General features: G+C 37.3%; 7 protein-coding genes across 16 annotated transcripts; 4 read left to right on the top strand and 3 right to left on the bottom strand.

Annotated features, from left to right (window-relative positions):
- Positions 1-9,152: 9,152 nt before the first annotated feature.
- ly6d (lymphocyte antigen 6 family member D) lies at positions 9,153-16,815 on the top strand. 3 transcript variants are annotated; one of them, XM_049467363.1, is made up of 3 exons: positions 9,153-9,265; positions 16,376-16,471; positions 16,589-16,815. In XM_049467363.1, the coding sequence occupies exons 1-3, from the start codon at positions 9,214-9,216 to the stop codon at positions 16,669-16,671; spliced, it is 231 nt and encodes a 76-aa protein (XP_049323320.1). In that variant the 5' UTR covers positions 9,153-9,213; the 3' UTR covers positions 16,672-16,815. The 3 variants fall into 3 exon arrangements, with proteins under 3 accessions (XP_049323320.1, XP_007229301.1, XP_007229300.1); XM_007229239.4 differs by lacking the exons at positions 16,376-16,471; positions 16,589-16,815 and adding exons at positions 10,953-11,048; positions 11,163-11,390 and having other exon boundaries at positions 9,155-9,265; XM_007229238.3 differs by lacking the exon at positions 9,153-9,265 and adding an exon at positions 14,390-14,596.
- A 5,726-nt stretch (positions 16,816-22,541) lies between these two features.
- Positions 22,542-64,041, top strand: samsn1a (SAM domain, SH3 domain and nuclear localisation signals 1a). 2 transcript variants are annotated; one of them, XM_049467169.1, is made up of 16 exons: positions 22,542-22,560; positions 27,480-27,629; positions 29,331-29,377; positions 32,211-32,248; positions 35,115-35,201; positions 38,525-38,622; positions 41,018-41,080; positions 44,128-44,257; positions 46,025-46,401; positions 54,129-54,209; positions 54,404-54,532; positions 56,241-56,358; positions 57,336-57,487; positions 59,208-59,414; positions 59,527-59,677; positions 62,404-64,041. In XM_049467169.1, exons 2-16 carry the CDS (start codon positions 27,489-27,491, stop codon positions 62,541-62,543), a joined length of 1,959 nt encoding a protein of 652 aa, XP_049323126.1. In that variant the 5' UTR covers positions 22,542-22,560; positions 27,480-27,488; the 3' UTR covers positions 62,544-64,041. The 2 variants fall into 2 exon arrangements, with proteins under 2 accessions (XP_049323126.1, XP_049323125.1); XM_049467168.1 differs by lacking the exon at positions 22,542-22,560 and adding an exon at positions 25,892-26,342.
- Positions 64,042-73,497: 9,456 nt separating this feature from the next.
- LOC111192769 (cyclin-dependent kinase 5 activator 1) lies at positions 73,498-76,265 on the bottom strand. Its single transcript, XM_022671129.2, has 2 exons — positions 76,135-76,265; positions 73,498-75,453 (listed from the first exon to the last, which is right to left on the bottom strand). The coding sequence occupies exon 2, from the start codon at positions 75,260-75,262 to the stop codon at positions 74,597-74,599; it is 666 nt and encodes a 221-aa protein (XP_022526850.2). The 5' UTR covers positions 75,263-75,453; positions 76,135-76,265; the 3' UTR covers positions 73,498-74,596.
- Positions 76,266-77,334: 1,069 nt separating this feature from the next.
- Positions 77,335-90,548, top strand: hspa13 (heat shock protein 70 family, member 13). Its single transcript, XM_022681745.2, has 5 exons — positions 77,335-77,469; positions 83,900-84,240; positions 84,364-84,577; positions 87,300-87,467; positions 88,628-90,548. Exons 1-5 carry the CDS (start codon positions 77,445-77,447, stop codon positions 89,194-89,196), a joined length of 1,317 nt encoding a protein of 438 aa, XP_022537466.2. The 5' UTR covers positions 77,335-77,444; the 3' UTR covers positions 89,197-90,548.
- A 2,108-nt stretch (positions 90,549-92,656) lies between these two features.
- gdpd5b (glycerophosphodiester phosphodiesterase domain containing 5b) lies at positions 92,657-204,276 on the bottom strand. Of its 4 annotated transcripts, none has more exons than XM_015604160.3 (18): positions 203,714-204,276; positions 157,054-157,228; positions 135,990-136,093; positions 133,718-133,811; positions 131,554-131,613; positions 131,164-131,262; positions 130,755-130,848; positions 126,886-127,031; positions 119,938-120,020; positions 114,560-114,710; positions 113,148-113,369; positions 111,558-111,715; positions 109,245-109,392; positions 108,245-108,327; positions 106,249-106,263; positions 97,151-97,263; positions 96,116-96,166; positions 92,657-93,867 (listed from the first exon to the last, which is right to left on the bottom strand). In XM_015604160.3, the coding sequence occupies exons 2-17, from the start codon at positions 157,168-157,170 to the stop codon at positions 96,144-96,146; spliced, it is 1,710 nt and encodes a 569-aa protein (XP_015459646.1). In that variant the 5' UTR covers positions 157,171-157,228; positions 203,714-204,276; the 3' UTR covers positions 92,657-93,867; positions 96,116-96,143. The 4 variants fall into 4 exon arrangements, 3 of the variants coding, with proteins under 3 accessions (XP_015459646.1, XP_007229297.1, XP_007229298.1); XR_001518524.3 differs by having other exon boundaries at positions 93,820-93,867; positions 96,116-96,333; positions 203,714-204,274; XM_007229235.4 differs by lacking the exon at positions 96,116-96,166 and having other exon boundaries at positions 203,714-204,273.
- Positions 204,277-219,252: 14,976 nt separating this feature from the next.
- Positions 219,253-224,695, top strand: serpinh1b (serpin peptidase inhibitor, clade H (heat shock protein 47), member 1b). Of its 4 annotated transcripts, XM_015604146.3 has the most exons (6): positions 219,253-219,400; positions 220,967-221,010; positions 221,946-222,568; positions 223,446-223,544; positions 223,669-223,901; positions 223,996-224,695. In XM_015604146.3, exons 3-6 carry the CDS (start codon positions 221,977-221,979, stop codon positions 224,296-224,298), a joined length of 1,227 nt encoding a protein of 408 aa, XP_015459632.1. In that variant the 5' UTR covers positions 219,253-219,400; positions 220,967-221,010; positions 221,946-221,976; the 3' UTR covers positions 224,299-224,695. The 4 variants fall into 4 exon arrangements, with proteins under 4 accessions (XP_015459632.1, XP_015459635.1, XP_022536994.1 ...); XM_015604149.3 differs by lacking the exon at positions 220,967-221,010; XM_022681273.2 differs by having other exon boundaries at positions 220,967-222,568.
- Positions 224,696-232,784: 8,089 nt separating this feature from the next.
- gucy2f (guanylate cyclase 2F, retinal) lies at positions 232,785-262,516 on the bottom strand. The gene is made up of 19 exons (XM_007229233.4): positions 261,940-262,516; positions 259,234-260,049; positions 254,779-255,080; positions 250,781-251,135; positions 248,181-248,265; positions 247,989-248,085; positions 246,793-246,915; positions 245,462-245,542; positions 245,194-245,370; positions 244,307-244,463; positions 244,058-244,207; positions 241,651-241,799; positions 239,078-239,241; positions 238,258-238,450; positions 237,003-237,177; positions 236,546-236,644; positions 235,963-236,057; positions 234,624-234,709; positions 232,785-233,266 (listed from the first exon to the last, which is right to left on the bottom strand). The coding sequence occupies exons 2-19, from the start codon at positions 259,976-259,978 to the stop codon at positions 233,182-233,184; spliced, it is 3,318 nt and encodes a 1,105-aa protein (XP_007229295.3). The 5' UTR covers positions 259,979-260,049; positions 261,940-262,516; the 3' UTR covers positions 232,785-233,181.
- Positions 262,517-288,358: the final 25,842 nt, after the last annotated feature.

Raw genomic sequence — 288,358 nt, 5'->3', positions numbered from 1 at the left:
TTGCTAGCGACAGGGGAAGTTCATATGAATAGGGATTAGGCAATTGACCATCCAAAATTGGGGGAAAACAGGGTAAAATTAAACACAAAACAGACCACTGGTGGTTCAAATGACTGTCCTGTTTCCAACCAGTGTACATTCTCATGTGGGACTCATGTTTGAATGGGTTTATATATATAGTTATATAGTTCAGTTGGGCTTCTCATATAGACCCTATTTATAGCCTTATAGTCATTATAGACTACCTTAATCTCATATAGGTGGATTTGTTTGGGGTTTTTTTTGTTTGTGTTTTGTGCTATATTAGCAATATATTGGCTATTTTATGGCATCGACAATGTTCGTGACTTCAACGTCACAAACTCTAAAGGACTTCCAGTAAAACTAAGTATTTTAGCTGGTGGAATCTTTTCAAACAGTTAATTTATATTTGTAACGCTATAACAGTTATTTCTGATGGTTAAAAGTGCAAGGCAGTCTACTGAGATGTGTTTAATAGTTTGAGGAGTATCACAGAATTGGCAGGCTAGAACCTGTTCACCAACCAGGAGGTGGCGGTGGGTAATTGGTATGTCCAATTCGGCACCTAGTCATGATCTTTGTCTGATCTTGTCTATTAAGGAAGTCCATACTGCATTTAATATTAATGATGGGGGATATTTCATACAGTTTACTGTATTTTGTGGATAGCTAAACCATTCATCTTTCAATTTTCTTCTACAGTGAACTCTGATTAAATGGTAGATATCCATAATCTGAACATAGTTCTAAGTGAGTTCCTGGTTTCTTGCTTCCTTTGCTAAAATGTCTGCTTTCTCATTGCCCCCAATGCCATTATGTCCAGGTACCCAGCAATAGAGAATGTAGACTCCTCGGCTGTAGAGTCCTCTGTGTGCGGATAGGAGTTCAAAGATTTCAAAGCTTGGATGCAGGACTTAGAGTTCGTACCTCATATGGGTTCCATCTAGGCCCCATGTGCATCATACAACCCAAATAGGGCCCATGTTTAAAGGAGACCTCTGGTGTAAAATGGACTTTTGCTGTAGTAAAACAGGATAAAAAGTACTTACCTTTGGTAAATAGCACACCTCCGTTCTCCCACAGTGATCTGAGATGCAGAAATTTTAACAGTTTGTCCAAACACCCTTCAGACTGGGTGACACGGGGCATAAATTGCCCTGATAAATCATTTTTTTCCATCGTTATCCAGGCTTAAAGTAGCTCCACACCTCCTTTCTAGAATCCGGAGAGCCCTGACATTTAAAACGAGGCATTAATAACTTAAAAAGTGCAAAAGAAGCTTATTAAAAACACTGTTTACATTTCATAATGCTAGTTTCTGCTCCAAGTGCCACCATTACTCCTGGTGCCGGCTGCTACACTATGCAGCCTGAATAACGGTGAAAAAATCGATTTATCGGGGCAAATTATGCCCCGTGTCACCCAGTCTGAAGGGTGTTTGGACAAACTGTTAAAATTTCTCGATCTCAGAACAGAGGTGTTCTATTCATCAAAAGTTAAGTACTTTTTATCATGTTTTACTGCACCAAAAGTCCATTTTACACTGGAGTTCTCCTTTAACCTATCCTGCTCCCATCACTGACCTCTGATGGATCCTATCCGTGACATCCATATTCCTAGACATGGTGCTAATGTTCAGATTCATGCTGACAAGCTGTGTGAGTGTGTGTGTGTGTGTGTTTGTGTGTGTGCATTTGCACATCTGTGTCAGTAATGATTTCAACCCATTAATTGGAATAAGATTGAGGTGTACAGTACAGTGTACCGCTACGTTGTTTCTTAGCTGGTTTTGTCAGATGTATGACATGCCCTAGGTTGCTGTAGAATTAGCAGCAAGCGCTAAATTATTAACAACCCTGTTAACCAAGCACCTATTCTGCTAGCTGCTAGCTTTAGCATGAGCTATGTTGTTGTGTGATCCGCTAGCTGCAGGCATGCACACACACACACACACACGCACACACACACACACACAAGCACACACACACACACACACACACACACAGGGACATTAAAACTCTGCTTCATTACCCTCTGTCGCATCAGCTAAGATTTATTGGACCTAATGGAGGAGGTTCAGTTTTGGCAATTTACTGTAGGAGATGGGAAACGCTGGCTTTATTCACCCAGACCCGGCCAACACAGTGGGATTATACTGTAAGAAAAATGGACTTTCACCTGCTGTGGTGTCCACCCACTCTCCAGGGACTGGGGACCAATCTGCTGATGTCATGTTTGTGTAACTTGTTTAACTGTTTGTTTACCTGTGGCTATTCCGTGTTACTGATTTGGCTGCATGATTGAATTCTGCACAAATTCTGCAGAATTTAAAAATCATGTTTTTTGGGATAATATCAGTGCATGTTTTAGGTTTTCACGTTCAGTGCTGACTAGGAATGGGCTGAAAGTTTGAACAGAGACTTGAAGTACTGCTGCCCAGGTCATGTGTACTGCCTCGCAGGGCTTAGAGCAGCAAGAGCAAGAGCAGCATCTGCTGGCCATGTTGTTTGTAGCACTCCCTCAGTCTCTATATAGACTAGGGGCCAGAAGAATGTGTGTATATCTTGTGAACTTGTATCAAAATATAATATATTTTAGTTACAGATGAAAAAAAAATAGAAATTCCTTTTTATGGATGTATATCATCACTGTCCAATAAAAAACATGTATCTTTAATTTTTTTCTAACTTTCAATGTAAAAAAAGGTTATTATAGATAATTTAGGAGAATTTCTCTTGATTTATTAATCAAGAAATATGCAAATTTACATAAAATTAAAGTCTATACAGCTTATGAATGGAGCACAGCAAAACAATGTTTAAGATACTTAAGGTATTTTTCTCACTATAAGGCGCACCGTATTATAAGGCGCACTATCAATGAACGTCTGTTTTCTGGTCTGTTTTCATACACAAGGCGCACAGGATTCTAAGGCGCATTTTAAGAGACACTATAAAGAACTTCTAATTTAGCAGATCTCACCGCTGGGTGGTGGTGGTGGGGGGTAGCTAACTGAGTTAAGTAAAGCTAAGAGCTAAGTAAACAAAACTGTAAAAAAAAAAAAAAAGATTTTCTTTTAAAGCAAAATGAGCGCTGGATGTTAATCTACACAGATTTCTCTCCTGAAAACTGTTTATTTGGGTGATTAAAGCTCTTTTATTTAATTACAGTAAGCTTAGATTCTCAAATTTCTCCAGCACTAAGGCTGGAGCATTAGCATTAGCGGCTAACTGCTGTACATAAAGCGCACTGGATTAAAAGGCGCACTGGCAATTTATGGAAAAAAATAAAGGATTTTAAGTGTGCTTTATAGTACAAAATATACAGTAAAATCTTTCATAAATATAGTTAATATAGCGGTGGTTGATAGTGGTGGAAACCAGGAGACCCAAAATCTACATTCCAAAAGTCATGGGACATCAGTATGTAAACTGATCACAAAGAGTTGCTTAGGGAATGGAGGAACACTTTGGGAATGTTATCTTTTGTGGTTGAGTGAGGTTAAACACCAAAGTGGATTCCAGATGGATAGAACATTCAATTTCTGAAGTTATCTGAGCATTAATAATTCCTAGATCAACAGTGTCACCTGTGTAATGGGAATACATAAAAGACATTACCACCCCCAGTGAACAGCACAGTGTATGGTGATTGTTTCCAGTGGATTTTAAGTGATCAAGAACAACACAAAATAGCAGAAAATTCTTCGCATCTAGAGACTGAGATTTTTGCCCCATTCTTTTTTGCAAAATAGCTCAAGCTCAAGCTTCTGTGAACAGTAATTTCATGTCTTGCCACAGATGTTCAATGGAATTTAGATCAGAACTTTAACTGTGCCATTCTAACTCTGAATGTTTCTTGATCTGAACCATTCCACTGTAGCTCTGACTGTATGTTTAGGGTCATTGTCTTGATGGAAGGTCTCTTCCCAGTCTCTTTCTTTCAGGATTGTATTTATCCTGTATTTAGCTCCATCCATCTTCCTATCAACTCTGACCAGCTTTTCTGTTCCTGCTGAAAAAGAAACACCCCAACTGCACGATGCTGCCACCACCATGTTTCACAGTGGGAATGGTGTGTTCATTGTAATGAGCAGTGTTACTTTTCCGTAACACATAGAGATTTGTATTTAGAGCAGAAAGTTAAACTTTGGTCTCACATGACCCCAGCACCTTCTTTTACTTCTTCCACATGTGTTTGCTGTGTTCCCTACATGGCTTGTAGCAAACTCAAATGGCACAACAATGGTTTTCTTCCGGCCACTCTTCTATGAAGGCCAGATCTGTGGAGTGCACAACTTATAGTTGTTCTGTGAACAGATTCTCTCACCAGTGCTGTGTATTTATTTGCTTTATTACCTTGCGTGTTTCACAGCCTAATGCTGGGGGCCCATTTTTCGCTCCAGCCCACACCTGACATTGGGCATGGTACCAATTGTTCATGGTTCATTAACAGTATATCTATGTATGCTATAGAGCATCCAATTCTTTGGACAATACTTCTCTATAGAAACACACATTTGCACATCTGTCCCAGAAATGGGTGCATTTGAATGATTAGAAAATTTCAAGTTCATATTCATAAAGTTTTAAGAGTTTAGAAATCAATATTTGATGGAATAACCCTGTTTCTTATTAATAGTTGTCATGCATCTTGGCATGTTCTTCTCCACCAGTCTTACACACTGCTTTTGGACGACCTTATTCCACTCCTGGTGCAAAAATTGAAGCAGTTCAGCTTGGTTCGATGGCTTGTGGACATCCATCTTCCTCTTCATTATATTACAGAGGTTTTTATATTTGTAAAATTGAGGAAAAACATCATCATTAAGTGGTCTCTTATTTATTTTTCCAGAGCTGTAGTTCTGTGGTGTCTATGTAAACACATAGCAGTCAATAGTGTTGTAAAGCAAACAAGAGCCAATCTGAATGACACCATTGTGAAACCATCCCAAGGTTCAAAGGTTTAGAACCTGAGAACTTTTGATTTGCATGCAGAGGAGCTTGTCCAGTTATACATAACATGTGGTCTCTTTCATTAGGAACAATAAAACTTCCAACATATCAAAAAAAACAAAAAACAGATGAGATTCTGAACTTTTACTATTTAGAACTGCATTCATTCCTTTTCAGTAGTGAAACCGTATGCAGACTCCCCAGCAAAGTTTCAATGCCAGCAATGTGAAGAATATATGCAAATCTGACCATTTCTGAAATTAGGAATACAGCCGTGCCAAGCAAATGACACTCATGCCATTACTCACTGCGGGAACGTGGAGCTCCTCTAGTGCTTGGCACAAAAGGCATACTTTTTTAAGTGCATTTTGAGTTTAATGCTGAACTGAAAGGGGATGTTTAAGTGCTTGAGAGCATCTCGAGATGTGCCACTGTTCAGTCCTCCCACTGTGGAATGCTTGCTTTGCCAAAGTGATGCTTTTTACCCGCCTCTGACATTATATTACATTGTCTATTAGCAGAGTGAATTATGTGTTCTTTTATTTAAACTAAGCTAAAGAAAAAAAATACAGTGGCCTCAGATGGTCTTTTCTTCTTTTTTTGGTTCTTCCAGGTCAAGGTCACGGAGGGTCAGGAGCCTACTGAGAATTATTGGACACAAAAAGCAGGAATACCTCCAAGTATCAATTAAAATATGCCAAGAAAACATTCCCAACATCATTACACACCTGCCTTCACTGTTCCGGACTGTTCACACAAAGGTAGCTTGAGTCAAAAGGTTCATTCTATTGGCACAAAATTCTGACCTTACCATTCCTAAATTTGACTGTGTGAAATGGAAATACATTAAACCAGGCTATGCTTTTCCAATCTTCAGTTCTTCAGCTTTGGTGAACCTGTTCTCACTGCAGCCTCAGCATTTTGTTCTTGATGGACAGAATTGAAACTTGAAACTGACTTAGCTAATGCTAGCTAGCTATATTGTGTAAGTAACTATAGGTTTACATAGGATCTCCAGTGGATTTTCCAGTGGATTTTCCAGAGACTCTAGGGTGTACTCACACTAGGCAATTTGTACCATGCCAGGGCACGGTTACCTCCCAAATCACGGCTTGTTTGACTAGCGTGATCACTCCGGGCATGGTATGGTATGCTAAACCATGCTGAACCATGAACCATTCTGAACCATGAACCATTCAATTGGTTCATGCATTAATGTCAGTGATGCAACATTCCTGTAAACAAACATGGCAGCACCCCCGCCAGGAAATGTACCCAGTAGTGTGTGCTTTATCTCTATATATGTAACCGTGTGTGACTGAGATAACCATGACTTTAGACGAGAATTTCTTACTTTTACCAAGCGTTCCAGATAGAGGGTGCTTTTCATGTCAAAAGTGCTGAATTTGGCACAAAATTGGCAAGCCCACTGAGCATTCTGTCACGTCCTGGCCTTGTCTCATGTCTCTGTGTGTTTTCCCCACGTGACCTGTGCCGCTCTTTGTCTCCTGTCTCAGTAGTTTTCCACCACATGTCTCATTTGTAGCTCCGCCCCTTCCCCAGGTGTTTCCACTTCTAGTGTGTTTCATGTTAGTATAAATAGCCCTCCTCTGTCACTTGTCCTTCGTCGGTCTTTGCAACTCCTGTTGTTTTGTCTTTCTAGTGTTTCTCTCTTTCATAGCCTTAGTTTCTAGTTTGTTCTGTTTTTTTCGTTTTCTTAGTTATTTGGTTATCTTTTCTAGTTTCTTGTTTTATTTCATGTTCCCTAGCTCCTTGTATATATTCCCTGTTTGTTTATTATTATTATTATTATTATTATTATTATTATTATCTCTAGTTTGTTTATGTTCTCTAGTCTCCCTCGTTTATTTTGGTTCATTATTTTTTTTTACGTGTTTACTTGTTTCTTTGTTCATTTGTTATTTTATTTATTACATTTTTAGTTTTGCAGGGGGTGGTTGCAAATATGTGAGATTATACTGAAAAAAAAATACTTTTAACTATTTTTTTTCTAGATCTTCAAACTTTAAAACGGGTCAATTTAACTCATAACATAACAAGAGGGTTATTATTTTAGGTGTGCATTTCCCTTATTATATTAACAATAATGAGAAAATTAAGTAATAAAGTAACTTGAAAGTAATTTAGTTACTTTTAAAATCATGTAAACTAAGTTACTTTTTAAAGGAGTAGTCAGTAATTTTTTACTGATTACTTTTTCAAGGTAACTATGCCATAACTGGTATATGCTGTTCTATTTCACCAACAAGACATGCAGAACTACTGCTCACTGTATGTGTTTTCTTTATTCTTTATTACACTGTTCTAAAGAACTCTATAAATTGTTGTTCTAAGTAACCACTATGCATCAAGTGGTGTTGGAAATATTTTTTTTTTTTTTGGAAATATGTTTTTTTATTCAATAACAATAGCAGAAACTTTATTGACTTCCTCTTTAGACACAATTGCAAAGAATTAAAAACCACTCAGTTTTTTACAGTGACCACTGTGACTGTGAGATTTAATAAGCAAAGTGGAGTTATATTGCCTAATTCAGTGGATGCAGTTGATATGCAATCAGGTGATCTGCCTCCTGCCTCCCACTGGAGGGCTCTGGAGAGTTCCTTTCACTCCCCACCCCAGTCTCTAAGGCTTCAGGCTTCAGGCGGGTCTGGAGCTTCTGACCGTGGCTTGTATTTCATATTTTACAATCAGTAATTACAGTCTAAGGGCCCTATTTTAGCGATCTTTAGCGCACTGGTTGGATTTAGGGGCGTGTCCTGTGTCTTTGGTATTGTGAGGGCGAAAAAATAGTGTTGCCAACTCCTCAGTAAGGAAAGTAGCTATTGGCTGTCCTAAAAGTCGCTAAATGACATCATCGCCTAAGTTTTGGGCATAATGTGAAATAAACCAATCAGTGTGCCAGTTGTCATTCCCTTTAAGATGCAAGTGCACAAGACTTTGCGCATCGGTATCTTGAGATCACTGTGTGTTTTATGCTGTAAAGATCCACCAGCAGCTCATTAAAGGGAAGAGTAAAGTTATTTTATTCTTTATTCTGTTTATTGTTTATGTAAAAGCTGGGTTTGCAATGCTGAATATTAATCAATCAATTAACCTTTATTTTCACTCTGGAATACATTAAGGGTGACCCTCATCTACAATGCCAACAAGCATTTACTGTTTAAAAAGGGATTGAAATTATTTAATCAGAAATGAGAAATAATAAAAAACAAACAAAAATAAATAAATAAGTAAAAGAAATGCAATTTTTAAACCAACATTTAATATAAATAAATATAATACATAATAGGAAAAATAGGAAATTAAATTAAAAAAGACCATGAAAATGACACATAAAAGTAAAGAATTCATATCTTATGAAGAAGAAGAAAAAGATAATAATAGTAAAAGTAAAGTAAAATGCTAAGAATTATTGTAAATGATAAAATTAATAATAATAAAAACCTAAGAATATGGGAATCAAAATAAAAAAATAATATAAAAACAAATTGTAAAAACAATGGTAAATAAATTAATAAAAATAAATAAAGCAAATTAAAAAAAAAAAAAAGATAAAGTAATGAAACAAAAACGTATTTAAAACAATCACAGGCTTTCTGTGATTTCTGTGCACATTGATGCCATGTATTAAATATTTTATTCACTCCTAACTCAGTATTACTACTGCATTAAAACAAGACCAGGGTTGAGACAGATGGCTTTACACTGTATTAAAATGCCATGATGAATCAATATCGACAGATTAATAGTAATTACCTAAAATGGCTTAGAATATTTTCACTTATACAGAAATTTAAAACAGTTCTTCCTTCTTCTGTGAAGTTGTTATTTTTGGAGCTATCCTAACTACTGCTATAGACATTGTCACCAAGGAAGTGACAATAGAGTAACAAGCTTACTTTAATAATTCAACACATTTTATTACTGTAAATGCTGATGATCTCTTCTTTATATTACGATATAATATATATATATACATATATATATATACATATATATATATGTATATATATATATATGTATATATATATTATTATGTTCTTCTTTAAGTGATTAAATCTAATGCCAGTAAATCAGCTCAGACTTAAAAGCACATTTGTTATCTGAAACTTGCTGTGCGAGATTTTTGTTATGCTTTAGAGAAAACCGGTTGTGTGACTCCGGATAATAAAGGTAGCCAGCCTCATACAGACCGACCAGAACAGCTGCCAACATGAAGCTTCTGGTGTGTGCCCTCGTACTGGTGCTGGTGTGCAGTGAGACTGGTAAGATTTATTTTAATTTATTTCAGAATAGTACTGTATGTAAAAGACTGACAATGTACTTGATTATTATTTCACTACACAGGGCTGAGATGAGTGTACAATAATAACTATACTATATAAATAATTCAGTGAGCATTAAAATGTTCACAATTAATGGATTAACTCGAAAGAGAGAAAATGAAACTGTTGGTTTGGAGCTGGAAGGTGGAATCATGGAAAGTTACCATCTTGCACAATAACATTTTCACTGTGCAAGTTTTATTAGAATTGGTCGAGTCATTATTTTTATTAATTTATTTATAGGGCCCTATAATACACCCTGCACAAGATTAGACTGATGGGTGTGGTGGTCTGGAAGAGGTGTGTTCAGGTAAATTTCACAGGTGCGCCACTGACTGAAATTAACCTAGACAGCAATCAATCATCCATTCCCATAGGTGCACTCAGCACGGGTACGCCACCTCTTGTTAAACACATACACGGACAGGCTGCAGAGCACAATTTTGAATTTTACCTCAACAAAAAACAGAATAAAGAATAAAATAATATTGCTGTTCCCTTAAATGGGCAGCTAGGATATCTTCACAGCGTGAATGCGCAGGTTAAAATCCTCTGCTGAGACACACAAAGCACCACACTCTTAAGATACAAACGCAACAAAGTCAGAGCGCACCTGCTTCTTAACAGGAATGACACTGATTGGTTTATTTCACGTTACGGCCGAAACACACCCATGATTAATTAAGAGAATTAGTACATAACTTTTACACATTTCAAGCCACGTTGGTGTATTTATTTGCATCCTCACAATACCAAAAACACACTGACACATCCTAAATTGACCGGTGCGCTATAGATAAAATAGGGCCCATATTGTTATTTATAGTCATTATTAATTCATTTTAATTATAACTTGTTCATTTTTTGTTCCACCTTCTCATTCTCAATCAAGGAATCATGTAGAAAACTTGTAGTAAAAAATGTTAAACAAACCAAAATACTGTGAAGCATGAAGGAGGTTCTTATTTGGGGTCCTGTTAACTTGTGTTTTCTAAGGCTGGTAATTCTAGCCCTTACCAGAGAGAATTTGTTTTTTCAGGGGTTCCTGGGGTAATCTTCTGTTTTATGGGGGGTCCTCTGAGAAAATTACAGGCTGAATTACATTCTGTTTTTCGCTGAATTCCGTGGTCCTCCGGTAATTTTAGTCCCGTAAGAATGCACATCTATGAGTTTCATCACCTCGCTTTTAATAAAATAGCTATTTGTCCATTGCTACACACCATAATTACACTTTGGGCACATAAACACAACAGCGAATGGAAATGGAGGAGCTACTGAAAGCGATGTCACGTGACCGAGAAATCCAAAAAACTCACTGGTCCTCCTGTTTTTTCAATTGCATTCTGGATGCAAGAGTTTGTCAGAAAGAGTAGAAGCCCTATCCCGTTCGGATAGGGCTTTGATGAACTTACCCTGTGAAACAGAGGAAACTCTTGGTCTTTCTTTCCTGGAGGGATCCTGATCAGAGCCAGAATAATTTTAAAACACTGAATTTAAGGCATTTCCTTTGACTGGTATTGCATAGTAATATATAGATTATGAAGTTATAGTAGTTTGTTCTATAGTACTTAAATCTTAATGTGTGTATTTACATCCATTGATTCTTAAAATCATTAATTATCCTCAGTGCATTCCCTCAAGTGTTTCACTTGTGTGAACGGGAACTGTAAGACTGCTACAGAATGCCCAGAATCAAGCAACTTCTGCAAAACCGTGGTGGGATGTGAGTACTCTGCTGACTTTTATACTCTAAAAAATCAGGAAGAAAGATGTACAGACAGTGAAAGCTGTTCTGCACTCACTATATTCACTATATTATGTTTTTTTTCTCCTTTAGACGACTCCCTCAGTCGGACCTGTGAGGAGTTTTGTGTGCCTGGAGTTAATATCTACTGCTGCCAGGAGGATCTGTGTGGCTGAGACCCAGCTAACCTCTGCAATACTGCTGAATCATGAGCTTAATCAAAGAGTTATAATAATAATAACCATATAAAAATGACCATAATCCTCCTAATTAACTGTATCCAATGATTCTTAATTCTTAAATAAAAGCCTGCAGCATCTATTTTCTTCTTTTAGAGTCTATTGTCTAGCAAAGAGAAACTGAACAGTCTGTAATGTAGAAAAACAGGTTAAACAGGTGTTACATTTTAAGAACATACAGTGACAATCTCTGATTTGAATGTTAAATTTAAATTATGGTCGTGATTGCAATATGATATTAAATGAAAAACAATTGCTAGAGTTAAACCCTTTAGAAAAGACCAATAGATGCCCTCATTACAACATTACTGTGGCCAAAATCTGAACCCCATCTGTCATTTATTAGTGGCCCACATATTACTCAAAGTTGTGGCTGAGAAATAGGCTAAATTCAGTCGCTGAAAACACAAACAAACTACATTTACATTTACTACATTTAAAATTAATACTGAAGTCATCCAGACTATGAAGAAACACATGGAGAATCATGTAGTAACTTAAAAGCATTTGACATGACAGACACACAAGCATACGAAACACACAGTTTATTAACAAAGGTGTTATACTTACAGGAGTAGTAAGGGACAGGCAGGGTCAAAAATTTTATGGCAGCAAATATATTCAGCATACCTAAGCATAGTTGGGCAAACAGAGTCATATAAAGGAAATCCAGAAGATAAGGGGCAAGGCAGAAGAGTAGTCAGAAATACAAAAATAAGTCGGCAACGGAAACAAACATTAAAATTAGCAAGGCAAGAATCAGTGGTAGTAAACAAAAACAGGTCAGTAACAAAAGCAAAAACAAAGGAAACACATTGTAGAAAATCAAGCTAACTAGATTTAATACTCTGCGACAGATAGAAAAAGAGATGGGGTATTTATACAAAACAGACCAGTTGCAAACAATCAGTAACTGGGAGAGTGGGAACGTCATAGTGTCAAGTGATCAGCAGAGTCAGGGAAGTCAAGTGTGAGTGCATGCTGGGAATTAGAGTCTTTGTTGTGTAGTTCAGAGACCAGAGCAGGCAGACTGACAGTGTTAAACAAACCCAAATACTCAAACAGGAAGTCTGGGGTGCTGTTAACTTGCAGTATCTGAGACTGGTACCTCTGATTAACTTATCCTGTGTAACAGAGATGCAGTCCTGATGAGAGCCAGTTTCATCATAATGTTTTTATAGCCATATTAATGTTGATAATATGTTGATATCAAAGCATCCATTGGGCTCTTAGAAACACTAATACACACTCGATGCCTGGTTGTGTGAAGTGGTTCTCATATAGTGTAACTTAAAACAATGTCTTTTAAGGACAAAATTTCTAGGCTGTACATCTGGTTTGAATTATGAATTTAGGAATTAAGTGGGATCAGTTAATGGCAGTGTGTAATCTCAGCCTGAGCGTATGCGTGTGGCCATGTGTGTGTTTGGGTTACAGCAGTATTTTAGAGATGTAGGTCGTTAGACAGGCAGCGAGAAAAAGCCACATGCATAGAAAGTGAAAGCATTATGGATGTCTGTTTACAATTCAATGTGGATGTGCATGTACATGATATTATATTATAGCTCCAAAGTGCATACAAATTATATAGTGAAAAACAGTGATTTAAGCAACATTTTAATGTATCAACTTGTTTCATGCTCAGGCACGGATAGCACTCACACTGCATGTGTACCATGCCTGAGTCCAAGTGAATTGTGTACTGATTCTCCTCTTCACTTGGGCCAGGGCACGATTTAGTGTACTGCATTGTTCAGACCAATCACACTAGTCAAACAAGCCATGCTTTGAGAGGTAACCATGCCCGGGCATGGCACGGAGTGCCTAGTGTGAGTACACCCCAAAACAGGGGTTCTCAACCTTTTCTACCTTACGGCACACCTGTTTACAACTTGAAAGCATCGAGGCTCCCATAATAATAATAATGATGATAATAATAATAATAATAATAATAATAATAATAATAATAATAATAATAATAATAATAATAATAATAATAACATATTATCTAAAAAAACAGATGATTATTTATATTTATAATATTTATTTATAATCATTATTAATTCATTTTAATTATAATTTGTTCATTATTGATTATTTTCTGTTCCAGGATACATTTTTATAGCTGAAATCAATCAATATACAGTACCAGTCAAAAGTTTTGAAGCAACTTCTCATTCTCATTCAAGAAATCATGTAGAAAACTTGTAGTAAAAAATGTTAAACAAACCAAAATACTGTGAAGCATAAAGGAGGTTCTTATTTGGGGTCCTGTTAACTTGTGTTTTCTAAGGCTGGTAATTCTAGCCCTTACCAGAGAGAATTAGTTTCTCAGGGGTTCCTGGGGTAATTTTCTCTTTTTTGAGGGGTCCTCTGAGAAAATTACAGGCTGAATTACACACTGTTTGTCTGTATAATATACTCTTGCTACCATAACTTTACCATGAAATGGTGATGTAGGTTTTCCAAATATAGTACATGAACTTCTTACTGGAAACATGCTGTAAAATTGTGCTTCTTTTATATTTTTACCTTTAAATATACACAAGAGTAGCATGGTTTGACAGGGTAAAACAACTTGACAGAACACCTGATGGCTCGTCGGATATATATTTGAAGGTTAATCCAAAAGAGTGGTCAAACAGCCATGCCAAAAACACAAATAGCAAAAACATGCACATAGGGAACAGGCAAAGACAAGGTCAAAAATCAGGCAAAAAGTCAATAAACCAAATAAGCAAAATTCAGCAATCACAGGAAAGGGGCAAGTCCAAGGGGTAAATCCAAAAACCAGAAAAGGGTCAAAAATGCACAGAAACAAACACTCACTATGCCTAACAAAAGTTTCAGCAATACATTGCAAAGGGCAGGTAAAACAAACATGCCTTATATAAATTCACATACAATCAAGCACAGGTTAAAGGAATCACTAATCAGTCACAGCTGCAGGGGATTACAACGAGAGTGGGAGCTGTCCATGGTTGGTTAAAGAGTGTCATGTGACTGTGGTGTGAGAGGGAGTGGGATTCTTGGTAATGCAGTCCTTAATAGATGAAATAGGTCCAGGAAGTGTGTCACATTTCAATTGTCAGTAAATCAGCTCAGACTTAAAAGCACATTTGTTATCTGAAACTTGCTGTGCGAGATTTTTGTTATGCTTCAGAGAAAACCGGTTGTGTGACTCCGGATAATAAAGGTAGCCAGCCTCATACAGACCGACCAGAACAGCTGCCAACATGAAGCTTCTGGTGTGTGCCCTCGTACTGGTGCTGGTGTGCAGTGAGACTGGTAAGATTTATTTTAATTTATTTCAGAATAGTACTGTATGTAAAAGACTGACAATGTACTTGATTATTATTTCACTACACAGGGATGAGATGTGTACAGTACTGATGAACAATAAAAGGAAATAACTGCTTCATTATTTATTCATATCCTTTTAGTCCAGTAATAAAGTTATGGCCTATTTCAGTAGGCATTAAACTATTCAGTCCTCCAAAAAGAGTAAATGAAACTGTTGATTTGGAGCTGGAAAGTTACAATCTTAAAAAAAAATAAAATTTTCACTGTGTATGTTTTCTTAAATTTTTCTTAGAAAAAAATATTGACTCGTTTATATTGTTATTTATATTCATTAGTTATTTATTTTTATTATAAACAGTTTATTATTGATTATTTCCTGTTCCTGGAAACATTTTTCTAAATTAAATCAGTATACAGTACCAGTCAAAAGTATGGAAGCCCCTTCTCATTCAATGTTTCTCTTATTCAGTATTTTTCCTACTTTAAAAATTAATACTGAAGTCATGAATACTAATGACTATAAAATAAACACATTAGGAACACATGTCATAAATTAAAAGTGTTAAACAAACTACAATACTCAAATATGAAACATTTAGGTGCTCTCAAACAAATTCAGTCTGTTTTAATGTAAAATTGGATATTTCCAACTATTATAAATTAGTTGAATATTTGTGGGAACGTATACATTCAAACAGAGACCTTTGAGTTGAGTCAACTTATAATAACTAAGTTTAGTCTGCTGGGACAAACTATTTGCATTGTTGGTGTGTCCTCTAGTTTCTGACACTCACCATCAGATCATATATTAAGATTAACTGTGTGAATACAGTGTGAATATTTATAAAATAAATATTAAAATAAAATTGAGTTCAAATGAAAATAAGAAAAAATCAAGATATTTATTTATTTGGCAATGAATTTATTTTTGGGCAAATTTGGTATAACAAAAAAAAAGTTAACTTTTTTATTGCAACTTTTTAGTTGCAATAACTTGATGTTTTTGAAGTTGTGCTAACTCAAGTTCTCATTACCCATTACTTAACTTTTTTAAGGCAACTGGTTGCAATTTTTTTTTTTAATTTAAGTAAATTCAACTTTCTGGGCTTACAGTGAGGCTCTTATCTGGGGTGCTGTTAACATGTGGTTTCTGAGGCTGGTAGCTCTGATTAATTTATCCTGTGCAACAGAGGTAACTCTTGCTCTTCCTTTCCTGGGGTGGTCCTGATGAGAGCCAGTTTCATCATAACATTTTTGATGGTCTTTAAGACTGCATGTAACGATACTTTTAAAGTTCTAGAAATTGTTTTAAATGGACTGACTTTCATTTCTTAAAGTATTTTGTTCTTTAAATAGTTCTTTCCATAATATGGATTAGAACATTACTCAAATAGAGCTATTCACTGTACACCAACTCTACATTGTGAGTGGTTACCTCGTGAAGCTGACTGAGAAAATACCAAGATGTGCAATGCTGTCATCTAAGCAGTAGGTGCCTACTTTAAAGAATATAATATATAATATTATAATATATCTTTACTAAATAATTCCATATGTTTTTGTTCATAGTTTGGATAATTTTACTGTTAATCTACAATGAAGAATAATTTTAAATCACTGAATTTAGGAGTTTCCACACTTTTGACTGGTATTGCATAGTAATATAGAGAGGTTATATGAAGTTATAGTAGTTTGTTCTATAGTACTTTAATCTTTAATGTGTTTTTACGTCCAATAATTCTTAAAATCATTAATTATCCTCAGTGCATTCCCTCAAGTGTTTCACTTGTGTGAACGGGAACTGTAAGACTGCTACAGAATGCCCAGAATCAAGCAACTTCTGCAAAACCGTGGTGGGATGTGAGTACTCTGCTGACTTTTATACTCTAAAAAATCAGGAAGAAAGATGTACAGACAGTGAAAGCTGTTCTGCACTCACTATATTCACTATATTATGTTTTATTTTTTTTTCTTTAGACGACTCCCTCAGTCGGACCTGTGAGGAGTTCTGTGTGCCTGGAGTTAATATCTACTGCTGCCAGGAGGATCTGTGCGGCTGAGACCCAGCTAACCTCTGCAATACTGCTGAATCATGAGCTTAATCAAAGAGTTATAATAATAATAACCATATAAAATGACCATAATCCTCCTAATTAACTGTATCCAATGATTCCTAATGCTTAAATAAAAGCCTGCAGCATCTATTCTCTTCTTTTAGAGTCTATTGTCTAGCAAAGAGAAACTGAAAAGTCTGTAATGTAGAAAAACAGGTTGAACAGGTGTTAAATTTGAAGAACATACAGTGACTTGAATACTGGATTTAAATTAGGGTTGTGGTGCAATATGACACTAAATTGTGATACAATGTGAAGAAGAATTGCCAGATTTAAACCCTTCATCCCTCATTACAACATTAAAACATTAATGTGACCAAAATCTGAGCCCCATCTGGCATTTTTATTAGTGGCCCACATATTAATCAGAGTTATGGCCCAGAAATGGGCTTAATTTAGTCACTGGAAAAAAACAAAACAAAAATGTAGTTGTTAAACTAGTGGTTGAGTGGTGGGTTAGTTCAGACAATTGGTTTAAATGGGTCTTATATCTGAAACAGACAGACATAAGTTTGCACACGCATTCTCTTTTTATTAACTCTTTTTATTTGTATTTTTCCCTACATTGTAAATTAATACTGAAGTCACACAGACACACGAAGACACATAAGGAATCATGTAGTCACTTAAAAGTGTAAACAAAGCAAAATATTCAAATGTGAAGCATTTAGGAGGTTTTTATCTGGTGGGATTTTAACTTGTGGTTTTAGAGGCTGGAAACTGATGAATTTATCCTGTGCAACAAAGAAAACTCTTGCTCTTCCTTTACTTGTGCAGTCCTGATGAGAGCCAGTTTCATCCATAATATGTTGATATCAGAGCTTTCACTGGGCTCTTATAAACGGTTTAAATTTGTTATCTTACAACCACTGATGTCAGCAACATGTTACTCTAATCTTTTTTTTATTTTATTAATTTATTTCAAATTTTTCCCATTTTCTCCCAAATTTACACGGCCAATTACCCAACCCACTCATTAGGACTCCCCCTATCACTAGTGATGCCCCAACACACCAGATGGGTGAAGACTAACACATGCTTCCTCCCACACATGTGAAGTCAGCCACCACTTCTTTTCGAGCTGCTGCTGATGCAGCATTACCGAGCAGCCAGCGCGCTTGGAGGAAAGCACAGCAGCTCGGCTCTGATACATCAGCTCACAGGCGCCCTGTGCTGCAGACATCACCGTAGGAATGATGTGGGGAGAGAGCGCCATCTACCCACCCAGAGGGAGTAGGGCCAATTTTGTTCCCTCTAACGCCGGCAGCTTGATGGCAAAGCTGCATGAGCGGGGGTTCGAACCTGCGACCTCCCGCTCAACGTTACTCTGATCTTACCACTTTTTTCAGTAATGCGTAACTAATTTCAGTCCAGTAATGATATTAAAGTTACTTCTCCAAATCACTGTGCGTTACATTTTTGTAATTTTCCTTAGTAAAAAAAAGATATATATATTTTTTGCTTTCTTCTTGAGTCTCGGGGAGTGACGTCTGGCCTACACAACAATTAAGTTTCATTTTCAGCATGAGGACAACTCACTTATAATACCATGTAGTGCCAGACACTATTTTAGTTTGTATCAGCTAAAGATGACAATATCAAGGTTGGTTGTTCCCTCTGTGCTGCAACAAAGTGCTACCTAGCTTCAAAAACACAATGTCAAATTTGGGAAAATGCTTGAAGTCTTAGCGGTACAGTCAAACCTACAGAACATGTCCCACCAGGTGAAGCAAAGTAACAAATAAAGTAACTTGTCAACTATTTTTAAAAACAAGTAATTCATAAAGTAACTAAGTAACTTTTTTAAAGGAGTAATCAGTAATTGAATTACTTTTCAAATTAACTATGCCATCACTGATTACCACCTACATTAAAGTTAAATCAATTGCTTTAGGAATTGATTATAAATGTGATATAAACTAAGCACTAGTACACACTAAATGCCTAGACATGTGAAGTGGTTCTAATAGAGGGTAAATTAAAGCCATGTCTTTTACCCTCTATTAGAACCACTTCACATGTCTAGGCATTTTATTAAAGCCATGTCTTTCAAGGACACAATTTCTAGGCTGTACATCTGGTTTGAATTATGAATTTATGAATTAAGTGGGATCAGCTGATGGCAGTGTGTAATCTAAGCCTGAGCGTATGCGTGTGGCCATGTGTGTGTTTGGGTTAAAGCAGTATTTTAGAGATGTAGGGCAGAGAGAAAAGGCCACATGCATAGAAAGTGAAATAGATGTCTGTTTACAATTCACTGTGGAGTAACAATATTAAATAATAATAATAAAAATTATAAAATTTGCATTATATTATGTATTATATTTTAGCACTATATTTACAAAGTGCATACAAAAAAAACTAAATATAATGCTAAAAAAAGGGAATTATAATGTAGTAAAATACCAAACACATAGGATAGGTGTTAAACTGCTAAATGAGTTTGACGGTTTTGTCTACCAGCCTATCAAAGCTAATAAACCAGTATGACCAGTGCTAACAAGATTTTTAAAGCGGGTCAACCAGTATGACCAGCATAATCATATTGGAAGACCAGCATGAAATGCCAGTTTAGACCATCCCCAACCAGATACCAGCAAAAGCTGGCATTGAGCTGGATTTTTTAGCAGGGTAGTACCCAGGTTAAATAACCAGCTTACTGTATGCCACAATACCATGTGGTCTAACACTGATGCATCGCACGTAATGCATGTGAAGAAGAATCAAATTTTAGTTCTTTTTCTTCTTCTATTGTTTAACGAGTGATGATAGGCTGCCTTAGATTCCTTTAATTGGTTTAAATATCTGTTTCAAGTGTCTGCAGATGAACCGAAATGCTGTCTTTTGGTCCGAACCATCGTCCATGGCACCGTATACACTTGCTATGTTGGATAAGACCAAACTAAATAGGTCTGAAGGTCTAGGTAGGTGTGAAAGTAACCAAAAAGCAAACTACACTCACCACTGGTAGGGAGAGCACAGAAGAGCAAAAAAAAAAAAGCCCAGCTCCTGCATAATACAGCTGTAAGTTACATGTTAGCCTGATCCTCGGTTATGTAAACAAATAAATAAAGAAATCGATTCACCTGTGCAGCACACAATTTTATAAATGGCCCCTGCTCTCGCACGCAGATAAATCAGATGGCCACTCATAATCTTAATAATCAAACAGGGGAATGTGGGTCATAAAGAGATTGAGGGGAATAAAGAGATTGAGGATTTAAAAAATAGCCAGCAAGAACCTTGCAAAACACACACACACACACACACATACACACACTCTCTCTCTCTCTCTCTCTCTCTCTCTCTCTCTACATCTTTTATCTTGTCACATTCACTACTGGACAGGGGGAGATTAAGAGCCAAAAGCCTTGATCTGCTGGGCTGATGCAGCACTTCTGTCAATTTATAACTTCCAAGAAAAGAGCAGAAGTGAAAAGGCAGTTGGGAAGACCAGGGCTCTCTCACTGATTAAGAGTAAAATGTCAAAAACAGGTAGAAAAATTGAAAGAGAGGAAGAGTTTTCCTGACGAGGGCAAAGACGACACGGCAAAGGTGAAATGTGTAAGCTTCTATTAGCAACAGCGAGTTCCTAAATGAGACAATCAGCATTTTATCTTTTTTTATCTTTTATATACAGTAAGTACAGAATATTGAGTGTAGAATAAATGTATTAAATATATGAAGTATAAAGAAGTTTTGTTGAACAAATAAAAAAGCTAAAAGTTAAATGTATTAAACATTGTATGTTGGAACAAGTCAATTACGTAATGTTACAGTATAATAACATTATTAGTGACCTATAGGCGAGCTCTCAACCATGCACAGCACAGATTAATTAAGGATGTGTCAGTTTGTCTTTGCTATCGTAAAGGCGGGAAAAGTATGCCTTGCGCTGCTTGAAACATGCCACTTTAAGAGCCCTTTAAGAGCCAGATGTGCTCTGATTTTGGCAGATTGCTATTTTAATGGTGCAGAGCTTCTGTGTTCTCAGCATAGGAAGCTGACCTGTTCGTTCACGCTGTGAAGGTACACGAGTATAGCCAAGATAGCAATAGTAATAAAGCAGAAGTTTACATGAACACACCTCATTTCGAGACCACCATGCCCATCGGCAAAGATATATTCACAAGCTCCGTTACTATTTAAACAAAGTACACTTTTTTCAGTGAGAGCATGATAAATAGCAAAAAGAACATGTTTTTTCACTGTATATGTAGAGTTTATACACATTAAACCTAGATTTAAGGGACACTATAAGGCACACCAGATTATAAAGCGCACTATGCAAAACTAGTAAGGAACACTGGTGTCGCCATGTTTTTTTTCTTCTAATTCAGCAGGTCTCGCCACTGAGTGTAAACCTAAGTTAAGTTAAGTAAACAAAACTTTAATTCTTAAAAAGAAAAAACAAAACATGAGTGCTGAATGTTAATCTACATAGATTTTTCTCCCGAAAACAGTTTAATTGGGTGAGTAAAGCACATCCATTTATTTACAGTGAACAGATTAGATTTCTGCTAGCTATAGCCACCCGACAGCGCTACACTGAGGAACCCTGAGTGCTCCGGTAAGCCAGGGCGATATTACATTACATTACATTACATTACATTTGGCAGACGCTTTTGTCCAAAGCGACTTACAATAGTCAAGTACAATGTAAAATAAGTTTAAAGGAAAAACATCTTTGGATAGGGATAAAAGGAGGACAAAGGGGAATAATAGGATAGAGGAGTAGAGAAGAGGAAGAAGGAGATGAGGTTAGAAGTAGTTAGTGTGTTAGAGGTGTTAGGAGAGTAAGTGCTCTTTGAAGAGCTCTGTCTTCAGGAGTTTATTAAAGATAGCGAGAGATTCTCCTGATCTGGTAGTGGAAGGTAGTTTGTTCCACCATTGGGGAACTCTGTATGAGAACAGTCTGGATTGCTTTGTGTGAATGTTTGGCAAAGCGAGGCGACGTTCACTGGAGGAGCGCAGCGGCCCGGAGGTAGCGTAAGCCTTCAGGAGTGGGTGCAGGTAGGAAGGAGCCTGTACTGTCATCACCTTGTAGGCGATTGTAAGAGTTTTGAATTTGATGTGAGCATCAACTGGTAGCCAATGGAGCTCAATGAGCAGCGGGGTGACATGTGCCCGTTTTGGCTGGTTGAAGACCAGACGTGCTGCAGCGTTCTGGATCATCTGGAGTGGTTTTACTGCACAGGCCGGGAGGCCAGTTAGCAGGGCATTGCAGTAGTCGAGGCGTGAGATGACGACCGCTTGCACCAGGAGTTGGGTGGCCTGTTGCGTCAGGAACGGTCTAATTTTTCGGATGTTATAGAGCGCAAAGCGGCAGGACCGAGCAACTGAGGCCACATGGTGCGTGAAATATTAGCTAGTGGTTTGTCACACATAGCTTGTTTTAACATGGTAAATGTAGTAGGTTGAAAATACTATGAATAATTAAAAAGAAGAAATTAATTTTATAATTGTTTAAAACATTTAATCTGAAGAAGATTTGATTTCTTTTTAGAAGACTTTTATTGTGACAAGAGATTTTTGTTGTTGTTGTCACTGTTGGTGGCATTTACAAAAATATTAATTTTTTCAATTGTTCATGAAAATAATATTTTTTTCAGTAGTTAATAATGTCATTCATGGTTAGTTTTAGTTTTAAAGCTCTAAATCTTCAATTTGTAAAGATTAATCTGAATCAATTCTGGTTACTAAACTCATGCTGTAGATAATTGTCTGAACTGTGCAGTAGGGGGAGCACCTGCGCGGTTAGTCCTCATTCGGTTCAATACAAGAGTGAGGAAACCAGTTCTCTGTGTGGGCTGATCTTTCTCTCCCTCTTTTCAGGTATATAACTGTTGAAAACATTGTTTTTGTAACATAAATGTATAGTTAATTAGTTTCTTTGATTGCTGTGCTCTTTTAACATTATTCCTAATGGTTCGATAGTGTGTTTTTGATCAGTGGAGACTAGCTAGAAGCTAGCTAGCTAGATCACTAGCTGCCCTGCTTTAGCTCCCATGTGAAACGCAATGTGGTCAATGCAACAAGTGTTTAATTAATGGGGTGCGCATAAAATTATGTAATTCCTGCCAAAAATGGTTCTTTGTGAGGAAAACAATTGGTTAATTAATTAATTACTTGTAAATTTAGTATCTCATTCTGTTGAATACAAGAGTGAGGAAACTACTTCTCTGTGTGGGCTGATCTTTCTCTTCCTCTTCTTTAGGGGTTCTACATAAACATGCAGGCTTTAGGCCGATAACACTCAACCCTGAATGGCGAAGAGCTAGCACTTAGCACGGTTAGTGGGTAATGCTAATGCTGCTCCAGCAGTGCTAGCCAGGGTAAGCAGCAGGCTACAGGCTGATAATACTTACCTCTGAACGGCGAAAGAGCAAGCGCTTAGTGTGGTTAGTGGCTAATGCTAATGCTCGTGCTCCTTCAGCAGTGTTAGTCGGGGTTAGCAGCAGGCTACAGGCTGATAAAACTCAACCCTGAACGGCGAAAAGCTAGCACTTAGCACGGTTAGCGGGTAATGCTAATGCTGCTCCAGCAGGGCTTGCCAGGGTTAGCAGCAGGCTACAGGCTGATAATACTTACCTCTGAGCGGTGAAAGAGCTAGCGCTTAGTGTGGTTAGTGGCTAATGCTAATGCTCGTACTCCTTCAGCAGTGTTAGTCAGGGTTAGCAGCAGACTACAGGCCAATAATACTCACATCTGAATGGCAAAAGAGCTAGCGCTTAGCTTGGTTTGCCGCTAATGCTAATGCTGCTCTAGCAATGCTAGCCAGGGTTAGTAGCAGGCTACAGGCTGATAATACTCACCTCTGAATGGCTAATGCTAATACCGCTTGAGAACTAAACTGAAACTCCTGTATAATGCTGTACTTCAGCCTCAGAGTGGCTTTACTGCTCCATACAACCTGACTGGTAGAATGTATACATAAGGCGCCGTGGATTATAATGCGAACTGACAATTTTTGGGGAAATTAAAGGATTTTAAGTGTACTTTATGGTGCAAAAAATACAGGTAATGTTTATCTTTTTAGTAATTTTTTTTCAGTGTTAAAAGGTGTTGGGTGTGGACTTTTTAGACACACACACACAATATTGCAGTGCTATGTGCGTGTATATATAAAACAATTCATAATCCATTGGGATATACAGGGATCAAACTTGGAATGATCCTCTTCATATACGCTTAAAAAGGAATGTGTTATCAAAGCAATACACACAGAACTAAAGCAGGCAGTACTATGGAAATAAAGGCAAGAGATTATCAGTGTGGCAAAACACAGCAATGTGGTCTGATAACACTGACAATCTCCTTAGGATATATGAAGACAGAGTACACTAACAGATCAACAAGAGCCAGAACTCGCACTCAGGTCTATCTCCCACTGACCTACTTCTGCTACCAGGCCTAAAGACTCAATGCTCTTCAGATCCCCAGGGGAACGTAGCATGGACGGTGTTACACAGCAGTCGTCATCAGCTCTATTTCAGGACACTTTTACAAATAAAAGATGAAACGTCTGCTGAGAAAACATCACATGCACTTAAGACTCAGTAGCAGCAGCCTGGGAGGCCTGGAGAGTACAGTACTGCAGTATCACAGCGCTTATTCACACTAAACCTAGCATCAGTATGTCCATATTCTTTCTTAGGAATGACAGAGATCTGTAATATATATATATATATATATATATCATAAATCACAGGTGATTGGGATTCTTTTGAGAGAATCCCAATTCTGAATTTTAATGGGAAAGAAAATGAAACCTGAGCTTTCAGGCTTTCCTCAGAGGAAGACATGTGACATGACACTTTTTAAATAAAGCATTTCTCAATGCAGTATTTACGTAGCCTACTTTTTTTTATTTAGCTTCATTGAGATGAGTTTTATGTAGAATCTTATGCAGGCAAGAAAAGGAGATGCTCCATTATGGTCACTGTAAAAAGTAGTTTTTTAAATGTACAGTAATTTAACAGCAAAAGGTGGCCAATTAAAGATTGTGAAATTATAGTCCTTAATTGTAGAGAAAGATTAAATCTTATTGATGTATAATAAGAATAGCAATATAGTGTAAATAAATGTGCTAATCATCAGTCGTCTTATTGTTGGAGCATTGCTAGTGATAGAAATGCTCCAAGAGTGTTCATACCTCTTAAACTTTTTCACATTTGTTTTACACAGGTTTTCTACCAGGATTGCCCTGTATTTAGCTACATCCATCTTCCTATCAACTCTGACCAGCTTCCCTGTCTCTGCTTAAAGAAAGAATCTCTATAGCAGGATGCTGCCACCACCATGTTTCACAGTGAGGATGGTGTTTTTAGGGTGATGAGCAATGTTTTTTTTTTTTTTCTGTCACACATAGCACTTTGCATTTAGGACAAACTGTTCAACTGTGGTCTTAAAGTGACCACAGAACCTTCTTCCATGTGTTTGCTATGTTCCCTACATGACTTTTTAGGCTGCAAATCTAAAACGGCACTTCTTGCCATTCTTTCATAAATGCCAGATTTGTGGAGTGCACGACTTATAGTTGTGCTGTGGATTTCTGCAGCTCCTCCAGAGTGACCATGGGCCTCTTGGCTGCTTGGCTGACTGGTGCTCTTCTTGCTCAATCTGTGAGATGTAGAATATGTTTTCCATTTTTGGATGATGTATTGAACAATGTTTTTTTGGGATGATCAAAGCTTGGGCTGTGTTTTTTATAACTGAACCCTGCTTTAAACTTCTCCACAACTTTATCTCCTACCTGTCTGGTGAGTTCCTTGGTCTTTATAATGCTGTTTGTTCACTAGTGTTTGTTCACTAGTAACAAACCAGTGAGCTCTTCACAGAACAGCCCAACTCTGTTAAGCAATTAAGTAACTTCTGAAGGCAATTTATTGCACTGAATGTTATATTTAGAGGTTTCAGTGATGTAAGTTCAGTGTTAATACTCTTTTAACCATAGGACTTTTTTCTAGTTTTAAGATACTAGTAATAAAAGCTTTTTGTTTGTACGTCTCAGATATGTATATTTAGAGAGAGAGAGAATAAAAATACATTTTTCATCATGGCATACAGTTTTTTTTTCCTCTTCCATACAATTTTGAGCATCCCGAATGTGAGCTATGGTTTATTAAAGGTTGAACGTGTGACGTTGAGACAACGTTGCCATATCAATGATGATTCACTTGTCAAAATCGAGAACAAATCTAACATTGATTCAACCATAACATCAATGTTGCAATGCCAGCTGGGAAGGTATCTACATTCAGACTACAACACTTCATATTATACTTCATTATAACCCTTTATTCAATGCTTCAGGCACCTTTGAGATGATTACACAACTTCCCTGCATCTCGCCAGTAAAAACGCAGTGTAGATAGCCAGTGATTCATTATAAGATACAGGCAGTGCTTCAGTGAGTGTTGTGAGCTCTGTCTAGGGTAGTAATGGTCCTCCACATCTATTGGATTACGGGAGGGATTTCATTCAGTATTAATCTGAGGGACAGCCGGCAGCGGGAGCAGTAAAGTCCAGCTGCTCTGCGTCTGCTGCTACTGACTCCACATCCGTACTATTGTTCATCCCGGAGCTCCAGGATGAATCTCTTCTGCTTCTCTCTGGTAAGACTGATGCCTTTGTCTTTGCTTCTTCTTTCTAACCATCACAGAACAGGCTAGAGATTAAGGTGTGGTGTGGAAACATTCCTGCAAAGGCTGTGTTCGGAATGCGTTCGGAATGCTGGAGGGATGTACAAAGGAAATGTGAAAGCAGGAGGATTAGTGGCTGGGCTTTTGTTGTTTTCCTCTAATGATCTGGCTTTGTTTGCTGAGGCTTTCTCTTTGTTTTTCTTTTTCTTTTTTGGTGTTATTGGTGTCAGAATAAAAAAAAACTATTGTATAAAATTAGGTTTTGGGATGTTTGTGAAACTTAACTTTGTTAAACTAAAATACATCATAAAGTGCTTGAGATCACACTTGTTTAATGTCAGTGTTAATATGTATTATTAAATGGATGTTTTTTTAATAAATACAAAATGCAGAAATACGGTGAGGAGAGCAGTTACAAGTATTGGTTTCTGCCAGATGTTGGGATGTTAAATGTTGTGCACAATTCTGGACTAACAGCAGGAAAAAAAAAGGAATTAATCATTTAACTCACTCTGGACAATTCATGCAATTCACTGCCAATGAACGTCTGACCGTTGACTGTTGTCTAGATTGTATTCAGTCAGAGGTGCACCTGTGTTTTCCATTGCCAAGATACCAACAATATCCCAGTATACCAATATTCCTGAACACACCTTATTTCAAGACCTTCACACCAATCGATGTAGATATATTTACAAGCACTGTTGCTATTTAAACGATGCAGGCAGAAGGCATGAAAATGCACTGGATGGTGGGGAATTTTGGGTTTTAAATTATACAATTCTATAATGTGACTCAAATGAGTCTCTCAGGTCATGTCTTTAAGTGGTTTGAGCGATTGAGGGATTTGTTTTGATCTGTTTTAAAAGCTTATCGGTGTGTTTATACTTCTGATTTTGTGTAGCTTGGCCTGATCCAGAAATAATCCTAATACTCAAGATGCATGAAGTGACGAGGTTTAAAAAGGATTCAACATTCCTAAATGGTTCTTGGCTTGCATGTTCTACAAAAACATTTTATTCTTCAGCAAAAGCAGCACTAAATACTAAATAACTTTAAGTATAAGTATATTTCTGAGAAGGTCATTATGACTATGACCTTGTCTTGCAGGAGGGCTCCATGGACAGCCTGTACGAGGCCGTGCAGGAATCTGGTGAGACACAAGTCTACACCATCCCCAGTAGATCCAGCAGTCCAGCGGACCTCCTGGACCAGCGCAACACTCAGTGGAGGAGCGCAGATGGACGTTCCATATCCATGGTAAAGTGTTTCTCATTATACTGTTATACAACTGGTACACAGGCCAGTACAGATGAAAACGCCAATGATCAAATTCTGTTCAGCTTAACCCTTGTGTCAAATTCAATGTTTCTCAACGGTTTTGTGAATGAAAATATAATAGAACAGTTATCTTCTGCATCTCACTGGGTCTGACTGACGAGTTTCCTTCCTTTTTATCATGGTAACCATGGTACTGGGCTTGAGTTAATCAGTACTGTACTAATTAGTCTCACCTCACAAAGACTTGAGAATTGATTTGGACTCCTGATCAAAGACCAAAGAATAGATTTGGACTTGTGGCCTGAGACCTGAGACTTGACTTGGACTTGTGACCAAAGCCTTAAGACTTGATTTCTGGCCTGAGACTTGAGACTAGACTTGGACTCGTGACCTGCGACTTGACTCAGACTTGTGACTTGAGACTTGACTTGCATTCATGACCTGAGTTGGAATCGTGACCTGAGACTTGACCTGGACTCGTGACTTGAGACTTAACTTGGACTTGTGGCCTGAGACTTGAGACTTGACTTGGACTTGTGACCTGAGACTTGACTTGGACCTGGACCTGAGACTTGACTTGGAATCGTGACCTGAGGCCTAAAACTTGGACTCGTGACCTGAAACTTGACTTATGTGGACTTATGATCTGAGACTTAAGACGTTACACTGATTCGTGACCTGAGACTTGAGACTTGACTTGGACTCGCGATCAAAGACTTGAGACTTGACTTGGACTCATGATCAAAGACTTGAGACTTGACTTGGACTTGTGGCCAAAGGCTTAAAATTTGACATGGACTCATGACCTGAGACTCGACCCTTACTTGTGACTCAACATCTCTCGCTAATGCAAATGCAGCTTTCCAATTAAGTAAGTTCTTTTGTATTTCATGAGCGTTCATTGGCCAGTTTCAGTTCCCAAAAAAACATAGACAAACACACAAATCTACCAATTACAGATGAGCAACAGATGATAGGCACAATCATTTACCAGACACAGTGAGCTGCAGAAGATGATTTTTTTGAACTGCATAGTATTATCACAAATATATGACTAAAAACATTGAATTTGAATTGACTTTAAAGCTGTTCACTAAAATTCATCATACTGAAACTTCTGCTTTTGTGTGCATCACAAAAAATATATTAAGAGTATCTATTAAGAGCCTCAGAACTTAAAGGATCTGTTGCTAACATTAGTCTTGATGCCAGATACTACAGGACACCTTCAGAGGTCTTGAGAAGTCTATGCCTCACTACTGACAATAGGAGGACCAACATACTCAAAAGGAATCATGTTAATATTATGACTGAATGTCTATATAAATAATCTGGTACAGTATATTTTTAGTACACATCCGTATATTGAAACCACAGTGCTGTTTGAAGAGGCGACAGCAGGATGAAATGATCTTAGATAAAAGCAGCACGCCATAATGGAAACTGTGGTGCACCATTTAGTGTTATGTAACTGGATAGGGCATAGCTTATTATTTATTATGATTGTCAAGTTTCCATCCTTTACATATGGAGGCAGATTAATGTTTAGAACATAATGATAATAGTAACAAACATCTGGCAATGCTGATCATTTAAAAACATTTTATTATATACTGTATTGTATTGAACTGCATGTTCACTGACACTGACAGTTCTTCATTTCTGTACTTCTTTCATCAGGATATCTCAAAAATCAACTCCTCTACTTCCAAAAAGAAGAAACGAAGGTATGAAAATACGTCCCCTGCACATCTTTCTCATGAAGTTCAGACAGATCATGAATGTTTCAACAAAAGTGAGAGTGTCAACCAACCAGAGCTGTACAGAATGAAATGACTCACTGTCTTTAGGAATGAATGCAGAAAACAGCAGGTCGACCTTTTTTATACAATATACTGTAGCTTTACACATAAACACATTTAAAAGTCCTTTCTGCTGAATAACATTTATTAACATTTTACACTGTGCCCAACATTTTTTAGAATTGCGGTTGTAAAATTCTATTTAAGTAAAGTTTTGTGACTCACAGAGTATAGAGAGACACTTACGGTAAAACTAGTACAGGCTTTAATATGTATGGCTGAAACAAAAATAATGATCAAAGTATAAGCAAATGTCAAAACTAGAAACATCAGACCAAAGGCACAGTCAAAAATAAAGAAAAAAAAACAGTCAAAACACAGAGAAAATCACTCAAAAATAAAAGACACAAAAGGGTAAGCCAAAAATCAGAGTTGGTTAAATGGAAAACTAGAAAAATAGCATGCATTATGCTGCTGTAAAACAGGAGAACAAACAGGTATGTATACATGGTTAAACAGCTGAACTCAGTTAGAACTCAGGTGAAGCTGATCTACCAATCAACTGCTGAGTCACATGACTGAGTGGCATCATCAAGTATATACTGAGTACTGTTGAATAAACCAAATATACTGCTTATATGTTATTTCTGCCACTTTTTGTATAAAATGTAGGTCTGAGCTGTCCAGCTGAAAACTAAAATTAGAAATAAAAGTGATCTTATTTTTTTTTCTTTTGTAATGTAACTATTGTGTGTATCAGTAATTAAATAACTGATATTGGTTTAGATATAATGCAACTCTGGTAGATACTATATCAGGGACAGTAAGAGCAGTGTGAATTTTACTTTTGTATCAAACAGCAGAAATGAATTAGCTGCTTTACGAGATACTGCATGTCTGCATATTGTGATGGCAATGCAGAAACAATATTGTCCTGTTTATACATTTTTCTATACTTTTTAGTGTACTTTTCAGTATCTATATTTATGCTTTCTAATGTATAAAGAGAAAAGATATATACTTTAATTATTTCACATACTGTATAGTACATTATTGTCATACTAAAATATACAATTATTTTCACAAAAGCTCATTGCACCCTAAAACTGACAAATTAGTAAATGTAAATGCAAAGCAGTACAGTGGTGTAGAGAAGTTTATAAGGATGACAGATTTTTATTTTTGTACATATTAAGTTTCAAATGTTAAATCTGTAGGCATACAGTATGTGTGTATATGTATTTTGTACATGACTGTTCCTGTATTTTTTTATTGTTTATTTTGTTTTGTTGCACATTGCTGTTTTAATAGTGCACAATGCTGCTACCACAAAAAAGCAACAGGATGGCATTACATATATATCTTAATTACGTTATTTAAATTTGACCATTAGTGCCTAATGTGGTGTATTACAGATCACTTGTATCACTTTGCATCACTTATATCAAGCCCACCTTTTGAAAAAAGATATTGTAAATTATAATATATATATATATATATATATATATATATATATATATATATATATATATATATATATATATATATATATATATATAATTATTATTATTATATTTTATATATTTTAATGTTTTTTTTTCATGCCCCCTAAGGGAGAGCTGGTGTACATTACTGCAGCAGTGAGATCAGTGTGACATGCTGCTGAGAAACTTTAAGTGGATTTGAGTCATCCTCTTAAAGATCTCGCCTACTTCCACAGAGCTCTGCTACATGACTTGCTGTTCTGTGCCCTGATTCCCTCACTCCCCTTCAAAGCAACCACACATTCACACCTAACACACTTATAGAGTATACACGGTATTGAATTGGTCTGTAAGTAAGTGCACTGTTCTTTGTATCTCCAGAGAAAAAAACATTACCTTTTAATGGAAGTTGTAAAACGATTGATTGAACTATATTTGGAATACTGGTCCATTTTTAGACGCATGTTTAGCTACTGTAAATGTCTATTAGATTCAAGTAAACTCAAAATACTCTCAGGCAATAAACCACTTTCTTATTATTATCACATTGTCTTTTCCATTTTTTTTTATCATTATTTTTCATATTCGTGGTTATTTTGTTTTCATTTACTTACTAAAACAATGTTTTTTTTAATGTGCTGCCTCAGGGTGCTGGATGTTAATCTACACAGATTTCTCTCCTGAAAACTGTTTATTTGGGTAGTAAAGCACTTCCATTTATTTACAGTAAGCTTAGATTTCCAATATTTTGGCTAAAGGTGAGTTTTCAGTGAAATATTTGCAGCACTAAGGCTGGGTGCAGCAGCATTAGCATTAGCCACTAACCTCAGCACTAGCAGGTGTAAATGCTGCCTGAAAGCGCTAGACAGAGGACCCCTGAGTGTTCCGGGAACCAAGGGCGCTTATCAGCTAAAGGTTCATCCCACGTCACTTGTTTTAATACAGTAAACGTGCAGACTACTGTCTGATACATTCACCGCTGAGCGGTGAAAGAGCTAGTGCTGTGGTTAGCGACTAATGCTAATACTTTACTGCAAACTCACCCTTATAATGCTGTACTTCAATCGAGTGGCTTTTATTGCTCCTTAATATCTGATTGGTAAAATTTTATATAATACGCACTGGATTAAAAGATGCACTGATTATTTTTGGGAAAATTAAAAGATTTTAAGTGCGCCTTATAGTCCAAAAATACGTTGTATATACAATATTGCAGCAATGTATTTTTTTCCATTGTTTATACACAATCTGTTTGTTTTTGTTCCTCATTGCAGGCCACTCCCGAAATCTGTTTCTGTAAATGACGCTGTTGGTAAGTACAGCACCTGACACCGAAACATTACACACATATCACATCTGAGAATCTCAAACAGCATATCCAGCATACCAGCTTCTATTGTGACACTAGTGTTAATCAAACAAAACACACAGTGATTACGGGGAATGTCTGACCTCATAAAGACTCTAATGAGCTTCCTCTTTATTTCAATCTGATAATTTTTTCTGATTCTGTTTTTTAAATAGAGATTTTTTTTACAAAGCTGTAAAAAAAAAACACAAGTATAGAGTATAAAGCACATCAAGAAGAAAAAATAAATAAAAAAGGAGGAGGAGTGGGAAGGTGTTACTTCACAGCTTCCTTAGAAATCATATAAGAATATCAGTTTTCAGTTTTCTGTTTGTCAGAAATGATTTTTTATTTTGAACTAGTGCCATATCGTATCATGCGCAATAATATCACCAACATTTTTTAATATTGTGAACGATATTTTACCCTGAAATATCGTGTAATATCACCCACCCCTAATTATCTCATCAGGGTGCTACTTTTTTTGCTGTTTTTCTAAAAAAAAAAAAAAAAATCACACTGTTCTCATTTCCCATTATATATATTTACTATAGTCAGATTATGTCTGTCCAGTATCATTTATTTTACTTTAATCCTGTATATATGGAGATATATGATGTGCATTATTAGTATCATGACATTCTATATCATGACTTCTGTTACAAATCTGATATATATATATTTTTTAATATCTCAGTGAGGGGTGTGCCATATCAAATCGTATGCAATAATAATTTTTGTTTATTATTTTGTATTCTTGAATCTTTTTTAATTGAATATTTTGTAATATCACCAAGAGTATCATTATCATGAAAATAGCATGAAATATTGTGATGTGATATTATATATTATTTTTAGGGCCATATTACCCACCCCTAAACTCAGCTGTGTATTAGTTTATCTTTGCTAGTTCTGACCATGCCATCTGTAATTATAGTGATTTGGAGAGAACTATATGCCAAAAATGTTTCTTCTTTTAAAATTATGATAAAAATGAGCTTTAAATTGTAGCTTAATTATTTAATTGTAACATGCCATTTTACAGGGCAGAATACAAACATACATTTAATTCCAGTTTTAAAGTATTTAAACACTTTCAATTCATTTAAGTACATAAAGTAACAGTCAAGAGTTTGGACACAACTTTTTTTTCAATGTTTTACTTTTTTCCTACATTGTAAATAAATGAATACTGAAGTCCAGACTATAAAGGAACACATACGGAATCATGTAGTAACTTTAAAGTGATAAACAAACCAAGATACTCTGTGAAGAAGCATTTAGGTGCTCTTATCTGGGGTACTGTTAACTTGCAGTTTCTAAAGCTGGGAACTCTAATGAACTTATCCTGTGCAACAGAGGTAACCCTTGCTCTTCCTTTCCTGGAGTGGTCCTGATGAGAGCCAGTTTCATCAAAATGTTTTTGATGGGCAAAGTTCTTGAATTTGTTTGGATTGACTGATCTTTATTTCTTAAAGTATTTATTTTTATTTATTTTGTTGAGCAGTTATTGCCATAATATGGATTAGAACATTACTTAAATAAGACTGTTCACTGTATACCTGTAACTCTACCTCTTCACAACTTTACAACTAATGCTCTCAAACACATTAAGAGACAAGAAATTCAAGTAATTAACTCTTTACAAGTTATAAGATATTTCAGGTGACTCTACCTTATAAATCTGACTGAGAAAATCCAAAAAAAAAAAAAAAGCCAAGATGTGCAAAGCTGTCATCTAAGCAAGCGATGCTACTTTGAAGAATTTAAAATATAAAACAAATTCTGGTTTGTTTAACACTTTTTTGCTCTCTTAATATTTCCATATGTTTTTCTTTATAGTTTGGATGACTTAATATTAATCTACAATGCAAAACATTTAAAAATAATAATAAAAAAACACTGTATTTACGGCATGTCCATACATTTGATTAGACTAGTACAGCAAATGCATTATTCCTTCATACTAGTACCTTGTTTTAGTATGTTTTAAATACAAGTCCACTAAGCTGTAGATCACTATGTTTATGATTAAAAAATAAAAAAAAGGAATTACATCAACTTTATTTAAAATTAAATTTATTTAAAAACTAAAACAAAGATATATATCATCACTGGCATGTACAAACCTTTTTTAATTCTCAATAAAAGCATATGGATTTTTTTTATTTTATTTATCAGTCATTTTTAGAGTATTTGTATAAACGACCAAACAAATAAGATATAATAGAGTTTTTATAATATGTTCAACCCAAAACTAAACTAATAATAAACCTAATCTAAAATTAAATCAGGCACCAGGCAAGTTTACCAGAATGAGCGCTCAGCTTCCTTTTATTCAGTTATATTTCCTGTTATTGTGGTTAATCCTAGGCTGTAAAATTAAACTTTAATCTGGGTTAATGCTGCTACTGTACTGTTCTACTTTGTTTGTAAAGCACTTTGAGCAGTTCCCTGTATTAAAACATGTTCTTTAAATGAGGCTTTAATAAGCCATTATGAAATATTCTCTTTTATTTAATCTAATTCTATTTTTAGACTAACCCTGATTATCAAACTCAAACCCACCATGTGGGCAAAGCTAAATAATCTGCATATCATCAAGCGATGGTAATGGAAAGCACCACCCACTTATGGAAGAGAAGATATTTGCACAGAGCAAAGGGAAAAAGATGAAAGTCATTGTTGCTGAAAAGCAGCTCTTCACTCTGAGACACACTAACCTACTTGGCTGGCAGTGTAAAGCAGTGTAAAGTATCTGGCGTGTAGAATACACTGACCTCGGCCCAGAGAACAAATCTTTAATGGCTTCTGCTTTCCCTCCCTGCAGATAATACCCTCCACCCTAATGCCTCCTGGCCCGCCTCCAAAACCCAGGACCAGGATTCAGTTCACGTGAAGAACAATCAGAACCAAGGTAAACTTGCCTGGGGATTTGTGGGGTTAAGCCCCAACTTGATTTCATTTACCACACGCTTCCAGTCAAGCCTCCAGTATATACCCAGCACTGCGCCTGCGCCTGCTCTCCGGATCAGCAGGAAATGCGGGAAATGCAGTGTTGTGCAGACAGAGGCTTTCCTAAAGCCGGGCTCTCATTGGTTGGATTAATTAACTAACAGCAGGGCCATAATTGTGCTCAAGCCTCTGGCCAAATTTCAGCGGACCTTAGAAAACAACTTACAGCATAAAGCCTGTCAATTTCAGTCACATTAATCAGTTGTTCTTTACCTTGTGTCCAAATTTTTAATAATAAAAAAAAAGTTTTGTTTGAGACAACAAACTGTTATTTTTATAAGTTACTTAATTAATAAAAACCTTCTTAATATTGATATCAATTGAAGTTAAAAAATATATATTTGTTAATTTATTTACTATTTAAAGCCATTTTAAAGCATTTTAATTGGTCCATTTACTATTAAATTGTGAAACAATATATATATATATATATATATATATATATATATATATATATATATATATATATAAACTGCTGGATTGGTGCAAAACAATTGTGCCTTCTATTTGTATATATATATATAATCTGGAAGTTTATATATATATATATATATATATATATATATATATATATATATATATATATATATATATATAATATTCTTAACATGCAATGGAAGTGTCAAAATAATTTCATATTTTAGAAACATTTCTATTGGTCCATTCATTATGAAGCTGTGACACAATAAAAAAGAACAACTGCTAGATTGTTTCTTCATTTATGCAAATCTGGAAGATATTTTTTTATATTGTGTCAAATATTAATGGTGGATGTATCAATAGAAATACTTCATGGCTGTGAATCTGAAGTTAATTATTTTTACCACTGGAAGTTAAAAAGGCTTTTTTGTATACAGGGTTTTTGTATGAAAGAGATATAGTGTTGCCGCTCATGAAATAATAAAAAATCAAGAATAGTAGTTTTATTATGTGAACTTACGTAGAGCATACTGTTTAAAAATGAAAAAGGGTTCTTCTGGAAGGATACTGATCCGCTGTAGAACATTTCGTATGTGTGGTTCTTGGGCTATCCAAAAACTACATAAATTTTTTATGTGCATTTTTAAAAACTCTGTTTAACACAAAAAATATATAAAATCAAATCAGCCATAACATTAGCACCACTGCCAGGGGAAATGAAAACCTTGATGATATTCATCTACAGAAAATCTTAAAGAATAGGGATTTACATATTAGACAGTCAAAAGAAAAAAAGCTGTTTAAAACAATAAAAAAATATCAAACATAAGAATCTGAGTGACAAGAACCAAACTGTGATGTTCTACACAAAAAATCTGACAGTGTTAAATGAACTCTTTAAGAGTTGAATTTAACATTATCCTAGATAACATATGGTCCCATTCACTATAGTGTTAAAATAATTCTACCATTAGAAAAAAACATTTGGAGTTTATTCAGCACTGTATGGAGTCATATATTAACTTTAAGTACCTCTCATCAGTGTTAACACATTTTACCCGACAGGGTAAAACAACTCTCAAAATTGTCAATGCAATAATTTTTATTCTTTTTTTATTATCAATATTAGGAAGGTATTTTCTAAGGTTGCCATTTCTCAGGTTGCCATTTCTGTCCCCAGGAGATTCTATGTATAAATGTGCACACAAAATAACTTAAAAATTCATTTTATGATTAAGCATAGTGTCTTGTACATTGACCTTATTGCAAAAGTAATAAATTACATTAAAAACATCAACAAAAACTACTTAGAACACTGTAAAAATAGAATTTGTTACATGTCCCCACTCTCTAACTATAAACTTTACCATGAAATATATTTATTAAAATCCTTCAGAGATGTGATTTTTTTTGCATTTGTTGTGTGACTCCAATTCCCATCTATGTCTATATAATCCACAATATTTAAGTTAAAATACACATTTTAGTTCTGTCCCTGGGTTTCACTTATTCCTGTTACTGTAACACATTACCCCACCTGAAACATCTGGAACATTTTAAACGTCACATCTACAACAGGAAGTGGCATCAGCTGGTTCTTCTGAAGATCATGGGAAGACCAAAATTAAGTTCCCTCTTTTGTTTTTTTTTTCTGTAAATTTGATCTTATTGTAAATATGACTGAGGAGATCAATCCCAACACTCAGTCCTGTTACCTAAATTAATTCTTTGTTTTTATTTGTTTCTTTTTAAAATACTTATTTTGGGAAAATCGCTAGAATGTGCTCAGTGTCCTCATGCTATTAGCATAGCCGCCATTTAGCTATTTTTCATGTTTTTGTTAATTCTATGTGAAAAACTCATTCCTGTTACTTTTATTCCTGTTACTCAAAACGTAAAAAGTAACAAGAATAGACTGACAATAACAGGAGTGAGTTCCAGTATCAGGAATGAGTTCCAGTAACAGGAGTGAGTTCCAGTATCAGGAATGAGTTCCAGTAACAGGAGTGAGTTCCAGTAACAGGAATGAGTTCCAGTAACAGGAATGAGTTCCAGTAACAGGAGTGATTGTTTTTGTCATAAATATCAATTATTTGAAGATGCAGTCAACCATTTATTTAAAATAAAGATTTTCTTGAGATAAAATCAAAATAATTAATGGACTTGCTTTTAAATATGTTTTTTTAAATATAACATGTTTTTTTAACCATCTTCAGCTTAGAAACATTTTAAAATATTAAGTAAAGCTGCCTGAATTCGACCAGTACATGTTTTGAATAGTTAAATATGTGTTATTATATTCAGAGTTGAAAAAGGATAAAAAATAAGTTTAATTTGTGTATGTTACAACAAGCAAATGGCACCCATTCGGTTGAATGGTCCTCTAATGCTATGGCTGATCAGTGTATATTTTGTATTTGAGCTAAAAGTACATTTTGAAGGTTGCAACAGAAGCCGAATCTTTGCATGCATCACTAATCTGAGCTGAGTGATATAAATACAGTGGTATTTCCCCTTATTAATTTTTACATCAAAACAGGATGTCAGGTAAAAAAAATGAGCTCGTACCCACGCAGTGCTCACAGGCCTCTTTGGTTAAGTCTGGTTTCTGCTCACAGAAAACAAATGTACACTTCCAACATGCCGAGTATCAGATATGCAAATAGTACTTTCAGTATGTAGCTTAACCTTCAGTGTTCGAGTGTTAACCGAAGTGTGCATAATCTAAATAATGATTCACCTCAGTGAGTCAGATATGATGCTCTGATTACTCTCAGCATTGATACGAGTTCTTTTTAATCTCAGAGCAAATCAGGACTGTGAGGCAAGCTGAAATTCACACCAAGGACATCAGACACCAGCAGATCAACTCCACACATACAGAAAAAGAGCTTCCTGTGCAGGTCAGGTCTCATCCTGTACAGGTCTCATCCTGTACAACTTTAGAATCTATCAGTGACTTTTAAATGACTTTGGAATGTTATTATACTGCTCTGGAAAAAAATAAAAGACCGCATAAAAATGATGAGTTTCTTTGATTTTGCCAAATTGAAAACCTCTGAAATATAATCAAGAGGAAGATGGATGATCACAAGCCATCAAACCAAACTGAACTGCTTACATTTTTACACCAGGAGTAAAGGCATAAAGGTATCCAAAAGCAGTTTGTGAGACTGGTGGAGGAGAACATGCCAAGATGCCTGAAAACTGTGATTACAAATCAGGGTTATTCCACCAAATATTGATTTCTGAATTCATAAAACTTTATCAATATGAACTTGTTTTCTTTGAATTATTTGAGATCTGAAAGCTCAGCATCAGCTTTTTTGTTATTTCAATAATTCCTCATTTTTTGCAAATAAATGCTCTAAATGACCATTTTTTTTGGAATTTGGGAGAAATGTTGTCTGTAGTTTATAGAATAAAATGTTCATTTTACTCAAAAATGTACCTATAAATAGCAAAATCAGAGAAACTGGTTCAGAAACTGAAGTGGTCTCTTAATTTTTTTTCTAGAGCTATGTATTGATACACAGATACAACTTTTTCCTTCTTATGTCAGATTTTAGAGTATACTGTAACCAACTGCTGTACTTTTTTACAGTAAATTTACACAGTAAACAATTGTTTAATGATGTTCCATTGTACAACTAGAACGCAATGCATCTTGGGATGCCCTATAAAAAAACACAGCTGCCACATGTATATAGAACTATTATATTTAAAACTTTTTTTGTTGTAACACTTAACACCACAAAAAACAGCATCGTATATCTACCACAAAAGCTTCCTTAATTTTACCCAATTATAAACTGTAAAAAGTAACACAATTCGCTTTCACTTTGCTTGCGTAGCATTTACCTGAACAAATATCATTAGATTTGTGAAACCAATTGCCTTGAAAAAAATTGAGTATATAAATTATTTTTAAGTCATGTTTACTAAATGTCTACTATTTAAGTGTACATAAAACTGTTGTATTTACTAAATTTAATTATAAATAGCATAGAAATGTTCATTTGAAAAGTTAACATAACTTAGTTAGTAATTAGTTAACATTAATATATGGTAAGATATTATCAACCATTTTAGAAAGTTTTTGTAAAAGGCTTCTTCTTTTTTTTGTGAACAACTTTTTGTTTATTAAAAAGATGAGCAGTGGGACGGATCAGTAGATAAAGTGGATAATGTAAAACACAAATATAGTCAATATACACACTAAGATGTTGCACCAACATTTAATATAGGGAGGGAAACCAAAAAATAAAAAACAAATATATAATTGTAGTTTTACATTCTAAAATAGTCTTTCTAAAAAGATCTGACCATATATTAATGGTAGGCTTCTTCTCTTTAAACTACAATGATATATTTGTTTTGTGTTTTTCCCTCCCAATATTGAATCTTAGTCCAACATAATTATTATTATTTTTTTTTTTCAAATTTATCATTTCTAGTTATAATACTGTGTATCCTGATATATTTTTGTTTTACTTTATCCACTGTATCTACAGACCCGACCCACTGCTTATCTTTTCAATAAACTTGTATTTTGTTCACAAAAAATAAATAACTATTAGTTCCTGAAATTATTTATTTGTCCACACACCACTAATTCACCATCAGTGTGTAGTCTTGCCAATATGTGCTACCTATAGTTTTTAGCTAAATTTAGCTAAAACCCATAAAGAATAAAACGATTGCTGGTGTATTTTTTTTTTATTTGGAGTAGCATTAGCATTAGCTGCTAACTGCACTAAGTACAGTACTTTGCCGTTCAGAGGTGAATATTATTGGTCTGTAGCCTGCTGCTAAATCCAGCTAGCACTGCTGGAGCAGCATTAACATCTAGCCTTAGTGGTAATCTGTAAATCTAAGCTTACTGTAAATAAACAGAAGTGCTTTACTCACCCAAATAAACAGTTTTCAGGAGAGAAATCTGTGTAGATTAACATCCAGCGCTTGTTTGACTTAAAAAGAAAGAACCCCTGTTCCTTTCTAGTGTCAAATAATGTGTCTTTTAATCCGGTGCGCCTTATGAATAAAAAAATACACCAGAAAATAGACATTTAATGATAGTGTGCTTTATTATTCAGTGTGGCTTATAGTGAGAAAAATATGATACCCAACCAAAGCAGGACCAGTAATCGGTAAATAAGCAAGTGTCCCAATACTTTTGTCCATGTACAAAGTGTTTTTCAGTAAATAGTTGTAAACTGCTACTGTTTTTTTCTTGTTTAATTCCTCATGATAAATAATCTGCCCTAAACAATCCCCCAATGCTTTCATTACTCGCAGATTGTGTACTATGATGGATGGAGTCCACAACAGGACCGGCCCGACAGCAGGCAGCGTGACACGGTGAGTTCTGGACCTCCATACAGCTTCCTGACGAACGCCAACATGGCATCTCCTAAATGGTGGTCATGCTTTTTATCTGCCCAGAGGGTCAGGCAGTGGCAGTTGTCAGTAAATGGGGGCAATCACTTAGCATAAATGCTCTGATTGCATTGGGCCTGATGTACAGATGGTGAGAGAGAAAGGGGCGTCATTATGGCAGTGTAATCCCTCTGCCCCCACAGACGGGGGGGGAGGCCCGGGAGAGCGGGCACTGCCAGGTCCGCACGCCCACTCTAATGCCAGCAGCTGCCCCCGTGGACAAACACGATTATTTGGGTCGAGGTCAACAACATAGAAAATAAATCATTATTTAGGGAGTAAAATTATAGCAAATTAAGGTAATGAAGTATATTTAATATTACTCAGTATTGGATTATATTTAGAACATTCAAGAATCACAGTGCTGTGAACAATTTATTATTTAAAAAAAATAATTTAAGAAATATGCCCCTTATTATCTGCTAACAACATGACATACAACTCAATATTGAATCTGCATTTCATATTTTTGTTGTTGAGAAGACAATGAACCCAGTCTTCTTTCAGAGCTGCTTTTACTTTTTTTTTTTAAGTTTTCAAGCACAGCTTGCTGGAGGCTCTACAGAACATGTAGAGGCTACGTTCACATTACCAGGCTGAAGTGACTCAAATCAGATTTTTTGCTCAATGTGGCTCAGATCTGTTTTTTTTTTCATGGTTGTGTGCACGTGCCAAATTAATTTTTTTCAAATCAGATCTGAGCCACTTCAATATTTGGTCCTAGATCGGATACATATCCGATCCATGGACATGCGACATGAGTGTGAACAGTCAAATCAAATTGGAATTCATGTGTTTTTTTTGCTTTTACGCATGCGCTACATGCTTATCTCTCGTACCCACACATCTCTTGGTGTAGCTGTGCAGCCATAGCTCTAAAAAACAGCAAAAGCAGACCAGCTGTTTACTGTTTCTCCACTCCAGCAAAAGATGCTCCACATATGAGCTGCTTAATCATCCGTTTCACCTTTTAAAAGCTACGAGTCGTCTCTCAATCAAATATGACGTTTTTTGATGTTGGGTAAGAAGGCAATGTTTATACAAGTATCAATGTGCGCATGTGAGGAGTTTCAGGGACAGATTCTTTCATATTACACACAGATACAGATCACTTACATTTGTGAATGTGAACCGTCAAGATAGCCAAATCTGATCTGAGCAAAAAATTTTATTTAAGCAATGTGGCTTGTAATGTGAACATAGCATTAAATTGGGTTCAAAAGGGACAATAAGTGGATCGCCACATCATCTCGTTACCGCCACCATGTTTGAATGCTGTGATGTTTCTGTTGTGTAATGCAGGATTACACTTTAGTCCTATTTAGTTGAATTTGGTTTCCAAAATGCCAAAAACTATATTTCAAAAAAGGCTTAGGACTTATTAAATTGTGCTAGCTTTTGTTTATTAAGACATTTCCCATTACATAAGAAAAATAATCCAGTGCAGAGTTCTTAGCCAGCATGAAGTCACGCTGTGCAGTAAAGAAAATAGTAACATACATTTATGGCTCACAAAATCATGCCTGGATAGTTAACTATTGCATGCATCATACAAAATACCATTTAACACCCAAGGCAAGGTAGCCCTGCTGGGCAGTACTGCATGCAGATGTTGAGTTAGTGGTGGGTGATGTACAGTTTGCAAACAAATGATATCAAGAACCAATAGGGAAGATCCACAGGTTATTATGGTGCTACATTATTTAAGTAAGATTTAATCAAGTGTGTTTATTCATTAAATCATCAGGATATTATGAAATACGTTATTGAATGTAAATTGAGAAAGAAGTGATGCTACCTTTACACTGTATACAGAGTACACACATCTGCACATTATGTGGTGTGAAAAAGTGTGCGCACCCCTGATCATTTTTTTATGATTTTCCTTTATAAATCATTGGTTGTTCAGTTCAGCAAATTTACTTAAATATATCATATAGCAGAAGAACACAGTAATATTTAAGAAGTGAAATGAAGTTTATAGGATTCACAGAAAGGGTGCTGATAGCCTGTTATCTGGTTAAAGGTATTTTGGATCATTCTTTTTTACAAAACATTTCCAGTTCCGTCAGGTTTGATGGTTTCTTAGCATGAACAGCCCGCATTAAATCTTTGGAGTTTGGAGCTCTGTGGGTTGACTATGACTGTTCTCACCATTCTTCTCCTCTCCTTATCTGAGATTTTTCTTGTTCTGCCACTTCAGGTCTTAACTAGAACTGTGTCTGTGATCTTCCATTTCTTGACTATGTTCCTCACAGTGGAAACGGACAGCTGAAATCTCTGAGATTTGAGCTTTTTAGATCCTTTCTCTAAACCATGACGTTGATCAATCTTTGTTGCAGGTCATTTAAGAGTTTTGTTTTGAGGCCTCCATGTTGCCACTCTTCAGAGAAGATGCAAAGAAGAGAAAAACTTGCAATTGGCCTCTTTAACCCTTTCTATGTAGGTCAAGGGTCAATGAGCTTGCCAAACAAATTTTGTGTTCCAGTAATTAGTGCTGAAGGTATTCAAATCAATAAAACGACAAGGGTACCCACAGTTTTGCACCTGCCTAATTTAGTTTAAAGAATTATTGAACATTTTCTTTAAATCCTATGTAACTTCATTTTACTTCTCAAATATCACTGCGCTCTTCTGCTATATGATATATTTAACTGAAATTGCTGATCCGAACAAACAATGATTTCTAAAAGGAAAATCATGAAAATTATCAGGAAACTTTCTCATACCACTGTATCAGCATATTAAGCTATTTTCAGTAAAAAACAAAACAAAAAAAAAACACATATTACATTGGACAAAATTCCATGTTTCGTTCACTTTTGATGGAGTTATAAAGACTTTCTATTAGATTATAGAGACTCTGGTCAAAACACCTTGGCAAAAAATCTTCATTAACGCTGACAGTGCAGTTCTTTTTTATTGTACAGGCTTATTTCAAAAGTTATACATTTTCTCATCTGTCCCAGGTTGTAACTTCCCGTGCAGAAGCAGCAGATGTGAAAGGAACCAACAAGCACCCAACGAAGGTGCAGAGATCAGGGAAACAGGCGAGTCACAAGAGGGCAGATGGGACTCGAACAGCAGCCAAAACAAAGGGTAATTATCAAAGTATTCATGATAAAACACTGAAAAATACATAATGTGTTTCATATGTGTGATTTTCCTCCTACAGTTAACTTATTAACTTTGGTTGTCAAATGTTTGGGGACACCTAGCTTTTCACAAGGTACTTTCTTTATATTTTTTGTACAGTGATTTAATTCACTGAAGTTTATCCAGAGTTCTCTTAAGGAAATGCGTATAACATACACATGTATAACATACACACCTGTGACATATGTATTAGTTTTAGTGCTACCTTCTAAATTGATGGTTTTTTGCACTATAAGGCGCACCGTATTATGAGACGCATTTTAATTCATCAGGTCTCGCCGCTGGGTGGTGGTGGGGGGGTAGCTAACTAAGTTAAGTAAACAAAACTGTAATAAAAAAAGACTTTCTTTTAAAGTCAAACAAGAGCTGGATGTTAATCTACAATCTACCTGAAAACTGTTTATTTGGGTGACTAAAACGATTCCGTTCGTTTACAATGAGCTTAGATTCCCGAATAGAGTAGCATTAGCATTAGCCGCTAACTGCTAGCAGTACACTGAGTGCTCCAGTAAGCCAGGGTGATATTAGCTAGCGGTTCGTCCCACATAGCTTGTTTTATCACAGTAAACACGCAGACTACATTCCGATATACCTCTGAACGGTGAAAGAGCTAGAGCAGTTAGCGGATAATGCTAACGCTGCTCCAGCTGTGCTAGCCAGGGTTAGCAGCAGGCTACAGTCCGGGGAAATAGCGCTTAGCGAGTAATGCTAATGCTACCCCAGGCATGGTGCTGGAGAACTAAACTGAAACTCCCTTATAACGCTGCACTTTAGTGGAGCAGCTTTACTTCTCCTTACAACCTGACTGTTAAAAATTCATACATAAGATGCACTGATGATTTCTGAGAAAATTAAAGGATTTTAAGTGCGCCTTATAGTGCCAAACATATGGTATTCCAAAGCCCACACATTTTGTCTTTAAGGTGCCCACAAAATTACTACCTAGCCTAAAAGGCATTTTTCTTCTTCGACTATTTATATGAAAATGTGTCAGAAAGGGTTCTTTGTGCAATGTCTTGTTTTAAATGAGTGTCAAGAATGATTTACTGTTTCCATACCTTCACATCAAGTACATTTATGAGAGTAAACCCAAAATTGGTTGGTAAACATTCTTTAAACTTTTATAAATTAAAACTTTAAAAAAAATTAAGGTATATATCGGTTCAAAAGGTTTTTCACCAATCCAAAAACTCTTTTACCAGCCACTAATTCATTCCAGCATTCAGATAGTTCTTTGAGTTGTTATAACTATTTTTCTTCACTAAAGAACCGCTGCATTTTTTTACTACTACATCATAAAATGCTGGGGGTGGTGGAGGGGATTGGCACCAGATAGACCTGGAAATGGAAGTGGTCTTGGTCTACTCCCACACAAACTCTGGAGCGGTTTGTTTGTGGTGAGAATGTAATCCGACCTGGATCCGAACAGCTATCAAATACTGTATACTCCCCATGTTTGAGCTAAACATCTTTTCAGGTGCAGTTTAACCTGATTTATTACCCAGAAAAAGTAAAAAGTTTACAAATATTATCAAATACCACCTCTGCTGCTCCATGCTAAATTTACTAAAATATGTGCTAGTCCAGAACACAGGATCCTCTTCCTGTATTTACTTTCTTGCTCCTGTCCTAGACAGCTCTGACCAATCAGTGGAGATAATGTGCTCACATGGTGTGTTGTGACACATTATTTTGCTCTTTCTCCCAAAGCAAAATCCAAAAGCCCAGTGCCACCAGGGACTGTTGGAGGTGCAGGCCCACCACCTCGCTGCCAGGAGCACAGCACGTATCCTATGAGGCAGAAGGGAGGGGAGTCAGCGCCCTCTAACCCCCAGCGCTGGAGTAACCCAGCAGATCCTGCCCAGGCCTGGGCACCAGCCTACCACACCTGCCGCCGACCAATCACCGAATACCACGGCCATTCACACGACCTCAGCGTGCACAGCATCCCAGGCAAAGACATGACCAACAGCCAGACCATCAACAGAGTCTGCTCTCCACGGAGAATGGTCCATTCCATCACCAGTGTGGATATGTGCGGCACCAGTGCGAGTGGAAGCCTGCGCAGAGATGAAATTGCATCCAGTGTAAGTTTTTTTTTTTTTTTGGAGAATTTTTTACAAGGTTTCGAATCCGAAGATGGTTAATTTTTTCAAAACTCATGTAACAATTAAAAAGCATGTTTAAAAGCAAGTCCACTAATTCCTATTATTCCATTTATTTTTAAGAAGTTATTACTGAATGTTTAAATAATTGATATTTTTCAAACACAAACAATCACTATACATTCATGCACATTGTATTTGTATAAAAGATGCAAAGCTATTTTTATCTTATCAACACCTAGACCTGAAATTGATCAAATGTATTATCATGCAATTTATTTAAACAAATGGATAAATGATAAACCAAACAGAATTGAAATAAAGTGGTTTACATTAACTTATATTCACATAAATAAATCAAATAAATCAGGCGACAATACTCATTCCTGTTACTGGAACTCACTCCTGTTACTGGCACTCATTCCTGTTACTGGAACTCACTCCTGTTACTGGAACTCATTCCTGTTACTGGAACTCACTCCTATTACTGGCACTCATTCCTGTTACTGGAACTCACTCCTGTTACTGGCACTCATTCCTGTTACTGGAACTCACTCCTGTTACTGGAACTCATTCCTGCTACTGGAACTCATTCCTGTTACTGGCACTCATTCCTGTTACTGGAACTCACTCCTGTTACTGGCACTTACTCCTGTTACTTTTTATGTTTTGAGTTACAGGAATAAAAGAAACAGAAATTACTTTTTAGCATAGAATTAGCAAAAAACATGTAAAATAACTAAATGGCGACTATGCTAATAGCATGAGGACAATAAGCAAATTCTAGTGATTTTACAACATTTGTATTTTAAACATAAACAAATAAGATCAAATAATTAATTTAGGTAACAAGAATAAGTGTTGAGATTGAGCTCCTCAGTCATAGTTACAATAAGATTAAATATACAGAAAAACAAATAATGAAACTTAATTTTGGTCTTCCCATGATCTTCAGAAGAACCAACTGATGTCACTTCCTGTTGTTGATGTGACTTGTAGAATGGTCCAGATGTTTCAGATGGGATAATGTGTTACGGAAACAGGAATAAGTGAAACCCAGGGACACAACTTCGTGTTCAGAGATGCGATAGGCATGCTTTTCCTGTCGTTATGATAGCAAAGACACACTGACGCTTCCCAAATCAAGCTGCATGGCGCATGATTGATGGCTTGTCTATAGATTGCTAAAATAAAGACCTGAATCTAGGAATGTGGGAAGCTTAAAAATGCTACAGTGCCAAACCAAAAAAAGTCACAATATCAAAGTTATCAAAGTTTCGATAAGCTTCTGCAATGTTACTAGATTTATTTTGCATTGATTTTTCACCAAGATCTTGCAGCATTGATGATGGTGGAGTCTAAACACTGCACAAAGTCTTCTCCAGCACATCTGAAAGATTCTCAATGAGGTTAAGGTCTGGACTCTGTGGTGAACAAATCATGTGTGAAAGTGATGATCTCATGCTCCCTGAATCACTCTTTCACAATTCCAGCCTCATGAATCCTGTTATTGTCATCTTGGAATATGCCCGTGCCATCAGGGAAGAAAAAATCCATTGATGGAATAACCTGCTCTATATTCAGTATATTCAGGTAGTCAGCTGACCTCATTTTTTCAGCACATACTGTTGCTGAACCTAAACCTGACCAACTGCAGCATCAACCCCACATCATTTACTTACTTAAATCCAGGTGGTGACTTTTTTTGTTGAGGCCAGGCAGTGTATAAATATACAGGGTCCAAGGTCGCAAAATATGCTTTAAATTCAGAAACAAAAGAGAAATTAAATGAAAGGGAAAATTACATATCGGAACTCTGCAGCAAAGAGTGGATGAGAGGCCTATCATGGCCGCCACTTTCTGCGATTTCAACTCCCACTGTATATCTGAACTACTTATAATCTCAAGTAGACATAGCACACCAGTTCAACCCCCAGTTCCGCTTGCAGTTCCAGTGGTTGGGTTTAATGATCCACACAGTCTCTGTGATTATACCACAGTGGAAGAGAAATTGAGAGATTTACACAAGCAACACCACACGAAAACTGCTTGCCCATTAGAACAGAATATAAACAGAAGACTGGGTGTTTTTATAAATAGACGAGCCGCTGCAAAAAGGGGAACATGTGCTGTTTGTGTTTGAGGGTTTGTGTGGGCCTGAAGAAATAGATTATAGCCTGGTAATCCTGGATTGAGTTTTTGGCGTGACTGATTGCACACAGCTGGATTAGGCCATGCTATTGTCTATAGGCTTTTCTTAAACACTGTGGGTCAATTGTTTCTCTGACTGGAAACGCTGCCCTATATTTAAAATTAATAACTGATGATTACAGGACATGCCATGCCACCATTGAATGAGAAGACGCATATCAGCAGATAACTGTAAGAACTGAAAGGTGTTCATAATCAGCGGTCAAGATATAGTCAACTATCTTAATATCTTTAGCACATACAGCTCTGGAAAAAAAGAAGAGTTTCTTTGATGTTACCAAATTGAAAACCTCTGGGATAGAATCAAGAGGAAGATGGATCAAAGCCATCAAACCAAACTGAACTGATTGAATTTTTGCAACATTAATGCAATAACATTATGCAAAAGCAGTGTGTAAGACTGGTGGAGGAGAACATTCTGAACGCTTAAAACTTTGCTCTTGGCAAGCGACACACTGATTGGTTTACATCACACCACTAAATATCACACCAATAATTAATTAAGAGAATTAGTACTTGACTTTTGTGCATTTCCAAGGAATACTTTTCCAGTTGTTACGATAGCAAAGACACACTGACACTTTCAATAAGAATGTAGATTGCAATCATTTTGGCATCTCAACCCTTTCCAACCTTTTTTGTTTTTCATTAGTACTCTCTTAAGTTGAAACCACAGCTTTTCAATTTGATTCTGGTCTGGAGACTCTGGAGAGTCAAATTCTGGATTTTGCATTGCTACCACCATGTTGTTGGTATGTGCTTTGAGTAATTGTCTTGTTAGAAGGCCCAAGCATTTTCAGCTTCAGCCTTCTAGTAGCGGCAACCAGATGTTCAGCTAAAATGTTCTTGTATTGAATGGAATTGACTAGGCCACTGATATTTAATAAGGCCCCTAACAGAACCACGGCCATTAAAACAGCCCAAAGCATTACAGAGACACCACTCCATTTTACTTATTGTTTGAGGTTCTGTTCTTTTTACTCTTTTTTATGTTTTTACTCACTTTTTAATGAGGGATACCAATGTTTCCGGAGTTGACTGTTTATATATAATACGTGTATTTGTATATAGGGTAGACAGATAGCATACCTGTCAAGTCTCCCGTTTTGGCCGGGAAACTACCGTATTTAACTCCTCTTTCCCGTCGTCCTCCCGTATTAGTATTTTCCCGTAAATTTCCCGTATTATACTAAAATAAAAAAATATATATTATTGAGGAGACAGGGCACTGACCGCTCTCTTAACCAATCGTGGAGCCGATTCAAGGAGAAAGTCCCGCCTTTCAGGAGAAACAGCCAATCAGCTTGCAAAGGAGGGTCAGGGTGGGAAAGCCCCCCGTCGCTGTGAGTTCAGGCAGCTAGTTAGAGCAGCTGATGTTAAAACATACATGGATATACAGCGATTTTTCTTAAAGAAAGGTAACGGTAGGCTAATCATGTAAACTGTGATGAGATTTGTCTGATAGCTGCTTAAAAATACAGCTTGTGACTTTAGAAAAAAATGCAGCTTGTGACTCTAGAACTAGAAATGTGGAGAGGACCGACATTAACTGAACTGATCAGGGGTGGAGTGATCAAAAGAAAGAAGTATTAATTAAAAATTATTGTGTAGGCCCCTTAGGACTAATTTTTACTGATGGAACATATCTGGTCCATGTCCTTTTAGTAAAAGCTCATGATACTATGTTTAGTTCACCTACAGTCATTTTGCAGAATTTGTGCACCCTTTGTTCAATTTTAAATCCATTAAATAAATAAAAAATATATCATATAAAAGAGTGCATTTATTACAAAAAAGACATGAAATCTTATTTTTTTTTAAATATATAGAAAAGGGTATTTAATTTGGCTGTATTAAAAGAATGACATATGTAGGAATGTCCACAACATTTCAGATTCTGATAATCTAATTGTAGTGTGTAAGTGGTTCACTTGTGGTTATTTTAGATTTTTTGTAAACCTGTCTTAAAATGTAAGAGATACTGAACCTTCGTTGGGCTGGTGGGACGGCTTTAGGAGTACAGAGGAAAATATCCCTTATTCTTAAATCTAAAACTTGACAGGTATGAGATAGGGTTAATTAAGGAAGGTTGAGACAGTTTTATTTTCTTGCCATCAGTGGACCAAAATGAAAGAAGCCAAACAAATGATTGTAATGTAGCTAAGCTCTCCAATTTTACTATATGATTTGGGTCAGTTAAACAGGTGTAGATTAAGACTTTTTTTTTTATTCAGTGTAAGACAAGATGACCATGCAACATTACATTTTCTTGGTTGGGGTACAGATTAAATGAATCATCAATTCTACACTGAAATTCACATCTGTCGAGAAATCTTAGAGGAACTCTCTCAATAACGTGACTTCTCTGCTTTGAGTCAGCCAGCACTTCCTCTATACAGAGGGCAGATTTTGTAACTTGGGCAAAAGTGAGAAAAAAAAAAAACCCACACTGGCACTTAACTACACTTATATTTTATTTCATTCATACTAATCAAACTCTTTTTTTATATATTATACAATGTAGTAAACACCGTTTCCATTATGATACTGAAAGCAGTTGCTTAGTGGCGGATTTTATGTAAGTTACTCGAAATGACTGGGAAGTGGTTGTCAAGACAGTCACAAAATGCAGACTCAAGCATTAGTGTTTTCCCCGGTGAAACTGCTTCTGTAATAGACAGAACACGTATTGGGTCACATCCTGTGTGAGGTGAGGAAGTCAGAAAGCCAGACTCATCAGCTCAGAGCCTGCAGTTAATGCCTTAGTGCTTTAGAGACGGAGGTTAAACACACCAGCTGGGATAAACAAAAAAAAAATAGACTGAAATCAGATAATAACAAAAAGTAAAGCCATGCTTCAGAGGACAGCTTCAAGTGTCTCAGACAAACCCAAAAACATCAAACCAAAGGTAAGCTGATCATTTATTACTAAAACTATAAAAAATATAATTTTATATGTTCTAAGGCATTGGTTCCACATTGGTTAGGCATTGGTTAAACTATCAAACTACTAGTTATATACATGAACATTTTTGCTACACAATTTGAACAAATAAACTGTTCCTTATACTGTGTTAATTTTTTTGATGAATGAAGAAGTTGATGGATGATGAATAGAACTTTTCCAGAATTACGTGAAATAAACTCTTTTTTACTTTGACTTCTACTGAAAGTTAAGAAGGTTTTATTTCTTTCCTGTAAAGTTGCTGTTTTGGAGATACATGTTTTTTTTTTTTGGAGCATGATGATATGCAAGCAAAGTAAAGGTAAAGGACATGGACAAAAATGCAACGTGTAATGTGAGTGTAAAAACAATAAATTAATGCTATTAAAATACATACTCCAGATTCCAATAGAATGTCATTTTTCATTTTGAAGTTTATGACATTTGGAGAAAATTAGAATTTTTTCCGACAATGAAAACATGTTTTTTGTCTCCAATGAAAGCAGTCAAAATTCTTGAGACCCAGTGATTTGGACATCCCCTGGTACTCACATGCATTTGTGTGTAACGTCTTTTGTTTTTGACACAATAAAAACCTTTATTTGGTGGTGTACCACCTTGGTGTGCTTCACGTATCACCAGTGGTACACAAACCACAGTTTAAGAACCACTGCTCTGAGGATAATCATAATGTGAATATTGGCATGTATTCTTATTGTATTGTGTTGTTGCTGCTGGATGCCTAAATTTCCTTCGGGATAAATAAAGTATCTATCTATCTATCTATCTATCTATCTATCTATCTATCTATCTATCTATCTATCTATCTATCTATCTATCTATCTATCTATCTATCTATCTATCTATCTATCTATCTATCTATCTATCTGTCAAAGGAAATTCAGCTTCAAACTGGAGTCTGGAGACTTTTTGATGGGTACCGACCTAAATTACTTAAATATGCAATATAATTAGCAATTTTACAATAGAAACTTAATCAAAATAGATTTTATTAGCATCACAAGAACACATATCAAATGCTTACATCATCATAAAACATGATTTTAGCTTTAGATTTGCCTTTGACATGTGAATATTATCTAATCTATATGTATCTCAGCAATAAGATATTTTGCACTGAAAACATAAATACCATTTAGCGCAAGAAGATTTTTTTTTTTTTTTTTTAAAGAAAGTAATTAGTGTAAGATCTTGTGAGCCAGTCTGAGTAACAAAGCTTGGTGGTTCCAGATATCTCATTGGGCGTGTTTCCACCGGCTGGTGACGAGTTCCCAAACGGTTCTGTGCTTTTCCACTGCAAAGTCAGCAAAATCAGTGCCATTCTGGCCCCACAATCTCGGCCAAAGGACTAAAATCCAATAATTCATGATGCGTTGGCAAGAGCATGCTAGCTAGTGTTTAACTTTACTCACAAGATAACGCCTCACAACAAATACAGGTATGGGTGTTTTTTAAGCTGTCCCCTGAGGGAACAGTTTATGAACATTTTGCACTCTGCGGTCCCATGACTTTTGTCACGTCAGGGTAAAATCACTACTTTTTGTATGAATGCTATTTGTATTTATTCTAATAAAGAGGATTATTATTTTTTGCACAGTACTATCTGTATAAACCAATAGGGTGTCAGAATGGTATATATTAGAATGCTTACACTTCTCATCCAACCACAATCAAATTCCCTCTATCCAGATGGAGAGATGTTTTTTTTGTGTTTTTTTTTTTTTGAGCAATGAAAGCCGGAATAAAATAAAAAGCTGAAATCAATCAGGAATAAATAATTACCATATTTTTTTTAATTAAGGCGCAATGAAATATAGGCCACACTGTCTATTTTCTGGTCTATTTTTACATATAAAGGGCCCTGGATTATAAGGGGAATTATGTGACACTAGTAAGGACACTAGTAAGGGGTGTCGCCATGTTTCCCTTCCTATTCAGCAGATCTCACCTCTGGATGGCGAGCGAGACCTGTAAAGCTAAGCTAAGTTAAGTAAAACATTTTCGAGCGCTGAATGTTAAATTGCTCTAGCAATGCTAGCTGGGTTTAGCATAATACTAATTCTGAACGCGAAAAAGCTAGTGCTTGGCAGGTAATGCTAATGCTGCTCTAGCAGTGCTAGCCGTGTTCAGCAGGCTACAGTACAGTAATACTCACCTCTAAACAGCAAAAGAGCTAGGGCTTAGCACACTTAGTGGCTAATGCTAATACTCCTCCAGTCTCTAAAAACTGCTTTATATAGCTTTGTACTTCAGTGGAGTGGCTTTACTGCTCCTTACAACCTGACTGGTAAAATTAATACATATGGCGCACATTGACAGTTTGTGAAAATGAAAGGATTTTAGGTGCACCTTATAGTGCGAAACATACAGTACTCTAGTAAAGATAACAAAAATTACTACTTAAGTAAGTTAATGAATTATTTGCATTTAATTACTTAACAATTCTGAGCTACACTGTCATACAGAGAGTGATGTTGTAATATCATTTCTCCTTTTCTCTGCAACTGACCTCTTTTTTTTTTCTCTGATTCAGCGATCCACTAGTTTCGGAAAGTTTGACGGCTTCAGGCACAACCCCTCACCTGCCAAACCCGAGGAAAATGGAACGACTGCGGTAAGAATCAGATTTAAGCTCTACCCACTCTTTTGGAGGGGAGGAAATAGGATGCTAAATTTAGGCCCAAACAAGCAGCAACTTAGAGCTATGAATTATTAACTGCTAGCATAGCTCCAGGCCTGCTGAGCGTTAGAGCAGGGCTGTTGTCCCGCGTAAATGTCAATACTTATTATGTCCTGTGCCTGCAATAGGCGGAGGGTGAATCAGGGACAGAGCACAATGACAAGCACAGTGGCTTGGGGAAGAAGATGAAGGCCATCTCACTGACTATGCGCATAAAGATGGGCAAGAAACACTGCAAATCCTTCACAGAGGACACGGTGAGTCACTGACACAAAAACCAGTCTGAACTTGTCTTGATGTGCATCAGGATTTCACCACCTCATCACCACACATCACCATCCTTCCCCATTCAGAGAGGTCTGATGTCTCAATTATGAGAACTGTCATCTTCTAATATGTTCAGTCTTTAACTGCACTCTCACACTCTTAACCTTTTAATGTCCTGACCAAGACAAAAGCAATGAAATGTTTTATATACAGCTCTGGAAAAAATTAAGAGACCACTTCAGTTTCTGAATCAGTTTCTCTGATTTTGCTATTTATAAGTATGTGTTTGATTAAAATGAACATTGTTGTTTTATTCTATAAACTATAGGCAACATTTCTCCCAAATTACAAAAGAAAAAAATAGTTTATATAATACTAAATAATAAATAATATTAAATAGCATTTATTTGCAGAAAATGAGAAATGGCTGAAATAACAAAAAAAAGAGGCAGAGCTTTCAGATCTTTTTAATCACAGTTTTCATGCATCTTGGCATGTTCTCCTCCACCAGTCTTACACACTGCTTTTGGATGACTGTATGCCTTTACTCCTGGTGCAAAGATTCAAGCAGTTCAGCTTGCTTTTACGGCTTGTAATCATCTATCTTCCTCTTGATTATATTTCAGAGGTTTTTAATTTGGTAAAATCAAAGAAACTCATCATTTTTAAATTGTCTCTTATTTTTTTCCAGAGCTGAATGTATGGGGCAATTACAAGAACTTTTCTTTTCTTGTTTTTTTTAAAATACCCAGTACCAAACAAAATGTTTGGTCTCACCTTAAATGCTGTGATTTTTATATTATTTTAAAATGTTCTGTATTGTAGATTAATATTAAAGTCATCCAAACTATGAAGAAAAACATATGGAATTATTTAATAAACAAAAACTGTTAAATAAACCAGAATATTTTTTATATTTAGATTAGATTTTAGATGACAGCTTTGCACAACTGGAATGGTTTTCAGTTAGCATCAGTAGTAAAGTTGTGAAGAGGTAGATTTGGTATGCAGTGAATAGCTCTATTTGAGTGATGTTCTAATTTAATTCTAACTACAACAATATTTATTCAACTAAACAAAGAAAAATAAATTCTTTGCTAATTTGCTGAAGTCATTTGCTGAGATGTGAAATTGTTTAGTGTTCAATTTTTAAATCAATTTAAAAAAAATAGTTTTGTAATAGCTTTTTCTTTAAAAAGCAAGACAAACATTTAAGTTATTTAATTTATGCAATGATAAACAAAAATAGCCAAATTAATGCAAACTTGCATCTATACTATAAAGCCACCCAGGACTGATCTGTGGTCAGTGGAACTGCGTCCTCTAGAAATGTTTTATTAAATACTTTTAAGATGATTTCGGGAGTTAAGGAATAGATGGGTTCAGAGGTGAACATCCAACACTCTGACCTCACTAATGATCTTGTCACTGCATGCAATCAAATCCTCACAATAAAATCTATTAGAAGCCTTTTCTGTAGGACAGTAGAGACAGTTACTCCAACAAAAGCATTTTTTTTAAATAAGCTCTTATTGATTTTCAAGTAAGCAGGTACTTCTGACTGTATTGTGTGTGTGTGGTTAATAATGAGGGGATAATTTGGAACTGCAGTTCAGTGAAAAACGGATGCACAACGTGTAAAACCGCACACATCAGCCTGTGGTTTAGGTTTCTCATTCAGTGCTCTTCCTGGTGCAGGGTGATGACACAGACAGAGAAGCGGAGGCCAAAGCAGAGACCAGCAACCCAGCAACCAAAGCATCCCACAGAACCAGCAATTCATTAGAAAGCCTCCAGAGTGGACAGAGCTCTTCCAGTAAGCACACGCACATACACACACACGTCATAAAAAACAGCCTCATTACTGACGACAGGAAGGAGAGAACATCACACTCACTATTAGGGTTGTGCCTATGGACGAAACCATCGTCATTTATGACCCACCATCGATGGATGGTAACCATCGCGATGCCACGCCCACTTTTTTGTTTTTCCAGAAACATGCACTGACCTTCTTTAGGTCTCCTTCACCTAAAACTTTAGCAGGGATTGTACGGAAAAAGATCAAATCAGGAAAAGCGTTAAAATGGTTTTAATATAACAGTTTAACAGCTGGATCAAACAGTTATAAGGATTTAGCGTCAGTCATAAGGAAAGCACATGCGGCATTGCGATAAAAAAAAAAAACAATTTAATAAATAAGGTCCTATCAAGTGTAGTAAAATGTATGGTATTAAATGGTATAAATTCACATATTTATTGATATTTAATCAAGAGAAATCAGGCAAAATGCGCCGCGCTGCGCTCTCTTTCTCTTTCGCAGCGCGGAGCTGAATTCAGCGCAAGGCTACAAATAATATAACAACTCAGTTTAGTTAAATAAATTAAGATGAGTGAGAACCTGTAAATTTAATTAAATATTGTCAAATATAAAGGATAGGTTGAGGGTTTCGTGAGCTGTTTCAATTATTTGAAACTGAAACTAACTGAAACTGATATTATTCTGCGCACTATTAGAAATCCTTTGATTGTGTTTTTTATGTATCATATTTTTTTAATCTTTTTAAAGTGTCCTATTTTTCCTTTTTTACGTATATATTTTATTCGTCTATAGTACATGTCAGTTTTTATTTCTCATTTCTAATCTAACTTTCTAACACCAACCCCTCCCCCCAAAAACGATATCATCGTTCATCGCGATGTTTCACTGTAAACATCGTCATCTGCCAATTAAGGAGACATCGCCCAACCCTACTCACTATATTCACTATGTGTTCTGCTCTACTGGTTCAGGTGGAGTGACCAGCAGTTCAGACGTGTCCAGTAACAGGGACAGCCTGAGGCTGGAGGAGGAGGTGCCCTACGCCGGCCAGTTCTGCGGGCGAGCCAAGGTGCACACGGACTTTGTGCCAAGTCCATACGACACGGACTCCCTTAAACTCAAGGTCGGCGTTCCATCTGCTTTATTTATACTGACCTTCATCTCTGACTTTGTGAGGCAGATGAAGTCCTTATGTTGTTGCTACTGTAATAAATCTAATTAAACTGACTTGTGTGAATAGTGGAGAAGAGGTGGGTACTCTACAACAGTGAGAATAGCAGAGGGAGGGGCGTGTAAAAATAATATGCATGTGTGGGACATTGAGAAACAGTGTGGAAAAGGTGTTGTAGGTCAGTTTGAACGTAGAAAAGATTCTGAAACAGTGTAAATTGGGAGAAATACTCTGGACCACTCAAAAGTGGTAACTGTGATTTGTAAATTAATACTGAAGTAATACAGACTCTAAGGGAACACATAAGAAAATAAACTTAAAAGGGATAAAACAAACAAAATACTCTGTAAGGCATTTAGGTGCTCTTATCTGTGGTGGTTATCTTGCAGTTTTTGAGGCTGGTAACTCTGAATAACTAATCCTGAGAAACAGAGGTGACTATTGTTCTTCCTTTCCTGGGGCGGTCCTGATGAGTGCCAGTTTCATCAGAATATTTTTGATGATCTTTGTGACTGCACTTAAAGATACTTACAAAGTTTTTGGAATTTTTCGGATTGACAGACCTTCATTTCTTAAAGTATTTTTTGTTCTTTACGTACCTTAAAAATGACCTTTTAACTACATTTCCCAGTTGTTTTAATGAGTGAAATCTGTACAGAATGATGTTAAAAAACAATGCAGCACAGAAGAAACATAGGACTCCAAATTATTAGAACACAAACAATGCAAACGATGATCCACAGGCCTAGTGTAGCCTGTGTGTAGCCTATTAGTATAGAGCACATACAGCACTGCAGGTCAAGTGTAATATGGGAGTAATGTGGGGGAGGCCAGTGCTGCGTGTTTATAACATTCTAACTTGGGCAACTTTTTTTTACGATCACACTGCGACTTGTTACTTTGCTATTTTGTGATTATCACATCAAAGCTTTATAAAACAAACTAACAAACATTCTGCAACAGTGTGAATGGGACTTTGCTATTTTTGTACAGGGAAAATGGGTATTCTATACAAATAGAGAATAACAAATTGAGTTATTCTAAATCCTTACCATGGGGGTATTCCCAATGTAAATGCTAAACACATCACTAATAAATAATGTAAACTGGTGCAGAAAAAAATTGACATGGGAAAACATAAGTAATGACAATATAATTAAGCAACAATACACTCAAGGTTTGTGCCATAACATGTAATACTTGCAATATTTGCCAATATTACACATTAAAGCATGAACCTCGAGTGTATTATTGCAATTTTACCACAGTTCCATTATCACTGTTTATTAAAAGATTTTATGTTAAAGAGGATGAGAAAATATGATCTGTTTAGTTATAAACACTCCGAGTTAAAATAGTTCCATTGCTGCTCTGTTTGTAGCTGCTCTGTTTGGTTTGTAAGCGCTGCATTGTTGTTAGGTTACTTAAAAAAAAGCGTGAATAGTGTGAATAGGAACATTTTATAAACAGGGCATTTTAGAACAGCTTAAATAAGGAAAAAGTCTAAAGGAGTGTGAATTAATGGGGGGCAGGGGAGGCATTTAAAAACAGTAGAAATGAGGACCCAGATTGTAAAACACAATGACACATTCTAGGGAGTTTTCTAGAGCCATGAGAATCATTGTTTCTCACATTTCAGTGACTCTTTACAACAGTATGTTGTTCATTTCAGGTCGGGGACATCATCGACATCATAAGCAAACCCCCTATGGGAATATGGACTGGCATGCTGAACAATAAAGTGGGAAATTTCAAGTTTATCTATGTGGATATGCTGGTTGAGAAAGAAGAGGAGGCTCCTAAGATTAGGCCTCAGAGACTGTCCAAACGGCCCCGACCCAAAACTCTGCTGGAGTTACTGGAGAGGCTGCACTTGGAGGTAAAAAATTCCAAATACCAACAAGCACCTTCAGAAACAGCCATTCACAGAGACACACACACATACAGTTTATTCTCTGCGGAGTTACAATTTGTCCAACATCTTCCCTCAGGCATATGCTTCTACACTGCTCCTGAACGGCTATCAGACGGTGGATGACCTGAAGCACTTGCAGGAGAGGCATTTGATTGAACTGAATGTGACTGATCCGGAGCACAGGCGCAGGCTGCTGGCTGCTTCAGAAGTCATCTACGATATAGGCAGTGAGTATCAAAGCTGTCAAAACTGCTTTCAGCCTGGTTCCAGACACTACAGTGAGCAAGCCATACTTTCAGCTTTAGCCACACCCACACCCTCTAACATCACTAACTAAAAACAAAGCAGCCGTGTTGACAAAAATACACCATCAGTATTTATCAGTTTTGGGCAATCTAGTATGGGGCTTAATAAAGGAAGTGGCCACTGTGTTTTTAACAAGCTGGCTCAGGACCGGATACAGTGCAATATTTAGTACATAGATAACACAAGCAGCCACCATCATTTTTAGGCACCTTTATACTCTGTGGCTTGCAAAAGTATTCAGATCTCTTGACCGTTTTCACATTTTGTCACCTTACATCCACAACAGTAATGTATTTTATTGAGATTTTAAGTGGTAATCCAACGTAAAGTAGCACATAATTGTGAAGTAGAATAAAAGAATGAAGTTACATATATATAGAGAGAGGCTTTCTAGAAACCCAAGAACGCCTTACAATTTACATGTTTTTACCTACAACCAATCATACTCAGCACTCATCCACACACCAGTGAGAAGCGGCAGCCAATAGCGCACAGCGTACTCTCAACCAGAAACAACCGTCCACTTGGACACTTTACCCTGGACAGAGTGCCAATCCATGTCACAGTCATACATACATTTTATACGCATACAATCCTATACAATACACACACCTATACATACATACCCACACAGACACAGGGAGAACGTGTTAGGGACTTGAACCCAAGGTCCCAGTGCCGGGAGGCAAACTTGCCAACCACTAAGCCATCGTGCTGCAACAGAATGAAAATAATACATGGTTTTCAGAATTTTAAGGAAAACATTATCTGAAAAGTGTGATGCACAAAAATAGCCACCTATTGCTGCAATTCCAGCTGCAAGTCTTTTAGGGTTTGTCTCTACCAGCTTTGTGCATCTAGAGACTGAGATTTTTGCAAAACAGCTCAAGCTCAGCCAGGTTTGGTGCAAAGCGTCTGTCAACAGCAATTTTCATGTCTTGCTCTAGAAGCTCAATAGGATTTAGGTCAATACTGGGTCCTTCTAACACATGAATATTCTTTGATCTAAACCATTCCACTGTAGCTCTGGCTGTATGTTTAGGGTCATTGTCTTGCTGGAAGGCGAATCTCCTTCCCAGTCTCAAGTCTTTTACAGCCTTCAACAGGTTTTCTTCCAGGATTGCCCTGTGTTATTTGGCTCCATCCATCTTCCAATTAACTGATCAGCTTCCCTGTCCCTGCTGAAGAAAAGCATGTTCAGAGTGATGAACAGCGTTACTTTTCTGCCACACATAGCACTTTGCATTTAGACCAAAACGTTCAACTTTGGTCTCATCTGACCACAGAACCTTCTACCACATGTTTGCTGTTTTCCCTACAAGGCTTGTGGCAAAAACTGCAAATGACACTTCTTATATCATTCTTTTAATAATGTTTTTTTTTGGTTACCACTCTTCCATAAAGGCCACAATATTTGTGGAGTGCAAGACTTATTGTTGTCCTGTGGACAAAATCTCCCATCTAAGCTGTTGATTTCTGCAGCTCCTCCAGAGTGACCATGGGCATCTTGCCTGCTTCTCTGACTAGCACTTTCCTAGCGTGATATTTCAGTTTGGGTGTACAGCCATGTTTTTGTAGCCATGCAATAGAAGAATACTTTTTTTAATCTCTGATCTGTCTGGTGAGATCCTTGGTCTTCAGGATGCCTGTTGTTGTTGCTGTGGTATCTAACAAACCATTGAGGCCATTGATGATGAACAGCTGTATTGCGAAAGAGAGAAGGAAAAGAGAGAGAGCTGTGGAAAAAAAATGAAGAGACCACTTCAGTTTCTGAATTAGTTTATCTGATTTTGCTATTTATAGGTATATGTTTGAGTAAAACGAGCATTGCTGTTTTATTCTGTAAACTACGGACAACATTTCTCCCAAATTCCAAAAAACAATTTTTGTCATTTAGACCATTTTTTTGGAGGAAATGAGAATGGCTGAAATAACAAAAAAGATGCAGAGCTTTCAGACCTCAAATACTGCAAAGAAAACAAGTTCATATTCATAAAAGTTCAGAAATTAGTATTTGGTGGAATAACCCTGTTTTTAATCACAGTTTTCATGCATCTTGGCATGTTCTCCTCCACCAGTCTTGCACACTTCTTTTGGATAACTTTATGCCGCTCCTGATGCAAAAATGCAAGCAGTTCAGTTTGGTTTGATGGCTTGTGATCATCCATCTTCCTCTTAATTTTTTCCAGAGCTGTGCATATGGCTATACTACAACTTAGGTTATTTGCAGCCCCTTCATAACAATATAGCTATAGGATTTACAGATGCATCTTGATTTTTTGATACAATGCACAGTTTTGGTCTAGAAGGATAACAGCATAGCAACTGAAAACACACACACACACACTTTACAGTAATCCCTACAACATGAAAGTCAAGCAGGCTGCGGAGTGTTAGCGTGAATGCAGGTCAGGATTAATGGCTGCATGAATGTGAGTTCATTGTGAACAGGTGGTGCATGGCTGGGGCTGTTCTGGCTTTGACCTGCAACATGCAGTTAATAAGCAGCAAGAGCTGCAGTCATTTAATTAACGGTAACTCCATTAGGGTTGCAGGCATAACCCAAACCTGCTTTGCTTGCCTGAGATGTGATTAAGCAGCAGGAGTGCAGATCAAAGCCCTAACCTCACTCTGCTGTGCCCCACAGGAGACGACCTGGTGGAGACGAAGGGCGAAGAGGAGGACGAAGAGGGCAACGACTGTCCCAGAGACTCGGGTTGCTTCATCCCGGCAGAGTGTGCCGACAGCGGTAGAGAGGACACAGAAACCCACTCGCCCGCTGTCTAACGTCTGCTTCCTGTAATAAAGAAAAAGCACACACGCACACATTATGTCGCAATGAGAGTTGAGCAACATGGTCAAACTACGTCTGGAAACTCAACCTCTAGTTGTTATATGTGTAGATTTTTTATTTTGTCATAAAGGCCGAGCTACTGTATATTCCAAAATACATATATAAATCTCTAAATCAAGTTCAAAATGTCCAGATATGTCCGAATATCTGCTTTCTCACATATTTATTCTCTTCTCTTTCTTACTTTCTTTCTTTCTTTCTTCACAACAATACACATTTTGGTACCACTTTAAAATAAGACTACCTTTATAAAGGGTTTATAAATGGTTTATAATTAGTTTATTAATGGATACTAATTAGGTTGTAAATCCCTTAAAAATCATTGATAACACATACATACGTATATACATATGTAAATAGTGAACTCACAGCCATCTATATTGTTGCCCTTTCTACATACGTGTTATAACCAGAGGTGGAAAAAGTACAGAAAAATTGTAATTAAGTAAAAGTACCTTTACTTTGCTAAAATTCTACTCAGGTAAAAGTAAAAGTACCCATCTAAAAATCTACTCGAGTAAAAGTAAAAATGTACTCAATTTAAAATATACTTTGAGTAAAAGTTACATAGTTACTTTTAATTATTTGATGTAAAAAAAAAAGTAAAACAAATCACAAGTTAAATAGTTTTTAATGAACTATTATTTCACATAATAATTTGGACCTTTCAGGCAGCATTTGTTCAGACCACCCCATAAAACAAGAGGCATAGGTTTCTATGATCCATTATTTTTAATACAGTTTAAAAATACAGTTTATAGTCACCTATATGACCATAACTTTTGTTATGGTCATATAGGTGACTATAAACTGTATTTTTACAGTTTTACAGTTAATGGTTATATTTTAACTTGCAATTGCTATGCTTTAACTGCTATTTACATGTTTTTTTTTTTACATTTAAGCAGATTGTTTAATGATAAAAATACTTACAACCACATGTTTTCTCAGGTTCAATATGGAAGTTTTGAAAGCTGAAAGCTCTGTTCGGCGGGGCACATTTTGTATTGCATGGGGACGGGAGTTTTCCAATGTAGCAAAGTAGATTACTTATGTCAAAATGTACTTGAGTAAAAGTAAAATTACTTATTTTAAACACTACTTAAAAAATTACAAATTACTCATAAAATCTACTCAATTACAGTAACTTGAGAAAATGTAATTCATTACTTTCTGGTTATAACTGAGTATTAATGATTTTTAAGGCATTCACAACCTAATTAGTAACCATTGATAAACTAATTATAAACCATTTATAAACCCTTTATAAAGGTAGTCTTATTTTAAAGTGGTACCCACATTTTGTGTATTAAGTGAGTATTTGAGTGTTTGTGTGTAAATGGATTTCCTCAGTAAACTGCTAATTACTATATTCCTACTGTACATGTATATACCTCCTTATGTAACATTTAATAAATTATTTATCTTTGACTTTGTGGTCGTCATTTGTTTATTTCTGATTATTTACAGCGCTGTGAAAATGTATCCTGCCCCCTACAGACTGCTTTTGTTTTTTCATTTTATCATACTTAACTTTTTCTGATTAACCCTTGGTGGCAACAACTGGAAACAAGCGTTTGCAATAACTGACACTCAGTTTTTCACATCTCTACGGAGGACTTTTGGTCTGCTTTTCTTTGCAGAATTGTAGGGCTGAAACGATTAGTCGACATAATCGACAACGTCGACTACAAAAAACTGTCGACGAGGAATTTCATTGTCGACGCGTCGGTATTTTTGCAATGCACTGAAGGAACTATAGGGGGCAGTATCCCTTACGCTGCCTACAACGAGTGCGGTCAGTGCTAACAAAGAAGAGCAGCTTGAATGATGGCGCAGCATGAAGACGGAGAGGCAGCGAAAGCGAGACCTAAACTTTCCAAAGTTTGGGGACATTTCAGCTAAAATAAAGAAAAAAAAACAAGTTGAATGCAGACACTGCAAAGCAGAGTTATCATTTCACGGCAGCACCACGGTGATGCATGAGCATCTAAAACGCAAGCACCCTGGAGCTCTGAGTTCAAGCGCTAGTTCGGACGGGTAAGTTTTTACATTGCTTCGTGTTTAAGCCAACGAACCTAGCTAATGTTTGTAGTTAGTTTACCTGTCAGAAAACTTCTAAAAGAGCGCTATTTTTCAGGATTGTTAGCTGTCTAACGTATTACGTTATTCATATGAGTTAGCTATGTATTTAACATTTTACTCGTGCAAAAAGAATTCATTCTGTTAAATAATGAGCCTCTTTTACTTGGTTGGTTGCTAGCTTAGCTTAGCTAGTCTGTGTCGAAACTCAATAATTCAGTGAAGGTATTTAAGCTGTCATGTTTAGTTGGCATAGCCAGTACTCTATTTGTGATACATAGCGTTCAGCTTTTTTTTCTTTAGTAGAGGCATTATTTGAACATTTATATTGAATATTCCAGAATATTTTTTCTTTCTTTCTTTTTTTCATACTTTGTCACTTGTTGCTTATTGTATTGTACAGGTATATTGTATTGCCTTTTTGTACTTAAATGTCACAAACTTATATAGTAGAGTGGTGAAAACCTATTTTGAGTTACACATTTGCACATTATCTTAATTTAAAACACATGGTGCACTTTTATTTTGTATTACCTAATTTAAATTTATTTTATTTATTTTTTTATTGTGACATTAATAGTGCATGTTAATGTTTCAAATAAATTTGATTAAGCTATCAAGCTTTAGTTTCATATTCATGTTTAAGGGCGCCTTATTTTGATTTGATATTGGAAATAAATAACAACAAAGATGCTATCTGATGGTATGACAAATAATCGTGACTAATCGACTAATCGAAAAAAATAATCAACAGATTAGTCGACTACTAAAATAGTCGTTAGTTGCAGCCCTACAGAATTGTTTTAATCTGAGCTTAAGGTCAAAAACTGAGTTTATTTTGTCCGACTGGTGTCTGCACCCTTACCACATGATGGTTACATCCATCGTTATAATCTCGTGAGAGTGAGACGGCTGCAGGCTTTACAGGCAGTTCCTGCAGTTGCTTTTGATTTTGAGCTGCGTGAGCCGAGAGACAGAGCTTAATCCCTGTTGGCTAGAAATTAGGGGTGAGCAATATTATATCGTATACAATATATCGTGACACAGAAATATCATGATATTAAAAATCCATATCGTGATAATAGAGATGTTCTGTCTTAAAAATAGTCTATTATTCACTGTGAAACTGTAAGTGAATGTATTGTTTAATTGTTTTGGTTTGCAGTTTATATGCATGCACTAAATATTCTGCAATATTTTTTGCTGCATTATATTATTTTATGCTATATTATTTATTTTGCCACATTATGATTATTCTATTATACTATTATACTATATTCCTGAAATTAACTAATTATTTCTGTTTTCCTATATCACCAAGTATATCGTTATCGCAAAAATACCCTGAAATATCGTGATATTATTTTAGAGCCATATCGCCCACCCCTACTAGAAACCCCCCAAAAAACACCTTTGATGCTGTTTCTGTTCTTTCTAAAATATAAACATATAATACAAATCTCTCTTCAACTGAATAATGCAAATTATAATTACACTTATATCCTTGTGTCATTGTTAAAATTCCTTTTAAATTCCATTTAAATTCCTTTTATATCCTTTTTTTTATTCTTTGTAAAACTATTGTTTTGTTGTTTTTAAAACTGCAAACAAGAAAGTTTGTTTTATTGGCATTATTATTATTACTATTATTATTATTTTTATTATTATCATTGATGTTGTTATAAAAGGGGGAAATGCAGACCTAAATTAATATCGTCGCTGTCCAATGAAAAGCAAGTATCTCCAAAACAGCAACTTTACAGGAAAGAGGAAAAAAAAAACTTCTAAACTTTAAATGGAAGTCAATGTAAACAGAGTTTATTTTAGGTCATTTTTAAGTATTTCTATTGGTCCATTCATCAAGAAATTGTGGCACCGTGTAAAAGATAGTTTGTCTGTTCCAATTATGTAGTAAACTAAAAATAGGCAAATATGGAGATACTTGTTTTTCATTGAACAGCGACGATATATGTTCATATTAATAAATACTACCATTTAAATACTAGGCCAGGTAGGTTTAAAAGGAATATTGAATTGTTTTGATATAATATAATTTCCTCTCATATAAAAATACACAGTACTCAGTGCCTATCATTTAGAATTTCTCCTATTAGTAAACTAGCTGTTATCCATAGCTGTTATTTTTGCTCATATCCATTCCATGCAGTTTAATGCTATAATATCAGAGGAAGTTCTACTTTTATAAGAGCCACATCGGAAGATCTGCTGTAGTTCTGCTGCAGATGGAGACTGTCTGACCTGACTTCTCTCTACCTCCACCCGGTATGGAGTCAAATTGGCGTCTTTAATGCTAAAGAGAAAAGAAAAAAAAATCACGGAAAAATCTCCAGAAGTTGCAAACATAATTTGATATTGCAAACAAAGAACAAAATATAAATTAAAATCCTTCATCTACATCCACTGTTAAAATCCTCCATCTACATCCACTGTTAAAATCCTCCATCTACATCCACTGTTAAAATCCTCCATCTACATCCACTGTTAAAATCCCCATCTACATCCACTGTTAAAATCCTCCATCTACATCCACTGTTAAAATCCCCATCTACATCCACTGTTAAAATCCCCATCTACATCCACTGTTAAAATCCTCCATCTACATCCACTGTTAAAATCCTCCATCTACATCCACTGTTAAAATCCCCATCTACATCCACTGTTAAAATCCTCCATCTACATCCACTGTTAAAATCCTCCATCTACATCCACTGTTAAAATCCTCCATCTACATCCACTGTTAAAATCCCCATCTACATCCACTGTTAAAATCCCCATCTACATCCACTGTTAAAATCCCCATCTACATCCACTGTTAAAATCCTCCATCTACATCCACTGTTAAAATCCACCATCTACATCCACTGTTAAAATCCTCCATCTACATCCACTGTTAAAATCCCCATCTACATCCACTGTTAAAATCCCCATCTACATCCACTGTTAAAATCCTCCATCTACATCCACTGTTAAAATCCTCCATCTACATCCACTGTTAAAATCCCCATCTACATCCACTGTTAAAATCCTCCATCTACATCCACTGTTAAAATCCTCCATCTACATCCACTGTTAAAATCCTCCATCTACATCCACTGTTAAAATCCTCCATCTACATCCACTGTTAAAATCCTCCATCTACATCCACTGTTAAAATCCCCATCTACATCCACTGTTAAAATCCCCATCTACATCCACTGTTAAAATCCTCCATCTACATCCACTGTTAAAATCCCCATCTACATCCACTGTTAAAATCCTCCATCTACATCCACTGTTAAAATCCTCCATCTACATCCACTGTTAAAATCCTCCATCTACATCCACTGTTAAAATCCTCCATCTACATCCACTGTTAAAATCCTCCATCTACATCCACTGTTAAAATCCCCATCTACATCCACTGTTAAAATCCCCATCTACATCCACTGTTAAAATCCTCCATCTACATCCACTGTTAAAATCCTCCATCTACATCCACTGTTAAAATCCCCATCTACATCCACTGTTAAAATCCTCCATCTACATCCACTGTTAAAATCCTCCATCTACATCCACTGTTAAAATCCTCCATCTACATCCACTGTTAAAATCCTCCATCTACATCCACTGTTAAAATCCTCCATCTACATCCACTGTTAAAATCCTCCATCTACATCCACTGTTAAAATCCCCATCTACATCCACTGTTAAAATCCTCCATCTACATCCACTGTTAAAATCCCCATCTACATCCACTGTTAAAATCCCCATCTACATCCACTGTTAAAATCCTCCATCTACATCCACTGTTAAAATCCTCCATCTACATCCACTGTTAAAATCCCCATCTACATCCACTGTTAAAATCCCCATCTACATCCACTGTTAAAATCCTCCATCTACATCCACTGTTAAAATCCTCCATCTACATCCACTGTTAAAATCCTCCATCTACATCCACTGTTAAAATCCTCCATCTACATCCACTGTTAAAATCCTCCATCTACATCCACTGTTAAAATCCCCATCTACATCCACTGTTAAAATCCTCCATCTACATCCACTGTTAAAATCCCCATCTACATCCACTGTTAAAATCCCCATCTACATCCACTGTTAAAATCCCCATCTACATCCACTGTTAAAATCCTCCATCTACATCCACTGTTAAAATCCCCATCTACATCCACTGTTAAAATCCCCATCTACATCCACTGTTAAAACCCTCCATCTACATCCACTGTTAAAATCCCCATCTACATCCACTGTTAAAATCCTCCATCTACATCCACTGTTAAAATCCTCCATCTACATCCACTGTTAAAATCCCCATCTACATCCACTGTTAAAATCCACCATCTACAGGCGGCCGCGTGTAACTGCAGTGAGCACGCTGGTGAAAATGAAGCCAAATTCAGCCTCCTGCTCAGTTTAACAACAGAAAACAACATTATATCGTTTAATAATTAAGTGTATGTAAAATAAATGATTAGCACTAACTTATGAAGTATTAATAGCTGTTGTTTAGCCTGGTCAGCGTCAGTCAGGACGGCTGGTTGAACTGCGGCAGCGTAGTGTTTCCAACTTCTCAGTAAAGAAGGTAGCTATTGGCTAAGTGGCTACTAAATATCGCCATCACCTAAATTGTATAGAACATGTTTTTGAAGCTGTAAAGGAATAACGTTGTGGGGAAAGAAAAAAAAAAAGTAAAAAAAATCCCTAAATATGTTAAAACTACAAATGAACTCTAAACAAATGAACAACTTCTGTTGCCTTTAAAATAGGCAGTCACTTCTCTAAATAACTTCATGACTTTAATGCTTTATATAAATAATTTTTAGGTAAATTATATTAGGGACATTCGAGGATTTCCTGTCCCACCACTTAAATTTCAAATGTACATATCCAAAATATCTAAATGACTATTTTTGTGAAAAATGTACTTGTTATAAGGCAAACTGTAAAATATGGTGGAAAAATAACCTTTGGACCACCTCAAAAAAATGGTCATTTTCTCTTGTACCACACATTGTGTGATCAACTCCTTTGGCAAATTTAACAATTAAAATAAGCTCTAAATAAATGACTTCCTCTTGTATATTGTTGATATGCATCTCCTTTACTTATGAAACAACTTCTTTGGTCTACATTGTATTGCATGTTACAGTTTTTATGCTATTAAGTTGTGTCCCACAACATGCGCGCAACCCTGTTACCATAAGGAATTTTTAAGAGTTAAAAATATTTGTCTACTGGCACAAAGGAAGTGACATCACAAGGACATTTTCTGCCCACATGACAAGACCAAGAGTAAGTGCTCTAACAAGGTTTTTTTCCAAATACGTTTGTCCAAGTTGTGTGTGTCACTCAGTGAACGCAACCCTGTTACTCATATTTTAAGACTAAGAATGAGTAGAGTCAAAATTTACTTTATATACTTGTATACAATGTCTGTCCTTGATCTTGTATACATAGCAAAATTTTACAGTTAGCATCTGTTCCTGGGGTAAACCGCAACTAGATTTGCAACCCTGTTACTCGCAACCCTGTTACCGTAAGTTACTAAATATATTGCATAATCTAATTTAAAAAACTGCTTTGCAGCTGGATCTCCAACCCGCCTAATGACTGCTAACCACTAGAGGAAGCCCACGAGTGAGTCCTGAATGAATGAGGGTGAATGAAGCTAAAGGGCTAAACTAGTAATGAATTATCTGTCCGGGATATTCCTTTCATTTTAGCTGTGTTGAATTAATGAATTTAATAAAGCACAGAGTCCTAATCTAATATTTCTTCATTTAGAAAGTAGACATAACAGAATAATTATCAGCTTCACTTCCATTTACAAATACAGGGGTTGTTATACCATAATATGAAGTTTTAACAATACTGTTGAGTAACAAGAAAAAGCAACATTATCTTTATTTTACAGCTAAACATATTTTCAGATCATCACTTTAAGTTTAGAAATACCACAATTACATTTGACTCCAAATTACAGAACAAACTGAAGCATGTTAGAATAAAATATGACACCAGATCTAATTATTTCATTATTTTTAATAAAACTAGAGATAATCACAGTAGAGAATTTAACTGGTTACAATATCAGTGTATGTAGTTATATAATAAATAAACAGAGGCCACACAAAGCAGTTTAAGTTTTAACTGATTTTATAGTTTATTAAGATTTTCAGATAGAAATAAAACATTTGATAGCTAATTTTCTCTCTAAGACAGGAAGGTTTAGAGAAACTTCACTTCACATCCATGAGGAGAACTCTGCTGCTGCTGTTCCCATTTACTCCTGTGTTCCTGAAAGTTAGAGATAGAGGAACATCCTTTCCATCAATTGAGATCTTATTCTCCAGGCCGTGGACGACTGTAGTACTGCTGGTTCTGAACTGTGGATCTGCTGATGGAAGATCAAACCCTAAGACAGCTGTGACACTCAGAACCTTCAGAACCTCATGGTGAAGAAGGAGGTGGGGGTTGGGGGTCTCCTGCTGTTGAGATTTACCTGCTCAGGCTCCTCCCCTTTCTCTGTCTTTTCCTGTGTTACATTTTTCTCCGCAAACTTATTTACATATGTTTAGTTCATATATTAAATCTGTAATTATTTATCTTTATAATATATATTTTATGTGTTTGTTTCCGAGGAAAGGTTTTAAAAACTAATAATTCTATTTAAAAATAATAATCTTATAATTAATCTACATTTAATGTTCTGTATAAGTTCTGTGAATCTTGTATAATAAGCATATATCTGTCTATTATAGGATTTTTTTTATTTAAAGTTTTTTTTTTAAATAGGTCAGTAAAATAGTATTGATATAAATTTGTTAATTGTTTAGAGTTTATTGAATAATAACAGTTTCTTAATTAATAGATATATATTAATGTTAATTAATAAATAATAAGAAAAAAAAAGAATTAAAGTCTAATTAAAATAAACTTAAATTCTCTTTTAACATTGGTAGACTTAAAAATGCGCTAACTGCACTAATTATGATAAACTTTCCCAGATTATTAATATAATTTATGAATATTTAGTCAACAATATTGGTCATAAAAGGTGCTCTGCACTTTAGCAATGAAGTAAAATTAAAACATAACATATTACAGTTTAATTAGCATTGTTCCTATTGATCAGGTCTAATATTCCGTTAAATTTAAATCAACCTAAATAGCTAGATCCGTGTCCGAGCCCCTTTTGAGCAAGCCAATGGCGACAGTAGCAAGGAAAAACTCCCTCAGATCAAGAGGAAGAAACCTCGAGAGGAACCAAGACTCAAAAGGGGAACCAGTCCTCCTCTGGTCGACACCGGATAGCAAAACAGGGGTGGGTTTCCCGAAAGCTTCGTAATGCTAAGAACTTCGTTAACTCGTACTTAAGATTGATCGTTAATTAAAGAGTGTTTCCCAAACCCGTGCGTAGCTAAAGTACTGCGTAAACTCGCTCGCAGATTAACGAGTGCCCTCACCCAGTCGTTATTTTTAGAGAGCTTCTTTAGGGGATCTCTACTTGCAGTTCAGCACCTTAAACACCAGGGACCGCCAATTTTAAGGGAGAAAAATGTTCATTTCCGTGGTTGAAGCAATTATATTATATTACTATTAATTATATTATATTATATTATATTATATTATATTATATTATATTACATTACATTATATTATATTATAATATTCCCCGTGTCTGCGGGTGCTCCGGTTTCCTCCCACAGTCCAAATACCTAATTGGATGTCGGATAAAAATTAAAAACTTACCCTTAGGTGTGAGTGTGTGAGTGGATGTGTCTGTGTGTCTGTCTGTGTCTGTCTGCCCTGCGACGGATTGGCGGCCTTTCCAGGGTGTATAGCCAGCTGGTATAGACTCCAGCCCCCCCGCGACCCTAAACGGATAAAGCGGTTGACGATGAGTGAGTAAGTGAGTGAATGAGTTATATTATATTATATTATATTATATTATATTATATTGCCATATAATGCCATATATAATGCCAATTTGTCTGTGGCTTGTAGTCTAACTGGGCAAACCCATTATTAAAATCCAGATTCCTGCAGATGATGCTCACGGTCTAAGCAAAGCTGCAAAGTCACCAAGTCCGTGGATTCTGTAATCAGGCTGTTACTGTGGAATACACGCAAATATACACAATTCCCACCAGACCGGGAATTACAGCACAACATTATATATTTCCATGCTATTGGGAAAATTCCTGGTACTGTAGGTCCGGTGCAGGGGACGCCTGCGGTGTCTTTAATCACACCTACACATATTGTAAAGGGTATCGGTGAATGTGCAGGTAATATTTAATATTATTCCTTAATCAGGTGCTTCTAACCAACATTGTGGCCGTTCATCTGGGCAAACTCTGGGGTGTGTCAGCTCACAAATATATAAATACCAGTCAAAAGTTGGACACGTCTCATTCAATGTTTTTTTTTTTTTTTTTTTTACATTGTGGATTAATATTAAAACCATGAAAACTATTAATTGACGCATATGGAATTACCTAGTAAACAAAAAGGTGCATGGCCTTAACAATCCCCTGACCTAAACCCAACTGAGATGGTGATTTGGATGTGCATACTCATGTTGGTATAATATATATAACATACGTATATGTATTATTATATTATTTTTATATTTTCTATATATTATATTTTTTATATTATTATTAATAATTATAATAATAAATTAATATTACTCGCCAAATTACTATTAATAATATTAGTATAATATATATTAATATAATATATAATATATATATATATATATATATATATATATATATATATATATATTAACAATAATAGTTTTAAAAAAGTAAAAAAGTTTAATTTTTTTTAATAGATTAGATTTTCGAGTATTTATTTAGTCATATGTATCTTTAGGAGTATTTTATTAATGCCAAAGTACATCCTTTTGTAATTTAAATTTCAGAATATGTATAATATTGATGATTACAACACATTTCTACGTTTTTAGGGTGTAATAGTGAATAAATACTGCATATTGGCAATGTTGAATCGATATTTGTGGATCGATTGAGTGAGCTGTTTTTGGGGAGGAGTCAACAAAGACGTTCTTTAACCTCGTTCGTTAATTTTCGCGTTGCGAAGCTCTTTGGGAAACACTCGCAGAACTGGCTCGTTCTTTACTCACGTCATTCGTTAGTTCGTTCGTTATTCGCTAAGATTGATCGTTTTCGGGAAACCCACCCCAGATCACTAAACTAAATATATAGATAATAAATAAATATATAGCCATTGTTTATCCACTGTGTCCAGTCTTCAGTCCACCATCCAGTTTCTCTTTCCAGTCACCTGTCAAAACCTGATCCACCGATTTCTAGCTCACGTCTCGTCCTCAGGTCCACTTCTATTATCCAGCATGTGTCCCGTCCCGTTACTGTCCTTGTTCTTATCCGTGTTACCGTCCCTGTCCTGATCTCGGTCCCTCAGTCATTTTCTATCACTGTCTTCCTCTTTGTCCATGTCTCTTCTTCACACATACGCTGCCACCAAGCTGGAACAGTGAAGGCTAGCTAACATGTGCCGCCTCCAAAACACATGAAGCCAGAGACACTGCAGCTTTAAGAACCGTTGCTAGCGACACTTCACTGAACAGCTGAACGTGCTTAGAAGATTCATGCCCTGCGTACCAATCAGTTCGTCCATGTCTTTCTAATGTCCCAAGTCTGGTCCAGTTATGTTCAAGTGCCCTGCAAATGTAATTTAATTCGGAACTACTTATAATAATTATTATTTTTTTAGTAAATTATCTATTTAGTTTTCTTGCTATGCTACACTGGGTGTCCTTATTCCTAGAAGTAATAGTAAATATTTAATAGTATTAAGTGTTTTCTAATATGTGGTTTAAAATGTAAAATACTAATTAAAGGTCTGTCTTGTTCTTCAGGTCAGAAATGACCTTGGCGAAGACATCTGGAGAGGTGTTGATGTGGAGCATTTTACCGCTCATGCGCTTGGTGATGTCCAGTGTTCGCTTCCAAAATGTCTGCCTGTCGGTCTTCATGATGAAAGGCCATGCTGGATAGTGTACCTCATGGCCGATGTATGCGTACGATACATACAGGCAGGAGAGGAGCACCGCCCGCAGCTCCTCCATGCTGGACACCTCTGCCGAGACAGAGTCACGGAGCAGCATGTAGAGAAAGGCCACGGTGCCTGAGCAGATGAAGGACTGCTGCTGAGCTCCGAGCACGGTCAGCGACACATCCACGTTCTGAATCCAAAACGGAGGAACGGTGGGACGAAGACCCGCGAGGAGTCGACAACGGCGGCACAAGAACTCTCCTACCAACCTCAGCAGCTGAGAACAAAACACGTTCCTGACGACCGTCCTGTGCGTAAGAACACAAACAGTGGTCGAGGTCTGCGTCTTCCTCCTCTTCACTGCTGGATCTTCAGGAGCTGCTGGATCTTCATGAGCTGCAGGATCTTCAGGGAACAGCTCAGACCTGGTCCTCTTCTCTCCCCGTTTCTTCTTCTCCTCCTCTTCACGGATGAGATGAAGAACCTGCTCCGATGAGCTGGCCATGTTGATGATGTTAAAGATACTGCTGGTGTAGATGTAGGTGTGGTAAAAGTGTGTGGTGTAAAAAGTGTATAAGGTGTGTGGTGTAGAAAGTGTGAGGTTGAAAGTGTGTGGTGTACAAAGTGTAAAAACCTGTTGGTGTAGATCCGGATGCAATAAAACTGTATTTGATTGAAAGTCAGTTAAAGCAGAACCTGTGAAGAAAAAAGGAGTTTCCTGTCAGATTAGTAATTCAGTATTTACACACATTTTAAAATGATCTTCTGGACCAAAACATGATAAAAACATCCCCAACAGTGTATGATTAAACTTAAATATAAGCTAAATGGGGTAATGAAACAGTAAGTGTAAAAGGTGTGTGAAAATCACTTACTACTGTACTATACATACACTGTACTAATAATAGAGATTGCTATAGTGATGAGGTTAGCAATTTTAAATGATAATAATCTCAATCATTCATATAAATAAATATATGTATTTATTGGCCCTGTTTACCGCAGCAGGTAAAGACCCTTCCTCAGGCTGGTGGTGATTCACCACACGAAGTCACTTATGCTAAATAAAGCTGCTCGGGTTCAGGCTTTAATTTACTACCCTGATCTAATAACTATAATCTCACCTCTGTTCACACATATTTACACACATTTTCTCATTTTACTGTCTTTATCGTTCTACATACATACATAAATAAATAACAAAAACAACAACAATAATAATAATAAGAAGAAGAAGTGAGTTTTTCCTCTTTTATATAGTAACTTAGCTTATTTAGCTAGTCTTTTAGTAGCCTGTGACTAGCCTGTAGCTAACCTTTACAATTTGGTCCAATAAATAAATGTAAATGATATAAAAAGTGTTTTATTAGTACTCACGGTGTTGTGTGGATCACCAGCGACTCGCAGTAGAGCCGCTGGTGAAGGTGTAGAGTTGAGTTGTAGAGCTGAGTTAGAGAGCAGTAAAGCGCAGTGGGATCTCCAGTTCAGTAAAGCACTGGTGTGATCAGATTCAGATACACAGCTGTTTTAATAGTGCTGCCATGGTAACCATGTTACTGTTTACTTTCAACCCAAACATCAGATTACTTTACCAGAATAAAAGTCACAAAAATAATTATGACAATAATAACCATGATAATTATTATTATTATTATTATTATTATTTTTTTTTTTTAATTAGATTTTTTTATAGTAGATAACCGTGTATTTTTTTATTTGAACTTAACTTAATTTATTATTATTGTTATTATTATTATTATTATTATTATTATTATTATTATTAGTAATAATAATAATAATAATAATAATAATAATAATTATTATTATTATTATTATAAAGTAGATAACCGTGTATTTGAACTTTAACTTATTTTTTATAATAATAATAATAATAATAAAAATAATAATAATAATAATAATAATAATAATAATAATAATAATAATAATAATAATAATAATAATACTTATTATAATTATTATTACAACAATAATTATTGTTGTTATTGTTTTTATTTTAAAGTAAATACTCATGTATTTTTATTTGAACTTTAATTTAATAATAATAATAATAATAATAATAATAATAATAATAATAATAATAATATACCAGAAATCTTTGTGTTGATCTTTGTGTCTTTCGTCATTTTATTCATGTAAAGCACTAAAATTCCTTTAGTATTTTATATCTTACATTTTCTCTCTAAATTATTATTATTATTATTATTATTATTATTATTATTATTATTATTATTATTGTTGTTGTTGTTGTTGTTGTTATAAAAGGGTAAAAATTCTGAGTTTAAATTAAAATATATTTCTATTAACCAATACTATCATTTAAATATTAAATAGGTCCGGTAGGTTTAAAAAATGATTGAATCGTTTTCATATAATGTAATTTACGCTCATATAAACGTCATCAAGCCGTGGGCGTTGCTTTTTCCTGTGACTTGCGGTGTGAAAGCCCATAGACAGTGAGCATTTTGGGAAATGTAGTTTCAATATGTACACTGCTCTTTAACGCAACGTCACTGATCGTGCAAAAAAACTACATTTCCCATAAGCGCCGCTTGGCCAGTTAGAGGGACGTGTAGCTGCTGTACACGGAAGTGCTCGCTTGCCGGTACAGTCGCAGTTACTGATTGATAGTTCTGTAGCGGCGGGATTAATACCAGCGGCTTGGAGAGATGGCGGGGGATTTTTCTATGATCGGTGAGTGTTTATTATCTTAAATAAGTCACGATAAACGGACCGGTAGCGTCGCTTTAGCGGCTCTGACTCCGTTCCTGGTAGCTCGGTTAGCTGAAGCTATGCTGTTCTTCATGCGTTTAGCTAGGCTAGTCTGATTTAACGTTACCTGAAAAATACAGATGTTACTGTACAGATACAGATATGATCATATGATACTGAAACAGTGTCTTAAATAACAGCCTTCAATAACCATTCACTGTGGATTACAGTAGCTAGGCTTGTTAATACAGGTCTGTGAATTTGTGTTCATGTCCTGATGCCACCATATGGTAATTAATACACACTGCTGGGTTTTGGTGTGTGTGTGTGTGTGTGAACCTCTCATTAGCTAACCTAGCTAAGCTAAGCTCTATATGTGAATTTGATTCACAGCATGGTTTCAGTAATTCTCTAAATCTCACAGTACTGTATTTAGTTTTTGTATTTCAGTGCCAACACCTCCTCCACTGAACTGTTTCTAACTGATCTTAAATAAGATTATGGTGTGAAATTGACTTTGTTGTAGTGAAACATGATAACGAGTACCAACTTTTGTTAAAAAGCCCATCTCCATTCACCCAAAGCATTCCAAGTGCTTTTAGCTGATGCTCCCAACAGGCTCACAATGCGCGCGATAGGGGCGTATTGTTGCTCGTGCAAATAAATCACTTTTTTTTTTACACCATTAACAAACTCAAAGTAGCTCCACACTTCATTGACGGAATTATTAGTTCTTTCAACAATCAAATTTTTTGAATTCAGTATTCCGTCATATCGCCAAGAGTATCGTTATCGCGAAAATACCATGAAATATTGTGATGTTATTTTAGGGCCATATCGCCCACCCCTAATTTCCAGATAATTAATTTTGCTGTTTCTATATCCTGCCTATTCGTTCCTGCTCGTCAGTTGACTTATCGTGACTTAATTTAAGCGCCCAGAGAACATTTTATATGTCAGGGCTAGGGGTGGGCGATATGACTCTAAAATAATATCACGATATTTCAGGGTATTTTTGTGATAACGATATACTTGGCGATATAGGAAAACAGAAAAATAATTAATTAATTTCAGGAATATAGTATAATAGTATAACAGAATAATCATAACGTGGCAAAAAATAATATAGCATAAAATAATATGATGCAGCAAAAAATATTGCAGAATATTTAGTGCATGCATATAAACTGCAAACTAAAACAATTATACAATAAATACACTTAAAGCTTCACAGTAAATAATAGACTACTTTTACGACAGAATATCTCTATTATCACAATATCGATTTTTAATATCACGATATTTCTTTATAACGATATATTGTATACGATATAATATTGCCCACCCCTAGTCAGGGCCTTCAGAATTCAACCAGTAAAGTGTGAAACTACTTTTAGCTTCATAATGGTGTACAAATACCTTATTTTTGCACTATAAAGTGCACCGGATTATAAACTGCACTATCAACGAACATATATTTTCTACGAGGCGCTTTTTAAGTGACACTAGAAGGAACTTCTAATTCAGCAGGACTGTGTGGTGTTGGGTTGTAGCCAAGTAAGTTAAATTAAGCTAAGCTAAGTTAACGAAACCATAATAAAAAAAAAAGATTTTCGTTTAAAGCCAAACGAGCACTGGATGTTAATCTACACAGATTTTTCTCCTGAAAACGTCTAACCCTGCGTTCACACTGGAACGCGACAAGTTGCTTGTGTCGCTCAGCGTTTGTCGCTTGTGGGTGTGTCAAGCTCAACGCGCGCGAAAAAATGCAGAAAAAAGGAATCGCTTGGCCACTTTATTTTACAGCTATAACTCCAAAACTTTGCTGGCCTCTTGGCTGTTTCTGTGATTAACCTGCGCTGGAAACGCAGCTGTTCCCGCAGATCGACCTGGGTCCACCCCGTTCAACAGAATTAACAGTGAAAGAAACTAGAAATTCAGAGAGCAGAAGCTTGAGGACGTCGGAACGCCTTGTATGTGATAGGTCCAAAGAAAAGCTAGAAGCCAATCGGGTTAGAATGTCACTTCACCGTGTCATAATTCATTTGCATAAAGCTGAGAAAAATTCAGCTCCGTGTCGCTTGTCGCTTGTCACCTCACGCGTGTAGCGGCGACAAATCGCGCCCTGCCATAGGAAATGAATGGTCGCCTGTCTCTTTGTTTCTTTCCAGTGTGAACGCGGGGTAACTGCTAATGCTAAGGCCGCTCCAGCAGTGCTAGCCAGGGTTAGGAGCAGGTTACAGGCTGTTAATACCATAAACTCTATATAAGCAGACATCCCAAGTTGCAAAAGTTGATTTCAGGGAGGTTACCACAGGAAAAACACTGCCCGCCCACGCTAAAAACTGATTGGCTGTCTCACAGACTCTTTGCAGAGAACAGGCCAATCAGAACCCTCTCTGTTTTCTCTCTCTCCTTCCCACACGCGATTAGAGAAAAAAAGTCTGTTGCCTGTGTGCGTGTTTGTGTGCAGTGCGCGTTTGGGGCGCTCGTTCTGAATTCCGGGAGATTATATGTGACTCGCGGGCATCAGGGAGCCACTGCCGAAATGCCGAAATGGTATACCATGGTATTAAAATGCACGGTTATCATACCGTGTGTGTTTGCTTATTACCGGTAAAACGCAAGCCAGCGGAGAAACTCACCCGCGCATGCGCAACTCTGCTCCGCTTCAGCTACTCAGCACACAGCGGTGAGAACAGCAGAAAGTGCATCAGACTAAACAAATCTCCGTCCGCCTAAAAAAAGGCTAAACTAAAATCAGCAGTGTGGGACTATTTCGGATATCCGCCGAATGCACCAGAGGATGGTTATCCGATTTGTAATCAATGTGGCCGTAAAGTCACAGCTAAAGGTGGACATACGTCAAACCTGTTCTCCCATCTCCGAGAACACCACCCTGCTGTGCAGCGCAAAGTATGTGTTTAGTATATAATTTTAATCTGAACCTAAATAAAACCTCTTTGTAGTCGTGCACAACCCATGCGGTAAGCGCCCGCAAAAGCGCCAGTTATCCGAAATTTGGGCACGCAGGTACAGGCGTGAAGTGCGTGCTACGATGGATTCGCGTGTCCGTGTAAAGGTCCTGGCCGGACTGGATGTGAAAGACGCCATTCATTTACATGCGTTCATTTTCAAATTCTGACGTGCCTGTTTTTCATACGTTAAAACCAGACTCGGTGTGAAAGCCTTAAAATAGAAATCTCTATTGTGAGGATCATGTCAGAAATAAATCCCCTCCTTCTGCAGTATCTGGTTATATACCAACTTGGCAGTAAAACGGACGTTTACAACAGTTGTTGATCAGACACTGACCCAGGCTCAGTTTATCAGATATTAAATAATTTAAACTTAAATAATTGTACTGAATATTTTAAATACAGGATCTTTACTTCTTAGAGGACATGTAATGTGTGTAACGTGTGTTTGTATGTGTTTATTAGGGGTGTCACGATCTCGATATTTTATCGAAATCGAATCGAAATGAGGTCACGATCTCGAGTATCGAAGTCAAAAAGAGGATCGACGATCCCTCCCGCGCGCGCTACGCAAATAGCGCAGCGCGCTACGCAAATGGCGCGGCACCAACACAGCGCATCCTATTCATTTAAATAGAGATAGCCACTGCATGAGCGCAGTCGGCGGGAGTGTGATCACTGTTTTTATCTGTCCAACGGGGGAGGGGGGGCGGGGGTTGGGCGAGCAGGTTTTGTATCTGTATCTAACGGAGGGGTGGGTGCGCGCAGGTGAGAGCGTGTGAACTCGCTGAAATGCGTGTGTCAGTGTGACTTGAGAACACTGACTATAGATCACAGTGAGGTGGATTAAAAATCTTAAACTTATAATTGACTACACCTGTTGCTTTCCATTGAATTAAAAAAACATCTTTCTCTCAGATAAAGTAAACACAAGCGTGTTTCTGACTAAAATAAAAGCTTTTCAGGAGAGATATAAGTTATGTGTAAATATTTATAAGACAATACCCACATCACTTATCTAACCAGCCTGTAAGTTACTGATTTCTGCCCCCCAATAATGCTTTCAATAACCTCTTGTAACCCCTGGGAGCCAGGGGTTACACTCTAATAGCCTTTAATAGTCTTCAGTAGCCTTTAAAAGACTTACCTGGCGGCCGTGGTGTGTCCACTAAACTCCGTAGTTATAAACATCCTGAGGTTAGCAGCGCGCTAACTGACCTGTTTATAATGTATTCCGAGCAGTGCCTCCGTGTCGGCTGTTCTAACCTGCTGCTGTTAGCTGCTTGGGCTGAAAGATGAACTGTAGTGAGCTGTATTATCCGGTTAGTGGGGTTAAAACCTTTATTTGTTTACAGAAACAGTAAAAACGGACTGGCTGAGCTCTGTAGCCCGTGGCTGGGCTGTACTGAAGTAGTGACTGAGTGAAAAGAGCGGGGCTTGTGCTGCTGCTGCTAGTGGTTGGATGAAGAACTGCAGCTTCATGTAATGAGCAGTTTCACCAGCCATCCACACACAGCTCTGATAAACTGCTTATTTTAATAGTGCACACTGTTGCTACCAAAAAAAGTCACTAGATGGCATTACCATATATATCTTAATAAATAATAATAATAATATTTATAATATTTATAATAATAATAATAATAAATATATTATTTAAATTTTATGAGGCATAAAATAATAACAAGAAAAAAAAACAAGAAAATCGAGAATCGAATCGAATCGTGACCCTCAAATCGAAAATGAAATCGAATCGAGGATTTAGAGAATCGTGACACCCCTAGTGTTTATATATATATATATATATATATATATATATATATATATATATATATATATATATATAATTTATTTTTATTTTTTTTTATATACACTCTTAATGCCCTTAAGAGTAGTGCTATTTTCTTCACCTGATGGTGTACACCTTTTTTTTTAAGGAGACATTAAAATTATAATTGTTCCAGGTTTCTACAATAAATAGTTAATTAAAAAAAAAACCTTTGTTGTAATTTCTTTAAGGGTCAGTTTAATAATTTATGTAACAAACTGTGATACCGTGATAACCGTGATACCGCGGTATTTTCTGAGACGGTTATCATACCGTGAAAATCTCATACCGTTGCAACCCTAGTATGGACCGAATGTTCCTGTTCACTTTCATTACGGTGTTTTGAAGCCAAAATATGGCCGAAATTGAAGCTGCCATCTTGCGTGCGCTTGTGCAGTAGAGTCAAATTGGAGCCGGAACTGGCACGGCAGAGGTGGGAGGCTGGGCCGTGTGACTGCCCAATTACTCTTTGCTTTTCACCGTCATTTTCACCAAACAAGTTACTTAACTTAGCTAACCTGAGTTGGCTAACCTAGTTAACTAGTAAGCCAGCATAAAGTATCTAACACTAGTTTAAAAACCTAACCTATATACTAAAATTAGGGGGAAGAACAAAGTATGAATACTAATGAATTGATGAAGGGAAAATATCCACTTACCGAAAAAACTGCAGAGAACATTTCCCTGAGGGTCTGTTAGCCATTGCTTTACTTTCGAAATGTCATTTGGACATGGAGCCAGCCACCAGAGGGCGTTAGAGACGCAGTGGCTTTACTATTCAACCCCTGTCATGCTGTCCATACTTATATACACTCTATGGATAAAAAAAAAAAAATACACTGTATTATAAGGCGCACTGACAATTTTTAGGAAATTTAAAGGATTTTAAGTGCGCCTTATAGTGCAGAAAATACGGTAGCTATTTCTTTGCATGAGCAACGCTATGGCCCTATCAGTAGCATTGTAAGCCTTTTGGGAGCATCGGCTAAAAGCACTGTATTTCAGAAAGCTGGGGGTGAATGGAGGTGTACTTACGAAGTTCGTACTCATTATCATGTTTCACTACAACCCAAGTCTATTTCACACCAAATTTCTCCTTTAATTTAGTTGGTTGTATATTCATTGCTGTCCAATGAAAAACAAGTATCTCCAAAAAAGCAATGTTACAGGAGAGAGATAAAACCTTCTTAATTTTAAACTAAAGTCAATCTAAAAAGAGTTTATTTCAGGTATTTTTGGACCAAGAAATTCTGATATATTGTAAGGGACAGTTTGTGTTTTCAAATTATGTAGTAAACTAAAAAAAAACTAATAAAACTGACACGCCACATGCTGTGGAACTTGGTGTCTTTGCATGGAGAGTTTTAGCCAGATAGCGCCAGTCATGTTCATTACCACCCACTGCGCCGTCCACTGTGGATGGTAATGCCTTCTATGCTGGTACATACATGACACATATGGCTGTGGATCAAGGAATATTAAATGCCCACACAACTTTGTCCCATTCGTCCGGTACTCGCCATTACCATCACCCTCACCCTCACCTCACAATCTCACGTCTATTAAATTCTTTGCTCTTTTCCTTTCTCTGTTACACCCTGTGCAGGTTCGGTAATCCTCGGCTTATTGCTGGCTGGATATCTTGGACAACAGTACCTGCCTCCTCCTAAACCCAGGGTAATTGGGTTAGATCTTGGGACCACATTTTGCTCAGTTGGAGCATTCCAGCCAGGAACAGGAGATGTGGAGGTCATTCCAGACGAGAAGGGACGGAAAAGCATCCCGAGTGTGGTGTCCTTCACAGACACCGGCATATATTCTGGACACGAAGGACAGGAATTACAAGACATTAACCCACAAAACACAATATATGATGCCAAGAGGTTTATAGGAAAGGTATTTGACCAGAAGACTTTGGACCAGGAGAGTGCACGTTACCCATTCAAGGTACAGTACATATCATTTCTTTTAAATCATCTCAGTACTGAATTTCTTTTCTTTTTCTTTTTAAACAGGATGTGTGGAGAACTTGTGTAGGCTTATTTTGTGCCACTTCTGTTTTTAACACAGGTCACCTTCAACAACGGCAGCGCAGAGTTTTTGGTCTCCACAAACAGCACTTTCACAGTGACCCCCGAATTCATCGGCTCTCGCCTCCTGTTGAAAATGAGAAAGATGGCTGAGAAGCATCTTGGAGTTCCCATTGAGAAAGCGGTTATATCTGTTCCAGCAGAGTTTGACGAGAGGCAGAGAAACTACACCATAAGAGCTGCCAACCAGGCTGGTCAGTCTGCCAAAAAGCCACTTGCCTAATGTAAAATCTCAGCTGCATCAGATGCGCCAATTTGTTTGGTAGTTAAAACAATTGATTAGATGTTAATTCTTTCAGACTACTTTTTTTCTTGGTGAAACATCAGGGACTTTATGCTTAATGCTTTAACAACCATAAAGCTACACTCTGCATTATGCTTTGGGCTTCTAATTAAATTAGAAATGAATGGTTTACAAAACTTGTAAATCTTGGCATGATTTTTTTTTTCTGGACCTGGATTGAAAACAATATAAAAGGTCCTTTAACCAACTATTTAAATAAGGTGCAGCCGAAAATCAGAAATGGTGCAACACATTAATATAAAAAAAAAAAAAATGCTTCAAGGTCTTTGTCAGATGTACCAGACACTACATAACACTCAAAATAAAACTTTCGCTAATAGATGTAGTCCACTAATGGGCAGGGTTCTTGCACCATTTTAGAAGTCAAATTAGCTTTTTAAGACCATTTTAAAATCTCGATAAATATAATTTAAGACCCCAAAATGTAGTTATAATTTCTTTGGGAGAAAATCTATTGTATTGGAAACCTGCGCTTACCTTAGTTTTCTTCCCAGTAGCTTAGCTCACTCGCCGGTAAGGACAGTAAGTTAGCTTGTTCGCCACTAATGTTAACTAGCTCGCTGCTAACATTAATTCTCTCCTCGGTAACCTACCTAGCTTGCCGCTAATGTTAGCTAGTTCTCTGCTAACTTTAGGTCTCCTCTGTAACGTAACTAGCTTGCAGCTAATGTTAGCTAGCTCTCCACTTACCTTAGTTCTCTCCTCTGTAACGTACCTAGCTTGCAGCTAATGTTAGCTAGCTCTCCGCTTACCTTAGTTCTCTCCTCTGTAACGTAACTAGCTTGCCGCTAATGTTAGCTAGCTCTCCGCTTACCTTAGTTCTCTCCTCTGTAAAGTACCTAGCTTGCCGCTAATGTTAGCTAGCTCTCCGCTTACCTTAGTTCTCTCCTCGGTAACGTACCTAGCTTGCCGCTAATGTTAACTAGCTCTCCGCTTACCTTAGTTCTCTCCTCTGTAACGTACCTAGCTTGCTGCTAATGTTAGCTAGCTCTCTGCTTACCTTAGTTCTCTCCTCTGTAACGTAGCTAGCTTGCCGCTAATGTTAGCTAGCTCTCTGCTTACCTTAGTTCTCTCCTCTGTAACGTACCTAGCTTGCCGCTAATGTTAGCTAGCTCTCCGCTTACCTTAGTTCTCTCCTCTGTAACGTACCTAGCTTGCCGCTAATGTTAACTAGCTCTCTGCTTACCTTAGTTCTCTCCTCTGTAACGTACCTAGCTTGCCGCTAATGTTAGCTAGCTCTCCGCTTACCTTAGTTCTCTCCTCTGTAACGTACCTAGCTTGCCGCTAATGTTAACTAGCTCTCCGCTTACCTTAGTTCTCTCCTCTGTAACGTACCTAGCTTGCTGCTAATGTTAGCTAGCTCTCTGCTTACCTTAGTTCTCTCCTCTGTAACGTAGCTAGCTTGCCGCTAATGTTAGCTAGCTCTCTGCTTACCTTAGTTCTCTCCTCTGTAACGTACCTAGCTTGCCGCTAATGTTAGCTAGCTCTCCGCTTACCTTAGTTCTCTCCTCTGTAACGTACCTAGCTTGCCGCTAATGTTAACTAGCTCTCTGCTTACCTTAGTTCTCTCCTCTGTAACGTACCTAGCTTGCCGCTAATGTTAGCTAGCTCTCTGCTTACCTTAGTTCTCTCCTCTGTAACGTACCTAGCTTGCCGCTAATGTTAGCTAGCTCTCCGCTTACCTTAGTTCGCTCCTCTGTAACGTACCTAGCTTGCCGCTAATGTTAGCTAGCTCTCCACTTACCTTAGTTCTCTCCTCTGTAACGTAACTAGCTTGCCGCTAATGTTAGCTAGCTCTCCGCTAACATTAATTCTCTCCTCTGTAACGTAGCTAGCTCATTGCTAACGTTAGTATGCTAGCTAGCTCTCCGCTAATGTTAGCTAGATCTCCACTGACGATAGTTCACTCCCCGGATTAAATGTTTACGGTGGGCCACTGTGTTTTCCCACTGGCACTAAAAGCACCGTCTGAAAATGTAATACCTACTGCAAATTTACAGTACATTTAAGACAATTTAGGACCTTTAATTACCAGGATTTTATTTTAAGACATTTTAAGACTTTTTAAGGACCCACGGGAACCTTGATGGAGTTTATCTGGTCCTCCGCTATCACACATAGTGGCCTAAATGGAGACAAACAAGAAACATTCACATTAAGTCAATAATTACATCACATTTGTCCACATTACTTCCATCTTTAACTACAACTTTTTCAAAATAAAATGATTCAAAATTCACAGACATAATGACCCCTGCCTTTAAAATGCGGTGCCACTGGATTGCTAACATCAGCTCTCAGCACTGCAATGTTCACAAATCCTAGCAGCTCCCTTGAAGTTTCACCAACATAGAACAAACCACATGTACAGTAAATGGCATGTACCACTTTCCATGAATTACAATTAATCATACATTTATTTTGTTTGATGTCTACTTACTTTTATTTGTGTAGTGTACTGGTACTGAGGCACAACTTCCACATTTATGATTCTGGACCTGGATTACTCATTTTTACACCAAATGGTGCATAGTGTCAGGAATGTGGAGTCGTGATTAATGAAAAATGTCTGTTACTGTGGTGATTTTAATAGCAGTTTCTCCTTTTATCAGGGTTGGAGATTTTAAGGGTTATTAATGAGCCCACAGCAGCAGCGATGGCCTACGGGCTCCACAAAGTGGATGTGTTTAACGTGCTTGTGGTGGACCTGGGAGGAGGGACGCTAGATGTGTCTTTGCTCAACAAGCAGGGTGGCATGTTCCTTACCAGGGCCATGGCAGGTAAGAACATATAGAGAATCTACACTGTTTGTGTTTCGGCTTATAACCCTTTAGTGTTTACTGGTAGGAGTAAGATACTTGATCTCTTCCCTTTTACTCTATTTTAATCCTAAATAAAGGTGACTGGGCTGTGAAGTGCTTTCTGATTGTATGTTTGATTTCCCAGTGGTACCCATATAAAAAAAAAAAAAATACACATGCACATTTTTAGTGTCAGACATTTGTCTGATTTGTCTAAAAAATATTTTATGTACTTAATGAAGTCCAGAATGCCATGCTATACTTTGCATTACTGCTTTGAAATGTCATAGACATACCATATTTTTTGCACTATAGGGCGCACTGTATTATAAGGCACACTATCAATGAACGTATATTTTCTGGTCTATTTTCATACACAAGGCGCACAGCGCACTGGATTCTAAGGCGCATTTTAAGAGACACTATAAGGAACTTCTAATTCAGCAGATCTCGCCGCTGGGTGGTGGTGGGGGGTATCTAACTAAGTTAAGTAAAGCTAAGCTAAGAAAAAAGACTTTCTTTTAAATTCAAACGAGCGCTGGATGTTAATCTACACAGATTTTCTCCTAAAAACTGTTTATTCGGGTGAGTAAATTGCTTCCGTTTACTTACAGCAAGCTTAGATTCACAAATTTCTCCAGCACTAAGGTTGAAGCATTAGCATTAGTGGCTAATTGTTAGTGGGTAAAGCTAACGCTGCTCCAGTAGTGCAGCAGGTTACAGGCTGATAATACTCACCTTTCACTGTGGAAATAGCGGCTAATGCTAATGCTACTCTCGCCCCGGTGCTGAAGAACTAAATTAAAACTCCCGTATAATGCTGTCCTTCTGCAGAGTGGCTTTACTGCTCCTTACAACCTGACTGATTAATTTTTTACATAATGCTCACTTAATTATAAGGCACACTGACGATTTTTGGGAAAATTAACGGATTTTAAATGTCTTATAGTGCGAAAAATGGGGTAAATGTCCCTGTACAAAACCTTCTTACACAAGTTTAAATTTAATCTAAATTTACATGAGTTTATTATTTATCATTGTGCTACTGGTTTCTGACAAATGGCTCCACACTCCATTAAAACCTCTAGTAGATGTTTTTAGCCTCACAGTTTGAACTCTTGTCCTCATCTCCACCACAGGCAATAACAAGCTGGGAGGGCAGGACTTCAGCCAGCGTTTGTTCCAGTACGCCAGTGAGCGAGTGCGCCAGCAGTACGGAGCGCCCCCCACCTTGAAGGAGGACGTTCATCGACTCCGACAGGCCGTAGAGGCAGCCAAGCTCAGACTGACCGTGGAGCCCAGCGTCTCCCTCAAAGTGCCTCTCTGCCTGCAGACCACAGGAGACGAGGGTCCACAGGAAGAGAAAGTTACGTTCCAAGAGGAGCTCACCCGCGAGCTCTTTGAAGACCTCAACGCAGATCTGTTCCAGAAGATCCTGGCTCCTATCGAGACTGTTCTGGTCGAGGGACGTCTAGATAAGGCCGAAATCGATGAGATCGTTCTGGTGGGAGGCTCCACCAGGATCCCTCGCATTCGGCAGATTATTAGCCAATACTTTGGCAAGGAGCCAAACACGTCTGTGGACCCTGACCTAGCTGTGGTGACTGGAGTGGCCCTCCAGGCGGGCATCATGGGAGGGTCTTGGCCGCTACAGGTCAGCGCCATCGAGATTCCAAACAGGAGTCTGCGGAAAACGAACTTCAGCTGAGAACCGAATATCTTTAAAATCAATGGACCTCACCATTGATGTGCAATAACTTTTGCACAAACTGTTCTAATGAAATCAAATCGACTAAAAAGAGAAACGAATGCCAATTTCAACGTATCCAGACCATCTCTACATGGATGTTTATATTTTACTTTTTTTTTTTTATTCCATCAGTCAATAGATAAAATGTGTGATTTACATTGCAATCTTAAGTCCCATCAGGACAGGATTAGTTTCTCAGGGGGTTGTCTGTGGAAAAAGTGTGGATTTCACACTTTTCATCACATTCAGTAGCTCCTCCATTTCCACTCTCTGTTGTTTTTACGTGGATCTCCGTGGAAACGTGCACCCAAAGTGTAATTACAGTGCGCGGCAGTGGACAAATAGCTATTTTATTAAACACGAGGTGACCAAACAGGACCTCAGAGTTCAGCAAAAAACAGTAGGTTATTCAGCCTGTAATTTTTTATTCAGAGGACGCCTGAGAAAAACGCATGCATAGTCATTCCAGACGGACATAAAATCACAGAGGACCATCCATAAAAAAGAGAAAATTACCCCAAGACCCCCTGAGAAACTAATCCCATCTGGATAGGGCTATAGATTTCAGAAGTGGATTGAGAAAGACGGAGCTGTACTGAGATTTTGCAAGAATTTGTGTTTGTAAAATTCTTTGTTGGGACCAGAATGCCTGCAGGGACTGGCAGTTTTAAACTTGGAATTTCATACAAAAATAAAATGGTTCAGAATAGTCAGAAACACGTTGCAGATTTGAAATATAATGCTGTGAGTAGTTAAAAACCGTACAAACTTTCTGGGCAAGTTTATTATTATTATTATTATTATCATTATTTTATTTTGTTACAGCACTGGATAAAAGTGAATGGGAGTCATAGTTACTGGTAACTACAGTAACATCTACTATATGGGTTTGTTCTGGCAAATTAGAACAAAACCATTTAGTGGCCTGTTATAGAAACATTTGTTTATATGTTTTCAATGTGGGTCTGGACCAACTGTACGAAGCTTTGAAATGTGACCAGTTGTTCTTTGGCTATTTATTTATTTATTTTTTAAATCATTTTGCTTGTGCCTTTTGCAAATGCAGTTACTTCATTTTATTTACATACTGTAACATACAACAGATTAATAATTCAACATTGCGTTTACGACTTTTGATAATTGCTCAAAATGTAGAAAATATTATGTATTTGTGGAATATTTCCACCTGCCAACTGTACAGTGTGTACTGGTATTTGTAAAACACGCTACTGATAAACTCAACTGTTCATTAAAAAGATCATTAAAAAACTGTCCTGAAAAGAGAAATAAAATACATGGGAACTTTCAAATTGGTCAGATTGGTTTTTTAACCAAAAATATAAAATAGAATTCCACCCAAGTGTTTTTTTGTTTTGTTTCTCTTTTTATATATATATATATATATATATATATATATATATATATATATATATATATATATATATATATATGATATCTGAGGTATTTTCTGTTCAGTGTAAACATGCTCATAAACATATTTATTTCTAGAAACAAAAATAAAAAGGAGCTAAAATCTTATTATAACTTTATCTACTACCAATAAGAACACTAAATCCAATAAAACAAATTAGACAAAAACATTAATGTTACTACATTGGTCAAATTGTTCAAGTTAAATTATCCAATGGTAAATGTGCTTTTTGGAGCAGCAATAATTTTAGCTTAGCATTTCCAGTAACTGATAATTGGAGGGAATTTGGCCCATTTTAAATTACAAACAGCTTCCTTAAACAGCAGGCGTTGCTTTTTTCTGCTGTTTTAACGATTTTGTTCACTTACGTTTGTGTTTAGGGTTGTTGATCATTGTCATGTTGCGTGACCCACTTATGTTTAATTTATTTTAACTAGGGCTGTCAATGTTAAAGCATTAACGCACCCAATTAATTTGGAATCAGAAATGTGTTATTATTTTTTAATGCAATTAATTATGCCACCAAATTTGACCCCAACTTTCTCTGCAATCTGCCCCACCCCTGCCCAATGCGTGGATTTCTTTTCTGGAGTGGTTTACTTGTGGTAAAAATATTATCTGGTTTTAATCTGGCGCAGCTATCAAGTATACTTCTTTTTAATTAAGCTAAACTGCTGATTAGGTGCAGTTTAATCTGATATATTGGACAGATAATATAGTGCTATGAACAAACACTGTCTCTGCTGCTGCTGCTTAATGCTGTTTACACACTAAGAGTCAGTATGTGCAGCGTTCACTCATCAACTGATCCTGACCAGAGAAACCAAATGTATTATTATTATTCAGAAATCCTTACAACCAAACTCGACATTGCGTCTTATGTATGAATATTAACAGTCAGTTTATAAGGAGCTGATACTGAAGAAGTATTAGCATTAGTCGCTAAGCGCTAGCTCTTTCACTGCTCAGAGGTGATTATATCAGACTGTAGTCTGCGTGTTTAACGCATTAAAACAAGCTACGTGGGATGAACCACTAGCTAATTACAGGGTTCCTCAGTGTAGCTCTGTCTGACGACATTTACTACTGTGGTTTTTTATTTCCAAACTATGTTCCTCACAGTGGAAACTGACAGAAGAAATCTCTTAAATAGCTTTTTGTATTCTTCCTCTAAACCATGATGTTAAACAGTCTTTGTTTTCAGGTCATTTGAGAGTTGTTTCGCCACTTGTTAGCTTAACAAACAAATTTTCAAAGGTATTCAGATCAATAAAATGACAAGAATGCCCAAATTTAAGCACCTGCCTAATTTCGTTTAAATAATTATTGCACACTTTCTGTAAATCAAACTTAATTTAAATTCTCAAATATCAGGGTTTGATATTTATGAGCATTGTCTAAAACATCGCTTTTCTCATTTACTGTTTTAAATATAAAAGAATTTAGATATCCATTAAAAAATTCTCCCAATTTGGTTCTTTAAAATCATATTCTCATTTAGAAAATAGGAGTAAAATATATATTAGTCTTTGTGAATTTATTTTATCAATTTTCTAACTTCTTCTATCTTGACCAGATACCTAAAAGATACCTGGGGTTTGAGAATTGTAGCAGCAGTGGCACTGCTAGGGGGGGCATTGAACAAAACATTTGTATGCATTTTTTGTTTTGAACTGAAGACACAAACTGTGAATTATGGAAACGTTAATGCAAGTTCGAGTGAATGACCGTTTTAATTCCATGGGTAAATTGGACAAAAACAGGGTCTTTCACAATCAAAGATTCTGAGGCAATTCAAGCCTATCAATCAATTTAATGTTACATTCATTGTTTTGCTATTTGTGTTTGCAAGGTTTGCAAAAGAGCATGATCTAGAATATTTATTCAACTCAAGCTTTCTTAAAGTATATTGTCCAAATAATGAAACTATAATAACAAAGGAATTTTTACCTTCATTCTGATAACCATCCAACAAACAAAGAAAACAACAGTTGAACAGATTTTTATTTTTATTGAATGACATCTGACAAATACAAAATAAAAACATGAAGTAGTATGATTTGTTCAAACTCTCATGTGATAATGCTGTTGAAAGCTTTTTACTGTTCATAAAATCTACAGTTGACTTTGTTCCTAGAGTTACGACTGCTGTCGTAATAATCAGGACCATAGGACACGTTTAGTTTAGTTTAGTTCAGAGTGCTGATAGGTAATGAATAGCAATGATCACATGACATTATTCCACAATCACTGTACAGTGTGTTTTATCAGTTTTGATGCTAGGCCAGCTGTTTAAGTAGCTTTGCACAGAGCGCTCAAACTCCACGTCAGTGTAGAACTACTGTACTGTACTGTACTCTTTTCATACCAACCATTTATTCATTTACAGAGAACCCACACAATAGAGAACACTGTGTTCTGCATGCTGCTTTAATCACCTGCTTCTTAAGTTCAGATCTGCAGTTTGAATGCGTTTATTTATTCATTTTTAAAAGGCATAAAATGTTACATTATAAAAAGTTAGCGTATTGTTTAAAACGGGGAAAAAGACAAGCCGAGCACATATGAAAATGTCTAAATTGAATAGTCACGTGGTGTAAATAGTTTACAGTTCACACGAAGGAGAAAGGCAGGCACTCTGTAAACACACTTGAAGTTTTTGTTAGTTGCTTCAGCTCTAACAGAAGGCAGTACTGTTCACATCATGCCCGAGTAAAACCCTAAAAACACAGTTTACACACTTTTTCTCTATCAGATTCCTGGTTATAGGACGTTACCTCTAAATGTAAGGGTAAGTTCATTAAGATGCTCCACTTTTGTTACAGGCATGCTTGCAGTCAGAAGCAGACGATGGACGTTCCGGCCCCCCTGAGCACCGGAGGGGGCAGAGGCCACAGATTTGGTAAAACGCACAAGGCTTCCACCTCATTTACCTACGTAGCTACTTCATTACAAGCAATAAAATAAGATAAAAATGAACATTAAAAGAATAAATCTATACAGAATATACATACACCATTGTTTCTCCAGCCATACAGTAGAATCGCCCAAGAAATACCATAAAGTAAACAAGTCACATTTTATCCAAGCTGTATCGTCTTTTCACCCAGACAGTCGGGAAAGTCCATGGAGTCAGTGAATGTCTTGATTGTTGTAGTAGTCAAACCCATTGTCCTCATTGATCCCATTGCTCACCTCTGTGGATACAAACAACACAATGGGTATAACGTAATTACTTATCATTACATTACAAATATATATTTGTGTTTTATTAAATACACAAACATCAAACATGTATTGCTCATTATGAATTGTACCTCTCCAAAAATGTATTAATCAAGTTTAGAATATACTCTATATTCAGCATTCCAGGATCTGAAATAGTCTTTTATACTTAAATAAGTCCACTCCCCCATTGCCCTGCACTGACACTACGTTTAAACAATCCGTGCCCGAGCACACTTACGTCATCTCACTGCTTAGTGGACCAATTGCCTGGTTTTGTGCTGAATTCAACACCCCCGCCATGAAAAGCACCCTCTCTAGGATGCGTCATTTTGATAAAAGCAAAGATAATCCGCTATAACTTACTTAGAAATATTTAGAAAAGTCACGGTTATCTTAGTCAGGGTTACATACATAGGCACATTTGGCACAACACTGCCATGTTTGTTTACAGGAATGTCGCATCACTGACATCATCTTTTACCGTGATAGCACGAGTCCAAGTGAACCGTGCTCTGGCCCAACTCTTTAACCAGGGCACGGTTTAGCATATCGTGCCCGGGGACGGCACAGATTGCCTAGTGTGAGTACACCCTTAAAGGATCCATATTCTACAGTTTTCTTCTGTTCTGTTATTCTGATGTCCATTTACATCATGTTTGTGGGTTTATGTTCCAAAAACATTTTCCAACCTCTCCTCATACTTTAGAATGAGCAACACTCTTTTTTATATATCTTTTATACGGTCAGTTAAGATGATATTGACTTTCCAAGATGTTTTTGGAAAGTGGGCTGAGAAATCCTCCTTAACCTCGTACATCTTGTACTTAGGCTGAATAAAAGCATCAGTAAATCCTGATCAAAGTTTACATATTACATTAAATAAAGGAAAAAAAGAACAGTTTAATTTAATAATATAAACTCTTTAAACAGTAACTGTGTAGTTACACATTAATAATCCACATAATAACAGTAATAACTACTGGTGAAGTATGCATTATAACAGATTAATTACAGTTGTTTAGGTTATGTAATTACACATAAATTTAGATGTCATTTAGAAATAAAAGCATTTTAACTCCCAACACATAACATAGCAGAATAGTCATAGAATATCCTTATTAGAAAATGTTGGAAGACTTAGACCAAAAGATCAAATATATACAGAACCAGTCAAATGTTTTGGACACCTTCTCATTCATTTCATTGTAAATGAATACTGAATTTATCCAGACCATTAAGGAACACATAAGAAATTATGTACTAAACTTAAGTGTCAAACATATCAAAATAATGCCGTTAACTTAACACAGTTTGTCAGTTTTTCTGAAGCTGGCAACACTTAAGAACTTATCTTGTGCAACAAAGGTAACTTTTGGTCTTCCTTTCCTGGGGTGGTCCTGATGAGTGCCAGTTTTATCATAATGTTTTGATGATCTTTGCAACTGTATTTTTTACTTTATTTAGTTGAGTAGTTCTTTCCATAACATGAATTAGAACATTCCTCAAATAGGGCTATTCACTGTGAATTCAAGTAATTAACTCTTGACAAGTTCAGCACAGCTGTTAACTGAAAGCCTAAATTCCAGGTGACTACTTCATAAAGCTGACTGAGAAAATGCAGCCAAGATGTGTAAATCGGTCATCTAAACAAGAGGTCCTATTTTAAAGAATCTAAAATATAAAACATATTCTGGTTTGTGAATTCTATATACTTTTCTTTATAGTTTGGATGACTAATATTTATCTACAATGCAGAAAATGTTAAAATAATTAAAAAACACTGAATTTAAGATCCAAACTTTTGACTGGCACTGGATATAATTTAGTAAAGGCTTGCAGCAAATATATATATACCCCAGACCAAGACCTATTGTACAGAAACTACTGTGGGTTATTTGGCAGCTGCTATGAAGCAAATGTTATTTTAGTATCTGAATGACGAAGCTGAAGCGTGGGCCTACATACATATGTTGCTTTGTGGTTTAAAGTGTGAAAACATCTTTCAGGTTCGTTGGTCATGTCTGGGTATCAGTCAAACGGTGGTTTCCTGTCAAGGCAGACAGTTCTTGGCTACAATGAACAACTAAACTAACCAAACTCTCCACAGACTGGATTGTGAAACTAATAAAGACATGGACTGTCTGAAGATCCATAAGAACTTATTTGAAAACCCTGTACTACAAAGTACAATAAATATCCAATATTCCAAATACTCACCATTTTAAAGCCAGTGCTAGCATGGCTATCAAGACGACAGCCATTTATGAGCTATGATTGTAGGTGGAGGATGCCAGCGGTGGACGGACAGGAGGAGAGGTGGAGGGCAGCAGGCAGTGAGAGGCAGGGAGAGGGAGGGATGGAATGGGATGAGATGAGGTGAGATGACACAATGGAAGGATCACACCCAGGGTTAAGCTGCTGCTACTGCGACTGACCTTTAGGATATGTCAGAACCACTCAAGAGTCATGCAGACGTAATGGGACAAATATGCAATGCAGACATGCACACAATCCAGCACTCACAGCATGAGAATTGTGTGAGGATAAAAAACACACAAACGCAACACAGCAAATTATTTTTTTTGGAAACATGTTAAAGGCCAGAGCACAACCCAGCAAACACCAACATATAGGTATTGGAAGCAGTTGTGAAAGGTTAATGGGGATTGTGTTCCGAAGACTTTTGCAATATCCCATGAAGTCAAGTAGTGGTTAGCAGCAGACTGTAGGCCAATAATAATGACCTCTGAATGGCAAAAGAGCTAGCACTTAGCATGGCTAGCGGCTAATACTAATACTGCTTCAGCCTCGGTGCTAAAGAACCTTCTCTAAAACTCCTGTATAACACTGTACTTCAGCAGAGTGGCTTTATTGCTCCTTACAACCTGAATGGCAAAGTTAATGCATAAGGCACACTGCCATTTTCTAGAAAATTAAAGGATTTTAAGTGCACCTTATAGTCAGAAAAATACGGTAATCAAAAGAGTAGTTGTTCAGTGTGATTTTTTTTAGCACTTATAAAATCCATAATATACTCAGACTTTATCATCAATCAATTTATCATCAATTTATCATAATAACAAATTTATCACAATATGATAAAGATTGGAAAAACTGTCATATTGCCCATCTCTTTAAAAACCAATCATTAGGCTTTACTCTAGGTTACATGGTGTATGTTACTGTTTGTTGAGTTGAAGTGGTCTGGCTTTAAACTGTACTAAAGACAGAACTGAAAAAATAAACTCTTACCAGAGAAGATGAGCTTCTCCTTCATGATGTTGACGTCTCGGCTGGACCTCCTGACAGCAGCGCTTAGCATGATCTGCTCTGGGTTGTAGCTACGCATACCACTCATCCTCCACCTACAGTGACACACACACATACATACACACACATCACTTACAATCAGGGTTTATATCAACACAGTTTCCTTCTTTCTAATATAGAATTCTTAAAGGGATGATCATACACATAGGACAGCCTTATATGAAAAAAAAAGTATTTAGGACACCTGTTTAGTCATTGTTTCTTCTAAAAAAATATATATAGTTTAGCCTGCTTTTGCTGGAGTAACTGTCTCTACTGTAAAGGAAATGCTACCTACTAGATCTTGGAGCACTACTATGACAATTTGATTGTTAGTGAGGTTTTACTAAAGTACTAGATGGAGCACCATCATTGTCATCATTCCAGCGGACACAGTACCAATGTTCATCTACCTCTATTCCCTTATGCTAAGCTATCTACAAAGTCTAAAAAATGCTTTCTACTAGAGTTTGGAGCACTGTGTTGTGAGGTTTCAGATTTTGCATGACTGGACTTAAATAAAGGTATGTAACTTACTCTACTGTTATGAGTACATATAATATTAAACTTTAAGGCTTTAAATTAAAGCTTTGATTACTATTGGGTTTACTTTGTCCCACAAAATTTCATAATATATAAAGAAATCAGACTTTATTAGCAGAAAAACAATTGAAAAAAAGAGATACGCCAACAACTTTAAAACAGCTTTTTTTACAAAACTTAATAACTTTAATAGTTCCTTAAAAACTTTAAATGGACCGAAATTCTCAAAAGTTAAGTACTCAAAAGAGATTTTTCTCAAATGTTCTATTGCACAAGTAAGACACAAGTTTAATATCAAATTACATTGTTATTATTGAATCTGTTAGAGACATTAAAGTATTTAAGCAGCTGTTTATCAGTTTATCACAATTCCCTTGGTTCTCCAGTTAACAAATATATTCAGTTTAGTGTGCATTAAATTTATCCTTCACTGTACAGTATTATTATATTTAAAAATGGCTATAGCTACTCATATTGCAAGAAGCAGCAGCAGAAGCTTCAGGAGTTCTCTTTCAAGCATTCATTCGGTATCTCACTATGGGATACGCCCCTCTCGCGTATTCCTCAGAAGCACTCTAACATTACGCCAGCCCTTACTGGCTGGCCAGGTCTGACGTCCGCGGGGGGAGGCACCCCCTATAAAAGCAGGTGCCCGAGCGGCAGAACGTCATTCAAACATCTCTTCTCGCTCAGAAGCGACTCAAGTCGACGCTGCCAAGGAATTACGCTACTGTCCACAGAGCAGAGCTAACCACTCGCTCGCCGGGCGCTAATTCCTAACTACGGCGACATTCGACACAATTAAGATAGGCTTGTCTCCAAACAACTGTCTAACCAGTCTGTCTCCAAACAGTGGTCAACACTCAGTGCAACTCGCTAGTCACCAAACTAGAGTACGCTGAACCCTATATCCTGTGCTATCGGCTAGCTTGTCACCAAACATTAGCCTTAGCCAACTACACTTAGCCGGAAAGCTAAGAGTTACTTCAGCTGCAAAGCTAACTAGCAATGGCTTCTCTTTCTCCCTCAGAGAGAGATGAGAAGCTGGGGCGGTTATGCTCATGTGGGAACAATATTTCTGCAAGAGATACTCACCCCTGCTGCAATGAGTGCCTCGGGCTGCAACACGCCCAAGACGCACTAGCCCCCACGGGTTCTTGCATCCACTGCGCCCGCCTGCCCATGAAAAGTCTCCGTCGTCGACTAGCACGCCATGCTAGTTTGACCGATCGAGACCCCATGATGGCGGCGCCTCCAGCTCCCGAGGGTCAACCTCAGGTGTCTGCAGCCAGTACCAGTGCAAACTGGGCCGAGCACATGGATGAAGTATCTCCGTTGCTCGACGAGCTCGGCTGCATGCGCGAGGAGCGGGATGAACTCCTCGACGCGGAGCTGGATTCACTGGACGGTTCGGACAACATCCTCCCCTACGAGGACGATGACGATCCGTTCCTTCCACCGACGGAGGCAGCAATGCCTCAAGCCCCTCGCGAGTGTAGCTCAGGCGCGGAAGGCGAGGTCGGTGGTTCCCCAGCTGCTGGTGCGAGCCTGCACGACGTATGCAAGCGCGCCGCAGGAAAACTGGGCATTCCATGGCCCAGCGCTCTGCCCGAGAAGGCCGGTTCTCGGTATGAAGGCAAGCGCTTACCCAGGGTGAAAAGTATGGAGAGACAGGTTCTTCCGCTATTCCCCGAGTGCCTGGAAGAAATGACCCGCACCTGGCCGAAACCTTTCTCATCGAAAAACCCGGTCCTGGGCGGTGCTACGCTGGACTGCGCAGAAATGGAGGCGAATGGACTGTCCAATCTGCCGCAGGTGGAGCCGCTGGTCGCTCACCACCTCCATCCTGGCCAGAAAGCCTTCATGACCACATCCGCGCCTAGCTTCCCGTCAAAGGCGGACGGATTCCAGTCCTCCATGACCGACAAGGCATACAGATCCGTTGCCCTCGGTGTGCGAGCTCTGAACGCATCGTCTATGCTGATGGCGTATCAGGCTGAGCTTCAGGAGGAGATGGCCGGAACCACGGAGCACAAGCTCTGGGACGAGATGTGCGTGGTGACCGACTTATGCCTTCGCCTACATCGCTGTGCTGTCCAGGCTTCAGGAAGGGCGATGAGTATCATGGTCACGCAGGAGAGAGCGCGCTGGCTCAACTTGTCTAGCCTCTCACACCGCGAAAAAGTCCAGCTTCTGGATGTTGCTGTGGATCCAAAGGGCTTGTTCGGCCCCGCTATGGCTGCTATGCAACGCCGCTGTGAGGAAAAGAAGCGGGAGGGTGAGGCTCTGCAAACCTGTCTGCCCAGGAAAGTGCACCCACCTCCTGCCTCAGCGCCCCGCCCATCCTTTGCACAAGCGGTAGCGCGTGCTCCGCTTGGCTACAGGATTCCAAAGCGACCCACCCCACCACAGCCCAGACCACCAGCAAAACCCAAAGCTGAGAGTGGAGGAGCATGGGGTAACAAGCCAGCTGCACCAGTGGACCAGCACGGAAGCCGACAAGCGCCGCCTCGCGCCCGCCTGGGCAAGAGGGCCTCGCAGGCAACCTAACTCGCTGCCGGGGGAGGGAAAGCGTGTTTGCCAGACACACGCCCCTCTCCCACTGGGGGACCAGTCCCTAGAGCCTGCAGTTGCGGCTCACAGTTCAGAAGTGTGGGACTTTGTTCAGTTCAGAAAACCCCTGTCCACTGTCAAAAACACACTGTGTTCAACAACAATAAAATTGTACCCCATTGTGCAACCAGGCCACGGGCCGAGGGCACTTCAAAACAAAAATGCCCTATTGTTGAAAAACATAAGGAACACTGTGCACTTAGCGGCGCAGGGCCACATAAGCTCTGTACCAGAGCCGGCCGCGCGCGCATGCGCAGCTGCCAGAGCGAGGCAGTGCTGCCCTCCACTAGAGGGCAGCAGTGCTCCACTGGTGGCGCTGCAGCCAGCTGTAACACAGCGAATAGCGCGCTGGCGCGCGTGTATCGCGTCGCAATGGGTGCTCAGAACTGTGGAGAAAGGGTACAGGCTCCAATTTTCACACACCCCCCCTCGATTCTCAGACATAATATGGTCACAGGCGAGGGGAAATGCTGCCAGTTTTCTAGAAGCAGAGATAGCCTCTCTTTTAGAGAAAGGAGCGATTCAAGTAGTACCTCCAACGCAGAGCCGGAGCGGCTTCTACTCGAGGTATTTTATAGTTCCCAAAAAGGGAGGGGGCATGAGACCTATACTGGACCTGAGAGCGTTAAACAAACACCTCAGACAGTACAAATTCCGGATGCTGACTCACTCAGCACTGCTAAAGTTTGTACGCCCAGACGATTGGTTCACCACCATCGATCTAAAAGATGCATACTTTCACATTCCCATTTACCCTCCCCACAGAAAGTTTCTCAGATTCGCCTTTCAGGGGAGGACATACGAGTATATGGTACTCCCGTTCGGCCTCTCTCTGAGCCCGCGCGTTTTTGTCAAATGCACAGAAGCAGCGATAGGGCCGCTCAGGGCGAATGGAATTCGTCTGGCAACGTATTTGGACGACTGGCTTTTGGCTGCAAAGTCAAAGGAAGAAGCCGTGACACACACCGAATACTTAATGAGACACCTCTCATGGCTGGGGTTTCAAATCAACTTGGCCAAAAGTGTGCTGAACCCCAGCCAGTCAGTAACTTTCATCGGACTGTCCCTAGACTCAGTGGCGATGAGAGCTCGGCTTTCCCCAGACAGAGTAGAGGCATTTCAGGCATGCCTCGCCCAGTTTCGAAGGGGAAATTATGTGGAGCTGAGGATGTGCTACAGACTTTTGGGTCTGATGGCGTCAGCATTGGCTGCTATTCCCCTAGGGAGGCTACATATGAGGGGGTTTCAGCGCTGGGTGGCGAAACTCGGTCTGGACCCGCGAATGTACGCACGCAGGAAAATTATTGTGTCAGCTCAGGGTGCGCGGACACTGCGACTGTGGAAGCATCCGCGCTTCCTGTCACAGGGCGCACCGTTAGGCACGATCAGTGCCAGAAAAGTAATCACTACCGATGCGTCTCTATGGGGATGGGGTGCCACCCACGAAGGGAGGTCGGTAAATGGACAGTGGAGTCCGAGCTTACGCTTGGCTCATGTAAATGTTCTGGAGCTCAGGGCAGTATGCCTGGCTCTACGTCATTTTCTTCCGTATGTGGAAAACTCTCATGTGTTGGTCCGTACGGACAACACGACTGTGGTGGCTTACATCAACAAGCAGGGGGGCTTACGCTCCCTACAACTTCACAGGCTAGCACACAGACTGATTATCTGGAGCAATGCCAACCTCCTCTCACTCAGAGCAACGCATGTGCCGGGAGTGTCAAATCGAGGGGCGGACCTACTCTCCAGGGGCCACCCTCGCTATGGGGAGTGGAAACTTCACCCAGACGTGGTGAATATGGTCTGGAAGCGGTACGGTCTCCCAGCAGTGGATCTGTTCGCATCCAGGGAGAACGCACAGTGCCACCAGTTTTTCTCACTGAAGGACAGGGATGCTCCGCTGGGAGTGGACGCGCTGGCACACGAGTGGCCGCGTGCCCTCCTTTACGCATTCCCTCCACTAGCTCTGATATCCCCTACTCTAATCAGAGTGAGAGAGGCGGGTCTATCAGTTATTCTGATAGCACCGAATTGGCCACAAAAGACTTGGTTAGCAGAGATAACGCAGATGCTTTACGCTCAACCATGGCCCCTCCCACTGCGCAGGGATCTGCTCTCGCAGGCGCGGGGAGAAATCTTTCACCCTCACCCAGAGCGCCTAGCTCTCTGGGCTTGGCCCGTGAAGGGTTAAATTTGACGTCATGTGGGCTGCCTCAGAATGTAGTAGCTACCATCCAAAGTGCTAGGGCACCGTCCACACGCACTTTGTATCATGCTAAGTGGCGTGTGTTTGAGGATTGGTGTACTGACACAGATGAAGTGCCATACCAATGCTCTGTAAGGAGTGTTTTGTTATTTTTACAAACACTTCTTGAAAATGGTAGAGCTTTTTCCACTATCAAAGTGTATCTAGCTGCTATTTCTGCGTGTCACGTAGGACTTAATGGCAAAACGTTGGGGCAACACCCCCTCATTTGTCGATTTATGCGCGGGGTGCGTCGCTTGCGCCCTGTATCAAAACCTTTATCTCCTAAGTGGGATTTGCCTCTGGTACTAGAGGCTTTATCCGGACCTCCATTCGAACCTTTACTGGAGGTGGATTCGAAGATGCTTTCACTTAAAACAGCACTGCTTATGGCGCTCGTGTCTGCCAAACGAGTTGGCGACTTACACGCCTTTTCAGTGCATTCTTCGTGTATACAATTTGGTCCAGGTGACTCTAACGTTTCTCTGCGACCTAACCCAGCGTACATTCCTAAGGTTATGGACACGTCTTATTCGTGTCTTCCGTTGGAGCTCACTGCTTTTCACCCACCGCCGTTTTCGTCTCCGGAACAGCAGCGGTTACATATGCTATGTCCTGTGCGCGCTTTGAGAGCGTATCTGACCAGGACCATGTCATTCAGGAAATCAGATCAACTATTTATTTCCTGGTCCGGGTCTCATAAGGGCAAGCCCATTACAAAACAGCGTCTCTCACACTGGATTGTAAAAGCTATAGGCTTGGCCTATTCAGCAAAAGGGTTGAACCCCCCCGATGGTCTGTGTGCGCATTCTACGAGGGGTATTGCCACATCATGGGCTCTTTTTAAAGGGGTGTCCTTACAAGAGCTATGTGCGGCCGCTTGTTGGTCATCACCTACAACCTTTATGAGGTTCTACAGGCTTGACGTTACTTCATCACGTTTGGCTCATGCTGTTTTGAGCACTAGCTCAGCGCTGGCTCAAGACGCGCCAGTCTGATGTCAGGTCAAGCAGCGTCTAGGTTGGCTTGTCCGGCAATACGGGAGTAAGCATATCCCATAGTGAGATACCGAATGAATGCTTGAAAGAGAACTTTAGGTTACGACCGTAACCCCGGTTCTCTGATAGCATGAGTGAGGTATCTCACCGGACCACCCTTCTTGCAATGAGCGAGAAGAGATAGCTAACTTTGAATGACGTTCTGCCGCTCGGGCACCTGCTTTTATAGGGGGTGCCTCCCCCCGCGGACGTCAGACCTGGCCAGCCAGTAAGGGCTGGCGTAATGTTAGAGTGCTTCTGAGGAATACGCGAGAGGGGCGTATCCCATAGTGAGATACCTCACTCATGCTATCAGAGAACCGGGGTTACGGTCGTAACCTAAAGTTCTGTTTTCATGTTACAGCTGAGCTGCCGTTACTACAGTGTGTTAGCCTGTTATGCTAATTGGCTGGCGCAAGCTAGCAAGCTCTGCAACTGTGCTTCTTTAGCGGTGCTGTTCTACATGGAGCTCCGCAGCGCCTCTAGTGGTATGGTGGTATGTGAAAATGCATAACACCCAGCACTAGTTTGGCTAAAAACAAATTATTCAGTAAAAAGCATTTATAAGCTGCTTAAACTTCACATCTTCTTTGTTATTCTCGTCAGGAAAGCTCTCAATGTAAGTGAACTGTTCTGCTGATATTAACAAATCCAGTAAATCACTGCTAGCACATTCGTCCTTCAGTAGAGAGTCAGGGCGGAGGGCAGGCATGGCTGTGACTTACTGCTATAAATAACTGGCTTGTATTGCGGGTTCCGCTCCTTAATCCACAGCCACCATATTCAAATCAGACATGCCATCTCTCTCTACCATGATAAATTTACATCTCAACTCAAGCAAGAGCTACAGCTGGAGATAAAACATAAAAAAGCTCTCTGTGGCGGCAGGAAGCTGCATGAATAATCACGCCGTCATCAAGTGTCACCATTGGTGGCTGACAAAGGCTCAATACCACCTTCTAGAGGACATGAAGATAACTGACTTGTTTTTTTTATTTTAATTTTTTTAATCTATTTTTTATCTCTAATATAGCTGAGCTTATTAACCCACCCACTCACAAGGACTCCCCCTATCAATTACATTTTACACACCCCCAGCCTTTTTTCAGCTGCTGCTTATGCAGAATCACCAGGCAACCAACACACTCAGAGGAAAGCATCAGCTTCCCAGCTCCAATATATCTGCCAACAGATGCCTGTGCTGAGCAACATCACAATGGGAGTGATGAGAGGAGAGAGTGCCATCTACCCACCCAGGGAAAGCATGGCCAACTGTGCTCTCGCTCAGACTCCGGCTGCTGATGGATAAGGAGTATGACTCGGGATTTAAACTAGTCCACAGGAATACTCTAAGACCCTTAGCCAAGCCAATTATCCCACAACACATCACTTGTAATGTTCCCAACACTAGGAGGGTAAAGGCAAGCACATGCCTCTGCCATTAAATGTGCAGTCAGCCACCACCGCTTTTTCCAACTGGTGCTGATGTGGCATCACCAGGTAGTAAACACATTCAAAGGAAAGCGTCAGATCCCCAGCTGTGATAGGTTTGCCAGTACAGTAGATGCCTGTGCTGACCAACATAACACTGGGTGTAATGAGAGAAGAGAGCGTCACCTATCAACCCAGAGAAAGCATGGCCAACTGTGCTCTCTCTCAGACTCTGGCTGCTGATGGGAAGGAACATGAATCTGTGTTTAAACTTTAAGATATATCCTTGGGGCCAAAGTAAAAGCTATTCTGTTACAACCAATACTCTGATAATGTTTAATCGATAAATAAGCATAGGTTTGGTTTAGTGATTAGTTGCTTGGTCAGTTGTGATGTTAATAGCGAAATAGCTTTTGAAGCACTGATTTACAAGGTTATTAATAATTACTGATAGTAAAAGAGTGAAGCATGAAGTGTATTATTAGAGAGTTACATTAGAAGTATCACAGCTAAATGGTGAGAAAATACAATTAGATGGTCACAGTTACACTGATGGACTAGAGCAGACAGTCAGAATAATAGACAGATAGATGGACAGACAGACAAACACTATGGAAACACAGAAAAAATGAACAGAAGACAGACAAAGTTAACAGACAGACAGTCAGGTTCATATATATTTGGACAAAAACACAAGTTTGAATGTGTATTTTTCCTTTGCATTTCATTGTAATTGACTTAAAATAAAGCTAAATATATGTGAAGAATTTCCTATTCGTTTTCTAAACAGTTAATGCAGTATTTTTGATTACTAATACTAATTTGATTGTGTTTAATAGCTGATTATTTGAATGAACAACACAATAGTTGGTTTTAGTGCTATGTTCTCCTAATTGTTACTCCATGTCATACATTACAGTCACATGACTACACCCGTGGAAGTAGGTTTTTAAGGGCAAAAGGACAAAGAACAATAATAATAAAAAAAACGAGATAAAAAAAATATATATATATAAAAAAAAATCAGTCAATGTCCAAATAATTATGGACCTGACTGTACACAGAGATAAAAGTGACAAAGAGACAGATGAGTAGTGTAGAAATGAGAACAGGAGGATGTTAAAGATGCACACTAGCACAGTATCGTGGGTCAGTAGAAATGACCCAGTTACCTGATCATGTGATAGCTGAGAGATGTCAGAATGCAGCATAGAAGAGGAGCATGCAGATCAGGCAGAAGGAGGAAGAAAAGTACAAAGGGTGCAAAAGACAGCAGAATAAAAGAGGGAGAGAATCCAGAGGTCAGTTCAGAAGCAGAAGCTGGTATTACTGTGGCAAGCGTAGCAAACCTACATTAGCACTAACCCGAGATACCCGAGCCATCACAGAAACTTCAAAACTGTACAGTGACTTATGAAATATGAAAAAATTCAGTATATTTTTTCCTCCCAGACTGACACATAGAAAACAGTGGCTCTAAACATATCTAACAATATTCTGTTTGAGGATGTTGCCAAAGATGTTAATTTGTCCCCCAATTTGATCTGAGGCTCTTAATTTGGTCTTTGGGTTTGTATAAATAATACAATGGAATAATAAGATGTGCTGCTGATTAATACTGAACTAAAACCATGTTATTTTTTTTAACAGTATATTGCCATATTAAAAGTTACTGGAATTTTTTTTTTTACAGAAGTCAGTGATCCAACATATCATAACATTAAGAATGCAATTGGTTGGAATACAATAAATTGTATTATGTAGATATAATAAATAATCAGATTTATATTGTCATGTAAAATGATAAAAACTTAATTTTTAAAGATTTTGTAAGAAATGTATATCGAAATTGCACAAAACATTGCATATTTTGCAATGTGAATATCGTACGTGTACATTGCGATATCGGTGCTAAAACTTTACAGCTCTGGAAAAAATAAGATTTTAAAATAAGTTTCTTTGATTTTACCAAATTGAAAACCTCTGGAATATAATCAAGAGGAAGATGGATGATCACAAGCCATCAAACCAAGCTGAACTGCTTAATTTTTGCACCAGGGGTAAAGGCATAAAGTTATCCAAAAGCAGTGTGTAAGACTGGTGGAGGAGAACATGCATGAAAACTGTAATTAAAAAACAGGGTTACTCCACCAAATATTGATTTCGGAACTCTTAAAACTTGATGAAAATGCATTATTTGAGGTCTGAAAGCTCTGCATCTTCATCTACATTTCAGCCATTTCTCATTTTCTGCAAAATACAGTAAATGCTCTAAATAACGATATTCTTACTTGGAATTTGGGAGAAATGTTGTTCATAGTTTATAGAATAAAACAACAATATTTAATGTTACTCAAACATGTACCTATAAATAGCAAAATCAGAGAAACTGATTCAGAAACTGAAGTGGTCTCTTATTTTTTTTCAGAGCTGTATATATCAGTTTTTCCTGCTATATGTTTTTTTTCTTCTTACTTATTGTGTTTCGTCTCCTTTTCATTTATTATTTCTCTCTTATTTATAATTTTACAGCAGTATATGGCACCATGAGTTAATACGTTTCTGTCTGAAGCACACAGTGAAAATAATCAATCACAGCTGCTACTGTAGATTACCAGTGACTTCCACAGGCCTGTTCTGGGAATCCCACAAGAGAGCTGTGATGATTTAGCCTGCAGAAACCCAGCGAAGATATTTATTTTTGTAGACAGATCAAAGAACATTTGCTGTTCCCTGCAGACTAGACTTCATTTGGACTAAACTGAAGGCTCCACTCAGTGGCCAACGGGGTCCAATTCATAATACAGAGCCCCAGAACTTAATATGATGGCTTTAATAGCAAAGATAAATCACCTATAAGGTATCTTATTTTCCAGTAGGTTTGTAAATTTTAGTTAGTTAATAGCTCAATAGTAGTTTACTATACACTGTACAAGTTTTAGGCACCTGTGTTTAGTAAAACATCTCCAATGTTCTTCTCATGGGAGTCTAGTAGTATTTATAAATATCATCCAACACCTTATTGAAAACATTATTTAATATACATATTTAAAAAAAATGCACTGGTGCCTAAAACCTCTGCAGCCCATATAACCTACATTTCTTACTGATGGGGCCATTACATGCTTTCTACTCAAAGGTCACAAGAAAAACAAAGGAAGCTCTTACTTCTGGAATATGAAAATTCCCAGCACTAAAGCGAAGGAGATGAGATCAGTGGCCACCCAAATCAGGCAGTACTCATCTGGGCTCTGAAAGAGTAAAATCAGTGTTTTAACACAACAGACACTAGATGGTGCTGTAACACAAACAGTTAAACAATCATCACATGCAGATGATCTCATCATCAGCGCTGCTGGTAAAGTGTGGAGGATTATTACTGGAAAGATGATTTAACAAAAATTTTATTTGTAAAATATGTGCAGAAATTTTGAAGAGCTCACTATTTTTAACTTTTTTAACAGAAATTAGCGATCATCACTATGAATTAGAACATCACTATGTGACATTAGCAATGTATAGGGTGTATATATATATATATATATATATATATATATATATATATATATATATATATGTTATAAAATACTATTATTCTATTTTGTAGCAGTCAAAATCAAAGATTTTCACCTTAAGACTTTTTGCCAATTTAATTTTTGACTGTTTTTTTTTTTTTTTTATGTGAACCTGGCAGTTGTTCTTTACACGGTTTTAAAATTTCATAATGAATCCAAAACTACTTGAAATAAAATATTTTAATATTACTTTTCATTAAAGATAATATTTCTCCTCCTATGTTCCTACTATTAGCAGTGTAATTACACATCAATTATTTTCCAAATGTTAAATATTTCAAGCTGTTTAGGGAACTTTATTAATTAATATTATTATACCATTTATAAAAAATGCGGTACAATATTTTTTTTGTGCCAGTGATGATCTGTAAATCTTTTAAAAAGCTCAACACTAAAAGGGCAGGCACAAAATAGCGCATAAAATTCACCAAGTTTATACTTTAAAGAGAATGTAGAAAATAATTGAGGTTCCTCTAAAAATAAGGTAATTGTGGCAGATGTCCGGTTGCTCTGAGCTGCCCAGAGGCCAGTGCTGGTCTGCCGAGCGTGGCAGTGTGAAGAAGCAAGCTGTAGAGACTCGCTGACTCTCTCACCATTAGCCAGAGGGGGGACAGCACTTTCTTGAGGAGCTGCGGAGCCTCAGAGGAGACCGACTGCACCCCACTGCACCACAACAGAGAGTACAGCCACGGCTCGTTCACAGTGTACAGAGTCATGCTGACGTTCCCCGCTGCATACGTCCTGTAAAACACACACACATATATATTCACACCTCTAATTACACACATAGAAACCTGAGACAGGGACATACCTGCAACGTTATGTTTTATACAGGCCAAAAGGTGAAAAATATTTTACACTTTTACTCAGTGATAAAACTCCTGCATCCGGACTGCAATAAAAAAACAGGAGGACCAGTGAGTTTTTTGGCTTTCTCGGTCATGTGAAATCGTGTTCAGTAGCTCCTCCATTTCCACTCGCTGTTATGTTTACATGGATCTCGAAAGAATTACGGTGCGCAGCAGTGGAGAAATAGCTATTTTATTAAACGCAAAGTGACGAAACTCAGAGATGTCTGTTCGGACGGGACTAAAATTACTAGAGGACCATGGAATTCAGTGAAAAACAGTAGTTAATTCAGTCTGTAATTTTCTCAGAGGACTCTCAGAGTCTCTGCTACACAGATCGTCTTCATACTAGGCTTCATACGTCTTCTAAGTTCTTGCTGCAGTGTGGGGCGTGACATGATGTGCAGGTGTGATGAGTTGCATATAAACTAATAGGCTGTCAGATTGGTATATGTTTATACTTCTCATCCAACCACAATCAGATTCGCTCGATCTGGATAAAGAGATTTGTTTAAATAGATTTTAAATTAAAAAAGCCAGAATGAAAACAAGCTGAAATAAAATGGGAGGCCATTTTTAGGCCATTTTTAAAATGTAAGGAGTAAAAAGTTCAGATAATTGGGTGAAAATGTAAAGAATAGAAATAAAAAGTAATCTGAAAAATAATTACTCTACAGTAAAGAGTAGATAACCAACATTTTTACTAAAAGGTCTCATTCCACCTTTTTTTTCATTCATTTTAAAATGCGGTTTCTAGAATGAATGAACACCTGTTTTTTGTGAGAAAAAAAAAAAGTGCTCAGGTGATTAGGTACAATGCTGCTTTACTCCAGTGGAGGAGTGGCGGGTAGACATGATATTCCTATATGCAAAAACATCGCCTCTGATTGGCTAACAGTAGGAGGCACGGACCAGACAGACAACAGTTAGAAACATTTTAAAATAAAGACATTTTTGCACTAATAACAGCCTTTGCAATGTCAAATGTTACTTTACAACATGTGTAAAGCCCTGTTTAGTGCAGTTCAGTCACTGGTCTAGTCTTAGAGCCTCTGTAAAATGCCAAATCCACCGGAGAGCCTATGTAAACCTATAGTTACACACAGAGGTGGGTAGTCCACGTCCAGAAAATGACATTTAACTAGTGTAAACAGAACTGTTCTTAAATTACATACCTACCTATCTCAATTGTACTTCGCTGGTGGTGTTTCATAGACAAATTCTAACCATTTGTTTCTTAGCTCTGTATTACTGGGCAAAGCATATAACACTGATGTGGTATTTGCACAAATAACACAGGAACAAACTTTTGTCATGTTGTTCCTAGCGCTGCTAGCTCCTGTCTGACTAGACATGCCTGGCTCTGCCAGTGGACGGTCGTCAGCCAAGGTGGGTGAGGCCACGAATACTAATTTACGGGTTGACGTAAACACAGTGCTTTTTTCTGATCGACTCGTTTTTCTGAATATTTTCTTTTACTAGCTACTGCAGACAACGGAGATTGAGAAGAGTTTCATGTGCAGCATCATAGAGAGACTCAGAGAGACCTATTGTATTTCACAAAGAACAAGAAAAAGTGGATTTTAGCAGAAGGACTCCTTTAAAGTACAGTAACGAAGCATTTGTACTTAGTTACTTGACACCTCTGATACAGGCTAAGAAGAAGTTGCAACCTAAACCACCAGTATGACCATCTGCAACCAGAAAAGGCTGGTTTTGAGCTGGATCTTCCTGCAGGGTGGTACATATGTATATTAATGATGTTGCACAGTGTACAGCAATTGAGTATAAATTGGCTGCTACAAGGCAAATAATGAGGTTTTCTTAAAGGCAAATATAATACAATTTTATGAAGTTAGTTTTTAAGCAACTGTAAAATTTATATTATATTTAATTTTTAGCAATCAAACCCTGTTGTACATAATTCTATCAATAAAACATCTAGGCAGCAAGAATAGACAGACCTCATTAGTGTTTTTCTTCTGCACCCTCAAGCCAACTACAAAAGTGGGGCACAGAAACAAAAAAAGCCTGTGAAGGAGGGGTACTGTGTCTCACCGCACATCTCGAGCTGTGGCTTGGTTGTAGCGCAGCAGGAGCTTGCTGATGCCCTTCTTATGGAGAGTCTCCAGCGGCTGCTTCTTTGTGGAGATTTGCTGGAAGCCTGGAGCCTCCAGCCTCACCTGCTCCCTGTCCCAGTCCTCACTCCACCGCACCTGCACATACGATACATTAGTATCATTTTCACCAATAGGGGGCACTGTTGTACAAAGCAAAGATTACAAACTGTTCCATAAGTATCCCATAGTCAAGCCAAGGCCAGGCCAGGCCAGGCAGATCTCAAGGACCAACCAGGTATCAATGAATCTTCTCTGAATGATGCGTTTCTCATATGGTCTTAGGGATGGAAACTCTACACCAGAGCATAGTAGTGCTGGGCAAAAAAAAAATGACCAAAATGTATATCAGAGTAATTTTCAAGATTGACAGTTTCACTGTATTTTTATTATTATTAAAAATTAAAAATAGGCTTCTATATAGGTTTGTGACTTACTCTTTAGGAGTTAGAATATAAAACATTACGACTTTAAATTAAGGCTTTGATTTTTATTAGGTTAACTTTGTCCCATAAATTTACACAATATATGAAGAAATCAGAGTTTATTAGCAGAAAAACAGCTAAAGAATATAAACATTAGGCCTTAAAAAGATATACGCCAACAACTTTCACATGGTTCCTTTACTAAACAGTATAAATGGTCCTAAAACCCTTAAAATATTAGTGTTTCAAAGAGATATTTATCAAAAGCTCTATTGCACAAGTAAGACACAAGTTAAATATCAAATTACAATATGTTATTATAGAAGCCATGCATTAAGAGACAGTTCCCTTCTTTCTCCTGTTAGCAAATACATTTAGTTCAATGTGCATTCATATTATCCTTCAAGCTACAGTATTTAAGTTTAATATCAATTAATATTAAATATTAATATCAATTTAAATGGCCTTTAGTTAATGCTCTTAAAAGTTTTTTTTACACCTCGTATCCAGAGTTTTAGGGAGTTTAATCTCAAGCTCACTTTCTGTACCCAGGAAAATTTCTTTGCTCATCTGGGGGACAAAAGGAACTTTTCTCTGAGCTGTAGATCGATTGCACAATTCCATTTGTCTCTTTTCTGAATTAATAATTGCTACTTGCTGTAGTTTTTCTATTTTACTCGGATAACACCATTCACACAGTAAGGAACAGCAGCAGAAGCTCCTTATATAAAGCGCTGTTCTCTTTTTTTTCCCAGGCAAGACACAGAGGTGAGCTACCATCACTCACAGTGCGTTAGCTTGTAATGCTAACTGGTTAGCGTTAGCTAGTAAGCTGTACCTGCTTCTTTGTTAGTGCTGTTCTACACGGTGCTGCACAATGCCTCTAGCAGTAGGGCAGTATGTTTTTAATTTGGTTTTAATTTCCAGATGAACTGGTATACCACCCAAAACTATAGCATGTAATAAAATGGTGCTGGTGTTTTCTTAAGGTGTAAAAATAAAGATTCTCATATGCAAGTATCAATCCTCAATATGTCACTCAAACAATTGGTTCAAGTTTTTGGTAAAGACGACCCTCACACTAGTGCTCTCATCCTCTAACTCACCAGGTTCTGAGCAATGCCAGAGTGCAGCACGGTGGCCAGTGTGAGGTTGACCCAGTCCAGGTGGTGAGGGTGGTCAGGTGGAGGTCTGCGGAGGGTGAAGAGGGCTGAGAGGTTGGTGCGAGCTGCTAGCTGGAGCATCTGCTCCAAACTGCACACAGTCTGATTCCCCACCATCCAGCGCTCCCGCTCCGACATGTACTGCACCACCCAGTACGGGTCATCCTGCGTTCAGCACAAACCAAAGTCACGCAAACGCAGCACACTCAACAAGGTCAACAGAGTACAGAAAAATCTATAATACAAAAAAAACAAACAAACAAAAAAAAAACGAGGGTAATTTTCACGACATGCTACAAACAAATAATACACAATATCTTTGTCTTAAATCAATATATAATAATATAATATTAATAATAATTATACATACAGTATCAATCATTTAACTTAAACATATGGCAATCTTTGATGAGAACAAAAAAAAACGCAATACCAACTGGTCAATAAAATAATAAATAAAATTCTTATTAAAAAATTAAAATTAAATAAATTAAAAAATGTTAGCTTGCACTTGACCAGCATAGGGTATGTTTTCCTTGAATGACCAGCAGAATTTTTAGCAGAGATATGATATATTTTAATCAGTCAATGGAAAAACTCACTCATAGAACACATAGAAATGGAAAAAATATTAGCATCCACCAAAAACAGAATTCATTAACACATAAAAACATGTATTTTAATATTCAATAATAGCTTATGCAACATACATTTTATATATACAAATATTCAGACAGATATTATTAACACTATACAATAGTTATCTGTTTTAAACAAGTTATTTATATATTTTTTGCTATTTTAAATAATCTACAGCTCTGATTAGGTTCAATTTCTGTGTTGTTTGTTCTTTTTTTTCAAATATTCTACTATAAATAAAATAAAAATAATTAACCTATTCAACAACAAAAAAATAATCATAAAAGTTGGATTGATAACAGCCGCAATTAAAATATTGTGTAATTGGAAGAGTACATATTACATATTAGAGTGGACTGAAAAAAATATGATATTGCATCATACAAGCTAAAGCTGGGGAGCATTAATGGCAAGACTAAAGCAAAAAAACATACGCCATGAAAAGAACAGATAAAACCAACGAATGATAGACTATTAATGTTAATCTCTTTTTTATATAGTATCCATGATATAATAATTCCCTAAAAGCACAGGACAATTATATTATGGCATTCTAAACATGAACAAACTGAATGGTGTTGGTAAACCTCACTTTATTTACACAACAGTTAATTATACTGTTCATATTTCACTACCAGCAATTAATAATGCTTAAGTCAGTCACTTTTCTTAAACTGTACACAAATGAAGTTGACTGGATTCGTTTGGTGTTGTACCTTCAGAAACCAGAGGCCAGCATTGAGCGAGCGCAGGTCAGTCCAGTTGAAGAACGAGGCGTCCTCGTACTGTCTCTCTGGAAAGACTCTGCTCACGTCCGTGGTTCTGCGCAGGGTGCGGTCCCTCATCAGGAAGGGCACTCCATCTAGGCTAGAGCCAGATACCAATTATAGTGAGACCTGCACAATATTATACCCCTCAAACTCAACCTGACAGTTACATAGGAATAGACAGATGCATGCAAAGGCCATTTTTCTGCATATTATTGATTTTTTATCCTGAATGAAACGGCAGCACTGCAGTAACAATACATATGATTGCATCTAAACAGACATTAAAGAAAGACAAAAAAAAAATGGGCAAAAATGGGCAAAGTGCCTTATGAAATATTAATATATGAAAATACTTGAGATGTCGATGTTAAAAGGTTAATGCACTCGGTATATTTAATCAGTAAACCTTTATTAATTTTTTTACACAGTTAATTACGTTACTAAGTTTGACCCCAAACAGGCTTGGCACTTCTAAAAGGGAAACAGCGCAGTTTTTATAGCCTTTAGAAGAGGTGATATGGGGCACATTCTTGCCCCTGCAGACACATCGATGACAAAAATGATGTATCTGCAAGGGCAAAAATATGCCCCGTATCACCCAGTCTAAAGGGAGTTTGGACAAACAGAATAAAATTGCTGGATCTCAGAAAGCTCTGAGAGAATGGAGGGGTGCTATTCATCAAAGGTTAGAACTCTTTATCATGTTTTACTGCACCCAAAGTCAATTGCACACTGGAGTTCTCCTTTAAAACAGAGAGGACCAGAATAAAGGGCCAATATAAAGGCTATTAGCTCTCTGAACTTAGCTTTAGAGTGGAGGAATGCTAAGAAAATAGCTTCGTATGAACACCTGCAAACTTCTCTCTCACAGACATACACCACACACAGGCAGCACATGACTGACTCTTAGGCCTGCCCCTTCTCAATACTGATTGGCAAATAACATGGCAATCATGCGTCACACTCAATCCATTGGTTGCACTAAACGGGAAAATAACAAAAAAATGGCGCTTAAAATTGAGTTTTATTGCATTTAACATGAAATCGATTGACACCACTAACAAAAAAAAACACTTGTCATCAACAAATGGAAACAACCTTATATGGAAAGAAGATAAAAAAAAGTTACAAGGAAAAAAAAATCATAAAAATATTAGACAGACATAAGCAATATTTATGAAGCTACTTAAACAGACGTAGTGTGTAATGCACACATAACAAGCTCTTGTGATGGCGGCAGTATGTGCTGAAGCACTGATCTGCTGAATTAACACACCCCCAGAGAGTGTGTTTTGAAAAGTAGACCCTAATAACTTAACATGTGGCTGTCAAAGTGCCTGTAATAAAAATTAAATTCCACCCAAAACAACGATTGAAATTTGGAATACAGTAGCAATAGCAGGTCATGAAAGACATTATGGTGCACTTTGTTATTCAGCACAGTTTATTCAGTACTGTTGGGTAAAAATGATCTCGCATGGTTTGTTTTATCAGAGCACAGCTGTAAAACAACAGCCTACAGCTGAATGTGTCTCTCTGCTTATTCAGTAATGAGAGTGGGGGATGGAAGCTACTGTCCATTTTCATGCCACTATTTCAATAATGCAGGTATTACTACTCTACTGCATTAAATGCATTAATAATCCATAAAAAGAGCACAAAAATAAAGCCTTGTGATATATGTATACACAGCTCTGGAAAGAATTAAGAGACCACTTCAAAATAATCAGTTTCTCTGATTTGGCTATTTATAGGTATATGTTTGAGTAAAATAAACATTGTGGTTTTATTCTATAAACTACTGACGACATTTCATTCCAAATAAAAATATTGTAGTTTAGAGCATTTGTTTTGCAGAAAATGAGAAATGGTCAAATGAATGAAAGATGTACAGTGCTTTCAAACATTAAATAATGCTAAGAAAACAAGTTCATATTCATTTAGAAACAACAATGCTAATGTTTTAAGTTTTTAAAACTTGCTAATGTTTTAATGTTTTTAGATCAGAAATCAATATTCGGTGAAATTACCATGATTTTTAATCACAGTTTTTATTCATCTGCTTTTGGGTGACCTTCAGCAACCACAGGATGACATCAAGTGACCTATAAAAAGAATGGCAAATGGCAGCCGGGGTGAAGTGCATGGAAAGAACAGTTCAAAACAATCGCTTAGAGGCAGGACCTTCTTCAATGAGAAGCAAAGAAGAGCCAGGCTGAAGATCATAAGAATAGGATTATAAAGGACTGGTGTAAGAGAAGTTTCTCTGATGAGTCCAATTTTCAGCTTCGCTCAACACCTGGCCATCAAATGTTTAGATGGAGACCTGCAGAGGTGGACTTGTTATCCTGGAAGTAAACTTGCTTCCATCTGCTCTGGCAATGTTCCCCAACTCTTGTTTCCAAGATGTTTCCATCAGGACAATGCTCAATTCCACATAGTTAGATCAATGAAGGTGTGGATGAAAGACCACCAGATCAAAACAGTGTTATGGCCAGTACATGGACACTTAAAAACCTCTGAATGTAATCATGTAAGATGTAAGTTGGTCACAAGCCATTAAACAGTGGAATAAAATTACCCAAAAGCAGTGTGAAGGACTGGTGGAGAGCATGCCAAAACACATGAAAGCTGTGATTAAAAATCTGGGTTATTCTACCAATTACTGATTCTGAGCTCTTCCTTAAACAAAAAGTTAGTATTATTGTTTCTAAATGAATATGAACTTGTTTTCTTTGCATTATTTAAGGTTTGAAAGCACTGTACCTTTTTATAATTTTGATCATGTCTCATTTTCTGCAAGTAAATTCTCTAAATGACAATATTTGTATTTGTAACTTGGAAGAAATGTTGTCTGTAGTTTATAAAACAAAACAACAATGTTCACTTGACTCAAACATGAACCTATAAATAGCAAAATCAGAGAAACTGATTTAGAAACTGAAGTGGTCTAATAATTTTGTTCAGAGCTGTGTATGGGATAATTCTCCTGTGCTTTATTTGCAGTCATATTATGAGGCATACAGTCTCTGTTCTGAATCCATACTTGCGAGACAAAAGGCCTGTGTCAAAAAGGGTCCTGTTTGTCATCACACTTAATTATTCAGCCCGGAGGAGGGCACAGAGCAGTCAGGCCAACCTGTCACCAACACTCTCATCTCCCCAGCTCATTCATCATGGCTCAGGGCGTGTCTGCACATGTGGATATACAGGATGCGCATTACTGTGCGTGGATCAGCATAATAAATTATGTATTAATTGCTGCAGTGAAATTAGCATTTCAAATTCTGATAGCAGAACAGTAGCTAAATCTCCAACACGCACATGACCTATATAACCAACCATAATTCATTTCACTGTGTGCTTTGATCATCCTTTGATTGTCTGTGCTCCCAGGAAAGTCAAAATATTGCAGGAGTTTCTTTACCACTTTTAAATAGCCAAATTACAAATTAAATACAAATATAATACGATTAAAGTTTTTATACATAGACAGAGAGATAATGTGTATAAATGTCTAAAATATAAAACCATTTCTTAAGTAACAGGACTACAGTAAACCACAGTAAGAGCCATTATGCACAAATATTGAAAATGTGGAACAATGGTGAACCTCCCCAGGAGTGGCTGACTGACCAAAATTACCCCAAGAGCACAGTGACGACTCATCCAAGAGGTCACAAAAGACCTCACAACAACATCCAAAGACCTTCATGATAGAGTGCCATATCGTTAACCATAGCAAGAAAAAAAGAACATCAAGGCTCATCTCAATTTTGCCATAAAATATCGACATGATCCCTAATACTTTTGGGAAAATACTCTGATGAGTAGACTGACGAGACAAAATTGGAACTTTTTGGAAGGTGTGTGTCTCATTATATCTGGCATAAAAGTAACACTGCATTTCAGAGAAAGAACATTATACCAAGAGTAAAAAATGGTGGTGGTAGTGTGGTTGATTGGGGCTGATCTGCTGCTTTATAACCTGCAAGACTTGCTGTGATAAATGGAACCAGAATTCTGCTGTCCACCAAAAAGTCCTAAAGGCGAATGTCCGACCATCAGTTTATGACCTCAAACTAAAATGAACTTGGGTTCTGCACCAGGACAATGATCCAAAACACACCAGCAAGTCCACCTCTAAAAGTGAAAACTTTGGTCCTGACCTGAATCCTTTTGAGATGCTGTGGCATGTCAAGAGGTTCATGCTGGAAAACCCTCCGGAACTACAATGTGGTGGAATTACAACAATTCTGTAAAGAAGAGTGGAGCCAAAATTCCTCCACAGTGATGTGAAAGCAAGTTACCGCAAACACATGATTGCTGTTGTTGCAGCTAAGGGTGGCCCAACCAGTAAGAAGACAAACACTTTTTCCACACATGGTCAGGTAGGTTTGGATTTTTTTTCTCCCTTAATAATATTTAAATTTGTTTGATTTGAAACATTTAAAAGTAACCAACATGTGCATCTTTTTCGTTAATTTGACCATTTCTCATTTTCTGCAAATAAATGCTCTAAATGACTAATTTTTTATTTGGAATTTGGGAGAAATGTTGTCTGCAGTTCATAGAATAAAACAGCAATGTTCATTTTACTCAATCATATAACTATAAATAGCAAAATCAGAGAAACTGATTAAGAAACTGAGGTGGTCTCTTAATTTCTTCCAGATTTGTATATATACAGAAAGACAGAATAATACAAAATATACTGATGTGTACAAATAGCTATAATTGTTATGAAAATAGACATTTTGAAAGATGGGAGTGTAAATAACCTTTTGATGTAAAAGCTCAAAGAGAGAGATAAAAGACGTATATGCCGTATCTGTATCTATGACACAGAAAATAAACCATAATATACATAATATATATATATATACAAAAGTGTTTTTAATAAAAACAAAAGTAGTTTACCTACAAAATAACAATAAACCCTTAGTATTACTATTATTTTCATGAGTGTATTTTTTCCCTATCCCTGGTGCACACACACAACACATAAATTAGATCCTACACATTCTCCTGAGTACACTTATTCACTCACTGCAGCTCCTGAGCTTCAGCTCCTTCCATCTCATCCTCTGATCCATCATCCAGGCGTGACTAACCCACCTCCCAGTGACTGGCAATGAGCTCACACACTCGCTCACACACACACACACACATACATACATATATACACACACACACACACCCCTGCACACACGCCCACTCGCCCCACCCCAGTAAGTCTGCATGTGGTATTGATCTGCACTGTCCTCAGAGGGGGGAATAAAGAAGGATGGATTGATCAAATGAATGAACAAAGGCATAAATACCTGATGGCCACTTCAGCCTGCAGTCCACTCACATTCATCTGCAGCGCCCTCCGGAACGAGAGCAGCGTGTTCTCAGGAGCCAACTGAGGAGAGGAAGCAGAGGAAAAAAAAACACAGAAGTGTAAACCTTCAATCAAGCGGAGGAACCACAGGGTGCAGGATATAGAGGAAAAGCACAAAAGAAAAAAGACGAGAAAGTAGGGCTTGGGGTTTATACATGCTACTCCAGCCCCAGTGCTGGAGAACTAAACTGAAGATCCTGTATAAGTTAGTGGCTTAATGCTCCTTACAACCTGACTGGTAAAATTCATACACAAGACAGACTAACAATTTTTTGGAAAAATGTAAGGATTTTAAGTGCGCCTTATAATGCTAAAAATACATTAAATAACATTAAATACTTAAAAATAAGAGCGGTACATATTCTGCAAATAAGAAGAGAAAGCCAGGCGTAGCTGCTAGCTAATAACAGTGTTTTTTTTCTGAGCCTCCATAGCCTGTACAGGAAGCACATGCACAAAGAGAAATATGGAATTATTTTGCATTTTTATGACAGTCAGGACAAGCCCATGGAGACGTCCAAACAAGTCTGCAAAACATGTTTTAAACCTGCGCAGACCAAAGAATCAAACTACTTTAATCAGCCAAGAAAACTTGTTTAAAGAATTAAACAAAAACAGCAGTTTAGTGAATATGATAAATAATAATTAATAATTAATCTTGTTAATATTCTTAAATATAAGTCAGAGGAGTGGGAGTCTTTAGGTGTTAGTCTTTCTTTTCAGGAGGCAGTTTTTTATGGCAGTGATAACTGTTTAAGTTAACTGGATTTATCATCTCGATACGTTATAACTGCCAGCGTTAGGTTACCTTAACTTTCAAACTAAAAATAACAATTAAATAAGTAGATTGTCGGCACCGGTTATAAACCAGCATTTTAAAGTTAGTTTTAAGTTCATTTTGTACTGCTAATTGTAATCACAGCATGTGGGTCATTCCACTGAATGGATGCTTGTATGAACTCTTCCAAATTAAACTTATTATTTTATATTTTTTCACCTCTGAATCTAAGAACACATATATATTAACTATTCGAAACATGTACTGGTCAAAACTCAAGCAGCATTACTTAATTTTTTACAAGGTTTCTAATCCGAAGATGGTAATTTTTTTCTCAGTCCCTCATGTAACATTTAAAAAGCATGTTTAAAAGTAAATCCACTAATTCCTTTGATTTTTTCAAGAAAGTGTTTATTTTAAAGAAACAGTTGACTGCATGTTCAAATAATTGACATTTATGACGAAAAAAAAACCCACTATATATGTATGCACATTGTATTTTTGTTTAGCTTTGACCCAAACCTGAAATTGTTAAAATGTACTATATCATGCAATTTATTAAACAAACGGACAATGATGAACTGTTACTGATCTGTTACTGGAACTTACTCCTGTTACTGGCACTCATTCCTGTTACTGGAACTCTGTGTAGATTAAAATCCAGCACTCGTTTGATTTAAAAAAAAAACTTTAAGAATTGCAGTTTTGTTTACTTAGCTTGGCTTTACTTAACTTGGCTAACTTAACCCCCGCCACCACCACCACCCAGCAGGAGACCTGCTGAATTTACTAGTGTTGTATAAAATGCGCCTTATAATCCAGTGCACCTTTTGTATGAAAATAGAATAGAAAATAGATGTTCATTGATATTGCACGTTACAATCTGGTGCGCCTTATAGTGTGAAAAATACTGTACTCTGCCAGAAAAAACATACACATTAAATTCAGGAGATCCCACACACATATTCCACCTCCACAGAATGCGGCAAAAGTCACGGGACACTATGATACTAGTAAAATGCAAGAAAAAATAACTTTACAGTTTTTAAATAATCTATATTAACAACTCAGTGACATTACGCAATAAATGCAGTGGAGAAGGTGATTATGGGAGCATGGGAGAAATCTATAGATAGGAGCTGGGGTGGGATTACAGTGCAGTACAGCCTGTAAGGAATTTTCCACCCCCAGAGATTAGCAGAGCCTGAACCTCTTTCAATTATTCTGCTTTAAATCAATAACTCAGAGCAAAGAGTTCTTTCAAAGCTGAGACAACACAGCTACACAGCTACTTGTGCAAAGCAGCCCGAGCTTATGCAATGCTATGCAAGCTAGAACAACAGGATCAACAACAAGAGCCCTCGAGGCCAGCAGTGGTGATAGAAATTATTGATAGAGCAGCAAACAACACTCCTGCCTGTGACCTTTCACCAGAGCAGACCCAAAGAATAAGAAAGTGTGATGCAGGAGCATGAAGTGTCTCAAAGCCCTCAGTCAGGGGTCCGATTTATCTTAAGAAGAAATGGAAGAAAGTGTTTTTTCCTGAACTTCTTAGTTAACCTTATACATTTATTATGGCTGCAACCAGTGTTGTGCGTGAACGAGTTCAAAAGAACACGTTCATTGAACACGCTAATTTTTTCGTGAACGTTGAACTGAACGCAACACATTTTTTATGAAGAACTTGAACGTGAATTAGTTCACATTATGTGTCATGAACAGCAGACATCACTGTAAATGAACGTTGGCTAGAGAGCGTGGAGCGCGAGGGCGAGAGAGAGAGAGAGCGAGAAAGAGAGAGAGACCAACGACAAGAGCGCGGAGCGTGCGTGCGCGAGAGAGAGAGAGAGAGAGAGAGACCGATGACGAGAGCGCGGAGCGCGAGGCTGAGAGAGAGAGAGAGAGACCGACGACGAGAGCGTGGAGCGCGAGGGCGAGAGAGAGAGAGAGAGAGAGAGAGAGACCGACGACGAGAGCGTGGAGCGCGCGAGAGAGAGAGAGAGAGAGAGAGACCGATGACGAGAGCGCGGAGCGCGAGGCTGAGAGAGAGAGAGAGAGACCGACGACGAGAGCGCGGAGAGCCAGGGCGAGAGAGAGAGAGAGAGAGAGAGAGGGAGAGACCGTCGACTCAAAATGCTCATTGTCAACTATTCATAACTAGCACTACACAAAGTACTGGGGACAGAAGCACAATGGGAGAAGAGTAATGGGCTTAGTCACACACTTTCCACTCAACTGGATCTGCGATACAGTATGTTACCTTCAATTTAATATCGATACCCAAATGTGAGAGTGTGAGAGAGAGAGAGAGAGAGAGACTGTGCGAGTTTGCGACAGACAGCACAAAAGAGAGAGCGCATAACAGCATGTGTGCCTGAGAGATTCTAGCACAGCGGCTAAAAGGATCCATGTTTCTTTGCGCGCCCTCTGCTTGTGTGAATCAGGGCTCCATCTGAGTTTGCCACGTTTATGCTCGTTTCGTGCAAAGTATTGAAAACAGACATCATTTTTTTTTTTTTTTTTTTTACCTTTTGGTACTCGGTAGTAGTGATACATTTCTGTTGATGCCTTTTTGGTATTGAATTTCGATACCCAGCCCTTGCCTGCATCCCCAAAAGTGGCCAAACAAATAGATTTCCTCACTAAATAGCAGCACTGAACATCACCAGATTAGTCGACTTCCACACTAATCACTAGTTGCAGCCCTAGTTGTCTAATAAAAAACAAATATCTCCATTTTTTTCAATTACTGTTTTAGATTACTACATAATTTCAACAAACCAACTAGGGTTGCAGGGTTTCCGCCACGTTCATTTCAGTGCGGCGGTCCGCCACGCCTTCGTTCTTCCCCGCCACCCTTCGTGAAAATTCGGAGCCCGGCGTTTTTCCCGCGCTTGATCAGCGTTGCCCCGCCCTCTCTCGTTTCTGACACTGGAATTTGATCATCTCGACAGGACACCGGCTGTCAAACTGGACAACTGAATCCGAGGTATGTGGCGCTTATGTAGACGTAGCCTACACAACACGGCTGGTTTCGCATGTTGCATCTATTTCGGGAGGCTACAGGTGAGGGCTTCTCTAGCCGTAATTCCTAAACGCACAGCTGTGTTCCAGTCCTGCACATGTAGCAGGGTGGCCGCGGGTCCTTAAAAAGTCTTAAATGGTATTAAATTTCATTTTTGTCAAATAAGGCCTTGAAAAGTCTTATTTTGTCTTAAAATTTCAACCAAAATGTCTTAAATTTGCCGGAGCTAAATTTAGGGGGGAATAATTCCGTCAGCCATGTGTTGAACTTCGGGGGTGGAAATCGGTAGTTAGTCATGCAGTGCCAACATAACGCGCGCGCGCGAGAGAGAGTGTGAGTATAGGACACAGCGAGAGAGAGAGACTGAAACATAACGCGCGAGAGAGAGCGAGAGCGAGAGCGCGCCTGTAAATAGCGAGAGAGAGAGACTGAAACATAATGCGCGCGCGCGAGAGAGAGATGAATTAAACAGTGATTAAACAGCTTCAACTTACGCAGGTGTCCACTCAGGCTCACTCACCTGGTGGAGTGAAAATCACGCTATGTTTCTGTTTCTGGAGCTGTCATAAAGCAAGGATGTAGGGCCCTAGAATAGAGGCACCCTAGAACAGCTCTGTGATGCATTTGTTTTCACGGTCCAGTAAACATTTTATTGTAATTAAATTAAAGATTAAAGATATTATTTGTCTGTTTTAATAAGCACAATTTTTAATTAAATTCAATAATATTTTTTATTTTATTTACTCATTCTCACATTTAAAATACCTAATACAGATAAGAGCGAATAAATAATACATATATATTAAATATATTAAATTGAATTTGGTTTTGTATAAAGTTTAATTGTGTATACTGTACAGTGAGAAAATTGTAATGTTTGTGTCTCGTATTGTGTCTTGTGCATTCACATTTGAAGTTTTCAAGAGGAGGATTAAATGCTCTGAGCCAGCCTGCCAGATGTGCCACTGAATGTGGCTGGGTGATATACTGTATAGATAACATGTCTGTTGTGCCCTTTCTCCTCTGTTATGTATAATTTAACATTTTGTGTTGCACACTTTTACGTTTACCGTATCTGAAAAAAGAACAATAAGGATTTATTTTAAAGAAACCTACTTTTTGCAACTTTTTGTTTTAAGTGGGCATTTTTCAGTGACAGTTGGAAATAAAGAAAATAACTGGAAACATGTGTAATTGTGTTATATCGTGATATCATTAACGTGATATAAATTATCGGTTCCCAACCGGGGGGTCCTGCCACCGCACCTTCAAGGAAATCCTGGGGGAAACCCTGGGTTGCCACCCATCCCGTAGAATATGTAATCATCCTTATTCCATTATTATTTCCAGCTTATTTTAGTAGACTATTGTGGTCTAATTGATTGTTCAGGATGCTCAGTTTGTCGAATGAATGATCATTTATTTAATATACAGTAGGCAAAGCCAGTATAAATATTATATGGCCATTTAAAGAATCAAACTAATATATTAACAGTGTCTCATGTCTCATTTTGACAAAAAACATTGAAATCTGTACTTTTTTGTACAGATTTCTGTACATTTTGTGTCAAAAGGTTTATATTTTTGAGGAATACAATGTCCAGTGATCATTATGTAACATATAATAAGTGGTTTAATAAAAACAACAGCACAAAATAAAAAATACCACTGCTGCTGGTGACTCGTCCCACGGCTGTTAGGCCTGTGGTGGACATGGCCCAGAGGAGCTGCGGTGGACGTCCCTTATTTTAAATTCTGAAAGGTGGCAACCCTAAAACCAACTGTCCCTTACAGTGTGTCAGCATTTCTGGATGAATAGACCAGTAGAATTTCTTCTACATGATCTAAAATAAATTCTTCTTACATTGACTTCCACTGAAAGTTATGAAGGTTTTTTCTTTCTCCTGTGAAGTTGCTGTTTTGGAGATACTTGTTTTCATTGGACAGCGACGATATGGGGTTAAGGGGAAAAAAATATTATTTTTTTTTTTCATAAGAAAAGTATAAAAAGTATATTTTTAAATATTTACCTTACTTTATAATCGCTTTACAAAAATGGCAAGAATTATTGTATAATTTAACACAATAGAAGTGAAGATTGTTCTTTAAATAATGCTTGTTCTTACATAATGAATTTCTGACATCATGCCACATTATATTTTTAGATATAATTTAGATTTTTTTTCCCAATGCCTAAGGATGTTTTAGCCGGTGTGCTAACCAGCAAGCTTTCAGAAAAATGGGCCTTCTTTATCAACTCTTTATTAGGAAGAAATTTAGTTTTTTATACCCTTCTACACTGTTGTTTTTTTTACACTACTGTTTTCTCATTTGGGATGTGTTTATTTTATAAGGACAATGAGATTATCATTATAAAAGCAGAGCTGTGAACTGTTTTATACTTAAAATGCACATCATGAATCTGATGTCAACTTTTTATTAGGACTTTTCTCAAGAACTAATGTAAAAAACTATTCCTAGGAATATACTGGTGAATGAGATAAATTCTTATGAATTTTTCCTTAGAAAAGCATTTGTAAATTTGACCCCTGATCTTTTTTCCCCACATTTTTAGGTGAGTGTTTACAGACAAACAGGGTATATAAGCTTAGTGGGCAGAAACAAAAGAAGTTGTTGTGCATGGAAAAAGTACTCCAGAGCAGTCTGGAGCTGGGTATACATAGCCTGTGCATTAAGGGAGAACCCGTATCTGTAGTCTATTACTGGCACTTACTGGCACAGTGATCAATAATAGAGAACAGGTCCTGACTGGCACCTGGACGTTAGCTCTGTATGACTTCATGCTTCAGCTGTTTTTACTGTGGCTGCAGGCAGTTTATACACACCTACTCTCTCTGTGTCTCTGCAGACTGTATTATTCTGTGTTATTCAGAGCTATAAGGAGCCAGTGATATTAATACTGTGGACAGAGTGCATCAGCAGCACGTCCTTTATTACTGTGGTTCTGTTTCCTAGTCCCTGTTGTTTGTAGAACAATAGCAATATGAAGATCACAGGTTTCACACAGCTGAAATCAGGAATTATACCTTTATTACTACATCTCTTCTTCCAGACAGACTTACCATAGGAGCTCCTTGGTGACCGATGACGACAGGCCGTGCCTTCAGGCTGTCTCGCTCCATGATGCAGGGTGAGGAGATGGACAGTGGGGTCAGGTAGAGGCTCAGAAGCACAGCCAGGTAGATCAGGAGAACTATTATCTGAAACCCTGTAGAGCAGAGAGATCAGCACACAGTCTTACCGACACAGACCACACAGAATACTTAAAACAATAATATGAATCTAATCTACAATAATAATTTCAATAAATATAAATATAATATTTAAAAGCTCAGCAGAAAAAATAAGTAATATACAGCAATGAAATAAGACCACTTCAGTTTCTGAATCAGTTTCTCTGATTTTGCTATTTATATGTTTGAGTAAAATGAACTTTGTTGTTTTATTCTATAAACTACAGACAACATTTCTCCCAAATTCCAAATACAAATTTTGTCATTTAGAGCATTTATTTACAGAAAATGATTAATGGCTGAAATAATCACAAAGATTCAAAAGTTCAGAAATTCATATTTGGTGGAATAGTTCTGGATTTTAATCACAATTTTCATGCATCTTGGCATGTTCTCCTCCACCAGTCTTACACACTGCTTTTGGATAACTTTATGCCCCTCCTGGTGCAGAAATTCAAGCAGTTCAGCTTGGTTTGATGGCTTGTGATCATCCATCTGTTTCTTGATTATATTCCAAAGGTTTTTAATTAGGTAAAATCAAAGAAACTCATCATTTTTACATGGTCTTATTTTTTTTCCCAGAGCTGTAAAAATATATCACTATATACAGTATATCACTAAATAAATAAATAAATAAATAAATAAATTAGTTATATATATAATTGAAAACTTGATTGAAAAACTATAATTGAAAAAATATGTTACACTTTACAAATTACAGTAATTAAATGGTTAACTAATTAGTAATTGGTATTAGTTAAAACTAGTTTAAATTACTAAATTTAAATGCTTAAGATTGTTATAAATTATACTGAAGTAAGACATTAGTTCTATTAAAAGTACTGTTAATTAATGTATTATTCATTTTAAAATGTCCCTATAAAATCAAATTAAATGAACCAAATTAATATATTAAATTAAATAAATTAAGGTTTAAAAAAAAGGAAATAAATAAAAATTATTGAATTAAAGTAAAAAAAAAAGATTAATAATGTCGTATCAAGAGTCAATTAATAATTATTCTGTCAAAAGTACTGTTAATTAATGTACCCTTATTTTAAAGTGTCACTATAAAAAACAAATGAAATAAATTAAATTAATACATAAAATTAAATACATAAATTAATAAATAAATAAATATAAATAAATAAATTAAGTTTAAAAAAGTATTGTAATGATTAATAATGCCTTATCAAGAGTCAATTAATTATTAGCTGAGATATTCTGTCGAAAGTACTGTTAACAACCCCTTATTTTAAAGTGTCACTATAAAAGCAAATTAAGTTAATCAAATTAATACATAAAATTAAATATAACTAAGTAAAAAAATAATTAGCTAAGACATTCTGTCGAAAGTACGGTTAATGTAGCCTTATTTTAAAGAGTCACTGTAAGCTCTAATACAAACAATTAAAAAAAACAAACAATAAAAAATTTAATAAAAAAAAGAAAGAAAGAAAGAAATATGGGTCAGAATATAAATCAACTGAAATAATATAAAACCATATCAATTAAATTAATTAATTAAATAATAAATGCAATTTGGTATATTAGTAATTGTGAACAATTCCAATCAAATAAAAAACAAAGCAAATAATACAAAATAAATATTTTTAATAAATATTTGAACAAATGATAAGTACAATGGTTACAAAAAACTACATAATTTTTGTAACCATTATTTATTTACATAATCAGAAGTTCCCATAACTTAAAACATGAAATAAATAAATATATAAAACAACAATCTACCTCTAGTTAAACTTAAAATATTAAATCAATATAAAAAAACCCACATATAATTCTCAATTTGACTTCAAATCTTTCAGTATTTTTCCTGTGGAAGATCAGATGATTGTTTCATATCTTATGTAGAAGACGTCTGATGCTGAATCACTTCGGTTAGATCTAGAGCTCAGGGATGGTGTGGTTTTATCAGAACTCTGTGACGGTCTGTCCTGTTAAAAAGACTGATGACTTCACTGATACAGAGACACAGTCATGGCCTGTTTATCATGACTTAGTTAAACCTTTACAAGGACTCCTCTGGGAACCGTGGTGTTCAGAGGACAGTCCAGAAGAAGAGGTCACATTATAACCAGCTCACGCAGCACTGTGTCCCTCAGTGTGACGGAGGAACATGGGAATGTACTGCTTCAGGATTACAGGATTACTCTTCTGTTACTCCTCATTAATTATTAAACACCTCGTCAGAGGGGGAGGATTAATGGAAGACAGTGATGTATGGTGTAGACTCACTAAGCACAGGCATTTAATAACTATAGCAACATTTTGGAGACACATTTTTTTTTTACTTTAAATGTAAGTCAATATAAAAATATTTATAATAATATTTCCAACTAAATTTGGAGAATATATATTTGGATTTATTGATTAATGATTCATATAATTAAAAAAGTGATATGCAGAACAGTGGCATCATAGACATATTACATATTGGAACAGTCGAAAGTTCCAATCAATTTATCAATCAATCTATCAATCAAAATTTTTTTTAATATATTTTCTTCTCTGTAGATTAATATTGAGAAAAGCATCTAGGAAATTATGTAATTATGCAATAAAGTGATAAAACAGAATTTTGCTTTGATTGCAGTACTGTGTACTTTGCACATAGAGCGACATAATTATGGACCTGTATCTGTACTTACATATATGTACATATACATAATTCACCTATTAAAAAAAATACATATATGTTCTATACAGCACCAGTCAAAAGTTTGAACATACCCCTTCTCATTTAACATGTTTTCTATCTTATAATTTTTAACATCGTAAATTTAATATTTAAGACCTTAAAGCTGTACAGGAACACATGTAGAATACGTTTTATACTTTAGATTCTACCACATTCAGCTGTGATGACTAATTTGCACACTCTTCTACTGCAAAACCACATTGGCCAAAATAGACATAATAAGTGTAAATAGAGATATACAGGCTTATATTAAGCAAAAAAAAATCTACCAACGGTGTAATCAATTCTTTCTTAGTAAGATTTCTTAAAATAAGCAATCAATAAATCCCAAAATGAGTGAAGTAAAACTTATTAATTATTCCTAAAAAAAAAAAGAGCAAAAAAACAACACATACACTTACAATGCTTGGTAAGGCAAAAATTCTGAGAAAAAAAATATTATTTATTACTTTGAAATACTGTGTTTCAATGTGGTATTTTAATTTCAGTGTCTTCATGAGGAAAAGTCACCTGAAATAGTTTTCTCAGCATCTTGAAGGAGTTTTTTGAAGGTGCTAAACCATAGTTTCTGCTTTTCATTCATGCTGTAACGCTCCAAACCATCCAAGTGTATTGCTGGGTTTAGATCAGGGGATTTTGGAGATCAAGTACATTTTTACTGTTTACTACATAATTACATGTGTGTCCCTCAATTGTTTTTTATTTATTAATAATTAATATACAATATAGAAATTACATTTAAAAAATTAATATAATGTATCCATTATTTTATAAAATATATAAAATATTTGGCACAATGCAAAAGAAAACTGTGTAAATGAAAATGAAATTCCGTGAAAAACGGAGATGTATGACATAAACAATGGTTGAGGTTAAAAAAAAGTTATTATGGGATGTTTTACTTAAACTCAGTTTTAGATATTAGGCAGGTGATACAGTGCTGGTAAGAGACTAAGAGAAAAATAATCAGACTTACTGGTCTTCTCAGCTCGAGCCACCTGTCCAGCCACCAGCCAGGCCAGAGCAGTGAGTGCAGCCAGCGCACCTATATGCAGGAACGGCCCTGTAGCCTGAAGAACACAGACACACACAGGCACATACATATGTGATCATGATAATATATATATATATATATATATATATATATATATATATATATATATATATATATATATATAGAATGAGAAAGTTAAGTCTATTTTTTTATAATTAGCACATTATTAACATTCAATTAACATTTTGAGCTTAACTAAAAATTAAAAAAGAATCCCAGTAAGATTGTAATTAATTTCAAAACTGAAAACAAAACTGACATCCAACAAATGAGTCAGATGACTCAGATCCTGCTTAGTGTTGAACAAAGGGGTCTAACATGGAACACATACTTGGAGAGAGATAGAAACGACGTCCCATTCCTCGCCCCACGTCTGACTGACTGATATCACTCCAATTACTGTGGTCAGCAGAGCTGCAGTCACTCCAATCTAAAGCATCAAAGAGATCCAGAGAGCAAATCAGATCATACAATCAAAGGAATCATTTTAACCACTTCAATTACATCAATACAAGAAATACACAAAAACACAGCATCTGTCTTTTTTATAATCTGATAGCACACTTTAGTTCTCTGAGCCCCTGGGAAAAGGGCAAGCCAAGAAACACACAGCGCATCGACCTTGTGTGTGCTAGTGTGTGAAGGCTGGCAGGTCAGGGTCTGCCGGCGTGTCCTGACAGGGCTATGTTTGGGTGAACACAGTGAAGAAGCTGACAGGTACCTTATGGAGCCAGTGCAAGTTCAGCTGCTGTCCAACCGCTATGTGACATAGTGCTAGAATCTGCAACACACATGAAGACAGCAAGGTGAACCATAAACAACAAACTACTAAAAACAATGAACAGAACGTCAAATCACAACAAACTATACATTTCAGCATTATTACCCTATAACCCAGATAATATAAGTGCTAATTGCTATTTTTAAATCGTATAAAAAAAACATGCAAACTCCATCCTTGGCTGTTTGGCCCAAAGACTGTAAAAAAAGATGGACGTTGTGTCGCCGTTCCCATTCATTCAATAAAAATAAAGCCAAAACCTTCCGCCATGTTGGTGATCCTGAAACCAGAGTCTGCGCAGTAGAGACCAGAAGAGGGAGAAAGACTGTGGAGAGACAGCCTCCTCATTTAAATAACCCCGCCTCTGAGGGCTGCCTCCAAAGAGCTCACACAGTCTACGGTCCCACCCATACAGTCATTGGTCCCACCCCGGCTAGGTGTAACCTACAATAACCACACCTTTTTGAATAGAGCTGAATAACATTTTAAAAAATGAATTCTGTGGGGATATAAAAAATTGTCAATATAAGCAGAGGTTACACTAGCTGATGCTAGTAGAATTACAGTATATTAGAAAAAAATGTGATTGAAAGTTGTCTGTTTTGCCATTGAAACCTATGGGGATGGGTGGGGTTACACAGCTTTCTGAAACCGAACAGCAGGGGGCGCCCGGCCTGTGGTGGCTTCACTTTTGAGAGGCGATGCTCTGTCCAGCTATACACAGAGTCTACGATTTGACCTTATTCCCCTCGTTGAATGGAGAATGAAATGTATTTGTTTTGCTACTGACTGTTTGCTACTGACATTTTAAAATGTCTATTTGTGGTCTCTAGTATGATGGAGTGCTCCGGAGACCCGGTATAGCGCTGCTTTAGTACGGTGGAGGAGTGGCGGGGAGAAACAACAGGATTTTGGCTCTTGTTAATGAATATTCATACATGCAAACATATTGCCAACTGTTAGAAATGTTTTAAAATAAAGACATATGTTACTTTACAACATGCAAAATGCCCTGCTAAGTGCAGTTCAGCCACTGACCTAGTCTTAGAGTCTATTTAAAACGTAAAATCGCCCGGAGATCCTATGTAAACTTATGAAAACACACAGAGGTGGGTAGTCCAGGTCCAGAAAGTAAAAATTCACCACCCAAGCAGTTGGAACAAAACCCTGGGGTGGATTTTTACTTTTAACTAGTGTAAACGAAACTGTTTTAAATACACACCTACCTATCTCAATTGTACTTTGCTGGTGGTGTTTTATAGACAAATTCTAACCATTTGTTCCTTAGCTCTGAATTACTGGGAAAAGCATAAAACACTGATGTGTTATTTGTACAAACAACACAGGAACAAACTGCCATGCTGTTCCTAGCACTGTTAGCTCCTGCCTGACGAGAAGTGGATTTTAGCGGAAGGACACCTTTAAGGGTATTTTTGGTATAATTGTTTATGCTTGCAGCTAAATACATGCAAGTATTGTACACTTTATTTTGTGGTGGAATGTTTTGCTTTTGCAAGGTGACCAAGTCACACAGGAATCTGTGAAAAGCAAATCAAAAAAGCTACATAGGAAGTTGAGGTGAGAAATAAAGCATTAAACATAATTTTCTTCATGTATGTGTGACTGCCTGGTTGAGTTGCCCAGTTATGGTAAACAGAATTGGAGACCAACATTTTACATGACCTTGTGTCCTTTACCATGTGAAAACATAAAAAAAATACTAACATAAAAGCTGCTTGTAAAAGTTGAAGGGAGCTGCTTGCTCATTTTAAAATATAGCTAAATTAGACGTTTGTCTTCATATTGATTTCATAGAAGGTTTATTGTGGTTGCATGGTTTTGACTTCATTGAAAAGAAATACTTAGCTCTAAATTATGCAGTTTTTTACTATTTTGGGACATCTAGGAAGAAAACTGAATATAACCGAAAATGTGTTAACTATTTAAAAAATATGGATTTTTTTTTTTTTTGCAATATTACCCATCCCTAAAACGAGAATGTGTAAAAGATGCATGTACTGGTACATTTTGCCTCATCCACTCTCATCCTAGCACACTTATCAGTGCCCTGAATGTGTCGAGTATAAAGGACATGACCACTCACCACTAAAAAGGCAATATATGTAAGACCTGCAGCTGTCGTGGCAAGTATTGGAACCGTCCCATCACTCCACTCGCCCGACCGGTTATATAAAAACCTGTAAAAACACAGGAGAGGAGAGTGACCCATCAGTGTCTGTTTCATCATTAAACACCTCGCCAGGAACCGAAAGCCTGAGTCACCACTGATCACTGAGGAATGCTAAAACTGCCCCTGTGTGTGTGTCTAATAATGCTTAAACCTTCCAACAAAATGCAGCACATCAACTTTATCTACGTTTTGGCAGAAATCAAAAAAGTGCTCCATTTAGACTTTTATTTCTTTATTTATAAAAGCACCAAAAATAAAAGAATGGTTAATCTACGTTCATTGATTGCTAGGGCTCAATGGTATTCTTTTATCCTCTCCCTTGCCTGACACAGTCTCAGAGGCTTTAACTGCAGGTCAAGACTTCCTTCAACATGCAGTCACTTACTAATAGTTTTGAGACCACTGGGGAAAAGGGGGGTGGGGGTGAGAGCAAGAGCAAGGAAGAGATACAGAGATAAGAGATATGAGAAAGATACAAGCGAAAAAAGGAACAAGAAAGATTCAGGGAGAGAGAGAAAAAGGTGACAGTAAGACAGAGAGAAAAAAATAGAGAAACAGAGAACAAGAGTCACAGAGGGAGAGAATGAGAAACAGAGATGCAGTGAGAGAGAAATTAACAGAGATACGGAGACAAACAGAAATTGATTAAAAAAAAAAGATAGATATAAAAAGAGAGTTGAGAGAGAAAGGTGAGATTTTAAAACAGTGGAGAGAAAGAGAAAGAGAGAGAGAGAGACAGATATTAGGTGAGTAAGGAAAAAGAGCAAAGAAGAGAGACCACAGGAGGATGACCAGGGCGACACTGTAAAGGTGACCTTGATATTTAAAGAGAAATAACCACTTGTGATTCAGAATGCAACACATTTGCACTGCAATATAAATAAATTAACATTTATTTATTCTTCAAAATAAATACAGAATAATGGTGTTGCTTAAGGGCAAATGTGGCTATGCAGTCTTGGAAAACCAACAAATCTTTCAGATAATAAAGGATTTGCATGTAGATGTGATTTCTGCTTTTCTTTTTTCTCTGACAATTCCAGCCGGACACCACCGGTCACGATCATCATTCCTACCTACTGTTAACTGTTAACTTTTGGTGGTAAAATTATAAAAGTTATAGAAGTCAATACCACCTACTCTACTGTTAACTGTTGGTGGTGTTGGCTTCTATAACTTTAGAAATTAAATATCCTATCCACCTAGGACCCACTATCAGGCTTCACTCTAACTCATAATCCATGTTACCCTGCCATGAGCACACTGCCAGTTTTCAGCCTCACTCACAAGATAATACCTCTCAACTTATATACATTTGTTGAGAGCATTGTTTGAGAGTATCAGTAGTAAAGTTGTGAAGAGGTAGAGTTGGTATACAGTGAATAGCTCTATTTCTGTAATGTTCTAATTAATATTATGGCAAGAACTACTTAACTTTAAGACTTCAGACTTTAAGAAATGAAGTGCGGTCCTCAAGTGCAGTCGCAAAGACCATCAAAAACGTTATGATGGAACTGGCACAAATCAGGACCACCCCAGAAAAGGAAGAGCAAGGGTTACCTCTGTTACACAGGATAATTTTCATCTTTTGAGTAATTTGTTTAAAAGTTTAACACTTTTAAGTTACTACAGGATTTCTTATGTGTACCTTCATATTCTGGAGGACTTCAGTATCCATTTACAACGTAGAAAAAAATAATTAAAAATGGTGAATAAGAAGTTGTGTCCAAACGTTTGACTGGTACTGTATCTCCATATACAGGAAATGAAAGCTATATATAATCATGGAGCCTGTATACAATGAAATACAGTATGTTTGAGAGAGAGAGAGAGAGAGAGCTGCAGACAGTAAGCAGAGACAGAGAGGAAAAACAACTCTGTATGTCTTGAAATAGAGTTGCATGTAATCCCTCCTGACAGAGGTCTGTCCATGTCCAGATTAACGGAAAAGAAGGATTATCCAAATTCTGTTTGGGGAAGCGTGAGCCATGCGCCAAAATATCTCTTCACCCCACTGAAAGAGCCAAGAGGCACAAAGCACAAACTCTTCCTATAAAACAAGACACAATTCCACAGACCAGATTCAACCATCCACAACATTTTACACTACAGTGCTGCTTTATGTGATAAAAAATGTAAATTAAAGGAATAATCCTGAATGGTAGTCTGACGACACTGTACTCACCAGTTAAATTCATTGTAGTCATTGTGAGCTTCCCACCAGAAGTAAAACCACACCAACAGCAAAGAAAACGTCCCAAAGAGAATGACGGTCCACAAACACTCCCACTGCAATGGAAAACAGACAGAGACAGACAAACATCATAAACACCACATGGAACAGGGTTGTCATGGTGTTCTTGCTGTAGATCTGCTGTATATTTCATAAAAAAAGAATCATAATAATGATAACAGCATAGAAGAACCATTTTGTATCTTACAACTCCCAAAAGACAAAGGAGGAATGGCATTACCAAATTTAGGAAAATATTACGTTGCACCACAGACAAGGCCACTAACTTATTAATGTGATCCCAAATATACAGCAAGATGGAGAGATATAAAGGCTTCATTGGTAAATAATCCTCCAGTACAGGCATTTCTGTGGATCAAGAATTAGTCAAAAATCAAATTGATTGTATATAAAAAAAAAAAACATACATCAGGGGTACCTAAGGTAAGTACATCTAAGCTAAGTCAAGTAAACAAAACTGTAATTCTTAAAATAAATAATAAATAATAAAATTAAAGTCAAACCAGGACTACATGTTAATCTACAAAGATTTCTCTCCTAAAAAATGTTTATTTGGGTGAATAAAGTGCTATCTTTTTCAACAGTAATCTTAGATTTCCAGATTTCCACTAAGGCTGGGTGCAGCAGCATTAGAATTAGCGGCTAACCACGCTAGCAAATGCCGCCGGTAACACAGGGTTTTATAAAGTAGCGTTTCATCCCACATAGCTTGTCTTAACACGGTAAACGCGCAGACTACAGTCCAATATACTCACCTCTGAATGGAGAAAGAGCTAGTGCCGCAGTTAGTGGCCAACGTTAAAACAGCTCCAGCCTTACTGCAGGAGAAACTTTATTGAAACTCCTTTACAACGCTGTACTTCAGTGGAGTGGCTTTACTGCTCCTTACTACCTGACTGGTAAAATTCATATATAAGGTGTACCAGATCATAAAGAACACTGACAATTTTGGGAAAAATGTAAGAATTTTAAGTGCAAAAAATACCCTACTTAAAACTGACTGATCCACCTTATTATTTGTGCTGTGAACCAAGCAGAGTTTAAACACTGTGAAATGATCAGTCAAGGCTGCGGAAATCCACACTGAGAGAAACTGAAGAAGTCTGGTTTAATCAGGCACCTCCAAAAGTGTGATTTCCCTTTCATCACTGTCCCATTACGCAGATTAATTTGATCTAATCCGTTCTGCCGGACACACAGGAGAGCAGGAGGTCCTGGTGAGTGATCAGCTGTGCTATTTCATATCATTTACTTCTTCATCAGCCATGAAAAGAGCTCTGAACAGGAGCAAAGCTGTTAATATGCACAATGAGCCTCTGTTTGGGATGGTTGTGAAAGCAGGTGTCACTGCTGGGTAAAATGAGTGACTGGCCTCACGAAGCAGCACGGAATGAGGCCTATTTAAAGATTTCTAACTAATTGCATATGATAACTATTTCAAAAAATACATTTGTTCCATGAGCAACCACAGATACTATGAATCTACTGACACAGAGCAAAACTCAGTTCCCTCTAGACCATGCTGCTCTTCTAATGCAGCTGCTAACACACCTGATCCAGGTGTTCAGAGTTCTACAGGCAGCCCCTGAAATAGAACTAAGCTGGGCTGAAGAAGAGACCCCAAAGACCAGATTGAACCCTCAAGCTTTTCAATACTGCAATGTACACATGAGCAATAGTCACATAGTATCATTAAGTATCATTTTACTCTAATCACTGACACACAGATTGCATTATTAATATTATGTAATGTTGGATGATGTTGGATCTGGCCTAATTTCCTGGATTTGTTAATATTACAATACTTACTGCTCTGGATTAAAAAAAAAGAGAGACCACTTAAAAATCATGAATTTCTTTGATTTTACCAAGATGGATGATCACAAGCCATCAAACCAAGCTGAACTGCTTGAAGTTCAAAAAGCAGTGTCCAAAAGCAGTGTGTAAGACTGGTGGAGGAGACCATGCCAAGATGCATGAAAACTGTGATTAAAACCCAGGGTTATTGCACCAAATATTGATTTGTGAACTCTTAAAACTTTATGAATATGAACTTATTTTCTCTGCACCTTTTTTTGTTATATCAACCATTTCTCATTTTCTGTAAATAAATGCTGTAAAAGACGTAGGTTATGGAATAAACAACAATGTTAATTTTACTCAAACATGTACCTATAAATAGCAAAATCAGGGAAACTGATTCAGACACTGAAGTGGTCTCTTAATTTTTTCCAGAGCTGTATATTGTATAACAACTTTTTTTTTCTGCAATACTGTGCAGCCCTACCCTCAACATATTCACAGTTTTTTTTACTCATAAAACAGGTAAAATTATATTTCATTTTATTCATTCTACCTCTTTTTAAAACCATCTGCAATAGACAGTTCTTGTGAGTTTTGCATTGTCCACTTCACCCGAGTTACATAGTGCAGTTATAAGCATGTCGACCGCAAAGTGGCATAGATAGAGTTGCTAGAAGTGTTATAAATTACATGGCATCGCAAAAATTGATCTGGCAGCATCAGATCAATGTCAGAAACCCTTACATTGCTATAGATTAAAACCACTGCAATAATAAACACACTAAATAAGTAGCATAATATGCTCAGATAGAGCATTTTGCTTTAACAGTATTATTATGAACAGAAGCAGTAGCCTGCCTAGGGCTTGCCTATAGGGCTGTAGCCCCATCAATAGGTTACGTCATAGGCTTAACAAAGCAAGATCAAATTAAATGTTAAAAAATAAATAAAAGGAATAGGGTGCAACAAAAACAGAGATGGGAAAAAAAATGGAAAATTTGATGCATCTCTTCTTAGAGTTCATTCCAACACTACACATGAAAAGCTCCATTTAATTGTTTGCACAACACTGACACATAAACCTCAACAAAATCACATATGGGCCGATATGGCCCCAAGGTCTGTCTCAGTGTAGGCCTACACATCTCCTCCACACGGGTCACTTCCTCTGCCTTCAGAAAGACAATCCATACGGCTCTATATAATGATTTACAGTGAGCTCCTGCATTTTCCTGCATAATGTAGTGTAAATATGCACACACACTCACACCCTCACACCCTACACTCACACACAGCGATCAGTCAGAGCATAGTCTAAACCTTACACTGCTGGAGCAGACAGACGGACGTGCTGTGTTCAAGGGCATTGAGGTGAAATGTAAAGCAGGAGAACATTATTGAACTTGAATGCCAGCAGCGGGAAGGGTTTAATCAGCCACCTTCAGGGTCCGTATCTGCCCTTTAACACCACTGTCTGCAGTGTTGCCTGAACATTAAATTCACCTTAATCTCCAGGAGAAATTCCAGACTTTATTACAGCATGAGGATAAATTGACTTTGAAGAAATATGCATCACAGGTGAAATTGTGTTGCTATATGTTGGGATAAAGTGTTTCGCTACATTTATAATTTAACACGGTGGCAAAAAGTTGATATGACACTATTAACTTTAAATAACACTTACTTGACCAAAAAATTATCAAAAGTAAATTTTATAGGACCTAGTACTGGGCAGTATACAGGTTCATAAAGTATACCTGAGGGGAATTCAGAACCCGTGCGTTTTTCTCATACTGCCATACCTCTAGAGGCGCTGCGGAGCGGCATGTAGAAATGTAGAGCGCCGTCAAAGAAGCAAACTCACAAAAATGAGAACACAACTCATGCAGCTTCTGCTGCTGCTGCTTCTTGCAATATGAGTAACTATAGCCCAGGTTTAAATACATTAATACTGTAGCTTGAAGGATAATATTAATGCACACTGAACTGAATGTATTTGTTAATTGGAGCATTAACAGCTGCTTAAATACTGCAATGCCTCTAATGGCTTCAATAATAACATATTGTAAATTGATATTAAACTTGTGTCTTACTTATGCAATAAAGCTTTTTTTAAAATCTCTGAATAATTACATTGAGTATTTTAGGTTCATTCATAGTGTTTATGGAACTTTTTTTTTGTAAAGAAAGCCTTGTTAAAGTTGTTGGTGTATCTCTTTTTTTAAGATCTATTGTTAACATGCTTCAGCTGTTTTTTGGCTAATAAAGTCTGATTTCTTTATATATTGTGTAATTTTGTGGGACAAAGTAAACCCAATAATAACCAGAGCCTTAATTTAAGACTTAATGTTTGATATTATATGTACTGTAACAGTACAGTTACTCACAAACTTATATTAAAGCCCAGGCATGCACAAAAATAAATAAAATAATTATAAAAAAAAAAAATACTGTGATATACAGTGACAATCTTTGATACTGTGATATGCATTTTTGGTCATACCGCCCACCACTAATATGACTTAGTATATTTTTCAGAGTATAAGTCACACTTAAAATCCTTAAATTTTCCAAAAAATCGCCAGTGCACCTTATAATCCGGTGCGCCTTACGTATGAATTTTACCAGTCAGGTTGTAAGAAACAGTAAAGCTATTTTGCTGAAATACAGCATTACACAGGAATTTTAGTTTAGCTCTCCAGCACTGAAGCTGAGAGCAGCATTATTAGCATTAGCTGCTAACCGTGCTAGCTAAGCGCTAGCTCTTTTTGCTGTTAAGAGGTGAGTATATCAGACTGTAGCCTGCATGTTTACTGTGTTAAAACAAGTTGCATGGTACTGACTAAAAAATGTGATGTAAAATTAGTATTAACATAAACTAACAAACACAGAAAACAGTAAGAGGAATGTGATTTTTTTTCAAATATTATTTATTGTTGTCACACACAAATCTTGTATGTCCATTTTTGCATTTTTCTTTTACTGCTTGACATCATTTGAATCTGGCAGCAGTTCCTCCCAATAAAATATTTATTAATTCGATTTAAAGTTAATCTTTCCCTTCTTCTTGTAAAATTACCATTTTAGAAAAATAAAAGCTTTTGCATGACAGTTATATATGTCATGTGCTTCTGATATAACAATCCAGTAATATCTGTAATAGCTAGACTCATTTTCTGAGTAAAAGCTATAAAAAGAAACCCCTTAAGCAGTCTGCTCTACTTCGCACATTACTGGAGTAAATCAGGCGTAGATTAATGAAAGTATCCCACAGTTTCCATATGTAAACACCTTCCCCTGCAGAGGGAGTGTGTGTGCAGCGTATAATTTTCATGGTGACAGACGGAGGGAGATTAAACCTGACAGGGCACATTCAGCTCACCTTGCAAAAAAAAAGGTGCTGATACTGCAGGTTATCCCTTAAAGAGGCTGCTGAATTCAGCAGGCCTGCTTCAATAAAATCACCCTGCTCTGATCTCATCTTCATCACTGTCTAGGATACCAGAGTGTGGGAGCTGTGGGACGTGTTTACAGCTAAAATCTAATCTGCTGAACCTTGTTACAAACCTTGTGTTACAAATCTCTATTTGTAACAAAATTTAAATCACTTTGATTTCCCAATTATGGATGGCTGTAAACTGGACAAGATAAGAGATACAGAAGCAGCAGCTAAAGTGAAAGAAGCATGTGGACTGAGGTGTGTTTGAGTAAAATGACAGGATTGTACACTACTTGTAAAATAACTGGGGATACACAGTGCTACACAGTTTTAAAGAGCTTCACCAAAGTTACATAGTGTAGTTTTACCATTAACATAGGCCCAATGTGCCATTTATAGAGAGCAAAGATCAGTAACACATTACTTTTACCTGACAATTGTTTTAGTTATGAGTAATCTAACAAGTCAAGTCAAGTCATTTTATTGTCAAAAAAAATGAAATTACATTACTCTCCTTTCTAAAAATTACAGCAAGTACAGAAAATAAGATTATAATTATAAAAGAATGCAACAATACGACAAGGACACAAATAGACACACACAAGACAGAGGACAGTAGTGCAATAGTAATGGGGGGATTAAGAGGGAATGACAGTACAAGTATAAACAGAACCCGTAAAAAACATTAGTGCAAATAAATAAAGTGGTATAATATCTAAGAGCTGGTAAAGTGAATAAGTAACTAAAGTGGCTATGACAGTGCAAGTACTGTGTTGGTGTGTGCTGGGGGCAGGATTGGGAAGGGGGTAGAGCAGGGAAACAGTTAAGCATCCTCACAGCCTGGTGGATGGAGCTGTTCCTCAGTCTGCTGTCTGTTAGCTTGTGAAATAGTGTTCCTATTTTCAATCCAGTAATCAGATTAAAGTTACTTATCAAAGTCACTGTGCATTACTTTTTTTTTCATTTTCCTTAGTAAAAAAATATTGTAGGGTCTGGCTGGACGTGTTGAAACTTAATGTATTCTGGTAATTGTAGTGTGGGTGTGTAGTTGCCTAGGTGCTGCAGTAGCATGTTAAGTTGTTTTAGCGCTGCCACTTGTTTTAATGTTCGTGTCATGACCAAGCAGGCTTTAAACCAGTTTCTGCTCATCTTTCCACTGGAACAGAACCAACGTTTTGGCTTGTACCCCAGAAACTAGCTCCCCTGAGCACCGCAGTCACAGTCGAGAAGCCGTTATCAGGATTAACAAAGAACACATTCATCGCTTTAGTGCTGCATCTTACAACAGTTGCTGTCGGACACAACCCGGCCAAAATAACAAGAGGCTAGCGAGCCAACAAGCTAACAGACAAGCTAACAGTAGTAGCACTCGGGCTAAACACACACACACTCACATGGGGGAATTGTCGACAGCTGTTAAAAGTAACTCAAAGTAACCTGAAGTAATTTAGTTACTTTTAAATCAAGTTATCCATGAATCCATTTTTAAAAGGAGTAATCAGAATACTTTTTTAAAGGAACCATGCCGTCACCAATCGAGACGCTATTCTACCTATTACAGCTAGTAAAGTATCAACATGATTTTCCAATTGATATTTCAGATAAGAGTAACTTAGAAGAGTTCTGTACTCTACAGAACCCTATTTACTTAGAATGTAGATCAAAACTATATCTATTGAAAATTCGCTGTGACACTGCAACTTAGCCCAAGACCATTCCTAACTTAAGTTCAGGAAATGTTCAGAGTGTTTTAAGTTTCCTGCTTTAGTATGATTTAGATCAACAGCGGGAAAATCCTGGTGATCTGCATTCCTGCACTGTTTTTCTTTTATTTCCTGCTAAAAAACTTTTTATTAAAAACATCTGATGCAATAAGAGCGTTGCCCTAGAATAACCACTGTTGGCTTCATAAAGAAGCATGTTCGTAATAGAGATGCATTAAGTAGGGCTGGTTATTTGCAAGAACTTGGTAATACGATAAAAATATTACAATACAGGAGTTATGAATCAATATATCACAATGGCATCTGTAAGCAAGGTGATATATTGTGATTGTTCAAATCAATCTGACAATCTAAAGTACAACACTGCTATCTAGCTAGTAGGGTTGTCACAATATCAAAATTTTGACTTGGTAGTAATGACAAAAAGTGTAGTATCACAATTCTCGCTTTGGCAAAGAAAAGTGCTTCCGTTTATCTGAAGATAAAGTATTCGTTAAAATACATTTAGATAAGTCAATATAACAATTACATTACAAAAAAATGTATATTGTTATCCATCACAGAAATGAATAGTTTATGGTGCTGCATGGCATCACAAAAAATTATGCATAGATTTTTTTAACAAAAAAAAATGAAGACCAGAACACTGACAATATTTTTATTTGAAGGCTTTTATTAATTTAGCCTTTTTTACTATTGGATTAAAACAGTGTATTTTAGTTCAATTACAAAACTACAATTTAAAAATATTTATTGAACTGCTCAGCAGAAATACCAACATTTTGGGCAGAATAATTTGTATTGCTGAATATCCGGTGTATTTCTAAAATTTATTATAATTGTTTTGGACACAGATGGAACATGGCCTCTGCTTTCACTCCCTGGGAGGAGTGGAAATTGAGGGGCTTGCTTAGGAGCTCTTTAGTTTGTATGGATGTCAAAACATCCCAGAAATGTGTGTATGTTATAATATATATTTTGTCATAAAACTATTTCACACCATTGATATCTCACTCACTCACCCCGTCTCACTCACCCCGTCTCACTCACCACGTCTCACTCTCTCACTCTCTCACTCTCTCACTCTCTCACTCTCTCACTCTCTCACTCACTCACTCACTCACTCACTCACTCACTCACTCTCTCACTCACTCACTCACTCACTCACTCACTCACCACGTCTCACTCACTCTCTCACTCACTCTCTCACTCTCTCACTCACTCTCTCACTCACTCTCTCACTCTCTCACTCTCTCACTCTCTCACTCTCTCACTCTCTCACTCTCTCACTCTCTCACTCACTCACTCACTCACTCACTCACTCACTCACTCACTCACTCTCTCACTCACTCTCTCACTCACTCTCTCACTCACTCTCTCACACCTTTCTCTCTCACTCTGTCAGTTTCTCATTCACTCTCTTTTACTCTGTCTCTTTCTCCTTCACACACTCACTCTGACTTTCACTCTGTGTCTCTCTCTCTTTCATTTGCTCTTCCCTGTGTAATGCAGTTTTTTCTTATTCTTAATAAACCTTTCATGGAGACAGTATAAGAAGAAGATTATTCATGTAGATTTTTAAGTAAATATACTGTGTAAGAGTAATTATTATTATAATTTTTTTGTATTTATGAAACATTGTAAGTATCGAAAAAAGTACAATTTGGGTACCAGTATTGAATTTAAAGTATCAAACCAGTATCAATATTGAAATGTTTTTAACGATACCTATTTATATCCTTTGTTCATTGTATGATAAGACAAAAAACAATGAACAATGTGACAGGCAAAACTGAAAACCATTTAAATCACCTTCATTTTTAAGAGAGTAGATCAGATATCCAACGAACAAATCTATCCTGAAATATCACATTAAAAATTCATCATTTAAAAGCTTAGCCGTCTCAGTATTGTCTCAAAAAAGGCTACTGGACACCTTTAGACAGTTTGGAGCTTCAGACAGTTCCAGATCTTAGTTTCCTGAATTCCTGAGAGGTGATATGATCGAAAGGATCATATTTCAATATCTATTTATAGAGCCAACATCCTTGTCTCGTGCTTTCTGTGCTTTCGGGTGCTTGTTCACGCAATGTCCTCCAGCAGCTCTGAATCGCCTGTTATTGACCAGCTGAACAGATCTGCTCCCTCTGGTTCGGTCTGAATCAGAGCTGTACCTGCATGACGGGCCAGAGGGCACAGTTACCACCCGTCACTCTGCATTATTTCAGAGTGGACACTGTGCCCTTAACCTTCACCCAATATAACTACAAATCATAAAAAGCTAATCTAATGCATTGTGTTTGCGTGTAGAGTCGGGCAGATGAGAGAAATGACCTTTGTGTCAAACGGAGACACTGAAAGGTTATGAAGGCTACATGTTGTGAATACCAACGGAACATGAAGCACCACTACAGTATGAGCTGCTATTACTGGTCTGGTATGCTGGTTTTATAGTCTAAAGGCCTCAGGAAAACAGCGCGGGCCTATTTACAGGCCCTTTGTGCTCATGGTAAAGGACTGGGTAAATGGAAAAACGCTCAATTATTACTGAGGAGGGATCCGTTTTCAGGGGAGCAGGCTGCATTTAACACAGGGCCGAGACAGACAGACACACACACATACACAAACCCATACACATATACAGACAGGCCTCCTTCAGGTACGTTCAATAGACTTATCTATACAGCACTATGGATTAAAGTCTATCTATCTTTATCCATGCCATTCTTGTGAAAGGCCACACACACACACTCGTTGAAAACTACTTACTATGTGTGAAATGCCATCCTGTACGTCTCCTCAGGCTTTTGATCGGTGCCACAGATTGTGTCCAGGATGGTTAAAAATGGATGCCCATTGCATCACCACTGGTCTCAGAGGCTGGACCAAACAAGGCCAGAGTTTAAAAAGGGCAAAGAGGGCATAGCCTCAGTTCTCAGGCTCTAAACTCCAAAACATTGGTCACATGAACGTGCACACTAGTGATGGACCGAGCCACATTTTTCCAGTGTTGATTTATAGTTGCTGATACAGATCAAATCTGATCAAACAGCATTTTTCATATTAATATTGTTGATTTGTTCGTACTGTTTTTTTTTTTTTTTTTAACTTTACTAATTGTTGGTATTGTGCTTAAGGTAAGGTTAAACCATGAGGCTGACAGAGACCAAACAGCATGTTTTAAATAAAATAGGCAAAATATATACCGCAATTTTTTCTCTATAATGCGCACTTAAATTCCTTTCATTTTCCCAGAAATTGTCAGTGCGCCTTTCAATCCAGTGCGCCTTGTGTATGAATTTTATCAGTCAGGTTGTAAGGAGCAGTAAAGCCACTCCGCTAAAGTATAGTGTTATAAAGGAGTTTCAGTTTAGCATTACCCACTAACGCTATTTCCCCATTCAGAGGTAGGTATTATAGGCCTGTAGCCTGCTGCTAACCCCAGCTAGCAATGCTGGAGCAGCAATGGATGGATGGATGGATGGATGGACGGACGGACAGACAGATACTTTATTTATCCCAAAGGAAATTTAAAGGAAATTTAAATTTAAAATATATATATTAAAGATTCACTGTGACACTGCAACTTAGCTCAAGATTATTCCTAACTAAAGTTCAGGAAATGTTCAGAGTGCTTTAAGTTTCCTGCTTTAGTATGATTTAGATCAACAGCGGGGAACTCCAATCCTGGAGATCTAAATTCATGCACTGTTTTTTTATTTCCTGCTAAAAAAAAACTATTTTATGAAAAAACATCTGATGCAACAATAGTATTGCTCTGGAATAACCACTGTTGGCTCCATAAAGAAGCATATTCGTAATAGAGATACATTAAGTAGGACTAGTTACTGGCAAGAACTTGGTAATACTTGATAAATATTACGATAAAGCATTACAACATTAGAATTTCCCACTAACCTTAATAGCTTGTTTGCTGTTCAGAGATGAGTATTATTGGCCTGTAGTCTGCTTCAATCCCCAGCTAGCACTGCTGGAGCAGCATTAGCATTAACCACCTTAGTGCTGGAGAAATTCAGGAATCTAAGCTTACAGTAAATAAACGGAGAGGAGAGAAATCTGTGTATATTAACACCCAGCACTCATTTAACTTTAAAAGATGGCAACTCTGAAGTTACTAAAATTAGTCAGGTAATTTATCACAATCCCTAGGCTAGCTTACTAGGGACTGGTGTTCAACTTAATTTAAAAATGGAGCGTTCACATTTATATTTGTGGTCTGTGTGCAGCTGGGATAACAAGGCAGAGGGTACCTGAGAGAGCTAGAAAGGGTAGCATTCGCAAGGTTAGCTAAAGTGATCTGGACTATGCTGGCTAACGCAACCATTCTACACATGAGACAACGAGAACTGCAATCAATCACAATGAAGGAGCAGGCATGTCGCATCTTGACAGTGGCCATGGTAGAAGTTACTGAACTTGTCTTGCACTGGATTTTGTACATTCAGCCTCCTTAACTTGGCAACCCAAGTGAGCTTTGCGTCTGGGGAGGGCTGGGCGGAGCAGACAACTCTCTGCGGTGTTTTAAAATTGGATACGCTTGCTATCAAAAATATAAAATATAAAAAACATATAATTACGGGTCAGAATGACTTAGTGCCCCAAAACAACCATTTTTTTACACATGGTCTAAAAGATGCATAGGGTTGTGGGTTCATGGTTTTTTTTATGTATTAATGTATTATCTTTTACCTATCATTTGTGGACATGAACTTCATTCTGTGTATTTTGGGTTCCTCACTGTACTTTTGTGCTATAAAGCTAAACTATTAGCTGACACTATAGCTCCAGAGACATTGAAAGGACTGAGAAAAGTGCATTTCTTGCAGTTTTCATGATGTCTAATAAAGAGAAAAAGAGAGAGAAAGAGAAAGAAAGAGAGAGAAATGCAGCTACAGCTATACTATGTAAGAACAGGTTGGACACTTTCTGACACCCTTAAGAAAGGCTTCAAATTTAATTTGGAAACCACTGGAAACTTACTTTTTTAACAGTTTATTTAAGCCATAAAGCCCAGACTCTCTCAGACAGCTAAAGCAGTTGTTTCTGTGGGTTGGGGCAGATGCAGGCCTGCCCGTCAGCCTGCCCCTGGTCCAGACTGTGCTGAATTTGCTGACGACACTCTATCAGCAGCTGAGAGTTAAAGCACAACAGGAAACCAGGACATTGCTTCGCTTTTCCTCAGTGAAATTAGAGTGGAAACAGTCATAACTTTCTCCCTTTGGCTTACCACATTTCCTTACTCACAGCTCCAGTCAGACACTCTTATTTTGGAGAGCTCAGCTGCTTAGTCTAAAAATTTAGAACAGTAAGGGACGTTCATCAGTAACAGAAAAAATATTTGTTTTATCCAAATGAAAACTATTTTTTTTCATTAATAAGGATTGTTGATACCATTATTGCTGATATTGGTCCATGTGTCCTTGGTCAGAATCTGGAATACAAGCTGCTCTGACCACAATTCATGTTTCCATTGTGTGATGGTCCATCCCAGACGCTTCTGAGCCAAGAGAAACTGACACCACTTCTGGACATGGTAAACATAAGGCTACTGAGTTGCACAGTAACGTTTTAAGTGGTATTTCTGAAGGGAACTCTGTATCGTAGTGCTGGATAAAGGCTTGCTAATGTAAGTCCTTGTCTTTGTGGTTCTATCAGCAAGTTTCGGATATCACAGCTTTTTAGCTTAAGCCCCTTCTGGACGGGATTCGTTTCTCAGGGGGTCCTGGGGTAATTTTCTCTTTTATGGGGGTCCTCTGTGATTTTATTACCGTCCAGAACAACCATGTATGTATTTTTCTAAGACATTCTCTGAATAACCTACTGTTTTACGTGGTCCTCTGGTAATTTTATTCCTGTCCAGATGCACATTTCTGAGTTTTCTCTCCTTGTGTTTTAATAAAATAGCTTTTTGTCCACTGCTATGAACCGTAATTACACTTTGGGCGCACGTGTCCACGGAAATCCATGTAAAACACAACAGAGAGTGGAAATGGAGGAGCTACTGAACACATTACTCACTGTAGGAAATACAAATTCATCTCCAGATAGCTAAGAAAATTATATCAGGAGGAGAATTCTCTGCTCCAGTGTATTTTAGAGTGCTTAGACACCATCGTGCTTCATGTGCAAAACCTGGTGTCACATGACTGAGCCAAAAAACTCACTGGCCCTCCTGTTTTTTTTTTCTTCTCTCAATTGCAGTCCGGATGTAAGAGTTTTACATATTTCTTACAGACGTCTCCTTGAGAAACTAGTCCCGTACTGATAGGGCTTTAGGCTCATGCCTTTGCCCTTCACACATTGAAATTGATCACATTTTGTTGAATCATTTAATGATATTGTACAATATTACAAAATTCTTGACCCAGTTTGCTTTATTCAATAAGAAAAATTAATTTGACAATTAATTCACTGCGAAAAAAGGCAAATTCTGTAAAGTCAACATATAAGCAGATAATCAACAGATAAATATCTTGTGTACAAACAGTGTTGCTGTCCCTTTTAAGCTTAGTCACATCTGTCCCAACACTGTGACTGCCGTCCTAAACCACGGCAATCTTCATTACTACAGCTTTATCCTTCAAGCTGGCTCTTCTCAGAGAGATCACTCCACCCAGCCACTCTCACCCAGGGGAGATTTTAAACCCTCCTGTCTTAAATATCTGCAATAAAGCCACTCCATGCAAAGTGCTACTGAACTAACTCAATCACCCACTGAACCCGCTGAACGAACGGCCTCCTGGGAGTTTCGCTGAATGTTATTAAATGACACAAATGTGGACGCATTCCTAAGCAGAGTCTGAGAGGTTTCAAATCACTACCGGCTGTACAAAGTCACTCCAAGGTCAGTGGACAAAAAACAGCGCCACAACAGACTAGAATCAGGACAAATACACCCACTTCACAATTCAAACACCTTTTCTTGAATAAAAATGCGTCTCTCTCACACAAGGGCGTTAAATCCATTGAAGCATGTTGTAGAGTTCTCTCAAGAAAACACAAAGGCAAGAGAAAGGAAAAAAGGAGGAGATAGATGCACGTTTTCCAGCTGGAAATACAGACACTATTTTGAATTTATATCAGCTAAAGATTATCAATTTTGGTTCCAGGTTGTTTGTTCAACAAAGTGCGACAAAGTGCTGCCTACCTTAAAAAACATCAAATCTGAAGAAACGTTTGGAGTCGCAGCAGCCCACTTACTGAACAAGTCCCAAAGATGGAGCGAAGCTTTCAATAAAGTGAGTTTTTGCAAAACTGTTATGTTGAGGTGGCAGTAATTTAAAAGTAACTTAGTTACTTTTAATAAACAAGCAATCCACAAAGTAACTAAGTATCTTTTTAAAGTGGTACTCAGTAATCAGATTACATTTTCAAAGTAACTATGCCATCCATGCTTCACAGTGTATATTAACTGCAGCACTGCACGATACCTGACCTCATAGTGAACCTAAAATGTACTGTATATTATTTCAGCATTACAACAGATTTCACCAGCAATAAAACTGCTGAACAGCCTGTAACATGTAACAGCTTCATTCACAGGCTTACTAATCAACAGCTCAGCATGCTTCACACTTCAGGCTTATTGAACTGACAGTGATGTGAAGAAAAAAAGGGCTATCGTTCATGTTGTTTACACAACAAATATCTGGGAACACACCTCTTCAGTCTGCATTTTCTAGCAGATTCTCCCAGAGGGAATCAAATATATGAGGGATTCTTGATTATGATTAAGATTTTTACTTCTTACATAACAATTTAAAATATATATACTAAACACTAGAGGTGTCACGATTCTCTAAATGCTCGATTCGATTTTATTTCCGATTTTAGGGTCACGATTCGATTCTCGATTTTCTTTTTTTTTACTTTTACTTTTTACGATTTTCTTATATTTCTTATATTTCTTATATATAATAAAATACCAGAGTATATAAAAAACAGAGTATAATAAACTCTTGCTACCATAACTTTACCCTGAAACTGTGATTTAGGCTTTACAACTATAGTACATGAACTTCTTACTGGAAACATGCTCTAATATTGTGCTTCTTTTGTCTTTTTACCGTTAAATATACACATAAGAGTAGCACGGTTTAACAGGGTAGCACAACTCGACAGAACACCTGATGACTGGCTCACCATGTGGGCGTATCCATGACATTTTTTAAAATTCAAATGAAGCAACAGGTGTATATATATATATATATATATATATATATATATATATATATATATATATATATATATATATATATATATATATATGGCTATGGTTCTATAAATCCGTTTTCAGCTTCTCCTCCGCGGTTGAAAGGCAGCTGTTCTGTGTGTGAGAGGCTTGTGTGTGTGTGTGTGTGTGTGTGTGTGTGTGTGCCTCTCTCACACACAGCGGAACTTTTTGTCGCTGCGCTCATGCAGCCGCTCTCTCTCTGTTGAAAAACCCTGGGCTACAGCGTGCTGCGCCATTTCGTAGCGCAGACTGCTTGCGTAGCTTAGTGGGAGGGATCGTCGATCCTCTTTTTGACTTCGAGCCTGGAGACCATGGCATAATTCCGATCGATTTCGATAAAATATCGCAATCGTGACACCCCAACTAAACACAGAACACTTTTCCTTAACTGAAATACAAGGAGGTTATATTGCAAAATATGAAAATCACTGCCACTAGGCTTGTTAGGTAAACAATTGTTTGTGGATGATATTTATTCCCAAGAATTATTGTGATAACCAATTTTGTTGTTTAAGACCATTTAAATGCCACTGACATAATGATAATAAAAAACTAAACATTACAAAGTACTTTGAAATTAATCGTAGTTTGGGAAATGTATACTCTTTTCAGTCACTGTTATTGAAGCATTGGTCATTGCACAACAGGCCAAAATACTGAATACTGTTATATATGTGAACAAACATAAAAAATAAACAACAGATTATCATATGACCATTATCAAATATTATTGAAGTCACGTCCATTTATTGTACGATGAATCAAAAATGTAATTATCGTGACAGGCCTAACTGCCAAATATAAGAATTCTTTACATGTTTCTGTCAGAAGCCAATGACTATATACTAGAGCCCTGTCCACACAAATCTGATTTTTTTAAAAACAGAGGTTTTTGTTTCCGCTTTGGCCTTCTGTCCATGCGAAAACTATGTTTTCAGTCACTAAAAACAGAGTTTTGGAAAATGCCTTCCAAAACAAAGACATTTTTTTAAATAAGTAGTTCATGCTGAGGAGTGGCAGGAAAACTTTGAGTGAAATGCTTCGGGAAACAACTGTTATGAGATTGCCTGTGGATGTTCTAAAAAAAAAAAAAGAAAAAAAAAGGTAAATGCACACTTTACAACCACGTCGACGAAGAAAGAGTGGTATGGCGTTTCCATGTGGACTGGGATATTTTTGAAAAAGCTGCTTGTGTGGACCCAGATTTTTTTTTTTTTAAACGGAGACAAAAAAAACCCCCTGAGATTCCCTCTGACAGCTTACAACACTGCATAACTATAAACTACAGCTCTGGAAAAAATAAGAGACCACCAATGACGAGTTTCTTTGATTTTACCAAAGAGAAAACTTCTGGAATATAATCAAGAGGAAGATGGATGATCACAAGCCATCAAACCAAACTGAACTGCTTGAATTTTTGCACCAGGAGTAAAGGCATAAAGATATCCAAAAGCAGTGTGTAAGACTGGTGGAGGAGAACATGCCAAGGTGCCTGAAAACTGTGATTAAAAACCAGGGTTATTCCACCAAATATTGATTTCTGATCTCTGAAACGTTAGGAATTTGAACTTGTTTTCTTTGCATTATTTGAGGTCTGAAAGCTCTGCATCTTTTTTGATATATTTCAGCCATTTCTTTAATTTCATTATTTTTTGCACATAAATGCTTTAAATGCTTATTTTATTTGGAATTTGGGAGAAATGTTGTCCGTAGTATATAGAATGAAACAACAATGTTCATTTTACTCAAACTCATACCTATAAATATAAAATCAGAGAAACTGATTCAGAAGCTGAAGTGGTCTCTTAACTTTTTTCCAGAGCTGTATTTCTAACAGAACTTTAAAACGAAGCCTTCCCATCAACAGTAGAGTATCCTCTGGTGGACTCTTGGCCTCTCCTGCTACATTAGGTAATGAGGATAATGCTGTTTGCTGGCAGTCTACTAGCGCAGCTGTAAATCTCTTTCAGCACATATAAATAATGCAGGAACTCATCGCACTGCAACCGCGCGCATCCCTTAATTAACTCCATGAAAGCTTCATTGTGGGCAAAAATGCACTCCGACATCAAAGGCAGTTTAATTAGTCACTTGACTTTGATGTTCTCAATGAAAATGGAGACGACATTAACTGTATTTAAAGTCGAAACAGACAAAAAGGAATCCCTATCAGTCTCTGTGCATCGGGGATTTGTAACGTAACGTATGCTACAGTAGTTTCTGTGCACAATTCCAGATGTTGTAGCTTATCTGACACAAGAGAATAAACAGTACAACTACAATAATTCACAGCTGTTTTTTTCCCCCTAATTCAGACAGACAGATGTTCACTTGCAAATTACGGAGTGCAGAAGTTGAGAGGATTTGGTCCAAATTAGTGTTGCATGGTATACTGATACTAAAAAAGAATAAAAAAAACTGCAGTGTCATCGTTCTCCTGTGAGGATCCATGATTGATCCATTGTGGAAAACGCTCAATAATAAACTCTCATTTAAAGCTTCTTTCGAAGTAATTTTCTGTGACTGTGTTTACTGCCTTATTTTTTAATTCTCAGGCACAAACTCGCTTTCTGAAGTAGAACCCAGTGCAGAGATGTATAGCAACGAAGTCGAACTACTTCACTACTTTACCTAGCTCCACTAGGTAGGATTGAGATTTTGTGCTCGTGGGCTCCCCCTACAGTTGTAGAGTGTAATAAATGTTTCAGCCGGATTCGTTTCTCTTTCTCGTTTTACGGCTTTCACAGACATATTCGGTCTCTTTCCAGCTTCTGCCAGAGTGTCTGTATGTTAGTTTGTAAAGAATGAACCAGTAGTCCTTGTAGAACTGTTAGAACTAAAGGTCGGAAAGCAGGTCGCAGTTCTTGCGAGCGTTGGTCGCGGCCGCCTCGGAAAACTTGTCTGGTTTGAGCTCAGAGGAGCTCCGGCACAGACACGAGAGCACCGCTATTCCTCCTATTACACCTCAATGCAGCGCTGCAGTGAGTTTCAAGCTGTAACTGTATCTGTACTTTACTGGAGAGCGCACGCAAGATAAAAAAAGGGGCGAGAGAGACACACACCTAGTGAGAGAGTGAGCATCCTGATTGGCCTCTCCTCATGCTTAGTTGGCCAATGATGTTTCAGCGTGGGTGGGACTTGCAGCGCGAGCGAGAGAAAGAAAGAGAGAGAGAGAGCGAGACACGCGTAAAGTGTAATATCAGCGCTGTGTCCATTAAACACAAACATTAAACACATTTAACTCCACAAAAATACTCTACAGTCTGTTTAAACACTGATTTCTATATTACCCGTGGTGAGTTAAATTACTGCAGAGAGCTGCTGAGGTGAGTTTAAACAGGCTTCACTCCTTTATTAACATTAATAATATTAGTTAGACGAACGTTAGCTGGATTAGTGTTGGGGAGATACTGTACTCAGTCCAATCCGTTAAAATTAAGTTATATATAATAGTAACTATAGACTTTATAAAAAAAAAAAAAACACTTTATTTTTTAAAGACAAACAATAAAAAAATACATACAAGTATCCTAGAATCACCTGAGAATAACACCCAGCCTGTGTGAATGTTTCCTATAATATACTTTGTAATTTTTAGTTTAAAATATAGGTATGCCAAACTATCAAAAGGTACTGCAAAACTGTCCTCACCAGTAGGAAATACAAATAGAGGGCATGAAAAAAAAATGCAACTAATCAACTAATTAAACAAATAATCGGCAGATTAGTCGACTACAAAAATAGTAATTAATTGCAGCCCTATACTAGAGGATTGTTTTTTTTCTTCCTACTTCCACTTTTACTTTACTACATATTTTTCATGAGTTTAACTCATGTATCTCTTTTACTCAGATACATTTTTTATGTGCCGCCATGTTACTCGTTACCAGGGGCGTCGCCAGTCCTTTTTTAGGGGAACCGCCAATGATAATGTACGGTCTCTCTGCTGAGCACGCACACGCCCACACACAACATTAATCTTTATTCTGCTGTTGTTGAATCTAAATAGTTATATATCTTCTGATATGACACACTTACCCCTGCTGGGAAGTCTTCTTAAATTCATTTGCAGTGTTTTTTTTTTTTTTTTTAAGGGAGATTGGTGTGGCTGGGTTCATATGCGCTCAACACCCCTAAACCTATGATCCTAGAATCCCCCCTGTTCATAAAAATGATAAAAATATTAGGAATCATTCCAAACTCACATTATCACTAAAGTGGTAGATGCTCTGCACTGTCGCCGGGTTTGATGAAGGCGCTCTAATCTTTTGGCCTTTGACAGCTTTAGTATATTTTTTTTTAATAGTGATATACCAACTAGTGATCTTTTATGCTGTATTTGTTAAAAAATTCTAAAGGCTTGCTGATTAGCCTCTCTTTTGGATAAGTTTGTTTAAAGAGTTTAAGAAAAAGAATTTAAGACATATAAAAGTAAAAGTACTCTACCTAGTCTAAAATTTGTACTTTTTTTCTGTAATAACTACATAATACAGTACTGTATTTTTACTTTCCGTACTTGAGTAGAACATTTTCAAATAACTACTTGCAATACTTAAGTACTTCTACTTATGTATGATGCTTAATGAACACTTTAACTTCTACTAAAGTCACTTTTTTGATAAGAGTACATTGTAAAACCCACTGTAAAACTGCATTTCTTACTGAACTAATTAAGTTACCATAACTTAAATATTACAGAAACTTGGCATCACTTATGCCAATAAAGTCAAACTAACTCAAAAATTGTGTGTTGCCTTCTTGCATTTATAGATGTTCTTTAAAAAAGTGTTTGTTTTAAGTGTTTAATTTGAGTCAGTGTAACTTAAATCATTTAAGGCAATCTGTTTCCTCAAATACATTTCAGGTGAGGAAAGATCTGTGTTGTCTCTGAGTTTCCTCAAGGTTGTGTCTACACTACGTCAGAGGTTAAATATCAGTGCATGGGCTTATTAACAAGTTGTTCTGATTTATTAATTCTAATTTGCATTTGATTTGTGAACTGATTCACTCAATTAGCTGACTGTACACTCAAGCCATCGGGTAAGTTCCTCAAAACATCCAAACACCACACAGATCACATGAAAATTCCCAGCTTCTAAATGCCATATTTTCCAGTTTTAGCAATCAACTTAATCAAAACACTAAACAGTGGATTGATAGACTGAGAGACTAATGGATGGACTGAATGATGGATGGACTGATGGATGGATGGATTCATGAATAAACGGACTGATTAATGGATTGGTTTATGGACTGATTATGTCTGGATTTAACTGTCTGCAATACTTTTTTAATTTAATACAATACTACGGCGTTACATTTGCCAGTTCTAGGTTCAAATGTTAAGAGTATATTGTAATTAATTATTATTCATTTCAAGTGCACAACTTGCAAGATAAACACGAGATGTTTATCGTAAAATCCTAAACATTATGTCTAATCTTCAAAAAAAAAAAAAAAAAAAAAAAAAATCCCTCTTATTAGATAATACTGACCATTATGTACAACATAAATAATCCTAGCCTACGATTGTTCTATAATCTATAATTCCATAGTCTGGACACCCGTCTCTATTTGCGGTTATGTGAATAATTATAATTCACTGGAGCCACTCCCTCCACACACACTACACAACACAATCCACTTTAATTGCTCCACAAAAACTGACCTAGATTACATCCAGGGAGCATTAAATTCCACAAATAGCCGAGCATAAACAATAATCAGCAAACCACTGGAGCAGCAGTTAAATACTACATAATGGGTGAGGCCTACCTTTGTGGTGTCATCATGTGACCGCTGGTAGCGTTTCCAGCGGCAGCCGTAGATCCCTGTCAGACATGACAAACACAGCTGTCTCTCGTAGACCTGCAAGGGTTGGTGCTTCACCATGCTCCTTCACACTGGACTCCCCTCCACCCTTCTACCATCCCACTGACAGCACAGGACCCTGCAGGCAGAAGAAGAACAGACACTGCATCAGAAATAAGGTGATTTAACAACATACACTGCTCGGAAATTGTAGTGGGTTTGGTTGGCAAATGTCTTCAAATGTCTAGCTGCATCAGTGTAACTGGAATAGCAGGTGATATAAGAGTTCAATCAATCAATAAATCAAACTTAATTCGTCCCCAAGGGCCGATTTGATCACCGTGGGGTTGGTCAATATGCCAATATTCTATTGCATTGTGTTTTACTGTGATAAAAGGGCCAGGCTGTGTATTGGCAAGCACTACTATGTATTAGCGATACAATACCCAGTACAGTTTTGGAACACCCCCATTTTTTCCCCTTTATTTTTGCCGTTTATGCTTTTTTAGGTTCAGTCAATAACCGCACATAGTGCAAACTCCAAAATCCAGTGCATAAAATTTTGGACAACAAATGACATAATAACTTTCAAAAATATTTTTTCTATTGCAAAAAAATTAATTGGTTAACAGCTTGGTCGGCTAACAGCTGGTCAGTAGTAATGGAAATAAAATGAGCTTTGTAAATGGATTAAAAAAAAAAGTTAACAAAGCCTTTGTCTGTAGTAAAGCGGTGTTGGATCATCTGGTGTTTCTGCAGCATTTACACACTTTTACACAGCACATTCCCACTTTCATCATAACAAAAACAAAAAAAAGGAAAAAAAGTTAAAAGACTCTTGGGTTTTGGTCATGGGTTGCCAGGTCTGTATAGAACCCTTAAGGGAGATTGCCAGTTGAATACAGAACCCTCACTGGGGTGATTGTGACAACAGTTCTAAGGTCTGAAAATACTCATGTGAGATCATACAGGAGAGAAGTCTGCCAGCTGCATACTGTTCTGTATTTTACTGATTTACTGAGTTTTAATTAGAAAATAAACGCTAGTGTAGCTCCATATTCGACCTTCAACAGCTTGAATAGAGGAAACATGCCATCAACTGCCATCAAACATGCCATCAACATGTGTGTAAGGGCATAATCACATGAGTGTGAGCAAGGGAGAGATAGAGATAGAGACACAAACTTAGCGTAAATAGGTAATCTACCTTTTGAACTCAACAGTGGGCATTGCTGTGTTAAAAAATCGCTTAATAAAACTGCTAATGCGTCACCATTCTCAATTTTGTCACAATTTATTTGCAATTTATTTATTAACAAAAAAAGTATATTAATATTAATATTAATAATAATGCAAATATTAGTAATGTGTATGTTCTCTGTCTTCAGATTCCACTGTTCTGACTGCACCAAAAAAAATCTACTTTTCTTTTACTCACAATTTAACAGTTATCTGACCAGGCCTATGGGGTAAAATTAAACAGATTTACAGCCAATAACACAAAAGCACATCTCCTAGACATTTCTGACCTTTTCTGGTGGCCCAAAGGCAGCCTTTAAAACAAACCAAGCCTCTAAAACAAAGAAATATGAGAGGGATCAAACTCCACCTTGAACTTCTACCAATCTACCAATTATGTAGTGAAGTGAAAGTGAACCTCAGGGGAACTCCCAATTATTTTTAAGCAGGTGCTTTCGATCAGCAGAAACTGCTATGCTCCTGCCTTATACAGTCCAGTCAACACACTGGAGCTGCACAAAAATCTGACCCTTCAGTGAGAACAACACTTCCCAAGAACACTGACACCAGTATCTGAAAAACCTCAGCAGACTGGAAGATCTACCACGCTGTCTGAGACGGATTTCCACCTAATGCCCCACAGCTATCCAATCTGCCCTCAGGCCTGGCAAATGATAAGTAGATTCTCAGAGAATAAATGAAAATTCACATATCTGCAGCTGCAGCCTCAGCGAGAAGACTTCACACTGCTTATCACGTACCAACACAAGAGAAGCTGTAAGACTCTTATCAGAGGAGCAGAGACTGGGTTGGCATCAACCAGCCCAGAATATCTTCATATACTTGTTCAAACATTGTTTAGAAATTAGAAATTACATTCTGACTATGTCATTTAGGATTTCTGCTAACTTTCAAGATAATGTATGATTGTAGACAACATTAACTGTCATTTTGGCAAATGTTAAATAAACTTTTATTTTTATTAGTGGTTTGGTTTTTCATAACATACCAGGTTCTGTATATAGTAGTGCATCTCAAAATTAATCGAAATTAGAATATAATTGAAAAGTTACTTTATTTCAGTAGTTCAGTTCAAAATGTGAAACACATATTATATAGCTGTACTATACACAGAGAAATCTATTTTAAGTGTTTATTTCTTTCATGGTTGATGATAGTCAAAAAAATAAGTATCTCAGAAAATTAGAATGTTATATAACACTAATTAGTACTTTTTGAACTGTGTGCAGCTAGCTAAATCCCGCTAGAAAATGAAATCCCCATCTCCATAAAAGTTGTCAGCAGTGGGAAGCATGAAGTGCTGTAAGATTTTCTGGAAAACAAAACTGCACTGACTTTAGACTTGATAATAAAACACAGTGGATCAACACCAGCAGATGACATGTCTCTCCAAACCATCACTGATCATCAGTAAATTTTACATTTCATTTGGAAATCGAGGGAGGAGAGTCCGGAGGAAGAGTGGAGAGACACACAGTCCAAGCTGCTTGAGGTCTAGTGTTTGGGTGGAATGGGTGGGATTTGAGTACATGTATAAATTATAACTAAATAACTTACATTTCTATATTGTTTTATTTTATTTTGTGTGTTTGTGGTTTGTGTTTTGATTTTACCCCAAAGTGTCATCACAAATGTTAGATACAGGTGTATATTTCAAAAAGTGGGTCTTTGGCTACGTTCACATTACCAGGCTGAAGTGATTCAAATCTGATTTTTTTGCTCAATGTGGGTCAGATTTGTTTTTTCATGGTTGTGTGAACGTGTCAAATCAGATTTCTTCAAATCAGATCTGAGACACTTCCATATTTGGTCCTAAATTGCAAACCTATCTGATCCATGGACATGAATGTGAATGGTCAAATCTGAATCAGAATTCTTGTGTTTTTTTTGCCTTTACTCATGCGCTACGTGCTTCTCTCTTGTAGCCACACATCTCTTGGTGCAGCTATAGCTGCACCAAGCAAACCACCTGGCCTTTTTTCACCTCCTCAACCTGAGAATGTACTTTTCTCTCTTTTTCTCTGCTGTTTTCTCTACATTCGAGCAAAAGATGCTCCACATACGAGCTGCTATCGCATCTATTTCACCTTACTAAAGATACGAGTCGTCTCTCACATGACATTTTTTGTTGTTGGTAAAGAAGGAGACATTTATACACTTATCGACGTGCACATGTGAGGCGTTTCAGGTAAAGATTCATTCACATTACACACAAAAAATCGGATTTGAGCAATGTGGCTTGTAATGTGAACGTAGCCTTCAAAAAATAACAAAAAAATATTATTACCTTTCGGACCAGCAACCAAAAAATTATTTCTGGCAAAAGTCTACAAAAGCACTTGATGAAAATGATGCTTTGCATATTATTACATTTTTTCAAGTAGCTTATTCCACTTTCAGAAGTCATTTTTACTCAGTACATGGTTTCTCCTAAAAGCAAATAAGCCATAAGGTCCTTGTTAAGTAATAAATGCAAATCGGCATTAAAACTATTATCATTAAACAGACTAAAAGTACTCTACAGAACCAATCAAAGCAACAACTGCACTTAAAAGCATACTTCATCTTATCTGCTGGTCCTACTTCAACATCTCTGCTCAGTGTAGCGTTCCTAAGTGGATCCACAATGCTTATCACATCCATCAGAAGCATTGGAGAGGCGGGAAGCAGAGACCACCCGGAGCCCTTCATTTGCACAGCACCAGAGGGAACCGCTGGATCTCCAGTAATTAGCGTGTGCACTATTTACTTAGGCTAGCAGAGCTCAGACTGTGCTGCCGGCCATGGTGGAAAGAACACAAGACTGGCTTCATCTTTTCCAATGTGAATCTTCAAATGAAATGCAGTACAGTGTAAATAGTGCTGGGAGGGTAATCAAATGAATTAGATCAATTGAATTTTAATCTCTATTACTGTTTCAGTGCAGTTTTCAAAAAGAAGTAATGGAGATGGTATATCTTACTTATTAAACCTGCCAGAGGAATCTCAGTAAAACAAATATAACAAATATGCACATGTTTAATATAAAAGCTGGTTGCAAGGTTAAAGGGAGCTTAAAAAAATATTTTTTTGTTTTTAAATTGGCTATATTAACAATATAGATATAAGTTATCATGTGCAATAATATTGCCAAAAAATATTTAATATCATGCAAAAATACCCTCAAATATTGTGATATTTTAGGACCATAGGAACCATCAGGGTACAGGGAACTTTTTTGCCATTTGTAGCAAAGGCAAAATTCACACTGTTCTTATTTCCTATCAAATATTTCTTCTAGAGAGATTATATATGTCCAGTATCATGTATTATATTATATTATTTTAATCCTGGATATATGGAGTGCATTATCAGCATCATGAAATGTTGGATCTCTCACTTCTGGTAAAAATATCAATAAGGGGTGTTAAATATCATACCATATGCAATAATACTGCCAAATAAAAATTTAAATGAAATGAAATTTATGTCATCATTTATACGACATTATCATATTTTTACAGAGACAAAATGCATTAGTAGCTGGAGAGCTGGAGCTGAATCTTATTTAAATACAGTGATTTTTAGGTAAAATGTGCTGCAACTTAATCCAATTAAACAGCAACTAGCAGGGGTGCCTAAGTAAACAAATCTGTAAAAATCATTTTCTTTTTAAATTAAACGAGTGCTGGATGTTAATTTACACAGATTTCTCTCCAAAAACTGTTTATTTTGGTAGGTAAAGTGCTTCAGTTTATTTATAGTAAGCATAGAATTCCAGTATTTTGTTCAAGGGTGAGCGCTAGCCCCGGTTAGCAAACGCTTAGCCAGCCCCGGTTAGCAAACGCTTAGCCAGCCCCGGTTAGCAAACGCTTAGCCAGCCCCGGTTAGCAAACGCTTAGCCAGCCCCGGTTAGCAAACGCTTAGCCAGCCCGGGTTAGCAAACGCTTAGCCAGCCCCGGTTAGCAAACGCTTAGCCAGCCCCGGTTAGGAAACGCTTAGCCAGCCCGGGTTAGCAAACGCTTAGCCAGCCCGGGTTAGCAAACGCTTAGCCAGCCCGGGTTAGCAAGCGCTTAGCCAGCCCCGGTTAGCAAACGCTTAGCCAGCCCGGGTTAGCAAGCGCTTAGCCAGCCCCGGTTAGCAAACGCTTAGCCAGCCCGGGTTAGCAAGCGCTTAGCCAGCCCCGGTTAGCAAACGCTTAGCCAGCCCGGGTTAGCAAGCGCTTAGCCAGCCCCGGTTAGTAAGTGCTTAGCCAGCCACGGTTAGCAGCGATAGCCAGCAGCAATAGCCAGCCGTGGATAGCAGCGTTAGCCAGGTAAGGTATGTTCTAGTGAATGTTGCTCAATATCCCCTAGATTCCCTTATAACGCTGCACTTCAGCGGAGTGGCTTTACTGCTTCTTACAACCTGACTGGTAAAATTCATACATACACTGTCGATTTTTGGGAAAATTAAAGGATTTTAAGTGCACCTTATAGTCCAAAAAATAAGGTATACTGTTCATATGACTAACTTTACTTGAACGATCAGATAACTGCAATAATCCACCAACCTGTCAATCAACTTGTTCATCCACACCTTGGAGTACAGCAGCTCTGTTGTAAAATCAGCAGCAATACATCAGAACAGATTTAGTGATAAACTAAATGATCCAGTTCTAAAAATCCAAAAAGTAATCTGTATAAATATGTATACATAAAAAATGAAGGGTTTATGGCATGATAAAAATATACAGTTTATGGATCAATGTCCTGGAGGTTATATTACATAATCAAATTGCACTTTCAATCTATAAATGTGAAAGGACTTGGCTGCAAGGTCAGATCTGTACAATTTGCTTAAGAATGCAATTAAATGAGGCATAGTGAATATTATGCAGCTCTCTAGTGAAGGTATTAAAAATTTAATTATTTTTGCACCCACATGCTGTGGAGCAGATTCATAGTAGATTCAGCTGCTGAATTATTAAGCATTTGCTGTTTCTATTTCTGGATCACTAAGCAGTGTAGTAGAAAATAGGGGGTGGGGTAATAAATAGAGATTCTTGACCACAAGATCAATTGTTCTAGGACTGGTGTGCACGTCAAATAAAAATGGCTATATACTCTGAGTAGTCCCCAACTTCTTCCCAGTTTCTTATAAAATTAAAGGTTTAATTTAATAGGGAATACTGATGGGCATTCAGAACTCCTACATAGTTAAACTTTTGGGATGTAAACCTCATTGAAGCAAAATTTGTCTTTCCAGAGGAACTTAAGTCAGAATTGTTTTACGATTTTTAAGTCCAGGCTGAAAAATGGTTCATTTTGGCTTTGGTAACTTTAAAGCTACATTCACATTACAAGCCACATGGCTTAAATCCGATTTTTTGATCTGGAAGGTTTACATTTACCAATGTAAGTGACCTGTATCTTTGTGCAATGCAAACAAATCTGTCCCTGAAACGTCTCACATGCGCACATTAATACGTGTATAAACAACAAAACCTCATATTTAAGAGGCGACTCATAGCTTTATAAAGGTGAAATTGATGCGTTAGTAGCTCATATGTGGAGCATCTTTTGCTGGAGTGGAGAGTAAACAGCTGGTCTAGAGCTATAGCTGCACAGCTGCACCAAGAGATGTATCGGTATGAGCGAGAAGCATGTAGCGCATGCGTAAAAGCAAAAAGACGCAAGAATTCTGACTTGACTGTTTAAATGTATGTTGCATGTCCATGGATCAGATACGTATCTGATTTAGAACCACATATGAAAGTGATTTAAAGTAGATTTGAAAAAAATCGGATTTGGCACGTTTACACAGCCATGAAAATCTGAGCCACATTGAGCAAAAAATCGGATTCACCTCAGCCTTCGTTAATAAAATGTACTATTTTCTTCATTAAACCATCTCCAAATCTCTCTTCACATTCACTTGGGCGCTGGCTGTAGATGTCCAGGAGAAATCTGGAACCAACACTTGTCCTCCAAACTTCAACTGGGTTTATAATTATCTGCATGTGTTCAACTGCAAACTAGAGTTTTTACAGTAAAAATATTATTATTGCTGAGAATAATGATTTTAAAAGATGTGCTATAAATAATGTGTACAGAATGGTGAAGAGTCACAGAAACACATTTTACATTAAGTGGGATATGTGATCGTACTCTTCAAAAAGGCATTCAAAAACTCCGTTAAATACAGCTCTGTAACAAAATAAGAGACCACTTCAGTTTCTGAATCAGTTTCCCTGATTTTGCTATTTATAGGTAAATGACCATTGTTGTTTTATTATATAAACTAAAGAGCATATTTAGAGCATTAATTTGCAGAAAATGAGAAAAGGCTGAAATAACAAAAAAGATGCAGAGCTTTCAGACCTCAAATAACGCAAAGAAAACAAGTTCATATTCATAAAGTTTTAAGTGTTCAAAAAAGCAACATTTGCTGGAATAACCCTGGTTTTTAATCACAGTTTTCATGCATCTTGCCATGTTCTCCTCCACCAGTCTTACACACTGCTTTTGGATAACTTTATCTTTACTCCTGGTGCAAAAATTTAAGCAGTTCAGCTTGGTTTGATGGCTTGTGATCATCCATCTTCCTCTTGATTATATTCCAGAGGTTTTCAATTTGGTAAAGTCAAAGAAACACATAATTTTTAAGTGAGTTGTATATAAAAAAAAAATTAAATCACTCACCAAATATCATTGAAGCCATTAATATGTCAGCATATAATGATTAACACATAAATAACATGACAGACTTCAAGATGACCATTAGATATTGATTATACAACTGCTGAAGTGGAACAGGGTTCCTCTTTGTGCTCTGCTGGTCAGTCTGTTCTGTTAACAACAGAGTGCCATCGTATGATTAGCTGCTGTTGATTTGATTCGCTGACAAGACGCTGCTATCTTCTCCTTATCTGACCTTGTACACATAACGCTATAGCGCTGAGCAAGTGAAAACAAGTGATTATGTAATATTACAGCATAATAACTCCAGTGTTCTGCTGGGTGGAATCATTCTTCCTGAGCTGAGCTCTGACCCAGCAAAGAAGAAGAGCCCTACTACTGTCAGAGTGGATCACTCATCACCACTTTCACTGATCACCATGTCACAGGGAGGCCTTATTAACCAGGCCTAGCATGGAGGAGACAAACAGTGATCAAATCTGAGCATCACACAGCATTTAATTACAACCTGCCTAAAGGTCTCATTCCATAGTTCTTTTTTGTGGTCTCTAAAATGAATAAATGCCATGTGAGCTGTTGTTTGTGAAAAAAAGCACTCCGGTGATCCAGTATAACGCTGCTTTAGTCCAGTGAAGGAGTGGAGGAGGGAGAAACTATAGGATTTCAGCTCTTGCTCATGAATATTCATAAATGCAAACACATCACCTCTAATTGGCTAACAGCACTGTGAGGTAATAAGACAAACAACAGTTGGAAACATTTTAAAATAAGACATTTTACACTAATAACAGTCTTTGCAATGTCATATGTTACTTTACAACATGTGTAATGCCCTGCTAAGTGCAGTTCAGCCACTGACCTAGTCATAGAGTCTCTGTAAAATACTAAATCCACCGGAGATCCTATGTAAACCTATGAAAACACAGAGATGGGTAGTCCAAATTTTTACTTTTAACTAGTGTAAACAGAACTGTTTTAAAAATACACCTACCTATCTCAATTGTACTTCGCTGGTGGTGTTTTATAGACAAATTCAAACCCTTTGTTCCTTAGCTCTGAATTACTGGGCAAATCATAAAACACTGATGTGTTATTTGCACAAATAACACAGGAACAAACTGCCATGCTGTTCCTAGCACTGTTAACTCCTATCTGACGAGATGTGTCTGGCTGCATGACTTCAGCGCTGCCTGTGGGCAGTTGCGAGCCAAGGGGGGGTGAGGCCATAAATACTAATTCACGGGTTGATGTAGACAAGGGTGCTTTTCCTGATCAAGTGTTTTTTTCTGAATATTTTCTTTTACTAGCTAGCACAGCTGTTAACTGAAATGCCAAAATGTGCAAAGTTGTCATCTAAGCTAGAATTGCTTTTTTGGAGGATTTAAAATATAAAAAATGTTCTAGTTTGTTTAATACTTTTTTTTGTTTGGTAAATCATCTCAGGTTTTTCGTCATAGAAAAAAAAACCCTGACTTTAAGGTGTGTCCAAACCTTTGAATGGTACTGTAAACATCAAATATTGTATATTTCATAGGAAAAATATGACCTGCATGGTAAACAACAGCTTTTTGGGGAAAAGTTGACTATAACAAAGTGTTGTTTTACTAAAACTATTTGTTAGATATTTTGAGTTTTTCATTACTTATTTAACAGGTATCTTGTTTTGATAGAGTATTTTATATGCATTATATTTTTATTATTTATAAAGCTCAGAAAATAATAACTAAACATTGCGGTACATAAAGCATATTGTTAAAAATATATAATTGTGCTGTTGGAAATCTTCAGATGAGGCCACCCTCAGTCCCAAGCATTCCTAAGCAAACTCTCATTGCCAACATTCTCCAGTAAAGGACAGCAGTGAGGAGGGGTCTAAACCAGCAGACTCATTTTGCTGTCTCATTTCCTATTACCAGAAAAAGGAAAATAACAATCTCCAGTCAGGGAACTGGTTCAGCAGTCTGAAGCACACTTCACTGAGCAACTGAACAAAAATGAAGTGAAAGGCCAGGACACAGGCATGGTCCACATAGCTAAAGACCACAGACCCCAGGACAGCAGCTCCAGGTGATATTTCCCCTTTTACACATGAACTCGAGCGTTTCAAATAAACTGTCCAAACTGAAAGGAGTATTCAGTCATTTTTATACTACTGTATCTGTACTGACAACTGTAATGGACAACTAGCACACTGTGCATCCTGATTCCTGAATCTGCTGCTTCTACCCTCACTGTCCATTAAGAAGCACTCTGTAGTTTTATTAGACCTAGAGGATTATTATTAAAAATACATTAATTCATTAATCAACTTGATCTTGAAATACATGAAGAATTCGACGATGACAGTTTCATTTTTTTTTTTTGTAGACGTCACAAAATAGTAACAAACAGCATCATTAACAGCTACAAATATACAAACTAATGTTTCTTTTGCTTTTTTTTGTAATTGTTTTAGCTATTCCTTTAAGAGGACATATTATACCTCTTTTTACACAAGTTAGAATACGTCTACGGGCTGTTCAAAACACGTTCATTACATTCTTTGTACAAAATTTACCCTCAAATATAGAGATTTCACCAGCTCTGTTCTTTCATCTAGTTACGGTCCCTTTCATATTGAGCTGTTTAAGGGCTCTGTCACTTCTATGCTAATAAGCTGTTGCTGGCCGCGCCATGTATACAACGATCATTTACCACACGTTAGTGTTAGCTTGCGCTAAATGGTAAAACACATACAAGCTAGTTCAAACATAACTGCTATAGAATAACAAAACTCTGAACAAGATTCAAAGCAGCCTCTTTGTATTTCAGTTCAGGAAAAGTGCAAAATATTAAAAACTGCTGCCACATAAGAATTCTTTACAGGTTTCTTAATCAAAATATATTATCTACTTATGTACTGTTTTCTACTACTTTAAAGTGCACCAGATTATAAGGCACATTTTAAGCTGCACTTGTTTCCCTTGTAATTCAGCGGCAAGAACTGTAAGTAAACAAAAATTCATTTGGATAAGTAAAGCGCTTACGTTAAGTTTAGATTTCCAGCTAACCGCTAATGCTGCCTAACTGCTTCCCAACAGCGCTACACTGAGGAGGTTCATCCCACGTAGCTTGTTTTAACATGGTAAATGCACAGGCTACAGGCCAATAATACTCACCTCTGAACTGCTGAATGGCTAGCGCTTAGCGTGTAATCCTAATAATGCTCCAGCAGTGCTAGCCAGGATTAGCAGCAGACTACAGGCCGATAATACTCACCTCTAAACAGCTGAATGGCTAGTGCTTAGCGGGTAATGCTAATACTCCTGAAGAACTAAACTGAAACTCCTGTTTAAAGCTGCACTTCAGCAGAATGGCTTTACTGCTTTACAACCTGACTGGTAAAATTCATACATAAGGCGCACCAGATTATAAGGTGCACTGAAGATTTTTGGGAAAATTAAAGTATTTTAAGTGCGCTTTATAGTGCACAAAAATATGGTAAAATCTCAATAACCTCAATATAAAATAAAATAAAAAAAATTTAAATAAAAAATAATTAATGTGATGAACCTCCCAGCACTACAGGTGCTGGTCAACAAATTAGAATAATTTGAAATAGTGCAATCATGAAATTCTTTGAATGCATTTTTTGTGCAGAAAGCAAATCAGGTGTTCACCGCACCTGTCCTACTCGTTAGACTAATCACAGAACTCGTTACCTGGGAAAAAAGAAATTTGCTCAGCTGAGCTTTCCAAAAGGCCCATTTAGGCCATTTAACTGTGACACTGTTGTTTTATTGAATTAGAATAATGGAGAAACCGTTTCATTGAATTAGAATAATTTTTATTATAATTACAATCATCACTTTCTCAGTATTTTGTGGCTTGTATGACTGCCTGAAGTCTCCGCGGCATCGATTTGACCAGCTTGTCGCAAGTTTCCGCACTCACAGCTTCCCAGGCAGTGGCGATGTTCTGCTTCAGTTGGTCCAGCGTAGTAGGCTTTCTGTCACGAATTTTCCGCTTGACGATGGCCCAAAGGTTTTCAATGACATTGAGTTCAGGCGAGTTGGCCGGCCATGCCAAAACTTCAAGCTGTTTTTTAGTGAACCAATCTTTGGTCGACTTTGCCGCATGAGCCGGTGCAAGATCCTGTTGAAATATGAAGTCTTCTTCGCCGAACTGTTCCTCAACAGTCGGAATCAGGAACGTTTCCAGAACATCTTGATATACGGCAGCATTGACAGTCTTCTTGAGGAAGCAGAGTTTCCCTACACCTCGAGCGGACATGCATCCCCAGACCATAACGCTCTGGGGAAACTTGACGGATCTTTTCACGCACCCGTGGTTGTAGGTTTCGCCACCACGACGCCAGACACGAGGACCTTGGTCACCGAAGGAGATGCAGAAGCATGATTCGTCACTGAAGACCACTTTCTGCCAGTCTTCAGCAGTCCACTCGCTGTGTTCTTTGGCCCACTTCAGCCGTTTCTCCATTTGTTTCTTGTTCAGCATCGGTTTTACTGCTGGAACGCGAGATTTGAAGCCGAGTTCGCGCAGACGACGGTAAGTGGTTGATCTGGAGACGTCAGCGCCGGTCTGCTTGTTCCACAAGTTGGTGAGCTCGGAAGTGGACTTGAACCGGTTGCTGACTGCGATCTTTCTCAGCTGCTTGTTGTCGCGAGCAGAAGTTTTTCGGACGCCGGAACAGTTGGTGCGCTTGAAGCAGTTTTTCTTGAGAGCTTTGCAGACGGAAGACTGGCTGATGCCGAGCTGCTCAGCAATTTTAGTTTGGGTCAAGCCTTGTTGGCGAAGGGCTTGAATTTGAGCCACTATTCCGGTTGAGAGGTCGCACTGCTTACCCATGATTGATTTTACAACTTAGAAATTCTACTCAACCCTGACTTTATATTGCACAGTGAACACTCTTCACAGAAAACAAAAATTCGAGCATTTATTCTAATTCAATGAAACGGTTTCTCCATTATTCTAATTCAATAAAACAACATTGTCACAGTTAAATGGCCTAAATGGGCCTTTTGGAAAGCTCAGCTGAGCAATTTTTTTCCAGGTAAGGAGTTCTGTGATTAGTCTAACGAGTAGGACAGGTGCGGTGAACACCTGATTTGCTTTCTGCACAAAAAATGCATTCAAAGAATTTCATGATTGCACTATTTCAAATTATTCTAATTCGTTGACCAGCACCTGTATACAGCAGCATAAAGCTTTTTTCACAACTTAGAACCACATCACCTTGGAACCAATTCAACCTGTCAGCATGGCATTGCCACTCTATAAAAAACAAACCACAGGACACAATCTATCCTGAGACCACTGTCATTTAGAGGTTCATCCAGATGAACAACAAAAAGCTGTGGTTATTGAACAGCCGCACTAATGATATCAGCCTTCTGTCAGACAGGTGACTATTAGAGAAAATGAGGCAGATCTCTCAGAGGAAGATTAGAGTGTAATGGATGGTGTGCTGTAGATGGAAGGACACTGCTATTCCTTTCCTAATTTGGCAGCAGATCTGATCCGGAGCAAATTATGAACAGAGTTATATTACTTATACTCTAACCAGGGTTCTAACACTACATTAATAACAGTATTTTGATGTGAAGTGGTTGCTATGGTGTTGCTAGGAGGTTGCTATGACATCCTATAAGGTTTCAAAGGTATTGCCATCTGGATGCCAGATGTTTGTTATTACATCACAGATGGTTGCTATGGTGTTGCTAGGTGGTTGATATCCCAAAGGGCTGCAATTTCACTGTTTGGGCGGTTTTCACACCAGCACTAATTTGTCCTGTTAAAACAGACTCTGGTTGTTGGTACTTTTGGTGCAGTTTGTTTTGGCAGGTGTGAAAGTACGTGGTGAGTACATGATCCAACCTCAATGCAACCCAACGTTCTAATATACTTCTTATGCTTGAGCAAGACGGCAGTTCAGGTGCAGTTTAACCTGATTTAATACCCACTCTACAGCTCTGAACAAATGCTGGCTATGCTGCTGCTCCATGGTTAGCTGTCTCACACTGAATGACTGGTATGTGCAGCGTTCACTGCTCATGCCCGCACAACACTGTTTACCGATGTGACTGCTGTGTCTGCACTGCAATCAGTATTAAAGGAGAAATACTGTGCAAAATGGACTTGGGCTGTACTAAAACATGATAACGAGTATAAACTTTTGACAAAATGCCGACCTACATACACACCCAGCATTCCAAAATACAGTGCCTTTAGCTGATATTCCTTAAAAGGTTTAGCCTACTGATCTAGCAATAGGGGCGTAGCATTGCAGATACATGGAAATCACAATTTACAAGGCTTCATTCGCTTAAATATTGTGAAATAAGCCTAACAAAATGTTGTCTTGGATGTGGATCTTTCCTCTCACGTGACACAATATGGTTTTACATGTGGTTGCCATAGTATCCCATTTGGCCATTATGGTATTGCTAGGTGGTGGCTATGATATCCATGGTTGGCCTTACATCACAGAAAGTTGCTATAGTATCCATGGTGTTTGAATTTTAGAAGAGTGCTATAATGTTGCTAGGCGGTTGCCATAATGTAACCTAGTGCTTGCTAGGGTGTTGCTAGATGGCTGATGCAGGTGGTTGCCATAATTGCAGCCTCTATGGTATCCTAATTTGGCTGCTAGATCATTGCTAGGTGGTTTCTATAATAATGAAGATGGTTGCTATGATGTTGCTTTAATATTCCAAGTAGTAAAAAAAAAATCTTAGGCAATATAGCAATTTCAAAAGAGTGTGAAGCTACTGTATGTAAACCGTGGAAAAAAAAGTCAAAATCTATCCAACACTTCACTTTTTGCTGTGCAGGTTTTCATCAAATGCTAATTCTTTTTTGCTAAAACTGTCCCACCTGTCACTGTCCGCCATGTCATGCAGCTTGCCATAACAGGGTGAAGGATGCATGACAGGACATAAAAAAGTGAAATTATTATGGAATTAAAGGAGAAATCCAGTGTAAAATTGACTTTGGGTGAAGTAAACCGTGATAAAGAGTACTAAGCTTTGTTGAATAGCCCACCTCCGTTCTCCCTCAGCTTTCTGAGATTCAAACATGCTTTATAAAGGATGATATGGGGCATATTTTCCCCTGCAGATAAATCGCTTTTTACACTGTTCCAGGTTCAAAGTAGCTCCACACTTCATAGGTAAAAATCCGGAGAGCTCTGATATTTAAAACAAGGCATTATTAACTTTTAAACTGCACAAGAAGCTTATTAAAAAAACACTGTTTACAAACTGTAACATAACCTAATGTTCGGGCACAGTCATATTTTATCTTTACCTTAAGATGGCGGCACCTGATTAGGTTACACTACGGGTTGAGCCTAGATAACTGTGTAAAAAAAAATATGTTATTATGAATATAATTTTTTTTTAAACTATAAAACACCAAAAGGCACAGTTTTCTGATAATGACCCATTTATTTACCTTTTCTAAAACATTCTATTATGACTAGATATTAGCTAGGCCAGTAGCTAGGTCATGTTCTTACAGACAATAAGATCAGATAAATACCTATACACTGGCTCACAGGCTACAACATTTCATTAACAGGTTGTTTTTGTTCGACTCCCCCTTCATTGAACATCCTCCAGCTCTGACTCAGCCCGCCTCCCACTCACTCGCCCCATGCCAGCAAGGAATACTGTTTTCAAGTGACCATCTGTTTGCTCAACACCACCTTGTGCAATGCCCGAGCTAAAGTACTCCCCCCTTCAGAGCAAGAGTGGGTGCAGCCTCAGTTTAGAGTGTCTGGGAAGTCTACTATTGGAAAACAAGCAGTCATTTTCAACATTTATTGTAGGCTTGCTCACTCTTTTTACAGATGAATGAAGTAAATCAGGGGTTTAGGGATGGCTGAGCTGGCAAGATCAGGTGTTCTGCAGCTGACTGAATGAATATTTGGGGTGGCTGATGTTTTTTTAGGGAGGGCCACGTAATAAACCATGTGCGTTAAATGCTTCTGCATTTGTGGCATTGAAAATAGAGGCTTGGTAGTTTTAGAACTATGACTGCCAATCAGCTAGATAAACTGTACATACATGTAATTTACTTTCTAAAATCAACACAATGCAATTTTGTAAAATTATACATCACCAAAAAGGCCAAAACTACCACTTTTTTTTACATTATAAGGTGCACAGTTTATAAGACGCTCTATCGACAAACTTTTTTTTTTTTTTGTCCATTTTCATACACAAGCCGCTAAGCACCGGATTAAACAGCACACTGACAATATTTGGGAAAATTAAAGTATTTTAAGTGCGGCTTATAGTCTGAAAAATGTGGTATATAAACATTCTAAAATAATTAATTCAATGTATTTACACTTGCTAAAGCCTATGCCTCTTAACATCCTGCTAGTGATCATGTTTGACCACAGTTGGTAGATACAGGGGTTGGTAAATGAAACTGAAACACCTGTCATTTTAGTGTGGGAGGTTTCATGGCTAAAGTGGAGCAGCCTGGTGACCAATCTTCATTAACTGCACATTGCACCAGTAAGAGCAGAGTGTGAAGGTTCAATTAGCAGGGTAAGAGCTTTAACAGTTTTGCTCAAAATATTTTAATCCACACAACATTATGGGTGACATACCAGAGTTCAAAAGAGGACAAATTGTTGGTGCACGTCTTGCTGGCACATCTGTGACCAAGACAGCAAGTCTTTGTGATGCATCAAGAGCCACGGTATCCAGGGTAATGTCAGCATACCACCAAGAAGTACCAACCACATCCAACAGGATTAACTGTGGACGCTGTAAGAGGAAGCTGTCTGAAAGGGATGTTCGGGTGTTAACCCGGATTGTATCCAAAAAAACATGAAACCACGGCTGATAAAATCACGGCAGAATTCAATGTGCACCTCAACTCTCCTGTTTCCACCAGAACTGTCCATCGGGACAATAAATTATTGTGGTCTAAAACCAGGTGTTTCAGTTTCATTGTCCAACCCCTGTACATACTCATTGAAGTGACCAGAATATACTAAAATAGGAAAATCCTGAGGAGCTCAGCACAGCTTCGATTAGGATATCCACAGGGCGTTACAAAACTAAGCAATCACACAACCCCACACATGAACCCAGGAGTGTATTCGGAATCAACTAACACCTTCAACAGACCACACCAGAGTGCACTTGAAGCACACCTGCAGATCACTGATTTCTGAAGGGCCAGAAATCTGTACTCTGAACTGCTCCTAGGTTCAAAAACAGCTTTTACACTTGACCAAACGTACCAAAAAAATTGCTTGTGTGAAAACGTCCTTTATTTGACTAAGAATGCTGGCAATGTCTCAAAGGCTACGTTTACACTACCAGGCTGAAGTGACTCAAATCAGATTTTTTGCTCAATGTGGCTCAGATCTGATTTTTTCATGGCTGTGTGAATGTGCCAAATAAGATACGTATACGATCCATGGACATGCGACAAGAATGTGAATGGTCAAATCAAATCAGAATTCATGCGTCTTTTTGCTTTTACGCATGCGCTACGTGCTTCTCTCTTGTACCCACACTGCATCTCTTGGTGAAGCTGTGCAGCTATTAGGGCTGAACGATTTTGGAAAATAATCTAATTGCAATTTTTTATCTATAAATTGCGATTGCGATTTACAATGCGATTTTTTAATGTCTTCTCAAGTATTTTTCAACAAACAGAAGCAATAAATCAATTTGTTTAATAATAAACAATGTCAGATTAATTTAAAGCACAGATAACAATAAAGCAAACAAATCTATGCTTTTCCTTTTCACCATTGGTTTTTTTTTAATAGAAAATATATAAATAGCTTTTCCTTTTCACCATTTTTTTATAGAAAAAATAGATATAAAAAAATTAAACTTACTGCTCTCCAGCTAGTAACATCATAAAAAATAAAGTGCAAAAAACATAAAGAGAATCTGCTTTAACCAACTCGTTATTTTCTGTATTTGAAGATGCAGCACTGGTCGTTGGCATTTTAGCCTTGCAAATACCATACGAGGCTTTGTGATGTTTTTTTTTAGGGCGTTTTCACACCTGTAGTTCGTTTCTCTGGTCTGTTTCTACGTGCAGCGCAGATTTATACATAATAAACAGAGTCACGCGGCTGTGAGCGGTGAATACAGCGCAGACGGCGCGAGCATGGAGACAGTGTTTGTTCACAGCTGTGGTAATTAACGTTATCCACCTCCTCTAGCTGGTCTCGGTTCGGTTCTTTTGATCCGCACCCGAGTGCGATTACTGTTTTCACACCTGCTCAATCGAACCGCACTAAAGTTACAAACGGACCAGAGTTCGATTTAACCAGACCAAACAGTGCTGGTGTGAAAGTGCGCTGTGTTGACTTCACTTCTCCACCTCCCTGCCTCCTGCTCGGGTTTGCTCCGCTCGTCCTCGGCTCGGCTCGCTCCCAAGTCACGTGACCAGTCAAATCGCAGCCTGTGCGGTTAGAGAATCTCGTTTTAAAATATCGCGAGATAATCGCAAATGCAATTAATCGTTCAGCCCTAGCAGCTATAGCTGCAAAAAACAGCAAAAGCAAACCGCCTGGCCTTTTTTCTCCTCCTTGACCTGAGCATGAACTTCCGTCCAGCTGTTTCCTCTCCACTCCAGCAAAAGATGCTCCACATATGAGCTGCTAACACTCATCCATTTCCCTTTATAAAGCTACGAGTCGTCTCTTAAAAATACGTTTTTTGTTGTTGGTGAGGAAGGCGATGTTTATACACGTATCAATGTGCACACATGAGGCGTTTCAGGCACAGATTAGTTCACATTACACACAGATACAGATATTTGTACATTTGTAAATGTGAAGCGTCAAAATAGCCAAATCTGATGTGAGCAAAAAAATCAGATTTGAGCAATGTGGCTTGTAATGTGAACATAGCCGTAGTGTCATTTGTAAACAACTACAGCTGCCAAGATCAGCAGTTCAGTTACAAGATGTAGTCCGGAAAATGAGCCAAACGGTCACTCTAAGCTGGTAAAATAAGTGGTTTGAGTAGTCATAAAAACCCAAGACTAACCAAGGCACAAGCCTCCTCTAAATCAGAAGCAGTTGGAATCCCAGTCTACCTGTAATTAAGAATTACCCTTGGCACAGACTAATGCCAAGCTCAGGCAACATGATATTTTCCAGGTGGAGTAATGCAGTCTTAAGGAGTTTATAACAACTATGTTTTAGTAGAAATGTTGATATTCGACACCACAAATCGATAATGTATTGCAAATAAAAAAATGACAGGATGTATTGCAGTATTAATATTTTGACCCATAATAACACTAAACAAGGTTGTATTCTTAGAAAGGAAAAACGATTGTGAACAGGAAGTTAAAAAAAAAAACAGACATTAAGGGCTTTCTGTCTTTATATGAGGCATCTGTAAATGGAAACATTATTAAAAAAACATTTATCTTTTTGTACTGAGTTATTTTATTCCCTCGACTGACCATGTTCACCAGTATGCAGCTTGTATACCAGTGAGCTCTCTGTTCACCTATGGGTCACACTACACAACACATGGGTTGTCATTTACAAGAGAGAACTGTACACTGTTCAAGCTGTTAAACACAGTGGTGGTAGAAAAAGCACTTTGAGCAGGAAATGCTTAAAACTGTTCCACACCACTTCAGTGTTAAACAGTCTAAACACAGATTTACAAATTAAAGAAATTGAAGGCTTTTAATTCATTGTCAGTCTTTTTATCCAATAAACATTGGGTGTTTATAAAGTTGTATGCTTCCAAATTGTAAGTAAAATTTTGATATTTGATAATACACTTGTTATTGTAAACAATCAAACAAAAATTAAAAGACAATTCCATTTAAAGACCCCAATCAAAGTTGTTTTTTCACAGATAACACTGAAGATTCTCAGGAAAACTCCCCAGAAGCAGTTGAGATCAAGATCATGAGCAATACAACCATTCATTCATCAGTAGTGCAAGTGAAAGTACTGCGTAACGTGCTTTCACAGAGTAATCCCAAAACACCACATGTGGCTGAGTGTGGTTTTTGCTAATATTACACTTGAGAGCGTTTCTGTGGTGTTAATCCTAATGTGAGCTCAAGGCTAAAAGCTAAATGCTAAATAATCTCCATTTACAAAACATGCTGCTTCCCCGAGTGTGCCGTCTGGAACTGTTTAGAGAAAGGATCAGCGGTTTATCTGCATCTCCGAGGCTGGCACTAAATCACAGGGAATTGATCGACACAGTGCGAGACAATTCCGGGTAGTTCTCCTCCTTCCTGCAAAAATTCCAGGGAGATATGACAAACTTTGTTATGCAAATAGTTACATAAGGTACATACAGCTCTGGACAAAAACAAGAGACCACTTAAAAATGATTAGTTTCTTTAATTTTACCAAATTAAAAACCTCTGGAATATAATCAAGAGGAAGATGAATGATCAGAAGCCACCAAACCAAGCTGAACTGCTTGAATTTTTTTGCACCAGGAGTAAAGGCATAAAGTTATCCAAAAGCAGTGTGTAAGACTGGTGAAGGAGAACATGCCAAGATGCATGAAAATTGTTATTAAAAATCAGGATTTTTCCACCAAATATTGATTTCTGAACTCTTAAAACGTTGTGAATATAAACTTGCTTTTTGGTTGATTTTTAGCCATTTCTCATTTTCTGCAAATAAATGCTTTAAATTACAATATTTTTATTTGGAATTTGGGAGAAATGTTATCCGTAGTTTATAGAACAAAACAACAATTTTCCTGTTACTCAAACATATATCTATAAATAGCAAAATCAGAGAAACTGATTCAGAAACTGACGTGGTCTCTTATTTTTTCCAAAGCGGTATGTTAAAAATAAATACACTGACAAATAAATGGCAATAAGGAATAGTCCCTACTTCGCATAGAAGAATATAGAAACATTTAACTGCTCAGTAATAAAATTCTAAGTAATTAAAGTCCTAGGTTTAAGATGGTAATAAATGCTAAACAAGTACGCTGACAAAGTATTCAAGCTGCATTAATAAGACTTCAAAGCCAAGCACAGCGGGTGTGAGCCCATCTTAGAGAAACTGCTGAGACACCGCATTGAGAAAAAGAAGACTTTGCAGAACTTCCAGCCAAACTATTCATCTAATTTAGGCAGTCTGATCACACGCAGACATGATAGATCCTGCACTTTAAAGCAATTGATTATATTGAGGGAAAACCAAACCTCTGGTTCAATAGTTCGGTTTAGAAACTCTCTTTCCATCCTTACAGCAAACTTAATGGACAAAAGTATTGGGACACCTGCTCATTTACTGATCCTTTAGAAATGTATTTTTTGGACTATAAAGTGCACCGGATTATTAGGTGCATTATGTGACACTAGTAAGGAACAGGGGTGTCGCCATGTTTTCCTTCTAATTCAGCAGACCTTGCCTTCTCTTCTAAAAACTGTTTATTTGAGTAAGTGCTTAAAGTGCTTTTGTTTATTTACAGTAAGCTTAGACTCTCAAATGCTAATGCTTTAGCCTTAGTGGTGGAGAAATTTGGGAATCTAATGCCACTCAATATCGCTGCACTGAGGAACCCTGAGTGTTTCGTTAAGCCAGGGTAGTGCTAGGCGGTATTATCAAAAGTGCATATCACGGCATTTTGCAAGATTGTGATGTTTCACGGTATATTACAGTATTTATTATTATTATTTATTTATTTTTTTTATTTACTTATATTTTTTCCAGGAGTTTTCATGTTTCTCCAGGCAGGACGGAGCATGAGGCTCCACCCAGCTGTGTTAGTTTGTTATGCTAACTGGCTAGTATTAGCTAGCGAGCTCTGCTCCTTTGCTTTTTAGGCGGTGCTGTTCTGCACAGCGCTCCGCAGCGCCTCTAGCGATATGGAGGTGTGGAAAAAATGCATACTGGTTCTAAATTCAACTCTGGTGTAACGTATGAACCAACCAGTATACCACCCAGCAGTAAGCCAGGGCGATATTAACTAGCGGTTTGTCCCATGTAGCCCATGTTTTTACACGGTAAACACGCAGACTTCAGTCAGACATACTCGTCTTTGAACAGCGAAAGAGCTAGTGCGTAGCGTTTAAGCGGCAAATGCTGCTCCAGCAATGCTAGCAGGGATAAGCAGCAGGATAAAGGCTTATAATACTCACCTCTGAACGAAGAAAGAGCTAGCGCTTAGCGCAGTTAGCGGCTAATGCTAATACTGCTCCAGTCTCGGTACTAGAGAAACCTCACTGAGTGGCTTTACTGCTCCTTACAACCTATATTTAAGGCACACCGGATTATAAGGCGCACTGAGGATTTTTGAGAAAATTAAAGGATTTAGGTGTGCCTTATAGTGCGAAAAATATGGTTTGATTGCATTCAGTGACAAAAGGGTTAGTAAGGTTTTATACTCCTCTTAAGAGTAAGAGTTTGCGACCCAAATTATGAGTGTCATAGACATATCTTCTGACTTTATAAGTAATGTTTTTCCTCCTTTTAAATACAATTTAGGCCAAAACCTAAAAACAACAGTGTATCAAACCAGTATATTCTGTATTCTATATACATTTGTACCGGAAATACATTAATACATTAAAGAAGGCAGTGGACAGTGCAGTGGTAATTTGATAATGATCCTTACTGGCAGCATCTGCCTAGACTTGTCCATGCGATCAGACAAGGCCACCCCGCTCTCTGGCAGAAATCACATCAACATTCAATGCAGGAGGCCCCACAAGCATATTACACAGGTCAGTGGCATGTAGCAAAAGTCACAGGACACGATACTAGTTCCTGACCCGTGACAAAAAAGAGAAAGAGAAAGTGAGAGAGAGAGAGAGAGAGAGAGAGAGAGACTTTCTCTGACAGACAGCAAGTGAAGGATTATTAATTTCTTTCAGTCCACAAATCCTTCAGCCAGTAATGGAGGTCACTGTAGTCAATCCACAGCCTCCCATCTGAGGAGAAACAAATTAAAAGACAGAAAGAAATGAAACAGACAGGACAGCAATGTATTCGTGAAAAAAAAAAATCAATCGATCTTCAGACGAATATAAAAAAAATGAGTGATAAGATCTACTTAATGAGAAACTTGATAGCTAATGTCCTCCACTGAAAAAAGGTTGTCATTCTTCAGCTTTATTTGTTCTTGTCCCTGAGTTACATAAGATATGGATGGCCCAGAGTTTTCAGCAGCTACTTGTGAAGAAATGAGTGCAAAGAAAATGTTGGGCTTCCTGCTGAAGAGAGCACTCGAAAATATTATATAACAGCCCTTTTATAACTGTAATACTAGTGCCACATCGGGGATCGCCAATGATGCTTAATCGACACAAGCAGCCTTACATCAAATCTCAGCAGAATTCAGGTCATTTTTACTGACAGTGACACATTACCAGTGGCAGAAGGAGAGCAGATGAATGGGACTAGATTAGCTAACAGTTCTATCTGAAACATTAGCATTCACAGATTGCAAAAATATAGCTTATGTACAGAATATTCTCTATAGAAAAGCACCAAGCCACCAAAAAAGAACTCTTTCAACAGGCACTGGCAATAGAGCTTCATTATCTGTTATATCAGACACCATTTAGAGAAGCTGGAGTGTTTCATTCAGGACTAATCAACAAACATTAGTACCTAATCTCACTATTGCAACCTCTGCAGTAGCTAGTAAAAGAAAACATTCAGAAAAACGAGTCGATCAGGAAAAGCAGCGTATCTACATCAACCCTTGGACTCACCCACCTTGGCTCGCAACCGCCCACAGGCAGCGCTGAAGCAAGGCAGCGACACTCTCATCAGAAAAGAAGCTAACAAGTTCAGAACAAGTTTGTTCCTGTGTTGTTTGTGCGAATATCACATCAGTGTTATATGCTTTGCCCAGTAATCCAGAGCTAATGAACTTGAACTTGCCTATGGAACACCACCAGCAAAGTAAAATTGAGATAGGTAGGTGTGCATGTTTAGAACATTTAGAATTGATGTGCTATTACCCAATGATCCTTTAAACGAGGTACCTGGAATTCAAGATGTAAAAAAAAAAAACTTGTTAAAAAGCGGAACTTAGTAAACAGTACAAATTCAAAATGTCTTTATTTTAAAATGTTTCTAACTGTTATCCGTCTTGCTACCTCACAGTACTGTTAGCGAATTAGAGGTGATAGGTTAGCATGTCTATCCTAAGCAATTTCCACCTTAATCTTAAAACTAATAATAATACAAAAAAAATTAGGCCAATTTTTTAAGCCATTTTAGTAAGAATGCATCCAACATTTGGCAAACAAAAATATCTGGAAAAAAACTCTGTCTGTCCATCTGAATTTATACCAATGACACATTTATTTTAAGCCATATTAGAGTGACGCTATATATGTATGGCAGGGAGTGTGGGAAAAAGCCAGCAGAGAAAGCCAAGAAACGCTATATTTACACTATAATATGACAGAAATAAAGGATACAGCTTCAATAAACGGGCATTAAACTGAATGTTGTCCTTCTGAAAGAAAAATTGTGCAAGTCTAAGATAGTACCATTAGCTGAAAGTGCTGGGTAACTTAGCTTTAACATTTGATTGTTCAACTGTAAACGCATGATTAGAAGAACACTACTGAAGTAAATGTATGACTAAAATAGCAACTAAGAACAGTACTGCTGGAGTAAATTCATGATTCACTTGAATTACGCTGCTGAGGAAAATACACTGCGCTTTATTGGTTTGTCTGCTGGGATGCTAAAAATGTTTATTGTCTAATAAATATCTTTAAAGGGTAATTAACCCTACATTTGAAAGAACAAGCCATTAGAGCACAAGAAAGCAAGGCCACAGAAGAGCTTCAACAGAAAGAAACTTAAAATAGCCTTATATATATAAGGACCTTCTTGTGAAGGTCCTTGATCAATGACGTTAATTAAAACCTTGACACATTGTTCTAGCACATTTCTCATATTCCTACAACAGAGTGTTCAGAGTACCAGGAGATGATGGCTCTTGGTAATCATGATAAATGCCTGAAGAACCAGTTGGAGAATAAACTGGGTCAACATCAGTTCCTGTATTTCATCCCCAGAGGGTCTGAGCGATCATCTCCCCTCGCAGGCCAAGGAGACACTGGTTTGAGAAGGGCAAAAAGTGGAGGAGTCAGCAGAAGCGTAAAAAAGAGGCCCGAGTCACGAGCATCTGGAGGCAGACCTTGAGGTGATTGATCAACCTCAGCTGGTGTAATAGATTTCAGCTAAATATAGGCTTTCCCTCTAGAGTTACAGTGGTATCATCTGCTGCTGGACAGAGCTAAACTCCATCTGACACAATATATAAGATTTTGCACCTTTTAGCTCATTTTCAAGAGAAAATATCCATTTTTACAAAATAGTAAGAAATTGTTAATACACCAATTTTCTTATATGTTAGCATCTGTTTCGGGGTGTCAAACACATCCAAATTGGTCCAATACGAATAATTCCTGATTTAATTTTTTTTAATTAATTGGCCAGTTTCAACTGATGCTGTGTGCTTCACTGTGGCAAGTTCTTTTTTTAAATATAATGTTTCATTTTTTGTATTTTTGATTTTCTGCACCATTTAGTAGAAGTAGAATGGAATGGAAATTTACTCACAAATAAAATCTGCACAGTAAGAATCTAATATAACTTGTTTACAGTAATTAATTACTGCATTCAATAGCAGAAATGTAATCTATATTGATATCTATGATGAGATAATGAGTTAACAGAAACACAGCTGGCATTGCAGAACATTTTCATGTTGTTTTTGTAGGGCATCGTATGTAGTTTTTTTTTTTTTTTTTTGAGGGATGCCCTATATGTTGTGGGAAAACTAAACCGAGAACAGATATGATAACTGTTAAAATACTGAGTCCTGTTTAAAGATAGACCTTCTATGTCAAATCAATGAATCCCAGGAATGGGACTGTACTATCTAGTAACCAACAAACGAAAAGTCCACTGAAGTACTTGTACATGAGTCAAAAAATGTAATGGGTGATCAATATGGGATAGAAAACGATAAAGAAAAATCTGATTTTCAAAATGTTTACATGTACTTGGGTAATCAAACAATTGGAAATTCTGGGTTTACATGAATCAGGCAATAATCAGGTTTCTACCTGCAGCCAATAATCTTACAGACTGATGTGATGTAAATATTAGGCGGCTTTTGATGTTTTGAACCAAAGTAGCAGGTAAATGAGGCCAAAACCAAGGTCTGGACCAAAGCACCAGAGTGTGGTCTGAAGAAAAAAAGTTTGTCTTGGTCTAGATCTACTGAACCATGGTTCAGACTTTCGGACCAATTACAGGAAGTTTAGCTAGCTAAGTTAAGTAAAGCTAAGCTAAGTAAATAAAACTGTAATAAAAAAAAGACTTTCTTTTAAAGTCAAATGGAACTGGATGCTAATCTACACAGATTTCTCTCCTGAAAACTGTTTATCTGGGTGAGTAAAGCACTTTCATTTATTTACAGTGAACTTAGATTCACAAATTTCTCTAGCACTAAGCCTGGAGCATTAGAATTAGTGGCTAACTGCTAGCGGTTAGCAGCTAATGCCAGACAACAGTGCCACAGTGAGGAACCATGTGTGTTCGTGTAAGCAAGGGCGATATTAGCTAGTCGTCCGTCCCACGTAGCTTGTTTTAACTCGGTAAACGCACAGTCTACAGTCCAATATACTCCCCTCTGAACGATAAAAGAGCTAGTGCAGCTAGTGGCTAATGCTAAAGCTGCTACAGGAGTGCTAGCCGGGGTTAGGAGCAGGCTATAGGCCGATAACACTCACCTCTGAATGGGGAAATAGCAGTTAGAGGCTAATTCTAATGCTACTAATGCTCCAGCAGAGTGGCTTTACTGCTTCTTAAAACCAAACTGGTAAAATGCAAGCATAAGGTGCACTGGATTATGAGGCCCACTGATAATTTTTGAAAAAAATTAAAGGATTTTAAGTGCACCTTATAGTGCGAAAACATGGTATAATAAAAATGAAAGAAATCAGAGTTAGCATATACGTCTGCAAAAAAAACCTAATAAATAAACATATCCAGCTAAAATCCAGCTCTCTTCTTTGGAATTCTATATCAGATTTCTAGGCATTTATCTGATGCAAGAATTCAGAGTAGGCTGGTAACATCATAGACTCTGTGTATAGCTGGACAGATCATCGCCTCTCAAAAGTGAAGCCACCACAGGTCGGGCGCCCCCTGCTGTTTGGTTTCAGAAAGCTGTGTAACCCATCCCCATAGGTTTCAATGGCAAAACAGACAACTGTCAATCACGTTTTTTATATACTATAATATACTGTAATTATACCTCCTTTATTTAAATGCAACAGCTAGTTTAACCTCTGCTTATATTGTAATTTTTTATATCCCCACAGAATTAGTTTTTTAAAACGTTATTCAGCTCTATTTAAAAAGGTGTGGTTATTGTAAAAGGGCTGGGTTACACCTAGCCGGGGTGGGACCAATGACTGTATGGACGGGACCATAGACTGTGGAGGCAGCCCTCAGGGGCGGGGTTATTTAAATGAGTAGGCTGTCTCTCCACAGTCTTTCTCCTTCCTCTGGTCTCTACTGCGCATACTCGGGTATCAGGATCGCCAACATGGAGGAAGATTTTGGCTTTATTGTCATTGAATGAATGGGAACTGCGGCACGACGTCCATCTTTTTTACAGTCTCTGGATGACACCGGAATTCAATTATCTATGGATTATGAGCACATGTAAAATCCTTTTTTAAAGTACAAATATTATGACTTGGTTAAATGCCTTATACTGTTTTTAATGCAAAATGCTTTTAAAATGTATTTTACATGTACATACAATTCAAGCTCACCTCAATCTATTTGATATTAATCTGTGCATCTGGCAACAGACTAAAGCAGGGGAGATGAGTAGAGTCAGCTTAACCACTAAGCGTTAGCACTGGATCTAGTTAAATTAACAGTTTTGTGACAAGAGCATGCCTCCTCCTACAGAAAGGCCACCTTTAAGACAGCACGCAGCGACACTGAGCTCTCCTCGCTGTAATTGTAAGGGCCGACGCGCTGTTAGACACGGCTCCTCCCTCTGTGGAGCAGTGACAGCAGTGTGTGATTTAAGATGCCACAGAGACGCAGTGGAGATGAGCGGGGCGGTGTGGGAGCACTGGGTGGAAAGTTTAACTCTTCTTCGGTGCTAATTAAAAGCAGCAGGGAGTGACAGCGCGAAAAGCGAGAGACACTAAGAACACCAGAGACTCAAGCAGGGTCCATGTGCTGCCCACCCACACAACACAGCACAGTCCAATATCATATAAAGTGTCTGGATATTAGAATACAGCAAATACCGGTACATGTACATCAGCTTAGGATATCTATCTTATTAAACAGCCTGAGTCTCTGTTGCTGTATGTACAGATGTGTGTACCTAGTATTATACAGCTCTGGAAAAAAATAAAATAAAAGACCACTTAAAAATGATGAGTTTCTTTGATTTTAACAAATTAAAAACCTCTGGGATATAATCAAGAGGAAAATGGATAATCACAAGCCATCAAACCAAGCTGAACTGCTTGAATGTTTGCAGCAGGAGTGGCGTAAAGTTATCCAAAAGCAGTGTGTAAGACTGGTGGAGGAGAACATGCCAAGATGCATGAAAACTGTGATAAAAAAACAGAGTTATTCCACCAAATTTTGATTCCTGAACTCTTAAAACATTATGAATATTAGCTTTTTTCTTTGCATTATTTGAGGTCTGAAATATCTGCATCTTTTTTTGTTATTTTCTGCCAATAAATGCTCTAAATGACAATATTTTTATTTGGAATTGGGGAAAAATGTTGTCTGTAGTTTATAGAATAAAACAACAATGTTCATTTTACTCAAACATATACCTATAAATAGCAAAAGCAGAGAAACTGATTCAGAAACTGAAGTGGTCTCTTAATGTTTTTCCAGTGCTTTATATAAAGTATCTACAATGACAGAAGTCATGAGTTGTGTGTATATTGATCATGGAGTGGTAACTCAGGGTAATGCGTGGGAAGGCCCACAACTGTATAGAAGTTGTAAGGTGTTTTCTTGTGAGTGAGTAAATTAATAAAAACTGGACAGAGTACTCATGGCAAGGCAATTTGAATCATCACAGTTGAAGTGAGGCCTGATACTCAAGCCAGACGCCACCAGCTACAATTATTACCACCCACTGCGCTGTCCACTGTAAGTGATAATGCCTTTCATGTTAAATGCTCACACAACTTCGGAAATGGTTTTATATGCGCTGCATAAATCCCTGCTTCATTCATCCTCACTTACAGGCTTCTTCTAGTGGTTTGGATTCATTTTCTGATATAATGGGGGAAACACAATGTAGTCTTTATGTACTTTAAGCACTCCATATACCTGGTCTGGTTTCACTTCATGATTAAGTCATACACTGCCTTCCCGTGACTTTTGGAATACCATGCTATTTGGCTTTGTCAAAAGCAAATTATTGTTTTAATAATCATTATAATAAATTCTCCTTAAAAATTAGGACTGGGAGGTAAATTGCATTAACTTGATTAATTTTCAAAATGGGACTATCGATGTTGCTCATCTTTACATACAGAAGCTTCCAGAGGGAATCTCAGTAGATAGTCATTTGCTTCTGCCACAAACTTGTAAAGAACTATTTTGTGTGGCAGTGATTTTCATATTTTACACTTTTTTCTTAAAGCTGATGTCTGTATGTTTTGGGATTTAAGACCTTCTCTGGTGAAAATGGGTAATTGTACCGAGCATGCTGAAGAGTCATTTTAAACTGGGCGGGTGTGATGGGGTCTTCTTTTCAGAGCGGATAAATCTGATTTCAGGTTATGTTCAGTCAGAGAGAGAGAGAGCGTGTCCAGGCAGAAACTTTACTCCTTAATTTCTTTGGTTTTACTACGAGTGAGCTACTGAGCTCTGAGTTCCCCTACTGAAGTCTCCATAGCTCCACCAGCCGATCATGTTCAGTAAAACTGAGCTGGATCCTCTTTTAGAGGCTGTACGTGTGACGTAAGTCCGTAAAGACGCTTGAGATGGCCAGAAGAAAAGCGACCCGAAACCCCAGTTTTTAAAATGAATATATTAGACTTAGCAGGGATGGTCATTCCAGCACACTGGTAGCATTAAACACAATATTTTATCCCTTCTCCACTCAGAAATGCTTCTGCTTCAGATTGGAAACAAAATAATACAGACTGCTACTTTAACTGAAATACAAGTTAATAAAATAAAAGCTGCATGTAAGGCTAAAAGGGAATGCTTTACTATTCATTAAAAAAATAAATGAATGAATGAAAAAATAATAATGTTAAATAAAACCGAGAATCACTTGTATATTTGAAGAATATCGCAGAGCCCTTATTAAAATATGATTTTTAGAAACTGATACACAATAAAAACATTGCTTTAATCATTAACACTGCAGCGTACACACCGGTATACATTAGCTAAGCTACAGTGCACTATGTGTACTTGAACAGACTCCAGCTGACTGAATGAGCCATCCCTCATTCTCGCTCTCGTTCTGGCATTTTTCCTCCCGTACAGCGACTGAAGGTCATGTGATGACACAGTTGTCCTTTCAGTGTCTTCGAACCGCGTCTGTGTATACAGCATTGTTTAAATAAGCCTCATATAACCAGCCTGTCAGGATGACAGTTTACACTTCAGAATGAATCATGCTGCTGATTAGGATTTAGAGCCACGCTCAAACACAATGAGAGAAAGTGAATGTGGATAATTTTACACACATTCATTCATACATACAGGCTGTTCCAGTCCTCCAGACGCTGCTGATGAACTGAGATCTATCAGAACATCAGATCTCAGCGTCTCAGTTCTCATCGCTTCACCTCTGAACCAGTAGTTTAAGATGTTTTCGATATTTGAGGGAAGAAGTACAGACTGTCCATTTCCTAGGCTCTGAATGTGTATGTATCAAATATATTTTGCGTTTCACAAGCGTTCACTAAGTGTTGGGTATGGTCCTAAAACAATATCACATATTAATATTTCATGGTATTTTTTAATATCGTGAAAAAAAAAATTTATATATATTTCAAGAATACACTACACACACATACTGTAACAAAATGAAAATTACATTTTTTTATTAAATACGATATGATATGGCACACCCCTAACTGAGATATTAAAAAATACAATAATTTTTTTTAACAGATTTGTAACAGAAGTCAATGATCCAGAATGTCAAGATACTATCAATGCACTCCAAATATCTCCATATATCCAGGATTCATATACAATAAATGATACTGAACAGATATAATCTGTCTCTATTAGATATATAATGGAAAACGAGAACAGTATAATTTTTTCTTTCGCTAAAAACAGTGAAGAAATAGCACCCTGATGTTGTAATTAGGGTTGGGTGATATGGCACAATATTTTAGGGTATAATACTGTTCACGATATTTAAAAATGTTGATATTATTGCATACGATATGATATGGCACACCCCTAACGTTCACCAATTTCATAATGGGATTGTGTTTATTAAATTTAACAAAGCCACTGGGCAATAGATGCACTTGTGACAAGCATTTGTGCTACTCTCTTTTTAAAAAATAGCTTTTTTTTATTGTGTCAATCTTTTTTTGTGGGGGCAATATTATTGCATATGATACGATGTGATATGGCACACCCCTATTGAATATTGATATACATATTAATATAAATATATTTCTTACAGCTTGAGCTTTATGTTGAGTAAACATTTAACTTAATTTACCTTAAAATATTCAACCTACTATGTTTTGCTATTAAAATATCCCAAGAATATTCGATAGTACAAATGACGATAAATGCATAAACAGGTGTATCCTGTTTATCCTGTTGTATTGCAAAACTGCAATAAGAGCAGTAAGAGCATGTTATATGTGAATTAAACTTCCCACCAATCAAATGTATTTTCCTAGCATAATCTTAAATTTAGCATACCATATTTTTTGCACTATAAGGTGCACTTAAAATACTTTAATTTTCTCAAAAATCAACAGTGCCCCTTATAATCCGGTGCACCTTATGTATACATTTTACCAGTTAGGTTGTAGTGAGCAGTAAAGCCACTCTGCTGAAGTACAGGTATTATAAATGACTTTCAATTTAATTCTCCAGCACAGAGACTGGAGCAGTATTAGCATTAGCTGCTAACCGTGCTAAGTGCTAGCTCTTTTGCCATTCAGAGGTGAGTATTATAGGCCTGTAGCCTGCTGCTAACCCTGGCTAGCACTGCTAAACCATCATTAGCATTAGCCACTAACCATGCTATGCGCTAGCTTGCCATTCAGAGGTAAGTATTATCGGACTGTAATCTGCACGTTTACTGTGTTAAAACAAGCCCTGGCTCACCAGAACACTCAAGGGTTCCTCAGTGTAGCGCTGTCGGGTGGCATTTGTGGAAATCTGGATGTCTAAGCTTACTGTAACTAAACAGAAGTGCTTTACTCACCCAAGTAAACAGGAGTTTTCAGGAGAGAAATCTATGTAGATTAACATCCAGCTTTTTTTTTTTACTTCAAAAGATTTTTTATTACAGTTTTGTTTGCTTAACTTAGCTTAGCTTTACAGGTGAATCCGAAGAAAAACATGGGGACACCCCCATTCCTTACTGGAGTTGTATAATGCGCCTTATAATCGACCAGAAAATAGACGTTTATTGATGATGTATTAATAATAACCTTATAATCCTGAAAAATACGGTAATCAAATAAACATTACTAAAGATAAATGCAATTATTACAAAATTTATTTTGTTAATAAGTGCATATCATTCACTTAAGTGCTTCCTCAGAAAACAGGCGACTTGTTCTCAGCTATCAGAGACAAATAAAAAACTCTACACTGTCAGTCATGCACAAATATTACCAGATCTATTCAGGCGGTTCTCTTCACTCTGGGAGCGGACATCTGCGCCCGGCGCACTACCTGAACCCCAGCTGAACCCAATGCCCTGTCTGGGTCCTGATGTGAAAGTGCGTTAGAACAATAGCCAGAGCGAGAGTGGCCTGGTTCCCGCATTCGGCGAGCCTGGCTGCCTGTGGAGGAGAAGGTAATTCTGGCTCAGCTCTTAATCATACACTAGGTGCTGATAACGTTGCCTGGAATGCCCACAGCTGACAAAGGCATGCATGGCATGCAGACACGGGCGGAACATTGTTCTGGTGCAAGACTGTCCAAACTTTAAAAGAAGTTGTATTGTACGTTTCTTTAGTTTTACAAGGCCAAGAGTTTCCGGACTCTCTTTATCCCTGGTTTTACTGTCCTTTAAAAATGCTTTTACACCTACCTTGTTTGTCTCAGACTTTCAGAATTGCCAGTTTGGTAGTAGCCAAAATAGCAGGTATGAAAAAGTTTCAGATGAAACTGAACCCTGTGATGTTGTGGAAAAATTAGAAACTGGCAAAAATGGAAAAAAAAAAAAGCAATGTGAGCTACAGATTAGGGCTGCACAATATATTGTTTAAGCATCATAATCGCAATGTGTGCATACGCAATATTCATATCACAGGACGTGCAATGTCACTTAAAGCAAATAAATCAAACAAGTCATGTTACAATGTCTTGATTTTTGTGGCAAGAAGTAGATACACAGTGTTCTGAATGAAGAGATTTGTCTCTGTGTCTGTGAAAGTGACAGACTGCTGCTTTCACATGGCTGGGCACGTGCTTGTAAAGGCAGCAGCTGACAGCCTGTTGAAAGCTGTGCACCTCACTTCGGCGCAGTTTTGCACAGATATTTTCATTTAAAGCTGAAGTTGTGCTTTTATTCCTAGAAAAAAGCTCTTATTTACCTTTTAAAAGGCCATTTAAATGCCTGATTAAAGGGCCGATTATCGTTGTTTTGATGTTTCCTCAGGTTTTGAGGATTGATCGGCTGAACCTAAAGCAATGACTCAGCTCTGGGTCGGTCCAGATCTCTGACGCAAAGTCAAAAAAAAAAAAAAAAATCAAAATTTTCCAATACCATGCAGCCCCACTACAGATCATAATCTGATCATTTTTTGCAATTTTTTAGGAGTCAGATAATAAGATGTTTGTGAGTTGCTGAAATGTTCCACAAGACTCCTTCGCCCCACAATTTTGCAGTTTCACATTTAACTACTAGATGTCAATATGGACCCCGTGCATGGTTACAGCAACCTACTTTTAAAATCCATCACTTGTGCGTAGCCAGCCTTGTGGTATTACAATATCTGACTAATTCAAATATTTGTAGAATGTGTAAAACTACAGCACCTTGTGCAGAAAGTAAAGCCTTATAACGCCACAAACCAGATACCCCTCTTGAAAGTACATTACTTATTCCAGTACAGAAATATTTGCAGTATTAGAACACAGCAAAGCTAGCAAATATTTCTAACAACACTTAATGTGGTCCTTAATAGATATCACTAATGGGCTCTTTATGCTGAAAGACTATCGGTGGTTGATATCAGCCATCATTAAAGGTAGCACATGAGGACGATTAGTTCTGAGCTCAGTGAACTGCAATGTATAACCAAAATGCACTGGATTAAATGTATATAATGCAAAAGAGTGTACACCTGTCTCATTCAGAAAGCAGTTTGTGTGGAAACACTCTTTAAAACTGTGATGGGAGAGGGTGGGGCTAAACTGTAACAGGCATGTAGCACAGCAGAAACGTGGGTATGGACATTATATAACTCAAGAATACCTATAAGGATAACTGCTTTACTGTAGGCTTTATTTACTCAGGATACCTATAACAATTCTAAAGCTAATTTCCACTCCACCCGTTCAGATACGTCACGTAGATTTATATAATACTATTGATGTGCGTGCAGTGTGTCTTACATAGGCTATTGTTGTCTCGCCAGCATCTTATCATTTATGCATCAGGCAGTTAAAGGCATGTGCTATTTGGAGCAGTGATACTACATCTGTTCATTTCGTGTTGGCTGTGTCAGGTGTCCATTCATTCACATCATAAAACAATGACCTGAAAACAGGCTGGTTGAAGACTTACTTCCAGATCAGGATTGTAGAGTGAATAGCAGTTTACATGCTAATCCAAACTTTTACTTCTACAAATGCAACAAGTTTTTGAATATAACTAATATTCAACATTCAATATTTAGGGCCCTATTTTAGCAATCTATAGACGAGCAGTTAACCGCACACCGTGCAGCTCGATTTACAGTGTCATTTTATTTAGTATTCTGTTTATTTTTGAAGTAAAAGTTGGGTTTGTGCTGCCGTGTATCCTTGTGTGCGTAAGGAGTGGGGGGGGGGGGGCGGTGCGCATTGAGAGCACGTGATGTGCCTGTGTTGCCCAGTTAGCAATGAACAGCTGACAGCTGACTGTTGTCAGGGTTCTAATAAGTCAGTGGTGCACCTGTGTTTTCTGCTGCAAAAGGATCAATACACGAGAAATGTAGCTGAACACACCTTACTTCCAGGCCACCACAATCTAATAGATATATTAGGCACAAGGCATAAAATAGGCTGTTTGTGGGATGTAAGTGGTGATACCCATCCCAAGTGTAAGACCTAGAAATCCACTTAAGCCTGTGTAAAAGTCATGACGGAAAGTGCCTGCATCCCTAAATATTTTTTCAGAAAATTAAGAATTTCTCCCAGAAAGTTGTTGCAATTATGCATGTTTTCTTGTACACGATTTTTCTTTGGATATACTGAAACAACAGGGAAAAAAATAAAATTAGCAAGATTTTTTGCACTATAAGGTGCACTATCAATGAACATCTATTTTCTAGTCTATTATCATACAGAAGGCGCACTAGATTATAATGTGCATTATGTGACACCAGTAAAAAACAGGTGTGTAGCCATGTTTTCCTTCTAATACAGCAGGTCTCGCCGCTGGATGGTGACAGTGTGTAACTAAATTAAGTAAAGTAAAGCTAAGTAAACAAAACTGTCATTCTTTAAAAAAATGTTATTTAAAGTCAAACAAGCGCTGGGTATAAATCTTCACAGATTTCTCTCCTGAAAATTGTTTATTTGGGTGAGTAAAGCACTTCCGTTTATTTACAGTAAGCTTAGATTTCCAGATTTCCACTAAGGCTGGGTGCAGCAGCATTAGCATTAGCAGTTAACAGTAAATGCCACCCAACAGAGCTACACTGAGGAACCCCCGGGTGGTGTGTCTAAGCCAGGGTGATATTAGCTTGTGGTTCGTCCCATGTAGCTTGTTTTAACACGGTAAAGACGCAGGCTACAGGTTGATATACTCACCTTTAAACGGCAAAAGTGCTAGCACGAGCTAGCATGATTAGCGGCTAGTGCTAATGATGCTCCAGAAGTGCTAGCAGCAGGCTACAGACGGATAATACTCACCTCTGTAACTGTAATCAATTGCTTCCTATAAACAAGCTTCTTACACACCTCAACTGGAATTCTGGACCACTCTTCTTGGAACATTGCTTCATGTCTCTCATATTTGAAGGGTGACTTCTCTTAACAGCAATTTTAACATACATTTTTTTAGTTTTGTGTGAAAATATATGAATGTTGGCTTTTTTTTTTTTTTGCCTATTTTGTGTTTTCTTCCAACACACAAAGACAATAAATGTGTATTTAAAAAAATGTGTAATTGTTAAAAATTTCAGGGGTGACAATACTTCTATCAAATTAGGCTAGGCTTGAAAAAAAAAGAAAAAGAAAAAGAAAATTCCAAAAGGTTTAATCATACAATGCGACTATTGGCTGGTTGCAAAATAAAAATCAGATTATTTGCCTAACTTATGTAAACCTGAAATATTCCTATTATCTGATTATCCACATGCATTTCAAGGAATTGACCAGATTATTGCCAAAACTTATTAGACAATTAAGTGCATGTAAACACACTTAGCATTTAGATTTCACAGCATGGACATGTACTGAAATTTCATTTCATAACAATACAAAGACAAATACTTTTTCAATTCTATGGCACATTTAAAAGTCTAACGAGTTAAAATATTAAATCTAACCGCTCTACCCCCTTTGTTTTTTTTATGATTTAGGCCCTGTATACAACTACTAACTCTGCACCTGTTTCTTAATATCTGAAAGCAAACAGCATATTAGTGCCATCTGTCAAAAGGAGCAGGAGGACAGGTAGCCATCTGTATTGGCTGCAATTCAGCAGGGTTCTGTTCTCCAGTGTGCTGCTCAGAACATACTGCCCCAAATGCAACTGTAATCAAGTTTACAACAAGGGCAAAATGTTCAAATTCACAGTTTTCTTTCATTATTTTAAGCCACACTGTTTGTGGGAGGACATTTTATAAATAAAAATAATTTCTTTTGTATCTGACACTTAGTCCACTCAACCTCAGCCCTGAAATCACTCTTAATAGGAGCCAGCTTTTACATTTGGGATGTTCATTATATTAGAGACATTAAGTAACAAATTGGTATTTTTCCTCAGACTACAGGTGGTCATGTCCCATTGCGGTAAATACTATACTGGTACACTTATTTAGCGCCTTTTAAGAACTGAAGCAAGTTTTGCAATCAACGACAATCTGAACAAACCTTTACACTCAGCACTCAAACAATGTTTAACAGGAAACGATCTGCCATATAGAGGTCTGCATCAATCAGTAAGTGCCTTTCCATATCTGGGCATACAGATATACATGGAACATGGAAACTCGGCTACACCCAGATCAGGACTTGAACCGAGGACCCCAGTGCTAAGAGAGGAACGTGCTAACCACCAATCCACCTTGCAGCCCAATACTAATTGAGCTTGAAGCGTGTCCTCTTATGGACAGCAGTACACATGCATTTGTTGACAAGCTGAGAGTAGGCCTGTCACGATAAGATTTTTTTGCAGACGATAATTTGTCCCAAAAATGATTGCGATTAACAATATTGTTGGCATTTTTAGACTATTAATTTGGCACTAATAAAAAGGAATCATCATAATGGAATTAAACCTTTTAAAGACAATAAACTTTCCTTTCTTGTTTACGCACCTATTTCTGAGCCACACCTAATTTTGCAAAGTGCGGAGGCAGGGGTACCACAGATCTGCCCCACACCATGACGTGCAGCCCCAGTCTGTCCCAGCTGGCCCATGTTGAACCAGCATAAAGTCTCTTCCATGTCTCTCTGTGCTTCAAGACTACCGGGTCACTGCAGCCACGCCCACAGTCACAATATATGTAAGTGCATTTTGTAAGTGCAAACACAATGGACGATATTACGATTACTAAAATGATTAAAGTCATGTCAATTTATTGAAAGATAAGTCGATAATGTAGTTATTGTGACGGGCCTAGCTGAGAGATAAGCAACCATTATCCAAAGTGAAAGAAGCAACTGGACTGAGACTTCACTAAAAATTTGTAGAGGTTACATTGTGTTAGACAGGTTCTGGAAAGAGACCTCATGCAGTTCCACCAAAGTTTCATAGTGCAGTAGTTAATGATGTAACAATACATCGATCTGTATCAATGAATCAATCCAAACTGTAAACAATCTAATGCATAGATTTGAAGTAAAAATGTCGATGCAAGTGTTTTTCATGCACGTTTAAACATTATTTGCATGATTCCTCTCTGTGCTATGCTTTACCTAAACTGTAAAACCTTTCACAGATATCCATTTATTTTTTTATTTTTCTCTTGCTGCATTAGTGATGAGTGAGTTTGCGCTACTTTATTGGAACTTTTTTAATGGCAACCTTCGCTAAAATGTTAACAGAAGCATAGCTGCTCTTGCTAAGCTGTAGTAAAGATTTGCAGTATGACTGCTTTTTGTTTAGCCAACCTCATTTCTCTGTTAATTTGCACTCGTTTACTGTATATACTGTGAAGTTGTTTACTGCTTATGATTACACTGCATTTGGCACTTAATAATAAAACATAATAGTTTTTTTATATTATATTATTTTGCATTTGTAAGTTCTTATTTAGAAAAGGAACAGATTGTAATCGCAATAAATCGTATCGAACCAAATTGTATCGGGACATATTTTGAGGTAACAAACATTGTATCATTAACTAAAATAATCAATATAATATCGTATCATAATTAATTTTGTCCTTTACACCACAGTAGTAGAGTTTTAGCCAAGACCAAGCTGTTATTTTTAGGTAAAATCGCTACAAAATGTTGTTGGTATGGTTGAGAGTTGTGAAAATTAAGATCAAAATTATAACTTGTTATATTTAAAATGCATAAAATACAAGATGTTCCCAACATTGTGAAAAGTGCTGTTAGGCTTATGTGGTGTGTAGGAGGATAGTGAAGAAGATCCCATCATCCCACACGTGCTCGCGCACACACACACACACACACACACACACACACACACACACACACACTTCATTCTCATCAAACTAAACACAGTTCTGATAAGATGTCGATGTCGGCGGGGGATCATAATTGCTTTAATTTCTGCCAATTAGCAAAGAAAATCCGTACTGATCTAATCATCTGAGACGGACATTTCTGCAATAAGCAGCAGCTAAAAATAGTCCTCACTGAGACTCATGAGCGGGAAAAAGTCCTCTAGTTTCATTAAGTCTTAGTCCCTCGTTTTAAACATGTAACTGGATGCAGCTAGACCTCCCTGCTGATTTTTTTTTTTGGTCTATTGTCAGTGAGGGGGTGGGCTCTGAAACGAAAAGCCTAGCACGTAATTACTGAACATGTGTGTGTGAGGAGGGGAGGGAGGGGGGGGGGGGGTGGTCTAATCAAAGAGGGAGGAAATCTGGACTCCCCCGGGACTGGCAGTAATAGCAGGCAATTTCCCACTATCACCCATCACACGTATGCTAACAGACAATGCCATGCATTCATTGTCTACAACATATAAACGAACACGCTCAGTTTCCTTAGTGATGGATGGAGGTTCTTTTTATAGATGCCAGATATAGGAGTGGGCTTTTACTCTTAAGGAAAAAAAAATGAGAGAGAGTGTTCCAGCTGACAATACTCATATGAACACCAGCAATATTAAAATCATTCACTTTGAACTTAACATTTCAAATAATCTACAAATGCAGTAAATGTTAAATAATGCAGTACAAATCTATACAAGTGTTAGTAAAAATATAGTAAAAATATTATATTATGATATTTAAAAAATATTGTAATGATGCACACTATTTTATGTGGACACTGGATTAGTAGCAGATTCATAAAAAATGCTATTCAAATACTGTCCCATACTTAGTTCTGAATATGAGGGCTGGTCAATATGGCCAAAATGTAACAATATAAATGTTAATTAAAAAAAAGTCTGCCAAGAAAGCTCACAACACTTGTCTTTATCTACAAACTTAAAACTTAGTTTGTCAGTTTGACCTTGTGAGGAACATCATTCAGTTATAGATGCTATAAATAATAGGAGTGGGACAATATATCAATATCACAATATATTGTATCATTTTGAACGTTTCGTACCGTATCGATACAGCCATTAAAACTCCCTAAGACTCTCCCTGAATTAGATTTACTAAAGCTACTGCTTTATGTCTCCACATGGTGGCGCTAATCAACGAATAGAGTAAACCTGTGGTGAAGAACACTGGTTGTCAAATTCTGTGCTAGTGACACAATAAATCCATAATTCCTGGTATGTACTTATTTAGGAGTATCATAAATATTTTTTTACTGTAGGTTTGTAACAGCTTTTTCCTTAAAACAACAAATATGTTTAGGCTATTTCATTTATGGAGTTGTGTAAAGAAATGTAGCAAAATGAATAAAAACTGAGAAGAACATGTTCAGTATTACACAATCAGCATGCAACTTTTACATAAATGTTTTTTTTTCCCGGTTTCAGACAAATATTTTTACTCTGGTGCATCTCTTTTTAGTACAGTAATTTATATTCAGCCAAAGAAACCTCAAAAGTCAATATCTTAGCAAATTTCAATATTATATTTTGGCAGTGTGCCAAGTCCAGCTGGAAAATGAAATCTCAAATCATTTCTGAAAAAGGTGGTCAGCAGAGGAAAGCATGAAGTGCTGAATTTGCAGCAGGACTTGGCACACTGCCCACACTGCCAAAAGTACCAATAAGTAATATAAAATTAAAATTTTCTGAGACACTGATTTTTAGGTTTTCACTAGCTGTAAGCCACAATCAACAATAAAAGATGAAAAATAAACGCTTAAAACAGATCACTCTGTGTGTAATACATTTATATAATATATAGGTTTCACATTTTGAACTGAATTACTGAAATAAAGTAACTTTTGAATAATGTTCAATTACATATTTTTTTAGATGCACCTGAATATTATTGTCATTTTTTTTTTTATTTTATGCCACTGAAAATATTATAGCATACAAGCAATTACACTCTTTTGAAGAGTAGTGGATTTTCCTATATTTAGGAATTGGAATTGTAAATATTTTAAAGCAATAAGACATAAATAAAACCACAGTGTACATTAATCGACTCAACTTCATAAAGAAAAAAAAATAACGGAGAATACTGAAGTAAGCAAAATGATTAAGGTCATATCCATATACTGTACACAGTGTATAGTGTATGATAAAGCCTGCAGACATCAAAATATAGAAAAAATACTAATCATATAGACATGTCCACCTTGCTGGTGTAGACACCTTTTTTTCCATGCACAATTTATGCCTGTCAGCACCTGCCTCTCTCTGACCACACTGACTCTCTTGTCTGGCTATTTTGGGCAGACAACCCAACCACTTTCAGTCTAACAGCAACCCTGACATGTGTAAAAACACCAGCATCACACTCCCCACCATGCCACGGCCATGCCAGTGTCACTGCAGAGCTCCCAAAATAATATCTCACCACAAGCTGACCAATGATGAACGGGGTGGAGGGCAGGCCTGTTATGATCCTGATATTTTAGATGAAATAGTGTCTACACCGCACTGTAAACAGCTATGTACCACTGTACACAAGACCACTGAAACTACACAGCTTTATTCTTAAACCTCTATTTATATCTGCGCATATTTTTGTATAGAGTATGTTTTATTTTTATCTTCCTGGGCATTCATGTATCTTTGTAAATGCAAGCATGTGTATGTGACAAATATACACCAACATGCCACAAGTTATGAGAAAGGAACTACAGTAGTATCATATCTCATGATTTTTGCACTCGTTTCTCTGTTCACATGGATAATATAGTCAATTTGTTTATATATTGTAAACAATATTATACCCTGAAATACCGTGCCACATCACCCAACCCTAATTACCACATCAGGGTACTACATTTTTACTGTTTTTAGCTAATTTTAGCTCATTTCCCATTACATATCAACTAGAGACAGATCTGCTATAAATCTGTGATAATATTCTTTTATATTTGTTTTAATATCTCAGTTAAAGATGTGCCATATCATATTGTATGCAATAATAACATTTAATTTGTGTTTGTTTTTTTAATCAGTGTTTTGTCATATCGCCAAGAGTATCGTTATCGCGAAAATACCACTAAAAATCATGATATTATTATAGGGCCATATCGCCAGCCCCAACTAGCTAATCACCACGGGCTATAATCATTACCACCTACACTGTGGACTGTGGGTAGTAATACCCTCTATGATGCATTCCCTGTACACAAGTGACACCATGGATTGGGGAGTGTCAAAATTCTGTATATCTTCAAAAATGGACTGTGCCATGATCCATCTGGCACCCACTATCCGGCCTCACTCCATATTAGTGCTGGGCGGTATATCAGTTCATCTGGTATACCGGAGGGGAATTTAGAACCAGCATGCATTTTTCTCGCCATATTGCTAGAGGTGCTGCGGAGCGCCGTGTAGTACAGCACCGACAATGAAGCAGATACAGAGACTCATGAGAACAGAACTTTATCAGAGGAGTTCTGTGGCTGATTTTAATACTGTAATGCTGTAATACTCTAACAGCTTCAGTAATTACATATTGTAAATCGATATTAACCTAGTCTGTTTTGTGCACTAGAGCTTTTGAGAAATGTCTATTTTTAACACTTAAACTAAGTATATTAAGTCAAATTATATAGTTTATATTTAAAATATTTAGTTTAGTAAAGGAAGCCCTGTTAGTTATTGGCGTATCTCTTTTTAAGGTCTATTGTTTAAATTTTTCAGCTGTTTTTCTGCTAATAAAGTCTGAGTTTTTTATATATTGTGTAATTTTGTGGGACAAAGTAAACCCAATAGTAATCAGAGCCTTAATTTAAAGCCTTAGAGTTTTATACTATATGAACTAACAGTAAAAATATAAATAAATAAATAAAATACAGTGATGTACTGTGAAACCGTCAGAATCTTAAAAAATACTGCGATATGCATTTTTGGTCATACTGCCCAGCACTACTCCATATCCAATAATTCACATAGCCTTGCCCTGTTCAACCTCACAACATAACACCTCACAACGTATACAGGTGTGGCCGTTCCCAAGCCGCTCCTGAAGTAACACAATCACGATCAGTCTACATACTACTATCCCGTGACTTTTGGCATGTCAGTTTGTATGATACCATGTGTATGATACCATATTTCATCAAAATACGATATATGCTCCATTTAAGCCTGTTTAAAGTAGTTCAGTCCAACACCATACAGGCCTTGTCCTCTTACAGCTACTTACCAGCTGTAAGCTGTTTACTAATTAGATGTTTGCTAAAAATAACCCCTTTTTTAAAACAATGTATGATTTTTTTTAAGTATAGTACTGTTCAGTTTTTAGTTAATTTGTTTATCTTAAAGGCCCTGGCAGTTAACTGCAAAATTCTGTACACTGGATTTTGAACCATTTCTGGTTATTGACTAAACCTAAAGAGCCTAAATGCCAAAAAAATAGGGGAAAAATGGGAGTGTTCTAAAAGTTTTGACCAGAAATGATAACACATGAGAACATAGTAAGAAATAGCTCTAACCAGACAAGCGAATGTCATTCAATGGCAGTGCTGCCAATTTAAAACTTTTACTGTTTTTATAACAACACAAATTCTCAGTAAATGACTTCCGTGTTTTCTTTTAGGCCTGTTTTAACTTTATTACCCTTAAACATGACACGCCCAGTTTACATTCTGCCTGTTGCAACATAATATGACTGTGAAGCCACGTGTCTGTGGAAAATGACAGCAGTCAGATTAAATCATCACAATCAGCTCAAATACTTGTGATCAGGTGGTTATGTAATAATAAAGACAGGCCTAGTAGAGGGAGGATGATAAATTATACATGATAAAATGAGGGATACAGCCTGAATTGTGGACATATAAGCTATGTGTAGCATACAGCCACTAAGTGGAAGTTCTAAGAAGATAATAGCTAAGATCTTTCCATTGTTTCCACGGTGATAGACAGATGTAGCAAGGTCAGAACGGTGTTTTTTTTTTTTTTACTTATCTTTAAGTGTCAATCCGATCAACATTGACGAGCGACAGCTTTGATCATGGCTGTAATCATATGGAAATCTAGCAGGTCCGAGTGTGTAATGTGCCCTGCACTATGAGACACTCCAAGATAGATTAACTCATGTAAGAGGAGATGGAGCACAGTGAATAAGCACCAGTAACCCTGACCTGTACTGTATCTGTCCTTGAGTGACACGTGTAATCAGAATGCCAGTTTATAGCTGCTGTAAATTGTGCCATTTAATCTGTGATCTGTAATCGAGCATTTGCACTCCAGGGGCACTCAGCCAATGAGATACCTCTGTTACATTGTGTCATTATAGGTTCTAGAGTCTGGTAGTGCTAGCTTATATATAGCGTATTTTTTGCGCTATAAGGCGCACTTAAAATCGTTAAATTTTCCCAAAAATCGCCAGTGTGCCTTTTAATCCAGTGCACTTTATAATCCGGTGCTCCCTATGTATGAATCAGTCAGGTTGTAAGGAGCAGTAAAGCCACTCCGCTGTAATACAGCGTTATACAGGAGCTTCAGTTTAGTTCTCCAGCACAGGGGCTGGAGTAGTATTAACATTAGCCGCTACCTGCGCTAAGTGCTAGCTCTTTTGCTGTTCAGAGGTGAGTATTATCTGCCTGTAGTCTGTTTGTTTACCATGTTAAAACAAGCTATGCATGACAAACCGCTACCTAAAACCTGTTTACCGGAACACTCAGCTTTTCTCAGTGTAGCACTGTCAGGCGGCATTAGCCACCAACCGGGCGGCATTAGCCACCAAACATTGTCCCTTTTCCTTAACATTGTTGCATAGTGCACCTTATAAACCAGTGCCCTTTATGTATGAAAACTGATTATCTAACTTGGTTGATATCAAGTTGATCATATAAACCAGTTTAACCATCAGACTCAAGCTAAATATACACCAGCCTTTCTAGCTTGAGCTGGCCGTGCTGCTTTTTTTTTTAGCAGGACTAATACTAGAATACCTGGTAACCAGGTGTACTGTTTTTTGGTTATACAGTGGTATGAAAAAGTTTGGACACCACTAATCATTTTCATGATTTTCCTTTATACTGTAAATCATTGGCTGTTCGCATCAGCAATTTCAGATAAATATATCATAAAGCAAACACAGTAATATTGGAAAAATGAGATTAAGTTTATAGGATTTATATTATTTCTATTATATATTATTTAAGTGTGCAATAATTCTTAAAACAAAATTAGGCAGGTGCATACATTTGAACAGTAATATTTAGTAGATCCTCATTTTAAAGAATAACAGTCTCTAAATGCTTTCTATATAGTCTGGCTTCTGGTTGAAGATATTTTGGATCATTCTTCTTTACAAAACAGTCCAGTCAGGTTTGATGGTTTCTGATCTAGGAACTGAGATGGCCATTGAATGCTTTAGCACATTTTAAGCAGTGTTTAGGGTCGGTGTTGAAGCCTTGTTGACGTATTAAGCCCCTCTCTCCTGATATTGACTAGAATCCATGTGACTCTCAACTGTAACAACATTCACAGTACCTGCACTGGCCCCACAGTCCCACAGCATGATGGAACCACCACCAAATACTACTGTGGGTAGCAAGCGATTGTCTTAAACTGTTTTTTTCCGGCATGCATATCACCCTTTAAATGACTCAATTTTAGTTTCATCAGTACACAACACCTTATTCCAAAATTAAGCTGGCTTCTTTGAATGTGCTTTAGCATACCTCAAGCGACTCTGTTTGTGGCGTGGTTTTCAGCAGGACTAATACTAGTGTATCTTCAGAAATATCACAATATTGTATTTTAATCAGTATTGCTCAGCACTAGTACCAGGCAGCCAACTACCAAACACCACCACCACCACCAAGAGCAAGCCAGTATGCTGGTAAGCTCATACTTGGTTACACTGGTTATCTAATTTGGATTATATTAGGTTGACCATGTTTGACCATGTAGACCAGCTTAACCATGCCCATACTGTTTTTTTTTTTTTTTGTAGCAGGACTGATGTTTGTTTCAGCAATATCACAATAACGTATTTTAATCAGGTTTGCCCACCACTAGAACCAGCCAACTACCAAACACCACCACCAAGAGCAAAATATATTTCAGTAGAGCCTCCACAGTAGTGATAGAACACTACCAGTTTGTCTTATTACCCAAACTAACTAACAAACAAACCATTTAGTTACTTTAGAGATGCAACATAATAAACCAAATTCAGCTTTAGGAACGTTTGACAAACATCATAAACAAGCACATATCCCATGTTTTCATTCTTACAGCTTTCACAGTTTGAACTCCAGTGTGTTTTCAGGCTTGTGGAAAGTTAATATCAGGTGTGTGAACCTTTCTTACCTTATTCTAACTGGTTTTCTTCAGCTCTCAGTCCAGGAGAACAGTCTCAGCCCAGCCTGTCCTGCTCAATGAACTACTCTTCTCTTCTCTTCTCTTCTCTTCTCTTCTTTCCACGCCTAAACCTGCAGGACCCACAGCTGCTCAGCCCAGGAGAAGGTGGAGAACCGCGTCCCGCTCTGTATCAGTGTCTGAGCTGCTGCTTTCTGTTGTTTTAAAGCTGTTTCTACAGTATAAAACCCCTCCGGCGGGCTGTGTGTAAAACTACCCCGCCTGTTTGTTGTGCCGCTGGCCGGGTTCACCTTGCTCTCCGCGCTTTGTGCTGTCAGCAGTGTTGTGCTGGAGGAGCTCCACAGCCGGCAGGCAGCGTCTCACTGGAGTAACCTAGGATAGTAGAGCAGGAGTGGGCGGATCTGCGGGCTGAGCTGCGCTGTGCTGCTCTCTGCTGTTCATTCACCTCATTCACTCACTCTCTCTCTCTCACTCTCTCAGTCACTCAGAATCAGAGATAAAGAGAGGAGGAGGAGCTGAACAGCCTGAAATCAACCAGCACTGAGATACAGTGCTATACTGTAAAACTGTATTACAATCATATTAAGATACTCTTATCTCATTGTGTAGATATTCTAAGTCATTTCTTTATATACTCTGTAATTATTTTACATTACATTAGTTTTATATACAAATTATCGCTGTCAAAGTTAAAGCGTTAACACATGCTGTTAATTTGGAATCAGTAACGCAAGTTAATTAAGGCACCAAGTTTGACCCCTACTTCCGCCGTAATCTGCCCCGCCCCCGCCCAACGCACTGATCTGTCCTCCGGCTGAACAGCTGAACGGAGCGCTGTGAAGTTCCAGCTCAGAGCCGGTCAGAGATTTCTATTCCTCTTTCTCTCTATTTCTCTCTGTATATTTCTCTCTCTCTATGGCTGCGTCCAGAAACTTTTGCTACTCCTCCTCTCCTACTCCTCCTTTCCTACTCCTCCTCTCCTACCCCGGAAGAAGGTGGAGGAATCGAGGAGAGGAGGAGGAATGGAGGGAAGGAGCTGTAATTGGGGAAATGGGACAGCTGATCCCTTTTAGATAGGATGTTGACTACCGTTGAACTGAGCCAATCACAACGCTCACTTTCAGCACGTTTCAGAACATTACTATCACACACAGCTAAAAATTCAGATATTCCAATAAAATCCTGTTTACTCCCAGCCGCATTTTAGGCCGCATCTCTGACCAGTGACTCTGGCAGCCCTGTCTGACCTCAGCCTTATGAGGGATTCAGTTTCCTCATCAGTCCCTAAGTTAAAATAAATAAGTAAATAAATGAATTAATTAAAATTATATATATTATAAATAATGTTTTTATATGTATAACATGATACACATAGGATCATAAATATAGTTTTATTGAGCATACAGTTTATCTAAATTATAAATTATATTACTGCTTTACTGGCTGTTTAATTAGATAAGGAACCTAGTTAATTAATATGTTTATGACGTACATTTGGGCGTTGCCTTCCCCATTTTCGCGTGCTCTGTGGGCATGGATGCAGTGATGTCATTGGAAAATCCTTAAAAGTCTTCCGGAGTAGGATACACTGATGTAACCTCCGTTGGAAGCCTACTACAGGTGGATTTTAAGCGGCTTCTTTCGTCTCCTACGGTATTCGGACAGGCGGCAAGATGGCCTCACGAAATCAGTTTCCGGGTCACGGAGGAGAGGAGGAGGATCGGTAGGAAAAAGGAGACACTTTTGGGGTTTCTGGACGCAGCATATTTCTCTCTCTCGCTCACTCGCACAGACACACACGCGCGCGCGCTGTCACAACCAAGCTGAGACATTTACAATCCAATTTATCATGCATGCTTTATTCCAGCACTCTACTCTGATTTTATATCCGATTCAACATACAAGTGTATACTATTATTTTAAGTGACACCATAAATATACAGTAATTGCATTTTACATTTCTTACATTCATTCTTTTATTTATATTTAAATATCCACTATAAAAATGTGCGTCTCAAGAAAAAAACAAATGCGGTAAATCTCAGTTAATCACATAATTTTGTTGTGATTAATCGGATTACATTTTTTAATCGATTGACACCACTAATACAAATTCATTGTTTTGAGAAACTAGAACATTATTTTGAAAAGCTACATATGTATGATTGTACATTACAAAGCAATAAACTTCATGTTTTTTGGCCTATGGAATCTATCACGTTCTTTACGAAAATATGTTGTACGAAACGATACGATGTACGGTTTACGTACAATTGTCGTACACATTTTTTTTAATCTCGCACACCAGCAGCTCTGCGCACAGAACCATTTTTGTCCCCTGCTCTCCAGTACTGTGTGTGTATGGAGGAGCTGCTGGATAAAGCAGCTACTGGTCAAAAGTTTGGGTACCCCGGCCCCCCAGCCAGCACTCCAGTACAGTGAGTGTATGGAGGAGCTGCTGGATAAAGCAACTACTGGTCAAAAGATTGGACGCCCCGCACAGCCAGAGCAACCTAGAGTCCATAGCCACGCCATTAGTTTGCATGTTGCACACACACTTTATAACCCAATTTATGCATATACGCTACTATCATCAACATGGCAAGCACCACAGACACCATTGCACCACTTTAGCATCCCCCTAGCAACACATTAGCAACCACTTAGTAACAGATTAGCAATACCATAGCAACCATCTAGAAACCTCTTAGCAACTACCTGGCTAATGCTTAGCAACACCTTAGCAACCACCTAGCAACACTTTTGCAACCACTTAGAAACTTCATCGCAACCAACACAGATACCATAGCAACACTTTAGTAACCTCTTAGCAACACCTTAGCAATCACCAAGGACACCAAATAATTATATGTTTGCATGGTTTTATTGAACACAACATGTTCACATTCACAGTGAAGGAGGGGGGGAGTATGTGAACCCCTAGGCTAAAGACTTTTCTAAGAGCTAATTGGAGTCAGAATGTGATGAGATTGCATGTGTTGGTTAAAGCTGCCCTGCCCTATAAAAACACACACCAGTTTTGAGTTTGCTGTTCTTAAGAAGCATTGCTTGATGTGATTAGTGTCTTGCACAAAAAGCTGGAAAGGGTTACAAAAGTATCTCTAAAAGCCTTGATGTTCATGTGTCCACAGTAAGACAGACTGTAAGAGCACAGCGCAGAATGATCAATGTGGTGAGGAAGAATCCTAGAGTGTCAGGTGAAGACTTACAGAAATCTCTGACACATGCTAACATTTTTGTTGACAAATCTACAATAAGGAAAACATCAAAGTTCATGGGAGGACACCACAAAGAATCCACTGCTGTCCAAAAAAACATTGCTGCACGTTTGAAGTTTGCAAAAGAGCACCTGGATGTTCCACAGCAGTACTGGCTAAATATACTGTGAACAGATGAAACCAAGATTGAGTTGTTTGGAAGGAACAAATAACGCTATTTGTGGAGAAAAAAAGACACAGCACACCATCATCAAAACCTCATCCCAACTGCGAAACATGGTGAAGGGGCATCATGGTTTGGGGCTGCTTTCCCAAGTTTACCAAGACACTTTGCAGGACAACTTTAGACCATGTCTGCCAACTGAAGCTCAACAGAGGATGGATGATGCAACAGGACAACGACCCAAAACATAAAAGTAAATCAACAACCGAATGGCTTCAACAGTAGAAAATACGCCTTCTAGAGTCCTGACCTCAACCCAATTGAGATGCTGTGGCATCATGACCTCAAGAGAGCGATTCACACCAGATATACCGAGAATATAGCTGAACTGAAACAGTTTTGTGAAGAGGAATGATGTCCAAAATTCCTCCTGACTCTTGTGCAGGTCTGATCTGCAACTACAGGAAATGTTTGGTTGAGGTAATTGCTGCCAAAGGTGGGTCAACCAGTTATTAAATCCAAAGGTACACATACTTTCTCCACCATGGAGACCATGCAAACATATAATTTTTTGTTTGGTTTTAGACTGTGTTTGCCTATTGTTGTGACTTAGATGAAGATCAAACACATTTAAAGAACACTTTATGCAGAAATCCAAGTAATCCCAAAGGGTTCACATACTTTTTCTTGCAACTGTATCTTTTTTTGGCAGCCCATCCTTTTTCTGTTATACAATTTATACATACCATACAAATTCAGCATAATGTATAGTTTTGGATGCAAACTAATCTAAATAAACTGAACTAATGTTTGAGGTTAAAATTAGACAGGCTTCTCTAAAATCCTCACTCTGCTGAATGAAGGTGAATCATCTTCTGTCAGTTAATGTCACGTTGCATGAAATAACACATTGCAGGGGTATCACACCCTCTTTCCTCTGCACATCCTCTGACATTTCAGCTTTTGTTGCGATAAAGAGGACCCCTATCACCACATCCAGGGCTTAATATCAGCACCCAGCTGCTCTGTCAACTCTGAACTTCCCCTCTGAGTAATGATTAGCAGCAGGGTGAAGCTACAGGGGTGCACTGGTGGCTGATAGAACATTTCAGGTTGAGGAGGATGGGAGGTGAGACTTGGATCCGCAGTATTATGTAACTTTCAGAAGCATTGACTTTGTGGCATTAAAAAGGCTTGGGCTCAGGAGACAGAGCACAGAAACAATGCCTGATATTTATATGAAGAACGAGACGAACTGAATCCTTCACTCTTTTGCAGGACACATCTGCTTTACTGTTGTTTATGTCTGAACCCAGAAAACAGATCAGACTTGGATCTTACCTACAGTAGTTTATTTTAATTTATAGCACACAGAAACAGATCTAAATATAAACTGTTCAATGGTCAGGGCCCCACAGGACCATCACAGAGGTGGTTTTATTTAGTTGGGGGTCATTCATTCTCAGCATTGCAGTGATTAGCACTGATTAGCATGGTGGTGCTGTATAAGTGGATAAGATGCAGCAGTGCTGCTGGAGTTTTTAAACACTGTGTTTAATCATTACTTACTGTCCTTCACTCTATTAGACACTCCTACCTACAGCTGAAACACCTAGTAGATAAAGTAAAGTCAGAAGCAGAAACTCTGAATCTGTTGCCGCCAGGGCTGGTTCTAAAGGTCCTAAATTTTGTCTTTGCCCACCTCAAGCTCAATGCCAGCAAGCACTATTTTTTAAATGATCTCTGTTTTTTTTTGTTTTTTTTATCTCTGAACCAATCACAAAAATGCATTTTGCTGTGCAGTGTAAAGATATTTCCTTTCTTATTTTTCATTGGCTCTTTAAATCATATAAAAGTGTCAGACTGTTTAGAGAAGTTTATTCAGACTTTCTGATTCAGTATGACAGGTTTCTTTCAGTGTGAACATGAGAGGCAGGGATATACAGTATAAGTGTGAATTAAACATTTCTTTCAGTTTAAACTGACTTCTACAAGGTAACGTTTGCAGGTTTTTTTTTTTTTTTTTTTTGCTCAGAGTTACTGGCTTGTAACCCTTTTGTTAAGCTTGTAGTGTTAGCAGCTAGCTGTTAAGCAAGCTACTAACTTGGTTAGTAGCAGCTAATCTCTCCTAACATGGACTTACCTTGTTACCCCTTTGCATGTATTTTATGAATGTTTCATTCAATAAATAGACACTATAATGCGTCGTTTTCTGATGAAGACACATGCAACATTTTTTTCTTTAATTCATACATGAATTTTTAAAGCTCTGGCTCATGCCAACCTAATATGTTCTACTGCCCCCCCAAGGAAAGCAGTCTAGAACCAGTGCTGGTTGCTGCACAGTTTGGGTTGGTCATCCTCTAGTTCTTTATCAGTAGTCACAGAACACTGCCCACAGGACACTACCCACAGGACTACACCCACACGGCACTGCCCACAGGACACTACCCACAGGACTACACCCACAGGGCACTGCCCACAGGACACCATCCACAGCCAGTGTTCTCAACCGGTCTTAGTCCGGGACCCACATTTTCTCATGGTCATTATGTCGTGACCCACATTTTTATAATACAAATCAAACATTTTTTTTAAAATAGCCTTACACATGCATATGCATTCAAAGTGAATTCAAGAGCATTTTCTATGGAACTAAAAAGGAACATGACATTGTCTAAACGTTACTAAAATAAAATTAAATATCAAAACTGCACAAAATAAATAAGGCCACAGAATTATATTTCACTTCTCTGCATTCAGAGTACATTAGTAAAAAAAAACTCTCTCTGTCTCTTTTTTCCCCAATATAAATGAGTACAAAATCAGATGAGCATTAATTATTTTTTATTTGATATTTTTTTATGTATTTATTAAAAACGAGCTGCCTGTAACCCGCCCAGAATGTGTCCGTGACCCACTTTTGAGTCCTGACCCACCAGTTGAGGATCGCTGATCCACAGGACACAGCCCACAAGATGCTGTTGGCTGAATATTTCTAGTTGGTGGTCTATTCTCAGTCCAGCAGTGACACTGATGTGTTTAAAATCTCCAGCAGCACTGCTGTATCTGATACAATCATAACACCAGCACAACACACACTAACACCTCATACACCACCACCATCCCAGTGTCATTGCAGTGCTGAGAATTATGACCCACCACCCAAATAAGATGTGCCTTGTGGTGATCCTGTGGGTTCTGACCGTTGAACAGGACTGAACAGGGTGAAAGGAGGATAATAAAGGATGCAGAGAAACGGATACAGGACTATATGCACAGTGGAGCTGAAAAAAAGGATAATGTATGTTGAAACTTGTATGTTGTAGTTGATGGTGGTAAATAATGTGTTCACAAGAACAAGACAAAATTCCACACTGTCTGCCCCAGAGAAGAAACAGCATTGCAGTTATTCGGTCTTCTGAGTCCACAGATCAACAGATGAAACGTTGAGACACAAAAAACACACACTATTTTATTTCTGAATTTCTTTATGTATAAATACACTATTTTTTATTCTGACTATATATAATTATTTTTATTTTTACCTTCAAAATAACCAGCGTACTAATTTATACAATGGGTATCTTCTTTTAAGACATTTTGCTAAAGTGTTTTTTTTTATTCAGTTAGTAATCTTTATTCTGTTAGTAATCTTAATATAATAATATACAGCTCTGGGAAAAATTATGAGTTTCTTTGATTTTACCAAATTGAAAATCTGTGGAATATAATCAAGAGGAAGATGGATGATCACAAGCCATCAAACCAAACTGAACTGCTTGAATTTGTGCACCAGAAGTAAAGGCATAAAGTTATCCAAAAGCAGTGTGTAAGACTGGTGGAGGAGAACATGCCAAGATGCATGAAAACTGTGATTAAAAACGAGGTTTATTCTGCAAATAAAAGCTCTAAATGACAATATATTTATTTGGAATTTGAGAGAAATATTGTCTGTAGTTTATAGAATAAAACAAAAAATTTCATTTTACTCAAACATAAACCTATAAATAGCTAAATCAGAGAAACTGATTCAGAAACTGAAGTGGTCTTTTATTTTTTTCCAGAGCTGTATATACAAAACCAGTCAAAAGTTTGGAAACACCTTAAATTCACTGTTTTTTTTCTTATTTAATTTGCTCTGCATTGTAGATTAATACTAAAGTCATCCAAAGTATAAAACAATTAATTATTTAGTAGACAAAACTAGAAAAATATTTCAGAGCAGCTCCTCTTACTTAGATGAAAGCTTTACACATCTTGGCTGGCTTTTCTCAGTCAGCTATGAGGTAGAGTCACCTGGAATTCAGGATTTCAGTTAACAGCTGTGCTGAACTTCTAAAGAGTTATTTACTTGAATTTCTTTCCTCTTAATGTGTTTGAGAGCATCAGTTGTAAAGTGGTAGTGTTGGTATACATTGAATAAGCCTATGTGAGTAATGTTCTAATCCATATTAAGGCAAGAACTACTCAACTAAATAAAGAAAAAATGACTTTATTTTTTAAAGAAATTTTAAATGTATCCTTAAGTAAAGATATCCCTAAATACCTGCGTTACCAGCCGTCTAATTTTGACTTTTTGCAGTAAAACAATAACTATCTAATTGCTAAAATATATAAGTTTAATATGTGCTTAAGTGCCTAAAACCTTTAAACCTATCCCCTGTAAAACTATAGCTGTGCTCCAGTGTCTCCATCTAGTGGCAGCTCAGCACACAAAAGTTTTGGGAGTCTAAATTGTGTTGATAATCCCGTTATTAAAGGTTATCTTAATAAATTACATTTTAATTAAACGTGATCCAGGTAATTTTAAGTCTCACACATGAGACATAACTAAGTGTGACCTCAATTAAGAAAGGTGTGACTTGAGGTCCACTTAATTAGATCTCAGAAGGAACATCTCAATCAGAAAATGTTCCCTCACACACACCTGACCCAGGCCTGGGTAAGGAGCACACAGAACCCTGGGGATATGAACACTCCTTTTCCAACAAGCTGCAGGCTGGGTACATTCATTTTTTTTGGACCCAAGACATAAAAAAAAGTAAAGCAATTCATTTGACAAGCCAAAAGTCATAGGACAATAGTATGTAAAGTTGTATAATGCTAACCATACACTAGAATACTTTAAAAAGACTCTGAAAAGATGCCAGGTTCACACTACACAAATGTTTAAGGCGTCAGTTGTCATGCTGTTCACCGTACACGACTGGTTGTGCTGTATTCGCGAGTCCTTCATTGAGACTTTCACACTACATGACTTGACCTGCAACACAGGGTAACAAATTACACAATTTTTTCGCTGTTGGAAATCGCCGACTCACCTCACAGCTCTACAGAAAGACGTTTCATCACGAGAAAACACCAGACCTATAGAATCTCTATAAAGGAGAATATGCACTTAAAGTTAGTCCAGAATGAACGGGTTCATATGAAACAACTGAGCAAAATCAGAGTTTTATAAATGTTTGATCAGTTTTATACTGAAATATGTACTTATGTCCTCAACACAGAACTATATCAAATGTTTCAGTACCGCAGATTTTTTTATTTTTTTTATTTTAAACTCCAGTTATAAGCCTTTTAAACATGCTCTACCTGTCTCTCTAGGATCAGCTCGCCAAACAATCAGCTCACAGTAGCAGTAATGCTAGTGCTGTACAGTGAAAAACCTGTTTACTATAAAAAAAAAAACAACAACACTGAAATATACTATACTAATATAATATATATTTCTCTTTTATTGTTGATGTTTTTGGCTTACAGCCAATGAAAACCCAAAAAATCAGTATCTCAGAAAATAAGAATATTTATATTAGACCAATTGGTACTTTTGGCAGTGTGGGCTGTGTGCAAAGTCCTGCTGGAAAATGAAATCCACATCTCTTTAAAAGTTGTCATCAGAATGACAGCAGTAGGGTTTTCATTGGCTGTAAGCCATAATCATCAACTGAAGAAGTAACAATTGTTTTAAATAGATCAGTCTGTGTGCATTACATCTATGTAATATATGAATTTCACATTTTGAACTGAATTACTGAAATGAAGTAACTTTTCAATTGTATTTTTTTTTTATTAAGAGACCACTTCAGTTTCTGAATCAGTTTTTTCTGATATTGCCATTTAAAGATGAATGTCTGAATAAAATAACCATTGTTGTTTTATTTTATAAACTACAGACAACATTTCTCCCAAATTACAAAAAAAATATAGTAATTTAGAGCATTTATTTGCATAAAATAAGAAACGTATGAAATAACAAAAAAGTTGCAGAGCTTTCAGACCTCAAATAATGCAACAACAAGTTCATATTCATAAAGTTTTAAGACTTCAGAAATCAATATTTGGTGGAATAACCCTGGTTTTTAATCATAGTTTTCATGCATCTTGGCATGTTCTCCTCCACCAGTCTTACACACTGCTTTTGGATAACATTATGCCTTTACTCCTGGTGCAAAAATTCAAGCAGTTCAGTTTGGTTTGATGGCTTGTGAACATCCATCTTCCTCTTGATTATATTACAGAGGTTTTCAATTTGGTAAAAAAAAACTGTGGTCTCTTATTTATTTTTATTTTTTTTTTACTATACATCTTTTCGTGTATACAAGCTGGCCTGGATACTTTTTATTATAAAGCCCAAAACGGTTTTGAACTAATATATCAGTATTAAGTAGTTTATTAAGTTCAATGCTGAATTTATCATACAGCCCACAGTACTGAACAGCCTTCCCACCCTTTCCCAGCCAACCAATGGGTCCTTTGTATCCTTCAGCCCCACCTACATTAATCCAGACCTGACTGCACCACCAGAGGGCGCTGTTCTCCACTGTCTTTCTCATTTAGAGAGTTTTACTGATAGATCTGCTTCATTATGTAACAAAACATCAAACACTGCTGCATTAACAGGTTGGATTATTGCTTTAAATTATTATTATTAACCTTTAATTTAGATTTTCTATATGTGCATTTAGCATATAGTTGGAAAATATAAATAATAAACCAATTATTATACATTTTCACAGAGAAGAGCCTCTTCTGAACCAGATGGAAAAGTAAAGAAAGACTATAAAAGTTGAAATTCCTTTATTTAAGTATATTAAAAATATATAAAAACACTGGTCAGCCATAGCAGTAAGTGATCAGCCGGTTCTTGAAGGTGATGAAAATTGGAAAAACATAAGAATCTGAGGCATTTTGACAAGAGGAAAATTGAGATGCTAGAAGATTGAGTCAGAACATCTCCAAAACAAAGATCATCAGGCATTATCACTCAAAATAAATATCAAAATAACTGATGCATTACCAAGGCTAGTGTTCTAGTATGTATTTTTTATAGATTTTTTCTTACTAACCCAGCTAACAGAGAACGTTATAAAAACGTTTTTAAGAGCAACATTTTAAAAAAGATTTAGGGAAGGGTTTGCCTGTAAAGTTACAGAAATAATAATGGTTTGCGTCAAAATGTTATATACAATGTTTCTCACATAACGTTTTTTTTAGCTAGACTAATGTTAACATTATGGAAACGTTAAAAAAGTAACATTCCCAAAACTAGAAATGAAAACATTGACACACGTGACATTACAGTGACGTTACCAGAATGTTTAGGACATTTAAAAAAATGTTTTTTTCTCATAACATCCAGAAAACTTGACAAATTAGAGCATTCTAAGAATATTAGTTCATGAATGTTAAGTTCAGAAAAAAATGTACTTACCAAAAATTGTTCATTGGAAATTTGCCAACAACAAAAACAAACAGACTGTCGCTCTTTAGCTGTTTTAAAGCCTTTAACACTGCAATACTCTGAAAATATATTTATAGCAGTACTTACTGTACTTACTGTAAAAATTCAGATATTCAAAAGTCAAATATTACTATAATCAGTTCAAAACAATGTTAGTCCCAGCAAACAAAAACTGTTTTTTTCATTGGTGCAACACTCAGTTTTAAAAGTTTTAAATTGACAGTTTATTTCTATTTTACCATTATAAATAAATTAGATCAAACATTCATGCCTTCACTGTAACTGGACATATGGAATTTCTCTTCCAAAAAGTGTAATACAGCAGAAAGTTTCATCATCACATCGGTCAGCGTAAGACAGCTGGAGTATTACATCATGTTTCTGCACAGTTCCTCCAGATCTGTGCAGCTCCCCCTTCTCTCCACTAAAAGAACATCTTGTCCTGTGGGTGAGCAGATCCTGATCCTGTAGAAACAAGGAACTCTTAGGAACTGTCAGGCTGTGTTAAACTCATTATAAGACCAGTACTGCCTTTAGAAACTACACTGTGTCCTAATAAAAGATTCAGCAGAACATCTCTGTAAAGATCTGAGGATTTCAGCAGCTTTATCTGCGAGGAATGCTGCCGAATGTTGCCAGTTACTGTGCTACGAGAAACGCTGAGAGAAAGAGAGGTGCTCACCACCAATCAGCCCATTCCATAGTCATTGATTATGTATCAAGCGTTAAAGAAAAAATAAAAAAAATGTGTTTGGAACAGGAACGAACGAAGTACCACTTTTTAATCTCCACCAAGCCAAAAGCCAAACTTATCAGTGAAAATAACCCTTATGTCATTCTGCTTTTGTCTTTGTGGAGAGCTTCGGTTACAGTGCATTACCGGCTGATAATGTCACTCATAAAACACCCCTCAGCCAGTCACATTACAGGGTCAGAACTAACTGTGGTATAATGGACAATTTATTGTGATGCGTCACACGTCTAGAAGGCCTGGTGTGATGGTTGTGTGAGGCTTGGTCTTCATTGCAGGCTCTTTGACAGCCCAACATGAAGTTGCTATTCTCTTTCAAACAGTGGCGCACTCCAGTGCGCTATTCCAAATACTGCTTTTGTTTCTTGTAGCATTAGAGATGCATTACACACTACTCAATGATGCAGTGATTTCCAGTAAAGAGTCATGCTTGTATTTAACGCACTGCTACCTGAGGGCCCAAAGATACTGACCTTGCCCCTTGTGCACTGGGATTTTTCAAGATGGGATTTTTTTTTTTATGATATTATGACACTTTCCCTCTCTATAATGCACTTTTATTACCCAGGCATGTGAGTTAATATCAAATAAAATTTTAGGTCTGAAATGAAAAAAGAAATGAAATGAATTCAACCAGATGAAACATGACATATCTTGGGTTCATTTTGGCTATGTTCACATTACAAGCCACATTGTTCAAATAAAAATCTTGACGGTTCACATTCACAAATGTAAGTGACCTCTATCTGTGTGTTATGTGAACAAATCTGTTCCTGAAATGCCTCACATGCGCACATTGATACATAAGTGTATAAACATCGCCTTCTTCACCAAAAACAAAAAAACTGATGATGAAAAACTGAGATGACTTTATAGCTTTATAAAGGTGAAATAGATGCGTTAGCAGCTTATATGTGGAGCATCTTTTGCTGGAGTGGAGAATAAACTGGTCTGAAGCTGGTCTGAAGTTCATGCTCAGGTCGAGGAGGAGAAAAAAGGCCAGGCGGTTTGCTTTTGTTGTTTTTTTCAGCTATAGCTGCACAGCTACACCAAAAGATAAAGTGTGGGTACGAGAGAGAAGCACGTAGCGCATGCGTAAAAGCAAAAAGACGCATGAATTCTGGTTTGATTTGACCATTCACATTCATGTCGCATGTCCATAGATCGTATATGTATTTGACTTAGGTCCACATATGAAAGTGACTCAAATCTGATTTGAAGAAAAAAAAAAGGATTTGGCACATTCACACAACCATGAAAAAATCTGATCTGAGCCACATTGAGAAAGAAAATCAGATTTGAGTCACTTTAGCCTGGTAATGTGAATGTGGCCTCTGTTAGAAACATTGCATTTGTATTTTTCATACCATCTCAAACTTTTCTGGTTTGCTCTTGTGTTTTATCTTATAAGATGGTAGTGTTTTCTTTAAGGTACAGTAAGTAACTAATTATTATTTAATAGGCAAATAGTCAGTAAGTACTAGTAAAGTTTATGGTTACATAAGACAACAGCGTCTGCAGAGTAAGATCTGGATCTCTTTAGCTGGAGTTGGTGTTCTAAAGGGTTAAATTGTGGGTGTGGCTGTGTTTCTGACTGCACAAGTGTCTTTCTAGAGTTTTCTCTCTCAGTGGAACACCACTACTCTATCTGCATCAGCCCTATCATGGCTAAAGCCTAAAAGAGCGGTTGCTCCGAGTGTGAGTTTACTGTAATCCTGTGTGGTGCTGTTAGTAGGTGGATGAGGAATTTCATTGTTTAACTCGTCCACAGAGATTAACACTGCACTAAAAGTGCAGATGTGGGGGAAGTGATTGGTCCATTGCTTGGTTTCTTGTGTTTGTGTAAACCTCAGAAGCTCTGGCAACTGGAGCCAACAAAAGGCAGAGCTGCAAATGAACAAAAGAGAGGGGCAGTCCATTTGGTTTGGTGTATTTAGCTTTATTTTTGTCATTAAACAACTTTTATTGCAATTTATTAAAAGTAAGGACCAGTATCAACATTAGTCAGAGTTTGCTGTCAAAACATTTCTCAATAAGCCACATGACGCAGCTTGTTCTTGTTTTTTTTTTTTTTTTTTTTGTAAAGCAATGTCCTTAAAAAGAGCTCTTCTTCAGAGATGACTGGAACTCATTCACAAATAACTTCCTAAGAAAAATTTACAACAGATTCATGATGCATTTATAAGCTGTTAAAAAACTGTTCACAAAAAGGTTGCAGAGCTTTCAGACCTCAAATAATGCAAAGAAAACAAGTTTATATTTATATTCATGTTTTAAGAGTTCAGAAATCAATATTTGATGGAATAACCCTGGTTTTTAATCACAGTTTACATGCATATTGGGATGTTCTCCTCCACCAGTCTTACACACTGCTTTTGGATAACTTTATGCCTTTACTCCTGGTGCAAACATTCAAGCAGTTCAGCTTGGTTTCATGGCTTGTAATCATCCATCTTCTTCGTGTTTATATTCCAGAGGTTTCAATTTTGGTAAAATCAAAGAAATTCCTAATTTTCTTTTTAAGTCTTCTCTTCTTTTTTTCCTGTCCTGTATGTATTAGTTTGGACAAGTAGTGATAATAAGGGCTTCACAGAGCAAAAATATAAAATTTAGACCTAAAGTGATTCATAAACATTGTCAAATGTCATTGCTTATGTCAAATACTATTACACTTTTATATAATGTGTACTTCTTTGATTCTATATTGCGTTTGTTTTTCATTCTTTTTAAATGACCCTTCCTGCCGATGTCTTTTTCTTGTCGCCCAACCAATATGCAGAGAATGGAGGGTTGTATGAAAAATCCTAAAAGTTATTAACAAAACTTTTGACCCAAAGTGTCATTAATGATTGATTATATAAAAGTTAACAAATGAAAAAAATAATAATAATAAACAAAAGAAAAACAAGAAAAAGTACATGAGAGATAACTTTAAAAAATAATTTATGTTTTTCAAAATATGCAATCATGAAATCCCAGGTTCTGGGATTATTCTTATTTTTTATACCCTGTATGTAAGTGTATGTAAGTTTAACATTGTTGCTAGTCTTAACAGTTAAACATCAAAGTAGGGTTAAAGGCCTGTTATTTTGCACAGACTATTTGCAGAGTTAATTGCAGCTGCTGTGTTTTCTGCACCCCACACCCGCAAGCTGCAGCAGTCAGCTGTGAGACGTGGCAGTGGGGGTGGCTGGGCTGGGGGCACGTGTCTGCACATGAGGAGAAAGCATCCACAGTTACATAACAAACCAGGTTTAACCAAAATGTCCCAAAACACAGATTTTTAGATTTAAGATCACAGAAATCACTTTTCTCTGCATGCAAAACAGTTTTTACACTTTTGTCCCAACAAAAAACAAACAAAATACATAAAAACAGAGCATTGCTTTTTGCATTTTTCGGCTTTTAGACTTTTTAAGGCAACATATAGCTTTTTAAACCTATCTAGCAATGATACTGATGGAGAAACTGATCATTTACTGATAATTAAAGTATAAATTCATCTGTTTCTTTGCTGAAACTGAAGCTAGGCTTTAGGACCTTGCAGAGATGGGATCACTTCCGAACCCTGGTCACTCGATCCAGTGGGAGGTCCCGCTTCATCTTCCCAAAGAGAACCAGACCATCCTCATTTGAATATTCCCCATCCAACTTCTAGAACTTTCCTTCTTTCCAGTATATAAATCTGTCGGATCTACTGGTCTGCACTGGGTCAGCACCGAAGACAAGACTGAAGACAAGACTGAAGACAAGAAGAGCTCCTGAGAAGCTTTGCGAGGTAAGGACCTCCAGAAACTATGCCTTGATTCTTCTCAGAATGATAGGAAGGCCTTTTCTACTTTGCTTTGTTTGCTTTTAATGCTTCTGCATGCAGGACCAGGACCTGTAGATATCTGTAGATACATATTACTGTACATTTTCTGCTTGATTTTATATTTTAAAAGTGGTTTCATGTTGTTTTCAAGTGGGTGGGTAACTTTTTTTAGTGCAGAAGACAAAATTCCAAGCAGAATAGGTTGAAAAGGATAGGGATGTGCTTTAACTAGACACAAATAACGGTCCATCAATAGAAACAAGCCAATTAAATGATCTCTGTGATGCATGCTTACATCAGTGTGTTTCTTACTTCAGATTTGTGCAACTCAAAACCATGTATGATAAAAAGAATGATATGATCTGTATTAAATCTGTATATTTATTCTGCTATAGTTTGGTTTAGGGAGTGTCTTCATGTTGTTATGTGAGTTGGGTGATTTTTTTTTTTTTACAGCATATAAAAATCACTATTAGTATAAAAAAAAAACAGTTTTAATTTTTTTTGTGAAGCATGCTTACATGAGCTCATAAAAACTTAAAAAGAAATTTTAGTTTGGGTGTTAGAGCAGAGAAAACAATCTTAGAATAACTAGTTACTTAGAATAAGGGTGGGGATGTGCTAAAAGTGGACACAGATATGGGTCCTAGGTTCCTGTGATGCATGATTATATAAATGTTTGATTTTTTTTTTAAGTGTAAAAGCCCTTTTTGTTAAAAATGATACGTTTTATAGAGCAGAGAAAAAAAATAGACAACATTTAAACATAGGGATATACAGATAAAGGTCCATCATGAGAAAACAAGTTTTTTTTTTTCATAACTGTGATGCATGCTTACATCAGTAGGGAGCACAAATTTGTAAGATTTATACAAAAAAAAAATTGAAATGTTTAAAAAATAAACTTCCTGTATTTTAAAAAGCCTATGATTTTTTGAAAAGGAACTACCAGATATTGGTGTTAAAAATAAAGTGTTAGGAGTAAATTAGGAAGATATCCTTAAACTGGACCTTGATAACGGTCCATCAATTTTCTTTTGTGTTATGCATGCTTACATCAATAGGCAGCACAGATTTGTGTCGTTTATGCACAAACAGCATGTTGAAAAATCTTTTAAAAAACGGGATTGGCTCCTTTTTGTGAAGTGGGACGTTAAAATGTTAAAAATGATATAAGCTGAAGTTGTATTGAAAAGGAACTTCTATGTAGGGAGTGGTTCCCTGTTGCCATTAAAATCACAAGGCTTCCTCTGGAATTCTCAAACTCTTCCACTATGGCGTCTCTGATTGGTCAGAAGTTTTTGTCCCCCCCACCCCCCCAAAGGCTTTCTACACAATAGCCAATAGGAAAGGCCAATCTGACATTTTAAGCATTTCCCCCGATTCAGACTGCCTTGCTTTGAAAGGCAAATCAAGAATAAAGTGGAAGTCGGTGATTTAATGGCAATTTAGCATCTGAAAAGCATTACCTGTACTATTTTACAAACTTTTTGTTCTGTAGATCACCCAAATGCACCTCTTGTCTTTCAGAATGAAAATCACAATCGTTGACAACACTATGAAAACCTTTCAAGGTATTCCAGATGATGGAAAAAAAAGCAACATACAGAAAGAAGGCGAAACAAAAGACAAAAATGGCATCAAAAATTTCAACTCTTGTATCTTGTCTCCAGCTGTAGCCTCAGGCAGAGCTTTTGTTCCTTTTTGTTTATGTTCCTGGAACATGCTGGCTCATGCCCTCAAACACCTCAAAGGGTTTTCAAAACTTATTTTTTTTAAGACCGCAGTGATCTGACACAGTTTTGTGGCCTGGAAAAAAAGATAAACCGTTAACTGACAAAAGACTTACGTACTTACGTAACACAGCTGGCCCAGTAAATTTTGTATGTGTCCTAATTTGATGGAAAGGCAAGAAGAGACTTTTTAACCTTTGAAACTGAGACTTGAGACTATGTCCACATATATTTGGCTATTTTTAAAAATATTTTTTTCCTTTTTATCCACCCACACAGAGGTTAAAAACAACATGCATGCTATGCTAGACCTGTATGGAATGATTTTAGGTTTAGTTCCAAATTAAATGACATTCCCTATGTAATTTGCTATGCACGTTATAAATTATAGATTCTAAATCTAAAAACATGTTTTTTTTTTTACATTTATCTAAAGGTTGAAATCTAAAATCTGTCTGTTTATAGACATTGTACTTTATGACTTATGTGGTTTGCTATATAAGAAACATGCATTTGTTAAGTTCCAAACTGAGTTTCAAAAGATCTCCAGCAAAAATGACCATAAATGGTGTTTTTGTGTAGACTGGAGACCCATTCTTTAAAAATATCCAGATATTTTTGGCATTGGTGGACAAGCCCTTGGAAATCCAGACAAGCAGCACACAAAAACACACCTCCCACTCTCAGAACAGAAATAAAAGTGTATATAACATCTTTCATCCTCTATAAATATCACGTTATATAAATCCACCACCTCTCACTCTCTTTTCCTCCAGACTTCCTTTACAGCTCAAACTCAAAGCAAGGATGTGGGTGAGCAAGATCGCAGCTCTGTGCCTTTTGGCCGTGGCCTCCTGCGCTGAGGTGAAGGATGCGAAGAAGCTTAGCACCCATGCGACGTCCCTGGCAGACACCAGCGCCAACCTGGCCTTCAACCTCTACCACAACCTAGCCAAAGAGACCAGCCAAGACAACATCCTGGTTTCCCCGGTGGTGGTGGCCTCCTCCATGGGTCTGGTGGCCCTCGGAGGAAAGTCGTCCACTTCCTCGCAGGTCAAAACCGTCCTGAAGGCCGACGCCCTGAAAGACGAGCACCTGCACACGGGTTTGTCCGAGCTTCTGAGCGAGGTCAGCGACCCGGCTGCTCGTAACGTCACCTGGAAGATCAACAACAGGCTGTATGGCCCCAGTTCTGTCAGCTTCGCAGATGAGTTCGTGAAGAGCAGCAAGAAACATTATAACTACGAGCACTCCAAGATCAACTTCCGTGATAAGAGAAGCGCCATCAACTCCATCAATGAGTGGGCTGCCAAGTCTACCGATGGCAAGCTTCCAGAGATTACCAAGGATGTGAAGAACACAGATGGTGCCATGATCATCAATGCCATGTTCTTTAAACGTAAGTGTACTGAAAATGTATTCAATCACTTAATTTATTTTCCTTTTTCTCATTTGTGCTCCTACTCATTGTTTTCGAGTTCGAGTTTACCCTATCTTTCCCTTTAAAGGAGAAATCTGGTGTGAAATGGATTTGTAGTGAAACCCAATAACCCAAAGTTTTTAGCTGATGCTCCCAACTGGCTTACAATGCTAGCTATATGGGGCATAGCATTGCCAATGCAAAGAAATGGCTATTTTTACACCATTAACAAGCTCAAAGTAGCTTGCTCGACACTGGATTTCTCCTTTAAGAAATAGAACAACCCTTCAAGAACTAGATATGTCATCCAAAATAATAAATGAATTAATTTCATCAGCAGACTACTATCAGTGCTCTGTCATCCTGTTGTGATCCATAGAATCGGCAAAGTTCCTTAACCTCGCTACTTCTGGACTTAAATAGGCCTAAATAGGTCATAATATCTCTTCAGAAACCCTGCAGATATTCCCTTATTCCACCTTAAATCAAGCAGGAGCCTCAGGAGAATGAAGACAGAATGGAACAACTGCTTTGCCATTTAAGGTGGAACAGGAAATTTAGCTAGCCAGCTTCCAAGATGTGCTGCTAGCGATTATCTGAGCTTGTTAAAAGGAAAGGGTCAAAATATATAGAAACTACATGGAACTAAGACAATACAATGCTTTTTTAAATGTTGTGCCGCCATCTTTAAGGTGATTTCTCGTGACCTTCTGTTTGATTTTTACTTTAAAAAAATCTCATTTGGACATTGTGTAGCCCTAACACTTCACACTACCCCTCTAATTTAACAAGAATAAGAAAACATTATCAGTTTCAAATGTTTCATGATTCATTTTTTTTTTTATTTATCTCACAGCTCACTGGGACGAGAAGTTCCACCACAAGATGGTCGACAACCGTGCATTCCTCGTGACCCGCTCTTACACAGTATCTGTCCCAATGATGCACCGTACAGGTAGGATCATTAAACAACGTATGTATTTGTATATAAAGAATCTACAGTGTGCCATATGGTGCTGAACTGAAAATATAAATTAAACAGTTTGATACTGAGTGACCCTTGGTCTCTGTCTCCACAGGTCTCTACCCCTTCCATGAGGACACAGAGAACAGGCTGTTTGTGCTCAACATGCCTCTGGCCCACAAGAAGTCCAGCGTGATCTTCATCATGCCCTACCACGTAGAGCCCCTGGAGAGGCTGGAGAAGCTTCTGACCCGCCAGCAGCTGGACAAGTGGATCAGCAAGATGGAGGAAAGAGCCGTGGCTGTTTCTCTGCCTAAAGTCAGCATGGAAGTCAGCCATGATCTGCAGGTAGATACAGTCTGAAATTGGCAGCATTTTAATATTATTAATTTTGCTGCTGTATATGATGCTCAATATAATATATAATTTTTTTGTCCCACAGAAACATCTTGGAGAACTCGGCCTTACTGAGGTGGTGGACAAGTCCAAAGCAGATCTGTCCAACATCTCTGGCAAGAAAGATCTCTACCTCTCCAATGTCTTCCATGCGTCCGCCTGGGAATGGGACACCGAGGGCAACCCCTTCGACACCAGCATCTTCGGCTCGGACAAGCTGAGGAACCCCAAGCTCTTCTACGCCGACCATCCGTTCATCTTCGTGGTGAAGGACAACCAGACCAACTCCATCCTGTATATTGGGAGACTGGTGAAGCCCAAGGGAGATAAGATGAGAGATGAATTATAGTGATGGGTAGATACTGTAAAAGATTAGCCTTTTTTAAATTTTGTGATTATGTTTTTGATGATGATCTGTTTTTAAGGATAATATGAATTTTCTATGGTGGGACTGTTACCTCAGGATGAGCACATTGAACTTTGTGTATGTGTGTATGTGTGTGTGTTGAATATGAACTAATGTTTACTTCACAGCTAGGAACTGTTACTTTCCTCCCTACAAAAAGCATACAGTCGTGCAAAGGAATTCCACTAGTGAGAGGATAAAGATACAGATACACTACAAAGACATTCATCCAGATGTTTGACCAGATGTTAAAGTTTTTGTGCCTTATTTTGATATTTCTCTTAAGAGAAATATTATTATATATATATTTAGCATCTGTCAAAATAGATGCCATAACTTATATTAACCCTCTCATGCATGAATTATAATAAACTCAGTCAGGATTTTTTTTCTAAGTGTTTTTATACATCCTTAGGGATGTAAAACAAGGTTTGAAAAAAATATATATTCTATCTTTCTTCGATAAAGAAATATTTATCTGTCCACTCAAGTGTACTTCATGCATTTTTTGTTGTAAAAAAACACAAATGTAATTCAGTTATACAGTTGTAATATGGTATTCTGTTGGAATAGTGGAACTGAGGAGGATATTGTGACACAAGAAAATGTCTCTGAACCGTAGAACCTTATAGAATCTTGATTGTGACTGGTATTATCATACTGTATTCTTGTCAAGTCTCTGAACTGTTAAGTGAGCATATTCTCTTATAGTATTTTATAGCATGTATCATATTTCCTGTCAAATCATGCTTGTTGCTAATTTCTGAGACTATTTTCTATGATGGTTGCCAAAGCATACAGGGCACAAAGCTACAAGACACTGCATGCAGATGTACTTGGTTCTTCGTGTGCTGGCATTTTATACTTTCTTGAGCTGGGGCCAGTGGTTTCCAGGGGCATACTGGATATTGGGGTGCCCTTAGTTTCAACAGCCTCATCTCCTTCATCTCCGTTCCTCAGCCTCAACTCCCTCAGTAACATTTCCAGACTCACCTTCACTATCACTGCTTGACCCTACTTCTCTGCTTGCAACTGTCTGTACTGGCAGACATTCCTCAATTAAAGAAGTTGATTTACAGCCAAAACATTAAACAATATGAATTATTTTAAAAACAACACTGGAAGTAATTGACATTGCATAAAAGTTGAAAAATAGCTAATGATGCATGATGTACAATTAAGTGGACAGATGATTAATCTACAATTCCCTCAAATATAAAATCAAAATTTCGAAAATCTTTACATAATATGTCACCTTAGATGTTACTTGATGTAATTATATATTTTTTTACCTGCAGTGATATAATTTTATAAAAGGTAGAAACAAAAATAGCCAAGGTGTTTGGTGGTTTTCCCTGTCTGCCAGCCATCTTGATTTCATTGACTTCTTTTTCCCATTACAATGACCAACCAATGGGATTTTTTTGTATAGGATGATGCAATAGCTTCCACTACAGTGGACTATATGCAGCAGTGCCCAAAATTGCAAGCATATTTAAAGAAAAATAAATTTTAAACAGCTGTACACTGTAGTGACCTCTATGCATGAAAGGGTTAAGTGTGGCATTACTGGTGATGTTGGTATGTGGCATTTGCTCTCACTTTCCTTCTAGAGGTTTTGCGGCATCTGTGTGGGTTTCTTTCCTTATCTTTAATGTTTAAAGACTATAGGATTTTTACACATATGTTCTTTAAACGTTTCACGACTTCTCATTCGCCAAAAATATGCATTCATTTTCTCTTGTGCAATGATGGTGTTACTGTGACTGCTTAGACTTTGGTGCTTTCATAATGTTAAGTTCAGTTCCAAATGCTGTTTGGTTACCATATTGAATCTGTGGAATAATTGTGCTCAGTGTTTTGTTCTTGTCTTCTTTTTAAAAATAAAATATTATAAAACTTAATAAGAAATGTGTCCTGATTTCTTTCTTTTACACAATACAAAAATCTTATTTTATTCTTTTAAATTAATATAAAATAAAACCTTTCTTATATAAATGTCTAAGCAATGTGAGCATGTAGGACTGATGGCATTGTGTTGGGTGTAGGGTATAAGGTTTTCTCACCTTTTTCTAGGGGGGTTCACTGTAGCCTAAACATGGAAGAAGAAGAAGGCTGGGAAAACAAAGGTGCCATTTAAAACAGGAAGTGTGGTGGGGGTGGGAGTAGAGCACACTGGAAAACCTCATGGTTGCTAGCTAAATCCTTTAGATTGGCAGGAACAAGGAACAGTGGTGGGGGTGGGGTAGAGATGTAAAGAACATTTGAAGACCCAAATGTTTCTAGTTTGGTTCCCTTAAGGAAAAGGCAGGGGTGGGGTGGGAAAAGTTGAGGGTCTAGGGCTGTAGGACCTAAAGGTTGGCTGGTGGGTTGTAAAGGAGTAAAGGAACCTTGAGTACACGACCATTGCAGTTGGTGTCTATGCCTTAAATTCCCTCAAAACTAGAAAGGGATCAACCCCCCAATGCTGGTGCTTGCCCACCACCAGGAACGAATGCTCACTGCCCAAATAGACAATAAGCTTAGAGGACAGCTTTGCACATCTTGGCTGGATTTTCTCAGTCAGCTTTATGAGGTTCAGTCACCTGGAATGATCAGCTTTCAGTTAACAGCTGTGCTAAAGAGTTAATTTCCTTATTTTTATAAGGCACACTATCAATAATAAACGTCTATTTTCTGGTCTATTTTTTTGCACACCGGATTAAAAAAGGGCTTTATGCGACACTAGTAAGGAACAGGGGTGTCACCATGTTTTCCTTCTAATTCAGCAGGTCCTGTAAAGCAAAGATAAGTTAATTACACAAATCTGTAGTTCTTAAAAAAAAAAATTCTTTTAAAATCAAATGAGTGCTAGATGTTAATCTACACAGATTTCTCTCCTAAAAACTGTTTATTTGGGTGAGTAAAGCGTTTCCGTTAATCTACAGTAAGCTTTGATTGCTGCCCCACGGCGCTACACTGAGGAACCCTGAGTCTTCCAGTAAGCCAGAGCGATATTAGCTAGAAGTTTGTCCCACAAAGCTTGTATTAACAAGGTAAACACAGACTACAGTCCGATATAACTTGCCTCTGAATGTCAAAAGAGCTAGCGCTTAGCGTGGTTAGTGGGTAATGCTAATACTCCTCCAGCAGTACTGTCCCGGGTTAGCAGCAGGCTACAGGCCGATAATACTCACCTCTGAATGGTGAAAGAGCTAGCTAGTGCTTAGCATAGTTAGCGGTTAATGCTAATGCTGCTCCAGCAGTGGTAGCTAGGGTTAGCAGCAGAATACAGACCAATAATACTTACCTCTGAACAGCAAAAAGACTAGTGCTTAGTGCGGTTAGCAGCTAATGCTAATGCTGATCCAGCAGTGTTAGTCAGGGTTAGCAGCAGGATACAAACCAATAATACTCACCTCTGAATGGCGAAAGAGCTAGCACTTAGCGTGGTTAGCGGCTAATGCTAATGCTTCTTACAACCTGACTGGTAAACTGATGATGGCGCACTGATGACGTTTGGGAAAATTAAAAGATTTTTAAGTGCACCTTATAGTGCAAAAAGTACCTAAATTTCTTGCCCTCTTAATGTGTTTGAGTGCATTTGAGCATGTGTGTGGTGAAGAGGTAAGTAAACAAAAGTAAATTTTTTTTTTTTTTTCAAACTGGACAAATTAGTCAAGTTAGCTCTGTTGCGCCACAGGATAGGTTCATCAAAGTTACCAGCCTCAGAAACCACAAGTTAACAGCACCCAAAATTTTTTTACATGTAATGTAAATTGTTGGTTTTTAATGTAGGAAATAAAAAATCAAAGAATAACAACTGTCTAACCTTTTCTGGCACCTTAGTTTTAAAGCGTATGAGCAAAGTGGGTTGTTTACTTTTACATAAACTAAATAAAAAGTGTATATCAATCTCTTTCTTCAACATCTGTACCATCATATCCTCACAGCAGCACTGTCTGAACAGCCATTCAGCTCCACAGCAGGCTAATCGCTCACCCTGGCTGTGTTGATCCCTATCTTCCAGACCCTGCATTCCTCAGATGGCTGGAATGCGTATTGGAACAATGGGGGTATTCCTGTGTCCTGAGAGTGATAATCATCCTGCTCACATCTCCAACAACAGTGTCTCAGATTTCCCACAGAGCTAGAGCCAAGGACCAGCCCACAGAAGACTCAAAAAAACCTCAGTTGACTCATTGACAGACTGAAGCAGACTGTGCTCATGTCTTGCTTTAGCATAGCTTGCTGAGATATGACTACACTGTAAACCTGGATAAGTTGAATTTACTTAAAACATTTGAGGAAACTGGTTGCCTTAAAAAAGTTAAATAATGGGTAATGAAAACTTAAGTTAGCATAACTTAGAACTTCAAGTTCTTACAACTAAAGGAGAAGTTGATTTAACTTTTTTTTTGTTTTACTTCTTATTTCTACTTCTTTGTTTTACTGTAAGACCAGACAAGTTGAGTTTACTTAACTTTTTTTAAGGCAGCCGGTTTGCTTAAGAAATTAGAAACGAGAACTTGAGTTAGAATAAACTAAAACTACAAGATATTACAACTAAAGGGAAAGTTGATTTATTTCAAAGGTAGCCCAGGGGGAATCACTACACACTGATGGTGAGTGTTAGTCAGAAACTGTTGGACACACCCAGTATGCAAATAGATGGTGACAGAAGCCAATGGAAAAGAAGCTGTTAATGGCAACAGACTAAACTCAGTTATTATAAGTTGGTTCAACTCAAAGATCTCAGTTTGAATGTATATATGTGCCCACAAATGTTCAACTAACTCAAAATAGTTGAGTATTGTTTAGAAATCTCCAATTTTATGTAGAACAGACTTAAATCCTTTGATTTTAAACAACTTCTGGGTTTACATTGGAGGTCAGGGTCCTCATGGTGCGGAAGGACAAGGAAAACATTTGCATAATCATTAGAAAAATATTGTAATACAAATAAAATGAAAGAAAAGGAGCCCCAAAAAGAAGTCAGATTAATTATAGTTATGTGAAAGAATGGTTTTAAGATTGTGCTTTAAAAAAAGCTCGAAATCCTGAATTTACTTCAATGATCAATAAGGATTTTGTTCAAAGGACCACACTGCCCCCTGCTGGCACAAAAAGGAAATGTTCAAAAAAGAAATAAGTACAGACAGATAAGTCCCAGACAACATTCTGGCAAAAAAAATGTATTTATTGCATTGAACAGTATATGAATCTGTACATTTCCACTGTTTATTTCTCTAACATTGAAACTGCTGCCTCCATAATACTGCTCTAAAATGCTTTTCACAGCTATTACGGATCTGAATCTTCGGAATATGGATGTGTTTTCTGCTTCTAGCAAAAGCTGTCCTTTTTTTTCCCGTTCACACACGCATGGAATATTACACTTACAATACACTTTTTACACTCGTGATCTGTATTTTACATTCAGTCTTTATGTACATGAGTCACAGATATTAATAACAGATATCTGCTGCTCTCGATTCTGTGAACATCATCACTGAAAAGATGAGGCATTGTCAGCTCAGGTACAGGTGTCAGTGCTCTTTATAAATATATATATGTATATATATATATATATATATATATATATATATATATATATATATATATATATATATATATATATATATATATATATATATGTATATATATATATATCATTGAGAGGATGGTTTCTTATAGGTTCTCATTTCATTTAAATATATAAAATAAAATTAGTTAGTTATTCCACATCAAATCACCTGAGGAAAAGTCCACTTCCGACTCCACTCGTCACAGATATGAAAACCATTGCAGTAGAAGATTTAAAACGATGTCAAAGGCAATATTTGAACTGTTTTAAGTGTATATAAAGAAAGGAAAAGTTCATTATAAATTGCATAAGCAAAATTCAGCCCTCAACAATAAAATTTAATGCGATTAAATACAAAAAAAAAAATAATAATAACATTACAATAATAAACTGCACGTGATACAATTATCTAGGCCTAATATTCACCTAATATATACAAACAGCAACGTTGTCTTTAATTCACAATATATATATATATATATATATATATATATATATATATATATATATATATATATATATACTGCTAAAGGTGTTACAAAAGGTTTTTTTTGAGAATCGTTTGGCTCCCTAAGAGCCATGTTTGCTAATCCTTTTAGAGATTTTATTTGATATAAATGTACAGGATCACACATCTCAATTACAAACATGGCTTTTAAGGAATGGTCTTCTATGGCATTGATAAAAAAAACCCTTTGAAGCATCCTACAAAGAGTGCATGCAGCATACAGTGCAGTGTAAAGGTCTTTTATTCACCACCTGGGAAAACAATAACCTTAAATACACAAAATTTACTGTAATCTAATATGTGTGTTGTTATTTATGAAGCCCGGAATTCTCAGTAGGATATGTAGGGGCAGTTTCATAAAAAGAGGTTTGGCAGAATCTTGGACTACACAGCATTTTGAATGGAGACTTCTCATATTTATTGAAAATTTATTGTAGGACTAGGCCTAATCCCTAAAGTCCGGGAAACAATCCAGCAGTATTTATACAGATATGTAAAGAGTATCGTTGGTATTGTAATTGGTTAAAATAACAATTTGGTTATTTTATTAAAGGGGACATATTATGCATGAGCCACCTTTTGTGTGCTTTTGTATTTCCACTTGGGTGGAAATGCTTTTAAGAGCCTTTTAAAAGGCTCCCTCATTGCGACGTAACAAGAAGGATCCTTGGCTCCACCCCTCTCCCGTCAACCCCCGCCAACTAGATCGGTTAAAGAAATGCCAGCAGACTTCACCTGACGGAGGGATCTGTACCTACTGTCCGTGGCAAGTCAGCAGATGAGGGAGATAGAGAATAATTTGTTTTATGTTTTTATCACAGTTATCCAAGAACTAGCTTGTTCAATGTTTTGCCATTTAGCACAAGCTAACACTAACGTGTGGTACACTTATTAGAAACGTCTTATTTGCATAAAAGTGATAGAGCCCTTATTTATGTGAGAGAATATAATGAACATGTTTTGTATAGCACATATGTCCCCATTAAAATTATATCATATTTTGGTTCCAGACCTTCTCTGTGAACTCCAGACACTCCAGACAAATAAACATAACTATTAATAAATAGTAAAGGTGCAACAAACTATTTCTGAGCTGTGCCATACACTATAAAATATAACACATTTGAATTACTCTTTTTATTACGTTTAAGCCTTATATTTTTTTGCAGTGTACCTACAGGGTTGAGGGTTAAAATCCCTTATACAGCTTTTAAACATCATTAAACAAACATGGTTCAATCAACAACATAGTTATCCTATGGCACTGCTTAAAGAACATTTGTACTACTTTTATTTTTAAGTATGTAAGGGAAGGTATAGTGGTTATATTAGTGGGTTTGTTTTAAAGCAAATACATGCAAATTCCTGATAGTACCATTTTAAAATGAGATCAAAGGATTGATAAGTAGTTTGCAAAGGAGTTCAGTAATTGCTATTAAATAAGGTATAACCCATTAATAAGCAGTTAAAACACATACATAGGAAGGACGGCAGTGGCCTGTCATGTATTAAATAGTGATTCTACATTCGTATATACTGTTAAACCTCAAATCTTACTAGATGCTTATATTTCTTTGTCTTTTCCAACAGTCAGCATTAACATTTATGTTAATAACTTTATTAATTGACCTAAAATAGCATTAAATTACTAAACTGACTTTCTACATATTTTATAGATATGTTAAAAAAAGTTATTTTCACTGTTGTTCTTTCGATTTATGTGTTGTAAGTGCTTATTAATGTTTTTAAAGGTATTTACAACTTAAATTATAAGCATTATTAATTTGCTTTATAAACTATTTATAAACCCTTTATAAAGGAGCCTTATTTTAAAGTGTTACTAAAATGACATGTAGTTTTCTCAGAGGATGGACACATTTGCACAGCACTGTATGTAAAAGTGTCACTGTCAGACAAACAGTTTGTAGCCTTTTTAATGGAAGTCAAACGTAAAAATATTTCATTCCAATTTCATCAGGTCATTATGGAGCATTTCTATTGGTTCATTCGTCATGCAATTTGTATGGAACAACCTCCAGATTCAAATTTTGTCAGAAACTAAAAAGTAACAAGGTTTTGTTTCACAGCAACAATATCTGATAATAAAAAAAGTCTTGTGATTCAGTTCAGAAATAGGGAAACAATATCACATGCAGTTTAGTTAAATGTTATCTGATTTGAGAACTTTATTTTTAATGTCTAGCTTTTGTTGAGCGTGTAAATGCTTTACCAATATAAATCTCGCCACAAGTTCAAAAAGCATTATATTTGATTTAGGAACAGATGTCCTCTTAATCTGATTAGCAGATTATCATCTTTTGTTTTGGGAAAAGCATAAAATGATGTTCTTTAAACAAAAAAAAAAAAAAAACAACAACAGCTCAACAGCACGACCTCGGTGACTGTGGAGAAACCTGAGTGATGAGCACGAAGCCACTTGGTGGCCAAAACAAAGAGACAACGGCTGCAGAGTCCAGAGCATGCAGGAGCACAATTTCCCTAATAACCTGTTCCTCAGCTCTCATTTCATTAGCACTGCTGTTTCTGCTGCGCTGGGCAGAGGCAGATTAGACAGATGACAGTCAATCCTATTAAAGAAGTCTCTGTAAGCTGTAGTGATCAGAGAGGGACACACACTCACACTCACACACACACACACGGCGTCCTCAGGATTTCTCTTACTCAGTCTCTGTCGTTCATCCTCCTCCTGCTCCTCCTCTTTATCTATATCTCTGATCTTCCTCTTTCTTTATCAGATTTTAGGCTTGTCCACCTGCCTGTTAGCCTTCCGGAAAAGTGTCTTGATCTCGTCCGTCACCATGTCCTGCCAGTTATCCCTGAAAAGGAAGATTAGCAGGATAAAAATTAGTGAAATGAATAGAAATAACTGTCCATATAGAAAACAATTCAACCCTTTCAACAATTAACCTTATATTAAAAGTTCATACACAGTTTTTAACCAGTAAATTTCCATTACTTTTCCATGCCTTCAAGGCAAATTTTCATGACCATACGATTTTTAAAACATCAGTGCAGACATGGACAATGAAACCAAGAATTAATTGAAACTATAAAAATAAAATTTGTATAATACAGTAGGTCTAAACAAATCTGATAAAAATGTTGACACACAATCTATAATAATAAAATGTGTGTCAGATCCTGAGAGCTCCATTGTGTAGGGCTAAATTACTGAGCTGACATAAATTACTGCATAAATAATGCAAAGAGATCAGGTTCATATTCATAATGTTTTAAGAGTTCAGAAATCAATATTTGGTGGGATAAGCCTGGTTTTTATTCACAGTTTTCATGCATCTTGGCATGTTCTCCTCCACCAGTCTTACACACTGCTTTTGGATAACTTTATGCCTTTACTCCTGGTGCAAAATTTCAAGCAGTTCAGCTTGGTTTGATGGCTTGTGATCATCCATCTTCCTTTTGATTATATTCCAGAGGTTTTCAATTTGGTAAAATCAAAGAAACTCATCATTAAAGTAGTCTCTTATTTTTTCCAGAGCTGTATGTAAATATTTAAAAACACAACTAATAAATATTATATACAGCCTCTGTGGGAACAATCCATGATAATCACATTTTCAAATACATGTTATTTAGTATTTTATGTACCTTAAACCAGCTGGTGCTAAGTAACATCAGCTGAGAGATACAAGTGAGATCTCAGCATACCGACTTGTATTTTTAAGATCGTCCAATAAAAATAAAATAAAATTGGAAACAAGAGTCATGTTTCAATGGAAATATAATAAAACACAACACGCGAAAAGCACACAACAGACAGCTTTGTTACTTTAAAAATAAATAAATAAATAAACACCATCACCCCACGACACAAACCACGGCATCATTAACAAATCACAACGAAGCACTGCATGCAAGGTGCTACCTCCTTGCGTTTGACTCTGGGATTCAAGCCTTTTTCTCAGCTTTCTTTCTCTTGTACGCAGCAATCTCCTCAGGACTCAAACCATGGTTGTCCCTGGTACACAAATTATACAGCCCCCCATTTAAGGAAATGTTTAAGGAAAAGCTCACACAAAACTTAGGAACAGTACAAATCAATACATGTGGATGCATTCATTAACATCACATAAATATAACATAACTTTCTAACTTTTTGTTAGTTTCTGCCTCACTAACAATCATATGAGAGAGAATAAAGCATTGCCTTACCCTGCTTTGATCTCCGGAGGCTTCGGCAAAGGCTTTGCAAAGTTTGCTTTCCCAACGAGCCAGTAGGTTTCCTCAATGCCTTTACCCTAAAATCACACAGCAAACATCAATATAAGAAACAGGTTTGCATCAGTTGCAATGTCTACCTAAGAATCAGCACAAAGGGGGCCAGGACAGGAAGGTTTACAATGTTTTGTCAAAAGGACCACTCATTAGGACTCTCCCTTTCCAAACCAGCATGAACAGGGACTCGAACAGACGATCCTCAGATCATAGTGGCAGCGGCTTAGGGTGTTTTCACACATCTTATACTCTTTACTTTTACTTTACTTTTATTTCTATTTATAAAAAAGGGTTAATCTACTGTTACAGTAAATAAATACATTTCTAGTCTACAACACAACACCAATTATTATTGGTGGTTTGTTTAAAGACTCACTCAACTTACTGAATTTTTTTCTGAAAGTTTGAACCATCTTAAAAAGTGTTTCACAAACCGGGCCATGGTTCAGTAATCCTTTTACATTGACTTGTTTAGAAAGTTTAGATAAGTTTAGAAAAGGTTAGCTTTCCTTCTTTCCTTCTTTGGAAATACTGTTTTTTTCTGATGCATGTAGTCATTAGCCCTATCCGGATGGGATTAGTTTCTCAGGGTATCCTGGGGTAATGTTCTCTTTTATGGGGGTCCTTTGTAATTTTATTCCCATCTGGAATGACCATGTATGTGTTTTTCTCAGACGTAATCTGAGAAAATTGCAGGCTGAATTATCTACTGTTTTTCACTGAACTCCATGGTCCTCAGGTAATTTTAGTCCCGTCTGGACGCACATCTCGTTTCGTCCTCTTGCATTTAATAAAATAGCTATTTGTCCACTGCTGCAAACCGTAATCACACTTTGGCGCGCGTTTCCACTGAGATCCACATAAACACAACAGCGAGTGGAAATGAAAAAACTGACTGGTCCTTCCTTTTTTTTTTAATTGCAGTCCGAATGCAAGAGTTTTATCACTGAGTAGAAGTGTGAAATATTTTTCACAGACGTCCCCATGAGAAACTAATACAGTCCGGATTGGGCTATTGTTAGATATGAGGGGGGTGTGGTGGAGGGTCAGCTACACACATACTCTACTAAGCCATCCAGACATGTTGTGCCACTAGTAAATGTTGGATCTTACTATGCAGTAACTATACTTCTTACTATATTTCAGTACCAGACTATGCAATACACACAATGGTTTTTACAACACTGTGACTTTAAAACACTGCTCACTGAATGTGGTTTGGTGTTTTGTGGTGATATCTGATGTGGAACATTTGAACAGAATGAAAGGCCTGTACCTTCAGCTCTGTCTTTCCTCGAACTTCTATCTTGTACCCTTCGTTTAGAGAGTTGAGAATCTTCACAGTGCTTATGTTCACATGAATTCTATAAGCTGCAAGAAAAGACAGCAAATGCTCAAATCCCTAAACAGGAACGAGTACAGTACCAGTCAAAAGTTTCTCATCTCATTCAATGTTTGAATTTTACCACATTGTAAATTAACACTGATATCATTCAGACTATGATTTTTTTAGGCTTATCCTGTGCAACAGAGGCAACCCTTGATCATCCCTTCCTGGGGTGGTAGCCAGTTTTATCATAACTTTTTGATAATGTGGCACAGCTGTTTACTGAAAGCCCTTCCTGGTGACTTTACCTCATAAAGCTTAGTAAGAAAATGCCAAAATGTGCATCTAAGCTATAGGTTGGAGGTTAGACTTTGATGAATGTAAAATATAAAACATATTCTGCTTTGTTTAAAAGCTTTTTATAGTTTGCGTGACTTTTTTATTACTCTACAATGCAGACAATTTTAAAATATTGAAACCCAATTTGGTGTAGTTTACAGGTTACTGGAACAGAAATAATGGAGTGACTTACGCAGACCCGTAGATTCCATACGAGAGGCGGTGTTGACTGTATCACCAAAAAGGCAGTATCTAGGCATAGTTAGGCCCACTACTCCTGCAACACATGACCCTGAACAGAGACAGTGAGTATTGTCAGTGCTGTGTATGTAATATATTTCACAAGGTGATTAAATTAAATACAGGAAACCACACTCTAAATTATATACAAAGTATCAAAGTAACTCAAATATGAATATGAAAACAGTATGTTATAATTTCTTTTTTTTGGCTTTCAGCTCTTATTGATGAGATGATTAGTTAAATCAGGTATGATAATAGCAGGGAAACACAATAATGCATGACGCAGGATGCCTTCAGGGTCAACGATGAATAAGACTGGTCTAGAGAAGCAAGTTCCACTCTATATCCACTCTTTCTATCAAATAAAAGTAGTATAGTTCATGAAAATGACACCAGCAGCAGCTTACCTGAGTGAATGCCTATTCTTATCCTGACTGGAACATCTGGCATGTGGCGCATCTTGAAGCTTCCCACAGAGCTGAGGATGTTCAGGGACATGTTGGCAATCTCAGCCGCATGCTTATTACCATTCCTCTTCGGAAGACCTGAGGCCACCATGTAGGCATCTCCAATGGTTTCCACCTACAATGCAACGCAGAAAAAACACATGGACAAAAGTATTGGGACACTAGCTCATATCATTGTTCCATAATTAATTCCACAATGAAGCTTATTAAAGAGTTTGTCATGTTTTTGTTGGAATAACTGTCTCTACAGTCAACTGTCTCTACATAGCAACATTGCTTATGAGGATTTGATTACATTAAGCAACAAAATAATTAATGAGGTCCCAAAAGTATTGGATGGAGCACCATCATTCCAACAAAAAAAAACACAGTTTCACTGCTCCACAGCTCAATAGCCAAGTCCACACCTGACATTAGGTATGATCCTATTACTTTGCAATAGTTTTCAACAGGGACTACAGAAGAGCCACGTAAGGTGCATTTATGGGTGGTTCTTTAATAAATGAGATTTATAACAATGAAAAAGTTTAAAGATGTAAAAATTCTACATTTTTCTTCTATAGCCATATATTCAAGCCAGGGGTGTTCAATCTTATCTGCAAAGCTTTAAACGAAGTCGAATCTGGTTGTTTCTAATAAAACGTAGCTAACTAAGTTAAGTAAAGCTAAGCTAAGTTAAAGTCAAACAAGTGCTGGATGTTAATCTACATAGATTTCTCTCCTGCTCTCCTGAAAGCTGTTTATTTGGGAGAGAAAAGTGCTTCTTTTTATTTACAGTAAGCTTAGATTCCCAAATTTCTCTATTACTAAGGCTGGAGCATTAGCATTAGCGGCTAACCACTCCAGCAGAGCTAGCCAGGGTTAGGAGAAGGTTACAGGCCGATAATACTCACCTCTGAATTGGGAAATAGTGAGCACGGTTAGCAGGTAATGCTAATGCTACTCCAGCAGTGCTAGCCGGGGTTGGGAGCAGGCTACAGGCCGATAATACTCAATTCTGAATGGTGAAATAGCGGTTAGCAGCTAATGCTAATGCTACCCCAGCCCCGGTGCTGGAGAACTAAACTGAAGCTTCTGTATAACGCTGTACTTCTGTGGAGTGGCTTTATAGTGTGAAAAATATGGAAACTATAAACAGTTCCATGAAATGTATTAGATAAATAATCCATAATGAGTTTACAAATAAAAAACTTACCTTGTACACATCGTGGTTACTCAACACTGCATCAAACAGTGTATAGAGATCATTAAGCAGGTCCACGACCTCGATGGGGTCACTGAGTGAGGAGATTGTGGTGAAACCCACAATGTCACTGAAGTAGATGGTGACCTCGTCAAAGTACTCTGGCTCCACAGTGGCACCTGTTTTCAGTGCTTCAGCTACAGATCTGCAAAATAATAGAAAAGACATTAAAAGGGTTAAAGGGTCATAGTCTAAGAGTAGCTAGAGAATGCAATGTGGTTATATAATTTATTATTATATAATGTTATATAGTGGATTATTTAATAAACATGTGATGGTTATATTTTGAAAATTGTGAACATTTTGCAAAGTTTTTACTAGCACTGTAACCTGACATAAAATAGCATGTTTTTCAAAGACCAGCATCGCTTTAACTTAATAAAGATTTTTTTTATATGTTTAACATTAACTGTGTTTCAAAACTAGCAGCACTAATAGCTACTCAACTTTACACTAAAAAATAAAGTTTTTCAAATACCAGCAACACTTAACTTTATACAAAAAAATGCAATCAATGCAAGTTTGTTCAACCTCAGTTTTTTTCGGCCTGTTTTGGGCTTAAACAAGTGCAATAAGATCAAACTAAGTGATCACTCTGATAGAAATCAATGCATTATTTAGCTTCTTTGGTACATGATAAAAGTCATAAGACATGACACTAGTTCCTGTCGCCTTCCAGTCAGCATATGTTTAACTTAAATCTTACCTGGACTGTGTCCCTACTAGCATAAACTAGCATATCATTGATGTAGGTTAATTAAATGGGTCTTACTGAGGCAGCATTTCTGTCAGGAGTTTCTCCGTCCTCTGTTTCTCCACCTCCAGCTCTTCTGTCCTCTCTCTAATCAGATCCTCCAGGTTGGAGGAGTACTGCTCCAGCATGCGCAGCATAGAGTCTATGATGTTGGTCTTCTTGCCCTTGTTTATCAGCTTGAACTGTGATACGAGAGACAGAAGCATGAAACATACTTTAGTACTGTTGCCTAGAAATATACAGCTCTAGAAAAAAAGAGACCACTTAAAAAAATATGAGTTTCTTTTATTTTACTAAATTAAAAAACCTCTGGAATATAATCAAGAGGAAGATGGATGATCACAAGCCATCAAAGCAAGTTGAACTGCTTGATTTTTTGCACCAGGAGTGGAATAAAGTTGTCCAAAAGCAGTGTGTATGACTGGTGGAGGAGAACATGCCAAGATGCATGAAACTGTGATTAAAAACCAGGGTTATTCCACCAAATATTGATTTCTGAACTCTTAAAACTTTATGAATATGAACTTGTTTTTTTTCCTTTACTTTATTTACGGTCTGAAAGCTCTGTATCTTTTTTATCATTATAGCCATTTCTCATTTTCTGCAAATAAATGCTCTAAATGACAATATTTTATTTGGAATTTGGGAGAAATGTCCGTAGTTTATACAATAAAACAACATGTTCATTTTACTCAAACATATACCTATAAATAGTTAAATCAGAGAAACTGATTCAGAAACTGAAGTGGTCTCTTAATAAGTACAGCAATGCTTCAAAATCTAGTAGAAAGGCCTTCATGGACTGTTTTTAATACCTTGCAAAAACTAAGGTATGAAATCTAAAAAATCTGTGGTGGAAAGATGCTATTGCTGTTTCAGTTTTTGTTCCTTGGAACAATTTTGGTAGGTACAGACCACTGCAATACTGCAATAATTGGCACTTGTCACAGTGTATCAGATTCTTTCCCATTTTCCTCCATCTAACACATCAACACCAAGAAATTACTGTTTATTTGCTGCCTAATATATACTGTAGATCTCATCCCTTGACAGGTACCATTGTAACCATATAAATTATGTTATTTACCTGTCGGTGGTTTTATTGTTATGACTGATTGGTTTAAGATTTTGTTCTGACAGTAACAATTTGCCACTTTTCTCCTAACAATGACCAAGAAATCACCTGACAGCAGCACAAAGCAGAGAAAAATAAACTGCACACACCTTCCTCCAAAGCATTTGAAGTGTTTCACATGGCCTCCCACACATTACTGCATAGGGTGCTAAGAAATGTGTGAAATAGTGTGCTGGAAAAGCTCTTCTATCCTTCAGTATTATGTGTTTACTGTTGTAATCCTCAGAGCCCAGACAGTGCATGTGCATATACTAGTGCTGGACGATATGGCCAAAATTTATATCACGATATATTCCATAATTTCGGTCGATACGATATAATTTCGATATCGACATAAATATTTTGAAGGCCTAAGAAAAACTTAAGTCTTTAAAGCCTCCTTTCACAAAAACTATATAATACTTTAGAAATAAAAAATGGTCAAAATAAACCAATGATCACTTTTAATCACTTATAGCAAAATAAAAACATGACATCTCTGTCAAACACAAGCCTATAACCTATATACAGTACAAGCCAAAGGTTTGGACACACCTTCTTATTCAATGCGCCAAAGGTTTGGACACACCTTCTTATTCAATGCGTCATGAAATGAAAGAGTCATTAAAATAAAGAAAACGCATTGAATAAGAAGGTATGTCCAAACTTTGGCCTGTACTGTACATATTACCAATATAAATAACTTTACATTTACAACAGAGGCAAAGCTTCTTATTCTTCCGTAAACAAATTTAACAGATCAAAACAAAAGTGCTTCAACCAGGATAAGGAAAAAAAGCCTGTATATACATAAAAGGAACATGATATCACAGTCAAATAAGCAAACCTGTAGGCTTTTATAACTATAAATAACTTAGATATAACATAAACTACAAAAGTGTTTCAGCCAGAATAAAGAAATTTAGGAGATTCTAAAAGGAGATTTTAGATGCTGACCGGACCGCGGCCGAGCTTCAGCGCGAGAGATTTCAGCGCGAGAGGTTTTAGATGCTGACCGGAGCGCTGACCGGAGCGCGGCCGAGTTTCAGCGCGAGAGATTTTAGATGCTCACCGGACCGCGGCCGAGCTTCAGCGCGAGAGGTTTTAGATGCTGACCGGAGCGCTGACCGGAGCGCGGCCGAGTTTCAGCGCGAGAGATTTTAGATGCTGACCGGAGCGCGGCCGAGCTTCAGCGCGAGAGATTTTCAGCGCGAGAGATTTCAGCACGAGAGATTTTCAGCGCGAGTTTCAGCGCGAGAGATTTTAGGGGCCGAACGGAGCGCAGCTGAGCCGTGTTTCTGTAAATAATACATATCGATATGACACAAAAATGATATCACCGTTATTGAAACATTTCTTATCGCGATAAATACCGTTATCGAATTATTGTCCAGGCCTAGCATATACCATACCGTATAACATACAGTCTTTCCTGTTTAACCAATCAGTGTGATGATATGAAATAAAATAACTCAACCTGATCAAATATCTCATCGAAGGAAGGCCTCCTGTCAGGCTGTTCACTCCAACACTGCTTCATCAGCTGGATACACTCTAGTGGAGCCTGGTCTGGAGCTACTGTAGGCCTGCACATCGGTGGAGGCTTCTTCACCTTCCTGATGATCTCTAAATAAAAAAGATGAAAAAATGCATTGGGTATTACAAACATAAAGAATTTTATATCTTCTATTATCACATACAATATGTACAGTCAAACAAATTAGTGAACAAATTAGGACATCGCATGAAAACTTTTTTTTTAACATACCTTTAAAGCACATTGAATTTGCCCTCCTTAAACAGGACAGGATTTTTGTCAATTTTCTGCCTGACATTACATCCCTTAATCTTGAGGATTTCTATTTAATCATTACATAACAAGCTTTCATGTTTAATAAGGAACATTACTGAATATCATAATTGTAATAGTAATATAAAGTATAGAAAAATAAAGTAAATCTACAACTGTCAAAATATAATGAATAAATAATGCTTTAAATGCAATAAATATCATTTAAGACCCACAAATGTAGTCATAATGTAGGTAGAACATTGGTAGAACATTGGTAGAAAATAATTTATTTAATTGGAAATAAAAACATAACGTTTCCCATTTATACTTTTTTTTTTTAACTCTCCGTAATGTTATTTAGCTCTTAGATCTCTAACCTTAGTTCTCTCCCTAGAAACATAGCTAACTCACTGTTAAACAATATTATGTTAGCTAGCTCACTGCTAATGTTAACTATCTCTCCACCAACCTTAGTTATCTCTCTGGTAATGTAGAAAACTAGCTGCTAACGTTATGTTAGCATGTTAGCTAGCTTGACGCTAATGTTATTATGTTAGCTATCTCTCCACTAACTGTAGTTCTCTACCCCATAATGTAGCTAGCTAACTCACTGCTAACTTTAGTATGTCAGCTAGCTCTCTGTTAACCTTAGTTCTCGCCCCGGTAACAATAGCTAACTCATCGCTAAAGTTAACATGTGCTTACCCTCCAGCATTAAACACACTGTCTGAAAATGTAATACCTAAGACAAAATTACAGTAAATTTAAGACAATTTAAGACCTTAATAACCCAGATTTTAAGACTTGTTAATGACCTGTATTGTTATGACTGGCGGTGTCTGGCTAGAATTTATACAGAAAAGCGATTCACATCTATATTCAATATGCAGAATGCTCCACTCTCATATCCTACAGGTCAGCGCAGTATTCTATAGCTTGCAGAGAATGTGGCAAAAGTCATGGGACACAATACTGTTTCCCTTCCCATAATATGTGGCGTGTCAGTGTAAGAAAGCATGAGATTCCGGTGTGCCTTAAGTATGAATTCTATCAGTCAGGTATTAAGGAGCATCAAAGCCATTACTCTGAAGTACAGCTTTATAAGGGTGAGTTTTCAGTGAAGTCTCTCCAGCACTGAGGCTGGGTGCAGCAGCATTAGCACTAACCGCAGTGCTAGCTTCTTCACTGTTCAGAGGCGAGTATAAAGAACTGTAGTCTGAATCTTTGTCGTGTTAAAACAAGCTTTGTGGGCCGAACCGCTAGCTGATAGCACAATGGGTTACCAGAACACTCAGGATTCCTCAGTCTAGCGCTATCTTTTAGCGGATTATGCTAATGCTGCTGCACCCAGCCTTAGTGCTGGAGAAACTTCACTTAGTGCTGGAGAAACTCATTCTCAGACAAAATACTGGAATTCTAAACTTACTTTAATTAAACGGAAGTGCTTTCCTCATCCAAATAAACTTTTTTTAGGAGAGAAATCTGTGTAGATTAACATCTAGTGCTCATTTGACTTTGAAATAAAATGTTTTTTTTTTTTAAAGAATTACAGTGTTACATGTTTCCTTAGCTTCCCTATTAGTAGCGAAACATGGTGACGCCCTTGCTCACTTCAATGTAGGCATCCTTACTAGTGTTGCTTAATGTGCCGAAAATGGGAACTTTACACAAAATCTATAAAAACGGTTTAGCTATATTTTACTACAAATGCTGTAGATATTTTGGTGTTAAGCCGCTTTGCCAAGTTCTAGTTCTATAATGTAACATCAATAACTTATGATTTATTACAAAATAAACCTCATCTTACACTTTAATTTGTAATTAGATCATTCAAACCCAGAGGAAGACCCATGAGCTACTTTACTACTTTCTACTTTATTTTTTACCAAGCTCCTGGTTGGACAGTAAAGTTGTGCTCTCTTTTTTTTTTAAATAAAAGTCATGCACATTGAAAGCCAACAATATAAGTAACATTTATGCAAAGTTGCTGTACCTAAGGTTAGTATAAAGGCAAAAGGTCTAGCTTAATTTGTAGAACAACAGTGCGACATTTCATCATCAGAAATGATTGTCTTGTCCTTCCTTGACTAACCTTCAGCAGACAATCCGAGCATGCAGTATGGAGGTCCACGGACGACCACCTCTTGGAGTATGATGGCGAAGCTGTACACGTCCCCTTTATACGTCCCTCTTCGTGAGCTCTCAGGGTCTCTGAGAAGTTCTGGAGCTGTCCAAAACAGATCTGAGGAGCAAGGACATAATAAAGTCATGAGATTGAGTTTAGGACAGAAGAATTATATCGTTTTGGGAATTTTATGTCCGATATTTATGTGGATCATACCTCCTGGTGGAAACTCCTTCCTTGGAGCTTTTTGGGATTCGAGAAGCTCATTGAAACCATAATCCGTTATTTTCAGGACAAATCTTCCATCCACTACACAGTTACGTGACTTCAGCCGCCCATGAGGGAATTCTCTGTGGTGAAGGTATTTCATTCCCTTTTTGGAAAATCAAAACATGTCAAAGATTCCCTGTTACAAACACAGTCTGGAGAACTCAAAATGGATATTTACCAGTAAAGTACAGTTTTTTGTGTCTGTTTGGTGGTTTAGCTTGACCAAAATAGGCAACCAATTTGACAAAGGTTGATCATGCTAGTCAACCAGCATCATCAGCTTCACCTACAGGGTTTAGACAATGAAACTGAAACACTTGGTTTTAGACCACAATAATTTATTGTGGTGATGGACAGTTCTGGTGGAAACAGGAGAGTTGAGGTGCATATTAAATTCTGCTGATTTAGGCAGCTGTGGTTTTATGTTTTTTGGATACAATCCAGGTTAGCACCCGAATATCCCTTTCAGACAGCTTCCTCTTGCGTCCACAGTTAATCCTGTTGGATGTGGTTGGTCCTTCTTGGTGGTATGCTGACATTACCCTGGATACCGTGGCTCTTGATACATCACAAATACTTGCTGTCTTGGTCACAGATGCGCCAGCAAGATGTGCACCAACAATTTGTCCTCTTTTGAATTTAGCACTTAGGTCAATGTACAAGACACTATGCTTAATGATAAAATGTATTTTAAAGTTATTTTGTGTTCACATTTATACATGTCATTTTCTGGGGACAGAAATGGCACCAGCATAGTCATGATGAATAGATCAATGGAAATAGTGCAGAGTGACATTAAAGAACATACAAATTAAGGATAGACACCACCTCACCTTGATGAGGTCCAGAAGCAAAGATGACTTAAACATCCAGTCCAGTTTAACATCATCATTTCGCAGCAGGTCCTGTAGACTTCCTCTTGAACAGTACTCAGTAACCACAGCAAACATTTCACAGTCAGAAAAGAACCCCAGAAATGGGTTAACATTCTCATTCCGGAGATCCTTCATCTGAAAATGTAGAAATGTACATTTTAAAAATATGGTTCTTTGCTGTGGTTGCTTAGGGTTAAGATTTTTAAGATACTGCTGCAGATTTTACCTTCGTAAATATTTTGGTGGTGCTCTGTTTGACCTCCTTGAATTGGCCCTCTTCAAACTTCTTCAACCACACCCAGTCACCCTGTGGAAACAATGGCCTTAGTTATGATTCCCAAAACCTACAAAACATTAAAATGTGGGTGGCACATGTTGGTGGCTTAGTGGTTAGCATGTTCGCCTCCCAGAACTGGGGTCTTGGGTTCAAGTCCCTATCTGTGTGGAGTTTCCATGTTCTCCCTGTGTCTGCATGGTTTTCCTCTGGGGACTCTGGTTTCCGCCCACAGTCCAAAAAACATGTAGATCAGGTAAATTGGCCAGAAAAAAAATTAATACTCCAAAACTGATCTGGTGTAGTGTGTGGTATGCATGTATTAAGTGGCTGTCCTGGGTAAATGCTGTAGTGTCCGATGCAGTCTTCCGGGTGGACGGTTGTTTCCGGTTAAGAGTACGCTGTGCACTATTGGCTGCTGCTTCTTACCGGTGTGTGGATGAGTGCTGAGTATGAACGGTTGTGTGTATCCGGAGGTGGTAAGTAACTAATAACATTTATTACATTACTGTAATTAAGTAGATTTTTATGAGTAATTTGTAATTTTTTAAGTAGTTTTTAAAATAGGTCATTTTACTTTTACTCAAGTACATTTTGACACAAAAAGTTTACTTTGCATTGGAAAACTCCCCGTTACTGAGTAAAAAATAAAATACTGGGAAAAAAAACAAATAGTTTAAATTAAAAAAAAAAAAACATTTCTCATCAATATGTGCTTCTTTGCGGCACTGCACATGCACCGACCAACATTTTTTTTTGTGTGTTTTTAATGTTTTTCATAATAATTCCCATAATAATTTATTAGGAACATCTGATTGGATGTTAAAAAAAATGTAAATAGCAGTTAAAGCACAGCAATGGCAAGTTAAAAAAATAATAATGAACTTTTAAACTATAAAAATACAGTTTATAGTCACCTATATGACCATAACTTCTTAACCTTTTAACTTTTTAACATTATTTATTTATTATTTATGATTTGCTGTACTTTTTAACATCAAATAAATAAAAGTGACTATGTAACTTTTACTCAGTAAAAGTACATTGTAATTTAAGTACTTTTTTACTTTTACTTGAGTAGATTTTTAGCAAAGTAAAGGTAATTTTACTTAATTAAAAATTTTCAGTACTTTTTTCACCTCTGTGTGTAACACATGTAAATTGTAAAACGTCCTTGAGAAAGGCACTACATAAGTTGAACTTCATTAATTTGTTCATTTATTCATTCTGAAAACCCAAAGCAGAAGATACACTGTATTGCTGTGCTATGTATGGAGTTTTACCTCATATACAGCCACATTAGAGTTCTCATGTGTTGCTGTTGCGAGGCTGTTCACAGAGTGCGATCTCACGCTCTTCTCATCAAGTAGACTTTTGGAGTCGCTGAGGTCTTCTAGTGTGATTTTCTAACAAGACACAGCAAAATGCAAGGGTAGTTAGAGTAAAATATTCTTCAGAACAAGTAAAGAACAACAGCATAGTAATACACCCATTGACAAAAAGATAACATACCCCACACAGCTGCAAAGCTCATGCAGATATAAATGGTCTTGTCATAATCATAAAAGGCTGTAATGTTTTGGTAAAGTAGTGCACCTCTTGGTGAGAGATTGTTGACTGCTAGACATACCACTATGACACTCTTAAAGACATTTTGTCCAGTTGACAGACTTTGAGAGGGCACCCATCATTGGACTACGAAAAGCACAATGGATGTTTTAACAAATTGCCTGTCATTTTCTGTGTAGTGAACAAGAAACCTGGACTGCTACAGACTGGATTCGTATCATCTTAAACAACGAATCCAGGTTCTCTTTGAAATCTGACACACTAAAAACTCAATTGTATTTTTTTGCACTATAAGGCGCACCTTATTAAAAGGCACACTATCAATAAACATCTATTTTCTGGTCTATTTTCATAAATAAGGGGCACTGGATTAAAAGGCGCATTTTAAGAGACATTATAAGGAACTTCTAATTCAGCAGGTCTTACCGCTGGGTGGTGGTGGAGGGTAGGTAACTAAATGAGGTAAAACCAAGCTAAGTAAGCAAAACTATAATAAAAAAAGACTTTCTTTTAGTCAAACGAGCGCTGGGTGTTAATCTACACCCTACATTTATTTACTGTAAGCATAGATTCATGTTTTTTTCTGAAGCATTAGCATTAGTGGCTAACTGCTAGCGCTCCACTGAGGAACCCTGAGTTTTCTGGTAAGCCAGGGCGCTATTAGCTAAGCTAATGCTAACGCTACTCCAAGACAGTCTTGTCTTGTATCCAGGTTAGAAATATATATCCCAACATAACACTACAGTTACCTTTCAGTTTTACAGTTTCCCTAATAAACATATACTTTCCCTCTAATAGTGTATTAATCATTACATTCAATATAACAATTCCTTGGTATGTTATTTTATTTGTCCAAGAGTGTAATTATTATTTTATTAGTTAAATGGAATCAGAAAATCAGTGCATGTACTTGTCTGCTTAACTGTGGGTTGATGAAGGTCAGATCTTCTAGAGTAAGAAGGATCCGATTGGGTCCTTTCACAAACTGGATCTGTTGGATTCTCCTCCTGTATAAAGAACACATACACAAGCACACAAATCATAAGCTGGACCTAAATATATGTATCACATTAAAAATGCATGTTATGAATGAAAAAGTTACCTTATGAACAGACTTATCCCAACGGCACTGACCGCAAAAACGAAGACAATCACAAAAACTATGATGACATAGACTATTTCCACACCTAGGACAACAGGAAATAACAGATTAGTTAATGAGCGGGAAAAATTACATTCAGAAATAATACATATGCCTGAAAAATTTTGGGCTGTCATTTGGTCCACATATTTGAATTGACTGAAATCATATTTTACGTAGATTTTTACTGAAAGTTGAGACAGTTGAGTTACTTCCTTTCCCATTTGCACAGGTTTATGCAAGATAGTGCTGCTATACTCTGACATGCCAAAAGTTATGGGATAGCACATCAGTCAATCAATCACGATTTGTTCCCCTAGGAGACAGCTTGGGAACGGCCACACTTGTATAAGCTTTAAGGTGTTATCTTGTGAGTGAGGCTGAACACAAGACAGCGTGCTCATGGCAAGGCCATGTAAATTATTATTATGTGGGTTTGAGCGAGGCCTGTTAGCAGGAGCCAAATTTTTATTGTCGTGTACCGAGATTAAGAAACAGAAGGCATTACCACCCACCATGTGCAGCACCATTGGGTGGTAATCATCATGATTGGTGGTGTCTGGCTAGAATTGTTCTCGTGACTCCACATACATATCCCATAGGTCAATGCAGCGTCATGGGACACAATAATAGTTGCTGCCCATTGACTTTTGACATGTCAGTGCCTATTCGAATGGATGTTTGACATTTTGTATGCTATACATTTGAGAAATTTGCAAAATTGAAACGAAACTGCATACAGCTTTGATGTACAAATGGAATTGATCCTGTGCAACAGCAAACTTAAAACAGATTAACAGACGCCACATCCTAATGCTAGTAAGTAAAAAATATTTATTTAATTGTTGAATAGTTGAATATCTTAAGTATTCTGATTTCCAGCACTATCTGTGCTGACTTCTTTTCTAGTCTGTCGTTGTCTGTGCTCTATTATATGCTGGTGGGAGATGAGGCAACAGAATTACAAATTGTGCAAGCAAACTTAACAAACTAATAAAGAAAGATGCCAGCGGCAGTCAGGTCATTTTTACCCACTACTACATTAAACTTGAAATAATGAGCCACCTTATAACTGGGATAGAGCAGACTCTGCTGCTGAACTGATTAATAAAGACAGTTACTGTTGTACCGATTAGCACTGCTCTACTATATGCACCCACCTATCCATCCAACTATCCATGTAATCATCCATCCTTCCAAACATCTAAATTATTTAGCTATTTATACACCCTCCGATTCATCCATCAACCAATTCACCCCTCAAATGCTTCATCCATCCATCCAGGCAGGCAGGTAGTCAGACAGCCAGCTATTTATCTACCCACCAATCCATCCATCCATCCATCCATCCACCCACACACTATATACAGCTAAACATTCATTTATCCATGAATCAACCAATCCATCTATTTACTCATCTACCCACTAATTCACCCATCCAACCATCTATCCATTCATCCATTTTTCTCCATTCACCCACTCACCTATGGATTTTTTCCACCCGTCCATCTATCTAACCATCCATCGATCCATCCATATATTCAAATACCCTTCCACCTATCCTTTATCCATGCATCAATCTACCCACACATCCATTCTTACATCCACCCATTTATCCATCCATCTATGCATCCATTCACTTATCTATGCATCCCCTAACTATCCATCCATCCATTCATTCACCTATAGATTTTGTCCACCCATCCTCCTATCTATCCATCCATTTATTCATATACCCCATCCATCTAACAATCCTTCCACCTATCCTTCATCCATACATCCATCTACCCTTACATCCATTCTTGCACTACCCATATATCCATCCATCCATTTATCCATGCATCCTCTAACTATCCATCCATCCATCCATAAATTGTGTCCACCCATCCACCTATCTACCAATCCTTCCATCTGTCCTTTATCCATGCATTCATCTACCCACATCTATTCTTACATCACCCATCCATCCATCCATCCACTAATTCACCTATGGAGTTTGTACACCCATCCACCTATCTATCCATCCTTTTTCTCACATACTCCCTACCCATCTAGCAATTCTTTCACCTATCATTTATCCATACATCCATCTATTTACCCACACATGCATTTTTGCACACCCATTTAATTATATACCCCTCCACCCAGCTACCAATCCTTTCACCTATTCTTTGTCCATACATCCATCTACCCACCCATCCATTTTTCCATCCATCCACCTGTCCATTCACTCATAAACACATCCTCAAAAAACAATACATCCCTATCCACAAATTAAAGCAGGGTAGTAAAAGTGTCCAGGGGGAATTATAAGATTATCAGATTATAAGATTATTAATCCTGTTTATTCTTTATCTGGTCCCACCATAAAACACAACGAATAACATGCTGTAACTCTTGATGATTGTTGTGGGGATATATTAATTAGTGTTCTACTAATGATTTTTGTCTCTTTATTTTTCCCTTCAATCTCAAACCTTTGGGAAACATTTGATTTATTATCAACCCTGCATTCATCACCAACACCATGCTAGAGCAGAAATCTGCCCATATTCTCGTACCTCCGGTGCAGATGGCATTGGGATCAAACCAGCAGCTGGAGTCAGCAGGGGGAGGGGAACCTCCCGGGTAGTTAATGGACTTGCCAGCAAAGCGCACCATGTCTGAGCCCAGGTCTACCAGATAGCAGAGGTACAGGTTGGTCTCCCAGCCGTCAGTGTCCAGAATCACATAGTTCGTCTGTCCTTCACCTTGGCTGTCTATGGTGATGTTCTGGTTGAAGCCGGTAAATGTCACGTTCCGGGTGTAGAGGGCCAGGTTGCTGCCTGAGAGCCACTGGCCAGCTCTCCTGGCGTTGTTTATAGCTCTGGCAATGAGGTACATCCCGTTGTAAATTGTGCCAAAAAGTGGAGAAACCTGAAATACAGCAGAAATTAATTACTACAAGAAAAAGATAATCATTTATCAATTACAATTTAAAGACATTAAATAAATTAGAGTAAAGTACAATAGACAGACTGGATAAAATAAGCTCTATTTTCTTTGTCGGCAGACAAACATCTTATTAATGACTACAGAATCAATTATCTGATTAAAAAAAGATATTTAAAATTAGGATAATGAGAAATCTTCACACAGGTAACATGTTTTTGTTTGCTGAGCCTGAGACTGTAAATTATGCAGATTGAACTGGCAACAGCTTTCTTTAACAGGAGTGAATAAAGTGCATGTAAAGAGAGATGTTTCAAATTTTAGCTGCATTATAAAATCATGAGTCATGTAAACTTCATGAAATCATGGCAAAAGTCTAATGCATGTTTTACACACACAATCCAGTCAACCCCCTCCTGCCAGAAGCCCACCCAATCTGTCACTGTCGTCTTTTACTTTACTACAATACTACAATGCATGCATTCTCAGACTGTGTGTGTTAGCTCTGTGTTTTGTAGGGATGCACCGATACCATTTTTTCCTTACCAATACCGGTACCAGCTTTTCTGGTATTGGCCGATACCGAGTACCAATACCGATACCAACTGTTTTATTCCGAATAAAATATAATAACCTGATTGGCTGCTCCCCAGTGTCCACCTTTTTTGAAAGATCTGTTAAGATGATTGGCTGCAGTAGATTATGATTGACAAGGAGCTCCTGTTGTCGACTTAAAATTATTCAACTATTCAACTATGTAATGATCAAAATATGATAAAAACCAGGAAAATCTTTAGGCACTTTTCAGATTTGTATTTTTTATTACAAGATATATGTGCAATGTTTCTTTAAAAGCCCCCTCCCCCCTCCAGCAGATTTTTCTGCTCTTTCAGAGTCTCGGGTTACATTGGGGTCCCATGTCTAATCTGAATTTCTCAATGGCCAGAATGAATAGGCTTTTCAAAAAAACGTCTCTATCACATTCTATAGGAAATAAACATCTTCAAAATCCTTTACATGTTTCTCCTGAACATCACAGGATCCAATAAATTACAAGATTCGTAATAAGTCGTAATAAGAAAAATACTACAATTAAGCTAATGCGCACCAAATTAATATTGTTACTTTTTGAATTACTATACTTCTTTACAGATTATACTAAAGTAAATACAGTGTAGCCTGTGTTACTTTTAGAGCTTGTAAAAGGCAGATCAGAACAGAAAGTGAACATTAGCTGCTCAGGGGTTTTTAGTCCTTTTTCTGGAGTAGCATTTCCCAGCAGATTTTATAGTTTATAAACAGTCACTGGTTTATACTAATTACAGCACATCTGATCCATCTAATGAACTACAGACTAACTAAATAATTAACTAACTGCCCTCGATGAGGTGAGTTGGGTGTGTTACAGCAGGGAAACACTAAAACAAGCAGCAGAGTGTTAATCCAGAACCACAGAGCTAACCTAGCTAGATGAAGAACCAATAAGGGAAAAGTCTAAAACACATAATGTGGGTTTTCTTCCCACTTTCTTCCCACCTGTGATAAAAGGATTAACTTGGCCTAATGTACTAAAACAACAAGCCAGAAACACCAGTATTCTCTCATTTGTTTTGCTGCATAATAAACTTAATTAGAATCTTAATAAAATAAACAAACCACTGCACAATAACCAACAGACCTATAACTACTAACCCACTGTAAAATCCAGAATGGCTGGGAGGTAAACTGGCTGGATGAGTAGCTCTAGACCAGCACAGCATATGAAATTATTTGATTTGAGCTTGGTTAATCAATATGATTAGTACTCATGCCGAAATAATAGCGCATAAAACAGCCATCTGCTTCTCTAATTAAACATGCTAATAGCACTCGTCTTATCTACAATGGTAAAGCTGGGTTCTGTTCTAACACTGTGCTGCTTGTTTTAGTGTTTTCCAGCTCTAACACACTCAGATTGCCTCAGCTATGGCTTGTCAATTACTTCTCTAGCTGGATCAGGTGTGCTGTAATATGCTGTAAAAACATGATATGACCAGGGCTTGACAGCCCTGTCAAGAATTAAACATATAGTTTTTTGAAGATATTTATTCACTACAGAATGTGACAGAGGCGATTTTTTGAAAAGCCCATTCATTCTGGCCATTGACAAATTCAGATTACCACCAATAGCCTACTAGCGTACTTTGCAGGTCCCCTGTGATGTCAATTTAGTGCACAGTTGCATTAGATTGTATTTAGCAAAATTCTTATTACAAATTATTAGAGTGTCTGAGACCAGCTGCAGGTGCAGCAAATGCCTCAAGTTATTGACTTCCAGAATGAGAAAAACGTCTAATCTGATGAAACATCTTGTGACTCATGGAATTAATCTTCTTCAAGAAAACTGCAAAATCTTTGACCACTGATGCAATACAGTCAGGTAACTTTGTAAGTTACGGTGCTCCTTTCTCGCTTCGCCCCCAAAAAATCATAACATAATATAATAGCCGGTAAGCATTTGGCTAATGTTAGCACAATAGTACTACGTATATTGCTAGTTAGATAGCTATGGTATCTAGCGATCTAAGCATCTTCTACACCATCAGAGTGGATTTTTTCCACCGCAGGTGAAACCATCAGTCAGCAGAGAGCGAGAATTTCACCAGAGAAGGCTGACATGCTCATTTTTCTTAAAAAGAACTGTTAAGCAATATGGTCGATATGCTTAAGGCATGATTCATGTTGGCTGTTAAATAAATTAATTGTTTTGTTTTTTTTTGTCACGATAAAGAAAATGGTATAAAAAAAAGTACCGTTTGGGTACCGGTATCGAATTCAAAGTACCGTACTGGTACCCAAAGGTGGAAAGTAACTAATTACATTTACTGTAGATTTTATGAGTAATTTGCAATTTTTAACGTTTTTAAATTAGGTAATTTTACTTTTACTCAAGTTCATTTTGACACAAGTAATTTACTTCGCTACATTGGAAAACTCCCCGTTACTGAGGAAAAATGAAATGCTGGGGGGAAAACAACAAATTGTCTGAATTAAAAAAAAATGAGTTTTGTTCTCCATGGCAGCGCAGCTGAAGTTTTCCCAGCAGTGTTTATTAGGGTTGCGGTAGAGACGCTGTGTAAATCAGCTGTGTAGCCCGGGGTCGAGTTTTGCTGCCCATCGATATGTGCTTCTTTACGGCACTGCGCATGCGCCGACCAACATTCTTTTTGTATGATTTCATGTTTTTGAGTACTTTTTTACTTTTACTTGGGTAGATTTTTAGATGGGTACTTTTACTTTTACTTGAGTAGAATTTTAGCAAAGTAAAGGTACTTTTACTTAATTACAATTTTTCAGTACCTTTTCCACCTCTGCTGGTACCGGTATCGAAACATTTTAAGCGCTACCCAGCCCTATTTACCACACAATGTGATAGAGACGATTTTTTAAAATGCTCATTCATTCTGCCCCGATGAGAAATTCTGCTTAAACACTGGACACCAAGTATGTGCAAAAACAACATAGCACCAGCCACAAAATGATAACATGACTGCAGTTATCTATATCAAATTTCTTAGAAAGCAGTGCATTGTTTTAAGTAGATGTAGTGATATGTATATAGGACCTTCTGCCCTCTGCCCTTCCTCACCTGCTCAGGACTGTATAAAATGCTTAGCTCCTCCTGCTGTTTGGCCATGTTGAAGGCCTGGTTGAAGGACATCAGGTCTGAGTTCAGAGTGATGGTGAGAACAGAGTCGTAGGCTTGGCGTAGCTTGGTGTTGTTCAGCATGGTGAAGTAGGAGGTGTCGCTGTAGGGCAGGCTGTACAGCAGAGTATCGTAGGGCATGAAGACGTACTTCCCGCTGGTCATCCCCATGTCATAGGCCTTCAGCAGGAAGTTCATCTGCTGCTCCCCACCAATCAGAACAGAGTGCATGCACATGATGATGACTGTGACACACAAAGAAAGGGTCATCATCATTTAAGAGAAGTTTCCTGTAAATTTTATAGTAAGTTAGCAGCAGGAAATTTGCGAATAAAGGATTGTAAAATGACAATAATTCACTGTGGAGGAAGATTACAGTATATAACTATTAGTGTATAAAAGAAATAGTCATTTACTGTAAAAGAAATACAGAATATTACAGCTTTTTTTTTAGAACATAAATAAATACATTATAATTTATAATGTAATTATTATTTTTTTTACAATAGCCATACGTTTGAGGTTTTCAGTGGCAAATAAACTACTTTAAAATATGATTATCAATATATGATTAAAACATTACAGCTAGACACACACTACAAAAACAAAAAAAGAATCACTGTAAAAGTCAAACTTTGCAGTAAAAGAAATAGTAACTTGCTCTCATTACCCACAACATTGTGGTCAGACAGTCAACCAATAAACAAAATCTTTGAAAACTTGATATCCGATATCTGATCATTGTAAATATCAATATCTGCTTTGTTTCTCATGGGATAAAGTGTACATTTATTTCAGAAATGCACTTTTGTTAATAATATATAATATCATAATATATTTACACAACAGTGCCAATACAAAAACTGTGCAATTTAAATATAAAAGGAAATACCTTTTTGTTTTGTTTTTACACTAAATTAACAAATGTAACACTTATTTGGCCAAATTTACAAATAATATTTACTTCAATAATCTTTTTGTCATTATTGTGTAATCACTAGATCCACTGATAAAAAAAAAAGCCAAATATAATCTAAAAGTGACCAAAGTGCAATGTCTCTTGCTACTTTGGGTTTTTCCTTTTAATGATAAAATATTAAAGGATTTTAAATACATTTAATGCTTTTATATATAATATGGACACATTTAGGATTGTTTCTACACAACATATGTAGAGAGTGCAGCAGTCAACATTTCAGCACATTTACGATGAAATAAATATTTTGACAAATATTTACCGGTGTAAACAAACAATTAATATCTATTAAACAATGTAATTCAATGTCAATGTATTTATTTTATAATAAAATCATTGAATAATTAACTGTTTAACAATTTCTCATTGTAAAACTGTACAATGCAATGCAACTTGAAATGCCCTATGAAAACAGCTGCCACTAGATATATGTATATTTCTTTTGCAACTAAAAACCTTTCTGCAAAGAATAATTAGAGTATCTTCATTTATTTGTGCTAAAACTACTCTATTAAGCTACAAAAAAAATTGTATTGGCAATTAATTGAATACAGTTAACTTATTTAACTAGGCATCATGATTATTTAATTATTGTTGTTAGTTTCATTATCTAATGCATATCCTTTTTCTGTTATCTTATATTTCAGATTTCCAGAGTTCCAGATTCCATTGTCCTGCAATTGCATTATTCATTGTGAGTGTGTGATGTGAGCATACATACATCTTTTTTATCTGAAGCATAATTTTTATTTAACAACAGATTATTTAAGATTTTTTTTCCCATATGAATGAACGCAGTATAAACATCCTGGTACCATCAATGTGAGGTACCACTTAGCAACAACTGAGCAACCACCTAAGACACCAAAGCAACCAGCTAACAATAATATCATCATTGCAACTGCCTGCAATATCACAGCAGTCACCTTGCTACACTACAGCACATTCCAGCATCATCCACTTATCAACACCATAGCAACCACTTATCAAAGACCGTGAAGAGCACCAGAAATACTACAGCAACATCCTAGCAGCTGCCTGAAAGAGGCACATCCATTCTGTCTTCCCTCCCGGAAATGCATACGTCTGTAACTCAGTGTTTCCCAGCTTAAGCTCCTTTAGTCCACCTGCATTATATACACCTCATTCAGCTCCAGAAAGACCTGTTACTTAATCATGTGGTGCAACAGGAGAGGAGGAGGAGACCAGTGACCTAGTAATGATGTTCTACTAAAACATAATCCTAATACACCATGAATGGCAATAGCAAAAACGCACTGTGTGTAAATGTAAATAGTAATAATAGTAATTAACTGATAACTCTACAGTTCATGCACGTCACCAAATCTGTGTATTTACTCAACTTTATATAAATACCCACCTATTCACCCTACAACAATTTAACCCCAGACATTTAGGCTAAAGCAATAGAGAGTGTTTAATGCTTTCATTAAGTCCATCTCAGAAGCATATACCTTGGTAGGGAACAGCATCTTTTTTTATTTATTTATTTTTTTCAAACACAGGTCTAATATACTGTATTTTTCACACTATCAATAAACGTCTATTTTCCGGTCTATTTTCACACATAAGGCGCATTATGCAACACTAGTAAGTACAGGGCTGTCGCCATGTTTTCCTTCTAAATAAGCAGGTCTTGCTGCTGAACCTGTAAAGCTAAACTAAGTACACAAAACTTTCATTGTTAAAAAAAACGTTTGCTTTTAAAGTCAAACGAGCGCTGGATGTTAATTTTCACAGATTTCTCTCCTAAAAACTGTTTATTTGGGTGAGTAAAGAGCTTCCGTTTATGTATATTTAGTTAGATTTCCAAATTTCCACTAGGGCTAGCTGCAGTTAGCTAATGCTTATACTGCTCCAGCAGTGCTAGCCGGGGTTAACAGCAGGCTACAGTCCGATAATACTCACCTCTGAACGGCAGAAGGCCCAGCGCTTAGCAGCTAATGCTAATACTGCTCCAGCAGTGTTGATACAACCAAGCAGGCTGATAATACTCACTGCGCTTAGTGCAGTTAGCAGCTAATGCTAACGTTGCTCCAGTCTCAAGTCTTGATGCTGGAGAACTAAACTAAAAGTCCTGTATAACGCTGTACTTCAATGGAGTGGCTTTACGGCTCCTTACAACCTGACTGATAAAATTCATTATAAAACCGACTGATTTTTTTTTTGTGAAAAAAAGTGTGCATTAGGTGAGAGATATTATTATCCAGTAGATATATTAGTAGCATATATGTATTTGATTTGTTTAATTGAGAGATAACCATTTAAAAAAGACTACATCAGCATTTTGTATCGTCATCTACTAAAGTCAGAGCTAATTGAAACCCTTAAGTTTTGCTAAGATTGCTGCAGGCGTTAATGTGCACTCATCTCATGGATGTGAGCTTACGACATGACTCAAAGGCAGCAAGGGCTCAGATCTGTTTCCAAATTAAGCTCCAGTAGAGGGCGACCAATCAGAACACAGATAAGAGATTTAAATATATCAGTCCTAAAATACCATATTTTTTGGACTATAAGGTGCACTTAAAATCCTTTAATTTTCCAAAAAATCTTCAGTGCACTTTATAATCCGGTCCACCTTATGTATAATTTTTACCAGTCAGGTTGTAAGGAGCAGTAAAGCCACTCTGCGAACGTTATACAGAAGATTCAGTGAAGTTTCTCCAGTACCAAGACTGGAGCAGTACTAGCATTAGCTGCTAACCACGCTAAGTGATAGCTCTTTCACTGTTCTGTGGTATTATCAGTCTGTTAAAACAAGCTACGTGGCACCAACCGCTAGCTAATGACCCTAGCTTACCAGTAGATTCAGGGTTCCTCAATGTATCACTGTCAGGCAGCAGGAGTGCTAGTGGTTGGCTGTAAATCTGTAAATCTTACTGTAAAGCTTACTGTAAATAAACGGAAGCGATTTACTCACCCAAATAAGCAGCTTTCAGGAGAGAAATCTGTGTAGATTAACACCCAGCGCTTATTTTATTTTAAAATATATATTTTTTAAGAATTACAGTTTTGCTTACTTAACTTATCTTAGCTTTACAAGTCTCGCCCCCCAGCGGCGAGACCTGCTGAATTAGAAGGGAGACTTGGCGACGCGCCTGTTCCTTACTAGTGTTGCATAATTCACCTAATAATCCGGTGCGCCTTATGTATAAAAACAGACCAGAAAATAGATGTTTATTATTGATAGTGCACCTTATAGGGCGAAAAACATGGTACAAAAAATAAAAATATTCTGTTACAATATAAGGAATAAGACAAGTTGGAGAATTGTCATTGACAAAACCAACAAATGTTTTAAAGTAAGTAGATTTCAGTGTGAGTTTTTTGTTTAAGGGAAAATGTGTTAAAATAAGTGTATGTACAGCAGGTCTGCATGATTGTGCAATGTGCAATACCTTTTATTGCCCCTGCACTCTGGATGGACCTGAGTGCACTCTCCAGCTCGGTGTCGTTGTTGCCAGTAGAAGCAACAATGCCTATGGGAAGCCCCTGGCTCCTTAGAGAGCTGGCCACTTTGTTAGCGGTGTCAATCCATATATCCTCATTAGACGACACAATGCCAACGTTAGCCCAGCGGAAATGTCTCAGCACGGTGAAGAGCACCCGTGTTGGTGACGGCAACGTCCGGGCAAAAGTTGGGAAGGCTTGAAAACGATCCAGTTCATAGTTGATGCAAGCCCAAGAAAAGATAGCTTTATCCCAGTTCTTGCCTAGGAGTGCGGCTGCGTTGCAGTAGCCTGGGTTTCCCGGCCCTAAAAAAGCATCAGCTGACTTTTCCTGATATACAAAATTCGTCAGTGCTTTTGCCGTTTCACACGGTTCCTGGAGCACCACAAAGTCCATTTTGCAGCCCAAGTCCATACTGTAGTCCTCGTTTATCCTACTAATAGCCAGTCTTGACGCCACTGCAGGTAGCGCTTTGGAGAAGACAGGGTCACAGGTCCAAGGCCCCATCACTCCAACTTTAAAAATGAGGCATTGCACACAGCACGGGAACGTAAGCACCCCGAGAATGATCCAGAGTGTGATGTTGTAAAACGGCAGTGTGGAAAGGCTGTGTTTGCTCCTCAGGACGGGGCAACAGGGATAGCTGGATAACTCCCATAGTGCACCTCCGAAATGGAGAGGAAAATGGTGCATTGTCCTCTTTTAGTATCCGTTATGATACGTAGAGTTCACTCCACAGCCTTTCATGCCAGATTGAAGCACACCTGTAAAAATAACAAATTTACATCTGTGCATCAAAACACGTAATGTACAAGCACATCCCTTGTTTTTGTACATTGCTAATACTGAGTAAAAAAAAAAAGTTTTCAAATTTAAAGAAAAGTCTGATGAGACATTGTCACAATCCCATGTAAAAAATCTATGGAAAAAAAAATTGTTTTTTTCTACTTTTATTTGATAGCAGACAGTATCAGCCAAAGATATTTTATGTTTAATTTGTTAAAATACATCCATTCCTGCATTTCAGTCCTGCAAAACATGATACAAAAATAGTTGGGACGGTAGAACATTTACCACTTTGTAAAGTCGGGAATGTAAGGAAGGCCATACCCTCTTCCTCCACAGCCATGTGTTTGTAATGTGTGCAGCATGTGATTTTGCATTGCCTTTTTGAAAAATGCATGGATAGACCCTAGAACTTGTAGATGGCAGTACTAGGGGTGCTAAAAAAATGATTTATTTAAAGAATTGTGATTCCTAGACTTGCCGATTCTGAATCAAATCAAAATGCCCCGAAACCGATTTAAAAAAGGGTTTCGGATTGTGACTCCTGGACCCAGTCTTATGTTTAATATTTAAGGTTGTGTATGTTTAATATTTAAGGTTACGTTTTAAAAAATGTAGCCACGATGCAATATAGTTAAAAATACATTTTTTAAAATATACAAAAAATGAAGTATGAAATATTGCAAAATTATTTAAAACAGTAAGGAATCTAAAATTATTATTTTTTAAAAATAAATGTTCTATTTGTCATTTCATCTTCTTAATCACATCATTTAAACAAAATTTATAGATGATTCGAAAAACAAAAAATCGTTTCTGAATCCTATCGTGACCCCAAATCAAATCGCCAGGCACTGAGAGATTCGCACCCATAGACATTAGACATAGTACATTAAGTTGATAACATAAGGCTTCTTCTTTGCACAATAATAATTTAAGTGGTATTTGTAAGTTAATAAAACTCCTTATTGCATTGCTTGACAAAAGTTTGCTTGATTAATCCCTCACCCATGTGGTTCTATCCAGTATTGTTGAACGCTGGTTCTTGATGCAGTGCCATCGGAGGAATTAGAGATCAAGGGGGTTCAGTTAAGGCTTGTGCCACGGCCCTTTATGCACTACAATTACATGAATCATTCAATGACATTACTCATTGTAGGGGCATAAATAAAAAAAAAATTGCTTCCAATCTTTGCTTAAGTGTCAATATTTGAACTGCAATCATTTTTTTTTTCACACATTTGCTACAACCAGAGATTATCTCCTCATTTCTCTTGCTCTTCAAAAACTTTGCTCTTCAATTTTGTGAATATGGTTTTTGTACCAAATCATGATTACAATTACCTGTTGATATGACCTGTTCTAAATCACATCATCATTTCTTTTTACCTCATTCCTAAACCTTATTAAACTGCCCCGTCCCAACTTTTTGGAACGTGTTGTAGGCCAGAAATACAGGAATGGATCTATATTAACAAATTATATTAACAAAAAAGTTGACCAGACAATCAAATAATTTTTTTTAATCTTTTTTTGCATTTTCCTTACTGCCAGATTTCCAATAAGCATACAAATGTATATATCTCAGAGCTGTTGGAACCAAACCTCATAAGCTTTTTTCATCATCATACCTATGTATTTAAACCAGTAGAAAAATGAAGGAAAAAAATACTCATGATAAAAGGAATACTCATGATATTCTAAATACGTGAGCTTGCACAGTGAGTCTCATATCACTGTATAATAAATAAATAAAATTATTGTATTATACATGTATACATATACTGACCTTACAAACTGATGTGTGTCACATCAGTCTATAATTAATAAAAATAATTAATATAAAAAAAAAAAAACATTGTACTTACCATGATTGGGCTACCGGATATAAATCCAATCCTGTTGATTAATTTTCATTCCGTATTTGCCTTTTCAGGTCCATGGGGAACCATTTTTTCAAGCTCCTTTTTAGCCCTTTAACTTTGTTTTAGATCATAAAGCAGGTGTGAAGTGAATGGAGTCCCTCAGCTCTCTGGTTGGATCTGGTGTGATGTAGCAGTAACTCAGCAGAGAAGCAAGTTCAGCACCCCGGAGAGCTCCCTAGTAACGCCACTCGTACGCAGTTTTAGTTACTCTCAGCACCATTTTCACGTCTGTCTCTCTGGTTGATGATCTGGCTATCATACGTAGCCTTTTTCCATGCACATACTAACATTTCCATAACATTTACAAAATCCTCATGATGTCCTTGAACAACTGCTCAGCTTTACCTTAAAATCGGCTTGTCTTCTGTTCCTTTGTCTTTGACGAGTTGGAAATTTTGGTGCAGATGCATTTTTTTGGAGAAAATGGTGGGAAATCTTTTCATTATAGTCCCAAATCTTTCATGACCATTCAAACAAAGTCTTTTCAAAGTGACCCTTTGCTGAGACGTAACCATGAGCCATGAACCTAATCCATAGAGGCCCAGCATAAGAGGATTTCAGAAGAAGCCCACACTCACGCCCCAGAGGTTTCCTTACTCATGAAGAGAACCACTTGGGACATATGAACGAGGCATTTACTCTTCTTTTTAAATTGGATTTTAACAAATTTCCTATAGAATTCTGAAAAAAAAAAAATGTATTAGTTAGGTCAACACCATATGAGTATTAAATAAACACTGTTGGTGCTCATTTAACCACTTATGTATGTGTGTCCAACTTAAAATGTTCCTTTCCACCGTAAATGCTGCAGCCATTGCTATGAACCTAAAGGCTGCTTCAACTTTATTTTTATTTTTTTTCACCTTAACTGCTGCAGTTGTTACTATGAACCTGAAGGCTGCATCAACTTGATATTTCCCTTTCCACCTTAAATTCTGCAGTCGTTACTATGAACCTGAAGGCTGCTTTAACTTTAAATTTACCTTTCCACCTTAAATTCTGCAGTCACTACTATAAAACTAAAACTAGCTTCTGCTTTAAGGGTCAGTTTCACAATCAGGGATTAAGCTTAGTTTTGCACTACACGGTATTTGCCATTGAAATAAAAATGTAATTAATTTATGTATTAATTTAAATTATTTTATTATATTAAAATATGACATAGCTATAATTATATGGTATTCCAGGCACCACATAAGTAGGTGAAAAGTGCCATATTATGAGCTAAGTAACATTGTTTTTTTTTTTTTTTACATCATAAATAACAAATGCCAAGTTTTATTCAAAAAGTCAAGTTGTGGCCCCAGAAGTCGACTCACTACATATAAAAAATCTCTTGTTTTTAAACTAAAACCACAGTTTTGGCATTGCTTGATATCTGTGTTTATATTTTCTGAAGATTGTGAGCACACTGACTTTTTTCAGTTATCTAAAACATGATTCTGTGTGAAACTTTTTACTGACGTCACTGCTGTGACCTACTTTATTCTCGGGGAACTGTAAAAAACTAAAATAGAAATAGTAAAAATCCATCTTTTAGTCATACATCAGACATCCCTTGGTGTTACCTCTCTTTGATTCCCAAAATATGTAAATAAATGTACAAAAATGCCAAAAATAATTAAGCTGCATATTTATTTTATACAATCAAAAGTTATATAATAACACAGTTTTAAGTTTTTTAAATTAAAATGTTAGAAAAAATATTTCGCCATTCTCAACGTTTTCGGTAGAATGGCCCAAATACAGACCTCCACCGAACGCTGCTAGAAACAAACACAGACCACTATTTCCAGCCTCATTTTCACTATAGCCTCTCGTATATCTCGTGAACTGACACCACTGCAAATAACTTGTTAAGTGTTTTGACTTCAAGTCCATTTAGTGAAAGAGCTAGAAAATTGGGTACTACCCGGCAGTGTTCCGTGGTGACAGCAGGAACACACTGGAGCAGAGAGTGGTAATTGGCCTTCTGCTTTGGTGATAGCCCCAACAGTTCAATTGAATTAGTGCATACGTGTTTTGGGAATAATTAAAGTTAACAAGGGCCACTCTCTGGAACAATCCCCAGAGCTCTCCTTCTATCTGCATGCGTCAGTTAAACGCCACTGAAATGAGGAGGCTGGTCTCCAAGCTCATTTAAACAGAGAAGACACGCAGACTGGAAAAGTCCACTTTCCAGGTGGGAAGTGCAATCAAAGAATATTGCAAACACGTTCTGTATTATTAGTGGAAACATAATAGCATTTTATTCATCTTTTATATGATGCTTTATTGTCTGGGGCATTTTCACTGGCATTTAAAAATAAAAATCACATTTATATTATATAATCACACATGAAGGGAAGTCAGTGTAAATAAAAGATTTTATTCCAAGACATTTTGGAGCATATCTGCTAGTGCATTCATCATAAATGTGGGGCACAATATGGGAAAAATGAGAAAAATGCCAGATCTGGAAAAAAATAAGAGACCACTTTCTGAATCTGTTTCTCTGATTCTTTATATTTTTGAGTAAAATAAACATTGTTTTTTATTCTATAAACTACGGACAACATTTCTCCCAAATTCCAAATATAATATTCTCATTTAGAGCATTTATTTGCAGAAAATGAGAAATGACTGAAATAACAATACAGATGCTTAGCTTTCAGACCTCAAATAATGCAAAGAAAACAAGTTCATATTCATAAAGTTTTAAGAGTTCAGAAATCAATATTTGGTGGAATAACCCTGGTTTTTAATCACAGTTTTCATGCATCTTGGCATGTTCTCCTCCACCAGTCTTACACACTGCTTTTGGATAACTTCATGCCTTTACTCCTGGTGCAAAAATCCAAGCAGTTCAGCTTGGTTTGATGGCTTGTGATAATCCATATTTCTCTTGATTACATTCCAGAGGTTTTCAATTTGGTAAAATCAACGAAACATAATTTTAAGGGGTCTTTTATTTTTTTAAGAGCGGTAGGTTTCAAATAATATTTTAAAAGAATCCTTTCTATCCATAAATTAAGAATATATAATGGGTGTGTCCCCCCCACCAATAACTCATCATCAGTGTGTCATCATCTTGCCAACAAGGGCTACCTTCCCTTGGGTGTGGGGATTGCTATTGTTTATATGTTCTTACTTTATTCAGACAGGGTTAGCTTTGTTTATGTTTATTAATAAAGATTCTTATATTTCTGCAACCTTTTGCAAGCCTATCTCATATTAAAAGGAAATACTAATCAAGCTGTGTTTTCTTTCTTTGGTAGCATGAAGACTTAAGTGTTGTGCCTATAGCCTACAACACCACGGCCAGGCAATCAACTATTTAATAAACTAAAACACTGAAAACCCAAGGGAGGAAAGATAGCCCTGGTGAGCAATACTGCACACTGCTGGTGAGTTAGCAGTTGGGGAACATACCCATTATGCATATAAATTAATTATGCCAGGAACCAATAGGAAAAATGGATGGGTTACACTATTTAAGTAAGATCTTGAAAAGGTTGAGTGTCTTTAGTCATACCTGTCTTTTAAAGCAAATTAAAACTTCGTTAGGATATTATTAATTATACCACAGTTAGTTCCGACCCTGCAATGTGATTGGCTGAGAGGCGTTTTATGAGTTCCGTTATCAGCCGGTAATGCACTGCAACCGAAGCTCTTCATTTATTACTTCGCCACATAGAGGTAACCTAGCAACTATGCAACACTTACCAGCCAAACAGCACAGCTACAAATAGAGCAGCAATGGAGCTATTTTAACTCACGGATTGTTAATAACAACAATATCCATAAGTCAGGAATGAGTTCCAGTAAGAGGAATGAGTGTTATATTTTTGTCATATATAAAAATTATTTGAAGATGCAGTCAACCATTTCTTTAAAATAAAGATTTTCTTGAGAGAAAATCAAAGGAATTAGTATACTTGCTTTTAAAACAAGCTTTTTAAGTGTCACATGAGTTTTGTAACCATCTTTGGCTTAAAAACCTTGTAGAAAATGAAGTAAAGCTGTCTTAGTTTCACCAGTACATGTTTTGAATAGTGAAATAAATTTGTTATCAGATTTAGTGTTGAAAAAATATAAAAAATATAATAATTTGGAATTAATTTACAACAAGCAAATGGCACCCATTCGATTAAATGGCAAGGAGCAAGGTGACCTACAAAACATGGCTCAGCTACACCAGTTCTGTCAGGAGGAATGGGCCTAAGTTCCTTTCAACTATTGTGAGGTGTTTGTGGAAGGATATCCAAAACATATTTTACAGGCCAATCACACCAAATACTACTGAAATGTATATAAAAATGCCTTATAAATCTCTCTCATTATACTGGCATTTGGCAAATATAAATAATTTTGATAAACCTAATTGACCTAAAACAGGAAAAGTTTATTCTGATATCATATAGTTTTTTTGTTATATTGTGTATGTAAACTTCGGGTTTTAACTGTATAATAGGGGGAAGTCTACTACGGTATTTTATAGTATGAGCTGCCTGTGTGAGTGAGTGAGTGAAGCAGGGAGAGATGCAGTTCCTCCTTTATGCTGACCCATATCCAGTAAGCCTCTGAGCCTCTTAAAACTTGCACCTTCACAGCTCTGTCCTGCGACCAGAAATAGGGGCGGAGAAGTGCGCACTCAGCACGCATGGACGCCAGGCCGCACACCAGGCTGCACGCCATTACCGCTACATGAGGCCTCATGATCAGTTCCAGTTTCCTGCAGAAAGATGTATTTATAGATGATTTCATTCAAAATTTACTAAAGATTGTTACACAGACTTTTAAACCACAGCACTCATGTCTCTTTAACTCAGTAACATTGTTTTTTGAGTCTATTTCACGTGAATGTAAGCTTTCAACATTGCCATCTAGTGGATACAAATGTTATTCACACCTTTTTTGGGGGGAAAAAATGAAGAGACCACTGTTTTATTCTATAAACTACAGACAATATTTATTCCAAATTCCAAATAATAATATTGTCAATTAGAGCAATTATGTGCAGCTTTCAGACCTCAAATAATGCAGAGAATACAAGTTCATATTCATAAATAATAACCCCATTTTTTATGTTTTTATGCATCTTGGCATGGTCTCCTCCACCAGTCTTACATACTGCTTTTGTATATCTTTCTGCCACTCCTGGTGCAAAAGCTCAAGCAGTTCAGCTTGATGGCTTGTGATCACCCATATTCCTCTTGATTAAATTCCAGAGATTTTCGATTTGGCAAAATGAAAGAAACTCATAATTTTTAAGTGGTCTCTAATATTTAATAGACTAACACTTTTTTTATATGTTACGGAGTCAAAGGTAAAAGATAAATACTCAGCCTCAGCTTTGTACTGTAAAATGTAAATGCAGCAATAAATAAATCAGGTAAACACCAATAGAGGGCAGTGTTTAATCATTTTTATAAACTAAACACAAGCATGCAAGACATTAACCTAAAAAAACGTACCTCAACCACAATAAAAACTCAATCCCTGTACTAATTAAACCATGAGTATTTGAGGTTGGCTTTCAGTTTGGGCCATGGATGTCAAAACTTGTTCAAAAAGATATTTTGCAACCCCCTAATGGAAATGATGATGATACTTAAAAAAGATGGCTTAGACTATTTAAAATATCTAATTCATTCAATGTATTATGAATCATGCCATTTACTCATTTAGCTCTTAACTATAGACTCTGGAAAGGTACCAGATAGTACTTTGCAATTGCCAGAATTCCTAGTATGTCTAGAGACACTGGCTGCACCCACATTGTGTACTACAATCTAATACTGTACACTAGTCTTAATTGGGAGTGTTTGGTGAGTTAGTAGCTCCTTCTTTCCATTTTGCACTGTAAACTTTGTATACTTAGCTTTAAAACTTTCATTTATATGATATACTTTTTTTTTTTTTTTTTTTTTGATGATATACTTAATACTTAAACACTAGTTTGTATTACCGTGTTTTTTCAGACTGTAAGGCACACCTAAAATCCTAACATTTTTGCAAAAATTGTCGGTGCGCATTAGTTCTACCAGTCAGGTTGTAAGGAGAAGTAAAGCTACTCCGACAGCCCTGCTAACCAGGGCTGGCTAGTGCTGCTAATCGCGGCTGGCTAGTGCTGCTAACCAGGGCTGGCTAGCGCTGCTAACCGCGGCTGGCTATGCTGCTGAACTGCATTGAGTAGCACGGTTAAACATGGCTGGGTAGTCCTATTAAAGACATGGGTAGCATTGCTAACTGCGGCTTGGTAGCATTGCTAACTGCGGCTTGGTAGCATTGCTAACTGCAGCTGGCTAACACTGCTAATCGGGGCTGGCTATGCTGCTAAACGCGACTGGGTAGTGCTGCTAACCGGGGCTGGCTTACACTGCTAACTGCAGCTAGCTATGCTGCCAACCATAACTAGTGCTTACCCTTGGACAAAATGCTGGAATTCTAAGCTTAGTGTAAATAAATCGAAGCGCTTAACTCACCCAAATAAACAGTTTTCAGAAGAGAAATCTGTGTAGATTAATATCTAGTGCTCGTTTGACTTTAAAAGGAAATGTTTTTTTTTTTTTAAAGAATTACAGTTTTGTTTACTTAGGCGCTACCCCTAGGGAAACATGAGGACATGTAGGAAAATAGACCAGAAAATAGACTTTCATTGAAAGTACGCCTTATAACCCAGTGCTCCTTAAAGTCTGAAAAGTACGGTAGTAATTTCTACATAATAGTGACGCATCCATGGTCACATGGTCACGCATCAATTTCTTCAAAACTTTCTTTAAAACAGAAGAAGGTCAGAATGAAAAATGTAACATGTCTGCAACTTAATTTATCAATGTTATCATCTAATGTAAATCTATAGTGAAGCTGTCCACCTTTACAAAACTGATGAAATTAAGCTAGAAATTTTTATTTTGGTGTAATATGATAAATATGATAAATAATAAAAATAAAAGATTTGGTCATTTTTTCTGAGAGTTTGAGGGCCAAAACACAGTATTCTAAAAAATAATTTGAATATTAACAAACACATTTGTCAAGCTTAAAGACTGTTGCTGAACAGGTTAATAATTACAATATGAACATGGTTGGATCCTCCAACATATGCTTATAATTTATGTTAGAATATTGCTATATGTTGTAGTCAGTTATTGGCAAGTACACAGGATGACATTTCCATGTTGTTCATGAAATATTCTGCAAAGTCAGTCGGAACGGTGCCCTTTTAATTCGCCCAGTAAGCAGAGCTCTTATCTTTGGCTCCAGACTGTGGATCAGATATGCTTACTTACATTCAGTGCTGCTGTGATTTGTTAGGAGATAATGTGTGGATGCTGCATTGTCATCTTTCAATGACCTACATGCTCTTTGGTTGCTTTTAAACCTGAAAGACTATTAACAACATTAAGATCTCAGAGCATTGTAGCAGCAGCAGGAGAGAGTAACGAGGCCAGGCCATAACCCTGCTTACTAAATTTATTTACAACAGGGAGAAAGCATGAAATGATCAGCAGTGGCTCTCTCTCCAAATGGTAGCCATTATCCACACTGAAAAAAATAAATCTGAGCATTAGTAAATGTAACGTAAATAAATCTGTGTTAATAACAACAAAAAAATATGTTTCTACCTTTACATGAATATATCTAGTTTTTAATTACTCCACATTTGTTCAAAATACAAGACATTGTGTATTTTCTCCTTAATATAATTTATTTATGTAATCCCAACAAATCTTTTTAGGTACACAACAAATCTGCACAACAAACAAAAGTCTTGTTATATTTACTAGGGTTTTAGTCACTACCTGTGTGGCCTGTCCCTTACTTACCATATTTGTGTTGTCTGTTGCCCAAAGCTACCTTATCCTGGGCGTGCAGTGATTATGATATACATGTTGATTGGCAGGTTTCAGTGTTGTAGAGCTGTGAGAGCACATTAACTTTATTCTGTGTTTCTAGTGATCACAGTATGCTGGCTTTGAGCTCCAGAGTTCACTCTTTACCCAGTTTACTCCTGTATTGCTCTATTATTATACTGTCAGTAATGGCAGTTTAATGATAATATTCTAAATATGTTGAGAATACCCACGGTTAACTTAAAATGATAAGTTATGTGATTATTTCTAATGTTTTATTAACTTGAAAGTGTGTGTTAGGTGTGTGAGATGAATTGAAAGTTTATTTGACTAAACAGATCATTTTTTAAATAGGACAAATTAAACACTTAAGTTGAGTTAACTCACCTTTTTAAGTCAGCAGTGTACAAGAGAAAATTAAGTTGACAATACTTAAATTTCCCATGTAGTGTCAATGGACTCTTTAAAGTTGACACTACCTGAAAAAGTATGTTAGCACTACTGGAGAAAATTAAGTAGTAACTACTCTTGCTTGATCTACCTAATTATCTGATGCAAAAAGTTGAGTTTTTTTTTAAGTCGATCAAACACACTATTTTTTTCAGTGTAGTTGAGGCCAAGCCAACTACTCTACACTACTGCACATGCTCAGTTTGACTCTTTAGTTAAACGGGTTCCACTGAGCAATTATGCAGGGGTTTTCACCTGATGTTGGTCTTGATATTTTCGTATTGGGTGTGTCCTCCCACCTCTCACTCACCATCAGTGTGTTGTCATTCTCCACTGGTTGCCAGAAAATAACAATTTTCTGATCTTAATGTTAAAGGCTGTAAGAGCAAGTTGCTCGTTATTTTTAATGATGAGTGTATAGAGACTACATGCTGTTTGGGTTCAGCTGTCGCGTCTGCTTTATCACAATAATTATATGCGATTGACAATAAGACAAAACAGTTGTTGTGCTAATTATGTGAGTTTGATTTATGTATATTGATTTTTTTTGCAGTTAACATAAAAATATCTGTTGACGATGACAGTTATTAAGTTCATGCTATTTAAAATGCTTTCTGCTATAACTGAAAAACTAATTAACCATACTTAAAATACTGGCCAATGTAATTCTACAAGTTGACACAACTCAGAAAGTCTATTGCAAGCCAATGCATTGATTTTTTTTTTTTTTTGTATTTTTGGTTAGTGTACCTCTTGGTGAGAGAACACTGATTACTTGAAATGCCTCTAAAACTTTAATCTTACACTGCAGTTCAAAGCACTTTGTCACAATTACAGTACATAAGAAGATAATTTGCTCTTATAGCCTACAACACATTGGTTAGACAACCAACCATTATATGTGACATAATAGAATTCCCAATGAAAAGGAATCCCGTTGGGCAAGACAACACACTGATGGCAAGTTAGGAATGGGGAGACATGCCCATTATGCAAATAACGAGTTTAATTGGGCAGACTTTAATTAAATCTCTGTAAAGTTATGCAGTATTTATTGAGTTTATTTGAGTTAACACTGAAATATTTAATTTTGTCAACTAACTTTAACACTAAATATTTCAAACTGAAGGAGTTAAAATTACAATTTGAGAGTGAAAATTTCAACTTTCCAGTTTTTGCTGTGTTTATGTGTCACTATGTTGAACCTTCTTCAAAGTTGTATAAACTTAATCTTAGCAAGTGAAATTTTCTGATTTCAAAGCAAAAAATCTTATTTTTCCTATTTGATAAGATGTCTTGTGATTTTTATTGTACTACCAACATTGACAATTTAACACTTGGGCAGCAGAATAAATTCTGTAGCTCCAAGCTAACATACTGTGAAAATAAGGAACACAAAACAAAGGTAACTTGCTCTGATAACCTACAACACTGACGCCCAACAATCAACACATATATTAAGCCACTGCTTTCCCAGGATAAGGCAGCTTTGGGCAACAGAAAACACAAAGATGGTTAGTAAGGGAGAGGCCACACCCAATATGTAAATACATAGTGCCAGGAGCATTATGGGAAAACTATATGAACCAACACTGTAGAAAGAGCATTGCCATAGGTAGTATAACTAAAAGTTGGTTCAAAACATTTTTTTTAATTGGCTCAGCGAACATTTTTAAGTTTTCAGGTTGAAGTTCACTAAACTCATTTTACTGAGTTGTACTGATTTATGAGTTCACTCAATGTGATAATATGAGTTCTCTTGACTAAAACACAAAATCACTTTTTAGAGTGTATTAGGAACAATGAAAAGGGAATTTTCATCTAATTTTAAGTAACTTAAACTGAAAGTAGGGTTGTTGGGTCAAAATTATCAGCAAAATAATAAACTATTTCTGATTTAAACCATTCTTTTTAGAGTCAATTGACTACATTTTCTTACCCTTATTGGCAGATTTCATAGCTTAATATATATACGCATATACGTCTCAATTTCCATATATTTTGTCTAGATTTTTGCAGGTCAGAAGCCATATTGCTGTAATTATAAATAGTATGTTTGTACAAAGTTCAAATTTAACAAGAATCAATAAAACTGACTCGTCAGTGTACCACTTTGCCTTGTGGTCACACCCTGATACACGTCAGAAGTAAGGTGTACTTATACTGAACAGCACAAGAGGGCAGAGTTTTCTCATTTTTATAAACCTGAGCACAAACCCTCTGCATTATTAAAGGGATTTTATGTTGTATGCATGCATAGAACAGCAGGGTCAGTTTATATTTGTCTGCATGTTGGTGTGTGTGTGTGTGTTTGTTTGAGAGTGTTTGTGTGAGGCTATGCAAATTCATGAGAACCCAGAATAGCATTTTGCGTGTTTCTGGCCCACTCATGTGGAGAGAAATCAATTGAAAACAAACACAAGGCCCAGTAATCACAATCCACTTGTTTGGTTCTCATTTCAGATTTAGGTTCCACAAACATTTACATAGAGATCTGCTGTTCATTCATTCATTACGTGCTTCAGTTTCCTGACTGAAGACAGATCCAAGGAGACTATTGTATATATTTAATATATTTAAGAGCATTTTATCACTTTTTGTTTGCTATGTATTCAATGCATATCCTACTTATTTACCTAATGTAAATTTTTTTCATGCCAAAAGTTTTCTTCTTTTCTTTTTTGCCAAAAGGTCACTTACACAGTTATGGTTCTAATTAGATTTGGGATCCAGAATGGTGCTGGCTCCACACCGGTGGAAATGTGCTATATGATCGGGAAATTGCTGGTTCGAATCCCAGTCATGCAGCTTGCCATCGGCTGCCACAGCCCTGTGAGAGCACAATTGGTGCAGACGTGATTATGTAAGTGATCTTGAAGTGTCACATCAGGGGACGGCTTGGAAATACTCACAACTGTATACGTTGTGAGGTGCTATCTTGTGAGTGAGGGTAAACACTGGCCAGTGAGCATTATTGGAGCTGGAGCGAGATAGTGGATGTCAAATGAATAGTACATTCCACCGATGTGGAGCCAGCACCATTCTGGTTTGTGAACTTAATTTAGACTATCTAAGTGCCAAATCATGGCATGTCAAATGTCAAAAAAATGTATATTAGGTACATAGGAAGGATATGCACTAAATACATCCGTCTCTTTTAGAACTAATGTAGCATTACCGAGTAGCCATCAAGCTTGGAGAAAAGCGCAGCAACTCGGTTCCGACACATCAGTTCACAGATGCCTCGTGCTGATCGACATCACCCTACGAGTGATGAGGGCAAAGAGCGCATCTACATCCGCCCAGAGAGAGCAAGGATAATTGTGTTCTTTCAGGGCTCCGGCAGCTGATGGCAAGCTGCATGACCGGATTCAAACCAGCAATCTCCTGTTCATATAACACTTTTCTATTGATGTGGAACCGGCCCTCTTTTGGTTCGCGAACCTAATTTTGAACCATTTGGTGCATTTCTACCATCAAAAGTAGTTTCCGAAACCAGGAATGTTTATTCGCAGGGGGAACTGAAAAATACTAGGTTCTTTAGCGCAAACCATACAGGTATGTCTGTTTGTACATGTGCAAAACGCCTGTGCCACGCCCTGTTTTCATGATGTTTAATGTGACGTTTTGACAGTTTCACCTAAACTGGTGGAAACACGGGCTGGTTTGCTGAAAAGCAAGCCTGAACGGAACTTGTTCAAGAACCAGAGTTCTTTCGGTGAAAAAGCGTCAATAGTGGCAACAACTTGGTCTTGGTCTTTGCTAGACCACCCGGAGCCTATCTAAAATGTTTTTGACTGACTATTTTCCATTACAGAGAAAAAATAATCACACTTTGCAAGAAAAAACAGCAATGTGCATGCATGGCCTACAATACTGCAGGCAAACAAACAACCATTAGATAAAACACAATCTAATACCTAAAAGAAGGTAGCCCTGGTGGGCAATACTACACACTGATAGTGGGATAGTGTTGGGAGACACACCCATTATGCAAAAGAAAAAAGATGCCAGGAACCAACCGGGAAAGGTGCATGGGTTAATATAATGCTACATTATTACATAAGCATTAATATACTTCAGTACATGAATTAGGATTTAAGTTGAACAATTTACCTAAAGGCTGATGTTGTCCTAAATTTGAAGTGAAAGTTCAATGTCTGAAAACTGCTCCTCTGCACATGCTCACTGAAGAAATTGACAGAAGTAAAATACACTAGTTAAATGATTAGGATGTTATGAAATAAATAAGGTTCACTCAAGTTATTACATAAAGTATTGCTATTAGCTTTTACAGTATAAAGTATTTTTAATAATGGTGCTATTTTACCATTTAAAAGGCAGACAAAACTAAATAAAAATACTGTATAAAAGTGTAAAAAATAAATATTTTAAATTAAAGGTTAACATTCCTCTCTATATAGCACCAGTCAGAAGTTTAGACAGACCTCTTCTAATTCAATGTGTTTTCTTTTTTTATGATTTTTTTTTTTACATTGTAAATTTAATATTGAAGACTATACTGAAGCTATACAGCAACACATGCAGAATTATTTTGTAAACCAGAATGTGTTTTATTCTTTAGATTCTTCTGCTTTAGAGTTTTCTCAGCATCTTAAAGAAGTTTCTGGAGGTCAACAATAGTTGCTGTTTTTCCTTCATACTGTGAAGCTCCAGCTCATCCAAAATCACCTCAAATCACCATCTCAGTTGGTCAGGTTCAGGTCAGGGGGTTGTGGAGGCCAAACACTTTTGTGTGTCCCTCAAACGCTTGATTGGTACTGTACATTCCAAAACATTGTAAATTGTTTAAATCACATTCAGAAGTGGTCAGAGATCTATCTGAGCTGTGGAGCTGTGGAACTGCTGAGGATTTGGTGATGGTGATCATCATACATTCTAACCACAAAAACATTCTTGTTACTGAATGCAATCAAATCCTCACAGCAATGCTTCAAAATATAGTAGAAAGTCTTTCCTGGACAATAGATACAGTTACAATAAAAAAAAAAACAGAATAAAATATACTTTAATTCCCTTGCTTGATTTCAGAAGAAACAATGAATGAACTGGTGTCCCAATACATTTGTTCAGCTTGTGTATGTAGTATCTATTTAGAAACACTAAAAACAGATTTTCACACATACAGCTCTGGAAAAAAATAAGAGACCACTTAAAAAAGATGACTTCTTTGATTTTACTAAATTGAAAACCTCTGGAATACAATCAAGAGGAAGATGGATGATCACAAACATCAAACCAAGCTGAACTGCTTAAATATTTGCACCAGGAGTGGCATGAAGTTATCCAAAAGCACTGTGTAAGACTAGTGAGGAATAACATGTCAGGATGCATGAAAACTATGATTAAAAAACACAGACTTTATAAATATGAACTTGTTTTCTTTGCATTATTTGAGGTCTGAAAGCTCTGCATCTTTTTTGTTATTTTAGTCATTCCTCATTAGTCATTTTCTGCAAATAAATGCTCTAAATTACAATATTTTTATTTGGAATTTGGGAGAAATTTTGTCCGTGGTTTATAGAATAAAACAACAATGTTCATTTTACTCAAATATATACCTATAAATAACAAAATCAGAGGAACTAATTTAACATCTGAAATGGTCTCTTAATTTTTTTCCAGAGCTGTAGATTGGAAGCAGGAAAACATTTTCTTTTAAATAATTTACATGTCACTGCTGAATAAAACGTTTGCACTCCCAGATGATGTAAAGCATATTATTATACTTCATATAATTAAGAATGTACTGAGGGTGCAACATTCATTGGCTGTTGGCATGACTTCTTGTAGTGACACATTGCCAGCTCAGAAAGGCTGAGCTCATAGAAAAACAGTAATTACAGCATTGTGGAGGAGTTCATATGCGTTTATCTTCTCACAATATTTCCAGCAGGACTTATAACAATAATAACACAGCATATGGCATGGCATCGGATCTGCTGGCTGCTTCTGTTCGCGCACTGGCATGAGATGGATTCGGATAAGAGCAGAACCAGAGACCGAACCAGGTTCAGCCAATTACAGAGGGTAATTTACTCCACATTATGACAGTTGGACTGTAAAACGATGGCAATTGCATATTTGTACTGGAATGAAATCACAGATCTTATTGCTAAGGGTTGAAAGGGACAAAATATAGGGAGCTGTAGTAATTACACACAACAACCATAAAAAAACAACACAGCTCTAAAATCTCTTTATTTAACATTATTTAACGTTAATCTTACAAAATTATGTTTGTATAGTGAGTTGGGTTTGGCCAAAGTAGATATATAGCAAAATTAATTAATATAACACTTCAGTTTTAACATTTAGCATTAGCTGTAAGAATTCTAAGTATTCTCTGTCTTATAGTTCTTTGTAATTAGCTCGGATAAGTTTATCAATCACTACCTGTGTTAGCTAATGGCATTGGTGGCTACAGCTGATGTGCAGGGCTCTCAAGTTTTGTAGTTTGGTGGGACTAGGTCCTTTGACTAGGTCTGCCTACAACAACAGAGGCGATCTATATTCTGATTGGCTCAACGACAGTACATTATAATATACAGCCGATGGATTGGCAAGCGTGAGAAATACCATGTGTGAGCGTGTGAACTCGCTGAGGTGCGTGTGTCACACGCTCAAAACGTGAGACTTGAGAACACTGCTGATGTGTATTGTTTTTATTGCAATGAACCAGTGTTTATCCTTTATAATATGTGACAAAAATATCTAATCTGTTGCTTATATAAATTCAGCAAATTCTTGGGCATTTAAGGGGTGATAATATAATGGGGTGAAGTAAAGGGATACTGAGGAGATGGGGGTTTACTAATGGGGTGTTGAGGATATGGGGGTATAGTAATAGGGTACTAAAGTCAAAGTCAAAGTGGTTTTTATTGTCATTTCAGCTATATACAGAGTACACAGTGAAACCAAACAACGTTCCTCCAGGGACCATGGTGCACATAAACACAGTGTAGACAGAACAATAGTGCAGCAGTACAAAAGTGCAGACAGACAATACAACACAATACAGACAAAGAATAATAAATAACAAGACAGTGTGCAAATTTTGCAGTGTGCAAAAAGTGTGCAAAAAAGACCAGTGAGGTAGTAGGGTTTTTAGTGCTTTCCATTTTCTGGGGTAAGTGGGGTAAGAGTGTGTGTGCATGTACAGAAAAACCATCAGTTCAGTCTCTGCAGTTGAGGAGTCTGATGGCTTGGGGGTAGAAGCTGTTGCAGAATCTGGTCGTGCTGGACCGGATGCTGCGGTACCTTCTTCCCGAAGGCAGGAGGGAGAACAGTTTGTGTGAGGGATGGGTGGGGTCATTCACAATGCTGGTTGCTTTGCGGATGCTGCGGGGGGTGTAAATGTCCGTGATGGAGGGGAGAGAGACGCCGATGATCCTCTCAGCTGTCCTCACAATACGCTGGAGGGTCTTGCGGTCAGAGACGGTGCAGGTCCCAAACCAGGCAGTGATGCAGCTGCTCAGGATGCTCTCAATGGTCCCTCTATAGAAGAGTGTGAGGATGGGTGGAGGGAGATGGGCCTTTTTCAGCTTCCGGAGGAAGTAGAGACACTGAGAAGATGAGGTGAAGTTATGGAAGCATTGAGGAGATGGGGTGGAGTAATCAGGTTTATATAGGCTGATAGAAGGTCAGTGTAAACACAAACAACATTTAGGATGTAGTGACGTTTTCCAAACAGGCTTTATTTGCCATGCCATGATAAATTATCATTGTAACTGCCTAAAAGAGGCAATTTTGCTTACAGACTGATTGCGTGAACTTTGTTATAGCATGTAATGTATGTGCTTTTTCCGCCAAGCTTTAGTGACAATATGTAACATTATCATTAAACTGATGTTGTGTTGTTTAGTGTGTATTTGCGTCTTTGCTTGAAATATCATTGTAATGTGAAGCATTGTCACTGTAAAAAATAAAACTTAAAATTGTTCTAATGAATTTTTTAATGAAAGGGCTCTCTTCTGCAGTTCAGAGCGTCTCTAGCAGACTAATGGTGTCGGGCTGCCAGGGGACGAGCCTCTCGCTGCCTCTCATCGCCTCACGTCGTCTCTGTGTTTTTGTGGGTTTCTTACTCCTCTTTGCTTTCATCAGTTTGGACGTCCTCAAGGGCAGCTGCCTGTGCCAACAGATGCTCTTCATTTCAGAGCTCAGAACACAGAGCCCTGACCATTTGGAGATGCAATTTCAACCCCACTCTCTTCCCCTTCACCTGTCATCACTGTGATATTAGATGTGGTCCTCAGACACACTTCTCTCTCTCTCTCTCCCTTTCTTTTTTTCTCTCTCTCTCTTTCTCTCTTTCGCTCTCGCTCGCTCTCTCCCAGGCTTTGTCTCTGCGCTGTCATATCTCCCCTTATAGATGACCAAGCGCAATCATTTCCGATGAGGCAGCCCAGCCTCTGAGCCACAGATACGACCAGTGAAGAGTAAATGGCTTTTAAAGCATTTTTCACTCCTTCTCGTACTTATTCAGCCATACGCAGATGCCTGTCCACTCCGGATCCCTGAATTATACATTATCCCGCTGCCACTGCATCAGGTTTCAGCCCCACCTTAATCCAAGCCCTGCTTTTCTTGCTTTTTTTCCAATAGGCCTTTTTGGATACTCATCTATCGAAACCTTCTACATTTCTTTGGAATACATTTTAGCCGATCTAACAGAAGACTGATCTATTTATCTATATATATATATATATATATATATATATATATATATATATATATATATATATATATATATATATATATATATTTGTTGTATTAGTGGATTTGAAGAGAAGAGCTTCTGTGTTCTGTGGAGGATAAGATGTTGCTAGTATCCAGCAGTAATTGTTGTTTGCTCACTATGACATTTAGGGCCCTATTTTAGCAATCTATAGGCGAGCTGTCAGTCGCGCATTGCGTGTCAATGCCTATTTGCTGTGGCAACAAGGAAAAAAGTACACCTTGCACAGCTTGAAATACACAAAAGTAGAAATGTAATAATTCTACTAATTTATCATTAGTGTGTTTTGGGTGCAATGTGAAATAAGTCAGTGTAAAATCAGTGAGTCACTTGCCATTCTTTGTCTTTAAGAGCCGGGTGTGCTCTGACTTTGGCAGATTGTTATTTTAATGGTGCAGCGCTTCTGCACTTTTCAGCAGAAGAAATGAACCTGCTTGTTCACATTGTAATGGTACGCAAGCAGTAATACCAGTGAACATGAACTGTCAATGAATGCTGACTGATGTCTAGGTTCTAATCAGTACGTGGCGCATCTGTATTTTTCTTTGCTAATATATAAATATACCAGAAATGTACCTAAATGCACCTCATATCCAGACCACCATGCCCAATGGCGTACATATATAGGCTTGAAAATAGACTGTTGGTGGGGCGCAAGATAGCAATGGGCATCATTTAAACACAGCATGGTGTAAAATAGGGCCCTTGTATTGTTTTATAGCAAAATTATGAACATGACAGTTGAAGTTGTAACTTGAATTTAAGAATTTATGTTGTGACAATTAGCAGATTTTTACAATTCTAAGTATTCACTGTCTGATTTATTTTTCATTTTAATATCCCTCATACGTTTATCAGTCACTACCTGTGTTAGACTGCCATAACAGTAACAAGTGTTCTTAACTTTAATTTCTTAATTTTGATAAGTTCACTATGATTAGGTTTTTTTTTTTAGTAGTTGACGAGAACATGTCTGTGTATCTCGATTATATTTGTTTTTTGAGATTGCCATTGCCATTGCCATGGCCATTAACAGTGCCATGCACTTTAACATTAACTTTTGCCAGTTTAATAAACCATGTTAGAATTTTAACAGTGTCCTTACCTGAACTTACTGAGAAAAACACCTTTAAAGAGAAGCTGGAACAACATCAATTGTACAGTATGTCCGTACAGTATATGTACACTGAAAGTTCCATTTTCTTTCTTCGTGTATTTATTCAAAGAACACAATGCAGCCCTGATGGAAGCACTTGCCCATTTAAATGCACTTTAATGCACAGTGTGATTGGACTGGTTCACAGAGTTCTTTGGGAGCACAGCACTGAAGAAAGAAAACACTCTTTGTCGGCCTCCTTTTACCCCGTCCATCAGTGGGAAAGGAGCCAATGCAGGACCACGAATGACCAGGCTGTGTTTAGGTGGTGGAGCATTCCTATAGCACAGCGGAGGCTTTGACACTGCAGTGTCAGTGTGTTGTGCTGCACCTGTATAACTGTCTCAGTGACTGACACTGAGAACATTCAAACAGCTCGGTGTCAGAGCTGGGCTGAGAAGAGACCACCAACCAAAAATATCCAGCCAGCAGTGAAGCTGTAGATAGAAGTAATCTACTTATAAAAAAGCCTGAAAAAAGGTAAGCTGTATTTTTTGCCTTTGCACCAGTGCTTATTCTACTCATATATGGCAGGAATTATATTATATACACTATTTATATAGTATATACCCCTTTTAAGGAATACACACTGTAAAAATGATTAATGGAGTTAGTAACAATATAAAAGTTAATATACGTAATTGTGTAACATCGACACAAAGGATTGAGTAAGAGACTGAAATTTTGACTAAAAAATTCTACAACAGCCAACTGGACTGAACACAACAAAAATTAGCTGGGTTTTGAATCCCTTTATCAAAGCACAAAAGAAGAAATAATTTTAGCCTAATTCAAAAAACATGTTAGTTAAATCTTCCATCCAAGATAGAACTGATTTAGAATATCACTTCAGACTCTGGCACACTTACAGAGAAACAACCATATTCCAATATCATTTTAACTCCCATCACATTTTAAGGACATGGAAGCTATTTAATGTAAGAGATCTCCATAGTAAACATCATTATGGTTGGTCAAAAAAATATGATAACATATAAAAACACATAACGAACTCCAGAGCGGTTAGTTTGTGGTGAGAATTTAATGTAGGGTGCACTTTCCAAAAGCATAGTTACTAAGTACATTAGAGACTTAGTCTGAATAGTCTGAATGATGTTTCCAAAAAGAAGCATATTTGAGACCACGGAGGTAAATACATCAGTAACTATTGCACCATAGTGCAATCACTAAGCCTCACATATTTCCCAGATATTCCATTGAATCATTTAGACAATAGCTATAGACCTTTTATTAAAAGCTTAGTTCATGTTGATTATATCATCTATAATGAAATATGCAGATGATAGAAAGTAGGATTATTGTCAGAAAATGTCAGAAAAAATTAATTCATTTTGTTGTATGAGCATGTCAAATGTCAAATGCTTTGTAAAAGTGGCTCCATACAGAGAATGAATATTTAAAAAATATAATATAAAATAAAATATATTTTAGACACTATCTTCTACTGCTCTAATTCCATATGATGCAGCTATAGCACACTTGCACGCTGGACTTCATGTTGCTGCAACCTGTCTACTCTCCCTATTTACTTTTTATTTTTTGGGGGGGTATTTATCTTATCTATTTTGTATTTACATTTTTATTGCATTATTTTTATTGTATCTATATATCTATTTTAATAACAGCTCTTGGGTGCAAACTGGATCGTGAGATCACAATTTCGTTCCACCTCATGTACCACATGTGATGCGAATAACAATAAAATCTCCTTGAATCCTTAAATCCTTGAATATTTAAAAATGTAGAAAATGTTTTCCACATTTTTTTCCCAAAAACACATTTTAAAATTATTTTTCTAAAATTAAGCAGAATGCATGATTTATCTACTGTAACTGTAGATTAATGCTTATTTATAAACAGTAATAAAATGAATCTGTTCATTCTGCTGCATAACACACATTCCCTTCGAAGAGAGTTGCATACTAACAAGGGGTGAGGATTTGGCACACCTGGAAATGCAACTTGCAGAATTGATAGCATGCCATCATCCAATGTAAGTCGTTTTACAATGTCTAATATAGAGAGACACAGCCCACATATTTGATGCCAACAGAATGTGAAAAGTTTTTTAGTGCGCACTCATTAATCTGCAGTGCGAAACCAAATCTAACCGGACTATATGTATACAATTTAACACATCTGGTCCAAAGTTTCAGGTGAGGAAACGCCTTAATATGTTGGCCACTAGGTGCACACTTTAGAAGCCCCGGTTTCTAATTTTGCGTCTGATGCTCTGAATGTTGCATGCAGTCACGTCTAAACAGATGCCATGGAGCTTGTTTATGTGTTTCCTTCTCACAGTTGCTGGCTGGAATCTTCTGTTCATATGCTCTCCTCCACAGCAGTGAGGTGGAGAGAGTTCAGAGCTGCCAGTCACAATCATCGTCTCCCGCCCCACCGTTCTCAGTGAGAGTCTCTCTGAGGCACGCAGTAAAAGCTCCTGCTGGTCTGGAGCCTCAGCTCTTCTCTGTTTGGGCTAATTAAATAGCAGATAATAAACAAAGCCATTTAGAGGGGGGAAATGTTCCATTCTGGAGAAACAGCGCTGGTGATAGGAACCACATGATGTCGCAGGAAGCATTTAATGATTCTAAAAAAATACATCCCACAACATTTCTCCCAAATTTCAAAAATGAAATATTGTCATTTAGAGCATTTATTTGCAGAAAATGAGAAATGGCTGAAATTACAAACAAGATGAAAAGATTTCGGACCTCAAATAATGCAAAGAAAACAAGTTCATATTCATAAAGTTTTAAGAGTTCAGAAATCAATATTTGGTGGAAAATCCCTGGTGTTTTTAATCACAGTTATCATGCATCTTGGCATGTTCTCCTCCACCAGTCTTACACACTGCTTTTGGATGACTTTATGCCTTTACTCCTGGTGCAAAAATTCAAGCAGTTCATCTTGGTTTGATGGCTTGTGATCATCCAGCTTCCTCTTGATTATTTTCAAGAGGTTTCCAATTTGGTAAAATTAAAGAAACTTATCATTTTAAATGGTCTCTTATTTTTTTCCAGACTGGAAATACATTTCAAAATATGTGTACACATATATTGTACACATAAAAAAGGTGGTTTTATACACCTGTGGCTTGCAGACGGAAGTGACTGGAACTGGAGTTCAGTGATATATGCTGAAAGAAAAGCAAATAATGTAAAAGCATTTTGGTGCACTGATGTGTGAGAATTTGATTGCATTCAGTGACAAGAGCCATATGGGCTCAGATATTTTTTCTCTCTATTTTTATGTTATTATTAATACCTATTTATTATTATACCTTGATACCTACTTTATTATACTAGTGAAACTCAAAAAAACATATAATTGAAAAATTACTTTATATCAGTAATTCAGTTCGATGATTAGATGTATTAAACACAGAGTGATCTATTTTTAAGCCTTTATTTCTTTTATTGTTGATGATTATCGCTTACAGCCAATGAAAACGCAAAAGTCAGTATCTCAGAAAATTAGAATATTATATAAGACCAATTGGTACTTTTGGCAGTGTGGGCAGTGTGCCAAGTCCTGCTGGAAAATGAAATTCGCATCTCCATAAAAGCTGTCAGCAGAGGGAAGCATGAAGTGCTGTAAGATTTTCTGGAAAACAAAACTGCACTGACTTTAGACTTGATAATAAAACACAGTGGATCAACACCAGCAGATGACATGTCTCTCCAAACCATCACTGATCATCAGTTAATTTTGCATTTTATTTGTAAATCAAGGGAGCAGAGTCTGTAGGAAGAGTTCAAGCTGCTTGAGGTCTAGTGTGAAGTTTCCACAATCAGTGATGGTTTGGAGAGACATGTCATCTGCTGGTGTTGATCCACTGTGTTTTATCAAGTCTTAAGTCTAAAGTCAAGTCTAAAGTCACTGCCCACACTGCCAAAAGTACCAATTGGTCTCTTAGTTATATAATATTCAAATTTTAGCCATAACAATCAACAATAAAATAAATAAACGCTTAAATACATTTATATAATATGAATTTCACATTTTGAACTGAATTACTGAAATAAAGTCCATTTACAATGATATTCTATTTTTTTTAGACGCACTAGTGTGTTGGAATAGTTTCTTGCTTCATGCTTCATCTATATACAGCATTTTAAACATGATAAAACATTGCAACACAGGTGGTGTTGGTGGTGTAAAGGTTATAGAACTACATTTGTTTAATTTGCTTAAATTGACAGTTTAAATACAATTTTTTATTTATTTAGGTTTATTTAGATGCCAAACTTTTGATCAATTTAGAATTATTACTGTGGTAAATAAGACTGACACCGTTCCCTATTTGCTTGGTAAAATAAAGCTGGAAATATATGTGTCTGTCAGTCTCCTGGGCAGAGAGTGGAATGGAAATGTAAAATAAAGAGTGAGGCGAGAGCTGGCAGCCGGGTCATTAAAGGCCTGTCCGCAGCAGGTGTGCTCCGAGTCCACCCGTGTGTCAGATGGAGGGAGCTGATGCTAATGCTGCGGCTGCATTTTCTGCGCTGTATGGGAAAAGGCCCGGAGTGCAGTTCGGGAGATGACACTGTCACTCACTGTCAAGGGGTCTCATTTGCTGTGTGCGTTTGTTTTTTTTTTCTGAGGGCTGGAGGGGAATTGGAAGTGGGCACCATCATGACTGAGAGATATTGAGAGTTGATTAGTAGGAAAGATGGTGTTTTATTTCAGGGTGCTGAGGCAGACAGCTGTGCGGAACCTTTACGGCTCTATCAGATTTTCCATAGTAGGTGGAGAAGATGTCAGGTGGAGGGCTGCCTCTGCAAATGATAAGAATGCTAATGCTAGCAGAGCAGTACAGCACTGAGAACTCCACAGGGCATAAAAGCCTACGTCAGTCTGTATTAGTCCTGCCAGGCTTTACTCTCTAAAGAGAGCAGGGTGGGATTTGACCTTTAGACATACAGCATTTGTTCCTCAACCACTGCATACGAATCCTAATCATTTAAAGCAAATGAATTTAGACAGTGTTTCTCACAACACACCTAAAACCAAAACAACCTACCACTTCTTACGTTTTTGTACCCAGTTTTCTTTCTAATTTATCGCACCAAATTAATGCTCCTGACATTAGAAGACAAGAATGGAGATTCTACTACTTCTGTGTGTTGGAGGAAATGTGGATGCAAAGAAGCAAACCACTATCATCTATATATACCAAATATATCACCAAATATAAAAGGATTTTGGGACGATATATTGGAGGCTCTGCAAAATATATTTAGAATGGAGTTGCCTTTAGATTGTAAGATGTTGTATTTAGGCTATATTCACTCTGACATAGAACAACTAGATAAATACTTGCTATACTTACTATACTTCTGAATGTATATAGTTTTGCTATAGATGCTCAATAATTTTAGCCAATGTTAAAGCGCTTAATAAGAAACTCTGTATGTTTTTTCTGTAATGCCTTTCAAAACATGAATAAAAAAAAAGAAGACTAGAAGCGTGTAGAGCTTAGATCGGCCCAAAATATAATGCCCGACCGGGCCCAAATTAAACCCAACATTTTTTGAGCAAGTAGAGCGTGAAAACTGAGCTTTTCAAGCTTAGCATGTTTGAATGAGCAAACTCTGTTCAAAATGATGTTAATCAACATTGCAACACTGAAGAAGACCTACAGTAGCAAGAACAAGTATGTGAACCCTTTGAGATTACTTGGATTTCTGCCTAAATTTACCATAAAATGTGTTCAAATCTTCTTCTCAGTCACAACAATATTCAAACACAGTCTGCGTAAACTAATACCACACAAACATTTACATGTTTGCGTGGTTTTATTGAACACAGCATGTTAACATTCACAGTGCATTTTAGATCAGAACACATTTAATGACCAATTTATGCAGAAATCCAAGTAATCCCAAAGGGTTCACGTGCTTTTTCTTGCAACTGTTTTATTTAAGATTTTTTTTATTATATATTAAGAACAGATCTCTGAAAAATTAAAACATAAACAATGTGAACAATGATCCACAGACCTAAACATCGGTAAATTAGGCTACAAGAATGATGTCTGAATGAGTTACCTCTGATCAAATATAATTTAACGTGCGTTAAGAATAAAAAGTAAGTACTAAACAAACTAATTAGTTTATATTGATCTTATATTCTAAGTGCAAAAACACTCAAAAAAAAATTAGTAATAAGGCTATGCACCGCACTGCACAGCCCTGCAAGTCAAGTACGTAATATGGAAAAGTGGAGTGTGCACTCCGTGCTTGTGCTTTTTTTTTTTAAAACACAGTTTGATTTGTTACTTTGCTGTATTATGATTATTACGTCATAGCTTTATATAAAATAAATATAGCATTAAAAAACAGACGCCTATGAGATTATTTACTTGAGCCCGACTCAAGAATCAAAGCTCTAGAAGGGTCAGGACAAGTGTATGCCTCCTCCGATACATGTGAAGTCAGACTCTGCCTCTTTTCCAACTGATGCCAGTGCAGCATCAAAAGGCAGATCAACACGCTAAGAGGAAGGCACCAGATATCTAGCACAGGGTAACAGACACATGTGCTGTCCAGAATCAAAATGGGAGTAATGAGAAGAGAGAGAGCCATCAACCCACCCAGAAAGAGAGCATGGCCAACTGTATTCTCTCAAACTCCAGCTGCTGATGCCGAAGAAGCATGACCCAGGATTTAGACTCACAATCCTTGTGTCAAAGGTTTCCTAACTGTACTCTCCTAAAATGATTTGTGATTTAAAAGGACATATTATGCAAAACTTAGGTCAACATGTATTTCTTGTTTTTTGTATATAGTATAATAGTATTATATTAATATATTAAAAGTAATAGCGCAAACCTTTAAGTATATTATTGTGATTATACCACAGTTTCATTATCACTGTTTATTAATAATTTATTAATTTATATTTCTGTTGCTGCTCTGTTTGTAGCTGCGCTGTTTGGCTTGTAAGTGCTACCTCGTTGCTAGGTTAACTGTATTTGGCAGAATAATACATAGAACTTTGGTTACAGTGCATTACTGGCTGATAATGGCACTCATAGACTGCATTTCAGCCAATCATCTTGCAGGGTCAGAATTAACTGTGGTATAATAATAAAAAGTACATACTGTACAATACTTTTCCCATCGTTATGATAGCAAAGACACAGTGACAAGCTGGGTGGTGTGGTAAAATAGGTAAACTAGGCTAAAATAGGACTCTGCATCTTCCAAAATACCATGTCACAGAAACCCAAACACACTGCAAACTTTACATGCAAAACTTTACTTTGTAAAAAAATGGTACAATGCTTAGCTTTTTATTACAATACCATGCATGGTGTGTTCACAGAAGGCAGTGTATGATCAGAAGGATGAGCAGAGCCCTCTGTCGGTGTTTTGTCATTAGCATATATATCTCTGTGACTGCTGCTGGCCACCAGTCAGTAGATAAGTAACGCCCAGCAGTGGACAGCTGCTTATGACAGTGATGAGTCTTTCTGGCCGTTGATAACATTTAGCAATGTCTGAATAATCAACCTCAGCGCTGGGGACAGCTTCAGTGGGTTAGCATTACGTGTGCTGACTGAGTGAAGATTAAAAAGGCTTTGTTAATTACTAAGATTGGATCCTGACTGCTGCATTCTAATGGCTCATTAATGATAAACAGAATACAATAAATAATTAATAATGATGAACAACAATCTTCTTGGTCAAGCTTTATTAATAGCTTTGTCAAAGCTATTACTGGGTTTTTTCCTGCTTCAGTATGGAGACGTTTGGTAAATTGTTACTGATTATAAATTACACAGTAAAACTAAACAAACAATGCATGTGTTGAGTATTTTAAAGTGTTATTTAATGTATAAATATTAATATTAAATATTAAGCGTGGATTTTCCTTCTATGGAAAATGACAGCGCTGGAACAAAATAAGAGACCACTTAAAAATAATTAGTTTCTTTGATTTTTAGCTAATTGAAAACCTCTGAAATATAATCAAGAGGAAGGTGGATGATCACAAGTCATCAAACCAAGCTGAACTGCTTGAATTTTTGCACCAGGAGTGGCATAAAGTTATCCAAAAAGCAGTGTGTAAGACTGGTGGAGGAGAACATGCCAAGATGCATGAAAACTGTGATTAAAAAAACAGGGTTATTCC

This window comes from Astyanax mexicanus, chromosome 18 (genome assembly GCF_023375975.1).
Source record: "Astyanax mexicanus isolate ESR-SI-001 chromosome 18, AstMex3_surface, whole genome shotgun sequence".
Taxonomy (NCBI): Eukaryota; Metazoa; Chordata; class Actinopteri; order Characiformes; family Acestrorhamphidae; genus Astyanax; species Astyanax mexicanus.
Note: the sequence above shows the minus strand (reverse complement) of the source record. Positions and strands in the feature narration are given on the sequence as shown.

Coding starts and splice junctions, on each gene's coding strand:
- samsn1a (XM_049467168.1), top strand. CDS start 26,319: ATGAATCTCTTCTGCTTCTCTCTG. Junction 29,378..32,210: donor TCCAAAAAGAAGAAACGAAG/GTATGAAAATAC, acceptor TCCTCATTGCAG/GCCACTCCCGAAATCTGTTT. Junction 46,402..54,128: donor GAGATGAAATTGCATCCAGT/GTAAGTTTTTTT, acceptor TCTCTGATTCAG/CGATCCACTAGTTTCGGAAA.
- serpinh1b (XM_015604149.3), top strand. CDS start 221,977: ATGTGGGTGAGCAAGATCGCAGCTCTGTGCCTTTTGGCCGTGGCCTCC. Junction 222,569..223,445: donor CAATGCCATGTTCTTTAAAC/GTAAGTGTACTG, acceptor TTTATCTCACAG/CTCACTGGGACGAGAAGTTC. Junction 223,545..223,668: donor CCCAATGATGCACCGTACAG/GTAGGATCATTA, acceptor CTGTCTCCACAG/GTCTCTACCCCTTCCATGAG.
- gucy2f (XM_007229233.4), bottom strand. CDS start 259,978: ATGCACCATTTTCCTCTCCATTTCGGAGGTGCACTATGGGAGTTATCC. Junction 255,081..259,233: donor GAGTGCAGGGGCAATAAAAG/GTATTGCACATT, acceptor TGTGTGTCACAG/TCATCATCATGTGCATGCAC. Junction 248,266..250,780: donor CAATGCCATCTGCACCGGAG/GTACGAGAATAT, acceptor CTGTTGTCCTAG/GTGTGGAAATAGTCTATGTC.
- ly6d (XM_049467363.1), top strand. CDS start 9,214: ATGAAGCTTCTGGTGTGTGCCCTCGTACTGGTGCTGGTGTGCAGTGAG. Junction 9,266..16,375: donor GCTGGTGTGCAGTGAGACTG/GTAAGATTTATT, acceptor AATTATCCTCAG/TGCATTCCCTCAAGTGTTTC. Junction 16,472..16,588: donor CTGCAAAACCGTGGTGGGAT/GTGAGTACTCTG, acceptor TTTTTTCTTTAG/ACGACTCCCTCAGTCGGACC.
- hspa13 (XM_022681745.2), top strand. CDS start 77,445: ATGGCGGGGGATTTTTCTATGATCG. Junction 84,241..84,363: donor GTGCACGTTACCCATTCAAG/GTACAGTACATA, acceptor TTTTTAACACAG/GTCACCTTCAACAACGGCAG. Junction 87,468..88,627: donor CCTTACCAGGGCCATGGCAG/GTAAGAACATAT, acceptor TCTCCACCACAG/GCAATAACAAGCTGGGAGGG.
- gdpd5b (XM_007229235.4), bottom strand. CDS start 157,170: ATGGTGAAGCACCAACCCTTGCAGGTCTACGAGAGACAGCTGTGTTTG. Junction 136,094..157,053: donor CACATGATGACACCACAAAG/GTAGGCCTCACC, acceptor TTTCCATTGCAG/TGGGAGTGTTTGTGGACCGT. Junction 114,711..119,937: donor CAGGCTGAAGTGGCCATCAG/GTATTTATGCCT, acceptor ATCTGGCTCTAG/CCTAGATGGAGTGCCCTTCC.
- LOC111192769 (XM_022671129.2), bottom strand. CDS start 75,262: ATGGCCAGCTCATCGGAGCAGGTTCTTCATCTCATCCGTGAAGAGGAG.